The sequence below is a fragment of the Opisthocomus hoazin genome, chromosome 3 (genome assembly GCF_030867145.1).
Source record: "Opisthocomus hoazin isolate bOpiHoa1 chromosome 3, bOpiHoa1.hap1, whole genome shotgun sequence".
Classification (NCBI taxonomy): domain Eukaryota; kingdom Metazoa; phylum Chordata; class Aves; order Opisthocomiformes; family Opisthocomidae; genus Opisthocomus; species Opisthocomus hoazin.
In genome coordinates, this window is record NC_134416.1 from 21,851,249 (window position 1) to 22,139,606 (window position 288,358).

The 288,358-nt window shown below is 40.4% G+C and overlaps 2 protein-coding genes and 1 long non-coding RNA gene across 6 annotated transcripts; 2 read left to right on the top strand and 1 right to left on the bottom strand.

Annotated features, from left to right (window-relative positions):
* Nucleotides 1-20,040: 20,040 nt before the first annotated feature.
* On the bottom strand, nucleotides 20,041-48,516 carry LOC142360823 (uncharacterized). The gene is made up of 3 exons (XR_012763390.1): nucleotides 48,188-48,516; nucleotides 23,167-23,324; nucleotides 20,041-20,663 (listed from the first exon to the last, which is right to left on the bottom strand). It is a non-coding gene; the product is annotated as an uncharacterized LOC142360823 (long non-coding RNA).
* On the top strand, nucleotides 48,075-75,975 carry EIF3E (eukaryotic translation initiation factor 3 subunit E). Its single transcript, XM_075415681.1, has 13 exons — nucleotides 48,075-48,226; nucleotides 50,065-50,179; nucleotides 53,215-53,332; nucleotides 57,288-57,330; nucleotides 58,039-58,143; nucleotides 60,161-60,286; nucleotides 61,755-61,879; nucleotides 62,986-63,112; nucleotides 65,197-65,298; nucleotides 66,333-66,442; nucleotides 74,302-74,404; nucleotides 74,653-74,787; nucleotides 75,812-75,975. The coding sequence occupies exons 1-13, from the start codon at nucleotides 48,137-48,139 to the stop codon at nucleotides 75,848-75,850; spliced, it is 1,338 nt and encodes a 445-aa protein (XP_075271796.1). The 5' UTR covers nucleotides 48,075-48,136; the 3' UTR covers nucleotides 75,851-75,975.
* A 25,682-nt stretch (nucleotides 75,976-101,657) lies between these two features.
* On the top strand, nucleotides 101,658-221,001 carry RSPO2 (R-spondin 2). 4 transcript variants are annotated; one of them, XM_075415684.1, is made up of 5 exons: nucleotides 101,658-101,845; nucleotides 160,894-161,082; nucleotides 174,007-174,150; nucleotides 174,931-175,116; nucleotides 216,844-220,996. In XM_075415684.1, exons 1-5 carry the CDS (start codon nucleotides 101,752-101,754, stop codon nucleotides 216,951-216,953), a joined length of 723 nt encoding a protein of 240 aa, XP_075271799.1. In that variant the 5' UTR covers nucleotides 101,658-101,751; the 3' UTR covers nucleotides 216,954-220,996. The 4 variants fall into 4 exon arrangements, with proteins under 4 accessions (XP_075271799.1, XP_075271798.1, XP_075271800.1 ...); XM_075415683.1 differs by having other exon boundaries at nucleotides 174,928-175,116; nucleotides 216,844-220,992; XM_075415687.1 differs by lacking the exon at nucleotides 101,658-101,845 and adding an exon at nucleotides 160,023-160,083 and having other exon boundaries at nucleotides 174,928-175,116; nucleotides 216,844-220,993.
* The last annotated feature ends 67,357 nt before the right edge of the window (nucleotides 221,002-288,358 follow it).

The following is a 288,358-nucleotide window of genomic DNA, read 5'->3' on the forward strand; positions in this document are numbered from 1 at the left end:
CTGCCGTTTTGGCATGATATAGGCAATGTCCATGAGTCCCCTAACCGAACATTTAACTTATTTTTATTTAACTTATTTTATAGTATCACAAAATGTGCCATAGAGTCTTTGGCTTTGATTTTGCAATGGCATCTGCCTGAGTAGATCCTTATGGAGTCCCCTTCCTGAATGAGAGCTTAGATACTGTAAATCTATCCCAGTCATCCCTAAAGAGAAATTGGACTTTTCCACTGCCTGCACTCAAACCTCAGCACCTCCAGATGTAGCACGCATCGTAGCCTTCACTTCAAAACAGCTGTCAAGAATGCGTGCCAGACTTTCAGCTGTCATGCCATACAGACAGGATCCCACACGACATACAAATGGCAAAATAGAATTAAATAATGGTACATGATACTAGAAGAAAAATGCAATAGAGTTACAAAATGGTAGCAGTCATGCTCACTGACTTTACAAAATTCAAAATTTCTCTGCTGGAGTGAGTTTAATATCAGACAGTCTAAAAATCATGAGGTTAAGATGTAGCTGCATTTGTTGAGAGAAGAAGAGTAACTCTACCTGCCTAATGTATTTTAAGAAAGGTGTCCCAAAATTTATCTGGACTATTAACTTGTCTAAAATACCCGTTCCATTTAATTTAGCTGTTATTGACTGTGCATATAAAGCTCTTCTGTTCACGAGTGATGAGGCATAGCGTGTAACTTGCGGCCTTCATGTTGTGGTGTAAAAAACCCCTCTGAAACTGCCTTTATATAGAATTTGGAATGATTTCATCGATTACTAACACTCTTCCTAAATATAAGTAGAATTTTAGTTAGTAGTATATTTGACAAGGCAGATTAAGCTGACAACATTCATTAGTCAGACGTACAACCATTGTAAAAATCTTCCAAACCAAAAGGTTAGTCTTAAGAAACTAGACACTGATGTTGGCAGGTTCAGAGATATTTTTAGAACTTTATACAACAGTTCATCTGTGCCATTACAAATGACTCCGAAACTAATATACTGAAATATATACTGATGGCCTGACACTGAAAGAGGCCAAATAAGGAAAATTTAGATGGTCCTGATCAAGTGGCTTTATTTGTCAGATGCTGTGACAACAGAAGCAAACAACTTGAACTGAAACTCAGGTAAATACCAGGAATGACATTTTGCATTGGATTTTGAAATAAACGCCATCACACAAATGGATATTCAAGAAATATATTGTGAGAATTATTTCATTAAAGATCTATATGATAAAGTGTTTCATTTTGTGTAATAAATCTGCACGTTATTAGCTATACAGTATCAGATAAATTGAGGAAGAGCTCTCTCAGAGGACTCTCTCAACATTGCTTTTATACAAGATCAAGTCAGGCCAGATGATGTAATAGTCCCTTGTGACAATAACATTTACAAAGCTATGAAAAAGTTTTAATAAAATATAAGACCAAAGATGATCTTGTATTTCTAAGTCTTTTAAGCTTTAACATATCCTGTCCTCCTCTTGTGTTTATCTCAGAACAATTCAGCTTTTTATTTCAAAATTTCTTGTATATTTAAGCACACTGGTTCCACTGGTTGTCCACTTCCCTGTTGTTTTTCTTAAATTCAGTAACCTACCAGTCACAATTTCTACTATGGCGTATTTAAGCTTCTTATACACTATTTGCAACCTTAAACAGAACGTTTAAAACAAGTTATTGGATCACCAAAATCCATCGAAATTATATTTTGAATGAATACTGTATAGATTTTTCTCTACCTCCTCATTGTACAACTTGCATGTTATCTTAACAACTTGTCCCTTGTTCTTAAATAAGAATCCCGTTGACTCCTCATGGAGATAACACTCTGCCAGGTTATCTCTAAGTAATGAGATATTTTGATCAGTATAATATTTTAGGTATGTCCTGCTACCCAATAATTGTAAATTTAGACACCACCACTCATTATATCATTTGTTGCCTGTTAATGTAGCCCGTCCTTTTATTCCTGCCAAACGGGACTCACCTACTTGTTCAGAGTGAGAACTTTCCCTGTGTCAATTAACTACTATTTGGTGAGTGTTACTCAAGTAATATTTCAGTCTTTCAATATTTCAGTTTTTATTGAGTATCACTCATGTTGGTCTAGGAATTCTGAACAGGTTTTCCTAATACAACGGCAACTTTTTCATTATAGGCCATCTAAACCTAATAATGTAGTTGCAGGGTGGGTTTGCCTGTCTGGTTTTGAAAGATTGTAGCGACTATTTAAGGCTAATAGAAAGTTTGGGCATTTGCTTGGTTTTTTAAATTAACTCAGGGAATATTCCACCATAATAAGAAAATTTGTATGTTCGGATGCTACTAATGAATATCAGTTTAAGAATCTACATAAAGAGGTGGACTAAACTAGTTTTCTTTTACTTCGGATCCACTTACTCAAATAAAATTGGACTTACTTGACTTTTGTATACTGGTTTCACAGACCCAAAGAATTCAGATTAAGTGAGCTGCCAAACCTGGGTGTGGTGCCAGCCTGAGCACTCTCGGTTTATCACCAGCTGACCTGCAGCTGCAATTCTAATACTCGCTTTCTTGCTATACACTCACATTTCCATAAGAATAAGATTCCCCAGTCACTGCAGCATATCCACTTTTTCCAAGGTGTAAGCCTCAGTTAAAATAAGCCTGGAAAACACTGTAGCCTGCAAAGCACCTTAATATTCACTGGAGTTTCTACCTGTGCTTATAATCTTCAGGAGGTATTGGAATCACTAACTTTTTACGGGTATCTGTATCCAAACTGACAGCATCCACTGTAGCCTGACACTATCCCAATTCGTTTCCAGCAGAATTCATGCCAGTGGGCACAGTCTGGATCTGATTTAAAGGATGGCAATGGAAATACGGATTGTTAAAAACACCCCATTATCATGCGGTCTGGTAGTTGGCTACAGTGCTGTTCTACAAACATGATTTAGTACAGATGTTTCATTTAAACTCTAGGTTTATAAAGGTACACATTTTTTTGGTTTACTCTGATTATAACCACAGTCTACTCCTCCCCAGTAATCAACTGCTAGAATTTGTCAAATGTTGTCATTTAATATGTGGGTCACTTCCAGTGCCGTGTTTGTTGCATGGAATGCTCTACTTCCATAGAAACAGATGTTTTAACTTAACAGCAAAACAGAGCTAAACAAGTGCATGTGAAGGCGCAGCGCAAATAATGTGTTTCATTTCTGTTATTTATAGCTGTCCGCAGCTATCATAATTTTTTTATTTGAAAATTATTAAATCAATTACAAGAAGTTTATTTGCAGATACTGCCAAGAATGATGCATGCTAGGCAACTGCTTCTGGGGAAAAGTGTCATCTTCTGGGCCGTTACAGCAGTGTTTAACTGAAGTCAATGCATTTCTGGAAGACTGCAGTCTGACAGGGTGTATACACTGAGCCTCAGAGTATACACAGAAAAAAAAATGGCCCTTTTTAGATCTCCCAAGCCTGCTGGCAGATATGCCAGGTGGCAAGGGTGGTGGAACTAGTGCTTGATCCCTCAGCATATTTGGAAAGGGCAAGGCCAGCTGAGATAGTGGTTAGAAGGAAGACCCCAAGGAGGAGGCTCACGCTGGAAATAGGCTGGCCCGAGAGGATGGGTTTGCTCCTTCTTTCAGTTTGATTTGACTGAAATACATCGCACCTAAGCTGGGAGTTGTGGTTGTATGAAAAACTAGTAATGGTCTTATCTAGAACGCAAGGGGGAAATATTTTTTTTGAAACACAGAACTATTTACACACACCACAGTGAAGTAACAAATCAGCCACTTGTGAAATTCTTTGCTCATTTAAATCCTACCTGACTAGTTTCAGGTCACTGTAGCAGCTGCCGATTTTTATAACAAAAGTAATGTTTGAAAACGAGCCACGCTGCATACATTCCAAAGCACACAGACGGAATAATCCATAACAGTGCTGTAATATTCCACATCCAGGGGTGGATCACTTAAAGAGAGAGCTGCGTGCACCTAAGGTAAGGGCTGATAGCTGATGTTGCCTAACTTCATTTCCCAAACAAATCCCGTAAATTCTACACTTGAACTGTGGGCAAGGCTGAAAGTACAGCCCAGGTTATTCCAAAAGTTCACTGTGTTCCCCTTCATGGCCCACCCAAACACCCTGGACATGTACTCCACCCATGCATACTGGGGTTTCTGTGCAGAAGACAAAGCCAGGCCAGATGAGAGAAGTATCTACATTTGGAAAGCCTCTGAAAATGTGGGACACAAAAGCAGTAAACAAATCAAATAGGATGCCAGACCCAAATGTGTTCCACATTTGCAAAAATAACAAAGTTGAGTCAGGAAGAAAGGTTTATGCGTCTTCTCCTCATACAATCCTTCCCAAGGTACTTTCTTTCAATTCCCCCCCAAATTAAACCCAGCACAGACAGCAGCAACACTTGTGAGTATGCAGCATCGACCAAACACGCTGCAAAGCCGCTGACAGCTCCACGTGGCTGGGCACGAAACACAGCTCGAAGGGGCGAGCAGGTGTTCCCTTGCACCATCCTGCTCTGTGCCCGGGCACGTGTGGAGGGACGTGGACGTGCCACTCCACAGCACCGCTGGAAGCAAGCGCTTGTGCCGCATCGGCCACTTGTAGTAGACCAAAACTCAGGAGCCTGGCTGGTCACATCTTCCCACGAAACTCTCAAATCTCTGCCCCTGGCTATGAATGCCTGCGTGGGAACATCTCCAGATCGTTTCTCTAGTCGTGAGAAGGACCCAGGGAAGCCTGCCTCCACTCATGTCAGAGCGTCTGTTTGAGGAACTTGCAAAACCACGGGAGCCAGCGCACCTCTCCTAGACTGGTGACACAGCATCGGGTAGCTCCATGGTTTGGTGTCCAGTAGCTATACTACAACAGTAGAAAGCAAAATGCAACTGAAAGGCATACAGGCAGCATGAGACAGAACTGCCATTCAAGATCAAATTTACATTAAACGTTAAATGTAAAAAATATAAATTACTGAAAAGTTTGTTCAAAGTTTCTACTAATTCATTTTTCTATGCAAATTTTGACATGACAAAAAATCACTCAGGGCATTTCATTAAAGGTATGCTTTCATAGAATCGTAGAATCATTCTTAAGGTTGGAAAAGACCTCTAAGATCATCAAGTCCAACTGTCAACACAACCGCACCTGCTAAACCATGTCCCAAAGTGCCACCTCTGCATGTTTTTTGAACACCTCCAGGGATGGTGACTCCACCACCTCCCTGAGCATCCTGTTCCAATACCTGACCACTCTTTCAGTAACGAAATTTTTCCTAATATGCAATCTAAACCTCCCCTGACGCAACTTGAGGCCACTGCCTCTTGTCCTATCATCCTTTAACACATCCTTAAGGAGAGATGGGAATTTTTGAAAGTTGGGAAATCTGGAAAGCTTACAGCTCTTTTCACTGTATTTAAACTGAATATGATTGTCATCATGATTGTTTGGCAGCAGATCAATATGAAGATAGAACTTAATTGTCCACCTGAGTCAACTATCATTATTTTTACTCTTTGTTGGATAACTTAGCCTTTATAAAGTGGGCAGAAGGGCCTCATTAATTTACTGGGACTTTGATTCATACAGAAGGCTGATTTAAGAAAAAAGATATAATAAACGAGCGCTGGGTAAGCAGATTAAAGGAATATTAGGGCAAAACGCATTTTTCTTGCTTCCTTAACTAATAAAATGATTACTTTCCTATATATATGGTCTTCACGTTTAATAGATGATCTCTTCCTGAACAAATGAACCAAAAAAGCACACTGCAGTAAAACACAACTGATTTAGCAGACCTCAAAATCCAGATTTTTTTTTATGCATCGGATATGTACAGTTTTGCCTGTGCATTATAGTCACATATATCTTTCTACCCTTGATATGGTTATTTGCCATAGAATCAAAGACTGGAACAAAGATTTCAGGATCCAACTTTAAATATCAATGAGAAAAATGTCTTACTCTGCGATGTTAGGTGTGGCCTCTTCCTGCTTTTCTTTTTCTTACACCCATTTTCAGTTCACTACTTAACTAATCCTCAGGACAAACCTCAAAAGTAAGGAAAAAGTCATAACAGACTTACAGCTTGGTTTCTGTACCCGGCACCACAGCCACGTGTCTTCTACCAAGCGTTTCCACATTCATCAGCTCCTTTACTTGTTGCAGAAAGTAATGGAAGAAGGTATTCTCTTGCAGAAATATTGGCCTTTTCAAGGATTCGTGTGCTGAATATCCAGAGGTTCAAGGGAGCCTCCTGTCATGTCTGCCTTCTCCATGGGATCCCTTTCACTCCTCTGACATGCATGCCCATGCCTTCAAGGCAAAGGCTCACAAGCAGGTCTTTGCTCACTCCCCTTCTTGCTTTTTTAATACTTTTACCTAAATTTATATCCTTGTTCTCAATTCCGCAATTTTAATAATCCATGCATAGCAGGCTTCAGTATCTTCTTAATCTGAAAGACATCCAGACAAAAAGAGAGCTGCTATGAAAACATTTTCACAAGGCAAAACGATCCTGTGACAGTAACTTGGTAATAACCATTCACGTACAAAATTGAGTTTATCTATTGCCCCCGCTGTTTCCATTAAGTTATTTTCCATTTTGTTTCATTATTCTATATTTCATATACGTCTCTCATTTCAGCAAAACCCTCCTCCCCCTTTCAGTGTGTGCTTGCACACAGCACGCGGCTGAGGACACATGTCTCCTCCGGCGAGCATCGCACCCCACGTCCCTGGGAGGGGAAGCAGCCAGCTGTGCCTGGCAGATATCACCAGCAAGAAGCACCAGCGAAAACCTGACGGCCGCGGCCTTTGGCTCATGCAGCCCCCCGCAGCCCTGCTCCCAAGGCACGTCCTGGCGAGGACTGACAGGAGTGGTTAAAAGGAACACGCCCGTCACCAAGGCATGGATCGCTTTGATTTCCCCCATTACCACGTTTAACATGAATTCACTAATCACAGAATCACAGAATCGCAGAATGGTAGGGGTTGGAAGGGACCTCTGTGGGTCATGTAGTCCAACCCTCCCGCTGAAGCAGGGTCACCTGCAGTAGGCTGCACAGGACCTTGTCCAGGAGGGTCTTGAATATCTCCAGAGAAGGAGACTCCACAACCTCCCTGGGCAGCCTGTTCCAGGGCTCCGTCACCCTCAGAGGGAAGAAGTTCTTCCTCATGTTCAGATGGAACTTCCTATGCTTCAGTTTGTGCCCATTGCCCCTTGTCCTGTCGCTGGGCACTACTGAAAAGAGCTTGGCCCCATCCTCCTGACACCCACCCTTCAGATATTTGTAAGTATATATTAGGTCCCCTCGCAGCCTTCTCTTCTTCAGGTGAACAAGCCCAGCTCCCTCAGCCTCTCCTCGTAGGAGAGATGCTCCAGTCCCCTCACCATCCTTGTAGCCCTCTGCTGGACTCTCTCCAGTAGCTCCTCATCTTTCTTGAATTGGGGAGCCCAGAACTGGACACAGTACTGCAGATGAGGCCTCACTAGGGCAGTGTAGAGGGGAAGGAGAACCTCCCTCGACCTGCTGGCCGCACTCTTCTTGATGCACCCCAGGATCTCATTGGCTTTCTTGGCAGCCAGGGCACACTGCTGGCTCATGGTTAACCTGTTGTCCACCAGGACACTCAGGTCCCTCTCCGCAGAGCTGCTCTCCAGCAGGTCCACCCCAAGCCTGTGCTGATGCATGGGGTTTTTCCTCCCCAGGTGCAGGACCCTGCATTTGCCTTTGTTGAACCTCATCAGGTTCCTCTCTGCCCAACTTTCCAGCCTATCCAGGTCACGCTGAATGGCAGCACAGCCTTCCGGTGTGTCTACCACACCTCCCAGTTTGGTGTCATCAGCAAACTTGCTGAGGGGACATTCTAACTCTTCACCCAGGTCGTTGATGAGGAAGTTAAACAAGGCTGGGCCCAGTATTGACCCCTGAGGGACACCACTAGTTACCAGCCTCCAACTAGACTCAGCACCGCTGATGACAACCCTCTGAGTTCTGCCATTCAGCCAGTTCTCAATCCACCTCACCGACCACTCATCCAGCCCATACTTCCTGAGCTTCCCTAGGAGGATATTATGGGAGACTGTGTCGAAAGGCTTGCTGAAGTCTAGGTAGAAAAATTGCCAGATTCAAGACTCCAGGCACCTCTGTCATTCCCCTTGAACCCTCTTCACACACCCCAATCACATGTATCTCTTGAAAACACATAATTACTTTAAACAGGGCACTGCTGCAACCCATGGGTAGATATGTTTATATGCTATAAACGCCATTTTGTTAAAATCAATGGAAAACCTACAAAAAAGTGAAAAAAAAAAGCAGGACGAACAGTAAAGTCGAGTGAAGTCCTGGATGAAATGTCTTCAGAATCTGAGTTTTGTTGTCTCTGGGTGTTCTACCTTTCCCAGGTCAAGGCTCGGTGTTCTGGGTAAACGCATCCGTCCCAGGGCTGTGTGCTGAGCCCTGCCAGCCCGAGCACCCCAGCCCCCCAGAGTGATTTTCCTAAAACCCAAATCCTCGCTAAATCTGCAGGACTCTCAAATTTGGTTGTGCTGCACTTGCTTTGGAGGGAAGATGAAGCAGTTCCTTCACAACAAATAGAGATAAATTAACATTTTCTAAACTACCTAAAAAGACTGAGGAAAAAGGGATTTTTTTCAATCTCTATTTAGAATTTCAGAAATAAGCTTGTCTGTTAGAACCCAGACAGAGCTAAATGCTGTTTCATTGAAACTGGCATATCTGGGAAAAACTCGATTGGACAAAAAATCCACAAAACCAGTATTTCAAAATCAATTGCTTTCATGCTAGAAAGCTGTCATTTAGAGGGTATCAAGATCATATTTTGTGATGTTATATCCAGTATTTTATTTTATATTATTTTATTATGCCTTGCTAAAAGCCCATGTTACTTTACGTTTTCAGAATTCTTGACGATATCATCATTAAGCTTATGAGTAATTTTCACTGAAACGTCTTTTATTTCCTTCCTAAGCTAAAAGACCTTGTGCTTCAAAATGAAATGGCTGGACACATGGATATTGCATACGCATAATATACATGACCATTAATATATCTGAATACAGAAAAAGCAAAAATTATACAAAAATGAAAATTAATATAATGAAATGCAAAAATTATTTTAAAAATCTACATTAGATTTTACAATACCTTCAATATGCTTTTCTTCAAAATAAAATTTAAAGGAAATATTTCAATATAAACCAAAGCAACATTTTCATAAAAACTATTTCACGAAAAATATCTACTCACTTCTGCAAGGAGTAATCAGAAAATAATCTTAACTATTAATTCCAGAATTAGGAGATACAAGAGATACTTCTCTTTTATTATTTATCTGGAAACATTAATTCCTGTAAATTGATGTTATTCACTTTTACTTCCTATAAAATTGTATAAAATGATAAAACATATGAAAATAAAAAATATTATAAGATAAGACTGGGGGAAATATCTCAACTCAATCCAACTTCTTTCCTAAACTTTACCATCTGGAATTTCTGGGGTTTGTGAGGGATACAGAAGCATGGATAATTTATATTATATTTCTTCTGGGAAACTCCTTCTACCTGTTTGGTGTACAATGACCAAAACTCCACTGACATATCAAAATGCTGGTTTCCACTGCTGGAAAATCAAAGCTCTAACTTTCATTTTCAGGATCTTTGGTTTCCACCCCACTGAGGAACCGAGACCTCAACGCCAGTCAGTCATCTCCCTCTCTCATTTTACAGAGGTGCAATGAAACATTGATTTCTTTATGCATTTTAGTTTGGGATCCTAGCGTTTGGGTTCTAATCTGATCTTTGTTTTCATTTCCATGGCTGCAGAGGAACATTTTCTCCTTTTAAAGGAGTGGACTAAATGCTTCTCTCCCCTATTTTTTGATCTGGCCACTTGGATTACATCTGTAATCTTTTAATCTCCCACACAGTCTTCCCAGCACAGCACGTCCCAGGAGACGGCGTGTTCTCCTGACTGGATGACACAGCTGCAGCCCACAAAGCACTTCAACATTCTTTCAAGCAAAAGCCACCTTGTGAGACACGAGCAGCGGTAGGTACGACTTTCTCTGGAGTTATAACGTGGGTAATATTTGAAATGACATTCAGAGCTCCGTTTCACAGGCTGCTCGCAGAGTTACGGCGAGCACACGCTTCATGCAGGCTCTGCTCAAGGTTTCCCACCCGAAGTGCCTTAAGCCCTGTTATCTATGCGAGAGGCATCGCAGCGGTTCCCCACTGACAAGAACCACGGCCCAGCTGCTGGTGGTGTTCCCCGTACATGTTGTCTCCTCTATGCTAAGTCCGTCCCAGTCACATCCTTCCTGGGATGGTGACAAAAGGGCTGAGCTGCCCGGCAGCAGCAGGAATTGGCTGGGCCGTGGCCAGTCACACAGCGCAAAAACCAAGCAAAAAGCAAAACCCTTCTCGCACCCGGAGTTAAAATGGGAACAGAGCTATGCCCAGGAATGCCAGCATTTTCCCACCCTGTTTTATCTCCAGCGTGCTCACATTAATGAGCTTCTGTTTCCTATTTGAAATCAGTTCCCTGAGCACACAGGGTCTGCTCCTATGTGCTCTGTGTTCCCTCCCTGAGGAAAAATATATCTGTAGCAGAAGCTTCCATATTCTCTGAGCCTCCTTTTCAGCTGCTGTCTGTGGTCACCAACATTGCCTAGCAAACAGGCTCCTTGTGAGGAAAAGTATGTTCATCTCCTGTTTCACGACTCCAGGTATCCTCTGGAATTAAATAACAAAAACAATTAAACTGAAAACATGATAGTACTGAATTTTGCAGACTCTGTATTCTAGTTGTCCATTCATACTACGATTCAATTTTAATTAAAATCCTTCAAAGTTTTCAGAAAATTTTTTGCCTTGGGAAAATACTTAGCAATAGTACTAATTTCAAACAAATTTCCTGAAATGTCTTACATTTCAAATCCAAAAGAATAATTTCAATGAAGATAAGTCGTTTACTGTTTTAGGAACAGATCACCTCATGTTGATGAACAAAGGATTCAATAAAAATGAATGAAAACTGATAAGATATGAAGTGCTCATGGATGCAACATAACTTCACTTTCCAAACCATCGTCCTGAAGTAAAGCCAAAAGGAACCCAGTAGGATTCTCCTCGACTCAATAAGCTTTAGATTAGATCAAATTAGGTATGAGTCAGAAGTTCTTCATGCTCACTGCAGAGCTGTTTTCCACTCTCCATTTTCCCAGGATAAAAAAAATAAAAAATTGGTTTATCTTTGAAGGCTCACAGGACATCTCCTGGAATGGAGCCTTCGGAGGGTGAGGAGGCAGCAGGTCTGCAGGACAGCAGCATCCCAGTGCACCCGTCAACAGTACGGGGGAACGGGAGAGCCAGGAAAACTGCTCCTGCTGTGAACACAAACACTACAGTCTCGCTTCTCTCCCTATGGAAACATGGCCACCATCTTGCCTGTATTTGAAAAATAAAAAGATGAATCAAAAATGTTATTATTTGTTCTGACAGCTATAATGATCTTTAAACCTGAAATCTGGGCTACTAAGCCATTCTGGCTTCATAATTTTTGTTAATTTCTACGCAAAAATGAGTTACACGCATGCGCTTGGAGTAACTGGAATTATTCCACCGTGCGGCTGCAGGCAAAGGCAATTTCCAGCAAGTTGGTTCCAACGCCTGACTCTTATTTTTATCTGGTTTGGCGGAGCTGTCCCATCAGCTGGTCGTCCCCACGCAGATCTGTGGGTTTTCCTTGCTTTGGTAGTTCATGGCATGCAGAACCCAGTGAAATTCCCTGGCAGGTTCACAGCTCCTTCGGAGGAGTCAGCTGGGCAAAACCATCTTTCCTGCCAGCCGGGCACTGCCAGCTCTGCACCGAGCTTAATGGCCTTTATAAGATTCAGTAGCTGTCTCCAGAGCTCAGAAGAGAAACACGAGGCTTTCGTTTAACAAAGTCATTTGGTTACTTAGAAATCAATCCCTTGCTAGGATTTGATAACTGCAACAAAATTTCCTGACAAATTTGCCAGAGCTTCTACTTAAATCTGTCTGTAAGCTTGTGCTTAAGCACTTTGTTAACTGCAGACTGAAGCAGAGGAAGACAGCGTCTGTCTGCTCTTCTTCAGGATAATAATCTGAAACGCTTCAGACTGGGTTTGCAGCCCCTTGCATACTTTACCCCGTTCCCTAAATCAGAACTATCCTCTGCAGAAAAAGAGAAACTATGGAAATTTCTCATGCTGGAAACTGTTTCCAAGCCGTATTTTTCTTGAACAAGATTCTAAAGTTGTATATCACCACTAAAGTAAAGTTTAAATGTTTTAGGCTGTAAGGAGTGTAAATGTTGCCAGTGTGCTTAGCACACTACTCCTGGAATGTTGTAGTCTCCAGTTTGTTTACTGCAAGTGTGTTTCATGAAGATTTTGCTTTTGCTTCTTACATATTGGAATCCACGGATTTTCTTTTTTTCTTTTTCTTTTTCTTTTATTTTTTTTTCCCCTTTTGTATTATTAACCATATCTATGTGGGAAAAACTCTTGTATGTTTATAAGCTCTATCTCTTCTTTAAAGTGTCATCATTCTGGTGGGAAAGATGGCTATTTTAAGAATGGGAGATAATATAAAAGCAAAATTTTCTTTCATCAGACTTGTCTCTCTCCCTCAGCCTTCTGGTCCTAGCGCTGCATCTAAATCATCGCTTTCCTCCACATCTTGGAATAACCATGTACAAGACACAACACCTGGATTTTCCTCATGGGCATGCAGAGTTAGCCCAAGACCTGGGATTTAATGATGCACATAGATTTTATGCAGAGGTGGATAAATTTCACCAGAAATAACAGGCAAGAGCAAACCTGGTTATCTGTGCATTCCTCTGTACACCCTTGACTTGCCTCAGTTCAGTAGCTGGAAACACACATGCTTAGATTAACATCTGCCATTCAGTGGTGGGTAAAAACTGTGTAAAATGTGCTAACGGTGTAACAATTTGTTCATTTCCTCATTCAAGCTAAAAAACGCCCGTTCTTTAACGCACTGCTGATGGAAAGGCTGTGTTCCCAGCGAGACATCATATTCCTCAGCCAGCCGTCCTATTCCAACAGCACTGTTTTAGTAGTTTAAGCACAAAACATCAACTTCCTTGGAGAGTCAAAGGTTATCACGGTTGGGCCCTGCCTTCCGAGGAGCAGTTCACCGGTGCTCCCCTCAGCCTCGCCACGAAGAACGAGCTTTGCCTGCAGAGACCAGGACGCCACGAGACGCTAAACCAGCGCCAGCTTGCCCTCAGCGGACAGCAGCTTGATGTGGTGCTGCTGCTGGAGGGCTGGTCACACCTCCTTGAAAGCATGGTGCATAATAACGTTGTTTTTTCTGAAATTATGAACTATTAAACCTGCGTGACATATAGATGAGAGAAGCAGTGTTCACAGGCCCACTGTAATTTATGAACATGTGGTGCACAGATGTTCCATGTGATTTTTCTTCTCCTTACTTTTGAAAATTTGGATTACATTTTCTCTCCTTCTCTCTCGTGTTCAAACTCTGTACTTGATGCTTTATTAGATGTCTCAGCAGGGTAAATGGATGATTAATAATTGTCGATGACAGAAATTTGGTTTCCATAAGCTGTGGAGTGAAAGATAAATACGATGGGAATGGTCCTACCTATGTATGTGTGCTTATGACAACTAAGCCTCTCTAAGACTGTCTGTATTAGAGTCATGATTTATGGGGATGTCACTACTGTCCCTAGATATGAAAAACCTCTTGCAATTTCTCTTATTGTAATCATCACTTTTTCTTCAGATGGGGGGGACAGGGAGGGGATGAAAACACCCCAAAAAAAAGAAAAGAGAAAGAAGGAAAGAAAGAAAAAGTTCACTTTTTCGGGGTCAGGAAATCATCTGTAAAACCCCCTATTCCTGATAGCAGGACCGTTAGATCTTTCTTCAGAGTAAGACACACTCTGTGCTGCCATCTCTCAACTAACCCATGAGAACAAACCATCAAAACGAGACCATGCCGTGGGTGTGCTAGGGCTGAACTACCCGGTCACTCCATTACCCACTTCACTGTTGTGTCGCAAGGAAAATAAAAAAGACGATTCTGAATCCCTCATGAGCAGAGATGAACCATGCAGTCCTGATCTGAAGAGCTATATTACCAAGGTAAGGTTGTGCTTTGTAATAAGAAGCGGCTTGCCACAGCTGGTTAAATGCGATTTCCAGTCCTTTAAATTCAAGGAAGACGTTTTAATGCATTAGGTAGGTCAATTGACAGGAATAACTCATAGCAGTTGGCAAGCTAAAAGCCCTCCCTCATTTTGAAGTCTATCATATTCCAAAATACAAAACCCTCATTTGCAGAAATACATCAGTCCTGTTTCTTCAGGTCATATCTGTTGGATAAACAACAAAAAGCCCTAAATATTTTCTGAGTAGTTCTTGTTAATTTCTTTAGGTCTTCTAAAAAATTACGTAAGTGTTGCCATTGTGATATCAGTTTGATACAAATTTCAATACTGATAACTGCAGAACCCCAAACAGAACTGGAAATCCTATAAGCAAAAGAGTATACCAGACAGGAACAGAGATGAAGGAGAAGAATAGTTGAAACATAACCAAGGTGAGTCAGCTATAACTGTTCAAAAAAGGAAATTTGTCTTACAAATATGTAACAACTTATTTCATAACTATAGTAGTACTACATGTGCTAAACAAATTACAGTCTCTTACTCATTATTCTATAATAAAGGTCCCTTCTGATACGTAAGCAACTACTGATAGTACTCTTTTCACTCAAAACTTTTGTTCTGCAACAAAATATTCTGGAAACTTTCATTTCTCCTGAAGTTAAATAGTTTAAAAACTACTACAAATTTCTCAGACCCTTACTGTTACAGTGTCATCCCCCTTTGGGTCTGTAGGAGGACAGAAGCTCTCTGTTTTTTTGCATCTTTTTTCTCATCTCCATGAAATTTCCATGAATTAAATTTGCATGTAGAAGGAAAACAACTCCTTCACACATCTGGTAATTAGTCTGGGAAATGTATTGATGCAAGAAACGATCTGCTTAACAACTGCAGTTGAACTATATTGCTATAAATTATTCTTCCTAATTAGTAATTATGCCTATGGATAGAAAGCTCATCTGATTTTTGTTTCAAAAGAGTACGCAGCCTGATGATGGGTTTTTAAAAAAGGACAGAAGATCCACTTTCTGTTTGCGAAGGAAATGTCTATCATGTTAAGGTTTGGCCCCTCCACTTTGCTCAAGCCCGCATACACCTGAAAACCTAAAGCGCAACTGACTGAGAGTGCGGTCAGTTCGAAGAGACAGGAGGGGATGGCACGCTGTGAGAGGCTCAGGCACTATGCACCCACGCACTGGCCTCCTCCTTCTCCGAGACTTCAGAAAAAATAGCAAGTTTATATTCTCCTGTCTGCCACTTTGATCTGAGCCGATGGCAAAGCGTTCCTCCACAACAATATGAATTACCAAAATCAATAGAAAATTCCCTTTAATTTTAATAGGGTTTAGGACAACTTATTTTAAACGTTACTAAACTAGCTTTGATTCCGATTGCAGTTTAACTGTGGACAGAAGGGGTGGAAAACTTAAAAATAGGGAACCTGTGCCAAATGTTCCTATGAACCATCAGAACTGGTTTTGTTATGAAAGCCCACTCCACCGTGCCGAAGCGAAACAACAGCTCTTAATTGTCTGAGCAGACAGAGGAGCATGAGGTGCAGCTCCACTCACACGGCAGTTCCGTGCCTGGCAGGAGGCATTTCAGGGACCCTCAGAACTGCTGCTGCCTGGTAGAAACTCTGAGGAAAACCAGCAGGAAAATCTTCTAGGCTAAAAACACAATACAAAGCTCTTTCAACCCGGTCGGACTCGCTGCTGAGGGCTCGGAGAAGCGCCGGTGCCCGGGCAGTGTGTTGCCCTGGTGCTGCTCGGGCGGCAGGGAGGCTCCGGGCTCTGTCTGCCGGCCATGGCAGCTCCTCGCAGCCTCTCCCGATGATGGTGAACTCCTCCTCACGTGAGGATATGTGATCGTCACTGTCGCGATAGCAGTTTTGAACCAGGGTCTCCAACCAGCGGTAGTTTCAGCTATGCAGGCGATTTTCTTCAGCTCTGCCTACAGCAGACCGTCCTTCATCTCTGCCCTCTCCTCGGCACAAAGAGGCACTGACTGAGGATTACACAGGGCATTACAACAAGCTCTATCAGGAAAAAAAGATTCTTTTTTCCTCAATAAGCAGCTTAATAATAAATACTAATTAATAAGCAGTGATCCATAAAGAGAGCAATGAATTAATCCAAATATTTCTCATCATCTCACAGCTCCCACCAATAATATAAAAGAAACAAAAAATAGATACAATTAGAAGCAAAGATGTAAGGGAAGAGTAGTTAGCAATATTGGGGTTGCTCGTCTTCCTTTCGGAGCCTGGCGTGCAGCGCTGGCTGCAGAGAGAAGGCCTTTCTAGCTGGAGCGCTCGCAGTGACGCAGAATAACTTGTGTCCTTACAGTCAGCATCGTGAACTGAGACGTGCAGAAGGATCTGAAGCAGTGTCACATTCAGGTACAAATTTCAGTCACAGCTTCTGTTTTGGGTCACCTCCAGAATTCTCAGGTTAGTAGCAAACCATGAGGCGTGAAAGAAAGGAGAGCATGCATTTTGTAACGGCTACGAAGAAACTGAGCGCTTACTCCCTTACATTGAAGGATTTATGCATAAATTTCAAATATTCTTGCTTTGTCTGTTAAATTTCAAATATGCTGCCCTGTGCTCATGAGAGGGAAAAAGGGGACAAGCTTTCTCCTTCCCCCTGTTGATCTGAGCTGGGCGCAAAAATGAGGCTCTAAAAGGACTAACTGCTTCCAGCTGGATCCTACAGAGCCTACGAAGGACTAGTTCCTCTTAGGCAGACGAGAGGAATGTAAAATCTTATGTCATGACAGTGACAAGCACTCAAAGCCCCTACCGCTGGGAAAAGTTGTGGAGGGCAATACAAGAGCATGTAACAGAGAACAGAGGAATTCTCTTACGGGGAAAAAAATAATCCACATGAGAGATTGTAATAACTAGATGTACAGAGGAGTGGACTTCATCAGCAAGGCATAGAGAATCGTGTCCCATGAGTTATTAAAAAGTGGACTGGACAAAGTAATGCAAAATACGCTGTATTGAACAATCTTTCATTAGGAGCAGGAAGGACACAGTGAACTATCAAGTCATTTTTCTTATTATGGATGTCTTTTATTGCTTTTGAAAATAACCTGGCTTGCCAGACAGACCCTGCTGCGGGACAGAAGAGCCTCACATTTATAACAATAGTCCACAAAGAATGAGTCAATGGGGAACCCTTCCTAAAATGCATCTCTGACAACACTTTGCAGGTTGAAACGTGTTGCTTTTTATTTTATCTTTCATAAGCAAGTACAAATCCAAATTGTAACTTTTAATGGCAGGCACATTGGGCATAACTGAAACGGTTTCTTGTAAGTATGTGAACGTACTGAAACAAATGATCTAAGGCAGACTCACCAAGTGAACAACAAAAATGAAAATCAGTATAATCCTGAGTTAAACTGGTGTGTGCTCTTGCAATATACACCTACCGGGACTTAGTTTAAAAGTGTTTTAAAATATTTCTTTCTCTAATATTTATTTAAATGGAGACTTTCCCAGCTGTTGATGGCAGATATCATATGCTTGTTGTAATAACAACAATGGCAAATTTTCTGTTCCTGTGGAATGTCTCCTTTTAGCTGTTTGCAAAGAAACACCATATTGTAAAGCTGAACTGGAAGCCTGTCAGTGACATGAAAATATGGAAGAAATTTAATTGTTTCCATAATTCCTTATTTGAGTTAAATAAATCTAGTCTAAGCTGCAGCTGTTTTAAAGTTAAACAGTTTGTGGTTCTCTTGATAGTAAATCTTATTAAATGTGAACTGATAGGGTTTGTGCAAACATACAAGATACAAAATAGTAGGATCTTTTAATTTAACTATGATAACAGCTTCCAAATATCATCTGTAAATATTTAAGCAGGGACAAAAGGTACTGTCTTTTAGAGATCTAGATACAGCATTTCATTAAAAACAAAACCAATAACCTAGTACATTGAATTATAATATAATGCTGGCAATGACTGCTACTCCATCCAATATTTTCTTGCAATATCTGTTACTCTCTCCCTGTGATTGCCCTGAATTTCTCCTCCTATTTTATCAAAACCAGGCCTGAATCAGTTTGGTTTATTTCTTTCTTCAGACCACGGAAGAAAAGGTAGTATAATTCCCACTAAATCTTGGAGTACATTTTCTTTTGTACTAGCAAGTATTTTCTTTTTCTAAAAATACAACACTTACCCATCATTAAAGCTTGTTGTAAAATAGAAACCGAACTGGCAAGGCTGAGTAAAACCACACACCCAAACCAATTCCTTTACATCTGCTTTTATTTCTTGGACTTCTTCAGCCTTGCTCAGATTTCGGCTCCCTGTACCAAGTAAGTAAGAACTTTGCAAGGGATAAAACCATCAACCTGCAGGAACAGGCAGAGCTGATCGGGAAGGCTCCGAAGGTGCTGTCTGAGAGGTCAACACGGACATGATGAGTGAGCGGTCACGCACGGCATCCTAGCACAACGCGTACATGGAGCCACCATGCAAAGACAGCTACAGTGTACTAATTACAGATAGCTTCCTTTCCCAGTTGCTATTTGACTAGTATTGCTAACTCATAGCTAGTCCATTACTAAGAGGGTCACAGTATCACAGTGAGATGAAGCGTGTTACAGACAACATTTTGACGAAATTTTCTGATACGCCCAAGGAAAGAGGTGCCTTTAGAGAGGAGGTAAAACGGAACAAAAGTATGACCCAATAGCCTGAACCCATCAGAAGGAGGTGTACCCACTTCAGAGCAGACTGTGGCTGGCCTTTGTACGTATGGCTGGCTGGAGAAAGGCAGCTGCACGATAGCTCCGAGTTTGTCAGAAGCACAGCAGTCCCATGACACCGGACACGAGAAGAGGGGTGACCATGCCTGGCACACGGCGCAGTTTAGCCCACGAAGCAGTGGGAAGATTTAGACCCGAGACAGAATTCCTGCTTAAACCAGTAATGCAGGTATCATCACACTCGCCATATCTGGACATAAAACCATTATCCGTCTCACAAAAAAACAGAAAATGATTTTTCAGAGCAACTGCATTTCAGATATTGACTTTAGAGTCTCACTTTTCTGCTTTCTTCTCCTCTAGTCAATTAAACAAAGAGATCTAGAAGAACCAAGGAGAGAAATATGAGCAGTTAAAAGAGAAAAGTGCTGTCATGATTGTACAGTAGGTTGATGGCATTTACAAAATTCCATGTATTCAGACTCAATATTTTCCATATGAAGACCATCACTTAATATTAATGCTGAAGCCGTATGGAGGATAGGGCCCCTCTTCCAAGAAATAATTTGCAGATATAAGGACAAGTACAATCCCTGCCCTGAGGAGCTTGGAAATAATATCCTGCTGGTATAAGCTGAAATAGAAAGGTGTTTATTTTTACTACAATAAGTGCTTAACAAGCAATAACTAAACCAAAACTATTATTTCAAAAGGATTTACAATAATATTATAATTATCTCGATGTTTATGGAATTGAAAAGGCAGGAACTTTTAGCTACTAATAACAACAGCCTCAAATACTTTTATTTTTTCTTTGGAAAATCCAGAGACTGGTACAATGATCTGAACTTGTAAAAAAGAAAGCAGTTGGACAGATGAGCTTTTCCATTACAGGATTTGGCCTAGAGGAGTGTAAACAAACCAGCGCTCTCTTCAGGGCAATTTACACCTATCGGCCTCCAGAAATTTATATTGTTGAGGAACTTTGGGAGTTTTACTACGCCAGGCCAGAAAACATTGCAAGTCATTTACAAGACCAGCAAAGAAAGAGTAACCACACAAAGAGAGTATATAATGCTTTATTCAGGTTATGTAGGAATACAGAATATAAAAAGTCACAAGGAAAAAGGGTAAGACCCAGGAAATAAAAGTGTTGTGGCAACTCACATACTCTTTTCAGATAATTCTTATCAACGTGAATGCTAAGAAGCACCCATCCTTCGTTGTCAGTCAACTTAGGCTACTTCTGGCTCCCGAGAATGTTATCACATTGTCATCTCATTTGCAGAGTATCTGTGATATTCAGAGAATATTAGTGAATGAGGACCTGCGGGTTCCTTGTTGAGTTACTACCCCGTCTATAACACAGACCCCTATGAACAGAGCGCATCAGAGATTCAACACAAGTGTACATACGTGAAAAAAAAAAAAAAAATGCACGCCGTTTGGACAATGCTGCAATACAGGATAGCTAGTGTGGGACGAGTATGAAGCGGAGGCAGGACCGGCCCCACGCGTGCCGCACACCGAGCTGCTGGGCTCCCCAGACGCCATCCCCAGGCTCCATCTTCTCCTTGCTGCGCTCCTCTGCTGCCGCAAGCAGTGCCGGAGCCTCACGTGCACGGGATCGGCTTCACAGGATCACCCATCCCGCCAAGGAGCTCTGGCACGGACAGCACAGCAAAGCTAAAAGAAAAAGAGGAAAAGATCCAGAAGAGAAAGGAGTACAGAAAGGAGAGGAAATCATGGCTTTAATCTACACCACATGTACAACAAGGCTGAGCTACAGGCTCTAGGGAGTCATAACTCTGAATGTCCTGACTTTTGTGTGTTTAAAATCTCAACTGTAGCATTACAGCATGGGGGTTTATTTTTGCATTTAATTTAATATCTCTCTTTGGGGAAAAAGAAAGTATGCTCTACCATGCAGTCAAAGAGACCACATGACGGACAGTCAAATAAATATCATCCACACATTCATTTGCATGATTAAGCCATCAGACATGGAATGGAGTGCATTTATTTGAATAACCTCCAAGGTATTTTGGGGCACATAAATAAAACGGCGACAGCAAGCCATAGCCCTTAATTTTCTCACTGTTTAAAATAGTGCAATTCTAGAGTAACTCCTCTGAAACAAATGTAAAATCAATGTAAGAACAAATTGATACACATCTGAAAACCTCTCCGCTTTCCACATCCTCACCCTGCACAAAAAAGCCGCTGATCCTAATTCTTGGTGAAGGCAACACACATTACAAGTACGTGCCTAGACAAAGTTCAGTGCCTCAGTGGCTAACCAGGTATCTAAGACAAGATGGTATGGTGTCCACACACGCTTGCTCTGTAAGGAGATCAGGAAACTAAAACAATTTCCAAAGAGCTAAAGAAGAAATGTGAGCAAGTGAGTCTACTGTTCCCACAACTCCAAGATGTTCTCTTTTTGAAAAGCATATAATGTCTGCATTGTGTGCTGTAGCTTCTACATCTACAGGAGACCAAGAGGACAGAACTGGTAGAGCAGAACACACGATGTGGAAGACCTGACATCCACAGTACACACATTTTAAGTTTTTTTGGTTTTTTTTTTTTTTGCTTTTATCTTGATTTTTTTTTAGAGAATTCTGGACTAACTCTAGAGTGGTCTCATAGACTAAAAGCCCTATTGTGGCTGGAGTGCATTAGGTGTCCTCTGGGAGTCTATACTCCATTTTAGTTTCGTCCAAAGGAATCTAGCCTATATACTCCAAAACTACCCCACAACGAGAAGCAAAGCACAGTCAGTAGGGACAACTGGGAGTTTTGTTTCAAAAGTGCACTCCTAAGTTGCACTAAAATGTTAACATAGGCACACAGTGTGAAGGAGAGGAAAGATAACTTAAGATGATGAACTATGCCTTCTACATTTTTCTCAAAGTAAAAGAATAAATCTTAGAAAAAGCACCCAGTTCTCACTTCTCCCATGGTATGGACAGAATAATGCACCTGCAGCTGGGAAAGCTTCAAGACATAATGGTGGAAATGCTTCCAAGGAAGCACAGATGAATTTGGACATTACTTATAGTCCTTTATGACTCAGACCCTGGTGTGATGCTTAGTCATGAGTCCTGTGCTTAGGGAGTGATGACAGAAAACGTTTTAATATCCAGAAGCATTCAAATACCAAATGGATCTTATTTTTACCATCTGAAACAACAGTTTAATTCAACAATGGTGATAAAAATGAACTGGGTTTTGTTTTCAATCAATAGTAAAGGCAATTCAGTACAATACTACAAAAGTGGAAAAAGTGTGAAAATGACCCAAAGTGATGACTATAAGCAAAGAGATGTTATAAAATGGTTATATAAAGCTAAGGAAAATGTTCTTCAACTTTCCTGTGCTGCCTTAAGCCATGCATGGTTTTCCTTAAGGGTAGGCTCATGATCAAGACCATGAAAACAGCAAAGGTGGTAAGTTCCAGACCTGGTGAAATCTGGGGATTTATAGTGGAAGCACTAAGCACTCCAGAAAACTGCCCCAGGAGCTGGGTATTCTCCTTCATATCGTGCAATACCCCAGTATGACATCATCTCTTCCAGCAGATGAACTGCATCACCTGGGGACCTGAGCGGACATGTCTACACTGCGCTTAGCTCCTTGACAAGCTCCCAGGCAGCGTTGACCCAGCTGCCTTACTCTCCCGCTTTCCGCTGGAGAAGATCAGCTAGCTCCCTTCAAATCAAAACCCAACAGCAGCTCTGTGGATAGTTCACTAACAACTGCTCCCGAAAGACAGCACGGGCTAGCCTGCACTCTGTCTGGGTCCTGCTTAGCGCAGTCCTCCAACACGATTGCAAATAACCACACCTTCCTCCCTGTCATACCCCAGAGCCTGCAGCACATGCCTTAACATTCATATAATGAAATCACCGCTCTAGTAGACTGAAGTACAATCCACACATTAAACTTTGATTGGAAAAACACATAAAAAATAGCAACTTGTAGGGCCACCATGTGAGGCTTAGAAAAGTCAAATACTACGGGTGTGACCAGCCTGTCTCAGAGTACAGTAGTCCTGAAAAACATGGATGTGACCATCCTGCACCAGATGGTCTATGGGACAGGCGTCACGGTCTACAGCAGACACATTTAACAGCATCAGTGTACTAGCAGCACCTTAGTTTCTTTACAGGAAACTCCTGGGTACCTGAGAAGTTATCTGAGGAGACCTGGATGGATTAAGCCCCTTCTTGGATCTGTAATCTCGGTGGAGGAAAGTGAAAGGTATTTGATGGTTATGTCACCATGCGCAGCAGTGCGAAGGAGAGACAGCGGAGGCACTTCCAGAAAAGTTAGCACAGTTTCCTAGAGAAGCAATAGATGATTGACAATGGATCACTTTTGTAGCCCTTTGAACCTCAGCTACTACAGAGAGGAACTCCTATACAGAGGTCTCCTATGGAGAGGAACATCAGTCATACATGTGCCAAAGTCTAGCAAGCTAAGGTACACAGCAGGACAGTGATTCTGGTGCCAGGTAGCTATAAATTGTCATCTCTGGCACCAGGATACCAGCCTGGAAGCCTGTGAATAGAGGGTAAGGAATAGCGAGGGCACCAGCCTGGAGGTCTGTGAATACGGGGTGAGGAATACTGCTTTCCCATGACAGGTGGGAAGCGTGCACCCATCAGGATCACTGGCACCTTTTGGGTGACAATATGTTAGATGTTTCTACTCTGACAGAACAAATAGTTTAATAAATATATTTATTCAAATATTTATGTCTGCACTCCCACTGAGGACTAACTGAGATTAAGACCATTATCATTAACAATAAAAGTTTAATCCTGAAATGAGTGGGACTTTTGCCTCAGTAAGGATGGACTCCAAGCTACACTACCATGCACTTTCTCAGATAAAAACAGGAGCTGCTGTGAAAATAAGAGCATGCTTTGGCAAGAAATGAAATTAAGCCACATTAAAGGTCCCTTCCAACCCAAAGCATTCTATGATTCTAATAGGTATTACCATAATAACAAACCTTAAGAACTCTATCGCATTACCAGGATGGATTTCATTAACTCCCTCTGCAACAAATTGTATCAATCATCCAATAAAAGTTTTAATGATCAATCTAAAATGAAGGTGAACCAAGTAATAACTTCTCCAGATTCCTCATAACTACTCACAGAATATGATCGGCTAGTTACCCCTGAACTCTAAGCTTAACATATAGGTTGTTACTTTGAAAGCATCTGAAATTCAGTAGACATCTGTTCCAGTGCAGTTTTGAAAACCCCATTGCAACTACCCCCTGAAGAAGCAAAAATTCAGCTGCCGAGAAGAAAAGTCAACTGAGGGCCAAATGCAAAGAGAACAAGAAAAACCTTTTTTTGCAAACACTTTAAAAACCAACACTGTTGTTCACTAGAAAATTAAGGCTTTACCTAGCCAGTACTTACATTTGTTTCACTTCACGAGTGTGAACTTGCAATCAGTTCAGCAGATTCCCGGTGGCAAGCTGCGACTGAGCTTTTCTCAGCAGGGCACTCACTTGAGTCTCTCCCCTTTAGTATCAATTTTCATGACATGTGCAAGACCTTAATAGTTCTGAGACCTCTAATCCTCAGTCAAATTTGGTTGAAATTGGCTGCCAGGTTCAGAAATTACTAGAGGACTGTTAGACAAGCAGATAGATAGATGAAGGAACAGAAGAGCAGTATAATCAAGTAATTTGTCTTTCCTTATAAAAACAGTTTAAAAAAAAAGGGACTCATTGAAAGTAGGCCATGAATCAAGGAAAAAGTTCCTACTGATGTTCCTGTTTGATTATCAAGAGTCTTCCAAAGAAGGTGGTGGAAATGTCATCCCTTGAGAGCTTTCAAATGTCACTTCACAAAACATCTGTGTATATATGATAAAAAATTACCCTGTAGTCAAAGCATTTTTATAGTGAATAATTTAAGTATTTTCAATAGAATCGGTAGACTATATACAGAGATGGCTCCTTGTCCTATATCTCTTCATGTGAGCAAATATATATGCACACATATATAGAGAAGTTTGCATATATAGAGAAGTTTATAAAGGTATGAAACAGTTTCTAAATTAAAATCTTCAGTAAGTCTTTTTAAGATATGAAAAAAATGTCACTATATCATAACAGAAAGCCAGAAGGCTTAAAAAGGACACTATGGGTGTTAGACCAAAAATTTGTCCCTGTTAAGCTGTATCTTAAATGACCATTTCAAATAAGTGCAATGAAAATGATCAGTTTTACTTAACCTTCGTATCTGAATGACTCCTTCTCAAAGTCAACCTGAATCTCTGGTTATATGTCCTCTGTCATTAATCATTCCGAGGAAAAACAATCTTAACTATCTTCTCAAAGCACATATGGACAGCTTTATTGAAAAGAGTGCACCCTGGCAGTCAGTAAAAATCTCTTTACTTGTACAGCTATCTGCCAGCATTCACGGTGTGTACATTTAAGAAAAAGAATACCCTTTACTCAGTCTGTCAATGTAAAACAAACTAATTTCCTTATAAAGAACCCAGTTCAAATTAGTTTCTCCTCAGTGTCTTTATTGTTAAACATCATCCTTGCAAAAATTCCCCATCTAACATTTGGAGTTGTGTTCCATTTTATTGCACAGACCTAACTACCGCAGTCTTCAACTGCCCTGAGCTCCACAGCGTGCATGGACATATGGTAATGAGATTTGGTCATGTAAATGCAATGTTCATTATAGGGTCATTGGCTGGGAGGAGGTGTTAAGATTCTGGGAACACAAAAGCTAAAAGTATGATCATATGGCTTATTGCAAAAAGACTCAGAAACATTCACTGGTATGTATACCCACAAAGCCAAAATGCATACAGGTTATATTAAACAAATATTACCTGTCTTTTAAAAAAAAGGCAAAAAACTCAAATGCCATATTCATACATCAGTTCTGATTTTCATTAAGTTTTACTTCTATATTCAGCTTTTTATCAACAGCAAGTGCAAAGAGATAAAGCAGGGAATAATATGGCACACACAAAAGGAAATCCCAGCTGACGGCTCACTGGTAAGCAAGAGAGAACATTTGCACTTTTAGGAAATTGTCAGATGGCTATACAATGCTGTGGCGTTTCTATATGCCCATCTTAGTAGTAGCTACAGGTAGGAGAGGTACTGCTTTCCTTAAATTAATGGAGTAGCTGAAAGATCAAGTCTAAAAGTCTAAAATTGCTCTTGAATTCTTATGTAAGTTAGAAGATAAAAGGGTTCATCTTTTGAAATGTGAACATCCAGTCAAGGTCCTACAGAAGCCAATCAATGGGCACTGCATGTTTTCAGCATCTTTAAAAAGAATCGGCAACTTTTAATTATAAGCCAAGTATAGGCCCACAAGGCCAAAGTCTAATCCTGCTCAAGTCAATGGTAACCTCCTGCCTTCAAACCTTCCCATCGATTGCAGCATGGTCAAGATTTCACACGCAGATTTTAAAGAGGCTTCACAAGTTACTGGACGCATATCCTTCTCAGTTGAGCTAGCTCTTGACTCCTAAAGTTGGTTCGATTTCAAAGCCTGACAAACAGCTGCATGAAAACACAGAACTGTCACCGAGAAGAGGATGGAGGAGCTCTACCCGAGCAACTCCATCCCCCCGCACAAGCATACTTCTCCCATGGCTGCCAGCGTGGGCCAGGTGCCAGGGCCAACGTGCTTTTGTACAGACTACAAGCAATTTCCTTCTCTCCTGGCAGCACCTCGTAAGAGCTAGCAACTGATGAGTGGATGACAGAAGGAATCCTGCTTGTGAACCATGCCAGACTTCTGACAGCAGTGTTTAACTACCCACGTAGAGGAAAGTTTAGGGGATGCGGAGACTTAGTTGCAGCACATTGCAATGAATCTTCCCATCCATGTTGCCTACAGGACCATTAAAAAGAATTTATTTTCAGTGCAGCTGATGAAAATTCACCAGAGTTTCCAGTTTTGCTACGTACGTTTGGCAAACTGTTTTATGGGACTTGCAGCCTAAAACTCCAAAGAAATGCTTGGTTTTGCCAACTTCTCTCCTAGGGACAATTCACGGCATCATCACAGATTTTTCTCCTTCCGATCACAGTCCTGCACAGATGTACCAACACCAGGAACTTTCACAAGATTTAAGCTCTGCATCCCAAAGCCACAGGGGACACCGGGATGACAGCAGAATAACTGGAAAGATTAATGATGCCTCCTCAGAACAATACAATGTAAAATGAAATGTGGATTAAAAAAAGGGGGAAATGAGGTAATTTTACTTACAAAGTGAATTGAAAGCTGCCATTTCAGCTAGCTATCCTGTACGTTCACTTTGTCTTTAGTTACACAGTAATGGCTAAAACAGTTTTTACCTGCATTCTCTGCACATCAGTGAATTAAATTACTCAATGTACTATTTATTTACAGAAGTTTTACCATTCTGTGTCACAAATAATTCTAAATGTAATCTGCTAAGAACTAGTTCCTTCAGTTTAAAGGCCAAATTCTTATTGGTGTCCAGAAAGACATGAAGGACAATTGAATGGGGGCAGCTAATTAGTCATTTCACTTTTTGTCCTATGGAAACAATTACCAAAGCTACAGTGGAAGTTACTTTAACACAAATACGCCTGGAGCAAAATTTTTCTCCTCATGGCTCAGTGGTAACATCAGAAAAAGCATGTCTAAAAATCTCTCTTTTTTGAGAGAAGTTAGACTTAAGGTGTCAATATCAGGATGTTGTGGCACATTAAACTGGGTTTCAGAACTGGCCACTACTTCTCAAGTTCAGGTCACAAGGCCTTGCTGGAATTCAGTCATTCGGTGTTCTTTCACTGCTAAAAACCACCATGGTGCCAAAAACCTTGATAATGGCTCTTAGAGCACTTAGAAAGGATAGGCAAGATGAAACCTGATCCAGGACTGCTCTCCCGTGTTTCTGCACTTAAGTTGCATCTAAGTTCTACTTGAGGCACGTAAAAGCTATTTTGCAATTTGCCCAAAGTTCAAAATCACATTCCCACAATCACTCAGGAGACAGCAGGTATTAATGCTGCTTTGGAAATGTTAACCTATGCCAGGACATACACTGGCCTGAAAATAAGACTGATCTGAGGGACAGAACACCTCTCCCATGAGGACAGGGCGAGAGAGTTGGGGCTGTGCAGCCTGGAGAAGACAAGGCTCCAGGGTGACCTTAGAGCAGCCTGCCAATACCTGAAGGGGGCTTACAAGAAAGCTGTAAAGGGACTTTTACAAGGGCATGTAGGGACAGGACAAGGGGTAATGGCTTTAAACTGAAAGAGGGTAGATTTAGATTAGATATTAGGAAGAAATTCTTTACTCTGAGGGTGGTGAGGCACTGACACAGGTTGGTCCAGAGAAGCTGTGGCTGACCCCTCCCTGGAAGTGTTCAAGGCCAGGCTGGATGGGGCTTTCAGCAACCTGGTCTAGTGGAAGGTGTCCTTGACCATGGCAGGGGGGGATGGAACGAGATGATCTTTAAGGTCCCTTCCAACCCAAACCGTTCTATGATTCTATAAAAACATTTCCGCTTTTCTACACAGAACTGTGGATTTCTAAATCAACAGTTTGGATTGTTAAAATACATTTGCATTTGTCATACTGTGTTTCTATTTAATATTTTTGCTTTCAGTGGCAAAATCATATATAAGGAACATTAAAGCAAAAGGTGATCAATCAAATATTACATGAAAAATTCTTGCAAAAGTATGGTCATAAAATTATACTTCTGGCATGATCAGAGTTGCTTATGCATACATGCACTTGGCACAAAAATATAAAATGAGTAAAAATGTATTTCTTGTGTGAAATTTTTTTTTGTACTCTTCTTTCAACCTATGAGACAATTCTCTTTCTTACATGACACAAAATACATCAGGTTAATTAACATACCTTGAAGTTAGTTATTCGTCATTTGCAACACTGTTACAAAGATCTGCAGAAACAGAAGGACTTTCCTTGGTATAATTTTGTCAATGAAAACTATCACACTTCAGCTCATGGATGTAAGCGTGGATTAATCAGTCTTGTTCACACCTGTTCCATGAGAAGTTCCATTAAAATTAATGAACCAGCTAATGTTTCAGCAATATCTTGATTCAGAGCCTACAAATGTCTCTCTTTTAATCTCAGTATAACTAATGTAAATCGGAAAATATACGGTCCTATGAGCAGTGAAATCTGAAATATAAATACTTTGAATTGTATTCCAAGCTAATTTGAATCCTGTATGATTAAAATCTGGAAAAGTGTATTTTATTTTAGTGAACTGAGGTGGTATCTTGTTGTTTATAAGGCAGCATGTTGAATCATCCCTTACTTTCAAACCTTCAGTTTTAGGAGTTGCCCAAGCACTATTTAATTACAGTTCTGTTAGCAAACCTTAAAAGTATACTGAATTACGAAGGGACGAACAGCTACCAACGTGCACGCACATATGAAGACACCTTGTAAGACAGCCTATTGGTGTTTGCAAACTAAGCTGTATTGTAAACTCTGGAATTGTACTACCTGCAAAACGTTCTGCTTTGGGCTATTTCATACAAGCTTTTGTTAGCAAGACAGGCAGCCAGCCACCTTATTGGCTTTCCTATGAAATAGAAGGAATATCTGGTTTTATGTCAAAATTGTGTAAATCAGCTTGAACATTTTTATTAAGGGATATCCTTAAATTTTGTACCTACACACACAGTTGAATGTTTCAAAATCTACATCCTGTTATCCTAAGCCAGGGCAGAGCAACACACAGATGAAAAGAAATTGTAACTTCTACAACTGCAATAGCTAGAGCCAGTCAGTTTTATTTGCGCTCAGAGTATACAGCTATTGAAGACATTCTCAGTGTTTGTAGCAACAGCTGCGATTCCTACACGCATTTTGCCAATGGGAGGACAGGCATTTTCCTCTGAGTAACTAACCATGCCTCCAAGGGACTGCATTCGCAGCACACGTATCCTTTTAAGACAGTAGAGAACACCATCTTTGCTACAATCTTGACCTGAGCCTAAAAGAGCAACGCCCTTAGAGCCAGGATTTCAAGCAGCACCACCCACACCTTGCCCTTCAGTCATGTGTTAGATCTCTACTTCACTACTATGGGAAAAGTATGAACAAGTTCCTTTCTGCTTTTACATTTCTCATGATTTCAGCAATTCCTGAAGTCTGATATGCAGAAAGGTCGTGTTAGAGACTGATTATAGGCTGGTTGCCACATAGATCAAATAAGACGTTTTAAGCTTCATCAACCATATGGATGTGCCTTGTCTTTTTAGAGAATGTATTTTGTCCCTGAGGACTTCCAGCATTTTAAAGTTCTACTATATTAAGTAGAATTTATAATAATTTCGGATAAATTTAGGATGACTGTGAGACTCGGCATGGAAGTCCACAAAACTGACAGCAATTGTCCAAAAGTGCTAAGTTTTTTGATGTTAAATTCCTTTAACCTGTGTGATTATATTTTCAACTGTAGATACACTAGATAGCAATTATTAATAGAGTTTAAGGTTTGTTGCACACTTTATTAGCTGCAGTCAAGTATTTCTTGAAAAAGCTGGTTTTGTCTTTGTGTCTCATGGATGAACTGTAACACTGACAGCCCCCTCCCACCCCTCAACACACACACACTCCTGTTTTACAACCGTATCTTCAAGCTCTCCTTATCCACTCGCAATTGTTTTCTGTTGGACAACTGACATAACGCTTCACATCTTGAAGCTAGATACACACCTGACGGGCTAACTTGTATCTGTCGATCTACCTGGCTGCCAGAAGATCCAGCTGAAAATCAAGTCTCTCATCCTCTGGCAGATGAATAAATAGGTTCAGGGGCTGTCTTCAGTCCCTGGAACTACTGCAGAAGATTTTCCCTTCAGGGATCTCTACCCTACTTTTAAACTTGACTGAATTGGCCTGCAGATTAAACAACTGTTACAAAGGGACTACCAGAGGTACCCATGGCATAATTGCAGAAGCTTTACTTCCCCAGTTAACTGGGTTAAAAACTGACCCACATCTGATCTCAGAAATTACTACACGTTTAGTAATGGCTATTGAATGCAAGAATAACTAACTATTCTTCTGAGCAGTTAAACTCAGGTTTTACCAGATCACGCTCACAGGAGGCAAAAGGAGGTGGCTTTAAGCTTTAACAACCCACCTATCTCACTACCTCACAAATTCCACTATTGCCAATCCTCTAAAGCCAGCGAAGCCCACTACAAACGCCTCCATAGCAGGATGTCAGTTCAAAGTGCAGCAAGGAATAACCTTGCATGTTTGAAAATCCTCCTTTAAGTCCTCCCTATCCCTACCTGAAGGAAGAATGGGATGAGCAGAAGAAGATGTTTACGCCTTGTGCAGTGTTACTGCAATTTGTAAATTAGGAATTTCTCCTAAAATAGAAAATTGTCCTGAAAATGTTCTAAATTTTAAGTAGAAAAATTCAGAGTTAGAAAACCAGTAATGCATATCACTTAATTGTTCTTTGAGGAAGAACTTCTTCCCTCTGAGGGTGACGGAGCACTGGAACAGGCTGCCCAGGGAGGTTGTGGAGTCTCCTTCTCTGGAGATACTCAAGACCTGCCTGGACGCGGTCCTGTGCAGCCTGCTGTACATGAGCCTGCTTTGGCAGGGTAGTTGGACTAGATGACCCACAGAGATCCCTTCCAACCCCTACCATTCTGTGATTCTGTGTGATTCTGTGATAATGACAAGCAGCCCTTAAAACAAAGCCCCCAAAGCTTCTAGAGAAAAATATGTATTATAGTGCATGATGACATTCACGAAATTTAATTCTTCAAAACATGTGAGCTTAGGAATGTCAAAAATCTTCGCTGGATAAAGAACTGGCTGAATGGCCGAGCGTAGAGAGTGGTGGTGAATGCAGTTAGATGCAGCTGGCAGCCGGTCACAAGTGGATCTGGATGAGGGAATTGAGTGCTCCCTCAGAAATTTTGCAGATGACACCAAGTTGGGCAGGAGTGTTGATCTGTTTGAGGGTATGTAGGGTCTGCAGAGGGATCTGGACAGGCTGGATCAATGGGCCGAGGCCAACTGTATGAGGTTCAACAAGGCCAAATGCCGGGTCCTGCACTTGGGTCACAACCACCCCATGCAACGCTACAGGCTTGGGGAGGAGTGGCTGGAAAGCTGCCCAGAGGAAAAAAACCTAGCAGTGTTGGTCGACAGCCAGCTGAACACGAGCCAGCAGCGTGCCCAGGTGGCCAAGAAGGCCAATGGCATCATTGCTTGTATCAGGAATAGTGTGGCCAGCAGGAGTAGGGGGGTGATCGTGCCCCTGTACTCTGCACCAGTGAGGCTGCACCTGGAGTACTGTGTTCAGTTTTGGGCCCCTCACTGCAAGAAGGACATTGAGGTGCTGGAGCATGTCCAGAGAAGGGCAACAAAGCTGGTGAGGACTCTAGAGAACAAGTCTTATGAGGAGCGGTTGAGGGAACTGAGGCTGTTTAGTCTGGAGGAGGCTGAGGGGGGACCTTATTGCTCTGTACAGCTACCTGAAAGGAGGTTGTAGTGAGGCAGGTGTTGGTCTCTTCTCCCAAGTAACTAGCGATAGGATGAGAGGCAATGGCCTCAAGTTGCATCAGGGGAGGTTTAGATCGGATATTAGGGAAAATTTCTTTACTGAAAGAGTGGTCAGACATTGGAACAGGCTGTCCAGGGAAGTGGTTGAGTCACCATCCCTGAAGGTGTTCAAAAAACGTGTAGATATGGCACTTCAGGACATGGTTTAGTAGGCATGGTGGTGTTGGGGTGACAGTTGGACTTGATGATCTTCGAGGTCTTTTCCAACCTATGATTCTATGAAAAAGTGGGAGCGGAAGATACCAGTTCTACAGAATCTAGAATATTATCTCCCAATAATCTGCAATAGAAACAGCAGTTTCTTGTAAAACCAATGCTGTCCTCTTGCTTGTGTGGCACGTATGACATATGCACAGTAACCATGACTGCCACAAAAAAAGTGTTAGGAAAACGTGCACTTTCTATTCTTTCACAGCAACTTCAGAGCATGCAAACAGCACAGGAACACTCCCACTGTCTTCACATTCTTCAGCAGTGTCATCCTGAACAACACCTTCAAAGGAGATGCTGGCTTACGCAACTTCATTTCAGTCCCTGAAAAGTCTCCCTATGACTTCCAAGAGAGCTGGGCACAGTTTTACATGAATTGTATTTCCCTTGTAGACTGATTTGCATTTTACGCACAAGTTAAATAATACCAAAGCCCCTAAGAAACACAAACATTTCCTAGAACCTACATTTTGTCCTGCCTTTATTCCCCAAAAGCAATCCTTAGTAGAGGCATACAGATGTAATGGACTAGGTTTTGGCAAGTTTTCCCCATCAATTAAATGTTTGTTATCTATTTTTAAAGTAAAAGAAGTATGCTCAATGAAAACTGAAGTTTGGAAACATTGCTGGGAAGCTAGCTACTAAAAGGTCTACTACAGAAAAAACACCAAAAAACATGGAATTCGTGGACTATCAAGTGGGAGACAGCACGTCCCATTAATTTCCACAATATGGACAGGTCAAAACCAACACTGTAGCATGTAAGTAGTAACTGCTGATCTATCGCACATCGCAAGGTTTTCTTGAAGGAACACAGAGGACAAAATTCATAAGCCAGTTATATTTTTACTGAAGTATCAGCAAGACACAGGGGTAAAGCACTGGGGCCTCAGGAGTGTTGTGTCCCCCGATGAGCAACACGCAATGGAGCACATGCCCTTCAGGAATGGCTCTATGCGTGCGCAGCCACCTGCGCTCCACCTGCTGCTGCCTTTGGCATCAAGACAAAACAGAGGGTGGTGGCAGAGGTAGAAGAAGTTCAAGAGGACACCACAGCCTCTCTAAGAGCAGAGATAGCAGCCCTCAGAAACAAATGCATAGACACAGGCCACCCACAGCAGTAAATACATGGTAGAGAGCACACATGCATCCCGCAGATGCAAGCCTTCTCCCATGCACGAACATGAAAACCTTCCAAATCCTTCCCCAACTTGTTCCGTTTCGTTCAGGCAGCTCATCCTTCTCTTAGCAGACAAACCTTCAACCTAAAGCTCTACTTACATACGATCATAAAGAAGTTGACTTTTATGAGTAATACCTGAATGCATTAAAAAACCCTAGTTTAATTATAGGAGTAAAACTGTGAGCATCATTTGCGCTGTCATGTAACTGCACATGCGTAAAGTATCTTTAACCTACATGATGACAGCTATGACAACTACATTTTATTTAAAGCGTATGCCATTGCTTTTAGACTTGGATGTGCTCACAGTATTTGAAATGTAATGTAAATATATTACTGCTGTAGTCATGCTGTGCTTCCTCACCAAATTTCCTTAAAATGTGATGCATGCTCTGAGAAGACTTCCTCCACCACCGCCTCCAGGGATATATTAAATATCTTGGGAACACACTGCCCCAAGCAATGGTTCTTTTCAATATCCATAAATAAGAATATGTACCAGAGTTTTCACTATCCTCTGGATTTGTTCCCAGAATAATTTCAGGAAATTTCTAGGCCTTTCTACATCAGTAAGCTTTTCTAAAATAATCTTTGGGAACAGACTCTAGAAGTGGATGGATCACAAACACTGGAGCCCACAGGAAACAGATTATTAGCAAAGTCAGTATTTATACACTCATACGTCCTTAGGACTTTTCTTTTTGATAAGAAGTGATGAATTATTGGTGAAAAACTAACATCCATTTTGGTCTTCTAAACAGTCTCTTAGTTACAGCTGAAGCATCCAACTATGTTTGTCCAATATCCTTATCCTGCTTAGCTTCATAAAGTTTCCTGAATTTGTGCTAGTGATACAATGCCCTGCCTCATTTGATTAAATAAAGAATTAAATTTCACATCACTTTCCGGTCAATGTGAGAACACCAAAATGGTTCTTGAACAAAAACGTGTCTCTTGTCTTCTTCTGCAGAACAGCCCTTAGAGACACAGTGAGTGAGCTATTCCAGAAAATAACGTGGCAAAAGAGAGAGAAGTCCGTGATTAATCTCAAGGCCTATTAATTCCAGTTCCCTGGGGAACTGTATCTTTTTTCACTTGACATTACAAAAGATAGATAGGTGTGAATTATATTCTACTGAAGGTGAATATGGAAGCATATTAAAAAGCAGGACAATTTCAATTGTATTTCCCAGGTCCTGCCCTCTGAATCAAGTTTTCTTCTCTCTCACATATAATGTTTATCAAAACTTTTCAACACTGAAAAGGATGAAATACATTCACAGGAAAATAGACTGGCAAATATTAGGGGAATAGGTCTTTGATTCTTAAATATTTCTAAAAGGCTGTAACAAGGGATTTTTAGAAATATTTCATATTAACATAAAATACTGCTTTGGACTTCAACTTATTCTGTAACTACAGCAATTTCACATCTACATCTGACATAACTATGGATCAAAATTTAGATGGAAACATTTGCTTGAACAGAATTGCACTTGCAAGCATTCTCTCCCACTAATATTTAAACTTTTATCTCAAAGTATTCTGAGACAAAACATTGATGTGTAGTTAAATAACTTCGCAGGCAGGACAAGCAATATTTCAATAATTCTTCAACTTATTGTTGTTTCAGCACAAAAAAGCCTATACTCTATCAAAAACACTACATCTCTAGGGTGTATAAAACAAATTCCTTTTAACGCAGCAATTTTGGCTTCTATTAAAACTATGTTGAGATTAATTTCTCTCTTTTTGAAAGTAAAATGAGTTAACTCTGCCAACACTTAGAGGAAAAGTTCTAATCCTCTTAAGCACACCACAAGAACACCCAGACCCCAAAATTATCCTTTAGTGACAATGTAGATATCACGTGAAACACTACACACCTAATAACTAAAATTTATATAGTATTATTATTTTCTTGCAAGCTTTCAGGTATAAACAAGGAATTTAATTTCGAATTTCATTCTAAGTAAGTCTTTTTCGTAACCCAACATAATTTTCAGGATACAATCATCCAGTTTGATCTGATATTAGAAGCAAAGTGTCAATAAACACATGCATTTTTATACTATTTTGAAAATTAATATTGCATAGAATACTGCCACCTTTTGGTTATGATCTGGACTTAAAAATGAGACTTCTCTGTAAAACTTCTAAAAACACTTGATATCTAACGACTTTTCTAAAGAATTCAGTATGTCAACCGGCTACTGTTATACTTATCATTAAGATATTGTTGATGTAAGAATAAAAATTTTCATACCTAACTGCAAAGTATTATCCTATTATTTCTTAATAATGAGCAAGCACTTTCACGAGGGCTTTTGTCTTTAGCAGGAAAGATGCAGGCATAGCTTTGACATCAAGCTAATGGAATTACTACTTCATAATCATGGCAAGTCCCCTACTGCTTAGGGTAAAATAATACTACTTTTTTGTAACTCGTACACTCAACTTCATAAATATTGATTCCTAACTGATTCTCAGAAAATTCTTACTGGAGAATTGTTGAGCCTAATATTAACATATAAGTATTTTAAGACACAGGTGAAAGGCATGTAAGTCTCAGCAACCTCCAAAAGAAGGGCTCTAAAGTCTCTTACTATGAACAAACGATGCCACTAGAAATGGCAGTGCAGAAGAATACAGGGCCTGGGATTTGGGGTTAATCCCTAGCAAGTGTTCCAAGTCATTGCAGAGACATTCTCCCAACTGTGAGCTCATCAGGCTTCAATTTAATTCGTTTATGCTGAATAAATTAAAATAGAGGACTTGATCCATCTTTAGGGAAGAGTTTGCTGATTAAAAAGTTCAGGAAAACAAGCACTCCCTTTTTTGTTTCAGTATTTGTTTTATGAATTGGGGTGACTGGCTATCATGCTATGTGGAAGGACTATCACTTACCTCGGGGCTATTTTAAATCAGACCCTACAAGCCTACATCAAGTTTACTGTGAATTCCGCCATCTAAACTCTCTGGTTTTGCATCGCCAGAAAACAACTAGTAACTTGATGAAAAATACAAAGAAAACCCTACATTACTCTAATTTAGAAGAAGAAAGATTCTTACCCAACTCCCGGTGAAATTCAATAAGGAATATGATTTTAAGTTGTAAGCTTTTTGATACAAGCATGCTTTAAAGAACATGTTAAAAAGCAACAATCACAAATCACTTTGCTACTGTAAAGGCAGGGTTCTTGTATCAGCCTTTTTCCTAGTGCTGCAAATAGTCTCTATGGAAACTTTATTAAACAGTATCAGAGTTAAGTAGGGGGAACTGACTAGACTGGAAGCTTAATTTCCATCTACAAAGTAAAACCATTTGAAATGCGTACTGACAAGGACATTTTGGAATTGCAAGACACCATTTGCATGTAGAGAAGAACAAACAGCAAGATACACAATTCATACACTTTTAGCCACCAATACACTAGTTTCCCCTTTCAAACCAATCCTATTTTAAATCCTTGCATTTTTCTGAGTATTGGCTATCAGCACAGGGAGTTTTTAGACATAGACCATCCTCATTTTCTGACTAAAACTGTGCAGGCTAAGCTTCAAACTATTTATACAGAAAAGTAGTTCTTCATAATTAAGTAAGTGTATAAACAATTGCTCTTAAAACACTTTTTCCCCCATCAGTCCTATGCAGAACTATTTTACCAAAATAATCTGAAAAGGACAACTAGTAATATTTACAAAGTGCTTGTCTTTTGGAAACAAAATTTTAAGCAGCATTTAACTTTGACAAATAGCCTTCACTAACCTTTACAAATTTGCCTGTAGGGATAAAATGACAAATGACTCTCACAATGGGGCTTATTTGACTCCTAGAATATTGCTCTAACATGGCCCTTCAGGAAATACTATTTCAGATTACATCAGCACTTCCATTTTTCAGGGACTAATAACTCAGCTTGAAAAAAATAACCAACCAAAAAACAAAACAAACCGCCCCCACACACCCCTTCCCTGTGGGATGAAACTTAACACATAACATCATGAATGAAAGTTGCTTCGACAACTTAAAACATATCACAGTTTCATAACATTCCGTGCCTGTATGTAGCTCATGATGCCTGTATTTCTGAAATAACCATACTGTAAAAGATTAGCACATGCAACTGAAATGTTTTCAGTATTTTAGGAGGCACAATGAAAACTGGACGTCTTTAAATACCTTAAGGTGATTTACTACAGTGGGGAAAATGCTGCGCTGCTGCAGGCAGTAGTATTATCTGCTACGCTAATGCTTTGGTCCAAATCCTGTACCTGTTTCTGGCCCTCTAAAATCCACTGAAACTAACCGATTCTTCCCACTGCCTTCAAGAGCTTTGGAGAAAACTCCCCAAGACTATATCATGCCACAGTAGATTAGTGTACAAGGATATGATACCAGACATTCAGAAACACCAGTCTTGTTAGGCAAAGACGGAATAATTACTGAGATCTAAGACATCATACTGTTGTACGCATAATACAATATTGAGCTGCACAATTTGTATTAGTGTTTCAGTAAACAGAGTGAGAAAGGAAAGTCAGCTTTCTCTTCACCTTCCCAGCTGCGGCTGCATTTAGAATGGGGACTCTGAGCCAGTTCATACCGGGAGAAACAATCACAGCATCTTAGTCAGCAGCTAATGTCCCTTTATTGTCAAAGGAGAGAGAAACCCACGATAACAGAGTGAATATTGTAATTTGACAGGAGTGCCTATACCATTCCGCCTTCCACGCCTTGTTCCCAAAGCAGCCATGTTTACTATAGAATCTGCTAAAAGCCCTAAGTAGTGGACTCAATAAATGGATGTTAACAACAAGTTAATATCCTTGCTTCAGACATTCCTTCAGCAATAACAATTTCTCCTCACTGCAGGCTGTATCTTCCCTGTTTTTATCCACTGCTGTAACTTTCTTGCTATAAAATCTTTGAAAATGTTCTTAAAACTAAATTCATTGAGAGTTCAAGCTGTCCAGGCCACACAGTACAACTGACTGATAGCAAGCATAGAAGAGTTGGAAAATGTGAGAACACCCGGCTCTCAAAAACCTTAGCACAGAGCTGGTAAGAAATCGATAAAGGCTGTCTCAAGGAAAAAAAAAAAAAAAATCAAATCCAAAATAAACTTTGCCTGCTCACTGCTATCTATATCCCACACCCTTCAGGAGTGTAGGCGAGTACCTCCTACTTGTGCTCTGCTTCAAGTGCATTGGCTTCATCTCACATTTTGTAAGGCAGCAGTCCCTTTAATGTTGCATCTTCTGCCTCTCTGGATGTGTCCAGGCTGCTCTGCAAGCTCTGTGGTGTCTGTATCCCAGCCTGCTAAACATCCAGACCCTGCCTGGACACCTGGATTTCCTACCAAAGGAAAAAAGTGCACTTAGACCTCCTTCTCACACAGAAAAAAGATGACAGGGTGCACGCGGAGTACAGAGCTTTTCATGAGCATAGAGAAATTGTTTCCTTTTCTGCCCATGAGCTCCTTACTATATTTTTTCTGCCTTACCTATCCATAACACTTCAACTCATGTCCCATTATATGACTTGTCCTAGTGAATGTTTTAGTTGCTGTTTCTCTTACCCATTTTTATCCCTATTTGGATCTGCTGTACCATCTCCCACACGGTGCCCCACAAAAATTGTCCTAGGCTTATTTCTTTGAGCTGCCCTTGCATAATTTATTATCTCCAGATGATTTTCTCGTAATATTCTTACACAATTTTATCTCATGTATCAATCATCCATTCTACATTTTGTCCCACAATTGTCACAATGAATGTAGGCTACTGCAGCTGTGGAAGAACAATGCCTTCAAAGACAGCTCTCGAACAAAAGAATAGAAATGAACATCTTCACCACAACCCCCGCCCCCGTGAGAAATCCTGATTTCCACTGTCTTAAACTCATTACCGACTGGAGGCCCCTACAACAATTAAGTACTGCAAGAGACCAGACTGAGGTCAGATCTTTTCCTCTTTCCCTGGTCCTGCCACCAATCTATTGTGCTAGGTCTGAGCAAGTCTTTATCATCTCCCTGCTTCAATTTTCCTCCTCAACAAATGCGCCTAACATGTTATCCCTCCTGGAGAAGTTAATTTGAGATGAGTACAGGGAACACTGTAAGACTGGAATGTTTTTCTTGTAGTTAGCATGGTGACTCAGTCCACTTCCCATGGACAAAGCCTGAGAATAGTGATGGTTTCTTTTTAGATTTTCAGGCATCTTTGGTGCATTACTGTTGGGGGGGAGGTGGTGGGGTGGGGGGGGGAAGTTTAAACACTAGCAGGCAGGTGATAACTAGGTCTACACCTGTGTGAACGTCCAAAACTGAACTTCTGAACTCTCAGGAAGATCACTGCTTCCTACTGGCAACCAGTACGGTATGGCCATAAATTTTGAAGAGTGGTACATCCCAACTCCTCCAATTAACACAGAGACAGAACCCCCAGTTAGGAGGCTGATCATGCATTGTGTTTCTACACATAGACTACTTGAGAAAACGGGAGGCCAGGGGCCCCAAAGAAGGGTTCCCTGAAAAAAAGACATGGCTTTGGAGAGCAGAAAGGGGCCTGGAAAGAAGGCAGTGAAAATCGCAGGAGGAAAGATGCTGGAGATGGGGGGGGGGGGGGCGGAAAGGACTGCAGGGGGTGCTCAGGGACCTTGGTCGGTAACGCCCGAGGCCAGTAACTGTGAACAGCATGGTACACCACAATCCAACACGACTTCATCTGCAGTGACCTCCCTGCTGGGAAAGGAAGCCAAGCCCTCACTGAACATAATGCTGACAGAGAGCGAGTGCATGTGAGATGATCTAGTAGGGGAAAAGCTCTAATCTTGTTCATTCTTGAATAAACCCAAGTACCCAGATGCACTGGTTGTTGGTTACTCTGCCTTGCCCATGAACAGTACAAGCTAGTATCCTGCAGCCTGTAGCAGAGTCGCACCCTTTCCGAACAAACGCTGTCTGTCTGACACTGATGCACAAGGCCATGGATGCATTAGACTAATTTGAATATAGCTTTCTTGTAGGATTTGCCACGGTGACTGTGACTGTTATCACTGTCTCCTGAAGATAGGTACAATAAAGGCATCCAACGGTAAAATAACCTGCCTGCATTTATACAGCATGCTTATACAATGTCTCCAGATTGCCCTTAAATCCACGCTCTGTACCTCAGAGGGGTGCCACAGCAAAGGTACCTAGCACTACCTGCAAGTATTCACCACCACCTTTCCCAAGCTACTCACTTCTGTGTGCAGCTACTGCAAGCAGGCAGGACGAAGCTTGCCAGCCCCAGTCCTGTCCTGTAACAAGATGGGGCAGGCGAATGCGTACTGGGCTGTGATCTCTGACACCCCATCCTCCATGCTACTGGGGTCAGCCTAGACCCCAATTAACAGGGCAGGCTGACAGCAGAGTGATTAATGAACGATCCTGAGAAATGACAAATTATTTCTTCAGTAAATGCAGGTAAATACGCAGCTGCCAGGGAACCACCCATTTAAAGAGTGCTCCTGTTTTTAATTGTAAGCTCTTCCTAATATACCCTAAACCAATGTCCCATTTGCTCACAGCAACATTTATGGTTTGGATAGAGGAACATTCTCAACTTATTTGCCACACCTGCCTTGTCCACATGCCCAGACAACAACGCTAAGTCTCTCTTCTCTTTATATTTTGTCCTGCTGCAAGAGAAAAATACTCCATCTTTCTGGGAGGTTAAATGAGTTATTTGGCAACCCAGGCTGGTTTATGAAAAAAAACTGTAGGTGGGAAAATAATGAGAAGTGGAGGAGATACAGCTCTTTTCCGCTTGGCTCTGATTCTGAACTATTTTCTGATGTGTTTAAGTTCTTCACCAGGCCTACCAGCAGACTACAAAGCTATGGATTTTGAACCTAAAAAAGACGGAACATATGCCAAGCATTATACACCTCTCTTCCCCTGTTTTCCCCTTAAACTCTTGGGGCAGCTTACTTGAGCATTAATTTATTGTGGGATTGATCTATTTATTTGTGCTCCAGTTAGCAGGGCTTTTAAGAAGGTTATGCAGTGTTTACGTTAAGAGCTGTAGGCCTCTCTAGATTAGAGCTGACTGGTTCCTAATGAACCTAGAGAGCAAGCAGGGCATGCACAGTGCTTAAATTTGGGTACTACTTTTTCTCTGGTACTTTAAAATCCTGTATTTCTGAGCCAAATTCAGGGATGTGAATGTTACACCTTTGCAGCACTTCTTAGAGCAATATGGTATCCATAATGTGCCGTAATTACTAAAAGGAACATTACCAATTTCATCAAAGTTGGATTTAAATAATGCAGTAACTAAAGAAACTAATACAGTACTAAATAAAGCAGTAACAAAACATTCACAACACAATAAAAGAAGAAAACACAACAAAAAAAATTCATTGCAAGCTGGTAAACTTCTGCAGGCACTACCTAACACACATGAACATGACAAAAAATTATTTTACCCTCCCTTACTTGGAAAATGCTCAAAAAAATCTTCCATTTCAAGAAATGCACCCACTTGCTACATAATGCTTGCAGTTTGCAACCCTTACACTGAAGTCCTCATGAAACAAAAATCCTCTTCATTTTCTATGTATTAAAGAGATTTTAAAAACATTTTAAAACGCTAAAACTTTGAGGTAAACATCTTAAGCTAAAATAGTTTCAAGCCCCGTTTCCGGAACAACGAAGAGGGGAGCAAATTTTTAAGAGCCGCAGTCAGAAAATACATCCGCGACAAAAAAAAAGACCATATAACAGGAACACGAGGTCACAAAACTCATGGCTACAACTAGATTTATATAAAATTGAGATCGTTTTCAAATAATTGTTTCAAAAAGCCTGGTGATATAAATATCTGTATCACCGTCAACTCAGATTTTCATGTACAATCATTCCACAAATGTTTAGTTTTTCATAACTGAATCTAAACTGATTTAATGATCAAGGACAGAGAAAGAATATACAACAAGAGCTGCTTGCTGTTCAGCAGCACGTAGAATTCTTTCCATATGTAACCTTATAAAATAGTATTCATTGTAAGTTGTACAGTTATTGTACACTGCTTATACTGGAACTTTTTCATAATAACCTTTTATTTTTCCCCACCTACTTCCTGGGGATAGAACATTAAAAAATATTTCCCACTGCGAAAATTTCCTTTTTTTCCCCTCCCTTTTATTTCCCTTTTCTTTTTTTTTTTTTAATAAATCAACGGAGCAACAATTTCAAATTACTTAATGCATGATTCATTGTATCTCTTAATATACAATGCTATTTTAAAAAATAACTTTAAAATATGCTTATTTTGAAAGCCCTCATTTGTTTTTCTGATTTTCAGTTCAAGTGGAGTTGAACTCCAACAGTTTTTCTCCAAAACGCTCTCCTGTGAACAACCTGGGATTGGTTTCCTTCATGCTCATCCATCATCACCAATAATAATGATTTGAGATTAAATTATGCCCTTCCTCACTGGTTCCAGTACTCCAGGATAAAAAGCTTTACTTACAATTTCCTTTGCCTTCTTTTGTATATTTAAAGCACACTATGTCACAGAGGCAAATTCATTTATCCAGCAATCCAGCTAAGCTCACTGAAGTCTTCTGTAATTCCCAGATCTAGTTCTGCCTTCTAACAGGTCTTTCAAATCTCTCTTGAAAGCATAGAATTTGACAAGCTGGAAACACTGAAGATGCATTTGTTATTCTCAAATCAAATTATAATTTCTCCTACCTTTTCTTGTTACCTTGAAGAACAAAATCAAAATTGTACCACAGGGTGGAAAGAAAAAGACTATGTCTGTATAAAAACATTTCATTCCTTTGATATACTGTATTCTCTAACTAAAGCAAAGCAATAGACTAAGAACAGGCTCAAGGCCACAAGTCATAGTTTTCCTTGCAATTATAATTTCAACCCTATCATGTGCCAGTATGTTATGATACATGATGTCAGCAGAGATAGCTACATGTACAAGAGATTCAACTCTTAAGCCTTCTGACAGGTATCCTGTATTTGTAAGCTTTGAGAAAGGGAGTATTTTTCCCCACAAGTGGAACGCACACATAAAAACCCTTTCCTTACGAAGTAATTGTATCCTTGCTTCCTCTGTTCTTCATCATGTTTGTGGAGCAGGGAAGAAAAAAGTATTCTATTTACCTGTTCTACAAAACCCCAAATTTGGTTGAAACCTTGAGAGAGAGTGTATTAGAACTGACTGACTTCTGTTCAGATGTTCACTTGATTCAAATTACTGGTGAACCTTGCAACACAACAGAGTTCCATAAATTGTTTGGGGTTCCAAAAATACAGGAAGTGTCACACATGTTCCACTAGTATAAATGCAGAGTAACTCCGCTATTTTAATTATTATTCCATTAGACAAGGTCTTTACTAATATCCTTGCACCAGAAAAAGTGTATCAAATAATTATAAAATTTTAACATGTTACTTCCATTTTGGATTCTTCTGTTTCCTCATTTTTTTTTCCAAATACTTTAAATAGCACATCAACATAGTCATCTTGTATTTTACGATGATTCAGCTGAATTATGAGATACACTTTGTGTAAATTTGAATGCCATCCAGAAATAGTTGACAGCAGTGAATTCTTCCAGATGTCATATTCGTGATTTTACAAATATTTTTAACAAGTGTAAAAATATTTCTGGAACACAGGAATTTAAATCTTTTTTTCAGATTTAACAAAGCTTAAAGAAAAAAGACAGAAATACCATTTCTGAATAACAAATACCAAAATGAAAAAAATAAACACGTTACATAAGATTTTAATCTTATCTTCTGTGTCAAAGGACATGGAAGAAGTTAATACGTTCAATTTCCCTTTGATAATGTGAGACAGAAAAATATTTTACTATTATTTCCTCATGATTATTTAATTCTAACAATTCAAAGAATGCTGGATTCCACTGCTGTGTTAACAGTAAGATGAATGACAACCAATTATGTAAACAGAACCTTTCAAACAAAATTTCCTCACTATTTAACAACTATAAAATCAAAAGACCCAGCCAGAGCAAGATACAACGCTGTTTGTTTTCTTAAGATATTTTTCTAGATAATTCTAGCCAAACAGCTTTTATTTCATGAATAAAACTAGCAATCTTAAGTATACTAGTACTTAAGAATCTTAAGTACTGCAGACTGAATTTCCAGAAAGGAAGTGCTCCAACAAGTTAAAGCCCTTCAGCTTCATGTCTGGTCTATGTCAAAAACAAAATTTGGCCTAGAGGTTACTGTTCCTCGTACGATTCCTCAGTCAGGTGTTTGTGCAAGAGTTCAAAATAAACTCATATTTCCAGTTACCCAGTTAAGACTGGCTAAGACTGTTTTGCCATGAAAGTTTAAATGTATTCTAGAACAATTTTCACCAAGGGCTATAGCTATTTCACGAAACAATAAGGCTAAAGCAGTTAGACACGCTCGTCTTTTCTCAGAACAGTAGTCCCCAGCGCAGAGTGTATTCTACTTTGGAAACTTTGGGAATTTATGACAAACAGTTGTCCCAACAGTTCCCCTTAGCACAGCATTGTTGTAAGGGTCTTTCTGCTAAAAGGCTCTCACAGAATCACAGAATGGTAGGGGCTGGAAGGGACCTCTGTGGGTCACCTAGTCCAACCCCCCTGCCAAAGCAGTAGGGTCACCTACAGCAGGCTGCACAGGACCTTGTCCAGGCGGGTCTTGAATATCTCTAGAGAAGGAGACACCACAACCTCCCTGGGCAACCTGTTCCAGTGCTCTGTTACCCTCAAAGGGAAGAAATTCTTCCTCATATTCAGACGGAACTTCCTGTGCTTCAGTTTGCGCCCATTGCCCCTTGTCCTGTCGCTGGGCACCACTGAAAAGAGTCTGGCCCCATCCTCCTGACACTCACCCTTAAGATATTTATAAGCATCTATAAGGTCCCCTTGCAGCCTTCTCCAGGCTGAACAAGCCCAGCTCCCTCAGCCTCTCCTCGTAGGAGAGATGCTCCAGTCCCCTCATCATCCTCGTAGCCCTCCACTGGACTCTCTCCAGTAGCTCCTCATCTTTCTTGAACTGGAGAGCCCAGAACTGGACACAGTACTCCAGATGGGGCCTCACTAGGGCAGAGTAGAAGGGAAGGCGAACCTCCCTCGACCTGCTGGCCACACTCTTCTCTCCCCAGCTAGTTCTTTCCACCTTTTCACTCATTACTGTACTTGTTTCTCGCAGACAGTCACTCATCAAATAGAGCTGAGCGCTGCACATTGCCTTGGATGCTTTAGCCTTTTGTACAGCCAAGAGCCTTCCACTGGTAACTCCGCAGCCTGCTTTCCACTGGCAGCTCTGCAACCTAACTGCCATGAGGGGGAACAACCTATAGTGAGTTTGAACATGCCCTGGTGAAACCCACGTAATTGCTACAGGGAAAGTATTATAGGAGGATAGCTTACACCATTAGAGATGATGTATGCCATCAGCAATATGTAGGTATCATATAGGTACCATTTACAGCAAATGATATCTACAATTACTATGAAAAATATAAGATTGTCTGGCAGATATTCTCTTCCACAGTTGATGTTCTGAGAAGAGTGTTACTATAAACAAAACTACACACACCACAGGTTTATATAAAAGCATTAACAACTCAGGGTCACGTGAAGAACTGACTTCATTCATCCTGCATAAATACTTTTTTTTCCTGACAGGACACCTTCTACCACTGTAATCATTGAGCTGCTCTGAAGACTTACCTCTGAAAACCAGCCTGTTAAGGCAGGGAGAACATCACTAGCAGCCTGAAGAATGGCTTAGTAAATGTACTACCTCCTTATTTTCCATTTACATTCAAAACAATGCAAACAACTCTAGAAGTAGTCTGTACTGCATTAACTCACTATTCAGCATAAACAGCTACTGTAGCTGCCATAGACACAGTCTGTAGTTATATGATTCACTAAGCAAATGATTTATGCCTCTGCTCAGAGAAAGAAAAGTTTCCTTGTGACAAAGGCTCGAGTCATACTTTGTAAAGAGATGAGGCCTGACTCACTGGAATCAACTGTATGCCCTGAAAAAAGTCAGCAGAAAGCCTACAAACTATGAAAGCAGAAAGTGTCTTCTGCATCTTTCAGTGTTCTGGTGAGTTAACATCATGGTGAGCTTGCTATTCTCCTTACTCTGGCTACAAGAAATATGCAAGTTATCAACATTAGTGATTCCCCTGCTTCTGTTACTAAACTCAACAATACATACCCACACTTGCTTGGATTTCACCATGTAAGCCATTGTCTACCAGCTCCCTGGCCTCCTTATTTGCATCTCATCTGTCACACCCTCACCATCAAGAGCTCAGAACCATAGCCAACATGGACAAAGACTTTATAAATATTTCACTTAGTGCCAAAGACAGTTTCAGCCACCCTCCAGTCCCTCTTTATCAGTTTAAATCAAGTCAAGCTTGCACACTGAGCACAACGTGGTGGGGCGGGACTCACACCTCAAAGCTACTCTGCAATGCTTTTGGGAGAAACTCACTTCAGAAATCACAGAATCATAGACTGGTTTGAGTTGGAAGGGACCTTCAAGATCATCTGGTTCCAACCGCCCTGCCATGAGCAGGGACATCTTCCACTAGACGAGGTTGCCCAGAGCTCCATCCAACCTGGCCTTTAACACTGCCAGGGAGGAGGGAGCCACAACTTCTCACAAGACACAAACTCTCTCCGAGCACTTAGCAGTGCGGTACCCTAGCACCTTCACCCAGCCCGAGGCGCAGGCAGGGCCCTGCCTCATCCCCACAGGGCCCGGGCCGTGCCTAGGGCCGCCTCAGGCGACGGAGTGGAACCCAGCCCGGCCATGCCCTCCGCACCGAAGGGCTCAAGCTCCCTGCCGAAGCCTCTGCCCGGCGGTCCCTCTGCCAGGCCGCCAGGAGCAGCCCGCCTGCTCCCACCGCCGCCGACCCCCTCAGCGCGCAGGCGCACGCTGCCTCCCCCTTCCCCCCCTCCCGCGGCCGGGGCGGGCGGGGCCGCGCACGCGCCGGCACCGCGCAGGCGCACAGCCCACCAGAAGCCGCGGCCTGCCGCCACCTCCCCGCGCGCTGGCGGGCCCCGCCTCTCTCTTTTCCTTCCCGTCGCCAAGATGGCGGAGTACGACCTGACCACCAAGATCGCGCACTTCTTGGACCGGCACCTGGTCTTCCCGTTGCTGGAGTTCCTTTCCGTCAAGGAGGTGCGTGGCTGGCCCCGAGGGGGGAGAGCCGGCCCCGTGGCCGGGGAGGCGGAGGAGCGGCAGGCGGTGCCGCCAGCTGCCGGCGCTTCTGGCCGCGCCGCGGCCGTCGCCGTTTCCTCGCTCGGGCGCTGTGTGGCCTGGGCCCGACCCGCGAGGCGACCCGGCGCTCGCTTCCTGAGGGAGGAGCTCGGGGCTTCCGCGCCGCGGGGGGAGCGGGCGAGGCGTGAGGGCCCTCCGCAGGAGGGGGGAGGGAGGAAGGGCAGGGCCGCGGGCCGAGAGGAGGCCTGTGGCAGCCGCCCCCCCCCCCCCCCCCCAGCAGCGCGGCTCCCCGGGCTGCTCGCTAGCTAGGCGGAGGGGAGCGCCCCTTTCCCCTTCGTCGCGTCAGGCGTAGTTTCTTTCCCCTTATTCGGGGGAGGGAAAAGCAAAAGCTCTCCCTGCAGCGGCGGTCCGTGCTCTGCCCGCTGTCCCACAGCGTGAGGCAGCCCCCGGCAGCCTCGCGGCCGTCGACACTCGTGCTGCCCCTCAGCCGTGGGGCTGCATCCGCGTACACAGTGTTGCTAACCAGCCGTAACTGTAAACCGCTGTCATCGCGGTTTTGTGTTTAAACCAAGCGAAAGTGCCTTCTAGTGCTGTCTCTTGTTGGTCTTCCTATATACATTTTTGTTTATATTTCTACAAAGAATCCAGTAATGTTGGAGACACTTAAAACTGAAATCTCATCAGTCTTCAAACTATGCGAAGCACTCATCTGGACCGTTTTGAAATGGAAGCAAAACGTGTAAAATTACATAAGCTTTGAATTTAAAATAGATATTATTTTAGGCTTCAGAAATGAACCAATTAAGCATGCATACTTTGACACAACTTGACCTAACCAGTTTTCATGTCTAGCAAATGGACTTTGCTTCATGTATGTCATCTTGGGCTTATTTTTAGTGTTTTGGCATTTGTAAATCAGCTCAAGTTAATTAAACAGAGTTATTTTTGTAGTGTTAATCTGGAATAGCATGATGTTTAGAGCCAAACTGAACTTTTGCAGGTTCTGTATCTGAGACATCCATAAATGTGGTGTGATGAATTGTAATACAGCTTTCATGCAGATGTGTTTTTGATATATACTTTAGTTTAGGCCCCCACCCGCATCTCGGAGACCTAACAGCAGTTTCAATCCATGGCTAAATTATGGAGTAGGAACTTTTAAAAAACAATTTGACACGTTTAAAAGAATACCATCTGATTACACAAGCTAAACTAAATCTGGTCTTACGCTATAGGCTTAACAACATGCTTTAGATTAATCTATGCTACAATTACATGATAAGTTTCATTCTGAGTATCTCTTCTGAGATCCATTTTAAGTTGACTAATCTGCACTGTCCAGAATATAATTTTGTGGAGTGTATTCACTACTTTGAAAGAAAAATCTGACCAAGGTTTTATTGTTTTAACATATATATGTTTATATGTATATAAACATAATTTTCAGAGATTTTTCATGTTGGATTTTTTCCCTATGAATTATAATAGGAATTACTACTCCTATTAAAGGAATAGTAATCTAAAATGTTACTTGTCTTGTAACTAGTCTTGCAGTTCCTGCATTCGTAAGTGGCGAGAAGTTGCTGGTATCTTCCAAAGACCAGACATGTGGAAAGGCTGTATAGTAAGCACAGTAAATGACAGCTGTGAAATCTTGCAAAGCTGTGAGATTTGATGTTTAAAACGATTTAATTGGACAAAAATCCATAAACAAACTGTGCCATAAAGGGAACTACATAATATGAATTGGAAACTATTCAGTAGCATTCAAAGAAATCTGTTGTTAATTTCTTTTTCAGATATACAATGAAAAAGAGCTACTCCAAGGAAAACTGGATCTCCTTAGTGATACCAACATGGTGGATTTTGCTATGGATGTGTACAAAAATCTTTATTCCGATGAAATTCCACATGGTGAGCTGCTCATTTAGATGCAAAATTTGTTTTACGACCTTCCTATCTAAAATAATAAATAGCTAGTGGTAATTTGCTTGTTGCACTCAAAAGCTAGAACACTGCTTAATTTTGGCTGTAATGAAGGGATATGCAGGACTGAAAGAAATGGAATCCCCTAACCCTGGGAAGTTGGGTTTGCTGGCCTATCAGGATCTTAGTCTGTAAGTGATGTCTGAAGTATTTCAATGCTGATTTGGTTGTTTCAAGCACTTTAAAGGTATAGCCTAATTGCACTTATATTTCATCTGTCAGATTAAACACTATTGCATGACGATTTGAGGTCATTGAACTTTTTCTTTGAAGCATCCAATATATTAAGGATACATTTCCATTGTAATTAATGCCATTAATCCGTCTGTCCGTGGTTGATTTTCAGACTTTGGGGAGATACGTATGTTTTTGAAAATGCATCTTTTTCTCACTTCTGTCAACATATAAATTGCTGTTTCTTCAGAAGAAAATCAATGATAATTAATATCACAATTAATTGGAAATTTAGTCTCTTATTGTCTTCTCCATCATTTTGGAAACTTTTCTGTTTACTTCTTAAATTTCTGTCTTCCTCATGAGCATTTGGGAAGAAGATTAGAATATCTTGCTTTCTCTAGTTTCTATCCTTCGTGGATTTTTGGTTTTGAGTTGTTTTTTTTCCTGTTGTTTCTTTTTTGTGGGTTAGTTTTTTGTTTGTTGGTCTCTTTTTCCTTCCTGACCCTAGTCTCTGAATATACTCTTTCTTCCTATTTCTCCATCTTTTTTTCATTTTTTGGAATTCCTCACCTTTTTCTAAACTAGTGAGAATATAGTATGTCTTGCCTGCAGCTTAGGAGGAAGAGACTTGGGTGCCTTTACATAGTGAGGTAGAAGATCCAACTGTTGTTCTGCCTCTGGGTCTTGCGGTTTCGAGGCTCTGCAAAGGGTGGCGTAGGCAGCCTCTTTGGAAATACATGAAGAGAACTGGTAGACTTACGGACATTGGATTCAACATTTTGACCAAATCTTTGATATGCTAGCATTAGATGTTGTTGTTTATGGGTGCATATGCAATGATGCATGGTACTGATAATGAGAACCAGAGGTTTTAACTTTAACCTAAGAAACAGTTGTAATGATTGCTTCACCTTTAGGTTACTTACCAGCTCTACTGATTTAAAAAAAGTCAGACCACCTCAGGGCTGTAAAAGCCTCAAAGCTGAACAGGTTTTCCTCTTTCTTTCCTTGCTCCAGCCTTTCTAAACTGTTGAAGAATGTTGCTGTATTAGTAGTAAATAAGTAGTAAAATGCTAAATTAGGAAACAACACAAGAAATAGCAATCCTAGCATATTTTCACAAAGTAGCGAGTCTAACGTTTTTAATATTCTGATTACCGCCACTTATTTAAGCAGGTTGCTAAGTATATAATTTCATAAGGTCAGAGCTGCAAGTAAGTTGAATGAATTTGGTCACTGGGAAAGCTCTGCCTTCATATAGTCCAGCAATTTCCACACTTAAAATGTTTTTTCTTGCACTTTTTTCAAACATCTCTCTAAGATTTTGTCATCAGTTTGGCAGGATTTTTTAATGATGATGACTTACTGTTGTTCGGTCTGTGGCTTTTATTCAACAGTATAAAATTAACTTAAGCAGAGGTAATGCTTTCGCATGGAGTCAGTTGTTCACGGGGCTTGCTTGTGCAGTTTTCTATGAGAAGGTCTTAACGTTGAGATTTCTGATATGTCATCTTCATGCATCAACACTTATCAGAATGTATGCACAGACAGGCTATTTTTATCTGTCAAATCGCTGGTTTCATTAGAATTTTACACAGATTTTTTTTTTTAAGATCTCACTGTATTAAGTACTCAAAGCTAAGTTCACTTACACTATTAAATTGTGCTGAGACATTTCTAAGTATATAGTTGCTTTTGTCTTGTCTGCCATGAGATCAGCTTATAATTACACAGCCAGGAGATGTCACAGGAAAACATTTTTGTACTCTTAAGTCAAATAAATGTTTTGTCTTTCATCTGTTTCCCCTTCCTCTTTTATAATATCAAGACTCATCTGAAGTTGGAGATAAATTGTCCCTATTGGGACACTTCCTATCAGGCAAGTCATTTTTAGATTTTAGGCTGGGTCGTCATTGTGGTGTTATCCATTTTGGACCTCCTTTACCAATATATATGCGGTTAGATCATGAAAGAAACATCCGATAGATTCACTGTGGGATTGAGTGCCCTGGTGTGTGGCTCACTTTCATGGCTTCCTGCATATTGTTCTCCTGGGATTTGATCTTGGTTTCTCTGATCCCATGTGTTTCTGGCTCATATAGGCAGCCTCGGGCTGCTACTGTTTTTCTTTGGGGTTTTTTTTAAGCATATAGGCATTTCTGAATTTTATTTAAATGTTCAGTTTATTGCACTGATAGCACTTGGTGAGGGAGTTTGGGTCTGTGTAAAATAAGCACCCTAAAGCTGGTAGTTCTATTTCCTAACAATTTCTGATAAAAGGTTGAATGTTCTAATTAAACATGCGTAGTGTTTCAAATCATAATTTTGCATATTGAGCTGCTTTAAATTCTTCTTGTCAATTTTCAGTTAAGTATTCTAAAAATGTGTTTTCAGAACCTGGTCAGTTAGAGGAAAATTAGTCTTACTGATATCATAGCTCTGTTTGCTTTTTTCCAAGTTTATTTGGAATAAGTGAACTGACTTAAAAGGTTGTTGCTCCCTTAGTGGAAGCCTGAAGATGCCTTGTCTGACACAGACTGCTCCAGCTGTACCTGCTCTTTAGTGGCTTGATTAGAACTCCACACAGGAGGACGGGAACCAAATTTTAGAAGCTTTGTGTTAAGTTAGTTGTTAGATACATCTGGTTTTGTGACTTGACCGAGAGGACAAGCGAGGTAGGAACTGGGAAGACATGTTCAAATGTGCTGTCAGCACTGTGTAATTACAGGTTGGTTTCTGTAAAAACTTAAGGTATTACATTAAAATCTTTTTATTTGTGTGTTTAGCTTTGCGTGAGAAGAGAACAACTGTTGTTGCACAGCTGAAGCAGCTTCAAGCTGAAACTGAACCTATTGTCAAGATGTTCGAGGACCCAGAGACTACAAGGCAAATGCAGTCCACTAGGTAATTTCTGACATAATTTCTTAGGGTGGTTTGTTGGTGCCTCTTAGGTGGTGATGATAGGAATGCTGTCAGTGTAGCAGCTGCAAAGAAGGACATTTTTATTTCCAGCCAATATTTAAGTAGTGCTTGTGGTCAGGTAATTGAAATTGCTGGGCATAATTTACTCGTCGGTGCTTGTACCTGCTGTGCATAAGGCACCTCTGTTGTTGTTAATGTTCAAGGATTCAATTTGGGACAAGTGAGAGTCATCATTCAGTGCAGTCAAATCACAGGCGGGGTTGGGGTGTGTGTGGGGAGGGGGGGAAAGGGGGACTTTTTTGTTTGCTTTTTTGAGGGGGGTTGTTTGGGGAGATTTGAGGGGAAATGTAGGCTGAAACAATTCAGATCCTTTTTTATAGGAGACCATCTACCCTCTTTCCCTTTTCTACCTTCCACAGAGGATTATGGAGTGCTGTCTTTCTCATTCTGAGGGACTGGGTGGATAAGCATACTTGTAGCACATACTTCTTTCGGGAGTCCCGTCCTTCCCCCATTACCCTTCTCCACCCCCGGAACTGGCCAACTTGTTAGTGTAAGATGGTGCTCATATAAGCCTTTTAAGATGTATCAAACCTCTTCTCACTTTGCTTATGGGGGTAATTAAAGTAGAATTAATTTGTATACACACTGTATTGTATGTATCTAAGGACTATGAGAATTTTCCTGTGGTTAAGCCTGAATTGGGCCTTGTAGAAAAGGGCTCACCTGTAGTCACTGAGGAAGTAACTCTGCAACTTCAGAGGGGTGCGTAGGTATTCATTTAGTGTAAGTTACTGCTTGTTGTCTTTACATAGGAAGCATTGTTATTACTGTTGTAAATGTGTCTAACCAACTGTGGAAAATTAATTAAATCCCTTCTTCATCCTCACCTGCTGTAAGATTTCAGATAGAGCATACCACATCTGATAGAGCACCTATGGCTTGACTGGAATTTGAAGGTGAAGACTGTACTTGTATTTATTGTTGGCAAGCTTTATACATCTGCTGATATGGAAGACTGTAATATTGCTTCTGGAATTTTCTTAGAAAAACATTGAATGCAAAACCAGTTTTTCCTAGTTTGAAGAAATCTTCTTGATGATGTGTACCTTTGTTTGGGAGCAACCCCTCTGAAGAAAATGGGTCCCTGAAGGAGAAAGCTTAATTAGAATTTATTCATTGTTTCAAGTACAGAATGTTGTCCTTTCTTCCTTTCCCCTCCTCACCCAACTTGCTGAGAAGCCTAATCAACCCATTTGGCCTACACTTCCTTCACATTGTCTGCACATTGTTTTTGGAATTTGTTATAGTATAATTAGAACTTGATCAGTGCTGAAGTGGTGAGGTGCAATGCATTAGATCTTAATGTCCACATCAAACTAGATGTCAGTAGAAGTCATGAAATCTGTTAGCTTTCCAGCACTTCAGAAAAAAGGTTCTATTTTCTGTTCCAATATCACCAGAATGTACTTAACCTTCTGCTGTAAAAAGCATTGTCAGGATAAGCAAACCACCTTTATATCCGATTTCAGCAGGGATATTTGTGTCAGATAATGATATTAAGAAAAGGAGTCACATTTGCTTATGACTTGGGTGGTTATGGCAAAGCCAGGAACCACTAGATGGCTTTTGGAAGTATAGCTTTGAAAGTGAAAGGGCAGGTTGTTGTTAGTTAGCTGCATTGAAGTTATTAGCTGGGACTTCTTAACTTCGAAGAAAAGGCTTCCTGATATTGTCACAACTCTATTCAAATCCAGTTGAACTTCTGATCCATATATAGACATCTTGTTCAATCTTGCTGTAGCCAGCTTGTGTAATAGTATTTGGAGTAGAAAAAAAACTACCTTGTTGCAATTCCAAGTACTAGCATTTCTTGGGAAATGTGTTCTGTTACTTGAACTTTGACCCACAGAAGTTGGTCAGCAGTACTTATTCCAAATCAGAAATACGCTGTTTGGAAGCAAGAGATATGGTCAAAAAAACATATGGAATATAACTTGCTTCATGCTATAAAATATTAGCCCTACTACTCATATACAGCAAGTTTTATTTCAGAACTGGCACATTGTTTTGGATTTTAAAATGTCTGAAAACTTTGCAGTTCAGAAATACTGATGTTGGTTATTGACTTGGCAGAAGTTGTTGGGGTTATACAGTAAAGGGGAGAATCAGGCTGAAAGGTGCTAATCTGTCAAGACCTGAGCAATTAGACAGCAGAAAGCAACTTCTGATTCTTTGTCTTTTGTGAATCTCTGCTGGTGATATGAAATCTGTGTCAAATTTAGAAGTGTGTATTATCAGGGCTTTAGATCATGGCTTTTGATCCATGACAGTGCTGTTTGGAACATCAAAGTTTGCGAAATGGTAGAAGATGATGTGTCAAGGAGACTTTGCAAGTGGAAGTTCTTTCAAGAATAAACCAAAACATTTCACTTCCTTTTTTCTATGCAGCTGTTGGAGGACATTGATTTTAAAATTTTAAAGGAATAGTCAGTATTCCTCATCCTTCCGCTGGGAGAAACGCATGGGATTATTTCACTGCTTGCACTGGGGATTGTCATTCTTGGGTGCTTTGGCAATGTGCCATTTCCCTGTAGAAGTTCTAGTTGAAGAAGCTCACAGCTTTGCGGAGAGTTGATTTCAGAGTAAATGGGGTAATTTTCCGCTGCGTATACTTTTACTGTATCTTTGTCCCAAGAGCTTTGTTTATAGCTTGGTGCTTTCCTCTTCAGTTAAATCCTAGGTACATGTTCTATCAAACATGATAGTTCCATGAATTGTCCAAGTCAGTTTTACTACATGATTAAGTGTGAAAGCACAGAAGAGATGAAGTGGAGGGTAGTTACAGGTAGTGAAGCATACCCAGGGAGGTGGGGGGCTGGAGAATAGAAAAAAAAATAGCATTAATTCTTTCTGTGTTGTAGAAAAGCAGTTCATACAAACAAAGTGCCAAATTGAAAATACTTTATGTATATGAATTCAACTATGTGTATGAATTCAACTGTGGTTCTTGTTGGAAGATGATTGTAGTGGAGTTTGAAGGGAATACTTACTGCATTGAAAAGCTGGTGTGCTAAAATTTCACTAAGAGCTGATCAAGATCCATGGCAGATAGTGAATAATTTTTTATCCAGTAGGTTAACTATTGTTTAAGGATACCACAGGTATCTGAAGTCTTGTGGTCGTTAGTATGAGACTTACTGGTTGTAGGTAATTTCATGCTTACTTACTGGAGGCTTGAACTTCCCTTTGATCTAGATAATATTATTTGTCCTTTATTATCCATGTTGAATTTAAAAAAAGCCTCAGAAATGTGATCATGTGTGAATTGGATGTTTAAACCTTACTAAGTATGACTGTTGTTTATAGTTCTGCATTGCAGACATCTGCTGTGATAGAGGTTTTCTTGCTGAACACTGTGTCCCAGTGCTAACAGTGGGAGGTTTCCTTTCTAATTGTATTTTACTTCAGTCTTTGGCACTTTTTTGCAAATCTGCGCTTAAACTCAGACTACTTGGCTAGAGTAACTGCTGTAGAATTAGAACATGAAAGTGGGTGGAGCTCCAAGTCAAAATTTATTCATTCGTACTGAAAGCCATGGATGTCATCAAATTAAAAAAAAAAACAAAAAACAAAACAACAAAAAAAACCCCCACAAACCTCCCAGCCTTTCTTAACTCTACATATTATTGCACGTGCCATTCTTTACTTAAAATTATATTAATTTTAAGATTCTGAAACTTGTTCATGACACTTTTGGAATAGTTGGCTCACTATTTCTGCAGTTGCTTTTGCATGAATGAAGGAGTATCATTTCAAATTCATACTCTATTTGGGTGTTTTACTCTTAACAACTAGAAGTTGTGTTGTGTAGTGTGTTGCATAGTGACAATCAGTTTGTTTTGTAAAAATAACGGTTTTTATCTTTTTGTTATAGGGACGGTCGGATGCTGTTTGACTATTTAGCCGAGAAGCATGGTGTAAGTGTTCTTATATCTGTTGGAATTCAGTTCTAAATATCTCTATCCAACCTCCCCCACAGCCAACAGTTCTGAGCAATTATGGACTAGCATTTTGGCCTGTCTTATGTCAATATAGCTAATAGGCAGAATTCACAGTGCTACCATATTTTATTTGAATGCCTTTGAACTTTTAATTTTTATACAAACAAAAACAAAGCTGGAACTTAATGCTAGCTGCATTCTTGTAGCTGAGATGAGCTTTACTTTGCAATATAGAATTTCACCTTTTTTCCAGTATTGATATAATCTTTAAGTCAGTGATGTGGATGAAGAGTATCATAGAATCATAGAATGGTTTGGGTTGGAAGGAACCTTATAGATCATCTGGTTCCAACCGCCCTGCCATGGACCCGAACACCTTCCACTAGACCAGGTTGCTCAAAGCCCCATCCAACCTGGCCTTGAACACTTCCAGGGAGGGGAATCCACAGCTTCTCTGGGCAACCTGTGCCAGTGCCTCACCACCTTTGTAGTGGAGAATATAGTATTATAGTGTATGTATATAGTATGGTAGTATCGTATATAGTATAATAGTTTTCTGTTGTTTTTCCTGTGTTCATTGTCTTTCAAGGAACCTAAAGACTTCAGAGGTTACTTTACTGTTAAAATTGCCTTGTAACAGCATTTTTCCTAGTGAAGAAAAGCTTTTTTTTAATTCCTTTTCAGTTTAGGCAGGAGTACCTAGATACGCTCTACAGGTATGCAAAATTCCAGTATGAATGTGGTAATTACTCAGGAGCTGCAGAATACCTCTACTTCTTTAGGGTTCTGGTAAGTTTTGGGTGTTTGTTGGTTTTGGGGGTTTGTTTTGTGGTTTGTTTGGGTTTTTTTCAATGAAGTACTTAGGTCAGGAAGTTGTCTGTAGTAATTCTTAAAATATAATAACTCTTGAGCTTTTATGAGACAATTACTGTGCACCGAAGTAAAGTTGAAAATGATTGTTAATAATCATCACTGGCTACTGTCTTAGCAGTCTGTTATGTCATGCTGAATTCAGAACTGTCCTTCAAATTTGTAGGTCTTGTGGTAACATTTATTTGCAGAATACGTCTCCTTTCCTCACTGTAATGTATCCTGGAAAAATATTTAAAAAAAACCCAAACAACAGAACACAGCCAACAAAATGAATACTTGCTTTTGTGCACAGATATTGTCAACAGTAGTGAAAAGCTTGCAGGTGGATTTAACGGAGAACTGCCAGCTTTTTATCTGAACTCTCATCTGTTGTCTTCTGAATTTTGTGATGGATTTAAGAGTATAAGTCATCTACTTAGGAAATGTAAAGAACTTAAATGAGAATTGTGGAACCAGATCCATCATCTCTGAAGTAACTCTTTTCATGTTGTTGTAATTCATATCATTTGTTAATGGTGGGAGTGAATTTTGAGAATGAAGATTTAGTGTCTTGTAAGAACCTCAACACAGTAAATTTATTGTTGGTGGTCAGTGAATGTGCCACTTTACTAACAAATGGAAATTTAAGGTAACTGCTTGAAAATCCAGATACTGTAGCTAGAACAGCTGCAGTATCTGAAGGCAGTTATTGTGAATAGCTAACTGTAATTGGATGTTTTGGGACCAGCACAGTGCATGTGAGCCTCCTCAACTGAAAGTATCTGCTAAATCGGCACCTTGGTTGCCTGGAAGATGACGACTTCTAAACTGTGTATCTCTCACAGATACGTGGAGTAATTGCTGAAAACATGTTGTGTTTCATATGTTGAGGTTTGTTTCTTGCTGTCTGATTTCTATTCCTGACTAAAAAAAATCCCAAACTTTCTGAAGTACTGCTAGAGTAAATAACAATAATCCCTGTAATTGGCTATAATTAAAGAGGCAAAATTGGGAAATACATATTTCATCAGACTAGGGTTTAAAGTAGGAATGATGTGAATTTTTAGTCTAAATGTTGATGATAAAGCTGAGTTCTTCTGTATAACTTTCAGTGTTATAGGTCCATTCCACGTACTGAGCAGAGAAATAAGTTACATAGGTTTGTGAGCAGCTGTGCTCACATTCTGGGCTTAGCATTATGTTGTTATATGTCAAATAACTAATTTCAAACCGTTAAATACTGGTTTTGTGCTGGTAATAGCTTGGTATAAGACTTTTGTTACTAATTCTAGTGGGAGAAGGTTTGTTTAAAGTTCTGTGTGATGAAATACAACCTATGAAAGAACTATTGTAACTGATCTGAGAACAGAATTTGACACTGTGAATGACCTAATGTAATTCATTCCTACATAAAACTAACATAGCTTGACTTTAGGACTACCCTTCCAGGAAATAGATTCACTGCTGCAAAGTTGCAGTTTTACTGGATGTTTCTGTAAGAAGTGTGCTTTGGCACAGCATTAGCAGAACGAACTTTGAGTGCTAGCTTTTTTTTAAGCTGGTTACCTACTGTTATGAGTTCTTTAGGAACCTGCTTTGTAATAACCTTGTTGTAGTAGTTTATAAGCATTTTTATATAGTGTAAAAAAAGAAAAATGGGACCAGGGTGTCATCTGGTCCTTAGCCATGCTGCTTTGTTTTTTAACTTATGCAGAAGCAGCATGGAGCTTTGTCTTTGACAGTATTTTCTAGTTTCTGCTTCAGAAACCTTGCTGCTGTTTTTTCTTCTCTACCTAAATTGCTTTTTAAAAAAAAAGTACTTAGAAAGATAGGACCATGCAAATTTTATATCTTTTAAATTAAAAATACTACCAGAAAATATTTTTCTTACTTTTTAAAATAAATAATAATTAAAAAAATACTAAGAGTATGACTTTGCTGTTGTTGAAAATAGGTTCCAGCAACAGACAGAAATGCTTTGAGTTCTCTGTGGGGAAAACTGGCATCTGAAATTCTGATGCAGAATTGGGATGCAGCCATGGAAGATCTCACAAGACTGAAGGAAACAATAGATAATAATGTAAGTAAAATGTTGGTCATGTTAGTAAGGTGAGAGGTTAGAGGTGTTAGTATTCAAGTTTTATTATCAATCAATTGCAGTCTTGTTTGGAGTAGTATACCATCTTTTTACTAGATACTTTCTTAATTATAGTGGGAGAATCGAAGGGTGCATGTGAAGAAGTAATGAAGCTTAGTTTTTCAGATTACTTGCTACCCTCTTATCACATTTGGAAATGTAGTTGAGAACTTTCAAGGTATTTCCAATAAACAAAAAAACCAAACTAGTCTCAAGGATGAGTTTGAGGGCAAAGTATTGTTGTGTGAAATTGTTTTCTGCTTAAATTTCAGACCGTTTCACTACTCACTTTCTGTAAAGAATAAAATGTATGTAACTGAACTATACTCTTCTCACATGAAAACAACAGAAAATGCAAGGCAGCTTGGTCTTGGAAATAGTTTTCAGCTGATTCAGCTTCCTTACCAGTTTCCCAGTTCAGATGAGCACCAAGAACATGAAAAGAGAGAGTGGGGCTGCAGTACTGTTTCAGAGCAATTGAAGTGATTAAGGGCCTGTCCGTCGTCTTCTCTGCTCATGGGGCTTCGGTGGCCATGTCTGAAATGGGAGAGTTTTACTCTCCTGAACTAGAATCTTGAAAGAGTGTTTGGTGTTTTGGTACCGCCCCCTCCCCCCCAATTGTTCTTTATCTATGTGGCAGATAACTGAAGTTAAATTTTAATCTCTAATTTTCTTATATTTATAAACCTCTATGGTTATAGTAGACTATTAAATTTGACTTATACACTGGACTCCAAGATTTTTTTTAAGAACGGAATCATGGTAATTAGTTGTCATGCTCTTTGGAGTGATTTTACTTCCTATATCAGTTCATTCTCAATGTGTTGCTTTGCAGTCTTTTTGAAGTGCTGCTGAAATTTGGAGCCAACACAGATACTTAGAGCTGAATCCTTTGTGCATTATTGGCTGGTTTGAATGAAGATAGTTATGTTCTGATTTCTTGGCTGAAAGTCATTGTGGTGTTTCATCATTATCTGAGAGTGTACAGCAAAAGACCTCTTGTGAGGCTTGAGACGAAGAAAAACTGAAAAGCTAGACAAGGCAGGTAGTTCCTCAGATCACATTTGAAGAGGGAATACAAGAAACAAAATTCAGGATTAAAATGGAAAGGAATAACTTCTGTTAGTATAGTGGTCTTTGGAGAACTAAAATCTATGCTTTTGTCATAACAGAATACAAATTTTGTCAGATAATTTTGAATATAATACCGGAAAAATAATTTTGGTTATAACTTTCAGCAGATTGACAAGCTGAAAAGCTGGTGGTCACACTCAGCTTGAGAGTGATAACAGCTAAAAGGACCTAGTGAAAAATCACAAATTTTTGGACAATTACAGTTTTCCATGTATTAGTATTCAGGCAAAATTTCTGTGTTTCATTTGACTTAAACCAATGTTATGTTTTCTTCTAGTCTGTCAGCTCCCCACTGCAGTCTCTTCAGCAAAGAACATGGCTCATCCACTGGTCTTTGTTCGTGTTTTTTAATCATCCTAAGGGGAGAGACAATATTATTGACCTCTTTCTTTATCAACCACAGTAAGTTGTGTTATGTTGGGGTCCTTAAATCAAAATGAAGGCAGGTGATGAATAGACAAGCTTGTGGAACATTTTTCAACCCAGAACCTGAGGCTCTTTCAGAAGTTCTAATAATGTTAACACTTTGAATATTTTTTTTTTTCCCAAGCCTTCTTTGAATTTTTGTGTATAATCTGGTTTTCATCATAGTTATACTTTCCCTTCAAGAAGAAGGGGTGGTGGAGTAGGAAGAACTGGCTCTTTTTTCTGGTGCTTGGGAGGGACAGAATAACTGGTTTTCCTAGATTATCAACTCCTATCGCATCTTTTAGGGCTGGAGGGTATTGTTATTGTTCTATTTTGATTTTACAAAACTGGTTTAAGGAGGGTTCTTGAGGCAAATCTGAGAACAAAAATGAAAATCGAGACACTGTAGCCGTTTGAGAGGACTACCTATATGTAGATCTAGGACTCTAGAACAGCTTGACACTGAGATATTAGTTGTAAGTTTTGCTCTCCTTCTAGTACCTGGTTGGAGGTAATGTGTTAGAATAGGACAATAGTACTAAAGAAAACCAGTTGAATTTTTTGCATGATGATCCCAGTAGAATTGTAATATGTAGTGGGCTTTTCTTTCATCCTTTTTCTTTCATGGTGTATGTGTTGGTTTGTTTTTCAGTTTTAATTTGTACTTCTCACTTGTAAATATGGACTAACTTATTGGAGAGTTGAACAGGAAAGTTGCAGGCTTGGATTAAATAATGAAAGAGGACTTCTCATGGTTCTGTGTGCTCGTGCAAATGCCTCTTGTGAAATCAGCATAGCAAGCAGGCCAGTGTTGACCTCAACTTAGCATATGGACTGTTCTTTTGCAGTCCTAGCACCTTTTCTTCTCTCCCTAGAGCACTGCTGCCTTCTCTTCCCCTTATTTCCCTTCCTCCTCGTCCTGTCCAGAAAAACATGATCACAAAGTTAACAAAAATAAGTAATCCTCCTACATTTGAGTAAATAGTCAGTTGTAAGCCCTGGTATTGTATTGCATAAAAGGTGCATAAGCTGTTTATCATGAATACTGTTCTGATGCAAAATTGCATTATCTGAGCTTCAGCTGTATTCTTTCTTTCTAGGTATCTCAATGCAATTCAGACAATGTGCCCGCATATCCTCAGATACCTGACTACTGCAGTCATAACAAATAAGGATGTTCGAAAACGTAGACAAGTGCTAAAAGATTTAGTCAAGGTTATTCAGCAGGTAAGGACTGAAATATCTGATATTTTCTGTCCTTTTTTACTGACGCTTCGTAAGAACTTTCTTGTAATTATGTGCGTGGTTTAGGACTTCTACTTACGTATTTTGGTGCTCACTTTCTCTTGTTGAACTAATTTTTCACCGTACGGTAAAATGCATGTCAGTCAGTGGGAGGACAGAATAAATCTTTTCCTCCTTTCACATCAACAAGCAATGAGTAAAATGGAATATGCACTCAATTTTGCTTTTCTTTCTGTGTGATCAGATGCAGCAAATTCAACGAGATACGAGAGATGGCTTTGGATCCGATTCTTGTTTTTTCAGCCATCCCTACAAGAAATTGTTGTATGAATAAGGAGTCTTGTGGGCATATCAAAACCACTGCAGTGTGCATTGGTTTGTGTTCAAGTGCATTTTCAAGAAAATGCACGGGTTGTCACAGTTAGATGAGGATGTAGACCTGTGCAAGAGCAATAAAAGAATTGTGCTTGATAGTAATCACAGGGGTTATGGCAAAGATTTTTGTCTGAAATCAGCATGCAACTTGTATACAAGCCATCATGCTTCAAACACTTTTAATAATAATAACATCTTGTGAATAATGAACTATGATATATATGTGACAGTGCAGTTATTACAGGCTAGCAATCAATTGTATCCTTTTCAAGCAGTGATGTAACTACCTATGCAAAGCACAGTCAATGCAAAGAAAATTTTAAGCATGTCTTAATGTGTTTTTAAGCATTACTGTTCACAAAAGTAGCAGCATAGGAAGCTATCAACTAGTTGAAGTGTTAAGACTTGTCTTTTAAGTTAAAATCAGATTTTAGCGTTGGACTTCTAATGTAATGTGATCTTAGTATTAAAGTAACACTTTATGACTTTTTGCCTTCACTTTATCTTGTACAATTGGTATGAATAAAACCAGGATCACTAGGGTACTCCTTTTGAAAATAGCAACTCTGGCTTTGAGTTTGATATATCTGGCCAGAGCTTTATTTCTAAGTACTCTTCTGCTCTGTGTGGTTCATTATATTGAATCAAGAAGAGGTAGAAGTTTTATAGTTTTGAAAGTGGTTCAGGCAGGATAACTCATGACTTTTCTGCATGGGAAAAACAAAGCCCTGAAGGAAGTGATTTGTCAAATGGTATGTGATAGGCTGGTTGCTCTACTAGCAATTAGATATTGCTAATACCTGCAATACCTTTGCAAGTTTTGTTCTTACAGTTAAGCAGTTCGTTGTTCATCTCTATTAAATTTAAAAAGTGATTGATCCAAAACTGGTTTACGTAGTGGATGTTAATTACGTGGTTAACAAGTACAATTTTGATGTAAAAAAATCTTTATAAAACTGGATTTTGAACTTAAATAATGAGACTGTAAATACAATTCTTTGGGGAAGTAAAAATAACTTTGATCCAAAAAGCCCCCACTTTCTTAGTATTTCCCTTAACCGGCTGATCTTTTTGTATGCTAAAGCAGATATTGACAGGTACCTAGTTCATCTGTCTTAAAATGTGCATTAGAGGCATATCAGAGGATGTTTAATTAAGTCTTAAGTAATATACAGATGTATATAGATACAGTGTGGTTCCTGCCTTGTAGTTAAGAAATTCCTGTAATGCCAGAATAAATTCAAGCATTTTGTATATAGAAAGTAGCAAGCATTATCTGTTAGCTATGTTGTTAGTGTAAATTGATCAATCTGAAGTATGGAGGATTTGGTGTTGGACTTAGTCTTTGAAATCTGAATTTAGGAAGAATATCTGTTCTACCACATTTTAAGAAATTTGGAGGTTTGATGAAGAACCAGTTGTAGTCTCTGACCTTTGTCTAACCCAACGATTGCAGCACTAAATGCTGAAGGTGAAACTGCACTTGTGATTGTTTTTCCATACTATTGGGGGGGAAAAAGAGCGTATTTATTCAGCTTTTATCAGAGGAATTGGGAAGTTTAACTTAATGTTTTATTTAAGATGATGCATGGACTTGTTTCCAGTATTAAACTTTGTTTGAAGAATATAAGAAATACGCGAGTGATCTCATGGCATTGATTTCTAATACTGTTCCAAATTTTTTTTGGCAGGAGTCCTACACGTACAGGGACCCTATCACAGAGTTTGTGGAATGCTTGTATGTTAATTTTGATTTCGATGGTGCACAGAAGAAGCTGAGAGAGTGTGAAACAGTAAGGTTTACAGCATTTTTAAGACTTTTCTTTCTTCAAGTAAAAATCTCTAAAATTCACAGTGGCCAGCTAATTTGTTGGAAGTGATGTTTGATTCCATTGTCAGTGTTTGATGGCTTTAATTCATGGTTGTGTGGGCTTTTGTTGTGGCTGGTTTTTTTTGGGGTTGTTTTTTTGACAACTCATTTTGTAACACTTCAACAACACTTACAGGTAAGGATAAAGTTTTAAAATATTTAAGCAGTTCTAGAACAAGGAGTGAATAGGTAATGATGCATTTGGCTGAGCTTCAGCTTTTCCATTAGTGTTTGAGAAGTGCTCAAAGAAAAGCATGGGCTTGCCTTTTGTGGTGAAAGATACTGCATCCTGGAATTGTAATGGTGAAAAGTAATGTGAAATAATATTAGGATAGTTAAATACGTATTCTTGGAAAAATCTCAGTTAATCTACTGTGAACAGCTGAAGATACCAAACACTTGGGTTGACTAGTGTAAAAGTTAGTATTTCTAATAGATGAACATTAGTACCAGGTCTTACAGCCTCTGGTTTGGCTTTCCTTTCGTTAGCATTAGTCATCTAACTGGGTAAACCAGAAGGCTTATAATCATCTTCACTGCATAGGGCTGGTGATCCTGTAATCTGAACTTTATAGGTACAGGTGCACTACTAAGTAAGCTGGCTTGTGTGGTGAGGAGAATGCTGATCAAATTGCAGGGTGAAAGAAGAATCCTACAGTATGAGGGGGCAGTTAAATTTTATGTGTTGGAGGGATTTTTAGTGGAATTAGGACAGCGGTAGACCTTGTTCTGTGCTTGAGTCAGACCTCAGTGATAATGTTAGCGTGCAATTTTAATTTAGCAAGCTGCAGAACAGTGAAAATTTCAGCTAAATCTAGCTTTTTCTCCACATTTTGGAACACACCAAGAACTGTTTTAAGATGGACTGTTTGATGATCTTGCTCATTGACAGTGTCTACCAGTAAATTTCTACTTTCCTGTTTGTTCTCAGAGTTCTCTTCCTCCTTGCACTTGCAGGTGCTTGTGAATGATTTCTTCTTAGTGGCATGCCTTGAGGACTTCATTGAGAATGCCCGCCTCTTTATATTTGAGACTTTTTGTCGTATCCATCAATGTATCAGCATTGGGTAAGATAACTTCTTAGTAAGGCAGTTCAGAAGAGTCAGTCATGGATTACAGTTTGATGAACAGTGTAAACTTTAGTAGTAAAATGTTCATCCATCAGATAAAATGAAAACCATTAACTCAAATTTAATTGGATAATTGTCTTTAGTTTTATAGCTCTAATGTGATATACTTAAATTACAACAACCATATTTTAAAATTGAATTCTTGTAGTTAACTTTAAAACAACCCCTCTCTACCACCCCCAGCTCCCCAAATAATGCTTTCAAGCTAAAACTTTTTCGTAATGTCAAGTTGGTTCTGTACTGGATTTGATGGGAACTTTTATACCCAGTGTCATCCGAGTCCAGGTGTCTTCATTTGGAGCTCAATTCCACAGATACTGATATAGAGTGGTAATACTAAGTAAATATGAATTGCAAAAACAGCATTTGCTTAAATTTATTTAGATTTGGTTGATACAGATACCCAGGTCTGTCTTAAAGGTACATTCTTTTAAAATTTAGAACTGTCTTGCTTTTTTCGGTACTTAAATAGAAAACAATAGATCTTATTCCCTCAAGCACAAAGTGAGTGATCCAGCTGTAAGAAAATGATGTTCTTATTAATGTTTTTCATTTACTGAAATGTAATTTTGTAAAAGCACGCTTCAAACAGATCAGCTCCGATGCCTCTACTGTAGAAACTAAGCAGGAAGATGTTATGCATGCTTGAAATCCCTTTCCACTTGGCCTTTGCTCCCATTCCCAATATTCCCACATCCCTTAAATGAAAAAGGAAAAAAAGTGAAGGGAAAAACTCTGCTATAAAAATCTTGGTGATAGAGAACAGTGTGGAGATCCTTGAGATGGCAGAAGTCAAAGCTGTTAAACCAATCAAGTTCAATGGAGTCTTGTTACCAGGCTGCATCCAGAGCAAATGTGTCTGTCAGGTCCTCTGAGGAAGCAATTTAATGGTGTTTGATTTCAGTGAAGGACATGAGAACTGCCTTGGAGTTTTGCAAGTTTATTGAAAGAATTTCTTTTCTATGGATAGGTATAGTTAGAGAAAAGACAAAGATTCTTACTACTATTCATTGCTCTTCACTGTGTGACGCATTTGGAAAATGACTTTTTTGTCCTTTCTATAAGCTTAAAATAGTCAGTGAGTTCAGTGTAAAAGGCAGACAGTGAATGTGAGCATTTTAATCAGCAGTAGTGTATTGTGTTTTAAGCACAGTCATAATAATAAACTGAACTAGATGCTGCACATTTAGGGATAAAGGGGGTTTGAGTAAGTATTTGGAAGAAAAAATGTGAATGAAGTTCTCCTAGGGATGAGTTTCTGGGGAACATAAAACCCCATAGTGTCTTGCTGTTTCCTATAAATGATTTTTAGTATGTGAATATTGCACGTATTCAAGCACAAATTTTCAGTGAAACTAGAGGTTTAAGCTGTTTTAACTAGATGTCTTTAGAAGAAGTCTGTTTCTCTGATCTGGTTCCAATCAATGAGCAGAGAGACCAGAAGATGTATCTTAAGTATGCTTCAAGTCTCTCTGTCAAAAGATACTGATAAACAGTAGGCAACGTACCAGTGATTCATTACAGCAAAAATAGCAAGCTTTATTTACCAAAATAAAATTTATGGTAGGTGGTTGTCATTTATTTAGTGTTTATTACTTATTTTATAGTTCATACTCTTGTCATATGTGGTATTTCAGCTTCAAGTATGATAGGAAGTATTGTAGGTGGCTCTTTTTGTTATGTGTGAGTGGTTCATAAATATAGCAGCAGTGTCTTTATTTTATAAGCATTATGATGTGTTCTGAGGCAAGTGGTAAACTTTGAGTTGAGATGTATTTCAGATTGGCGCAGATATTCCTACGGTTTATCACTTCAGGTAGTTGCATGTGGAATTAATCGTCAGTAATGAGATTCTTTTCAGTAGGTCATTGTGTTTGAAATGATTTTAGGATTACAGAATGGTTTGGGTTGGAAGGGACCATACAGATCATCTCATTCCAACCCCTCTGACACAGGCAGGGATACCTTCCACTAGACCATGTTGCTCAAAGCCCCATCCAACCTGGCAACACTTAGAGAGGGGCATCCACAGCTGCTCTGGGCAACTTGTTCCAGTGCCTCACCACCCTCAGAGTGAAGAGTTCCTTTCTTACATCTAGTCTAAAGCTACCCTCTTTCAGTTTAAAGCCATTAACCCTTGTCTTGTCCCTACATGCCCTTGTGAAAAGTCCCTCTCCAGCTTTCTTGTAAGCCCCCTTCAGGTACTGGCAGGCTGCTCTAAGGTGTCCCTGCAGCCTTCTCTTCTCCAGGCTGAACAGCCCCAACTCTCATAGCCTTTCCTCACAGGAGAGGTGTTCCAGTCCTCTGATCATTTTTGTGACCCTGCTCTGGACCCGCTCCAACAGCTCCATGTCTTTCCTGTACTGAGGGCTCCAGAGCTGGACGAAGGAATCCAGGGGCGGTCTCAGCAGAGCGGAGTAGAGGTGCAGAATCACAGAATGGTAGGGGCTGGAAGGGATCTCTGTGGGTCATCTAGTCCAACCCCCCTGCCGAAGCAGGGTCACCTACAGCAGGCTGCAGAGGACCACGTCCAGGCGGGTCTTGAATATCTCCAGAGAAGGAGACTCCACAACCTCCCTGGGCAGCCTGTTCCAGTGCTCCATCACCCTCAGAGGGAAGAAGTTCTTCCTCATGTTCAGATGGAACTTCCTATGCTTCAGTTTGTGCCCACTGCCCCTTGTCCTGTCACTGGGCACTACTGAAAAAGTTTGGCCCCATCCTCCTGACACCCACCTTTAGAGATATTCATAAGCATTTATTAGGTCCCCTCGCAGCCTTCTCTTCTTCAGGCTGAACAAGCCCAGCTCCCTCAGCCTCTCTTCGTAGGAGAGATGCTCCAGTCCCCTCACCATCCTCGTAGCCCTCCGCTGGACCCTCTCCAGTAGCTCCTCATCTTTCTTGAAGTGGGGAGCCCAGAACTTGACAGAGTACTGCAGGTGAGGCCTCACTAGGGCAGTGTAGAGGGGAAGGAGAACCTCCCTCGACCTGCTGGCCACACTCCTCCTAATGCACCCCAGGATGCCATTGGCCTTCTTGGCAGCCAGGGCACACTGCTGGCTCATGGTCAACCTGTCGTCCACCAGGACACCCAGGTCCCTCTCCGCAGAGCTGCTCTCCAGCAGGTCCGCCCCAAGCCTGTACTGGTGCATGGGGTTGTTCCTCCCCAGGTGCAGGACCTTGCACTTGCCCTTGTTGAACCTCATCAGGTTCCTTTCTCCCTTCCCTCGACCTGCTGGCCATGCTGTTTGTGATTCAGCCTTTCTGCACAAGCTGTAATAATCATTAGATTTGGGCTTATTAAATGGGGTGTGTAAGTGTTAGTGTATTTCAGACTTTTTTTTTTGGTGAAATTAGCCAGTTGATATGCTTTTAATTAAATGTTTGACTGAGTTCCTGCATTTCTTTGTCCACAGGTGATTTCCACTGCTGTTTCTAGAGTGGAAAACCTGTTTGTTGTACCACAGTGCTTGATAAGTACTGTTTAACTATTCAGAACAAATTTGGAAACAATTAGTGGGAAATCTGCTGTTCCTTATGTTAAATGGAAAATAGATGGCTCACTTAATGTTTTTTTTAACTACTAACATCTGTTAGGCAGCTGACGTTTTTCCAGAGAACATCTTGCTTCATCAGTTGTGACTTAAAATTTACACATCTCAGATCATCCTGTAATTAGTTTAATGTTTGAAACATTATGTTTAATAAGGAGTAATAGGTGAAATTAATTCAGAATGTGTTTTGGTTAGTTTGATATGCCTGTATTTAATTGAAGAACAGAATATGCTTCATTCTTTTCTAGATTTTTTTTCTTCTGTGTGCAGTACAAGATAAGCTTGTTTATATATGAAGATGTGCGTAGTTTAGTAAACTTGCCTTTTAAGCAAAGGAAAACTTAAATAACACTTGGACTGGCATGACATAAGTGAATTTCTGTGAAACAGAGGGACAAATAATCTAAAGCACTGTTTTTGACACTGCCCTTTGAAATCACCTGCAACTTGAAATGGTAGACAGTATTCCTTAAATATTAATAAAATTATTTCATTAATTCACTACCTTTTATTGGATTGTAGTGGGGAACTTTGTAAAAATGGTAATCTAGAATACGACTTTTCTTGCTTCCATTCCTTGGTATTAATGGTGTTTAATATGTATTTGTCGATCTGAATGTGTCACTACTACTTTAACTGTTAAACATGTATGGGGGCTAAGCTGTAGTTTGCTTCTCTTGAGACTATTAGATACCTATTTTGACAATGCAATAGGAGAATAGTGTTATTTGGTACATAACTGTAGTCAGGATAGATCTAGAGTGCGTTTGCTCTGGAATGATGGGGAGTGCTTTTTCGGCTTTATGTTCCTTTACCAGGTGAGTACCTCCTCCACGTTATACATCCAGGCACTTTGGGTGGTGTTGGCTGTTTCAGTGTAGTCTGCAAGGAGACCCTAAAATGAAACCCAGTTGCCACATGTGCTGAAATAAGGTCATCTTTTGCATCAAAGTTTTAGTTTTTTTAATACAGATATCTTTATTTCACTATAAAATTGTTGTTACTTTATAACTGTGCTTATTTAATATTAAAATTTTAAATTCACATAAATCTCAAAACTAGAATTTTAGATTAAAAAAATGATTTTTATATCCCTTTTTAACCTGTCATTTTCATTCTGTGATTTCTGAGTTTTTCAAATGCATGTGCAGGAAAACATACCTGTATAGTGGTGTACTAATTTCTGTCATGTAGCTGTGTATATGGTATATGTTTTTTCATGTAACATGTTTGAATTTTAAAAAAGCCCACCTCTGAAGAAGCTGAGCTAGTAAAATTTATACATACTTGGAAAAAAAATAATTATCTGCTAGGTGGTATAACACACTTCATAATTTCTGACTTGGAATGACTCTCCAGAAGTCTGTGCCAGAAGTTAGTGGATTGAGAACTGGCTGAATGGCGGAACTCAGAGGGTTGTCATCAGCGGCGCTGAGGCTAGTTGGAGGCTGGTAACTAGTGGCATCCCTCAGGGGTCAGTACTGGGCCCAGCCTTGTTTAACTTCTTCATCAATGACCTGGATGAAGAGTTAGAGTGTACCCTCAGCAAGTTTGCTGACGACACCAAACTGGGAGGTGTGGTAGATACACCGGAAGGCTGTGCTGCCATTCAGCGTGACCTGGACAGGCTAGAAAGTTGGGCAGAGAGGAACCTGATGAGGTTCAACAAAGGCAAGTGCAGGGTCCTGCACCTGGGGAGGAACAACCCCATGCACCAGTACAGGCTTGGGGCAGACCTGCTGGAGAGCAGCTCTGCGGAGAGGGACCTGGGTGTCCTGGTGGACAACAGGTTGACCATGAGCCAGCAGTGTGCCCTGGCTGCCAAGAAGGCCAATGGCATCCTGGGGTGCATTAGGAGGAGTGTGGCCAGCAGGTCGAGGGATGTTCTCCTTCCCCTCTACACTGCCCTAGTGAGGCCTCATCTGGAGTACTCTGTCCAGTTCTGGGCTCCCCACTTCAAGAAAGATGAGGAGCTACTGAAGAGTGTCCAGCGGAGGGCTACGACGATGGTGAGGTCACTGGAGCATCTCTCCTACGAGGAGAGGTTGAGGGAGCTGGGCTTGTTCAGCCTGAAGAAGAGAAGGCTGTGAGGGGACCACAAGTATCTTCAGGGTGGGTGTCAGGAGGATGGAGCCAAGCTCTTTTCAGTAGTGCCCAGCGACAGGACAAGGGGCAGTGGGCACAAACTGAAGCACAGGAAGTTCCATCTGAACATGAGGAAGAATTTCTTCCCTCTGAGGGTGACGGAGCACTGGAACAGGCTGCCTAGGGAGGTTGTGGAGTCTCCTTCTCTGGAGATATTCAAGACCTGCCTGGACAAGGTCCTCTGCAGCCTGCTGTAGGTGACCCTGCTTCGGCGGGAGGGTTGGACTAGATGACCCACAGAGGTCCCTTCCAACCCCTACCATTCTGTGGTTCTGTGCCCTCTCCCCCTCCGAGTACATGGGGACTTTAGGTTGACCAAAAAGGTGCTGTTAGAAGGGACCTCTGGAAGTCATCTGGTTCAATCCTGTGTACCCGGTTAAAACTCTGAGCAGGACCCACTGTAGTGATTAATTACCCTACTCAAGGCCTTGTCTAGTTGAATCTTGACAGTCTCGTAGGGTAGAGGTTCCATGCTTTAATCCCAGAGGTGGGTTGCTTAATCCCCAGCATAGTGGCAGTAGATATTCTTGTGGTCATCTGGAGGAGGAGTTATTTTATCTGAATCCTGCTGATGCTTCTAAAAGAGAAATGTGAGAATTCCTCTAACGCACAGCTCACCCTGTGTTCTTTCAGTTTGACATTTTAATTTCAGGTCAGGTGTTTGACATAACTGATTCAAAGTTAGTAAAGAAATTTGTAGCTTCTTGCTATTGAGATACCTGTCTTATTTTGCCTAGATGACTGATAATTCCACAAAAATTTAGGTCCCTGATATTTTCTATCATCTTGTCTGCCGTAACTCTGAAATCGCTGATTCAACCACAGAGTAACAGTTGTAGTGGAACAGTAGCTACTGTGGCTGGAATTTACATCGCATTACTTTGCCAAACTCCACATACTTCGACTGTTGTGTCATTTCACTGAAGTGAGTTCAGTGTAAGTCTGGTATTTTAAGTTACTTTGTTGTCTTTTTTCTATTCACCTGTTCTTCTGTGACAAAAAATGGGAATTTACTTCTATAGTTAGTAGAAGCGTGAGAGATAAGAATGTACAGGAGAGAAGAGAGTGTAAGGAAGACTATTTGCCTAGCTAGGTAGATGAGGTAATAGTTGGTATATTATGAAGTATTTGCTTGACATTGGTAATAGTCAAGAGGGAAATCACTATTTCAGGGGGAGAAAAATATGTTTAAGCGAGATCCTGTGAAATGGTGGGAAATTGACCTCTTGTGCAACTGGCATAGCTAGATGGCTTTTTGGTCATGTCTGCAGCCCTTACGTCATGTTTGCTACCTTAGTCTGAAAGCTGATGGAAGAATGAGCGTTACAAATGTCCTCTATGAGCCAACTGCCAGCAGGAAGCTGAAGGAGTTGGCGGGAAAGCCATAGGAAATGCCATCAGAAGGAATTACTTCTGGACAAGAGTGTTCGTTTCATTAACAGTTTTCCCTTCTCTCTCCTCTCCCACCATCCCTCCTTGAAATTGCAAGAAGTTTGAGCATAGCATATCTGTCACATCTTCTGTACCAAACTCTGTCTCATGGCTCTTGTTCAGGTAACTTCAGGGTGAAGTTTATTGCTAAATGATCTACTGAGACACACTTTCCTGGACTAATTAGTCTAAACTTTGGTGACTGCTAGCCGGATTTAAAGAAGAATAAAAGCAATTCAGTTGTTCTCTGTATAATGGTGGTTGCTGTTTTATGTTGTGGTGAGATTACTTAATTGACAATTTTCCATAGAATGTTTGTGTAGGCAAGGTTTAATAGGAATATGTAAAAATTGTGCTGGTCAAGATTTAAGTGCAAGATGTAGTTCAGAACAACTAAACGTATACTTTCAGGGTGTGAATTCCTTATTCACAGTGTCCCAGTGTAAAGCAGTGGGGGTGGGAGATGTTCAGGAGTGCATGTATTTAAGTGTTAAAGTCATTTCAGTCAAATGAAAATATGCTTCCCAGGTATGTGGTATTTATTGTACACAAGTCTTGAGGTGTGCCAAGTTTTGTGTTGATTTAACTTATATTCCATAGTCCCTAGTCATGTTTACCAACATCAGAGGGATTCTGTTGCACCTTTTGATTAAGTCTGTTATCTTTTAGTATGTTGGCAGATAAACTAAATATGACTCCTGAAGAAGCAGAAAGATGGATTGTCAATCTCATCCGAAATGCACGATTAGATGCCAAATTGGATTCAAAGCTGGTAAGACCATATAGGTGTATCGAAGTGAATTTGGTGAATTTTTCATTAAATTTGTTTTACGTTATTCAGGAACAGCAAATTCTAATCTATTCCTGTTTTGTTTTTTTTTTTTCCAATAAAGGGTAGTGGACTTCATTTATTCCTTTTTGGCCCTGTGTGTAAGATTATTTGTGAAAGCATTGTGTTAATTTAAAGGCGTAGATGTTCTGAGTGATTGTTAAATTTGCTGTATCTTTCCTATGTTGTAGGGCCACGTAGTAATGGGCAACAATGCAGTCTCACCTTATCAACAAGTGATTGAAAAGACCAAAAGCCTGTCTTTTCGTAGTCAAATGTTGGCTATGAACATTGAGAAGAAATTGAATCAGAGTGGTAGATCTGAGGTTAGTATAAGTTATATTTTTCTGAATTCTTGCTATTTTATTTTGTGAGATGTATTTAAGTATAATTCTTAACCGGTTTCTTAATTCATCGGATGTGCCTACTTCTAGTTCTGGCACTAGGTGTTAAATTCAAAAGGTTTGTTTTCTTCTTGCCTCTGTTCTCATCGCTAGGTATTCCTCTTTTTTTGTTGCGTAACTAGGTGTGTTTCTATCATCCTTTGATTCTGTAATTCCTTTAAATGGTGTCCTTCAACACCTGAAAAGGGCTGGTTTTGAAGGATGACATTTGTAAAAGTAGTTGTATTACTTTTTTCAAGTGGGCTGTGCTTGAAAAAAACTTGTAGGTGTATCTATAGTATTGAGATAACAATTAATGATGCTTAAGACTGGAACATGAATGAGGAGTTGTGCAAAACCCCAACAATTAAACCCATTTCGTGAAATACTGGAGAATATAATTAGGTCAGCCAGAGGTTTAAGTAGAACAAGTGAAAATAGGAAGTTGCAAGATCATCTGGTTTTGCCTCTTGACCATGTTACAATATGGGAAGCTTTGTGAGGGAGAACAACAGTGTAAGGTGAATGACTTGGAGGTCCACTAAGCACCCAGCCATACATACTTCAAACAAAAAACCCCAAACACCACATTAAAAGAACTTACAAGATATTAAAAGTTTTACCAGGTTTCCTCAGGGCTTGGCTGAAATACTGGTGGAAGTTGGACAAGCAGTGGTGGATTACTAGAAGTCACATGAAACTTATGTGATACTGCTTTCTTTAAAAAATGTAGCTGCCAAATTATTTTTATATTTGTTTTGGACTCAGGCTGTACAACTTAAATACAGCATGCATTTCTGTATTGCTTTAAAGTTACAGGGTATCCTTCACTAATTAACAATATTCCCACCTCTTAGCCATATATCAGCATTTTTTGAAAACATTTCTCATCAATTTATGTAACCAACAGATAACATAGTAATTTCTTTTCTACTGATCCTTATTTATTTATTTGTTTCTTCTTTAGGCACCTAACTGGGCAACTCAAGACTCTGGCTTCTACTGAAATGCTTCTGCAGAGGGGGGAAAATCAGTTTTCATTTGACTAAAAAGCACATAAATATGTAACTTTTTTGAGAAAAGGTAATTGTGTGTTTCACCTATCATTTGAATAAAATTGGCTAATTTTAACAGTCTCTGCATCTCTATAACTCAGATACTTAATTATGCTCTTTTACATAATGGTGTGCTGGAGCATTTTGGATCACAGTTTCAAAAATTTAAAATGTCAGTTCTGTTAGATTTGTTTGTATCGAAGGATACTATTGCTCTCAGCGCGGTCCAAGTTTGGAAGCGGGGAATTACAGTTATTATCTATTGCTGTTGTCACACATAAAAACTAAAAGCGGATGTACAAACAAATGGTTCCCCACTGAACTTTTGGCCAAACCAAAATCTCTTTCTGTACTTCCATGTTTCTGTTTGTCACAGAAGAAGCTTGGTAGAGCGAAGGCATGTGTAGCCTATACCTTTTATGAAATCTCACAATCTATATGCGGAATAATTTGGGTAGACTTGTGTGTTCGTGCCTCAGAATATTTCCTCTTCTAAATCTCATTTCTAATCTTGCCCCATCTTAGAAACTTTCTGGAGTAGAGCTTTATTTCAGGGAGGGGAAAAGCCTTTCAAAAGGTCTGGCTAATGAGCTGGGTGTGGTTTAAAGCTTTTATTTTCAAGTCTGAAGTTCTTAAGATTCACGATGCGAACGTGAAACAACAAAACCCAGTAGTGTTCAACTGTTGTAATATGAAGGGGGTTTTTTATGTTTCTGGGGTGTTTTTTCAGTCAAGTGTTTCATACATACTGCGGAATGTATCACAGCACCTCTAAGCCAGAAAATCCAAGATCCTTTTTAGGGTTCTGTGAAGTACAGTGACTGATCAGTGAGGTGAATGTGAATATTGGAAAGCAAGAGACACTATCTCTACATGTAGTTTTGCATTTAAGGCTAAGGGGACAATTTAATGAGTCGCCTTCACCTTATTCCAACCGTGTACTTTCTTCCTCTCTTTGCTCCAGAAGTTCTGAAACTAACTCATCTACCTGTGGAAAGTTTTAACTTGCCAATCCTCCTGCTTACATCTGCAATTACATGTTGGCTGGGAAACAGTCACAGGAACCGACTGGTCCATGAAGGTGGCAGGTGTCCTGCTGTAGAAGTGATTTTCAAGGCAGGCTTTTATCTTTACTCTGCCATGTCTAATCCGGGACGATGTCCTGTACCAGACTAGAGGGGAGCAGTCCATGTGCTAGAGGGCAGGATTGCAATTCAGGGGAACTGCAGCAGGCCAGAGGAACTGGCTGATGGCTGCTTCTTGTTCAGCAAAGCCAAGTGTTGAGTGCTGCATGTGGGATGGGATGACCTCATGTAGCAGTGCAGGCAGGGGCTGTGGGCTAAATGGAAAGCACCTTTCCAGAAAAGGTCTTGTGGATATAGTGGACAGCAAGTTGAACGCAAGTCAGCAGGTGCCCTTGTGGAAAGAGACATGCCTGCAGCAGAACCATAGTGTCTGGTTCGGGCTTTATTAGCAAAGAGCGGAACCAGCAAGCTTGTGGAAATGGTTGTTCCCCTTGTGAGAACACTGCTAGAGTATTGTGACCAGCTTTGGGCTTCCTGATACAAGGCAAGTATGGTGCAAGTCCAGTGGAGGGATACCAAAGTGGTGAGGAGACAAGAGCATGGGACGTAGAAGCAGAAACTGAGAGAGCAGAGTAATGCTCAGCCTGAAGAAAAGAAGGTAAAGACCAGATTTCATTGCTGTCTTCAGTCCCTTCGGTGGGAGGATTCACAGCAAGACTGGCCTTGAAGCTTCATGGGGACAGGATGAGTGCCAATGAGTGCAAATTGGAACATGGGGAAATTCCTGTTAGATTTAAGGGGGTATAAAAAAGATTTTTTTTTTTTTTTTTTTTTAACATGAAGGTGATCAAGCACTGGAACCAGACACCCAGAAAGGTTATAGAATTTCCACCTTTGGAGATACTCAAGTTAATAAGTACCTGACCATCCTGATAGACCTGCTTTGAGCAGGGATTGTTGAACTCAACCTCCAGAGGTCCTTTCCAATCTATTTTATGATTTAGTGTGCTATTAGTATGGTTACTAATAAATATATTTTAAAACATACTTTAATACAGCAGAGTAGTGGAAGTGGTTTCCAGCAGATAATTTAATTTCTCGTTGTGCTACTGTCTAATCCTTTAATGCTCACAGTTGTAAAAACAGGGGAAAAAGGCGGGGGTGGGGAGTCATACCTTCATAACTTAGAAGGTAATAAGTGTACAGAGCATTTGCAAGAAGCGTTCTACCATTACATAAAGGCCTTAGAAGAACAGAATTAGAATTGGGGTGTGTGTGGAGTGGGGATGTAATTAATGATTGTTTCGTCAAACCTTTTTCTTATTCCTAGGAAGCTTTAGTTTTTAGTTACTAGCACTACTACTCAGCAGGCACTGCAATTCTGCAAGGAGCTGCTTTTACATTTTCTCCTTTGTATGCTCCTTGGCCAGTTGTACTTGCTGTCATGCAACACTCCTTTGGTCCAGACCCCTCGTGCTGTGCAGCTGTTTGTGCCTTCGAAGAACTGATCTAGCTATAATAAACATTGTTTATTGTGCTTAATTATGTCTTTTGTCTTATGACTCATGTCAAAATAGTTGTGCTGGCCTAACAGATGGCATTTAAGAAGTGGTGGAAGTAAGCAGTTAAATGTAGACTGTTGCTGGGACTGTATACACCAATGCAAAAAGCTGGTCTACAGTGCAAGAATTCACTGTATGTATAGGAGCTGTTCCTATGATGGGGATGAAGAGTATGAATTAGAGCTGAAGTTAGCAAGTTGCCTTTGGAGAGCAGAGTTACCCAAGGCTGAGCATGCTCTTTATGCCAGTTTCTTATTGTTCCTCAAGTTTTCTCTCAAGAGATTGACTAAATTACAAACTGTAGATTCATTCTAGATCATTACAGCCCCAAAACACTCTCTTTGGATTGCGTAATAGCCGTGTTCCCTGTTTGATAACACAATCACAAAAGTGCAATTGTGTAATTAAATAATTTTTAAATGAGATTGAATGTTTTTTGTAAACAGTAGGGAAATGGCCCACATGCAGCTTTTCTTTTGACAGGAAGAATTTACTTTAGTCATTTAAAATCCTGTCGTCTCAGGAGTGCAATATTGTGTTGCCGTAGCTTTCTGTTCTGTTTTTTCTGACCCTTCATCTGTCACGTGCACGCATAGAAAAGGTAGATGCAGATTGTAGCACTGCTTAAATTCGTAGTGTTTTCCCTCAGATGTTGAGTGAAACATCAGTTACAGGAACAGGCTTGAGGCTTGAGAATTTTTTATATGTGTAAACCTTAATGGAAGACGGAAGACTTCAGTGCAAAATGATTACAGTACCTTTTGTGCATCAAAATATTTTTTAGCATCCCTACACTTGAATTCCTGCACTAACAAGCTACTGAACATCTTAATGGGTTCAGTCCAGCTCCCCAAACCCAAACACTTCTACTACCTTCACATGCAGTAAATGATTGTGACTTTTTTTGGCCCTTTCCAGGAAGCTTAAAGTGTGAAGTTTATTCAACTTGCTGTAGATGTGAAACTAATGCTTTTTTGGGTGGATGTTCATTTTCTGGAGGGGGATGCTGTGTGAGGAGCAGCCTGGTTTTGCACTGACATTTAAATCTTCCTGCATTGATCACTGAAGCCACTGACTAAAGTGCACAGTCAGGTAGGTTTCATAACAGGAGTTCAAAATGAAAATTCATACCGCTTTCCAGAAGAGACACTTGCTAGTCAGTTCACTGACATAGAAATCATAAAAATGATGTAAATTCAGAGCAAATTATATTCGCTGGTGATAGGTACCTGCAAGTATGTTGTAAGTAATGTTTCCAATTTTCTGAAATTCAAATTTCTGATGAAAGCGCTTTTTTAAACAAATATTTTATTTGTATTGCTTCTGTCAGTCACCTGACGTTGTCTCTGCCTAGGAGAAGTTGTGAAAGAGCTCATGTCGCTCTTTTTAAAATAAAAACCAAAACATACAGGTTGGAGAGGAGTGCATGTGTTCTGAAATCCATCTGCTGTTACACAGTCCGGATAATGTTGCTAAAATCTTGAGTTGCATAGATCGTGCCTGGTTTTGGTGGGTGAAATGAGAATGTCTCATTTGAAATGTTGGTGTCCTGCAGGCGATGGAGGGCTTCTGTTCCACGTGACGCTTTGGTGATGTAGATCTGTGCTTGCAGGGGCCCAGTAAAAATTTAGTCCCCAAATCTTTTTTTCTCCACGTGCCAGCACTGCTGTTCAGAGAGCAAGGTCTTGTTGAAGCGAGATTTCAAAGTGTGAGCTCTCTCATGGGATGCACAGTGCTGTAACCACGCTCTGCCCTGCCGATTTGCTTGCCGAACGCCTGTTCCCTGTGGCTAAGTGAGAGCTCAGCAGACCTTGCTGCCATGGACATGGATAACACGCTGTCCTCCTCGCACGGTGAATCTGGGAGGCCTTCACAAAGTGGCTGAGTTGCGACTGAGTTACACAGAGAGGAGTCGGTGAAAGAGGGAAGGCAAACCATGTTCTCAGCCGAAGGATGAAGCTGGCCAGAGCACGCGCCTGCAGTAGGTTGGCAGTAGATGAAACTTACTTCAGGCATGGCAACTGCAGATTCTGTCATAACTTTCCATTGACTAAGCTTTAGAAATCTCATTAGTAGCAATATTTTATAAACATCCACAAATAGTCATTCTCCTCTTTAAATTACGTGAAGATAAGACCCACTTCATGCGTTTCTTCTTGGCTTTGCTTTTACAAAAATATTCGTAGTAACTGCTAAAAGAAGCTCTTGGAAAGGAGAGAAAGGAAGATTGTTTTAAGACTGCCTTCGCTTTCCTTTGTTTCTTTTTTTTTGCTTTGAAATGGAGGAAGGGAAGAGAGATGGAAGATGGAGAAATCTTGTGCTTCCCCTGCTGCAAGGACTCTTTTTTTTTTTAACAAAGTTGGTTTATTTTTTCAGTAAATTTGTTGAGCAGTTACGATGTTGTATTGCCAACTTTTCCTTCTTTTGTAGACAACAAATATTGTAGTTTTCAAACAAGTGTAATGTGTAAAGCTATGATTCTTTGGGGGTTAAAATGTTTGATTTCTAATCTCATTTAGAGAAGATGCATTGTCATGTAATTTTTTAAAATAAAATTTTTATTAGTTTCAGTAAATGTCTTCTCAATTCTTACTGCAGAAATGCCATCAGGAATTAAGCCTGCAGAAGCCATTCAAGGATTTCTAATGAAAAGAGGAGGGTAGTGGTAAGGGGAACAGTGCTGCCTCTGGTAATGGACTCCTTGTATAGCATGTACAAGGGCAAGAATGGCATGAGGAACTCCAAATCTTCCCTGCAATTAGCTGATAATTGTGTAACCTGTAATATCCAAGAGGAAAACAAAATCAGATGGCTGTAAGCTGTACATTAAAATAAATGTTTAAACAAAATCCCACCAGCAGGCGCATTTTTCTTTACTCCAAGTCATCGCTTGGTTTTATGGCCGAAGACTTCTGCTGTACCAGTGGAAAGCACTGACTGCTGGAGTTCTTTAAAGTCAGAACCAGGAGTAAGCGGGTGAAGGAGGTCAGCGGAAAATAAACAAGATGGCAACAAATGGATACGTACCTCCCTACAGAAAATTAATGCAGCAATGACCTCTGAGACCAGTGGGTACCAGCATTGCCAGGTGTTTAGCACTCAGAATAGGCTGCCAGTAAACAGTACTGGAGAGGCAGGGGAGCTCCTGGCAGGTGGACTCATGAATTTGGTATCCTTAGGAAGGATGTTCACTGGCAGCAGGAGCAGTCGTGAATCAAATTCATTTCCATGACTGAGCAGCAAGCTGACAGGCAGTAAAATAACTTTATTTACTTGTATAATGCAGTCCTGACTAAATAAACTATAATGTATATATATGAAAATGTAAAGCTGCAAGCCTCTTGATGAGTATTTTCATTTTGTAGAAGAATGTAAAGCATTGCTCAAAGCGCAAACCCATCATTGAATTACAGCTATCCATACATACTCACATTCAGTTGCTCAAGTAGTGGGTGGCCATGGTTGCTTAGCAGCCTGGGCTGGGGAGTAAGCTGCGCCTCAGCACCTTCCTTGACTGCACTCCACAGCCGTCTTTGCCAGTGCTGTGTTTGTTTCTAGCTCAGTGATGGGAGGGCCTTTCGAATTCAGGCTATGCACAATCCTTGCCTCCCCTGGTCACAGCGTGGGCTACACGGTAGCAGCCCAGACCCAGGCACAGCGCACCGCACCCACCCACGCTGTGCGTGTGGTATGGACTAAGCTGCTTCTTCCACCGTGTCCCAAAATATCATTTATGTGGGGGGTTGCCTTCTTACATGCATTATGCATCACTGAACAAGTTTGAACTTTCGTATTGGGTAAAGTCACAATGCACTATAAAGTGTGCCATAGCTGAGGAAGTTTGAAAATGCCTATGAATTAGACGATTGTGGTGTAGGAGCTTGTCTTCCTGGAGCTAACCAACCCTCAATACACTAAGTTGATTATGATGAGATCTTTTGAAAAGAACAAGGAATTTTTTGATTGTAATACAGGAAATTTGAGTTTTGGGCAGTATATAGAATAGAGAGCAACCTGTTTATTTCATTTCTACAGGTTTATTTTTGACCGAACTAGGGACTATTTCTTTAGTGCCAAATGCCTTTCTTACTGTGTGTGTAGGAAAAGACTTATTTCACCTTCTTTTCCTCTCAATGCCTCACTCCGTACTGCCTTATAAATCTTCCTGAAGCATCTGAACTCACTCGGGGCAGACAGGTTCCAAAGCTTTGAAAACATTTATTGGAAACTATTAGTACAAACAAGATAGTCCAATATGTGCATGATTTGAATATAAAGCAAGTGTTACCAAGAATGGGAAATGTCAGAGAATTTCTGTGGGGCTCCAGGAGGTTTAAATTAAATTAAAAGAAACAAGGACACTCATCTATTTTGGCTTTCAAAGTGGTTAGATATTAGTTTCTTGTACAAATTCAGTCAGTGTTTTCAAAGAATATACAGTTTCAGCTAAAATTACTTGCACAGCTGAAAGGTACTAATAATTTGCAGCACCCTGCCCTGCCAAGTAAACAGAATTTGTGAGAGGTCAAACACCTGTGATTATCGAGTTATGAGTGGTCTGTCCCACTATAGATTGAGGAACCTAATTTAGACAGCCACGTCGTTTCCAATCTTGGCTACGTTTTGTGAAGTGCTGTAGGAGCCTTTCGGCTCAAAGGTGCTGTATTTTATTAGCACAGTGAAGGAATACCCCTGATGTGAAAGGAGCTTTCCATTTTGACTTCGCTCAGTCCTCATCCCCCCCCCAAACTATCTGACTGCATCTTGTTATATATAATTTATCTGTCAATTCTGTCAAAAAGGAGAGCTTGGGTTACTTGGAGGGCCTTCGTGCCAATTCTGAAACGAAAATCAGTGCACACTGCCAGTACAGCAATTGCCTGCAGGCTTATGGAATTTCTTCCTTCACTCCTACTCACCACCAAAACCAGCTCAAAAAAAAATCCCCCAAAAGGCTTGTTAGAAGTCAGCAGAACTGAAAGCTGAGAAAATGCTAAAAGTTTTTCCTGGGGAAAAAAAAAGTTCAAAATTATATATTAAATGTTATTAATGGCCTATTTTTTATGAGCTTTACTCTTGTCTATAGGCAGACTCAGTGAGACTGCTGAACATCTACTCAGAGGGAGCCACAAAAAGGTATCCGTTGCGTAGTTTAAGCCCACAGATTCCAGTACCCCACCACGTTTTCTTTATCTTCACTTTATCTCCACAGGTTCAGAGTTGATCTGGTTGAGAAAGCCAACACAGCCCTCCTCTCTTTCACCCCCCCCCCCCATATGGTAATTCTACACTTGTGAGAAAAGTAGATAGGATATAAAAGGAGATCTATCAGCTGGCAGGCAGGCAGGATCCAGCTATTTAACTAATGGCACCCAGCGATTTGTGTAGGATGCATCAACTCAAGATCACGGGGTCCAAAGCAGGGGGGAATCCAAGATGCAGTATTTGCTCCCCGTGGGGTTTTCCAGCTGTATCATTCTCGAGCTGAGGAATTGTCACAGACTTGTATGAGGAGTAAAGATAAAGGATGTGAAGGGAAGGTTATGGGGAAAGCCTGCTCTCCCGAAGAGTGTTTGAAAGGGATGTCCAAAGAAACAGGATGTAGCAAGTGGAGGAGAAGCCTGGGAAAGTAGAAAGTGTGCAACAGCGTGAAGTATGCTATGGAAAAGAGAGAGAAAAGAAGCTGTGAGGTAAGAAGAATCAAAAAAAGTACTAGACAAAGTTAGGAGGACATTAGAGCAGAGATATGGACAAAATAAAAATTGTTGATAGCCATGAACATGGCGAAGAAGTGTTAAATTTGTGTCAGTGTACAGGGCTCATCAGCCAATGACATTGGTTGAAATGTAGTTTCTAAATATCTGTTGGCTTTAGTTAGTGGTAATAATGGGGATGTAAGAGCTGGACAAGGCATGATGGGAGAAGAAAGAGGGTGAAATAGGCTCTGGTGTTTGTCTCAGTTTTGTCTGTTTTCTGTATGTTGGCCCATTAGCAATCCCACCTGCCTGCCAAGAGCGAAACCATTTTGGGTTTGCATAGTTGCAGCCATATGGGGGAAAAGAGATACAGTGTCCTCCCTGAAAAATTGTGTTTTCTTTCTACTGTAAGATAAGATATTTTGGGCACACCATGCTGTTTGCATGGAAATATTACAGTTGAGGAGTTAAATGGCAGAGACAGAAATGGAATAACAAGCTTCAGGAAAGTAGTCTGGTTGGCAGCTTATTGGAGGTTTTGGTTAGTAGTTATAACAAACCAAAGGCTTCTAGTACCACAAACGTCTTTCTTTTCTTTTTGGTTTATTTGTGATGAGAGAAAAATGACAGAAAAGATCCAATGTTAAATTTCCAACATACTTCTATTTTTTTTCTCTTGTGTTTGGAAGTGTGATTTATTAAGTGACACCAAAGCAGGCTCGCCACTGGGGCAATGGCACACTGCAGCTCTCGCTATCCATCGGACAAAGGCTCCAAACTAGGATTTGCATAGGAGCTCTTCTACAACATGCCACAAATAAATAACACGATGTGAGGATGGCCAAGAGTAAGAAGTCACCGCGGTCCAAACCTCCCAGAGCTAGAGGAGAAGCCTGGCTGAATGATCCTTCCTTTAAAGAAGGGATAGAATACTTCTCATACTGGGGCAGCCTGCCAGGAACCATAAGAATCAATTTATTATTGCTAGATTGGTCTAAAATTAGGATAAAAACCTACAGAGCATAGTTGTTCCAGGCACTATAGTTGGCTTGTGTGTCTTGATGCTGTCAAATGGCTTAAAATATTGAACGAAGAATGTAGCTGTTGTGTTAGTCGAGAGCTTCCGACCCCAGACCTGCTTTCAGGATCCTTCCACAAGCCCCCTTCCAGATGCATCTGGCAAACTGGCAAACGGAGAAGGTGCAAAGTTCACTGAAAAATTAGGGGTTTAAACCTATTCTTTAGACCCACCTGATCTGCCTGTATAAGTTTTAGTAAATAGCTGTCTGTGAACAGGGCTTGGACAATCTGAAGCATTCATGGAGCTGAGGATGTATTCCACAAAACAGAGGTGTGACCGTCACATCAGAGGGTGTACCCATGCCAGCCTGGACTTACCTGATCTAGATACCAGCAGCAACGAGGGTGCTACCTTTCAGGACTCAGCACAGACTAAGAATCTCAGAAAGATGTCGGTGTCCTCGGCAGGTTTGCACAGCCTGCAGTGAAGCCCAAGCCACCAGCTCTTCTCTACTACCTGCCTGCTGGCTTACACCTGTGATTTCACGTGCAGTGCGGATTTAATCTGTGTGTTAAAGATCCCCCAACCTATAGCAATGTTAGGATGGCCCTGGAAATACCAGAAAGTAAGGACGTGCTGTGACTGCTACGGCAGTATTGTCCTGGCCACGTTGTACATTCCCAGAACTGTCCGGCTTTCAGGTGAACGGTGTAGCTAACTCCTACATCTGGGATCAAGTTTATGGGAGATTTCCTGCAACATTTACGCAGATCCTTTAAGGCTTAGAATATAGTATTTTCTTCACTTTTAGTTTTTGCTTTTGACCATAAATCTGTTGATAAAGAAAACAGAAGGAAGAAATTTGTTAGTTAACACACTAGGCTGTGGGTTTAACAGGCAGAAATGTGTAAGCAGAGCCAGTATTCACCCATCTTTCCCCAGCCAGGCAGTGGGATCACCGTAACGGGGGAATCTCTTGGATAACTATTACACCATTTGTCACCAGTAGTGTCCTTGTGTGACCCCACAGAATTAGTTTGTGGTAGAAAATCCTCCTTTCACTTTCAGGTGCCTATGTCCAAAATTTAATCCTGTGGTGCCTTCTGCAGCTGCAGTCTAACCCTTGAGACTTCTGAATTCCCCACGTGGCTCAATCCTGATCTCGTGCGTGCGGGCTGGGCTTTGCAAGAGCTGGCGGTGTTCCTTCCCCCGGAGTGCAGGCAGCATCCAGCCTGCATGGTGGGCACTCTCAGAGCATACCCGTGAGACCTGGCCTAGCAGGAAAGCAAACCAAAGAGACGAAGAGGGACATATCTGCTGTGCAGCCTGGGCACGTGCCCGAGACACTCAGCAGCAGGCTTATGTCCTGCTTTTTCCTGATTTAGAATAAGAATTTGAACTTCAATACATCACCTCTCAAGAAAGCACTGGGGTGGCTTTTACGCTTCCTAAATAATTTTTGGAGCAGGTCTGCCCCAGCAAGTTTGAGAATCATTCCCTTATAATCAATGTTTAAGTGCTTTATTCAAAGCAAAGCAGCTATTTTCTTAAAGAAACAAACTATAATGGAGAAGCCAGTAACCCGAACATAAATACTATCTATACCTTGTGTACAAAACTGTGCAGTTTATGTAAAGGTTTTGGTTTAACCAAAACGCCCCAGCAGTGTAAACAGAGCAACAAATTGGATTTGTTTTGACTGAGGTATCAGCTAGTGATACCTGAGACACAGGAGATACCTGCAGAGGGAATAATTCTTAGCATAGCTATGCTAATTGCTAACTTCAGGTGGATGGCTCGAAGGACAGTTGTCTTCTACTATTTGTTTGAACACTTTACACAGTATTGCAGGATTTTTCTTGTATGTCCACAGTCTCATGCTGGACATGTATGACATATACATACTTTATGTGTCTTAATGTATACAATTTCTTTTTAATGGAAAATACTACATGATCTTCATTAGCTACTCTGGCATGTTTTATCTGTTAAGGTACTACTTGCTTTTATGTAAAATCTCTGCTGCCAGAATATCTTGCTGGAAGATTGAAAAAGCAAATTATAAAAATGAATGAACTTCTTGGTCAATATTGTGTGTATTACAGTGTCAATTGCAAAAACAGTTGCAGAAAATTTGGGATTTAATTAAACAAGCTGCAGCTACCTGAGCCAAATTTGTGACCCAATACAAAAAGACCCTACCAGGTTAGATGCTGAAATAATACTTTTCATGTAGTTTTGATATGGCCTCTGTTCTGCTGGATCTGGGATTGTATGTTCATGACGATTTATCAGCCTGATTAGATCATCTACAACGAGGCCTAGATCTTTTTTCCTTGGGCTTCCTAGGAAGTCTCAGGCCTGACCCCACTTCGCTTGGCCTTTCTGTGCCAGCTCAGAAGAACCACCACTCATTTCCCCAGTTCAAGAGAGATATGGACTTACTGGAGTGAGTCCGACAAAGGGCCACAAAGATGATTCACGGACTGGAGCATCTCACATATGAGGTGAGGCTGAGAAATCTGGGCGGTTCAGCCCAGAGAAGAGAGAGCTCAGGGGGATCTTATCCATGGGTACAAATAAACACCTGACAGGAGGGAATGAAGAAGAGGGAGCTGGACTTCTCAGTGGTGCTCAATGACAGGGTGAGAGGCAATGGTCACAAGTTAAAAAACATTAAATTCAATCTAAACACAAAAAAACACTTTTATACTGTAAGAATGGTCAAACACAGGCACAGATTGCCCAGGGAGTGTGTGGAGTCTCCCTCCTTGGAGATATCCCAAAGCCATCTGGTCAGAGTCCTGGGCAACCAGCTCGAGGTGGCCCTGCTTGAGCAGGGGGGTAGGGACAGATGACCTCCAGAGGTCCCTGCCAGCCTCAGCCGTGCTGTGGTTCTGCCATGATCACCTTGGTACATGAGACAGCTCAATGGAAATGTGCCAGTACCAAACAGTGCAACTTGCCCATATTCAATGAAAAAGTATGACATGGCCATGCAGCTATGTCAGAGCTAAAGTCAGGCCCCAGAACTCACCGGGAGTGTTTTCTCCATGATTGGCATGGTATGCTCCCTCTTGCCTTGGACAGAGGTCCAAGAACTCCACCAGTACAAACCATCCGTACAAGCACAATAGTTGAGAATGTCCAAAATAAATTGGTCCCAGCAACTGCAGTATGCATGTGGCCAGGACCTGACACAAGGCTGGCCAAGGCTGAGTTCTGATGAAGGTCTGGAAGAAAGTTTACGGACACTGATGGGTCCTCTGGCGACAGAGGGATATCCTGCTCCTGCTCTGCACATCTGAGTCATACCCTGGGCACGAACATGAACGGGAGGGATTCTGGAGAAATCATCTTCATGAAAAGGTAGTTTGCATTTCTCAGGAGGGAAGTGTTAATGTAGGAATGACATATGAGTGAGTGAGTGAGTGAGTGAGCGAGCGAGCGAGCAAGCGAGTGAGTGAGAAAACCATTAGTGGTATGGAGTGGTGTGCTCTAAGTCTGGCCAGCAGAGTTTCGTGCTGCAACTCTATTGCTACTATTACCACTGCTAAGAAAGATGATTTGCTGGCTTCCCACCTTACAAGTCTAGGATTAGCTCTCCAGAAGTTTGTCCCTTGTTTTCATACTCCTCTTTAATAATGGCTGATTTTACAGCTGGGAGCTGCAGTGTTCCTTTATTTCGGCAGCTGCTGGGTGCACTGCAATAGCTCCTGCCCTGTGTGCCCTCCTCAGACAACGACGCTGGCCCTTCTCCAGGCTTCTTCCAAACAGGCAGTGGGCAGTCTGGGTAAAAAGTAGACTTTCTTGACAAAACTACATGTCGCTATCCTGTCAGCCCAGTCTTAGACCTCTTCTGTGCCCGCTGCTCTTTGCTCCAGGTAGAGCACATCCAGGTACAGGGTGGCAATCCTGAGAATTCACAGGCAGGCACAGACACAGTAAACATTTCTTATTACAAAAAGAAGAGCATGGACAAACTTATGTAGATACACTGGTTTTATGTGCTGTTCCCTGCCCTTCTTTTCTACCCCTTCCCTTCAGACAGTCATAATTTAAGCATCAAGCATCTGACAACACAACTGTAGTGATCAGTGTGAATTTTAAGCTGAGGCAGCAAAGCAATGTTCACCTAACATTTCACAGAACAGCAGCCTCCTTGGCTGACCCAGCAAGCAGTCACTTTGCTGTTTCGGTGTGTCAAATGATATTAGAGAAGCGGGTACCAATACAAAGTCTCTTGGTCTGGGCTTCCTTTAGTTTGGATGGCGAGGTGGTTTCCATGCTCTGGGGAGTTACACCGTGGTCTGAAGCTGCCTGAGATGCATCATCGTGGGTGAGTGACACTCAGCTAACACGGTTAGTGCTGATTCCGTTTCTGACCATTTTCTCATCCTTGGCTTGTGAAGGGCATTTTTTTAAAGTCATGAAATGGTAGGTAGCTGCAAGCCAGCAAACCGAAGACTTCTACTTCCCCCACAAATACCCAAAAGCCAACTCATGTTTGTTTGATGGAGCTGCTCAGGAAACTGCCGAAGGAGTCCTGGCACGGGTTACAGTTGCCTGTGAATGATGTCCTGATCAAAGGTACAGGGAGGCAGTGCAGTGTCCCTGCTGCTCTCCAAAGAGCCACCGTCAGAGAGGTACTGCTCCCATCAGCAAAGAGTTGTGAAAATATGGTCACCACGAGTCCTTACCTACAGCCCTTCTGTCAAAGAACAGATCGAAGTTCACTGTTTTCTTTTGAAGCAAGCCTGGAAGTTCACACATTTCTCAGGCCACTCAGCCAGGGAGCGAGCGACAGGTACCAAACTCATCCTTCTCCTCGGTGCTCACGTCCACATCTTGTGCTCCCAGGGTGCTGCTGGCCGGGTGTTTTCCAAACAGGAAACTAGCAAGAGATGCATCGTTTCCTTCACCCACAGCAACTTTATCCTTACTGATCGCAGACAGAGCGTGTCACGGGCTGATTGCTCCAAAGGAGACGTGTAGCTGTGGGCTCTCAGCCTCCCGTTCTAGAGATGGCTTTGTGGCTCGACACATGTAACATTTTACGCAATAGCTGATGAATGTATGTCTATATATTTTGGGGGGTAGAAACCAGAAACCCAGATGAGGCTTTTCCCTAGGCTGTGGGTTCCTTTCTCCTGCTTCTCTCTAGTCTGACAAATCCTGATTTCCTTTCTGCATAGGGGCCCAGCTGCCATAGGGGTGGTATAGATCACCTCCTCCCCACCCTACCTTCCCCTTCTGATACCCTGGGATACACTCAGAGGTGTAGGTTTTGGTGTCATCAGACAAACGAGGGAAAACAGTTGTTCTGTACTATGAGCGTACCAGCGCTGGCTGTGTATTTAACAGAGAGGTCATAGAATCATAGAAAGTTTTGGGTCGGAAGGGACCCCTAGAGGTCATCTAGTCCAACCACCCCACAGCGATCAGGGACACCACTAACTAGATCAGGTTGCTCAGAGCCCTGTCCAACCTGGTCTTGAATGTTTCCAGGGATGGGGCCTCCACTACCTCTCTGGGCAACCCGTTCCAGTGTTTCACCACCCTCATTGTAAAGAATTTCTTCCTTATATCTAGCCTAAACCTACCCTGTTTTAGTTTAAAACCATTACCCCTCGTCCTGTCACTGTTGTCTCTACTAAAAAGATTGTCCCCATCTTTCCTATAGGCTCCCTTTAAGTACTGAAAGGCTGCAATCAGGTCTCCCCGCAGCCTTCTCTTCTCCAGGCTGAACAAGCCCAGCTCTCTCAGCCTCTCCTCGTAGGAGAGGTGCTCCAGCCCTCGGATCATTTTTGTAGCCCTCCTTTGGACTCGCTCCAACAGTTCCATGTCCTTCTTGTGCTGAGGGCTCCAGAGCTGAATGCAGTACTCCAGGTGAGGTCTCACCAGAGCAGAGTAGAGGGGCAGAATCACCTCTCTTGACCTGCTGGCCATGCTTCTCGTGATGCAGCCCAGGACACGGTTGGCCCTCTGGGCTGCCAGCGCACATTGCCGGCTCATGTCCAGCCTTTCGTCTATCAGTACCCCCAAGTCCCTCTCAGCAGAGCTGCTCTCGATCCTTTCATCCCCCAGACTGTATTGATACCAGAGATTACCCCGACCCAGGTGTAGGACCTTGCACTTGGTCTTATTGAACCTCATGAGGTTCACACAGACCCACCTCTCCAGCTTGTCCAGGTCCTTCTGGATGGCATCCCGTCCTTCTGGTGTCTCAACCGTACCACTCAGCTTGGTGTCATCTGCAAACTTGCTGAGGGTACACTCGATGTCGCTGTCCATGTCATTGATAAATATATTGAACAGCACAGGTCCCATGTTTTGTGGGGGGATCATTCCCAGGGATTTTCTTAGAATGTGTCTGATAAATCACACTGGCAGGGCTACGGGGATAGACTGAAAATATTGATACACATTTCATGCTTGTTTTGCATTTAAGGTTGGAGAATGCTTCTGTCAGAGAGGCACTCGGCCTTCCACATTTGCTGGTTTGAGGTAGAAGCAAAGCTCTGTTCCTCCACGAGCTTAGAAACTGAGCTACATGGTGCCACTAACTTCAAAGACTCCAGGCGAGAAGCAAGCCAAGAGAGGGTTTTTGTTATTGTTATTTCTATTTTGGATTTACGTGCATCAATTCAGGTGAAATTTAGTTGCAGACATTCAAATATGTTCCACCTGATTGATCCTTAAAGTTCTTAAGGGATTTAGCCCCTAATTTCTATCCCATGTATGTATGGTATAAGGTATAAGGTATCTTATCTTTCCTAGTATTTAAAAAACATCTTAAGTTTTGAAGGCAACATTTTGCTAAGGGGACAGCATTCACTTTTAAAAATGCCATGCCTGAAATTGTCCCGGCCACATCCCTCTGCGCCTCTCATGCTGGGCAGATAAAATGTGGATTTTGATACCGCAACAATTGCTTACTGTGCAGGATGCCGTTCCCCCAGAAGTTCTAAACAGCAGGGAGTGGACCTGGGCCCAGTGTTATTATTAGTTGTATTTACCAAGCCAGCTATCAGTCAGAAAATATTCAGCTGCCAGCTGTGGGCCAAACCAGGACCGGGGTGAGGGAAGGTTTGGGAGTGTCATGAGGGCATTGCAGATGATCAGTAGCTGTTTTTAGACTGAGCCATGTGATTTGTAATATTCCCTTTGTTAACTGTCGTGCTGGCTAAAAACCCAAACCTTGTGTTTTCCCCAGAGAGAGGAGCTGACATTAAATAATGAAAATCATCACTGAGGTTCAAAAGGTCCAAAATTATCCACTAAAGTGATGATAAAAACTTCAGTGTTGAGTTCAGGGAAAGCAAAGTCAAATATCTGCATTTGGCATGGCCTCACTTATTCTCCTGCTTTAAAGCGCTCAGTGGAGAAAAAAAACAAGACAGTCTGAAGTAAAGTAGAAATTAAAGGCGGACAACGTCTTCAAGACTACCATATGTATTATTCTGCCAGTGCAGGACGGAGTGCTTTAGTACTTGTTTAAGCCTTTCAGTCCCTAAGGAGCATGATTTATGGGCTTTCTGCTGATCAACAGAAGATAGGCATGGTTAAAGTCTAGAGCTACTTACGTACTGTGGTTCATGCTTTTGGCTCCAGCAGTCCCCTTCTCAGCCCCCGGGATATTGTTGAAATGGCAGACATCACAGTTTCTCTGTTCTGTTTTCTAACTTCATTTTACTTTGAAGAATGATGACCTTAAATTTTCACGTTTTTTCCCTTATGGTTTAGCTCTATCATACTGTAAGGACAGAAATGAGTCAATTTTTTGTTCCAGTACCAGAAGAAAGGTGGAAATACCTTTCCAAAACTTGCGATGAAGCAAAAGCTGGCATTCGGCTCTGATCATGATCAGCAGGGCATAGAGCCCAAACAAAACAGGATTATAGTGTGGTTTATGCACTTTTGAAAATTAAAAGCTGTATTTTGCGGCTCTCAAGTTCTGAAAATATGTCCTCGGGTACATCTCTGACAAAACCGAATATAAGCTCTTGTTTTTGCCCTTTCACCGAAACCCTTCATTTCTGTACTTAGATATTTGTCACAACACCGTGTCAAGGGCTGGCATGCTGAGCGCAGTGAGATCACACAGCCGTCTCCTAGCGTAGATAGCATCACTATCTACTGCTCCTTTGGTGTAGGATTATCTACAGATCCAGGCTTTCTTCTGAGCTGGGCTAAAGGAGGTGGCAGTGTTTCAGAGAGAATGCTAATGAGTTCTCTTTTAATTTGTTTTCCTGATCTTTGTTTGTTAGATACGTAAGACAAGAGGTAATCAATGATGTGACAGTGGAGAAGTATAATATTCTGCAGATGATAAAAGTGTCTTGAACATATGCTTTTATATTCATGGAGGCAATTTTACTTCTGAAACTCACTGTAGATTAACTACAGAAATTCTTAGGATTTTAACTAGGGATTCTTTACTGTCCAAAATTCTTTATGAACTTCCTTCTTTATTATCATTTGGCAGACATACTTCCTGTATATTCCAACAAATATTGCAATTACTTTATTGCTAAATGGACATGCTGGAGAAAGCATGTGCTTAACATCACAACACTTAACACTTAGCCTTTATTAACATTAAGTAGTAAAGCTCTCTAAATTGTACTTGGAAGACATCTCCAAACCCAGTTACTAAATTAGAAGGTTATTCAGGCAAGACGTTGAGTATAAAAGGCATCTATGCTGAACAACACTTCTGTTTCAAGAAAGTAATCTGCACATTCTGACATTTCAATTAAAAAGTTTCATTCATATCACTTTCCTTTTATTAAGAGATCATTTTGAGAGCCACTTTTGATTGTTGGTGCTTGTGGTGGTTAACAGTTCTGTGTTTACAGATATCTAATCATATCGTAAAGATTTTCTCTATCTGATGTGCAGGTGATAAAGAAACAGAGGAAGTGCAAAGTAGAAGCAAAAACTAAACATATATTTAAAACAGAATACACCAGCAATATGTAAATATAGTGCAATATATAAATATATATGTTGAAAGAAACATATAAATATATATCTTCACGTATAAAAGAGAGCTCATAAGAAGACAGGGTGCACAGAGAAAAGCCAAGGGGCAACGGTTGCAGCTTGCAATGAGGAAAGTTCTCTCTGGATATATGGAAAATATTTTCACTGTGAGGGTGGACAAGCACTGGAAGAGGTCACCCAGAGAGGCTGAGGAATCTTCCACCTTGAACATTTTCAAAACTCAGCTGGACAAGGCCCTCAGCAACCTGACCTAACTCTGAAGCTAGCGTTGCCTTGAGCAAGAGGTTAGACAGATGATCTTCCAAGGTCCTTTCCAAACACAGTTACTCTATGATCTTGTGTGGGTGGGTTTGTACGTGTATGAGAGATAAAGCAGTCATTGCATAAAGCTTAGGGCAGAAGATGTAAAATCTGTGTAAAACTATGTATAAAACAGATCACATTTCATCTTTGTATTCCACAGGTCTTTGTGAAGTCATTTTTCTGAGGCCATATTAGAGCAAATATTAACTCATATATACATGTTGCAAATCTCTACTGTATAGTTAGAGCGCGATGAAAAGCATTGGAAAACAGAAAGCCCAAGCTGTCTTGGTATACATGAATTTTTTAGTAATGTTCTGATCTATATGCTGGCAAACTGAAATCACCATTCTTCAGAAGAAGTGGATTATCTGCAGCTGCCAAGCTGGAATTTGAACTCTCACCTTCCGAATGCGATATCCACACATCAGCACACTGGCTCTTGCACACTCCAAGAGAAATATGGTGTCCACAGCTGGCAGGCAGGAATTGGTTGTCTTGTGCCAGTCCAAATTGAGAGAGGAGGATACACATCATTTAGAGCATATTTTTCTTATTACTTTCTCTGTGTCTTTTTTTTTTTTACAGAAAGAACTGGAAATTAAACTCAAGAGAGCTACAAAAATTATTTTAGAGATGTTACCCCTTATTTCCATTTGCTTCTCTGAGCCCTTACTGAAAACATCCAGCTGTAATGGATTTGTTCTTCTCCAGGCAAAACGCTCGTGGGTACTGCTGGAAGTGTTGCAGGAGCAAAGCCTGCACAAGCAGGTCAAAACCTGAGAGTTTGATCAAGTTTCAGAGAGGAAGAAGAGTCAGAAGGAAGACCGTCTTTTGTCCCCTACTCAATATGTAAGAGAATTTAGTTGGATTTTCTTCTAATCACAGTCTCTTAATATCTACAGTCTTCCTCCATAAGGCATCAGGTATTTTTACTGAGATGAGACTTTTTTTTAAATTGCCTAGTTCGAAATCTCTATAGCCCAACAGAATTCAGATAATTTTACTTCACTGACTTTACACAGATAATAATTTTTAAAGAACATTGTAATTAAAATTAAAAATGGAATGATTGCTTCAATCATGTTATTGCTTCAAACCAGAGACAACTTTATAAGAGTTTCTTTCTTCTGTGCACTGAGGATGTTGCAGAGGTAGCAGGTGGCCGAGTGGGGTTTGAAGAGAAGACACATGTGTGTCTAAAAGGTGCATGGGGCAGTCTTCTCACCTTGTTTCGGAAGCTCATGGTTTTTATTCAATTGCCAAATCATTCAGGTTGTCCGGGACCTTGGGAGGTCCCTAGTGCAACCTCTTGGTAAAAGCAGGATCAGCAGAGTCCAGACCAGGTTCCTCAAGGCCTTGCCCAAGGAAGGCGAGTCCACAGCATCTCTGGGCAAACCTCTTCCAGTGCTTGTTCATCCTCAAGGGAAAGTTATTTTCTTTTACACCGAGCACGAATGTCTACTTTTTCAGTACATGACCACTGTCTCTCATTGTTCGGCCCAGCATCGCCACAAGGATCCTGGCTCCACCTGCTCACTAACCTCCTCGGAGGTATGGGAAGGAGCTGTTAGTTCTCACCAAAATCACCTCTGCTTCAGGGTGAACAAACCCAGCTCCCTCAGCCTTCCCTCACAGGGCTAGTGCTCCAGCCCCCAAACATGGTGGCTCTCCAGTGGTCTTGCTCTGGTGCTGGGAGATCCAAAACTAGGCACAGTATTCCATTATTGTTATTTATTATTTTAGATCACATTTTGAAGAATTAATGAATTAAGTGTACTTTAAGGAATTAAAGGAGGTAAAGATTGACTTGGAAATAAAGTGTTGGAAGCTGGGTTGTATACAAATTTACTTTTTGAAGTTTAGATATAAAGCTTGTCAGGATCACTCATTTCTTTCACTGAAAATAAAGATACATCTCTTCTACTGCAGTGTACAGCTACGAAGACTTACATATTATTGCTGAGGCACTGGTCTTAGGAAAGACCATGACTTCAGCGTAGAGGAGATGAGTTGCCCAGCTATAGGAATATGGAGAAATTTCTTTTAAAAGTAACTTTGATACTGTTCATTTTAAGATCTCTCTCTGCTGTGTGATAAAGTTAGGATACTTACAGATCACATCCTATGGAGCCCAATAAAGAATGGAAACGTTTGATTACTTCATACTGCAAAAGCAGCAGCGCTTTGGCTTTAATACAGCCAAAGTGTAGAAGGTAAGATCTTTCACAGTCAGTGAAACCTCTGTGGAGCACAACACGTAAAACTGAATTTTCAATGAACAGAACTCTAGTCCTACAAAATAATGTGATTTCTGAACAGTGTGTAATGAATCATCTCAGCACTATTCAAGTGCATTAATTTGGCTGCTGAGACTTGTGAATAGCAGATGTAAAATATACCTCTTCCCAGCTATCCCCACAGCTAAAGCTGTCGTCCAGACTCTCATCGTCTGGCATTTCAGTCATTGCCACATCATCTCCTTGGGCCTTGACTAATGCATTCTTTCTATGACCATGTTCATCGAACACAGTATTGCTCAGATAATTTTCCTCACTTTGACAAAGTCCCCCCTAGAACACATGCAATGTTCATTAGTACCCCAGTACTGCATGATGGTGCACACAGAGTGCCATGCCTATAGTGGGTTCTTCTCTGTTGGTCTTAGTGGGACTACAGACACAAACGTCTACCACTTCCTGCAGAACCCATCCCAGTACTTTTCATCCTCTGCTCTGTAACCTCTCAAGCCCCCTGACTCTTTTCCCTCTGACTATAAACAAGTTCTGGGCTTTGCAGACTCTGATTCGGCTTGTGGGCCACCATTCTTCCTAAAATCTCTAATGACTTTTTCTTAATCGTATCTCAAGATCAGCTTCATTCTTTTTGATATATCGACCATCATAAACAGCTAGCCATGTGCTTGAATTCTTGTTCTCCAACAGCTCCGTGGTTCTTCTTGTTCTCCTCAGACTTTGTTTCCTGTTCTCATTCCTTCAGAAGCTCACACAAAGGGGCTGCTCTGTGGCGATCCTCATCCACCTTCCAGCTGCCTGACAGGGGCTGACTAGTCTCTTCAATGTATTTCTTCTTTCCTCCTTCTACCCTCTATCTCTGGGTAGTCTTCTCTGAAAACACAAATTCAGATATTTTTTCTGTAATGGCGACTAGTCATCATCTGATACTCACCTGCAGATTTGACAACCAAACTATATCTAGTCTGCATCTAGAAAGAATATTCTTTCCATGCATGCTATTTTAAAATATGAATTTTCCATCCATCATAGTGTCAAAACTATGATCCAGATTCTTATTGCCAAATATCTTGCTTTTTGCAACATTGTATTCTGTGAATTTAAATCCAGTTTAGCTGGCTGTTTATCTAGCATTGTGTTCTTGGCCATTGACTGTGATTGTAATGCTCTTTTTCTTGCATAATTCCACTGATTATTCCTCGTAATAGGAAGCATAAGGTGCTTGACTTCTCTTTGAAAGCACTTCTTGACTGTCATACCTCATTGCTGTGGTTTAATCTGGCAGCTGGCACTAAGCACTAGACAGCCGCTCACTCACTCCTCCCCTTCTTCCCCCAGTGGGATGTGGAGGAGAAATGGACAAAAGTTAAAACTCGTGGGTTGAGGTAAAGACAATTTAAGAAGACAACAAAGGAAATACTACTACTGCCACTACTACTACTATTAATGAATATGAGAACCAAACTATATGCAGTACAATTTTCTTACCACCTGATGACCGATTCGCAGTCAGTCCTTGAGCAGTGATCATGGAACCCGCGGGTTTCACAAAGCTCACGAATTATGCAGATTTCCCTAAGCTCGTGAATTTTGCATAACTCACCAAACTCATGGAAAAAGACCAAACTCCCAGAGAATTTCAAACAAGGACAAGAGAGGATTCAAACTCAAGGAAAAGCAAAAGAGATTCCTACCCCCCACCCCTCCGGCGAACCCCCATTCATAAAATGGGCATGACATCTATGCTGTGGAATATCTCCATTGGTCAGCTTGAACTAGCTGGCTGGCTACTCTCCCTCCCAGCTCCTGCACACCTGCTCGTTAGCCGAACACGGAACTAGAGAAAGTCCTTGATTTCTTAGTAAGGACTGAAAACATCGGTGTAATAAACATTCTTCTCCTACTAAATCCAAAACACAGCAGCTACTTGGAAAAAAATTAACTCTATCACAGCCAAAACCAGGACACTTGTGCAATACGGAGAGTTTACCTCCAATCACCATATGATCCAGGATGCAGGTTTACATCACTCAAAGTCTGGGTCATACAAGTGCTTTCATACTGTTTCCTTAACAGCTCATCATGCTTAGAAAGAGCTGTTGATAAAGACTTTAAAAAAAATAATTAATTATATTCATTTAAAGTTGTTATAGCTGTGTTTCCTACCAAAGTCTTGAAAATGCCACTCGTAGTCAGCTGCCTGCCTGTTACAGACCAACAGTGTCCCACGGTCTGCAGACGTTCCCTGTTGGTTGTCTCTTGATGTAAATCACATCAAGCAGTCCTGAGGGAGTAGCTATGTTCTGTACGTACGTGGCATGATAGGATGCTCACCCAGGGCTAGTGCTGCCAAGTATTAGGTGGGCTGCCTGTGCGTGGCCTAGCCTGCCTGGCTCAAATTGGATGTTGAAATCCCAGCCAGCTCCTCAACCATCGACTGCAGGCTTCCTCCGCAGAGCTGGCTCCCACCTGGGCTACTGCCTCCCACATCTCACATCAACTAGTATAGTACTGCTATAGTATGGTAGGTAAATGTAAAGAAGGGCAGCCCAGGGGTTGCAGCACTGTCCAAGAACTTGGAAAACTCAGGACCAAGTTTAGACAGTTGCATACGTCCCGTTTGATTTCAGGCTCTTTCTGATTTCAGCCTCCTTGTAACTCAGTCTTCTGTCTGCAGGCTGAGGATGCTGGTGCTTCTCTGCTTCAGAAGAACATTACATGGATAAAGACAGTCAAAAGTTCTGAGGTTTCGAGGTCGCATGGTAAACACCATACAGTCAGACTTCATTTGTCTGTAGTCAGATTGTCTGGGCCAGGGATGAAACACCAGCGCGGGGCTAATGCAATTTATGAGCTCAGGCAGAGCGCCACGTGAATGCAGTTGCACTCGTTTCTAGGACCGGCTCTGGAAAGAGTACATCTGCTTTTGTGAGAGCCTGGCTGGCTCCATCCCCAGGCAGCTCAGGTATTTCAGCACCGCATTCCCACAATCAGAAGCTTTGGGAGGGTGGAAAGGAGCAGGAACACCCAGCCTGGGTCCAGCTGGGTTTGTGAGCCCGGGCTTTGGGCCAGCTATGCCAGACCCTCGCTGCCCACCCGGCTTTTGCACCTGCTCCGCAGAGGCCCAGGTCCTGTGGGGCTCGTTAGGTCGGGCACAGCAGGTCCAGCAGCGCGAGTGAGGAGCCGCAGCCTGCCGATACCCGCAGTGCTGGGCGACGGGCCGTGAGTGGGGAGCGGAGAAGTCAAACGGCCCTGCGGGGTCAGCGGAGTTGATGCTATGAGGGTTTAACAGACCCTCCTGCATCAGAGCTAAAGTCACCTGGGATCTCTTGGGTGCTCCCTTGTTTCATAGAATCATAGAATCACAGAATGGTTTGGGTTGGAAAGGACCGTAAAGATCATCTGGTTCCAACCCCCTGCCATGGGCAGGGACATCTTCCACTAGACCAGGTTGCTCAGAGCTCCATCCAACCTGGCCTTGAACACTGCCAGGGAGGGGGCAGCCACAGCCTCTCTGAGCAACCTGTCCAGTGTTTCATCATCCTCATGGTGAAGAATTTCTTCCTAAAATCTAATCTAAATCTGCCCTCTTTTAGTTTAGAGCCACTCCCCCTTGTCCTATCACTACACACCCTTGTGAAAAGTCCCTCTCCATCCTTGTTGTAGGCCCGTTCAGGTACTGGCAGGCTGCTCTAAGGTCTCCCTGGAGCCTTCTCTTCTCCAGGCTGCACAGCCCCAAATCCCTCAGCCTGTCCTCGTAGGAGAGGTACCCCAGCCCTGTGACCATCTTTGTGGCCTCCTCTGGGAGGTTTCATCCTCTCTTGTCTGTGCTGTCGGGGTTCCTGCTTTGCCAGATCCTCAACACCTGTGCCAAGCCTAGATGTGGCTAGGAACAGCTAAAAATCACTTGCTGAGGTTACTTTTTAGGAGTTGAAGAGCCATCTCCCCCGGACAATGGAAGTGGTGCTTCAGAGAAGAGGCTTTGGAACGTGTGGGGTCAGATTTTAGGAAGCCGGAAGTAGGGGAAAATTAGTGGTCTTAAAAACAAGGGTGAAAGAAAAAGAAATAGAGTTAATTATCAAACACCGCGGGGAAAAAGGAGAGAAAATGAAAAAGACGAGGGAAAAAGAGGGAGAGAAGTGAGGAGGACGGAGTTTCCCCAGGCTGTGAGCAGCGCAGGGGAACGCGGGGAGGGGTGGCGCGGGGCGGGCGGGCGCTAGGGCCCGGCGGGGCCGTGAGGCGCGTGGGTGGCTTGGCCCGCGGCACCACCCACGCACCGCGGCCCCGCGCACCCCGCGCGGCCCCGCCGCCCCGGCTGAGGGCCCCCTCCCCCCCCCCCCCCCCCCGCCTCACGAAAGGAGCGGGCCGAGGCGGGCGGCCGGGCGCCGAGCACCGCCCGCATGAGGCCGGCAGCCCCCGCCGCCCGCCCCGCCGAGCCCCCGCCCGCGGCGCGGGGCCGCTCTCTGGACCGGGCGGCGGGGCGGGATGGCCGCGGAAGGTGTGTGGGGGGGGGGGGGGGGTGGGTGTGTGGCGGGGCGGCTTCGCCCCGCCGTGCCGGCGACCTGAGCGGCGGTGGGCGGGGAGCGCCCCTGCGCCGGGATAAATAGCGCTTTGCCTCGCCTGACAGCCCGTCCCCGGGGCGCCGAGCCTCCCCGCACCGCCCCGCACCGCCCGCCGCTTGCGGGGAAAAGTTGGGGCCGCGCTCCTGGCCCGACCCGGGAGGGGTTTTCGATTTTCCCCTTCTTGTTTCTGGGGGAGAGCCGGGAGTTCCCCCCGCTCTCTCCGCAGCGCCCGGGAGATGCTGGAAGCGGCTGCGAGTTGGCGGCGCCCGCGGCGGGGAGCGAGCGGCGTGTGAGCTCCGGCCGGTCCCCGCGGCAGCCGCTGCCCCGCCGGCCCCCTCCTCGCCCGCGGCCGCCCGCAGCCCCGCACCCCGCTGCCACCCGCCGGAGCCGGAGCCGGCTGCCCACCCCCGCCGCCCAGGATGCGGTTTCGCCTCTTCTCCTTTGCCCTGATCGTCCTCAACTGCATGGATTACGGCCACTGCCAAGCCGGCCGCTGGAGACGCGGCAAGAGAGGTGGGTAGCGCCCGCCGCCTCGCCCGGGACCCCGCGGAGCGCTTGCGGGGAGGGATGGGGGCTGCCGGGGGGGCTGCGTGCCCGTCCCCTCCCCGCCGGACAAGGGGAGCCCCCCGGCAGGTGAGCGCGCCCCGGCTTCCCCTACTCGTGGGCTCCGCGGGGCTGCCGGGGGCGGCGGGGCCGGGGGTCACGGCCAGCAGTGGGACCCGCGGACCCCGTCCTTGTGCTCGTCGCACGGCTCGGAGCGGCCGGAGGTCCGCTGCTGGCCCGCGCTGCTCAACTCGCGTGTCCGTGGGGCGGGCTTCGGGGCTGTCCCCCCACCTCCCCGTGGACCCCCGGGCGCCGGGCAGCCCCGGCCCCGCCGCACCGCGAACCGCGGGAGAACCGCGCCCCCCCCCCCCCCCCTCCCCAGCCACAGCGCCGGGGGAACTGCTGTGCCGCCAGCCTCTGCCCAGAGCCTGCGGACCCCTTTGCGGCAAACGGAGAGACGCGGGAGGAGAGGAGCGGTGCGTTAGTCCGTCGGGTTTGTTCGCCCCCCTGAGATGCTGGTGCCGCGTTCGGGAGCCGGAGCGGTGACACGTACCAGTACAGCACCCATGTGGACGAAAGGGCTATTGCAGCTCCCCGCAGCTGGCAGGGCTGGCCGGCCGGCCGGCTCTGGGGCTTTCTTTTGTCTTCTTTTTGTTTCTCTTTTTTTTAATTTTTTTTTTTTTTTTTTTTTGAGGGGGCACACCTTCAATGTAAAATGTTTTTATTCTCCACGTATTCTGAATTATTTTGCTATCCCTTTTTCTGTTATTTTTCTCGGCCATGTCTCCCCTCCCCATTTCTAAAGTTAGCTGAAAATCAGGTGGCTCAGCCGCTGAGAAATTAGTGTTTCTGAGAGAATTGCACTTTTAGCACAAGTATTTGGAAGAGGAGGGAGCTAACATGTCCACTGTTAAGCCGGTACATGCATCAATAAAACTGTGAAGGGAAAATAGTTTGCAGTTTCATGCATATGTGACCTCCAGAGCAGGTACAAATAAAGTTGTAAAGCAATTTAGTTTCGGTGGTTTTTCAACAGATGGTTTCCAGAATTAAATTTTTGTGTGTGTGGCTAAAACGATAGCAGTTCTTTAAAGTGACCGGACTATCTGTGCTAACAAAGGGTATACTGTGTCTTTAATTAAATGTGGAACTACTTAGAGTGCTGGCTAGACAGCGGAGGGTGATAGTGGTATTTCTGCTTTACAACAGAGCTTAAGGATTGCATTGTGGGAGTACTGAAATGAATAGACATCCCAGTTGTGTGAACTGTCCTCCTACAAAAACTTAAGCTGGTTTTAATTGATCTCATGTTCGCTGATTGATCTCAGACCAATTGTTGTGCTTGTTGAACAGTTGGCTTTTCCAAAGGAGATTGATTTAAATTAGTTTTAGTTATTGGATAAATACCCTCAGTATTGACAGTTGACTTACTGGCACTGTTATGTGCTATCACCTAAGGGTTTTGGTTTGCGCTTTGAAGAATGCAGTCTTTTTCAGTTAACAAGTCTAAAGAAGTAGGCATAGCCAGTTCTAAGCATTGAAAGCAAAATCTAAGAAAGTATTCAAATTATAATAGACATTTGCCATGACACATGCAGTCTGAAGTAATGCTTTCGTACAGGACTCAAAATTCCAATAATTTCACAATTTTTCCATATGCCATCTGCAAATAATCAGGCATTCACTGTGGGGTACTGGCAGTTAAAATTTCTCTGGCATTCTGTTTTGTCTGTTACATGATCTCAGATGCTCCATAATATCATTTTCTTAATGACATAAAATTTTTGGCATCGATTAAGTCTCCTGTGTGGTAGAAAGCAATTGCATTTAGTCTGGAATTAGGGGCAAGTATCATGGGTAGATGATTTTTTTTTTTTAGAGCAGCTAAATGTACAGTAAACTTTAAGTATATATGCCTGTATTGGAGTTTGCATGGATTTTTAGCTGATGTAGAATACTCTAGTAAACAAGAATTTAGTAAATTTGGGGAGATGTTCCCAGATTTGCTCACTCCCCTTCCACTTTCAATCTTTTCCCAAACCTAGATGTGCAACACTGCAGTAGAAATGGTATGAAAAATTGAGGTTTAGAATGCAGTTCCTACTTGACATTGATTTCTGTTTCGAAAGTCAGTGTCACTTCATTAAAAGTTATTCAGTCAATGCATTATAATCAACAGGTGCTGCTAACTCCACTGCTGCTTCGTTACTTTTGCAGCTTATTGGAATATTGCTTTGCCTAGTTGGCTCAGAGCAGAACCTTCCTTCCCTTGAAACATCCCAGCAAATTGTCCCTCTGGAAGTCTCTGTCCTGAACAGGTAATTACGATTATAGAATTATAGAATCATAGAAAGTTTTGGGTTGGAAGGGACCCCTAGAGGTCATCTAGTCCAACCCCCCTGCAGCGAGCAGGGACACCACTAACTAGATCAGGTTGCTCAGAGCCCTGTCCAACCTGGTCTTGAATGTTTCCAGGGATGGGGCCTCCACTACCTCTCTGGGCAACCTGTTCCAGTGTTTCACCACCCTCATTGTAAAGAATTTCTTCCTTATATCTAGCCTAAACCTACCCTGTTTTAGTTTAAAACCATTACCCCTCGTCCTGTCACTGTTGTCTCTACTAAAAAGGTTGTCCCCATCTTTCCTATAGGCTCCCTTTAAGTACTGAAAGGCTGCAATCAGGTCTCCCCTCAGCCTTCTCTTCTCCAGGCTGAACAAGCCCAACTCTCTCAGCCTCTCCTCGTAGGAGAGGTGCTCCAGCCCTCGGATCATTTTTGTAGCCCTCCTTTGGACCCGCTCCAACAGTTCCATGTCCTTCTTGTGCTGAGGGCTCCAGAGCTGAACGCAGTACTGCAGGTGAGGTCTCACCAGAGCAGAGTAGAGGGGCAGAATCACCTCTCTCGACCTGCTGGCCACGCTTCTCGTGATGCAGCCCAGGACACGGTTGGCCCTCTGGGCTGCCAGCGCACATTGCCGGCTCATGTCCAGCCTTTCGTCTATCAGTACCCCCAAGTCCCTCTCAGCAGAGCTACTCTCGATCCTTTCATCCCCCAGCCTGTATTGACAGCGGGGATTACCCCGACCCAGGTGTAGGACCTTGCACTTGGCCTTGTTGAACCTCATGAGGTTCACACAGGCCCACCTCTCCAGCTTGTCCAGGTACCTCTGGATGGCATCCCGTCCTTCTGGTGTCTTGACTGTACCACTCAGCTTGGTGTCATCTGCAAACTTGCTGAGGGTACACTCGATGTCGCTGTCCATGTCATTGATAAATATATTGAACAGCACCGGTCCCAGTACGGACCCCTGAGGGACTCCACTCGACACTGGTCTCCATCTGGACATTGAGCCGTTGACCACCACCCTTTGGCTGCGACCATGCAACCAATTCCTTATCCACTGAACAGTCCACCCATCAAATCCATGGCTCTCCAATTTAGAGAGAAGGATGTTGTGGGGGACCGTGTCAAAGGCTTTACAAAAATCCAGATAGATGACATCCATTGGTTTTCCCTTGTCCACCCTTGTTATTACACCATCATAGAAAGCCACTAGGTTGGTGAGGCAGGACTTGCCCTTGGTGAAGCCATTCTGGCTGTCTCGAATCACCTCCCTGGCCTCCATGTGCCTTAGCATATCTTCTAGGAGGATCTGTTCCATGATCTTCCCAGGCACAGAGGTGAGGCTGACAGGTCTGTAGTTCCCAGGGTCTTCCTTTCTACCCTTTTTGAAAAGGGGCTCAATGTTTCCCTTTTTCCAGTCACTGGGAACTTCCCCTGACTGCCATGACTTCTCAAATATCATGGAGAGTGGCTTGGCAACTACGTCAGCCAGTTCCCTCAGGACTCTGGGATGCATCTCATCAGGTCCCATGGACTTCTGTACATTCAGGTTCTGCAGGAGGTCCCGAACCTGGTCTTCACTTACAGCTGGAGGGATTTTACCCTCCTGGTCTCCTTCATGCCATTCATCAACTCGGGAGGGGTGAGGAGAGAGGCTGCCAGTGAAGACTGAGGCAAAAAAGTTGTTGAGTACCTCAGCTTTCTCCTCATCTGCTGTTGCCAGTTCGCCGGTCTCGCTCATGAGCGGGGGTACTCTTTCTTTGACCATCTTTTTCCGGCTGACATACCTGTAGAAGCCCTTCTTGTTATTTTTCACATCCCTTGCCAAGTTCAGCTCCAGCTGTGCCTTGGCCTTCCTGACCCCATCCCTACACAACCGGGCAGCTTCCCTATACTCTTCCCAGGAAGCCAGTCCCTGCTTCCACTGCCTGTGCAGTTCCCTCTTCTTCCTTAGTCTGACCAGCATCTCTTGCCTCAGCCATGCCGGTCTCTTCCCTTCTCTGCCTGACTTCTTACACTTGGGGATCGAGAGCTCTTGCACTCTGTGGAATACATCCTTAAAGACCTGCCAGCTCTGTTCTGTTCTCCTGTCCCTGAGGACCGTTTCCCAGGGAGTCCTTCTGACTATCTCCTTGAAGAGCTGGAATTTTGCCCTCCTAAAATTTAGGGTCCTGGCTATGCTCTTCGTTATTCCTATTTCCCTCCGTAGCGTTAGTTCCACCAGCGCGTGGTCACTGCAGCCCAGGCTACCCCCGATCTTGACATCTCCAACGAGCTCACTCGCATTGGTGACTACCAGGTCTAGTATCGCATCCCTTCGGGTAGGGGTGCTTATTACCTGGCTTAAGAAGTTGTCTTCAATGCATTCTAGGAACCTGCTGGATTGCCTACAGCTTGCCGTGTTGCTTTTCCAGCAGATGTCGGGGTGGTTGAAGTCCCCCAGTAGGACGAGAGCCTGCGAGCGCGAGGCCTCCTGGAGTTGGAGGAAGAACGCTTTGTCTATCAGCTCCTCTTGATCTGGCGGCCTGTAGTAGACACCAACCACTAGGTTCCCTTTGTTGCCTCTCTCTCCGATTCTTACCCATAAGCTTTCAACCTGCTCGTGGCTATTCTTCCGGGACAGCTCTTCACTCTGTAGTGTTTTCTTGATGTAAAGGGCAACACCTCCGCCCCTCCTTCCTCGCCTGTCCCTTCTGAACAGCCTGTAGCCATCAAGAGCCACATTCCAGTCGTGGGATTCATCCCACCAAGTTTCCGTGATGGCAATCAGGTCGTAGCTTTCCAGCAGCACGACTGCTTCCAACTCCTCCTGTTTGTTTCCCATGCTGCGTGCGTTTGTATAGAGGCATTTCATCTGAGCTGTCGGCCTTGTTACCTTCATAGCAGAGCACTCCTTTTTTTCCCTTGAGGTGCTTCATGGGTATTTTCTTGTTGGCACCTGATACCTCAGGCGCCTCCAGCTCCCCTCGGCAAGACTTCCACATTGCTGCAGTGTCCCTCACTTGCTGCTGGGCAACGGGTTGAGGGCTCCTACTAGCCCCCCATCCCTCTAACCATTGTGTATCCTCCCCTAGCCTGTCGCTGGCAAGCCTGATAGGTTCCCCTTCCCCCTTCACCTCTAGTTTAAAGCCCTGTCAATGAGCCCCGCAAGATTTTGGGCAAAGATCCTCTTCCCCCTTTGAGAAAGCTGGTCCCCATTTGATGCCAGCAAGCTTGGTGCTGTGTATTACTTGCCTTTCCTGCAGGAGCTATTCTGAAACCTATTCGAGGGTTACATAGCTTAAAGGTCAGTGGTGTAATCTCGCAGCTGGCTTAGCCTGATAGCAAAGCACCTCCATTCCCTGTCTTATTTAATTGCATAACTTAATTTTTCATTTCTCTTGGATACCTACTTGCTTGTTCATTTCAATGAAAATTTTTGTCTTTTCTTCGGATTTCTCTTTAGCAGTTAGTATAAGATGAGCAGCTTCGTGTCTTAGCATTCACCGAATATCGCAGGGCGCATGAAGACCAGTGGTTTTTCCTTTGTCTTTGAGATGTGATAAAACCAACTTTCCCAAAGAGTACCACAAATCCATATGGGAGTGTACAGAAATGAAGGCGGTCAGGATGGCTTACCGGGGTCAATGATGGTATTCTGCAAAAACATGGACAGAAAACAATATAGCATTCGTTGTAAACAGCGATCAAAATTAGATGCTAACAAAATTCCCTGAGGAAAAAGAAGACAATGCGACAGCAGTACCTGCATTGATAGGAAGACTCCGCTGTAGCACAAAGAAGCTCTCTGGAGTTGGTGAGACCGATATTGGAATAGTGAGAAGTGTGCATGGGATTCATTCACACTGGGAGACTATATCCAACAACTCAAAGAAAAACTGGATGTTGAGTACTTGTCTTTCTATTTAGTTCATATTTAAGGAGTGTGATAAGGGCTAAGGTGTGTACTCATCTGCTGGCTGCTCATGTTCTGTTTGTATTAGATGCATAAAAAGAAAGGGGCAATATCTGTGTCAATGAGTGAATAGTAAGCAACAGTGGTGATGGCAAAGTATCTACAGGTAGAAATAGGAGGAGCGCCTGGAAAGGAAATTTCCCCAAGTGTTTCTGAGAGCTCACTACAGCTCTGTGTAGGTGTTTACAGGAGTGTTTGCATATATGGAGGAACATAGTAGCTGGAAACAAAATGATTTCAGTTAAATCTGTGTCATAATGTAAGATGGGAATCTTGACCACAAACCAGTTATTAATATAGGAAGCTGTTACAAGGATTTTCAACTAGAAGAAAAAACTGTTCAGATATTAGAGATTGTGATTTGGCTTTCCTTACTAGATACTTAACTGAGATGGCGGATAATTTTGGAACTTGTCTCAGTTGGATTGTGTGGAAAGACTGATGATTTGATCATTAGGGAAAAGGAACCTGTGTTGGAAATCATTGAATGAAGTAAATACCGTATCTACTTTTATAAGGAATGTACTGACTCCGAGAAAGCAATTTACTATCTCTCTCAAAAAAAAGGGTCATACTGCAAAGAATATCCCTCAGATGTCCAACAGTATCCAAATGTTTCACCTATTCTATCCTCCTCTCTTTGGACTTGAAAGATGTTTTACATTTGGAGGAGAGTTAATTTTTGCGTTTGGGTTAAGGCTTAAAATCTTATGAGGACGCTGTAGTTTGAAATACTTCTTTTCCTCAGGTGCTACATTAAATGCTTGTAACAGAATTTGTATAAGAATGAAGACATATTAATACTTCCTGGAGTAATTTCCCAGGTACTCGTGATCAATGGTAAGGCTTTGGATGGTAGCTTCTGTTCCTTAGCCCCTTACTACTTAGGATAGTTAGTTCTCAAGCTTTCCTTATATACACGTCACTACTACAGCAGTAAGAATATCCTGAACACTGGAACCATTGAAAAGTCAAAACTTTTAGACTTTAGGCTACTTATGCTCTGTTATCTGGTAAGTCTGAGGAAGTTTCTTAAACTGAAATGTCAGCAGAAGTCAGAACTTCTGTGTGAACGAGTGAATACCGAACTAACTAATGATGCAATGTCACTGAGGCTAATCAGTGCTGAAGTGGATTGTGAAGATTTGCAGAAGAGATGCTCAAAATGCCAAGAGCTGGATTCAGCATGAAAATGGACATCTAACTTTAGGTGCTTGATTCAGTTGCCTGAAGTAGGTTTCTAGTGCTGTTTGCGATATTTAAAGAATATCCTTTTGGGCATGGCACGTACATGACCTCCTTGAGCAACCAGAGGCCGGGCAGGATACGCTGCAGGAAGCCATGTCAGATGGCTTAGGTGTCTCAAGGCCCCTTATGGGGGAAAATGAAAATGAGGAGCAAGCGCTGGCACAGCATTGCTATATATATGCTTTTCCTTCACTGTAGCCATCCACTAGCTTCCATTACAGATCTCTTGGGGTTAGGATACTGGGCTAGATGGGTGTGTCTGGTCAGACCTTGAAGACTACACTTAGGTGCTTTTGTATTAAAAACTGCAAGAAGATTTACACTGTGATGAAGAACTTATATTTGTCTGCTTGATAAACTTGGCTTAGTTTTATGTTTTCCCTTTTTTGGGGGAAGGGGGTGTGTGTGTGTATGTTTTCCAGAGCTTGGCTGAAATCTCTTACTACAGCAGTTTGAAATGCGTGACAAATACCAAAAGTGAGGTTGTGTACTAATATAGGGAAGCTATGATGATAACAACAAGAATGCAGTTTTTCGCTTCAGTGTACCATTTACGCTATACAGGCCAGCATAATTACTATGAAGGAGTGTGTTAACATGGTGTTGTTTACGCAAGCTGCTTTTAATGAAAAATATGACATTATTTAAAAGCTAGAAAATGGAAGAGTTGTTCATTATCGAATTTCAAGGCATAAAAAAATAAACAATGACCTGTCTGTAAGCTGGTTTTTTTGTTTTCTTTTTTTCTTTCTCTTGCTACTTCTGCCAAGAGTCTGACTATCCCATGGAGGTCTGCATTTCACTTCTGATCATCTAGCTAGTTTTTAACACCAAAAAACCTTAGTGAACCATAGATCAGAGGGGATTGCCTAGTCAAACCTGCAGATCATCACAGGTTGCAAACTTTTCCCAGTGCACTGTACGTCAAACTCAGAAGCTTATAGATGATCATAGCATCATTGTCCAAAAACGCATCCTTGCTTCTGAACTCCAGGGGTGGGATTCACGTGACTGCATGTGATTATCTGCAACGTGAATGTCTACATTTTATTTTATAATTGATATAGTGCTAGTTGGTACAGTCTGTGGAGCTGTTGGTACAATTAACTCAATCCTACAGTAGATGCCTGCCTTTGGTCAGATAAAGCGTACCCCAAACTCAATAAATATTAAGATGACTTGATTGCCTCTATCTATAATTGAAGTGTAGTTCAGATGTACACATCTTCATTGTTAGTCCCCGAAGTAAGCTGAAATCAACCCCAAATGAGAAGGTATCCACCACGTCCAATCTTCTGACCTTTTATTAAAATTATGAGTTGGTGCAGCTCTGTTAACTTTAATCGATACAGTCCCTGAAATCTATACTTTCTCTTGTATTAGAGATTTATTTAGCTTCACGTATTTTTTAATACTAAATTAACTTCCTCAGGCATCCCCTCTCTTCACCTCTAAGTTTTGTTCAGGCACAGTTGGAGAACCTTTTGTATTTGTCTAGGCTCCAAGTATTTGCTAATCCTTTTCTTAGTAAAAAGTATGACTTCATACATGCTGGCTGTTGATAATGCACAGACGTAACAGCTTGATCCTTTCATCATGGGCTGCTTTAGACACCTAAATTAGGTGCTGCCATGGTTTGTATACTCATTGTCTTTGTAATATGTGTTTAGAAGATGCAATGCTTTGGAAAACATCAGTCAGGTGCTGCAAAGTCACTTTATACATGCAGAGTAAATCTACCAATTTTGGGGGCAATGGTGCTGGGTTTAAAGCCTGTTAAATCTCTTACCAAGTAGTTTTTGGTGTAGAGTGTGGGATAGGCTTGTGGTATGACTTTTTGATACTTGAATTCTGACTAATATATCTTAGGAAGAGAAGTGTTAAGTGGATCTTGCTTCTGAGCACTATCAGGCAGATGCAGAGTTTGGCTCATACAGCAGTTTCTTCTATCTACACAATGGCTTTGTCCAGCCAGTTCCATACATAAAGGCCACTTATTGACCAGGGCTTACTGGCATACGTGTTGAAGCTCATATATCTGTGGGCAGTAAGATAACTTGTGAGCCTGACTTGAAACCTAGCTGCATCACTTTATTCTCTCTATATCTGGCTGTTCCAGGTCTCACAGGTTTACCATGAGGTGAACCGTCCTGCCCATTTTCACTAATAGTTTTTCAAAACTCTACGGAGAAATGAAGTCGAAAGTGATCAGGGTGGTGGTCTCTCCAGTGTACACCCCAAAAAGGCAGGTGATGGTGCAACACAGTGCCAAACACAGGAAAAGCAAGAGTGAAAGAACGAGTCTGACAGCCACTTGAATTAATGTCACCTTTCCAGTACAGTTTCTGTAGTGGAGATGGAGGCCGGGAAGGAGGAACTACAAGAAATTTGTGTTGTACATAATCCTATTTTAAAATACTTAATTGATGTGAAAATGAATGTTCTGAGAGTAGAATGGAGATGATGACTGAAACACATCTAAAACAATGGAGTATCACAATACTTTCCTGTGTAGTTCTTCCTCAGGACTACAAGGGTTGGAGACTTTAATTGTGTGTTTTTGCTTCCTTAGGACCTCGATTTCGAAGCTGTGCACATCTCTGACCCTTATCTGTCAAACTGTGGTCCATGGAGCAGGTGCTAGCATTTTCTGGACGTGTACAGGTCACACTGCCTTGTCCTTGTGTTTGTACTTAAATACTGCTGAATGCAACACTGCAATGAATACATGTTCTATGCTTTCACCTTAGTCTATTTTGATGCAATTACTTGTTTCTTAAAATTGAAGTTGTCTCTTCAAATTTCATTTTAGGTGGTAGCATGTGAAAGATTGGTGATTAAATTTCCTGGCCTTGTTGTCTTGTTTATGGACTTGAATGCAATTAACAAGGCCAAGTGCCGGGTCCTGCACTTGGGTCACAGCCACCCCATGCAACATTACAGGCTTGGGGAGGAGTGGCTGGAAAGCTGCCCAGCGGAAAAGGTGTTCGGGTGTTGGTCAACAGCCGGCTGAACATGAGCCAGCAGTGTGCCCAGGTGGCCAAGAAGGCCAACAGCATCCTGGCTTGTATCAGGAATGGTGTGGCCAGCAGGAGTAGGGAGGTGATCATGCCCCTGTACTCGGCACTGGTGAAGCTGCACCTGGAGTACTGTGTTCAGTTTTGGGCCCCTCACTACAAGAAGGACATTAAGGTGCTGGGAGCGTGTCCAAAGAAGGGCAAGGAGGCTGGTGAGGACTCTAGAAAACAAGTCTTATAAGGAGCAGCTGAGGGAGCTGGGGCTGTTTAGTCTGGAGAAGAGGAGGCTGAGGGGGGACCTTATTGCTCTCTACAACTACCTGAAAGGAGGTTGTATTGGTGTCTTCTCCTGAGCAACAAGGGACAGGATGACAAAACGGCCTCAAGTTGCGTCAGGGGAGGTTTAGAATGGATATTAAGAAAAATTACTTCACCAAAAGGATTGTGAAGCGTTGGCACAGGCTGCCCAGAGAAGTGGTTGAGTCACAATCCCTGGAGGTATTTATGAGACGTGTAGATATGGTGCTTAGGGACATGGTTTAGTGGTGGACTTGTCAGTGTAAGGTTTGCGGTTGGACTTGATGCTCTTAAAGGTCTTTTCTAACCTAAATGATTCTGTGATTCTGTGTACAAACTGCAAAGAGTGAAAGAACATAAATAAATGAATAAAACTGGGGCAGAAAGAGATTTTTTTTGTTTTAAGGGAAAGCAGAGAAGCAACTGGTATTCTAGGTACCTTGATTATGTGATTGTAAAGCAAGGGGAGGTTTTTAAGATCCCATCTGCCAAGATGTGGTGATCAGTGAAAAAAATGTTCGTGCTGTCTGTTTCACTGTAATAGGAGAAACATCTTTTGGTAGCAGGCAGTTTGCAAATTTTGGCATCCAGTAAATAATCAGTTATGTATTTCTTTTTGAAATACCAGTTTCAGTAGATCCAAATACTTGATGTATCTGTAAGACTTTCTCCTTTTATAAGGGAATGGAATTTATGCTATCCAGTCTCATTCCTTTTTTTGTTGTTTTTATGGGACATTTGTATGACTGTAACAAGGAAAGTGTAAGTAATTACAAGTTATATTTTTAGAAAAGACACGTGGTTCTGTAATTAAGTTTCAAAATATACACTTCTAATTGAATTATGAATGTTATTTGAAGAGGGTAGGAGCAAATCGCACATGTATGGTTGCCATAGATGCAAAATACAATGAAAATCCTTCTAGTATGATTTTCTGGTTTTTAGAAATAATTTTTAGTCTCTAGGATTTTAAAAAAGTAAATCTAAAAATATTCCAGAGTGTATGGTTTAGGGATTAAGAGTCTTAAATTTACCTTGCAGAAACTTCTGTCTATTTTTTTGGAAAATTGTCAAGATTTTCTTGATCTTGATGAAAAACAGACCCAAACATAGATGTAGTGAGGCGGAGGAAGGGACCTAAAAGATAGTGTTTGTGATGTTGGCTTTTAGGTACTGCCTAAATTGGTGCTTTTTAAAATCAGTAGTCTGTAGTATGAACATGAAGTCCTAAGTAGACCACGTGCAGCAATGAAGACAATGTCTGTGCTTTTTTATATACTGTGAGAAACTCCTACTGCTTTTCATTGAAAAGGGACAACAGTATTTGTGCTAGAGAATTGCAGTGATGCGACAAAATATAAACTTCCTGATCCAGACACATTATTTTCTTTTTTGAGTTGAAATGCTGGCTGAAATATGTTACACACAAATACATGCTCTGCACTAATGCATGGTCTTTTCAGCCGTATGGTTGCCACCTTTGAAACACCAGAAAAACCCCAAACTAGCCACATCAGACAAATGGCTGTTGTGCATGCACAGATTAATCTGCACATGTATAGCAGCGCTGACAACACCCAGCGCGCCCATACTAAACCTTGCTGGGCAAATTGGAAACCACTGAAACAGCAACTATGCTTAGCAAAGATAGGTGTGAGTTGCTCTTGCTTCTTTCTTGAATTACTACAAACATTTTGGTAGATATTATATTGTTTCCATTGTAAACCTGCCAACTTACCTAGTGATTTCACGGGAAAGTGTGTAGCTACGATTCTTTTGAATGAGGATTGAAGTCTCATCCTCTTCTGCTTTACCTATATTGATATGGTACTTAAGGATCCCAGCTGAGGTGAGGCCCTGTAGTGCTGGCCCTGCTTAGGCAATAACCTCTGAATTAAGGTCGCCAGAGCAGAATCTCTCCTGAATTTCCCTCCACTAACAGAAATATTATTTGGCCTTTCATTACAGCTACTTCAGGTCTGGTTTAGGTCTTGTTTTACACAGTGCATGATAACTATGTGATGGACATTGATTCAGTTTTGACTCAGCAAGAGTAACTGTAACTCAGCAGGGTCACTACAGTGTATCCAAAGTGTGTTAGGTTGTGTTCACAGCACAACAACACAGCAGCTAATTGGTTTTAGTTTGTTTAAAGCTATTGCCAATTTTTGCAAAATACTTACAAATGGCCTCTGATCTGAGATGCTTGACTCTTGCAAGGGACCTAAAGCCAAAGAACATTTTATAGAGCCTTTGCTTGTTTATCTGTCCTCATGGAATGACCTGTTTTAATACTTTCATCAGGAGCATTCTCAGGAGGTGGTTTTACCGCTAAACTTGGTCTCCTGTCCTCTCCAAAATGGTCAGTCTTCTATCCCCTACTTTGTTGAATGGTCACTTATGAGGAAAGTTGATTTTGAGGGACATCCGAGGGACAGCACCTTTTGGAGCAGGCTAGTTGTGTGCCTTTGCTGTTGTGATCTACTTCTGTGGCAACAGCTGATGACAGGGCAGTTCTTCAATTTAGGCTTCTTGCCTGGGCCATCAAAAATATACCTGGCCTGCATGTGTCTGTCCTGGTGTTTTTTAAAATGTTCAGCAAATATTGATTGCACATGGGCAGATCACCTGTTCTGTGTCTGTGTTGTCTGCCTGATATGGTTCGGAGCTGAAAAATCTGCCTTGCTGGTAAGGGGGTACCTTCAGGAACTCAGAGGGATTGCGTTCATTGATCATCTTTCCTCATGTAAAACTTTTGATTAATACATGTATGTATCAATGGCCATGGTAATTAATAGAAAATAAAACCCTGTTTTATATAAATGCTAAGCAGCATTCCAATGTGAAATGTTAATATTATGGCAGGATGGGAGCAAATAATGGAAGCATCTGATTGAAATGGTGCTTCTTGACAGGTACTGTGGCTTCCAGCTGCATTTCTCACAGCACTACTGCGGTATGCTGGAGGGCAGCAACCTTGCCCATGCTGAGATAATAGTGGGTCATGGTTTCTGTTCTTAGCTAATGAAACTGCAGAATTACAAGTGCTTTTCGTAACTCTTTTATTCAGTTGCAGATTTTGCTGGACTTCACCTATTTCCCTTGGCCTTCAAAGTGTTTTTCTGGGAAATGAGTTTTAGGAAACATATGTAGCTGTAGCTGGGAAGTAAAATGAGAAAAATCTACAACATTTTTGTAGTGTTTAAAGTAAATATTTTTTTTTCTATAAAGCTTACTTTGATTCAAGTTTACTGAGGTTTGTTTGTGGGGTTTTTTTATATAGATTGTTGTAGAAATGGAAAACTATGAACTGCTTCAATGCAATGTGTGCTGTGAAATTGAGAAGCAAATCTTCTGCAAAATCTTATATTTAGGTGAACAGAGCCTCTAGGCCAAATAGTGCTACACAGTGTGTATCTATTGCTCTACAGATGTGTAGTAGTAAAAATACCTACTTATTTTGAAGGGTATTGCCTGTTCTTCTGCTAAAAATGCCTTGTTAGTTGCATCTCGTACCAGCAGTATTCTGGAAATTACCCCCCCCCCCCCCCCCCCCATCCAGGGGGACCTCAACAGACTGGAGAAATCAAAAGGAACCTCATGAAGTTCAACAAGAAGTGCAAAGTCCTGCACCTGTGAATGAACAACCCCATGCATCAGTACATGCTGGAGGCCACTCAGCTGGTAAGCAGCTTGGCAGAAAAGGCCCTGGGGGTCATGGTGGATGCTATGATGTGCATGAGCCAGCAATGTGCACTTGCAAGGAAGTTCTGGGCTGCCTTAGGAGGAGTGCTTCCAGCATCTCATCCTTCCCTTCTAGTCAGCACTGGTGAGGCCACACCTGGAGTACTGTGTGCATCTCTGGGCTCCTCAGTACAAGAGAGACATGAGCATACTGGAGAGAGCTCAGTGAAGGGCCACAAAGATGATTAAAGGGACTGGAGCATCTCTCTCATGAGGAAAGGCTGAGAGAACTGGGACTGGTCAGCCAGTCACAGAGGTTCCTTCTGAACATCACGAAACACTTTTTTACAGTCACTTTTTGACTGAGCACTGGCACAGGTTGCCTGGGGAGGTTGTGGAGTCTCCATCCTTGGAGACCAAAAGCTGTCTGGACATGGTCCTGGACAACTGCATCTAGGTTGCTCTCCTTGAACAGAGTGCTTGGACCAGATGACCTCCACAGGTCCCTTCCAACCTCAGCCATTCTGTGGAAGGTGGTTTGGAAATATATCAGCTTGGTTTTTAGTAATAGTCAGCTGTGGAGAAGAAATGTAGAGAGTCCATTCCCTTTAGGAATCCTTGGGTTACATGACTGAATGATGTGCAGTTGCAATCACCTTAACTTTGCTGGAAAACTGAGATCAACCCAGAGGAGCTTCCTGGTGTTTAGCAGTGACACAGGACTTTCCAGCTCTGTCGCTTCCCCTCAATGAGACTCCCAGTCTAGCAGAAGTCTTGAAAGAGAACCTGCTCCACCTCTTACTCCTCTTCTCCCTTCTATTCACTCTTCCATGCAATAAAAGCTGATGGTGCGCAGTGGAAAGAAAGGTAAGAGGCAAAATCAGAGGGAAGATGGAAAAACTAAGTTCATCTGGGTAATCTGAGCCATTTAAAGTTATAACAAAAGTAAGGTTCTAAGTCATGCTAATTTTGCACCCTTGCTCCCCCTTTTTTTTTCTTTCTGATTATTTACAAATACCAAATACCGAAGGTGCATTACGAATGTAATGATTAAGATACCAGATCTAACTCTGATCTCACTTATGTTGTTGTAAATCTAGCGGTAATGTCAATCTGTCTCAGGTATAGTGTATATTTCTGAAGTGTTGCTTGCTCTGGTATATTGTTGTCTCATGCAATATTACTGTCAGATGCTACAGAAAGCCTGAAAGTCAGGCAATTCTCTGTTTTAAGAGCTGTAGTTCACTTTGCTAATGCTATATTTGAGAACTCTTCTTCATTACTTTTAGTTCTTTCCATCAGACTCCTGGAAAAAGTCTTGCTGCTTCCAACTTTTATTTCAGTTATTGTAACATTAGCAATGGCATCGATATGTAGGTTTTTTTCAGGGTTTGGAAAAGGGTTGAAATGTGACTCTATTAAACCTGAATCTGAAGACAGACTTGGTTTCATATTGTTTTCTCTTAACAGCTTTCCAAGCAGCCACTAAGTGAAACTACTGCATATTGAGCCTGGTGTAATATGAGGCTCATTGGGTAAAATAACATTAGTCTGTGCTACTTAAACATGCCCTGGAAGGCTTAAGGAGGGGAGGAAGGAAAATATTTGAAGAGATCAACTGGATGTGGTCGAATACAAGTAATGTCACCTGAGAAGGATTAGAATTTGCCAAAGCTTGACCTGAACGAAGACCTCCATTTAGTGCTTGTGTTTCTACCAGATCAGCTGCGGTAGTTTTTCCATGCACAGTTTTCTACCAGCATTTATGTAGTGAAAGAGTCCAGTGATTTACTTGGCTTCTGTGTCTCAGCTGCAGTGAAGTTAAAAAAAATTAAAAAATAAAATAAAATCCCAATTTAACATTCCTTCTCCTTATTAGCTGCAGCTGGCTTTTTCTAATTACTAAAGTCTTAACATTTTTCATTTAAGTTCTGTGGCTTTTATCCTCACTGGGAGCTCAGTGTGCGCACTCTAGCCAATAAACAGCTACACGTGTAGTTCATATCCGTAGATTTGAACAGCTTCAAAAAAATACATGCACTGACACTTCAAAATCCAGAAGACCCAGTAGAGTGGTAATAGCAATGGTACTTCACCCACCATGGTCTTTGTTTTCTGGTTATGTGGGGTTAGTGAACCCAGTGGCCCCATATTCTTAATTAGATGCCTACTGTGATGGTGTCTTTGAAAATAACTTATTCTTCTGTTTTGTGGTTATGTTTTAGAGTGCTCAGGACACTTTCCTGTGCAGATCTCTGAAGTGAGGGACATCTCTTATAGGTGTAGAAATTGAGTTCTGGCTGTATAAAGGTCTGAGTTCCTCCATAAAGTAAAAGAGAATAAGGACTGGGGATGATTAGCACCTCTGGAAAAAAAAGTCAGAAGTGATTTTTTTTTCACTCAACCCTGCTTTGAATTGGGATGGGAATAGAATAAAACAAAATGATTGATTGTGCCCACATCATGTGACTAGGTGGATGTTCTCCACAGCAGGCCACTAGCACCATTCCCGTTAAATCAGAGATTTGACCATTGCAGGGTAAAGTAGAAAATACTTTTAGGTGGAAATAAAAAAAAAAAAGTTACGCTTGTTAAGATCAGCGTTTTTCAGAGGAACTACTTCATCTCATCCTTCTAGGTTTATACTTGAGTGGCACAGGCTTGGATTACTTTTAGTGTGGAGGTGAATTTGCCTTTACCAACAAGAGATTTCTTATACCTTTCTCTAAAGCATTATGGACTGCTGCTGGAGTGAGCAGTGCTTTTGCTCAGTATATCGAGTTCTATGTAAAATTTTCATTACAAAGTTTCTGTTTCTACAGAAATGGAAATCGATTGTAGTTTTTTGTGAGGTTCAGCGTAGCATGTGCCTTTCTGGGCCTGATCTGTCTTCTAAAAAATACCTCGAGTCGCACTTAAGCCTGGCAGATATGTAGTGAGAAAAAGCACACAACAAAATGCAGTGCAGTGGTGGAACAGCATGTGTCTCGAGACTTGTGTTGAAATGATTTAGTGTCAGAACTATTTAGCGTTATCCCTCTTTTGCACTTACATCTCACACTGCTAACACACGAAATTGTGACTAAACATTAACGCTTTTGTTCAGCCACAAACATAGTTGACTTGTTTTTCATCACTGCTTGTTACCGTGTTAATTTGTTTCTTGATTTTTGTCATTTGTGCTTTGTTTGTAACAGGAACACTATCTCCTCTCTCCTTGTAGTCACCATGTAGAGATCCCCATGATATTCTTCTGTATGGAATAATTTCTCTTTTGTTTACGTATGTTTAGCCAAGGAGAAATCTGATTAGCTGAATGCTCTTGACAGTATTCAAGTACATCCTAGAGCTTTGCATTTGCTATTTGATGTTCCATTTTACAGCTGTACTTAAATGCTCTGCAGGGATTGTGGTTTAGTGGTGACAGCATGAAATTTGAATCCAAGGTGCCTGGTTCTCTTACCAACAGAGCTGGTCAGTATGTTTAAAACCAGATTCTTCTACCTCACCACCCCCATAATGGACTTTTGCATATGTGTCTGCCAAGAAGCTCTTTTCCTCTCACTTTTTTACTTCAATAAGTCTTGATCATTCACAGCTTAAGCAGGCACTGCAAGTCGTTCTTTCACTCTGTGCCTCAGTTCCTCTGGTGCAGAGGGTAGTGTTTTATTGCAGTGCAGTTCAAATTAGATCGGTGATTTACATGGCTAAGAGGTCCTAGAGTGTTAATCTCTAGGCATGTTTATGGTTATTATGAAGCATAATTAGCACATAAATGAGTTTCCTGCCTCCAAGTTTATTGACTGATCAAACACATTCGTGTAGAACATTGGATCCATGACAAGAGGTTTAGAAAGTGTTGGCTCTATCTGTTGTGAAGTCTTCTGCACTCTCATGTTTGTCAGAGATGAGACAGCAAAACCTGTGTGACTCTGCATCGCTGCTCTGTAGTGTGTAGACATTATTGCTGCTTTTTTCATGACAAGATATGTGTTTGAAAAAGTATTTAGATGGGGTTTTATCCTTATGTATTTTATTAACTTTCAGACACTAAGGATGGAACTCTTCATATGCAAGTAGGTATTTTCAGTAGGCTGACTTAATTGCTGTAAGAACAATTTATATCTTCATAAAAAACAAATTGTGTTTTATTTAATACCAAAATAAGACAATTATCAGATTTTGAAAATGACAAGAGGCTTGAGGCACCTCAGACTTCGGCTGTGAAATTAAGATGTTTCAAAGATGTTTGCATTTAGAAATACTTAGCTGAACATCTTACTGACTTTAACTTATTGAAAATGGAAGCATAGCTTTAAAAATTTAGGGCATTCTCAAAGTTAAGAAATGTATCTTTCTTACATTAAGAGTATTAGCCATGTATATATCATACTTGTTTCTACCAGCTCAGAACTGCCAGTGCCTTTCCTTTAGCTCTAGAGACCCTTATTATTTGTGTTACAAACCTTACCTGTGTAATGTGAATAAAGTGGCTTTTAGTTTTTTATAAACAAATGACTTATCTGTTTTTAAGACTGTATTTACATTGCCAGAGAACAACCAAAGAAATTCAGTAGTCCCTTGCCAAATACTGATTTTAATTTCTCCTTGAAATGTGCTGAATACTAAGCACCTAGAGCTCACAGGTAAATGTAATACTTTTTTATTTTTTATCATCTCCTTTATGAGGGAATGCTGATTTGGATTAAAAAAAGCCCTGTAGCCATTAAGAGTCATTCTTTCTAGATGAGACCCAGCCTGCTGTGATTTAAGTGGGTCTGAAGTACAGAAGCTACTTCATTTAATTTCATTTTTTAATGGTATTCCTGAAAGATGAGGAGATAAAGCTATACATATCTGAAAAGCAAATAAGCTCCATCTGTTCTAGTTCAAGATTTCTAAGTCTTGTCCATCATCATTGTCTGATGTCTCAAACTCTGATGCCTTGGGCTGACAACAGGGAGGATGACCCAAGATTTGGTGGGTGTTTTGAATGTGCTAGGTACATGCAGGATGTAAAGCACAGTGCTGTTGGATTGAATTAAAGTGACGTCCTGCAGCTAAGTGTAGATTTGTGTAGTGTGGAAACAGTAAGAGTTTGAATTGTCTTTTCCATGCATCTTTCTGCAACTCAGAGACATACGTATGTGGTAATATATGTGTATTTCAAGAGTTATAATTTTCCAGTCTGATATTTCTCCACTGTGTTTAAAGACACCTATTCTGTTCTTCTACCTTCCCCATTTCTAATTAAATGGCTTTGCTGCTCCTCCTCCTCTCAGTTATGTACAGCTTTAGCATAATTTTTAGCATTTATTCTTCCTTCATGTTTTTTCCAAGTTCCTATAAGCTCTTTCGTCTTGCCTGCAAATCCCTCATTTTCTTTCTGATCTTCTTGCTGAAACTTCCATGTTTATTGGAAGTATCACCTTCTTCATGTCCCCCAACCTCCCAAACCCCCTGTCTTTACTGAAAATAGTTTTATGGGTTAATTTTTATTTTGCAAGAAAACTTTGTAGGAAGTTTTGATGTCTTTTAAAATTTTGCTATTTTAATTTTTTAAGAGCTCTATGAATTATGGTTTTGCGCTGATTGTGTTCAGTTTTACTAAAGATTTAGAACAGCAGGACTGCAATGATAAGGAGCTGTCTCAGGATGCAGAATAACTGTTTTTGCTTCCTGACTCTCAGCCTGTGTGACCTTGGTGAATTGTTCAGTCCACCTCCTGTCTCCATCTTCATCTGGAAAATGGGACTACACATAAGCTCCTGGCCTACACCTGTAACAATGCTATAATGATGAAGAATCTGCACATCTCGTAGAAGAAATAATTTCTGCTGTCTAGTACTCTCTTTATAATTACATTCTGCTACATGCATTTTTTTGCTCTGATGTTTTTAACTTGGAAGACCTGTTCCTTAACATTCATTGTTTTCTGCTTTTAGTACCTTTATCCAACATGTTCTTTGCAAATTTTCTCCATAAACAGCAACATGATGGTCAAAACCTCATGCCTGGACTTTGAAGCAGTGTACTGTTGTTGGTGTAAACAGCTCTGTAAGTTCTTTAAGACAAAGATATAGGGAGATTTCTGGCCCTATGAAATGAATGGCACATCTTGTGTTGACTGGAGTGAAATGAGACTATCACCACTGGTTCACAAGTTCCAGGTGAAATGCTGTGACAGTTGGATACATCTGTGAACAAACTTTGCTTGTGCAGGGATTTTCATGGGGTCTAATAGGACTGTGTTTCTTTGCTTGTTTGCCCTGTACTTTCCATATATTATGTAAAAGAGAATGGGACCTTGGGTACCTTAAGTAGCTGGGGTGAGCTGGAAAACAGGCTGTTTCCCATACAGAGCCAAGCTTGTTACTAATGCTCAATATAAAAACAAGAATAGGAATTCCTTTAGGTTTCTGAATTTTATTTAGTCAGCATAGTCTTAGCATGTGAAATCTTATGGGTATGAATGAGATTTAGTAACATATGCTCTTGTTAGCATTGTTTCAGACTTGGCAATAAACAAACTGTGCCCTTTCCAGCCTTTCAGGAGATAAATGCTTCATACTTTATTAGAACAATTTGGCTCCTGATGTGAACTGTAGGCCCATTAATCCTGTAATATAGCGAATAAGATCGGAAAAATACAGGATGTAAATATGTTCTTCATTATGCACTTTAATACCAACCAGATATATTGTGTGCATTCTAGAACATGGTAGTCAGAATATACTAAGCAACTAGCAAATTGTTGGCAAGGCTCATCTGCTGTTGGTTTATGATGGGATTAAGAGCAAAAAGCCTTAAGAAATTTCAAGTGTTTGACATTATATGTTGATGCCTATCACATCTTGCTGGACACAGCTTAAATAGATAGGGCCAGTGGCTTTGTTACCTTCAGCTCAGTATTCTTCATTGAATCCAGAAAAAAGACAACTTAAAGAATATATGAAGAGTTCTTCAGTAAGTCTTACAGAAGGAAAAGACTCCGCAATTAGGACAATGGTTACATTTTTTACATTGGGGATAATAATAATAAAAATAATTCTAGTACATGAAGAAGTAAATCCAAGCTCTTCTCTTTTACCGTGATCCTTTAACTTGGGACTGGTTTTCCTTCACAAGTTTAATCTGAGGGTTAGTCAGATCTCTTAAGAAGTAGGAAAGAATACATTCCTGTTGATACCATAGCATGTGCTACAAGAATCTTAGAAGTGATTCTCATAATGATCGCAGTGGCCATATGTTCAGTAAATTAGTTGGTGGTACTCAGTGGGGAAACTGGGCTCCAAACTGGAAAGTATACTCTAGTGAACAGCCTGTGTATCTTATCTGCAGCTCATCTGTGGGGAGCATGCATGTGGAAAGGAAGTTTGAAGGTCTTTGAATACAGTTTTAATTTTCCCATGCAGTATCTTCCTCTTGGATTGTCAAGCGAGATAGACTGCAGCTTGAAATTCATGAAGGGCAGAATATTGATGAAAGGCCTTCTTTACATGTGACGTTTCAAAAGATTTTGAAGTCTGTAATTCCAGAAATGGACCCACTGTATGCTGCAGAGTTTCGTGTTGTTTATATTGAAATCCATAGTGGTTTTTTACAAAGTTTCCCTTTCCTCCTTATGGAGTCTGTGCTGAAGATATTTCAGTGCATTGACTTCCGAGTTCGACAGACTTTCAATACATTCGCGTAAGTGAAATGACAGTCCCTTTATAAAAGAAGGGGAGACATTCTTTTGAGACCACCTAATTAATGCTTAATTAATTACTTATTTAATAATGTTGCAAAATTCTGATATTGCATGAGTGTTCTGCCGTGTTACTTCCTTCCCTTTCTTACAAGATAGCATAGCAGAAATTTCACATGTTCAATAGTGGCATTTCTAAGAACAAGTCAAGTTCCAGGGCACAGGCAACTGATCAGTAAAAGATGCAATAAAAGAGAACTTCTAGCCTTACTCTGTCGCCTTCTTAAGCCTCAAACCTTTCCTTTAGGACCGAGATCACTACGCTTCCACAGCACAGAGATGCTAATGTGGAAAAAAAGAGCAAACAAACCAGTGTATTTGGTGGAGCAAAACAAAGAAGTGTTTTCTATTGGTGGAAGAGGTTAGGCAGAGAAATAGGAAAAAAACCCCCCTTTTTCATGAAAAGCAGACAACTTCATAGAAAGCATAATTTAGTAAAAAGAAAAGTAACTGCCAAACAAGACATTGGTGTAGAAGCTTAGAAGCAGCCATAGAAAACAGTACTGATTTCATTGGTATGGGATTTCGGGGTGCAGTTTTTATTGGGTCTGACAAGGTGCGTTGTGATCTCTTTGGAAGGAAACTTCATGGAAATATACCAACAGCCTGAGCACAGATTCAGAAAACATTCCTGTATTTGAAGTGGTTTAGCAAAATTCATTTATCCATTAAACCAAGAATTGTGTTTAGGCTGCAGGACCTGATGGCCCACATAATGTTCACCGGGCTCCTAGCAGTCCTATGTAAACTGTCTAATCACTCTCAGCTGTGTTAGAACAAATAATTGGAAACCTAATATCTACCAGCAGTGGTACCTGTGTCTGTAACAGTGGTAGACGTTCCTCTTTCAGTTCCTTAAAAAAAAAAGATGAGATCCCTCAGAAAAATTTGTTTAGATTTCTTTAAATTATCTTTTACTGCTACTTTCAAAAACAGCTGTTACAGCTTGGCTGCCTGTTGTCCATGTTGCATTGTTTTCTTTGAACAAAAGCCAGTCCTCTTTTGGCAAGTACTTTGCCATTTGAACAACCGTCAGTAGGGAGAGATACATTTCTGTGTTGATACGATGATGATTTTAACAGGTCGCTAAAACATTGGAGGACACTCCAGAAACATTCCTGGATACAGAGGTCCTTGCTATGGACCATGCACTGTGAACCCCAAGATGTTGTATAGTGGGCAACTGTGTCTTGTCCACTGTGTTGGCTTTCACATAGGTTTAAAGACCCGTAAACTCTTTTGCAGGAGCTTTTGATATTACTTCTTGCTCACTTTGTGTGCATGGGATGCAAAAGCAATGAAAAAAGTTGCACCCTGTGTTCTGTAGAAAGATTGTTTCTGGTTTTATGATGTTGCCCTATCTATTGAAGTTTTCCAGATATTGAATTGAGGAACGCAAACCTGCTCAAATGTATTACAAGACCTCAGAGAGTAGCCTGAAGGTAGGGTTGTGGTGAGTAGATAATATAGCTGTGCAGCCCTCTTAAAAACATAAAGGACACATTTATGTGAAAAATTGTGAGTAGCTGAAGGAAAGTAGTAATGAGATCTCTTGAAAACTATCATTAAGTACACTTTCATTTTAACTCAAATACGAAATGGGAAATCTTTTTTTCCCTCAATGGCCGTGTCTGAGCAGATGTAACAATTTCAGTGTTCTATAGTTAGCCCAGTAATTAGCTGATGATTGCTCGGCAAAGAAGCCGAGAAATCAAGAATATGAAGTGTACAGTGACTCATCTCAGAACATTTGCTGTGTGTTATATTTGATTGTTAATTCTTGGTTATATGATTGCTGTATGAAGTATTCAAAGTTTTGTAACTAAAGAAAGGAGATAAAGTCGAAGAGCTGATTTTCAAAGGAGAGTCTTTTCTTGGGTTCACGTGGAGATTATCTTTCTCTTTCCCATTTAGAAAAAAACCAACGAGGCCAAAATAGGAAGGAAAAAGCTTGCAGTAGTGTCGCTGTAAAGTTGCAAGTGACGGTATCTGCTTGCCTAAACATTTATCTGGGAACTGTACATTCACCTGTTTGTCTTCAGCTTTGTTTGTAATATGTAACAGGTGCTGAGAAGTATTAACTGCCAACATCTTCCAGGGTATGATCACCTCCTCTTGGTCTCCTCCTGAGCTGAACCAAGCCAGTGATGGGCTCAGCGAGACACAGGTCTGCTCAGCAAAGAGCCTAGCACGCTCTTATCTTCATGGCCTTGTAGCACTTCACCGGCTGAAGGCTGGTATGTGAGGAGAACAGTCTTAAACAGACTGGCCTTTCTTCCCTCCCGTTTTCTTCAATGTGACTGCTTCTAGTGGCCAGCATATGAGTGAGATACTGTATTTGTGGACTGTCAGATTCCCTTAGATCTCATGGCAAAAGCTTACACTTTTCAGTACTAGGTATGTTAAATTGATTGTGGTGGTCACATGGACTTGAAAATTTCAAGTTTTCAGTTAAGGGAGTTAGTTCCTTTACTCTTATTTGTGTCTTTGAAAATCTTTCTTCTTAACTACTTGAGAAGTTTACTAAACCTGGTGTTTGTAGCATTTTAACTGCGTTTCCCAGTGATTGAATGCTCAGTAAAGACAAACGAGCTTTGCTGTGTTGCTTTTTTTTTAGTCTCTGCTGTGACGTTTTTCACTGAAAATCCATACATGCATAAGTACATGTGCCAATGCAATGCAGTTATGTTTTTCTAAATATTTCTCAAGCTTTACTTCCTTGCTGTTCATTATTTGGGGAGTATGCTTTGCAAGAAGCTGGTCACTTGAACCTTGAGTCTGTGGCCTGGTCACTGCCTCTTGGGATCTTTTATCATAGCCCTGATCTTGAACTAAGGTATATGCGAGGGATTTTGTAGGTTCGTGATGAACTCCACTAAATTCAGGAATCACATGTAACACTGAGGCCTAACTGCTTTGATCAGGAAGTCCAAAAGAGCATAAATAAAGAAAGCAAGGTGAGAAAAGATGAAGCTGGTGGAAGAGGGCAGAATGTGGCACAAAGGAGAACAAACAGTGAAGAAGGTAGTTTTTATTACAGAGGGGAGATCAGCTGAGTTGATTAGTTTCAGGTGTGGGATTCTTTTGTAAAATGTTTGTTTATAGAATTAAATCTAGATTCCTTACTTGGCAAGATTGTGGTTGAGTATGGTTATGCACATGTGACAGAGGATAACAATGTATATATTTAAAAAAAACCAACAAACTATTCAAAATATCAGGAGATCTACAGGAGAAGCACCTCGTCATTGCCATTAACAGCAGCTAATTTGTGTGTCCCTGACTTAATTAGTGTCAAAGTTACTTGGTTCTTGTCATATTAATCTTCTATCTGTTACAGTTAGCTGAAATACAATTCTTGACATTGTTTCAGTTTTAGGTGCTGATGACAATGTTTGTGAATCTTAGAAATTGCATGCAATGTGTAGAACTCTTATTAATTGGTGGTGGAAGTTATAATCCATATTTTAAATAAGTAGCATAATACAGCCATTCAGAATTACACCACAAAAAAGAGAGGGATTTAATGGACTCCATATGTCTGCTTTTAGAACTGGTTCAGTAAAACCTTGCTGTACCACATAATGGTAAACCATCAGTGCTATAATGTCTTTGGGGTCTTTTAAGAGCTTTCTTTATAGACAGTCTTCTGACAAAGATTAATTCATTAATGGGTTCAAGCCAACGGTGTTATGGTTTATATTGTTACAATAAGCAGGCATCAGTGTTAGTTGTATTGTCCCTTTAAATTCCTGAAAACTGAAATGCAATATCCCTGCTCTTGAGGAAACACTAATTTTGAACAACAAGCAGCTTTTGAAGTACAGCACTTGCATTTTAAAACCATTGTTTCAATGCATACCTTAGTTTATGCTCTTTCAAAATAAAGACTGAAAAAGTAGATGTACATAGGAAAACATGGATATAAGATACAGTCTTCCTGCATCAGTGACAATTTTATCCAGAAATAATAACTAGCTCTTAAAAGTTGTTTCATGACTAAACATTTAAATAAGCAGGTCTATTTATAATTTTTAAGAAATTCGTGCTTAGCTGCTAATAGTTAGCTAGGCTAGGGTCACATTATGTAAGTGGTCTGATTGCCTGCTCCTCCTTCCCCCCTCTGCCCAAAAACAGCACTTACGCTTGGGAGTAGGTCCTAACCCACTGACCCTACCTGTGTGCTGCCAGGCCTATCCACTCCTTTCATAGTGAAAATCAGATCCCTGGATTCTGTGTTAACATTCCTGTGGGAGGAACATGTTAAAAAATCTGTGGCGATCCCTCCTTCACTTCACCCCTTAGGCACAGGCTGGTGAGGAATGTGCATACCCACACCATGTCAGAGGATGCACTGCTGCTTCCCCATTCAGACCCAGCTGGGTCTGCTGCTGCGTGGGTCAAAACCACAGAGCAGCACTGAGATGTCTGCAAGAGCGGGGACAGAAACTAGTGATGGACTCTGAGACAGGAGTTCTGTATATTTGCATAAGTGTACCCCAATGAGGCAAGCATGTTTTGGTAGAAAGCAAAGGCCATGGATCTATTAAAGGGCATAGGCAGGAACCAAATCTTCTAGGTTTCCATTACATGTCTTAAAATTACTTGTGTGGTTTGGATGAGTGTGTGCAAATGAGTGTGTTTAAGTGTGTGAGAGCATATAAGGGCATTAACCCATACTGTTGAAGTTCTTACTAAGTCCTGTCTAGGTGTCACAAATCAAAATTTTACAAAAAAGCGTATAAAAATGGTCTGTTCCGAGACTTTGTTTTTAAAAAAACTAATAAATATCAACCTTTCTATTACTTTCTTTTGATTTTTTTCATGTTGAATTATGAGTTCCTTGAACTGTTTAGATTTGCTCAAAAAGGTAGACTGGCTTTGAAAGGAGCTGTTTTTACCACCGCCTTTGAGGTGACCCCCTCAAAGGGATATTCATAGCAGTTAGTTCTTCTGTTCAAAGGGACAGGCCCACATTCAGGTGCATCTCCCACTTCCGTAGCCCACATGGATATTCACACTTCGTCTCTGATATTTCTATAAAGCAAAAAATTAAAAGTTCTCTGTGGTCTGTAAAGTAGTTCATACATTTCAGGCCTGTCGTACAGACGGACTGCAAACTTAGACAGGCACCGCTTCTTCTATTTTTTCCTTTTCAGATTTTTTTTTTTCCCTTAAGCATAAAAGAAAGAAATCCCATATTTTGCTTTTTTACTTGTCACAGGGATCCAGGACCTGGGTATTTGGGATCGCATTCTCCCACGTCTTCAGTGTTGTCATTACCACCTTTTGGGGCTCTGCTGTTTGGCATCAACCCTTTTTTAAATAGCCGCTGAGACTAATTAACCTACCAGGACTTGTTCACTCATGCATTTCACCAGAAAACCAGATTGCTGCTGGAAGGAAGGGAATGATACAGCTGTCAGAGAAGGAAAGGACAGTTCTCATCTCATGGCATTTGATTTTTAAGTCCTTATTTCTGCTTTCTTAAAAGGCTGATAAGTAATTAATTTAGTGGCTCGTCAGCCCACATTTGATAAAGAGGTAGTTGCTGTAGAAACAAACATCCGTTCGTTATTTCAGATGTTGGGATTTAATACATGCTCGCAGTTACCTTCTGCACATGTGTAATACATTGTAGCTTTTTATAAGGCTGTTGGTTACAAATAACTTTGAAATAACTACCATGCCTTCCAGCTATAAAATCCCATAATAATTATTCATTATATCACCATCATTTTTATTACGCTAAAAGAGATTCTTCCACACCCCCTCCCACAGCAGAATAATATTGTAGAAGCAATTTCGTTTGCCCACATTAACTCAGGATTGTTCAACACCGCAATATAGTTATATCATCTTTGTTCTAGGGGAAACAGAATGGAGTGAGACAGCCACTCCATGAAACTTCAGTAATTGGATTCATGTTTAAAGAACGTGTGGGCAAAAAACCCCTTCAGCTTCCTAGCTTAATTCTTTTTATTATCTGCATGTAATCTGAGTAGGTTCTAACTAGTAGTTCTGTAAGAATTAGGCTAGCTGGCTTTATAGCTATAATTTGGGCTTAGTTATACCTACCTCTGACAATTCCCACTTCCTGTTACATATTCAGAACATAAAAGACAAGGTTGTTGAGCTGGTAGTGTGTTTTTGAACATGAATTCTTTTAAACCCCTTCCCCCAAATTTTAAAAATATTTCTGGAGCTTAGGACCATTTATTTGTGTGTGTAGTGGGTTTTTTGTTTTGGGATTTTTTTTTTCTTTTTTTACATTTAAAACTGCCACAATAAAGTCTGATTTTAACTTAATTTCAATGTGTCGTATGCTGTTATAGCATCCAACTGCTTAAACATATTTTAGGCTTTAAAATGCACTCATTTAAACAGCTTTGGTTCCAGAGCATCTGATTTAGATACTTCTGCATTCAATTCTTAAATAAAGTGAAAGCATATTGTGTCATACAAGATTTTTTTTTTCTTCATTATCTGATCCTTACGCATTTGAACTTGGGCTTCTGTGACAAAGACACAGTTGTTTGTCTGCTGATTGAATTTAACAAGAAGCTGGTGTTCTCCAAGTATGAGTGCCTCATTTCCTAGATCATAACAGTACAGTAATGCTAAATGCACATATGTACAAAAAAAGCATTAAACCCCAGAAAATCCCCTTAAATCTCAATGCTGGAAATTCAGCCACTGAAAGGTAATTATACTGAAATTTAAGCCAAAAGTACTTTTCTTATGTGGTTAAGGAGTTTTAAATGTAATAAATAAACTGTGATAAAAGGGATCTTTAGAGGCAACCTCAAGGAGATGGTATGAAGTCATGTGCACTGGGGGATCATTTCCAACCAAATGTACAGCAAAAAGATATTTTCAACTCTCTTGTGAAAGAATAGGCAAAATAACCCTCATTTTACTGCAGCTTCTCAGTTCTTTCTGTTAGATATTTATGTAACGGATATATTCTTGGAGCTGCTGCTTAACAAACAGATACTACTGGCAAACATCTGTCCTCCTACACCAGAAGTGTAGCACCCTTGCATTACAGAGGTTGTTACAGCAAACAGAGTGCAAGAATGTCATAAATTCAAGTTTAGAGAGGGACCGATTTTGCTTAGTTTTAGCCATCTAACAGTTACATTCAGTCTGACCTAGCCATTAGTCAGTGAAATGAAATTGGCATCTCAGCAGGAATGTTCAGCCCACTTAGCTTTCAGGTTTTTCTGTAGTCAGTGGAAGAAGGTGAGCTTCTCCAGAGGGCAATTTATCCTATCCCAAGAGGCTGACCTAAGAGCGAATCCCTAAGATTTTCATTGGTGAAATTAGGTGAGGTGAATTCCATCCTTAGCTTGCTGAATATTGTAGCTTGTGTCATGCTTTAATCCCAGCCAGCAGCTAAACCCCACACAGCCACTCGCTCACTCTCCCACCATTGGGATGGGGGAGAGAATTGGAAGAGTAAAAATAAGATAAGTCTTGGGTTGAGACAAAGACAGTTGAATTGGTAAAGCAAAAGCCACGCGCACAAGCAAAGCAAAACAAGGCATTCATTCACCGCTTCCCATTGGCAGGCAGATGTTCAGCCATCTCCAGGAAAGCAGGTCTTCCTCACATGTAACAGTTAGTTGGGAAGACAAACGGCATCACTCCAAATGTCTCCCTCTTCCTTCTTCTTCCCCCAACTTTATAAGCTGAACATGACATCATATAGTGTGGAATATCCCTTCAGTCAGCTGTCTCAGCTGTGTCCCCTCCAAGCTTCTTCTGCACCCCCCCCCAGCCTACTTGCTGTCGGGGTGGTGTGAGAAGCAGAAAAGGCCTTGACTCTGTGTGAGCACTGCTCAGCATTAACAAAAACATCCTTGTATTATCAACAATGTTTGCAGCATAAATCCAAAACATAGCCCTCTACGAGCTACTATGAAGAAAATTAACTCTATCCCAGCCAAAATCAGCAGAGCTTGTTACTAGGGCATACTTGCTTATGACTTGAGAATGATCTAGTTTCATCACATTTGTTATGAACTTTACTAAAGCAGAGCATTTATTTTAACATACTTGAGCAAACCAACATTTTGATTTGTGAATTTCTGAAAACAAATACCTTTATCGAGACTCAAAATCCCCCCAGGTGGGCTCCAGTCTGGGAACTTCTGGTAAAGTCTGAAGATCGAAATTTCAGTGACTTTTTTTGAAACATGATTCCATTATGGAATGACAGTAGAAGGTAATACGGTAGAAAAATGCTTTTTAGATGGAAAAATATAGGTTTATGACAAGTATTTTACATTGTACAACCTGCACAGGTCCTCTCCCGTTCTTTATTCCTGTATTTCAAAACCTTGACTTCACAAAAGTAGGTTGGAGTCAATATATCCTGCAAATCTTTGTGTGCTCAAAGCTAACGCAGTTTCTATGGATGACACCCCTACTGTCACAATTGTCAATGAGTTGATGGAAATACTTACCAAATAAAGAAATCTGCTCGTCTCCAATTCTGTTAAAGCAGCTTAAAAGTTGAAACTTTTTCAGCGGTGGTGTTCGTGGAGAGGCTTGTCATGGTAGGTTGAATTTCAGGATTGCCTAGAAAGCACATTAGGATGTTCAGCCAAGCTCCTAATCTTGGTATGTTCACTTGCACGACAATATTAACCTCTTCATAGTATTCTGTATATGTAAATAGGTTATTGTTTTCCTCTGATTTCTGTCTGGCTTTGCCTACTTACCATCGTGAGCTATTTTTTGGTGGAGGTGGGGGTGGAGTGTTGGTTTGGCTCTCAGAATGTTTTGCTTTTTGGCACTGGTGCTTGACGGGCTTTTGCCTTCTGTTTAATTCCTAAATACTTTTTTTCTTCGCATTGTAGATACTGATCTTTATGTCTAATACTTATATTTGTGGTCATATGTTTGTTTTAGAGTTTCCACATTGTGCTATAATTTCCTTTTTGTATTGTCACATATGTTCACTTACTGACTTGGAGATCAAAGAGGAAAAAGAAAAAAAAAAAGGGAAAAGTAGATGTATTTTTTTCCAAGATCTGTAGTCAACACAAAATACACTGTGGAAAACACAGTTATTTCAACAGACTCTTAAAGCTGAGACCTGGGTAAAGTTTATAGTTTCAATGGGACTCAAGGGAACATGCATTTTCTGCCAACTCTAAAAGGACTTGAAAATGTGTTGAAATCTTATATGTATTATGTTTGTTTTGTCTGTGTAGGCAAGCGCTTCTGTGTGGCCCCTGTTTTTCTTGATATTCTCTACAGCTGACCTTGTAGGTGGGTTTTATGCCTCCGGTGTTGATCGAAGGGAGTTTGTAAAGGGCTTTTTAAAGGAGCTTTAAGAGTTGAGCTGACTCACATTTCATGTGTTCGAAGGATTTGTTGAAAATATGTTCAGTAAATGAATTTTTTTTTCTATGAGAAATTTGAATTCAGTTTCTTGGGTATTTAGGTTTATTTTTTTTCCCTCCCTACTACAAAAGATAGGGTTTTCCTAAGGTATTTATGTCTTATTTAAATAGAAAACAGAGAATAACCATTTTATTCTTTGATTCCTTATAACTGAGTGTGTAATTTTTCTCATGGTAAAGTTACTGGCCATGTGCAGGTGAAAATATTTGACTTGTATGCACCTGTACATTAAGGCAGGATTTTTACTGTGGTATGTACAGTCTTACAACTTCTAGCATCTCATTAGATTCCTTATTTTGTTTGTGCTTTTCCTTTCTTATTGCTGTAAGTCTTTTTATTCCAGTTCCACAAGCACCTATTGCTGTTACACCAGACTCAGTGTGGCTAGGAAAGGGTTACTGTATTCTGCTGTGCCGCTTCAGCTGGCAAGGAGAGAACAGGTACTCTATGATGTCAAGTGAAAGAATAATACTTGATCTCTGGGACACGGCTTGATTGATTGCTTGATTTATTGTCCCAAGTGTGCTTGCTGGGTACCATATATTGTCTAGACTCCCCTATCATTTCACTTTGAAAGTTACTTTCCATATTCAACGTTTCCAAACAAATTCAAATTTGTACAGATGCTACTATTATTAAATATCTAGTCAAATAAGGCTGGTTTCAAGACTGTTGAAAGTAAGGAGTACCAATATACTTTCCATTGATGACTATGGCGCAACTGTTATTATAGAATTGCTTAGTGAAGTGGATTAAGCTAGTAATGGAGTCGTGTCACTACAAGTGGAGCTAAGCAGAGTTGAGCCTATCTCCATGACAGTGTCTTCTTCGGAGAGGTTCTGTTCTAGTCTGTGAAAATGCTGTGCACAGTAAATAAGTAAAGATGGGAGATCTCACAAGAATGTACTTGAATCTGCACCACATTTGTAAGCAGATGTTTTTTTGTGGTTTATAAAGATCAACTTTATTTTCTTCCCCAGCTGTATGCCAGAGTCTCACATTTGTGCACTTTCTGGCTATGGACAGAAGTTGATGTATTGGTTTAGCAAAAACTGGTCTGTTCTCTCATATACTAGTGCCTAGCATTGCCAAAGACACATAGATACATTTGGATGAGCTTTTTCACTTTTGGATGCATTTTTATTTGTTTGTTTTGACACATGATATTTTGAGATTGCATGTTTCTGCAAGAACAGCAGTCAGAAGGAGATGTAACTAATGCTTAGTGTGGACAGATCAAGGACTAAACTGTTACAGTATTGTTTTTAGAATCTCCAAACTGTTTTACTATAATCATGTATTTAACTGCCTTCCTATTTTAATAAATACATTTTTGTTTAATAATCATCTTTATTTCAGAGAGGGGAAATTCGAGAAAGAAGTGATTTGGGGGATTATGGTAGGAGTTGATGTCTGTCTGGGCTGATCGCTGCCTTTTATTTTCCTTTAGTCTTACTGGGTCATGGTCTCTTCTTTTTCTGATAGCAAATGATGGAGCTGTTCAGCTACAGAGATCAAGTGTGTGTGTGTGTGTGTATGCAACGTTATTTGAAACTCTGCTTCCACTGTAAAAGAAGCTTAGGACCCTAAGAATAAGAGTAAAAGAGCCACCCCATCCCAGCAGTGTTGGATAGCTTTCCTTTCTTGGCATTGTTTTCTGAAATTTATATTAATTCCTGTTGCTGAGGACAGGTACTTTTCCTCAGACTCTCTTGTACTGCAGTGTCGAAATGTTCCTACCAGCAGGTGGAGAATGATTAAAAAAGGAAAACTGACTGCTTTTCAGAATATCTAACTTTATTTTTCCTGTTGTAAATCCCACTTCAGCATATGCAGTTAAATTCTGTTGGCTGAACAGTGTATGCAGAAAAGGACATTTGGAGGGCAATTTCCTGAGCCACAGGAACCTTTGAGGAAAAGCTAGAAGAGCCCTGTGATCCCCTGCTTTTCCAGCTGAGTGCCACCACGGGAATCTTCTCCGCAGGGATGAAAAACCTCCGAGACTTCTCCAAGCCCTGCTAAGCATTATCCATCCCTTCATGTACCTCAAACTGACAATTCCTACTGCTAAGCGAGAGGAAAGGTTTGGGATGAGCATGTTCGCAGTTAATAGTTTCAGCCTTTGTGGTCTTTTTTTGGTCTTCTATTTTGAGGACTTTACAGGTAGCACACCACAGGGGATCTAATGGTTAGGTTTTTATTTAGCCTGAGTTGGTCTGGTTTTAACTACTGGGCATGTGAACTAAATATTAGTTCTGGGTTTCTCTGTGGAGAGACAGCAGCAGTAGAAGCTCAGGACAACTTTGAGCTGTGCTGGAGGCCGACCTCTTCTGCTCCTGACTCCTTCCCTGCTCTGATAAGCAGCAGCTTGCAGTTCTGCAAGACTCTTCTTTCTCCCAGACTGGAAGAAAACCGCAGCACTGGGGTTTCTGCGAGACCGCGGCGTCGCGGGGTGACAGACGCTCCCAGCCCAGCTGTGTGAGAGCAGCTGGCTGGGCCGTGCTGCTGGCTTTGCGTCCTCCGGGAAAAAGGTGCTGGGCCAGACTCAGCTTGTTGGCTTCCAGCTGGATCTGACTGGCTAGTCTGTGCCGGCAGCATGCAGAACTGGCAGCTGATGTCTAGGAGGTAAGCATGGAACTGCAAGCTGTTAGAGAACAGAAGAAATCTGAAGCATTTCTTAAAGTATTGACTGGACTTTTATAGCATGCAGACTTCAACCAACAATCAGTTGTCAATTCAAACCAAGATAGCTAGGACTTGAAATCAGCTAGCACTGTGAAACAGACTATTAACAAACTCCTTTGCTGGCTTTACCTTGGTGTTTATTTTCCCCTCCCTTTCCCACAAGAGCTTTGTTCTATATCCACTCCTCTGCACACCACCTTCTCCAAGGACCTTTCCTTGAAGCCTGAGGAAGTGGTTTAACATTGGATACAGACGCACGCACACAGGCACACACAAGCGTAACATCCCATCGTCAGAAATGGAGTGTGACTTCCTGTACACAGCAGGATCGGTGGGGGTGGGAATGGCACAGTTGCCAAAATGCAAGCAGCAGAAAGGCAATCCCCAAAGTGTATAAAATTCCTGTAGTTTAAATGACTAAATCAGATGAAAGCTGGTAAGTGTTCCACTGGTTCAGTACAGACTCTAAATGCATAACCTGCAGCCTTGCTGACAGCCAAACTCGGACTGTGGAGGCAAGCAAGCAGAGCGGGAGGGTGGGCAGTGAAAGAAGACAGTAGGAATGGTTTTAAGCATCTTATTCCTCAAAACTAATTGCCATTTTACTGTCAACTAGAAATAAAGATGAGGAAGCTAGACGCAGCATAAAGAATTTCTTTGCTGAGATGTAACCTAGGCTTCCTTGTTACTGTGTCTCTGCTTCTTGTGCTTAATATACATCTCTAGGGTAAAGAACTGAAGTAAAGAGCTCAAGTCAAATGCATCCTGGCCTGGAGTAAGGTTGCTTGCAATAATTTTTCCTCTGATAAAAGCAGTGAAATATCGTGAAAATGGTGCAAATGTGATGAACTCATTTTCCTTTCTGAACCTTTTCTTGTCTATAGTTCCCCCGTATGTGTTCTCCCCCTGTAAAATCGTGTTGCTTGCTATTCTCCTTGCAAACTTGATTGGAATTCCTTCTGTATGCCCTGAGTGTTCCTCCATGCCCTCAGACCAGCCTAGCTTGTGGTCCTCTGATGTAAAAGGTTGAAATGATCTGCTTCTGTGCTGCAGAACACATTTAGTTAGATGCTTGGACATGTAAATACTTGAACATCTCAGTTCCTAACTGAGGTGTTCCTAATCCTTTCTGAACCGAATTACAGAATGTAGACCTTTCCATAGGGTTCCATGCCATGCTAGGTGGTTGTACAGAACCTCCAGGAGGACCCAGTAAGACTGCTTTTGGCTGGAACTCTCCTTTATGAGGAAAGAAAAAGGATAAGCTGATGGTGGTACAACAAAGACTTTTCTGATGGACCAGTTTAAGGCCTTAGAGGTCTTTGTCCCTGCAGCAAACTCTAGTGCTACCTGTGCCATCAGTAAGAGCAAATCTATGAGAAAGACCACATTCATGTTTCAATAGAGAAGGAGAGGCAGATACGAGCTTGATCACAATCAGCTGGATGAGCCCAGAAACACACAGCATGCTCATTACGAACCAAGGCACTTCTTGCTTCTCCACCAGCTATTTACGGGGAAGAAACCCATTCTTGAAAAGAAGTTGCGTCAAAACAGCCATCTCTGTATCTGAGACCCTTTCCAAGCCTTGTGGTGGTGCAGACGTCTAAGAGCACAACTTGGGCTGAAAGAGTTATGACAAGCCTTTCTTTCTCTCCTAATCACCACATTCTCCAAAAAGACTACCCCGGTAAACATGTATTGTTCTATATTCCTTTTCTCCTGTATTTTAAACTGTTTTACCCTTAGATAACCTTGTGTACCTACAAGATTTTATTTAATGTCCACGTTCCTAAAAATAGTACATGAATTAAGTGTTCCAAGCAGCAAACCGCAGCTTCCTGAGGTAGCAGTGGCTGTAGTGCAGTTTCTAGTTCAAAGATTTTGTTTTATAAGTGATATAACATTGCAGAGTCTACGTCCAGTTTTATGACATTGCTGTGCCGTGCGCTGTTTGTACGTGTTCCTTTAATGATACTTGGAGGCAAAGCATGTGTCATTAGTTGGCTAATATAATAGCAGACCGCTAAGGCATATGTTTTGTGGTATGTGTGCCCACTCTGCTGCTTAACAAGGCTGTTTAACCTATATGTTGTTTCTAGCCTGCAATGATCAAAATACTGCTAACACGTTTTAGTCATATAATTTATCACATATATACTGAAAGTGCACTTACTTTCTCAGAGTACATTTAAGATTGAAAGTTTGGGTTTAGTACTCTGACTCTTGGTACAAATTGTTTTCCTGGTGTCTAAAGCACTGCTTGCTCAAATAAACTCTATGGTGAAAAGGGATCTGCTGGGATTCAGTTGCCAAATGTGTTTAGAATATGCATCGTAAATGATAAATAATGACTTCAAGTTCATTTGACTGGGACGAATCCAAGCATGATATGTGTTATGTTCCAAAATTAATTCAACAAAAAGGGTGGGGGGAAGCAGAGGGGGTAGAGTGAAATGGTCATTTAGCAATACTAAAGTACATCATTTTCTTGACAACATTCTTAATATTTTAAAACATTTCCATCTTTTAGACAGAAACCATACACTCTCTAATTACTGGCAATAAAACTAAGTAAAGGATTTAAGACCTATGAATTTTACAGTCGGAGGAAACTATAATTATGGCTGGCAAGACTCTGTTTCCTTAAGGAAACAGAGAGTTCAGACAGCTTTTAAAGGGAGATGGTAATTATTTTTCCCACTGAACTTCTATAGTTTGATAAATGCATGTTCTCCAGTCTTCAACCAGTAAGTTAAGCAGTAAAGTATATCCTAAGTCACTTCTTAATTTGTGTTTCCCAATGTGCTGGTTTAGCTCTAAGATGATTTATCTAGTAATGGTTATTGTTGCTTGTGATTGTAAATCAGGATTCTTCTGTTGTATGTCTGACATTGTCTGCTGAGAAAAAAAGAAGGGCGTAGAACAAAGTAAAATTTAATGGATATGACTAAGGTGTAAGCTGGTTCTAAAATGCTGCACTCCGTATGTGTTTGCATGCACTCTCTCATAGCCTGTCTGCTTCCAGGGAGCCAGGGAGACTCTGTTACTACTGAATACAATACCAGGAAGATTGTTAGTCATAAATGAAATGTGGGTGCATAGAAGTATCAGCAGGTCATTACGTGCAACCATGTCCAGACTATCATGGAATCACTGCAGAAACCACTGGCATATAAGTCCCCCTTAGTCTAGTGGGCTTCCCTGGTACAGTATTTCATATCCAGGGAAGATGCTGTGGAGGATGAACTTGGGGGTGCTGTTTACTGCAGCTCCTGAGCTCTGGGGCTCCCGCTTTGTCATGATATTCCAGCACTGTCAGGAGTTCGGCTGCCCCATTAGCTTCCCAGGCATTGTGGGAAGAGCAGACTGGTGTGCTTGGTGCTCATCAGTGGGGGCTTCGCTTTAGCCCACTAAATACTATGAAAGGGCAGGAGTAGCTGGGAAGCCCTGGGGATGCCAGTTCCCAAGTGCCTGTGTTCCTGCTTCCGGAACAGTGAAATACTCATGACATTCTGGGGTTGGGCAACACCAGAACTTGGCTTATCTCTGAACTATTTGTTCCTACTTTTTTCAGCACAGAAATGAAGACTGATTTTTGAAACAGCAAGGTCTTCTGTGAAGTGGGATTTTATTTTCTGTACATCCATGCAAATAAGAACGACCTTTTGTACCAGGGGATTTTGAATTATTAGATTCAGATGAAGAGCTATATGGTTAGGGAACAGAATACTTAACTTGTATGTGGAAAGTCATCATAAAACTAGTGCTGTGGAAGTATAGCAAGACATACAAAATTCTCTTCTACTTATTACCATTCTGCTAATCAACTCCCCCTTTTCACATTTGTTATTGGATTGGCAGATTAGTTGTTGTTTGAAGGGTCAAGCATTTGTGGTGATTTTATTTGATTTTTGATAAGGCAGAGTTCATGGCTCTGGCATATAACCAGTTCATTTTTTAAGTGAGTTTGTGTAACCAGATCGTTTTGCATGTTAGTCAGTTTGTCTTTGAGTCAACTTCATCAGAAACTGGTTGTCTGCTGTTAGAACTGTTTCCAGGTAGATTTGTTGCTGCAGAGCTGCGAAGAGGGCGTGTAATGAGTTCATGCATCCTTCTGTCTGCTTCTCCAGATACAAATTAAGTCATTTTTAGAAATGAAATTGAAATGGATGTGTTTCACAGGGCTTGCAACAAAGCAGAGCTAAGCATTGCACAATGTTTTTGAACAGGTGTATGGCACAGTTTTGTTTTCCTCTCCAGTTTTGGAGATGGAGGAGATAGATGTTCAACAAGGACCATAGTGGAGAATGTGGGAAATCTGTGCATTTTTTTGGCACCTAGGATTATTTTCCAGCTTCTAATTTTCACATGTAACCAACCCTAAAAACACACATAAACTGTTGAAACACCAAGTGTTAAAAATTACTTTCTGGGTTACAGATTACATTTTCAACGAGACTCATGTTGTTATGGTTCCTGCTAATATTTCTGGAGTTAGAAACCTGTCAGCGTTTCCATGTGGAGAGAGGGAACTATAGCTGTCTACAAAAATATGTTCCCAGCCAAAACATGTCACCACGTGAGGTCGTTGCTGAAAAGCAATTAAAGTCTGGCAGCTTTGAAATTAGAGGAACATCAACGAGACTGGGATATCTGCTGCTTTCTGACTGTGCTGCTCTCCTAGAAGTCAGGAAATGTATGACAATAGGTGTGTGGTGGCTGTTTGGGGCCTGCTTTTACGGGTCACTTGGCACAGAATCAGGTCTGGATGGGTGATTTTGGTTTGTGTAGATGTCTTCAGTGTTAGGTTTTGTTGTGCTCTGGATATCATTTCACAAATTATGCTCTCGATGGATATTTTACCACCTTCTACCAATTTCCTAAATCTTTTGTGCAATTGGTCCTTTTCCTCTGGTTCACCACAGCTTTAAGTAGCTCCAGCACACTCTTCCAATTTACGACGTCTCCCTGACTCGCCAGCTGGACTCCACACATAGCCTTGGTGCTCCAGGAAGGAAGACTTGGCATCAAGTGAGTCTGGGGTTAATGAAAGCCTGGAGTGGGAGGTTATAAAAATCAGATGGTTATAGTAATTGTAAGGGGCTATACACTGAGTTTAATAGCTCCATGGGGAATGGTGATATATGAGGAGTGTAGGAGGAGAGAATGGGCATAAGAAGGTGCCATTATGTATATCCCTCTTCCCCCTCCTCTTTCATTCCCTCTTTGCAGGATATTTTCTATCTTTTTGCCAGAATCCTGGTCTGACCCGACTGCACTGCATCATCAAACAATCCCTACAGAAAGCTTGCAGAGAGGGGAAACTGTTTCCAAGATCCAGTCTTCTCCTCTGGCTGCAATGAAATATGTAAGTCTGATAATCACATGTGATTATCTCTCCTGAATTTTCCATGGTGATTCTAAATCATCTACTTTATCTTTTGTCTTGATCAGATACTTATTTTTTTTATTTTATGTTCAGGCAGATGCAAGAGAAGTTTTTTTTTTTAAAGGAAAATAGCCACAAATTTAACATCACCTTGTATTTTCGTGTGCTCCGAGTTCATAATCAGAGTTACATGGGCCTGCTCAGGTGGAAAGAGTGAGGGCCTGGAGGCAGGTCTGCTGTAAAGCGTTGCCTGTAGTCACAAACTTACCACCACTGAACGCCTGTGATGACCATCATGGAGGCAGTCATGGTAAGCCAAGGATTTAGAGCTCCAAGTGGAGGCACTGGCAGTCACTGTTTGTACAGAGCTTGGTGCTCCTATCCCTCTCCCTGCATGGAGGTGATGCCGGGTCCTTGATCTTAGTGAGTTGGACCATCATGTCTTGTCCTATGAACCTGACTGTAAGGAGATCCTGATGGTACTGAGCATAAGAGTACACTAATATTAGGAGTTTCCTCATGTTTAGGATCATGCTGTATCTGGATAATTGTAATATTGGTTGCTAAAAATGAGTGTTTGGACAACAGTTAATAGTACTGCACTGAGATGTCACGATTATATTCTCAGCACAAGAAGGACATGGACCTATTGGAGGAGGTCCAGAGGAGGGCTGCAAAAATTATTAGAGGGCTGGAGCACCTCACCTACAAGGACAGGCTGAGAGAGCTGGGATTGTTCAGCCTGGAGAAGAGAAGGCTGCAGGGAGACCTTATGACAGCCTTGCAGCACTTGAAGGGGGCTTATAAGAAAGATGGGGACAGTTTTTTTACCAATGCCTGTTGTGACAGGAAAAGTAGTAATGATTTTAAACTAAGGGAGGGCAGATTTAGACTGCATATAAGGAAGAAATTTTTTACATTGAGGGTGGTGAAACACTGGCACAGGTTGCCCAGGGAGGTGATAGATGCCCCATCCCTGGAAACATTCAAGGCCAGGTTGGACGGGGCTCTGAGCACCTGGTCTAGTTGAACATGTCCCTGCTCACTGCAGGGGGGTTGGACCTAGATGATCTTTAAAGGTCCCATTCAGCCCAAAGCATTCTATAATTCTAAGATTCTATATTTTGAATTAAAAAATAAAATAATATCTTTTAAAAAATCTATTGTAAGATAAAGTCTTCTCTCTAGGACTGTCTTGCATGCATTCTCTATAACTTTTGCTTGATAGAGTTAAAAGGTGCTTGCCTTTCTTGTTGGCTTTGTAAAGCCAGGATTGTGACAAAAAATGCTTTGGATTCCAGCTTGTATACTTAAAGAATAATGAAATAAAATCACAGTGGCGACCTAAATTCTGCCTTTATTTAAATCTCCTTTTAATTATGAAGGCCATGTTTTTTAAGTGGTTTGGTAGAAAGCATAGTGAGTACAAAATCTTTGAGGGAGATACATGCACCTTCCATGTCATGATTTAATTAGTTGTTTTGTAGGGCTGGTTTTGGCAGGGAATATATATGCATGTGTGTATGTGTGTATGTGCACATTTACATGTATGCAGCTCATAACTTGAGCAAACTTTGTTCTGGATGTCCTTGAGGCACAAGCGTGGAACGCTGCAATGTTGGTTCTGCAGTCGTGTTTTGGAGAGGAGCTGTACTTTGAAGAATATTCTAAATGCATCACAATCCATTTTTTAAAAACATACTTCAGGTGAGGACAGCCTGTTTTCTGTATGCTTCACAATGTCAGAAAATAATAAAAACAAATAAACAAACAAGAACACTATAGAGATTATGTAAGTAACTTGATGTTTCAGTTTTAGTAGTTAAGTGTTAAAATATAAATTTAAATATCAATGTGTTTACTGATGTTTTTTTCAGAGGCAAAAGTAAGTGTCATTAACTTCCTAAAAATTTGCCTCTGGTGGTAGAGATGCTAATGATTTTCAGCTGCAGCTTTATGTGTCAAAAATACCTCCTAAAACTCTCAAGGAATTACAAACTCAAGTAAATCTGAGATACAAAGTGAGAGATGCATTTAAATATTTTGCTTTCTTCCTGGAAATAACTATGTGAAGAAAACTGGTATATTAGGAGATCATTTGAGTGTGCTCCCCTTCTCAGTGCATGTGTTTGCATTCATATGTGCAACGAAATAAGTTTGTTCTCAGTCATTTTCACTTCTCGTTTTACAGCCCAGACCTGTCCACACCAAGGCTTCTTTTTACAGATAGTGAATGAAGATTTACTTTTTTTTTTTTTTGAGGTCCTATTGTGTGACTTCAGACAAATCTATATAAGAGCATGTTTAGTACTGCTAATTTTTAGACTGTTCTTGTTAAATGACAGTATGACTAGGATTTTCTTTACTCAGATGATGCTTTTTGGGCTCTCTGTGGGCTTTCCTAGTAGTCAAATTCTTAAAGAGCTTTTGCCTACCTTTACAGAAATCTCTTATCACCTGTTTCCAGCGAGAAGAATGTTTTCTTTCTTCCAGTTGATTAAGTCAAAAATCTAGTAATGGGAGTTGTAATCATGATATGAATTAGCAGGCTGAATTAAAGACTATAGTTACTCCAAGTCTGTCCTAACACAGTCCTTCCTCTCTGGAAATCTATCAACAAATATTTATCCTTCATAAAACTGTACCACAAGACTCATAACTGGAGTGGTCCTGGCTCCTACTGACTTATTTGGAATGATTGGAGTGTGTTAATGTACAGCAATGTCAGAAGTAAAAACCTGCTTGAATATCAAAGTATCTATTTAGCTGCCAGTTTTCAGGCACCTCATTTGAAAATACCGGTCTGCATTTTTCAGAGGCTGTTTTTTTCAGTGCCTTACGCAGTGTTTACCTCTGGTGGTCGCTAGGGTGAAGTGTTCTGAGAGCTGAGGGAAGAATTTTGGAGAAATTATTTCTCTTCTATGAAATACTCTGGGTTTGAAGTTTTTCCACTTTTTAATGGAATTGATCTCTCCCCCTCCGCCCTAGGTGTGTCTTATCCCAAGACGAAGGCTCCCCTGAGTAGTTCATTCCACCCTTCAGAGGTACAGCCTTTATAATAAAAGGGAATAAAAAATAAGTTGATTTATTTAGCATACCCTCATCTGTTTTTTAAGACCAGGAAGGACTGTTACTGTCATATTACCCAGATGTATGTAGTCTGAAGACTTGAACTAAAACAATGCACTTCAGTTCACAGGGGACTAAACTATGTGTTGCAGACCACAGCAGTGGCCAAGCAGCCACAAAGCATTTAAGGTCCTTGGAAAGGCGAGACATTAACTAAATGAAAATTGCCCAGACAGTCCCAGCAGGTAAACTGTGCCACATGCTGCAAGTCTATGCTGATTCGATGGAAGAAAATTCCTTTCTGAATGTAATCTGATAACTAGCTTGGTTCTGAGTATATGGGGGACATACAAAAATGAGACATGAGTTTTGATCTAGCATGTTACTCGCCCCTAGTTATGCCCAGTCTCTGATCATTCAGAGAAAAAAAAATAATTTTCCCTTGTTCCTGGGAAACTACATCTGCCAGTTGCATATTACAGTCAGTTACTGGCTGGGCCCTGAAGTATAAGGCTATATGTGAATTATAACTAATGTCTTAACAGGCATGAGACTACTGAGGGCCATCTGGGCATTTGTGTCCTACTTGGGATCAGGAGGACTGAGGACACTGGCCGTGTCAACGATAGCAAGAAATGAGGTCCAGTGGGATGCATTTGTAGGACTGAACAGTGAGTTCTAGGGACCTGGTGCCCATGCTTTACACATTTCAGAGTTTTACTTTGGGCTAGCTCTAATGTGACCTGGATACGTACTATTTGTTGAAAAATGTTAGGTGTACACTTGGAGCATATTTTCCAATTCAGGTTAATTTGAAGGAAATGCAGCTCCAGGACTGCTCTGTTATGTAAAGCAAAGCTCCATCTATAGGGGATAATTTGGATTCCTGATACGAAAGCACGCTGATGATCCAAACTGTGATGGACACTCACAATTCATGTATTCTGAAGTACTTGCATGATATCTCCAGGGGCAAGAAACAAATACTTCATCCCAGAAGTGCCATGAAAGCGTGTAAGTTCTGAAGAGGGAGGTAGTGTTCCTAACAAGGGCTTTAAGTTGGTCCAAACCTCTTCCTGTTCCCTTCTCCCTCTGGCTCCATCTTACAGGTAGCATGTTCCAGTGTTTAATTACATGGTGGACACAACCTGATTTAGTTCAAGCCTAACTCCAGCTTCCAGTCATCATTAGCAAAATGGACTCTTGCCCTCCCTTCCCCTAGATAGTTGGTATTTACCTTTGTTCAGCTGCATTTTTGGGGTTGTATGTAGACAAGACTTGAGATGACACTGTATGGTATGTACCTGATGACTGTTCACTTGTCACTGGTGAATGCTTGCCTTCTGATTGAACTTTGTTACGTAAACTTTGTTTCTTCTGAACTGTGCCAGCGAAACATTTTGTACATTAGTTTGTGAGCTTCTTTTAGTAACTTGTCTTTCTTTCTTTCTTTCTTTCTTTCTTTCTTTCTTAGATTGTTGGTGAGCTTCTTTCTTTTTCTTTCTTTCTTTCTTTCTTTCTTTCTTTCTTTCTTTCTTTCTTTCTTTCTTTCTTTCTTTCTTTCTTTCTTTCTTTCTTTCTTTCTTTCTTTCTTTCTTTCTTTCTTTCTTTCTTTCTTTCTTTCTTTCTTTCTTTCTTTCTTTCTTTCTTTCTTTCTTTCTTTCTTTTCTTTCTTTTCTTTCTTTTTTCTCTCTTTCTCTCTCTCTCTCTTTCTCTCTTTCTCTCTTTCTCTCTCTCTCTCTTTCTCTCTTTCTCTCTTTCTCTCTTTCTCTCTTTCTTTCTCTCTCTCTCTTTCTTTCTCTTTCTCCCTCCCTCCCTCCCTCCCTTCCTCCCTCCCTCCCTCCCTTCCTTCCTTCCTTCCTTCCTTCCTTCCTTCCTTCCTTCCTTCCTTCCTTCCTTCCTTCCTTCCTTCCTTCCTTCCTTCCTTCCTTCCTTCCTTCCTTCCTTCCTTTCTTCCTTCCTTCCTTCCTTCCTTCCTTCCTTCCTTCCTTCCTTCCTTTTATCTGTCACGTATATGTGTGTGTAGTTTCTACATCTCAATGATGCAACACTTTCTTAAAGACTCCTTTTTTACCCCTGAAATTGATGTCAGGTGAATCAGTCTGTAGTCCTCTGCTTGATACATAGGGTGCCCTCTGAGCTGCTGGACTTTCCTCAGTCTTCAAACGTTTATTACAAAAAACCCTGAAGAAGACATTAATTCTAGAGGAAAACATTAGGTTTAGAAATTGACTGGCAGTGACAGTTGTTTAAATTTGTTTCTCTTTGGCAAATGGTCTTTCATAGCTTCCTTTTGTATGGATGGCAAACTTTTCATTACAGCTGTGTTATCACATTGGGTGGATACATCCTGCTTTATTCCAAACAAGAGATGTAACTGTTAGGCTCTTTTGCTTTCTCTGTTATTTCAAGTGTTAGAAATATGGTTTGTTATTCTGGTCTCTATTCACTATTGAATTTTGGCATTTGAGGGCTTGGAGGGTTGGGGTTGGTTTTTTTCTTTGGGTTTTTTTGACCCGTTTAGGTTATTTGTCAATTGTCTCAGTTTTTAAACTTACATTATTTGCTATTTATGTCTTGTTTTTCCATCCTTTTAAGCTGTGCTTTAATACCACTTCAGCACAATCTTTTTTTTTTTAGTCATAATGGTCTTTTCTGCCCTACAGATTTGGTGGGTTTTTTGTGTGTGTTTTTTTTTTTTGTCTTGGTATTTGTGGTAGTATGGCTTGTTATTCATCCAATAGAATATCATCAAGCAATTACCAATTTTAACTCTTCCTAATGTTTAATTTTTGTTTCCAGTCAATTATGCTGACAAGTAATTTAAGCTTGGCAAATTTGGCCCTTGCAAAGCTTTAAATAATCACGTTTCAGGCTTATGCTGTGTACTGCTTGTACAGTGAAAATGTAGCCAGTCCAAAACTCCCACGTAGTGTAGCCAACTGCTAGTTTTTGATCAGCATTTACCTGGTTTTGGTCTTGAAAGTTAACCTAATTTTGAATTGCCCCACAATAAGCACACTAAGGTAGTGCTCTTTGTAAATACAGAAAGACACCACCTTATTAAAAAAAACTGTAAAGTGCTTTAAATGCTCACATCAGACATGAGTTATATCAGATTGCTCCAATGCCCATGTTTCCTGGAATGCCACTTTTCTTTGCTCATAGCTGATGGCTGAGGAAGAATTTATCCTGGTGTCTTGGGAGCGCTGGAAGTCCACTAGTTCTAATGTTTCTGCCTTGTGAGTGAGCTTTATAGGCCATGGAGTTACTGTAATTCTGTGTGTGTGACAATGAAGAGTAATGGTTTGTCTGATGCAGAATATTTCCCCATTGCTGCTTATGAGAGTCTCACCTGGAACGACGGGGTGTAGGTGGGCTTTTCAGCATTTGAACATACAGCCCTTTCTCAAAGTGCATATCCATATCCAAATTCTTATTTTAGGAGTACAATAATGAAACCTCTGTTCTGGTGTCAGAGTAGGGCAGGGTGGCTTGTCCTTGTGGGGAGGTCCTCTGCTAGTAGGAGGCAGGAAGTTGCTACCTGTCTTTCTGGAACATTTCTGCTCTTTTCAAAAGAAGGATATCTCTAGGGGGAACTCTCAGGGCTTTTTGGCCAGTGGTGGATGTTGTCTTGTGCTTTCCCGAATTGCATCTGGTTTGAGCTGAGCTGAATTGCTACCTACAGGTCTTTTCCTCTGGTGAGCTTTTTTTTTCTTAAGATGGCTCACTTTCTGTGGGAGTGGATACTTGCAGCTAGGAAGATATCATTTAGGTTCCCGTATTTGCAATTACAGCACATTTCCAAAGTGCTATATTTCCATTGCATTCAGTGATACTTATTGCCTCCCTCCATGGGATCTCCTGTGAAATGGAATACATCTGGACATCCAGAACACCTTCCTTATTGCCGTGTGCTTTGTTAGCTGTTCCTCCTCCGTCGGAAGTGTACTGCACATCATGTAGCTCAAGCTGCCTCTTTCTTCAAGCAAGAAGTGAAATCTGATACTTCAGATGCAGGCCATAGCACCACAGGAGAAGTCAGTCTGGAAGAGACCTCCCAAGCAGGAGACTGGACCTCCTTTGCCAACCTTCTGCTCAAAACAGGGTGAGATGTGAGACCAGACAAGGTTAGCTGGGGCTTTATCCAGTTGGGGCATGAAATGACTGTGTCTTTACCTGTTCAGGACTGTTGTGACACTGCCTGGAGTCCTGGACTTACTGAAACTGGGAAGCTGTTGGAGTAACCAACTCCATCTAGTTTTGAATTTGCTTCCTGTGGAAAATTGACAAGGGAAGAGCAGTACCTCCTCTCTGCCTAGTTCTTCAATACAGAGTTGGAACGTGTTCAGCCTAAGCACACCACCTGGGAGCTTGTGAATGCTATTGGTTTTCTAGAACAAACATGACCATTGACTACTCTGTCAGCTGCTGTAGCTGAGGAAATGCAGTGCTGTGTCTACACAGCACCCAAATAAGTTTCTCTACAGGCTTGTCATATCTACCTGAAGGCTACCAGCCTAGTCCTCATGGGGGCCAAATTTACTTCTGTGTGGTCCAAGCTTCACTCTCAACTTAATGACTAACCTGACACTCGGGTTGCCTCCATCAGGCATGGACATCTGGCAAATCTGCTTGTACAGACCCCCACTGAAGCTTTGCTCAGAACTGCCTTTTGCTTAATGTTAGGACCTGTGCAACAGTTCTTCTGCAAACCTTGTGATACTGTGAATATAGCCTTATATGCAATTTAAAGTTTCCTACGTCTTATGTCTGAGGCCATTAAATCTTCCAGACTATTCCCAACTATCTAAGCCTTACATTTCTTCATTCTTAGAGGGTACCACTTTCTGTACCTTTCGATTTATTTATTTATTTATTTATTTTTAAAGTGCAGAAACCTCCATTTACATGCTGTTCAACATTTCAGAACTTTCAGAACTTTGGTATTTATGAAACACTAGCTGGTGTGTCCGCTGCTATATAAACTAGAGATATAAGGCATGTTCTTCACTGTTACAGATTTACAGTCACAGTTAAATATTTATTTGTTTGGCATTTCCTTTACATGCTGGTTCCTTGTTGTACAATAAAAATGTGAGAGTAAACGATAGTTTAACATGTAGTCATTAGTTTAGTGGTGTCTGATATAGCAAGGAAAATAACTATATAATCTTTGCAGTTGTTTATGTTAATATTGCTGTATGGATCATCTAGCTTCAGAGTCTAGATTTGATATCTATCATTTGTAAAATAAGTTGACTTTGATCTTCACGAAGTGAAAAGAAAGGCTTGAGGTCCTTCTCTAACTGTATTTTTTTTCTGTTCCTCAATCTTTTCTACCTTTTTAGGAATTGTTCAGTAAAATACGAAATGGCAAAGTGAAATATCATGCATCATACATAAAATCTTCTTGTATGTCATTGTACTTTGTGTCTTGAGTGTTCTGGATCTTCACCTCTTTAGCTTTAGTGCTTCCAATAATGTTTTGTCTTCAGCGGTTTGGGTGGATCTGGATTTGGAACTGTGTTTTTGTTGGAACGTTTCTGTGTTGGATCCCTGCAGTTTTCAGTGCTTGGAAAAGTTATAACTTACAATAGAACACAAAGTAAACACGCCTTCAAAGGGGAAAAAATGAAACCTCTGTTTATTCACCTGCACGCTAGAGAAGAATCTTATACATGGCAGCTAGCTGAAATATTCTAGATATTAAAAGGCTTGGAAAGTAATGAATTTGTTTAAATGCGTGGGACGTTGTTCCAGTAGGATTTGTGTCCCAGATGTTGATTTGCAGCAGCAATATGTTGGATGAAGTTTGCTGTTGAATGTGCCATCAGATAGTGGCCCACAAAATACACATATGGGGAAAATGCATTCCTTGAATTTCTGTGCAATTTTGTAATTAAGAAATAGACTGTTATAGCCTGTGTATCTCTGTTTGACTGTAGCACAGGAGCCTGAAATGGAAAGGTCTGAGACCGGTGTCCAAGTGGCTTTTAAGCACACAAGAGGTGAAAATACACAGCTTTGTGGACTCTCACTGACCAGACCTCCCCACCAGCGTGATGTTATGAGGAAAGTAAAGGTGTATTTGTATTTTAGTTTGGTTTTGCTTCACAGCTTCCGCAGTAACTCTACTGTATTAGAAGTGGAACTACCAGCTTCTGTTTGAGGGTCTGCTCATGTTTCCGAATGTGATTTATTTTCAGTGAAAGGCAAATAAACTTCCCACGCTAAGTAAGCTGGGGAATGGGGGGATTGTCACGTACTGTCTCCCTTGCCTCCCTCTTCCTACATACAAGGCCTAGAAGGAGCTCGTGGGCCTTGTACGTAGGTGAAAGATAGGAGATATAAGTGAAAAGGACATAAAGCCTTAGCTGAGGAACGTGATTTTCAAAAGCCTGTTTGGGAGGAGACAGGAATTGGTTTTGAAAATTCCCGATTCCCACTGTAGATGGTTTAAGGCTGGCTCTGTGCAGGTGCACAGCTCCCAATGATGAGCTGCTAGGCTGCTCAGCACCCGCACCCTTTTCCACTTTTGCTGTCTGCGACTGGTGGGTGACAGAGCAGTGGTCTGGTGGAAAGGGGTCTGTAGACATCCCTTCGTTGAAACCAGCCCGCTGTGCTGCTAAGGCACGAGAGCCCCACCATTGCATGAAGGGCATGCCGGAGAGAGCCAGACAGTGGGGAAGGTCCTAGGGGCAGAGCAGACTGGGAATCTGGTCTCTATCCTGTCGAGTGGTGTCCCTCAGGGGTCAGTACTGGGCCCAGCCTTGTTTAACTTCTTCATTAACAACCTGGATGAAGAGTTAGAATGTACCCTCAGCACGTTTGCTGATGGCACCAAACTGGGAGGAGTGGTGGATACACCAGAAGGCTGTGCTGCCATTCAGCGTGACCTGGATAGGCTGGAAAGTTGGGCAGAGAGGAACCTGATGAAGTTCAACAAAGGCAAATGCAGGGTCCTGCACCATGCATCAGTACAGGCTTGGGGTGGACCTGCTGGAGAGCAGCTCTGCAGAGAGGGACCTGGGTGTCCTGGTGGATGACAGGTTGACCATGAGCCAGCAGTGTGCCCTGGCTGCCAAGAAGGCCAATGGTATCCTGGGGTACATTAGGAGGAGTGTGGCCAGCAGGTCGAGGGAGGTTCTCCTTCCCCTCTACACTGCCCTGGTGAGGCCTCATCTGGAGTACTGTGTCCAGTTCTGGGCTCCCCAATTCAAGAAAGATGAAGAGCTACTGGAGAGTGTCCAGCGGAGGGCTACAAGGATGGTGAGCGGACTGCAACATCTCTCCTACGAGGAGAGGCTGAGGGAGCTGGGCTTGTTCAGCCTGAAGAAGAGAAGGCTGAGAGGGGACCTAATATATACTTACAAATATCTGAAGGGTGAGTGTCAGGAGGATGGGGCCAAACTTCTTCAGTAGTGCCCAGCGACAGGACAAGGGGCAATGGGCACAAACTGAAGCACAGGAAGTTCCATCTGAACATGAGGAAGAATTTCTTCCCTCTGAGGGTGATGGAGCCCTGGAACAGGCTGCCCAGGGAGGTTGTGGAGTCTCCTTCTCTGGAGATATTCAAGACCCGCCTGGACAAGGTCCTGTGCAGCCTGCTGTAGGTGACCCTGCTTCGGCGGGAGGGTTGGACTAGATGACCCACAGAGGTCCCTTCCAACCCCTACTATTCTGTGATTCTGTGGTTCTGTGATTCTGTGAATGACTTATGCAGTTTTCATCAGATGTGATTTGTACTGTTGCCGAAGGTAATGACTTGTGATGCTTTGCCTACATGTCTGAATGCTAGAGTTTGGGGAACAACCCAGAATCTCAGATGTGATTATTTTCTTGTTTTAAAGTAGTGGCTTTGGGGAATTTCTACGTTTTACGCTATAGACCTGTAAAAAGCTGAAAGTGTAATTAATGTAATTTCTAAATAAGAGAAACTGGAAGACAAGTTACCCTTCAAAAGTACTCCATATTAAAAATCCTCTTGTGTTTTATGTTTGGAGTTTTTAGAGGTTACTATACATGAAGCTACTGGCATTTAATAAAATTATCTGGGGCTTAGAAAGTGTTGTGAATCATAAAACTACCTGATGGAAGTAGGTAGAAAAGAGCTGACAAATGAGAGTATTTTAAGCATAAAATTATGATATTGAAAATATAATTAAGAACTCCAAAAGAAATGAAGACATGGCTCCATGATAAGCAAAGGTGTTCATTTATGAGCAGAAATTTGAGGAGATTTATACCAAACTCATTGAAGTGAAATGCCACCCTACAGTTAGTCTATCTTAAGAGGAAGAGTGGGGAATGTGGGTTTTCTGAGTTGTCAACAACTTTTGAGAAAATGATCCTGAGTGGTTAAGGCCCAATGTCCTGAGAAAGACAAAACTGGGTGACCTCCTGCGTAACTCCAAAAAATGGCTACTTCCTACCCAGACCAGCATGGTACTTGGAAAACGGTGTCTTTGTGGTCAAAAAAACTTACATAACACATGAATGTTTCAGGAGAGTAATATCTAGGAAAAGTGGCTAAGTTATATCACTTCTGCATTCGGCACTGATACAATCACTTTTCCATTGTTGAACTCTTTTTTCGGTGTCCATAAGCCTGTTGATAAATTGTAAGGGATTGATCAAAGGACTGGATACTTTGCCTTGCGGTGAGACATTCTGGAATCTTGCTCTGTTTATCTTACCCATGAGGAGGCTAAGACTTGACCTGATCAGAGTGTCTGCATTGGGGAAAAAAACATTGAAAAACTGTTAGCAATCTGGCAGACAAAGATATAAAAAGGTCCAGTGGTTGCTATTTGAAGTTCAAAATTCCATTGCAGATTTTCAACAGTGAGAGTGATTAGGCCCTATGATATCTTAACAAAGGTTGTGGTGGTTTCCTTACCACTGACAATTTAAAAATCAAGATTGAATGGTTTCTTAAATGATATGTTCTAGTAAAGCACAAGTTCTGTGGCTTCTTTGTACAGAGGATTGGGCTAATTGTTCATAAAAATCCCCTTTGACCTTAAATCTCTTAATTCTTTTCAAGACAATGACTAGAGTCAATCTAGTCAATTTTTTTCCTTTTTTATAATCTTGTTGTTGAAGTTTTCTGTCCAAAATTCACTTTTGCTTTTACACAGCTTTAAGAAAAATAGATATTTTTCTTGGCCAGCTGCTGTTCATGGTCCAACAGATGGTTTTTAACTATAATGACCTTGCAGTCTTACAGTGTTAGTACATTGGTATACTATCTAACACTGACGTATCTGTAAGGCTGTATTCGTTGTTCCATTCTTTGGTACCCTGAAGATATATGTCAAGCATGAACGTATTTTAGCTGGTTTTGTTAAGGGTTTTATTCCATATGTATGGGATATCTTTATAGCATTAGTTGAATTCAGTATTATGAAATCTGCTCTGTGGTGGCTTGACCCTGACTGGATGCCAGGTGCCCACCAAAGCCACTCTATCACTCCCCCGCCTAAGCTGGGTAGGGGACAGAAAATATAATGAAAGGCTTTGTGGGATGAGATGCGGTCAGGGAGATCACTCAGCAATTACCGTCACAGGCAAAACAGACTCAACTTGGGGAACATTAATTTGTTACCAATCCAATCAGAGAAAGGTAATGAGAAATAAAACTGAATCTTAAAAACACCTTCCCCACTCCGCTACCTTTTTCCTGGGCTCAGCTTTACTCCCGATTTTCTCCACCTGGGGTTGTGGTCAGTCCATCACATGTTGTCTCTGTCCCTCCTTCCTCCTCAGAGGGAGGACTCCTCACATTCTGCCCCTGGTCCAGCATGGGCTCCCTCCCACAGAAGGCAGTCCTCCACAAACATCTCCAACATGGGTCCTTCCCTCAGGTTGCAGTTTGTCATGAACTGCTCCAGCGTGGGTCCTTTCCACAGTGTGCAGTCCTTCAGGAACAGACTGCTCCAGTGTGGGTCTCCCATGGGGTCACAAGTCCTGCCAGCAAACCTGCTCCAGTTTGGGCTCCTCTCTCCACTGGTCCACAGGTCCTGCCAGGAGCCTGCTCCAGTGTGGGCTTTCCACAGGGTCATAGCCTGTTTCAGGGCATCCATCTGCTCTGGTGTGGGGTCCTCCATGGGCTGCAGGTGGATATCTGCTCCACCATGGACCTCCATGGGCTGCGGGGAACAGCCTGCCTCACCATGGTCTTCACCACAGGCTGCAGAGAAACCTCTGCTCTGATGCCTGGAGCACCTCCTTCCTCTGCTTCTTTGCTGAGCTTAGTGTCTGCAGAGCTATTTCTCTCACATTGTCTAACTCCTCTCTCTGGCTGCCGTCATGCAGTTTCTTTTTTTGCCCCCTTCTTAAATATGGTATCCCAGAGGCATTGCCACCATCACTGATGGGCTCAGCCTTGACCAGCAGCGGGTCTGTCTTTGAGCCATCTGGCATTGGCTCCACTGGACATAGGGGAAGCGTCTAGCAACTTCTCACAGAAGCCACCCCTGTAGCCTTCCCCTGACACCAAAAACTTGCCATGCAAACCCAATACAACTCTTTCAGCAGTAAGTGCAGCTTGTAGTGGTCTTTTAGTTGTTTCCCTCTTCTGAGCCCTGTCTGCATACCTCATGTTTGCAGTGATAAGTATCTTTGAGACATTCCTGCTAGACCTGAACTAAAATCCAATGACCAGCATTTATGCGTTTGCAATCCCACTTAGGGCAAGAGTGCCGTTAAGCTGGCCACTGTACCAGTAAGCCCAGTTTCTGACTTCAGAGAGTTCGAAAAACAAAAGACTGACAAATAGTGACACAATGACAAGGCAGCGAGTGATATTAGGAACACAATGATAATCTTAGCCTGGCCCTCTAAAGAAATTATATTTAGGTAATGACTTTTTCTACTGCTTATTTTTCTTCCAGACCCTCCTCTTTCTCCCTTTGGTTTTCGATTGATTTGTCCAGTTCAGCCTGGATTTTACAGAAGTGTAAAAATACCAGGTTCTTGTGATGAGCTGAAGCACCATGTTCAAAAGAGGTTTGTGACACCTAACAAGTGGGTATACAAGAAAGACACAAATTAGTAGCAGTTGTTGTGGTATGGGCTGCAAGACAGTAAGATCATAGGAAATCAAATGCTCTTAGTTCTCTTGCTTGCAGAACAACTTGTATTCTTGTGGGGAACAGGCTAGACTAATTTTGTACTGTTGATTCTCTTGTGATTTCAAATAGTCATAACAATTCACTTAAAACCACTTCAGCAGTATGGCTTAAATATATTTGATCCAGACAAGAGTTAAAGTAATTAGCTGACATTTGATTTTACTTGATATGGATCCAAACCATGAAACTATGAGCACCCTTAGAGTTCAGAAGTGTTTCATTCAGTGTTTGGGTACTAGTCTGTGTGCTCAAGTAACTTTTTCAAACTTGGCAAATTTAATCCCAGATTTAAAACAAAAAAGCAACGTAGGGAATAAAGTCTGTAAATGCTTATTCTTTAAATATAGAGATGCTCCAAAGTATAGTTGTAGAAGCAACAAGCAGAAGGAATAGAAAGTGGGTTATCTGTGTAAAGGTGTGTGTTTGTATTTATGTGCGGTGTTCACACCCGCGTACCTACTTATGTGGCTGTACAAAACATTACTCCCGCTGCAAGGACCTTACAATCTGAACAGACAGCCAGGGCAATCATGCGCTTGGAGACCCAGAGGATGGTGCTAACTTAGAGCATGTGTGCATTTTCAGTTTTATGATGTGACGACAGCAGTGCTCTGACACTGGTTAACATCTGTGGGCCTTGTGGAAGGAGCGCATTTCCATGAGGGACTTGGCTGAAGGAAACCTGCTTGCCTGGCGCACAGAGCTGAGAAGGGTGTTCCCACCAGCGTTCAAAATAGAGATGAGTGGCGTGATGTTTTGCATTGCGTGTGGTGCAGCTGGTAACTAGGAATGTGATTGACGATGTTTTGTAAGCTTGTTATTTTTTCTTGCAGTCTAATACAGAAGGAAAAAGAAGAGGTTATGAAGAAATTCAAAAGGAAGTGTATAGATGTTTCTGCTGAATTCAGAGGCATTCACTTCCTCCTTCAAAGAACAATTAGATGAGAATTGTAAAAGCTTTATGTGATAAGAATACATTGCATTTGCTGTGTTAAGAAACTAATATGGAAAGGGAAGATTCTGGGGCAGGAGGGATTTTGTAGGATTTAATTATAGCCTGTGTCCGTAGGGGCAAAGAGAGAAAATTAGGTTGGTATCTTCAAGAGGGCATGCCTATGTGACACCCAAACCAGTTCTACAGTATTTGATTTGTTAAAGTGTACGTTCAGTGTCCAAGTAATTTAATAGTAGAGCATATAATGATTTTCCCTGCTTTGGGAGAAGTTGAACTGACAGAAAGGTCACAGAAGTCAGTATGCTTCCCATGAAGCTTGGAAAAGAGTATAAGCAACAACAAAACTGAAGAACACTGACTGTGATATACACTTCACAATAGCTTACTGTATGCAAAATACCTGAAATTATTCAGTTTGATGCTTACGCAGCACAATGGGAAGTTCTCAGATTCTTTCATAAAGTTTACTTGCTGTATTGCAGCATACAAATCATGTTATCTCCCCTTACCATTGTATAATTCTTCAGCAATTTTTTTTTTTTTTTGCCTAATGTGGTAAAGAAAGCAAAGAAAAATATCTGATGCATTTTTAGGTTTTTATTATAGCTTAGTAACTAGGAGAGCAAGAGGGGAAGTCATCACTATGTGACCATTGACTATGTGACCATCTTGAACTGTTATCCAAATTCAATATATGAGTCTAATAATCGTTAATTTAAGTAACAATACATGTGTCATATTTATAATACCTCACATCTGAGGATTTCGGAACAGTTTACAAGTTTTGACGAACTGAATCTCTTAGCATTTCTATAAGAGGGAAAAAATACAGCCGTAGATATTACAAATCATTATTTAATGTTCCTCAGGAGATAAAGAAGAAGGAGAGTCTAGATGTCGTGGTTTGGGGAACCTACACACAAGTTAAAATTTTGGGATAAATATATACAACTTACAAAATTACTATACTATTGAACTCTTTCATACATCTTGTGTTGTCCTTAAGCTATGAAAGATGTGCCGTCCATCTCCTAAACAAAGGATATCACAGAGTAATGGAAGATCAGTTTATGCTGTTAGCTCCTTTTCATGTGAGAGTATGTTAGGACAGAGGTATGGCTGAAGCCCAGAAAAGTCAGCATGATTTAATATGTCTGCAGAGCAAAGGGTTCAATAAAGACATCTTACCAGAAATAGAAAAAAGAGATACTTGAGGAGAGTAACATGTGGATTGTCACAGATAAAGGAAAGTTGGACAGTAGAGTCAAACTGAGACACATTTTTTAGCCAAGAAGTCTGAATTTTAATGGGGGTCAATGAGGGAAGGTGGACATGAGACCTATATGGACACTACAAATGTATCTGCTCCAGAGTGCAATCCCAGCTCCCCAAACCAGACTATTGAGAATAGTAACCTTTAGCTATACCCATGCTGTTCAGCAATTGGACTGGCAGTAAGTCATGATCATATATATCCTTTCTCTTCAAAGTTTCTGAAATAGTGCAAGAATTGTACAGCATGCTTGGATTGTGGTTTTTTATGACAACTGCTACATGTTGGGTGGTGTGAGTGTAAGGGATACCCCTAATGAAAGGGGTAGCCATGTGGAAGGGGTGAGTCCTGCTCTAGAGCACTAGAAAAGGGTACGAGGACTGTGTGGCAGAATGGTGCAGTCTTGCTCATGTTGCCTACCTGGAGGATTCCTTGGAGCAGACTCTCCACAGGGGCATATATGGGTTATGTGTTGGAAGGAGTTAGTTCACTCCAGAGGAGAGCATAGGGCTGGAGTGACAGCTACACAGGGTGGACAGTCAAGGATGAAGCCTGGAGTGAACTGGGTTGTTAGATCTCAGTATTGCGTAGCTGCTCAAGGGAGATATAGGGAAAAAGTAAATACTTGATCTGGGGAAGAAACAGCATGCTATATAAGAGATCTCGACTTCAGCTGTTTCAAACTCCAAAACCCTATTTGAGTGGTGAATAAATTCAGGCATCTTGCATCTTTACTTTCACTTTGTTCCTTTTAATTCTTTTGTTAAAGTATAGGCTTCTCTGAGGAATCTTGAAGAAGGTGGAGGTACAGATTTACTGAGAGTGAGATGCAAGGAGACTAAAAGGGGATTCAGAAGTCTACAGGATTGCCCACCATGTGTTAAGCAACAATTGCTTTGGAGTCCATGGTCACATATTATTTGATGTGGTTAGGGTGACAGGCAATCCCTGCCAACAGTGAGATGAGGGATGCATCCAGGCCTAGCTCATCATCTGTTTGTTTATCTTCTTGTATGTCTTTGAAGATGTGGATTGTGAATGAGAATAGTTGCAAGATGAACTGTAGGAACAGTTACATCTGAGGTCTTATGGGCAACAGGAGATGGGAACCGATTTAGGAGTATAAAGCTGTTTGTCTGGTAGGGTGTGTCATTACAAAGGGGTCAACAGAAAGCCAAAGAGTTGTACATATATCGTAGAGGCTAAGGATGCTATTCCCATCAAGAGCATCTTACCAGGTGAGCCTGGTGCCAGAGGACTCCAACAGTGCAAAAATGTCCCACTAACTGAGCTGTTTCATCAGATTGCTTGGCTTCTCATCCTGCCTGACACCCACTAAGATTATTTTGTACAAGATTGGAGTTGAATGCTGTTGTGCTGAACTTGGGTGAGGCATGTGTGGAAGACAGGAGCAGAGGGGGAGTGGGAATATGGTGTGCAGATGTGTGAAGGTGAGAGTAAATCTTATCAACTACTGGTTCCAGGGGGTGGTAGGCTTTTCCTTTTTTCTTTTCCCAGCTCTGCTGGTGTAGTCATCCATTGAACAACTTCAATTACCCATTCGTAGAATATATAAGTACCACAGTACCATGTTAGGGTGTGAATACTTTTAAATATTTAAAATTATAATGATTAAACATAGTCCTTGCCCTTTTGGCCAGTTGGCCTCAGTGGCCTCTATTAAAAAGCTCTTGAGACCCCAAAGACACTTTCCTTGTGTTGCATAATATTTTTCTTTTGTTTCCAGTAAACCAGCTTCGAACTGGCAAATTTCTGTGAAGTCCTGTAGCCAATTTAATATTTAAAACAGACCTCTTAAGTTACGCTGGTTTCAGGAACGTCTTGAGCCATCTTCCCTCTGCTAACCTGCTGTGCTGACTCAGCGCCTGAGAAGGAGTTGAAAGCCCATGGGGACAGGGGAGTGTTCTGCGACTGCAGAAAGGCAGCATCATAAAGCTCATAAGGGCAAAGAGTGCTGCAGCTAAGGTTTGTGTTGCAGTATCAGTCAAGTAATTTAAAAAAACAAAGAAAAAAGAAAGAAGAAAAAAGAAAATAGAAAATAGAATTGATTGAAGGCACAGCAGCTGGTGACCTAAAATGGTAATCTGCACTAAATGCCCTCCTTTGGTAAAGTCTGTGCATGTTGTTTTCAACCCATTTTAGGTAGAAACTTGTAGGAAAAGACCCTTAGAAGTTAAAACTGCTACTCTTTTTTGAAATAAATATCTTGACATTCACATTAGAAAGACCAAGAAGAAACTGCAAGATGGCTGTTCTAGTACCCGGAGAGCTACAGGGCAGCATGCTTTGCTAGTGCTGTACCTGCATCATTACTCTTAATATTGATCTCTTCACAAGCCTGAAGTGGCGCTGGTGTGGTTGCTGGGTTTCCATGGATATGTCATTCTGGTGCATATATCAGGGTGCTGATGTTCTTACAGTTTGCTGCTGTTGTGTGCTTATGTGCTCAGCTTCAAATAAGAATTCAGCCCCTGGGTTTTACTTATGTTATACTGGTGCACTTTGTATAGCTTGGTCTCTGCTTGCCTGGACCTTTATTTTAAATGTGTGCAAATTCATTAAATTGCCCTATATAGAATTAGAAATACAGAGATTGCTTTTCTTTTTATTCACTTGCCAGTGCAGATGTATGAGTGTGACTGCATTTTCAGAACCTTCCTTTCAAAACTACTTGTAATCATGCAGTAGATAAATAACACTTTAGAGGGAAGAGGACCTCCAGCCAAAATAATTTCCCAATTATCTTAAAGTGTAATTTATCTTCTTATTTTGCAGCTAGCTATGGACCAAATCCAATTTGCAAAGGCTGTTTATCTTGTTCAAAGGATAATGGGTGCATCAGATGCCAACACAAGTTATTCTTCTTCCTACGAAGAGAAGGGATGAGACAATATGGTGAATGCTTGCATTCCTGCCCATCGGGGTACTACGGGCTCCGAACGCCAGATATGAACAGATGTTCAAGTGAGTTTTTTTCAGCCCTTACATTCAGTTTTGCAGCAAGGCCATAATTCATGCTCAGTTTTTGAGATGATATGTTGTGGAACATGGTGATATTTTCACAGATGTCTCAAGATCATCTTAAAACTTCTTTGCTAAAGAACATCTGAGCTTATTCCAAGATAAGTAACATTCAGCAGATTGAATAGTCGATGTGTGAGCCTAGTTTTTACTCTTGTTGTTATTGTTATTGTTATTATTGCTTTAGTTAGAAGGGAAATTTAGGAAAGAATGATGATTTAAGCAGATGTTCTTGGTTTTAACAAACAAATTCCCACTATATGAAAATAAAAAGGATTAAGCATTAATTTAACAGTGCCTGATGTAGGTACTAGTCAGTATATGCACTGATATATGGGTGGCCTTCTTGTCGTGCTTTTTGTTCTCACACAAATTTCAGGTGACCAGACACCTCACACCAGACATGCTTTAATATGTAAGTGTTGCTTTTTTAATAAAACAGATGTACTATTAAAGACAAACAAACAACCTTTCACTTTTAGTACTGCATTTTATTTGGAAATTTACAACCTGCTAATGTGCAACAAGATTCCCTGTTTGCATGTTTGTGCCTAGAAGCACAACTGTTAAAGTCAATGAGTGCTCTGGTATCTCCACACATTATTCCACCGCTGTCTGGAAGTTGTGCCGATTTGTATCGATTTTTCCATATGCTCATATGTGGAGTATTACCCATATGGATTATTAATCATTACTATTACCTCTAATTTGTATTTATGGGGGGGTTTGTGTGTGTGTCATAGTCTAACCAGAATTAGGTCACCAAACCTAAGAACTAAGAAAGTGAGAAACAGCTTTTCTTGGCTTCCTGGAATAATCAAGTGTCTGTTAAATGCACGGTGCTCTCCCGCTCAGTACTGTGGCATATCACCGGGACATGCAGCGTTGTGAGAAAGCGGGTGCTGGCTTTCACATCACACATAATCTTGAGACCCACGTGAGGTCACTCACGGGCTGGTGAGGAGCACTCATGGCCGTGCTGGGACCTGTCCCAGCCGGTGTAGTGACGTCCCACCTCCTTCTCCCCATTCCCGGCACGAGCTCTGTGGATACAGTATTCTTCACGTTGTGTTCCCAACTGCTGTGTAATATTACTAAGTGCTGCCTAAGCTATACCAGGTGGCTAGATTTTGATGAAAAATTAAATTAGACCAGTATATGGTTTATGTATCCCTTCTGTAAAGTAATTTAGGGTCTTGGCCTGATTTTTCATAACATTTGTGAGTTCGGCAACTCGTTTACTTTAAACTTTTCAAAACTGGGCTGTAAAAACTTGCCTGTGTAAACATGTTTTTGAATAGTTACAGCTCCGGGAAACATATTAATTTTTCTAGATTAGCCTGTACTTTGCTTGTGAGATACAAAAAGGAGTCCACACTGACAATATTTCTTTACGTTCCTAAAAAGAAAAAAATCTTTATTTTCAGAAGGTGGATGATCAATTCAATACCTTTTTTGTTTCGTTTTTACTACTTACAGAAAGTGGTCTTTTCCCTGAATTACAGGACGGGTTTTGAAAAGCATAAAAGCAATTTGTGTCCAACCCATGTTGGCGTGTGTAGAGCGCTGGATATTTAACTCGCCCTCATGCCTCTGACAGACTCCCCCTGTTAGAATAATGATGCAGTTGCATTTACCAACCAGTCCTGGTTCCCCTCCAATGATTTCTGCATTGTATATTTTTACTTTAGTGTAACTGCCAAGTGGTGTATTTATAAATCACATCTTCACTTTTTTCTTGGTTTGGTAATCTTGAATGGCCCATAAGTTGCACTGTGGACAGACAGACATTTTGTGGGTTGAAGCTGAGTTAAAATAAACATTCCTATAAAATAGAAAGGGTTTTTTCCTAGTTGATGTTAGATACTTTTAGGTATGCTTGGTTACAGACAGCATCGGTCAGATAGTATTATCTCAACAAAAATAATAAAAATTCTGGCTGTGTTAAAATCCTGGGAGTTACAGGGCTTGAATTACATAAATTGAAATTGTTTCTGCCCTATTAATGTCCTTATAGGCACAAAAGCTGTTTAACATTTTATTACTGGAACACTCGCCCATTTCTGTTAAAGAAGCTATATTACATATTTTTATGGAAAATGTTGACATGATTTTAAAAGCCAAACATAGTTAGTGCCAAATGTAACACAATAAATACAACAGCCAAGTGCAGCAGCTCTAAAATGATGGAAATTTTGAATTTCAAGACAAATTGTTCTACATGTAAGCAGTATGTGTGTCTTGAACTTGCTAAGTGGTTCTAGACTGTTTTTCTGGTAACAATGAATCATGTAGTTTTGAGACTGCTTGTCTCTAGAAGTCGATGTAGTTTCCTGCTGGAGATGATTTTCACCTTGAACACTGCAGTGTGAGAATGCAGTATATTTGGAAACAAAATTAGAAAGTGTTGAGTCTTTTCTGTAGAAGAATGCCCAAGAGAAGACCTACACTTTGTTAATTTTCCAAGAAATTTTAATAATTAATGACTTTGAATCAAACTGCTCCAACAAGAAATAATGTCATGAGAAAAAAATAAAACTGAATTAAAGAGTAAAATGAAATCGGTCGCCAGGGTAGTTGGTTTAACATTGGTCTGGTTAACGGATCAAGCCTATCTTGAACCTTTCAACTTATTATGTGTCCATAGCAACTGCTACGATTTTAGGGGGAGGAAGCACTCAGAATTGAGAAATTACAACTCTCTTCAGTTTTGATTGGCTACTCCATTTGTCTAAGTTCACCTTCTTTCTCACTGGAGGGCCTGATATTGCTAAAATTGTGATTTCCCCTTCCGTGCACCTTCAGTAAAAACAAGATAAAGAGAAGCTTTTAAACATATTGAGCATTTATTAAACACCTGTAGTTAATTCACTGTATTAAGAAAGGTAAAGATTTTTTTTAACTTTGTTAAAAAATAGCAAGACATCATTAATATTTTATGGCTTCGACTATTTCTTATGTAGTATAGCAGAGCATATGACCTTCTGAGACTATTGTAGTCAGTGCAATTCTAACAGTCTGCCAGGGGATTCAATTACACAAGGGGCAGCGTTATTTGCTTTGAATAAAATAATTTTTCTGACTTTTTAGAAATACCTTTTCATTACTTTTGTGTTTGTTTCCTTCAAATATGGCTTTATCTTTTAAAAATAAACTTAATATAGCATTTGGGATTTTGAAAATGATGCTAGATGGCCAGAAACTGAGGTTTACCTATCATTATTTTACAGGTATTTATTTTTTTTCCTTACCTCTTCCACTCTCTTTTCCTTCCTCAAATGGATTTTTTTTTTTTAATTTTTTTTTATTTTTCGCGTTACTTTGCGTTTTGATGGAAGAATTTTGTTTCATCCATCTGGCAACAAAAATCATCATAGTGCTTTGAATTAAGATTTATTAAATCTGTAGTCAATTTAGATTTAACAAGGCAATTGTGTATTTGTAAATTACTAATTGAGAGCTATGTGGTTTGGCATTTATTTAAAAGATCTCAACTAATAATGAATCAAGATTAGAACATACTGGAAATGTATCGTTAAGTGTTTATTGCATAAATTTATTGAAAAAATATCCTCGCTATTGTATTTTATAATTAACATGTTGTATTCCAAGCATGGATCTCCATGAAATGGTAGACCTGTGGTAAACTTCGGGAACTGTTACGGTCAAGTGGCTGTGTGTATCATTCTCTAGCACTCACGTTCAGCCCCTGCTGAAGCTGTAGCTTAAAAATCTTTGTGTAATAACAACAATAATAATAATAATAACAATCAACAACAACAACCTGCAACTACCTATGTCACATCTGCTTAAGACGTTCAATAGTTAGCGATTCCCTTGTAAGCTAAAGCCCTTTTGCTTATGATTTTCCTTCTTTCCTTACTGTCTCCTCAAAGTCTTTCCTGAACATTTTGGTCTCTCTTTTCTTTCCATTGGTTGTCCAACTGATACTCCATCCCCTACAAGAACTGCTCACATGATAGCTGTCTTCAGCTCCTTGCCTCTGTCTCCTGCTCTTGTTAGCACTAACAGTCTTTGTCCCTCATGCACCCTTGTGCCCTCAAGGTGAGTTATGAAATGTGTAGTCTATCTCGGTTTTTGAAGTCTCTCCCAGCTCAGGGAATGCAGGAGAGGATTAGCACAGAAGGTGGTGTGGGTCAATGGCAGACTGGTGTGAAAGCAGACATGTCAGGATGGCTGTGTGAAGTTTAGTCTGTAGCACCAACGCTGTTTTACTGAACAGCAGAGGAATGGGAGCAGGAGCTGGAAGGAGTGAGTGATGGGTGTGAGGACAGTCTGGGGACAGGTGAAGTTAGGACGTTGTGGGTGCAAGAGGCAGAGAGATCTAAAGCAAGAAGAGTAGGGAGCTGTGAGTCAGAGCTCAATGTGAAAGAGCAAAGTAGGTGCTTTGGACCCAGCAACAGTTTGTGATACCACAGGATTACCAACCTCACAAGTTACGGGCCCAGAGGCTCCTCTGGAGTGATGCCTTAATGGAAAGACTGATTTTGACCTTTGAAAGGCAAATCCTGACTGTAGAGGATCTGTTTGTCTTCTTAAATACAAGAGGACACCTCAAGCAAGAACCCGATTTCAGTGCAAAGACTACCAAGCCCCTCAAATTAGGAATGCCACGTTTCCTTCCTCAGCTTCAGTCTGCAGTTTTTCTTTGCAAACTATAATCACTATCTCTCTGTCTTGAAGGTGTTCATTACAGTTAGTGTTCCTATGCTGCCGGTTGCTGATTTCCACTCATGCAGAGCTTCTCGTGTTCTCGCTTCCCTTTCCCGTAGTCAGCTGCTCTTCACTGGTGTCTGCGTTTCAAATGGAGCAAACTTGCTGTGAATCGTCATCATTGGTAACACTACTAAGAATTGACCAGCTGTCTTTTCTATTAGGTGTACTACAAAATGTCTTTGTTATGACGGGAGTCATGGATGAATATTCAATCTTATTGATCATATTTAGAAAGGAACAATGTGACAACAGAGAAACTACAGAATATGGATCCTTCATAAAGGCAAAATAAGTTTCATGTAAATTTTTAAAGATTATGCATATCAGTAAAAGTACTTTACAAACAAGTAATCACTTTCTACAGTTGAGATAGATAGGCACCTTTTGACCTTAAAATTCATTGTATTGCCCTTAGTCCGAGAAACTAATACAGTAAACCTTCTTCTTGTTAAGGTATGTTATAATATGAAGCACATGCATCTCACTATGGAACATTTTATGCTTTATTTTGAGCTTTGAATGAATTATATCTCCCTACAATTCAGCTTATTCTGCCTCACCTTGTAAGCTGGTGATAAGTTTTACGATGGGATGACAGTATTTGTTTTGGTAACGTTATGCTTTCTGCAATTATACTGCAGAATGAAGCTGTTAACAGGAGCACATACTCTTTTTTTACAATAACAAGCATACGTGTCTGTGTCTAAATTTAATTCAATGTCTGAACTGGTATTTTGATCTCCTGGGCTTTTGATTTCTTCTCTAAAATGTAAATCTGTCAACTCTTTAATGCTTATTTTAGAAGAAGAATGAGTAGGAGTGGCTTATCATGACTGCCAGGAAGCCAAAGCAGGTCAGGAAAATCTTTTGCTATCACTGTGGTTCATCTGCTTAAAATGTATCTCTAATTTGGGTATTATTTGTAATCCAGGCTTTTTCCTTCCAGAGTTATTTAATGGACCATTTATGTAGTTTTCTATAAATATAGTAAGTTTCATCTATGTCAATCAGGTTTGGTTTTTTATGCTATTTAAGTAAATGGTAGAGAAACATTTGGGTGGTATAAATAAGATTATAAAGCCTAAGTACAAATATTTTATTGCTGGCTAGCTAAATGCGCTTCTTACAGGCCAGACTGATTGCCCTAGCCTTGACTGGAAGATGGTTCATAGCTATTACTTTTTAAAAAAATATAGTGTATGTCCAAAAACACTTAAGAAGAAAACGATTTCTGAAGTGCCCTGGAGTGCTAGAGCTTACTGAAAATTAAGGAAAAGGGGACTTTGGCTCCTAAGTCCTTGCCATTCTGTTTCAGAAAGTAGTCAAAAATGTTTTAAATTTTTGTCTTTGGCTTCTTTTCTGACAATGGCCTTTTTGATGGAGATGTGTTATGATCTTTTTTTTCCTTTTCTTCTCTGCAGAACCAAAGAGTGTGGTCCTTCAGTTCTGTAGGTTTCCTGGCCATTGACTGAGGAGTGGCATAGTATTAGCTCATGGAGTTATGTGTCTTTCTTGAGCATATTCTGTAACTGGTCTCAAACATGGAGGCACTTTTATGTACTATGATCTACCCTTGTGCTGCACTGAAATGTCAGTCATTCAAGTTCTGACTCTCCTGTCAGCCTAAATTAAGAGACTGTACAGTATCAATAGACTTTCCATTGGAGAAGCTATATATTTTGTCCCATAAATCAACATTTCAGAGCTCTGTCGAAGGGATAAATCGTTGTTTTGCTTTGTTATGTGTAAACACTGGAGATACTTGAGCAGAGTGCTTCTGCCGAATTTCAGCCTAGCTTAGCTTCACCACACAAAGTAGTGACTTCTCTTCCACCCTCTCCCCTGAGAGGTGAAATCATGGAGCTGTGAATTTATAACCACTCCTGTGACAGCCTGAGATTGCAAATAGACTTCTAGAAAGTTAACTTTTCTAACTTTTGGACTACTGCTTTTCTTTAGTTCTCACTTTTCAATTTATAAATACATATTTATCATAAAAGATTACTTCTTTCTGGGATTTTAAATGTTAATTTTGCCCATTAAAGAAATTGCAATGGGCTCTGGTTTATCTGGTGAGACAAGAAATAGCCATTCCATGGGACCTTTGCCATGGATTTCAATGAAGTCAAAATGTTGTTCTTTTAGCATTTACATACACCTTTGTGGGAAGTATGATGTAACATTCAAAAAAATGTCATCTGTTTAGAATAGGCTGTGCTAATCAGACATACCAACAGATTTCTCTGGGCCTCCCTGAGTGCTTTTTGTAGTCACACAGAATGGTAGGGGTTGGAAGGCACCTCTGTGGGTCATCTAGTCCAACCCCCATGCCAAATCAGGGTCACCTACAGCAGGTTGCACAGGACCCTGTCCAGGCGGGTCTTGAATATCTCCAGAGAAGGAGACTCCACAACCTCCCTGGGCAGCCTGTTCCAGGGCTCCGTCACCCTCAGAGGGAGGAAGTTCTTCCCCATGTTCAGACGGAACTTCCTATGCTTCAGTTTGTGCCCATTGCCCCTTGTCCTGTCACTGGGCACCACTGAAAAGAGCTTGGCCCCATCCTCCTGACACCCACCCTTCAGATATTTATAGGCATTTATAAGGTCCCCTCTGAGCCTTCTCTTCTCCATGCTAAATACGCCCAGCTCCCTCAGCCTTTCCTCACAGGACAGATGTTCCAGTCCCCTCACCATCCTTGTAGCCCTCCGCTGGACTCTCTCCAGTAGCTCCTCATCTTTCTTGAACTGGGGAGCCCAGAACTGGACACAGTACTGCAGATGGGGCCTCTCTAGGGCAGTGCAGAGGGGAAGGAGAACCTCCCTCGACCTACTGGCCACACTCTTCTGAATGCACCCCAGGATACCACTGGCCTTCTTGGCAGCCAGGGCACACTGCTGGCTCATAGTTAAGCTGTTGTCCACCAGCACTCCCAGGTCCCTCTCCGCAGAGCTGCTCTCCAGCAGGTCCACCCCAAGCCTGTACTGGTGCATAGGGTTGTTCCTCCCCAGGTGCAGGACCCTGCACTTGCCCTTGTTGAACTTCATCAGGTTCCTCTGCACCTAAATTTCCAGCCTATCCAGGTCACGCTGAATGGCAGCACAGCCTTCTGGTGTATCCACCACTCCTCCCAGTTTGGTGTCATCAGCAATCTTGCTGAGGGTACACTCTAACTCTTCATCCAGGTCACTGATGGAGAAGTTGAACAAGACTGGGCCCAGTACTGACCTCTGAGGGACACCACTAGTTCCAGGGCTCCAACTAGACCTTTAGTCCAATGAAGCACCGTTTACTTCTTCACTCTCAGGTTCTGAAGATTAGGTTTCCAACCTTGTCATTGTTGCCCTGCAAGTACGGTGGGCATGCCAAAGGTATGTGATCGCTCTGTGCCGTTCTTCTGCACGACTGAATTTATCAACTCTGTCTCTCCTCAACACCAATCTTATCTTTCCCCATGCCTCCAAAGCTTCTACTTGTAGACTCCCTCTCCTTACTGCGTCTAAAATCTGCCAGGCAGTTACCCTTGTCTATCTGGAAACCTCTACTGGGCTCCATTTTCTGTTTATTTTAAGAGAAAACAAATTAAAGCATTTCTGAAGAATACCATGAGTTATGCAATATCTGTTTCTTTCCTCTAAAAATCTCCTTGGGTTCTCAAATCTTAGCTATGCTTGGATGTTTTGGTCTTGTTTCCTTTGGGGCTTTTTGGTGTTCTGAACTTCTAGGTAATCGTTTAAGTGGAATAAAATGAATACAGTAGCAGCATGGTTTAGCTACTGAGATTATACAGAAAGTGAAACCACTGAACTAGTGAGAAAAGCAATTGGATCTATAGCTAGCAAACTGAAGTAATAAAATTGCTTTTTACAAGAACCTTCTCCAGATTAAAAAAAAAATCTTGTTTTCCGGTTTATTATATCAGTAAGCTAACTAGCTAATTTAAAGGGAATCTAAAAGGATTTAGGAAGGGGTTTTGAAAAGCAGGAAAGATTTTTCATTCTTTCTCCAGAGTTTGGTGGCATAAGATGCTGAGATCAGAAATTTTGAAGTGTTGAAAACTGTGGCATTCAGAAGAAAGCAGTTCTGGTCATTAACTTTAAAAAAGATTTCCTTATGTTTTATAATATTATTTTGTGTAAAGGCTAAACCATTTTTTAAAAAATTCTGGTTTTCTTAATTATTGTTTATTATGTCACACAGCTCTTCTGTAGGTTTCATGCTAGATTATTCATTTATTATACAATTTATTATTTAATAATAGAATGCAAAAAATTTTCAAATTCTGCAATATATTTGCATTAAGACTTATATTTAACAAAGTAAACATAGTTAATGGTGTTGATTAACAATAAGAAATACACAACTTGAGACAGTTTTATTTAGTTCTGAATCAATGTACCTTAATATTAATCAAGTATCAACGTTCTGTAGGATTCCAACTAAAAAAGTGTACCCTTTCTTTCTCTGTGCATGTTGGTATATTAAGCTCTAAAAGCAACAGAATTTAAAGAATTCATTTGTTCTAAATTGCTAACCTCAGTCACAGGTAAAATAGTTTATTAATAGCACTTTTATTTGAAAAATAGAAAATTTGCCCCAGAAACATTTAAATAATATAATAAAATGAAGCTAGGCACCAAAAATAATAAATTCTTTAAAAATGTCTTTATTTTATAACCACACCTGTGACAGTTTGTAATTGGAAATAGACTTCTAGAAAGTTAGCTCTTCTAACTTTTGGAGTACTGCTCTTCTTTAGTTCTTTACTGAAATTTATGTAAATTATAAAAATATCCCTGCAAGACTTAGAGCTGCACCAACATCCTTCATGATTTGAAAGGGAGTGCATGGAGGATGTCAAGAGGGAGTAGATGTCAATCCCAGTTCAGCTACAGTGTAGTCTATTACTGACTTAAATTATCACAGAATCACAGAATCACAGAATCACAGAATAGTAGGGGTTGGAAGGGACCTCTGTGGGTCATCTAGTCCAACCCTCCTGCCGAAGCAGGGTCACCTACAGCAGGCTGCAGAGGACCACGTCCAGGCGGGTCTTGAATATCTCCAGAGAAGGAGACTCCACAACCTCCCTGGGCAGCCTGTTCCAGTGCTCCATCACCCTCAGAGGGAGGAAGTTCTTCCTCATGTCCAGACGGAACTTCCTATGCTTCAGTTTGTGCCCATTGCCCCTTGTCCTGTCACTGGGCACCACTGAAAAGAGCTTGGCCCCATCCTCCTGACACCCACCCTTCAGATATTTATAAGCATTTATAAGGTCCCCTCTCAGCCTTCTCTTCTTCAGGCTGAACAAGCCCAGCTCCCTCAGCCTCTCCTCGTAGGAGAGATGTTGCAGTCCCCTCACCATCCTCGTAGCCCTCCGCTGGACTCTCTCCAGTAGCTCCTCATCTTTCTTGAACTGGGGAGCCCAGAACTGGATGCAGTACTGCAGATGGGGCCTCACTAGGGCAGTGTAGAGGGGAAGGAGAACCTCCCTCGACCTGCTGGCCACACTCCTCCTAATGCACCCCAGGTACATTAATCATAATATCATTATGATTAGTACCCAGTAACCCCAAGGACTGTGCTGAGTATCACTCTTGTGAATTAATATTGTAATTTCAGAATTCTTAAAGTATTCCTCATGTTCTTTCAGTATTTTCCCCTAAATTGAATCTAATACAGATTAAGTAATAGACATTTCATATTTGGAGTAATATACCTTCATATGAAAAAAGTGAAAATAAACTGTCTTGGTGAAAATATCCACCCAACCTTAACCCAGGAGCCCCTGCTAAAGCTTCCAAAACATGATTACCATGACAAGGACTCTACTGTGATACAAAAGACAGTAGAAGGCAAAGCAAAACATATAAATAGGATGGGAATTTTGAAGTGTGATCAAGAAACTGAAAGATGATTGATTCATTCGTGTAATGTTTAAATATGGCGTATGCACATACGTACTGTTAAATAGTGATAATTTTATGGCTGGTATCCCCAGTGTCAGGCGAGGGAGGCTTTCACCTGCTAATTGTGTTTATACGATATCAAAAAGCAATTTGTACCAAAAGTCTGTCATTTAATCCCTCTTCCACCCAAAAAAGTTCAAATGGAGTAAACTTTAAACATGTTACTCCCCAATATGTTTTGAAAGCAATAGTTAAAACATTATTTCAAAAATACGCTTGCGTCACTTGGCTGTGAGGGAGGGTCGCATGATGTTGATTTTTCTTTTCATGTTCTGTTCTGCACGTCATCATTGGATTAAATGATTTGGAAAAACCTTGATGTCTTTTCGAACTGTCTTGTGTGGGTGGGCAAGAAGCAATGTTTTTTTCTGAATTTTTAAACACACTGGATGTTTGATTCAAGCATTGCAATTAATAAAATACTTGCAGCACATGATGAGTGTAACAAACCAGATTTGCAGCTAACTTTCGCAGCACATCTCCAGAGCAGCTCACCTTACCATTTTACCTTGCAGACGCATTAATCTGGGGAATTCATTTTGCAGGGTCATTGTATGGGCGTTGATCTCCTGTTCTTTGAAGATTGGTTCAACCCTCATGAAAAAGAAATTCTCATTCTTGGGAATTTCATATAAACTAAGCTGTGTATAAGAAGCCCAACTGGTCCTGCTTACATGAAGACAAGTTCTAAAAGCCCCTTTGAGAGGTGCTGGACACAGGAGTTGGTAGGACGTAGGTTATGTGTGACTGTCTAAACAGAGCATGCTGAGCTTCCCTTTGGCATTGCAAGACTTCAAACTGATGTTCTCATTCCTTCTAACTAAAGAAAGGTGTACCAGTATTTGAAACCTTGGTTTTTTTTCCTTTTCATGCAAGCTGCCTAATTTATTGTCTAGTGCCACAAGAAATCTGCTCTAAAAAGCCTCATATTTCCCTAATTGCTAGCAAGGAATGATTTACCACCACTCCCCAGTTTAAGTGTTAGGGTATGCCCTAATTTGGCCTGCTGAAGTTCACAAATAAATACTAAAATCTGTTTTATAAAGATTGGCTAAATTTGAAGTATTGATAGGGGGTATTTACCAATACCTATTTCAGAAGTCCTTAAGATTTATGTTTTTTTTTTTCTTTAGAACAGAATGAAGAATAAATGAATGACATAACTGACCAAAAAGATTAATATATTATTGCATGATGTGAATAGAAAATGCTTCCTGCTGTGACTTCAGATAGCTGAAGACAGGATACAGTTAACATAGTTCATATAAATTAAGCACGTTAGCTGAAGGATTAGATTTTTAAAAATTAATTTTAAAGTGTCCATTACAGTTCCAGATATAATGGCTTTTACTTTTTAATCTTTGACCATTTTTACCTGGCATTTTTTTGTAGATATGTATGACTGACTTTCATAAAGCTCTGTGTAAGTATTTCTGCTTTTCAGGTGGCATATCATTGTTGATATTTAGTTCATTTCCAAGTTGCCGTGTTTTAGTGTGGAATACGATGTTTCTGAACAGTCTGCTTCTGAGTCTGTAATCTGTTGCGGATGATATTTCTCTTAACTTTTCAGACAAATCCAATATTTCAAAAGGCAATAGTATTTTTTTTTTGCTATTTATTACAGCTTTATGTCTTTTAGTCATTTAATAATGTTTTGTTTTTTTTTTTTTTTTAACTGCTATAATAATAGAGAGGAGTTATATTCAAAAAAGTTGAGGCTTTTTGCACGGTAGCACATGCACACATGTAGATATGGACCTCAGATATAATATTTGAAAACATTCATTCAACTGTTTATAGGGTCAACTCACGGAAAAAAAAATGTATCCTACTTTCAATAACAAATAACAAACTGAATATAGTATTTGCATTAACATTTTTCCTCCAAAAAGATGTAATTAACTCAAATTTCACTTAACTAGATGTTTTATCTACAGTTGTGATTAAAAAATTAGGATTAAAAGGATGTAGGAAAAAAGTGTTGCAAATAATTGCAGTTAACTGTATTTCTCTTATAGAGCAGATAGATAGATTTCAGGATGACAGTATTCCTTGTTATAGGACTTCTGGTTTTGCTATTTTATTGCTTCATAAGTCCTTTCATTTTTACTCTTACCCTAACTTAGCTGTCTCGTTGTTCCTTGTGATCCTTTTGATTCAGGATGCAGAATAGAAAACTGCGACTCCTGCTTTAGCAGAGACTTTTGTACCAAATGCAAAACTGGCTTCTACTCGCACAGAGGCCGCTGCTTCCGAGGATGCCCCCCTGGATTTGCAGCCTTGGAAGAGCTTATGGAATGTGTGGGTGAGTCTTTTAGCACAAAAGTGCTGCTGAAACAGCTCTTTTGCCAGGTTTCAAATAAGGCATGATTTTTGAGCTGATTCTTAACATTTCCTATCGAGAAATATTTGGTAATGAATTGTGTCTGGATTTCTTTACCCATAGTGGTGATAATAATAATAACAACAACAACAACAACAGCAATCATAATAGTAGTTATAGTGGTTGTTGTTATTATTGTTATTATTATAATTATAGTTATTTATCCTAAACTAAATTTAGTTTATAATTCTGAGCCAACACTGGCAGTTCCCACAATATTTCTAGAGTCTCACAATTTGATGTTTTATCTTGAAGCCTGGGAATCATGTCAGAACAGTCTCTTTCTTTCAAGAGTATTCCTTGCATTTCATGATGGGTAGGACCTGGAAATGTGAACTCTTGAGCTTTGCAAATCCAGGTGGCAACCAGATAGGATTTATTTATTAAAGAGAGAAAAAATTAAATTGATCTCGTGATTTTAGGAGGGTTTTTGAATATTTGCAACTGACATTATTTCTACATACAGATTGATAGTCTGATGGTTTTATGCTCAGGTTGATGCTGGCTCAACTATTCTTTCAGATTCTGTAAAGAGATTTTAATTTTGTTTCTAAGTTTTTGCCTGTTAACAGTAAAACTTTCAAGTGGTGCTTTCTAATAGTGTATTCCAATTAAAAAAAATGAAAACAAAGAAAAAAAACCCGAAGGAAAACAAAACGCAGAACAATTGCTCACTCATGTTTTCTTTTGCTTTATCAGAAGGCTGTGAAGTGGGTCAGTGGAGTGAGTGGGGAACTTGCAGCAGAAATAACAAAACATGTGGATTTAAATGGGGCCTGGAAACGAGAACAAGACAAATTGTGAAGAAGCCAGCAAAAGACACGATACCGTGCCCAACCATTGCAGAATCCAGACGGTGTAAGATGGCCATGAGGCATTGTTCAGGAGGTAAGCGTAGTCCATGCCACAAAAATCTTTATGAGCTTTCCTTAACTGAAAACCTATTTCTAACTTTGCAAAGAGCTGTTTCATCCCAGCTGAAGGGGAAATCCTGTCTCTGCTCTGCCAGCCAAGGCTGAAAGGCAGCAGTACTGTGGTAGTCATAATTTGTGCAGCAAGACTCCCAGGAAAGGCTCAGCATGGGAGTGATCAGTCTCTCAGTAGGCTGTGAAACTGTTTTTTTCCTGGGGTGGTAATGGATCTTTTTTGAAGATGTGCCTCATGGAAAAACTGTAACACGTTGCAGTTTGACCTTCAGCATGAAAACAATAGTGATGGTGAAAGAACTAATTGCTCTGCACATGGCAGGAAAGATTATGATTCTAAACGTTCCTGCAGATGGCACACCCAGTGCTGGTGTGATGGGTATTCAAATCAAATGAAGCTACACGTGGCATTGTTAGCTGGAGTTATTAGCTAGAACGTGTTACTTGTTCTGAATATTGTAGATCAGGGCCAAGCTGATGTGATACATGTGATACAAACAGAACAGTGATAGACATCCAGTTTTTCAGCATGACACCAGCTCATGGCAATTACCACAACACAAAAGATAAAAGAAATAATCACATTTCTTTATCATGGTGTTCTAATACTTAGTAGCAATGCTGATTTGAGAAAGGAAATGAAATTTCGAATTTATGTCCCGTTTTGTAGACCCCAAAGTGAAGACACGTCACTGGTAGAAAGGAATTTTTGTTATCTTTTAAATTTAAATGATTACAGAATCACAGAATAGTAGGGGTTGGAAGGGACCACTGTGGGTCATCTAGTCCAACCCCCCTGCCGAAGCAGGGTCACCTACAGTAGGCTGCACAGGACCCTGTCCAGGCGAGTCTTGAATATCTCCAGAGAAGGAGACTCCACAACCTCCCTGGGCAGCCCGTTCCAGTGCTCCGTCACCCTCAGAGGGAAGAAGTTCTGCCTCATGTTCAGACGGAACTTCCTGTGCTTCAGTTTGTGCCCATTGCCCCTTGTCCTGTCACTGGGCACCACTGAAAAGAGCTTGGCCCCATCCTCCTGACACCCACCCTTAGGATATTTATAAGCATTTATTAGGTCCCCTCGCAGCCTTGTCTTCTTCAGGCTGAACAAGCCCAGCTCCCTCAGCCTCTCTTCGTAGGGGAGATGTTCCAGTCCCCTCATCATCCTTGTAGCCCTCCGCTGGACTCTCTCCAGTAGCTCCTCATCTTTCTTGAACTGGGGAGCCCAGAACTGGACACACTGATTGACCTTTCACTTGTGCTGACTGAACGTTTACAGAATTCTCAGAATTTTTAGAAAAGGTGGGTGATCAATAAGTGATAAAGGTGCCATTCCTTTTGGAATCAGAGGATTAAAGAAAGATTCAGGCTTGAAGGGAGTTCAAGAGTTTTCTAGTCCAACCTCCTGCTGCAACCTGGGTCAACCATGAGATCAGATGAATCAAAAGCAATAAAGTGTTGAAGAGTTCTGAGAAAAGCCATAACCTGATGAATAAGCTAAAAAATCTTAGAATAGGTACATAAATAAGTTTGCTTTGTGGGGATTGTTGAATATGTCTCTCTTGCCTTGAACATACTGCCCACCAGTGAAAAAAAATACATAAAGTTTCAGTGTACAGGTTAAATCTGTACAAGCTTGGTTTTTATTTCTAGGACCCTGACACAATCTGGAAGCGAATATAAAGCTGATTCTCTGTTATCCAGGTCAACGCAGTCTGTTATGCACTCTTCCTCCCAGTCCCACTCCTTATTCTCATACACACATGCATGCACACGTAATGCATAGTCATAGTGGTCTGGGGTGCGTTGTACAGTTAATCTGCAACATAAATAAACTTCTCCAAGCCATTGAAGATTGGAACCAACAAAATTAACATCTCTATAGGAAGGAAGAAGAAAAGGTAAAAATCAAAGCTGATGTGGGCTGCTACATTACGTGTCTCATGGTAATGAGTCAACTGCATTTATATCAAGGTAGCTACGCTTACTAGTGCTTGCAGCCTGCTGAGGTGGATAAGCTGTTCCAGTTTCTTCTAACAAACTCTGAAGCTCAAATGGGGTTAGTGATAAGATGAAATGTTTCACTGCTAAAATGGAAGGAAGAAAAAAGAGCCTGTGTGAAGTTCTTCAAAATCTCCAATCAATATTTTCTTTTTTTGCCATTCAGATGCATGAAGTTTAGCTTTTAGGGGAAAATATGAGAAAATTTCAAAATATTTTCAATTCAACTCCATGTGGTAGAGATTCAGTCATTTATGTAACCAGTGTGTAGAGAGGGAGGTATTTCATGGAAGCAGTATCCAGCTTCTATTTAAACTCCTGGCAAGCAGAAATTTACAGGTGTGAGTTTAGTCTTAATAACTTAGTTGGGATAAAAAATATTCAAATTGTTGTAAATAATTTGAGAAGTGTGCTTAAGTGGACCACAATAGTTATGAATGCTGTGGCAGGCTCATGTGACTGTGGTAATCTGGAGCTATTGAACATTCATGCCTTTTTTGTAGCAGATTCTCTTAAATTGCTTCTTGCCCAGCAATTCAGGTCACTGATTTAAAGGTTTACCTCTCAAATCTTATCTTTTCAAAGGCACAGTGGAAGGCTTTCCTAAGTGTTGGGGAATTTATTGCCTTGTCTATATCAAGATCTTTGCCCAGTTCTCTGCATTTTTTTCACTACAGATCAGGAAAGTAGTGGCACATGCAAATTCAGAGTGAAAGGCTTGTAGTACTTGTAGTTTTTGTAGTACCATGGGGTCCACTATATCCTAAAGATTACACTCCTCTCCTGTCCTGCCATGGTGTGGAATTCCCTGCCTGTATTTTCAGAGATAAATATCTACAAAACTGCACATTTGAACTCTCCACACTGAAGGCTGGTGCTTAATACTGCTTCTCTGCAATCATACAAAACACTGGCCAGAGTATAAACTCCTTTTTCTCTCCTAAGAAACTCCTGGGAGGGAGCGTGTTAATGGTGTTTTAAGTGCCTGGGGTAAGTCTTCACCTGGCCTGGCTATCTTTGCAGGTGAGGAAGCCATGGAGGTTGTCCTGTTCTAAACTCCTGCTGCATAGTATGTTTTAATTATGATTACATACATGACTGGTCTAAGATCCCATTCCTTTATCTTTATTTAATTTAGTTAGCAGGTTGCCCCATTAGACACTCAAAGTGTTTCTTTGCTTATTTACTCACTATGAAGTAGCAGGAGGCAGAGATGCTGGTTACAGGGAAGCTGAAATCAAGCAGATCCTGGTTGTTAAGGAGGAGGCTCTGTGTTTTTTAGAAATACAGTGTTTTCCTAATGTTAGAAATTTCATAACCGATCTGTTAAACAGAGGAAATAAGAGAAAAATGTAAGGTTAGCACTAGTGAGGGACTGAAGCACCATAATCCCTGTAAATGTCAGTTGAGAGACTGTTAATAGATCCTTTCTTCCTAATGTTCTCAGTACATAAACTCAAACAAATGTGTAGGATAAGTATTGGATTATACAGCTAACATGGTTGTGATTTGAGATGGATTAAATTGAGCACAGGAAGTAAGGATATTTTTGGTAGAACAGGGTCAAATAAAGTGGTTTTAACACATGCTTTTTACTTCTGTACATTTTGCAGTTACTATTTATGGTCCACATTACAGAAAAACTTCTGAAACAGATTTTTACACATTTGCAGAAGAAGTAGAGTTAAATTCAGTTTTGCTACTAAGGACATCACTTTCATATTTATCAAGGATTGAGATGTTACCCATCTGGCCATATGGCTGTGGTACAAAGCTAGCTGATGAAGAAGAACTCTTTAGCACTTCCCAGTATTTGCAGAGTTGTAGAAATACAAGCTGGAATGCAAGTGAAAGATGATTTCACTTCTTCCCTACTGAAGCCAAGCAACATAAGAGGATACTCTACTTGATTTCAAATATGTTACTCAGTGGTATTTTGTTATTGTCAGGACTAATTGATTTAACTGTTATTACCAGATGGGAAAGTCATGTTTGTGTATCTGTTCATGTTATGTATGTTACCCTGTGGCTTGGGTGTAACATGATTCATACTATGAGAGGTTAGACTCAGAAGAAGATTATTTGGATTGTTCAGGGTACCTCCTACCCATGCTAGTCTCCTCCTGATAATGAATTTTCTCCTCTTCCGCTCAAAGATAGAAACAAAGAATTTTTAAAAAAGAGTGATTGCGTTACAAGCATTTGGGAAATTAGCAGGCATAAATATTCTGTGGGCTGATACAGCTTGCTGTCTAGGAGTTTTCCCATATATTTATTATAAATAGTCTCTTTTTACTTCTTATTTTTACACGGTCCCCATGTTCACCTCAGTAAATCACTCCTCTTTTGTTTGTACCCTGGAGGTACTTGCAGAATGCTCTTATGTTTCTTGTTAAGTATTAGAAAGGCAAGCAAAGCAGCTCTCTACTTGGAGACTTATTTCCTCTGAGAGTGAATGTTTTAAAATTTCTGGCTTTAACTTGGCAACCTGCAGTATAAAGGGTCAAAAATGTTCTTGTGCGGTCCTCCCACTCCACCTGAAAGTTTGGTTTTCTTTTGAAACCTCACAGAGGAAATCAGGATTTCTCTCTTTTATAAGATTTATTTAGAAGAGGCTAACTGAATAATTTTTTAGTTATGCAGCCAACAAAGTCATACAATTATTGAATAATACAGGTTTGAAAGGACCCGAAGTGGTTACATAGTCTTACCTGCTGCTCGGGTTAGGATGAGGCAAGATGGTCCAGGGCCATGACTTTGCACTTGTTGAATTTCGTGAGGTTCCTTTCATCTACAATGAACCTCTTCTACATAAGTGAGAAGTAAATAAATTTTAAAAAGATCAAAATAAATGCAGCAACAGAACTCAGTGAGTAATTTCTGTCATCAGACAGATGATTATATTCTTTTGAGCTTTTTGACTACCTCTACACTGAAGTGCCCAATGTGGGTAAGTTTGTAAGCCAGGATGCTTTTGAGATGTTAATTTGTGCCTTGCACTTGTGGTCACAAGTAGGCACAATACCTACGAACACTGTCTGCCCCTTGAGTGTCAATGCTAGGGGTCTCTCTAGGTGGGTCTCAGTAAACATCACCATTACATTTTACATCTCCTGCTGGTATCATGTTGCCACAAGAAGAGATAGTCTAAGTGGAAAAAATTGGTCCAGGAGCAGCAAAAACTGTTGTCTCCTCCACGAGGAGTGTTGAGCACTGAGCTAGATTTGTCTGTAGACTGTGCAGTCACCATCCTTGGAAGTTTCCAAGGCCTGATTGGACAAAGCCCTGAACAATCTGATCTGAATGGTCTTGATGCTACTAAGAGCAGGGAGTCAGAATGGGGACCAACCTGGATGATCCTGCTGCTGTGAAAGGCAGAATGTTCTGTGGGTTTAGGCTGAAAGAACGCTCTTCTTCCTGTTCGGGCTTTGCAAAATTTCTGATATATTCTACTCCCAATTAGAAACTGTAATGACTGGTCGTAGGGAAAAGGAACATACAAGCCTTTGCCGTGTTTGTTGTAGTGCTGAGATCTCTTAACTTGTCCTGTTTTATTGATGTTGAAATAATGTCTATGTCTAATGTTTCAAATACAGTGCTAACTGTTGTTTCATGCATTTCTGAGTTTAGCTTTAATCAGTATGGAAGCTTAGTTAGGAGTGCTGATTTCTTAATTTACTTTATTATTGTTTGACCTATTCATTTAATTGTCTTTGAGTGCTGCACATTTGTAATTTCAAAAGCTGGCATAGAGTCTAAAAGATACATAGCACAATGTACCTTTATTTTAATTTAATGCACTATGGCAGTCTAAGAAAACATTGAAAGACTAGCAGAGGTACTGTAGAGATGCAGATATAGAACTGTATTTTAGCTTTACATCTGCTTTGACTTTTCAAATCTTAAATAAAATTCCAGTCTAATTTGTTGACATCTTTAGTAACGTGAGGATTTAATTCCATTGTTAGTTAAGTCAAGACATAAATGTGTGTGGCAAGTTATAGATAAAAGAAAGTGATGCTATTTAGAAAAGATTATCTTGTAAGCTGAGGCATGATCTGAAGAGGTATGGTAGCAAACAGAAAGCAGTGTGGTTCTGGGAAAGATGACAAGATTTACAAACAGTAAGATCTTACTGCTTTGGTTAGTATTGCATGAATCTTGAAGACATTGGAATATTATTTATCACTGTAATATAATAGCTAGTGTTTACAAGCCTTATCAGCATTTTAAACGAGACTGTATTACATAACATTTACAACACTATACTCTCATTGCCTGCTGCAGCTCTCCGTTAATTTTGCAGTAGCATTGGACCAAATCTGCCCCTTTTTTTCCCTCATCAAACAGGTAAAAACTGCATTAAGTGTAGCTCCACTGAGTACTGGCTCCGTTAGAATATTGATGTGACCAAGCAGGCTTGCCTCCTTGATGTATTTTCTGAGCACCAATTACACTCTGATCAAGAAGGCTTGGCCTTAGCTGGTCTGAAAATATAACCCGTAATTTTCAGTTACAAAGCATGACTCAAAGCTTCTGAAGCAAAAAGGAAGAAACATTTCAGCATCAGCAGAGAGCTTACAAGAAGCAATCTCCACCAAAGACACTCATTTGCCCAGTGCAGGTTGAGAAAGTGATAGTAATGAGCAAATATTTTTGTGTTTTAGTTGATGGCTATTCTGCACATTTTGTGAAGGAGCTAGCAAGTGGCAGTAAGAAGGGACAAGATGAATGCAGTTTGGAGACTTTCCAGAGAACAAGAACTTTTATAGTGTGGCTTAACCCTTGGAGCCTGGCATGCTTGTTATTAAGTTAGTTCAGGAAACAAGCTTTTGTCAGCTGCAGAATCTGCTCGTCTGGATTGTCAACATCTGCATTGTACAAAGAATGTTGTGCTGAGAGTATTAAAAGGTTTTTCTTTTCTACCCTTAGCTGATCATATTCAGAAGGGACTTCTGCAGGTGAAAAGTAATGGTAAAGAATATCCAAACCCGAAGGAAAATGAAACACGTAGTACTGCTTATTTCAGTGAGAGTGCCTGCAACTAGACTTTAAGTATTTTAAATTAAGGAACATAGGCAAGAGGTAAATTTGTGCCAGCTTCTAAAAAAGAGCACTAAGGTTGTCATTTCTATTTGGTAATAATAAAAAAATCAAAATTGAATTAGTAGTTCAGGTTGGAAAGGACCTCAGAAGGTCATCTACTCCAGCCTCCTGTTAAATCAGGTCAACTGTGAGAAAACCAGGATTAGCTATTAGTCTGACAGTCCTCAAAGATTAAATATTTTCCCTTTTTTGGTCATAGCTGTGTACCTTTTCATATATTTATTTGTGACATGCTATTTTATAAATTATAGTAAAAAAGGTGTTATTTTTATTTGTTTCTAAGTGAAAAATATAAAAACACACACCAAATTTGAAATTAAAATTTCATGAAGTTCGAATTCATTTACACTCAGATATGAAAACTTATATAATGCATGTATGTACCTGTATCGCAGCACTTCTGTACCTGATGCCTCTTATATTTGCAGATAAAAGATAGGCAGTGTAGCTCTCAGCTGATAAGATACTATAAAGTAACTGAAATACAGCAAGAAAATCTGATCTTGCTTTTCTGATTTAAAATGTAGTATTTTATATTATTTTTTCTTATAAACAGAAAACCTATACTGATACTTCTTGTGTGTTTGTCTGATTTTTCCATCCTGCAGCAGGGATAAGAAAATTAGGAATCTGTTGATAGAGGAGTCTTCTTCTCCATACTTTCATATCAAAGCAGTAAAGAAAATTAAGGTGTGTTAATAATGAAACATGAGCAGATTTGTTCTTGCCTTAAGGCTGATGAACAACAAATCTGTTAGATCCTGATAACCCAGGATGACATGTTGATGTTCACAGCTATAGGACAGAGATACATAAAGATTAATATACATATTATTTTTCAAACAGTTTAATTTGTGTTTTATTTGGTCATATGAATGAGGAAATATGTGATTGAATGAATCTATGAAATCCTGTTCTGAAACATCTCTTGTGCAAAAAATGTTTCATTTCTTCCTTATATCTAATCTAAACCTGCCCTCTTTCAGTTTAAGGCCATTACTCCTTGTCCTATCACTACGTGTCCTTGTAAGAAGTCCCTCTCCCGTTTGCTTGTATACCTCCTTTAAGTACTGAAAAGCCACAATAAGGTCTCCCCAGAGCCTTCTCTTTTCCAGGCTGAACAGCCCCAACTCTCTCAGCCTTTCCTCATAGGAGAAGTGTTCCAGCCCTTGGATCATTTCTGTGATCCTGCTCTGGACCCGCTCCAACAGGTCCATGTCTTTCCTGTGCTGAGGGCTATAGAGCTGGACACAGGACTCCTGGTGAAGTCTCAGCAGAGCGGAGTAGAGGGGCAGAATCACCTCCCTCAACCTGCTGACCACTCTTCATTCGATGCAGCCCAGGATATGGTTGGTACATTACTGGGTCATGCTGAGCTTCTTGTCAACCAGCACCCCCAAGTTCTTCTCCTCCGGGCTGCTCCTCAATTCCTTTGTCTCTCAGCCTATATTGATACCAGGGGTTGCCCCAATCAAGGTGCAGGACCTTGCACTTTGCCTTGTTGAACTTCATGAGGTTCTCATGGGCCCAGCTCTCAAGCCTGTCAAGGTCCCACTGGATGGCATCATGTCTTTCCAGCGTGTCAGCTGCACCACACAGCTTGGTGTCATTGGCAAACTTGCTGAGTATGCACTCAATCCCACTGTCCATGTCACCAACAAAGGTATTAAATAATGCCAGTCCCAATACTGACCCCTGAGGAATGCCACTCATCATTGGTCTCCACTTGGACAACTCTTTGAGTGCAACCATCCAGCAAATTCCTTATCCACTGAGTGGTCCATCCATCAGATACATGTCTCTCCAATTTAGAGACAAGGATGTTGTGCGGGACAGTGTCAAATGCTTTTCACAAGTCCAGGTAGATGACATCAGCTGTTCTTCCCTTATCCACCAATGCAGTAACCCATTGTTGGGTAGCAGTTATGTTTAATTCTAAAACCAAGTACTGTCTGGCGAGGATCAATAGCCAGGTTTCCTTTGCGGATTTTAGAGGAATGACTCCTTTTTGCTGTCACTAAATTACATCACAATGCTGACAGTGTAGATGGCTTTCAGAGCTCTGTGAACAAGATATGGCTGTTGAGTCGTTATCCTCCATTTTCTATGTGTTTGAAATTAGGTCAGTTAAATTAAGCAGCTAAGCAATTAAGTTCCCTGAAAAATATCAACACTTATTGAAAATAAGCCTTCCAAGATTTACATATTTAGTATGTTCTCTCTTTGCTTGTGCCCATTCAGTGTTCATCAAATTTCTCAAAGTTTGAGGTTTTTTTAAACTCCTCAGTATGTGAGTTGGCAATGTCCTTGAAACTGGTGTGATTCATCTTGCGTGGAAGTTGAGGCAGCTTGATATTAAGTCACAGTGCTCCTACAAACTTTTTTTGCTGTTTTAGTTCAAACAAATACTACAATGGGTTACAATTATAATTGTTAAAATGTGTAGGTTTGTGTGAATATGGTGAAATAATATATTGCTTATACTGAAACCTGTAACTTAGATATAAGTAGCCTAAATTTCCTTGGAGTGCTGTTGTAGTGAAGCATGGTTTTGGTTTGTTTGCTTATTTAACTGATAGATCAGGTTTTTAAAGGTTTTAAGAGGCTTCGTTCTCTTTGACTTAAGAATTTAAGAATTCATGGTTCTTGTTAAGACTAGAAATAAAATCTATTTAAAGTGACCTTTAGAGGGTACCTTTCAAGACACTAGCAAAATACTTTTGTGGAAAAGGATTGTTGTCATCTGATTTCTGTTTTAGTTTTCCTTCTTTAGTACCACTACCCAAAGCATATCTTGTAATGGACTATATATACCTGAGAGCAAAGTTTCAGTGCTGCGTACCTTATCAGGACAATTCAGCCTGTGGACTTTTATGTATTGTTTTACCATATTACTGCATGATACATTTTCAACTTATTTTCAAAGGATTATCAGGGAATTACTGGCAGTACAGAAGTGCAAACTCAAGCACATTTTCCCCTTCCTTCTGAGTATAAATTATCCTTCAATCCTTCTTTTTCATTAAAGTAATAGGAATTATTTTCTTGGGAAGATTTTCACATGGTTTTTCCAACCATTAAAAGGTTATATGCATAATTTATTTATTCCTATTATTATATCTAGAACCAGATAAGTACTTTCAACATGTGTGTTTCACTAAGTATACTGTGTTTCAGAAGTAGCATGTGCATCATGTGATGCAGTATCTCCTATGAGAATTACCTGTTTTTAATGAAGAACCGTGTAAGTACCAGAGTGTAAATCCTTGTAAATGACCAGAGTGTGAGTTAAAACTGTCCCATGGAAATTATACAGTTCAGGGTTGTTTAAAAATGCTGAAAGACAGCCAGCTGCTAATCCACATGGAAATACAAATGCTGAAAAGAGCTGTAGCTGATCCGAGTGCACAGATTGAATTTGTCCATAAAAGGTACCTGAGAATTTTACTGTGTATGCACTTACGAAGTAAATCCTGTTGGTTCTGTCCATTGCTCATTCTGAAACTATAATCCACCTGTAGGAGGAAAAGCCATATACTTTACCATTTCTGAGTCTCAGCCAGACAGCTTTTTTTTTATACATTATAGTGTTAGCTGTTTCAGTCACAGCAGAGAAACCAGCAATCACTCACCTAACTGAGATTATGTTTTCCTCCCTGAAGATCAATCAGTAAGGCACAGTTCTATGCGTGCCCTCTCCCAAACCACAGACCTGGGTATGGCAGGTCTGGACGACGATCTGCTTCAGGTGTGGCATTTCGGGAGAGTAGTCAGCTTCATTCATTTTTAAGGCTTTCCTTGCATAGAAGTCTCTTTTTAAGTAATAAATCTATTAAGCTATACAGATATTATTTGTTTTCACAGCAATGAGACAAGGGCCACATCCTGACATACTCCTGGCAGAATTTTCGCTTGGGTGTTTCTGATACTCTTCATCTTTTGCGCAGTTCATCTCTGCAGCAGAACATGTACTAACAATGGAATGCAACACCCTCTGACTTGCAGTAGGCTAGCAGTGTGCATGAAGCTAATTACATCAGCTTGGCTGTTAAGCTAGGAACTCGTTACATTGCTGTAACTTGATTGATTGTGATGGCCTGTCTGTACCCTTTATAATAGCTTTCTTCTTTTGGAGAATCATTCTGAATGCTCCATGGCCTGCTTGCTTGATAGCTAGTGGCAACCTAAGGTAGCTTAAGACAGGAGCCTCATGGATTCAGGCTGAATTCAGCAGAAATTGTTTGCTTCTCTCGCGCAACTGGACAGGGCAAATCTGGAGAGTAAAGAATCCAGTGAAGAGGAGGAGAGAGGAAAGAATCAGAGAAACAGACATTTATGGCTTCTTCCTCATTCTTTGGCTCTTTAGGCAGAAAAAAATCATGTTAGGGACATGAATGACTTTGTTAGCCAAGTGTAAAAGGTAAAGCTTATCCACATAAGCTCCTTCACTGACTGGTTTCCAATGCCTTTCAACATCTGACATGCAACGGGCACGTCTACAGTGACGCGTAGTTCAGAGGCTCCCAGGCTGGTGCTGCATAAGGTAACTCAGGAAATGGAAACAGTTAAAAAGTGCCAGCATAAAGCTGTGCAAGAGTTAATTACCCCTGCTGAGAGAAAGGATTTATTAGATCTGGCACAGTGGTGTGCAGATATAATGTTTCCAGACCATGAGGTACTAAGTTTGTGATAAAGATCTGTGTTTTGCTGTATGGATGCATAGCTGACGAGTGCTAACTTGGGGGACTCATTCTCTTCTGGGGTTTATTCCTGTCAAATCATTATCACAGAGGGGCTCACAGAAATTCTGGAAAGAGACACTGCTCAATTCATAAATGCAGCAGCTTCCAGTACTCTGCTGTAGGCCAGATTTAATTTAATTAACTTGCACCAGCTGGCTACAGGAGTCAAGGGGGAATGCCAACAGGGAATAGGTGGAGGAGCAATCTCCCCAGCTGCTTGCACTTGATCAAGTCACTGCCAGTGTTAGAACAAGGCCGAAGTCAACTGCACACAGTTTTAAGCATGAGCTGTGGAAATCCTTGGTATGTCAAGGCTTCTTGATCTGTTTTCATCTTTACCCATCATGAGCAGCACAGAAGGAAGGGAATAGAGGAAAAGATCTGCTGCTTTTTTTTTTTTTTATTATTGTTGCTTATATTTGCTTGTTTGGGTTTTTTTTAGAGATTTCTGAGATAATTTGAGATAATTTTACCTCACATTGGAAAGGTTGGACACCACAGATTCCCGTAAGAGTTTTTGCGTTGCACCTCAGAGGTGAATGAAAAGAACTTTCTCTTGAACAGTTTGAGTTCCAGGTTCATTCTGAAGAGCTACAAACATGACTGGAGATAATGTTTGGAGGAGTGGTAACATGAGCAGAGAAAAAGAGCTCTTGAAAGCAAGAACTGCTCATGATGGACAGGGCATCCCTACTCTGCGTTGACTTTACGTGGTGTTATAGCCTCACATTAAAAGTGGGTAGATTGAGTCTAGAATGCAGTCTTCAGAATGAATTAGCTTAAAATGACTAGTAACATGTAAAATAGCAATGCAATACCACAGAGGTAACTCAGTATAGTACCTGTGTCAGTATAAAATTCTGTACCAGATGATCAAGCAGAGAAGCAATATTAATTATGATGGGCACAATGCTGCACCAATATATTTGGTTCCCAAAGAGGCTCCTTTATGCAATAAGTCCTCTGTCTTAAACATATTTATTTTGTGTGCCGAAACAGGCACAGCTTAGATTCTGAAGGGGCCCCAAAAGTCTAATAGAAAATGTCCTCCACTGAATTAGAATCTTACATCTTCTTTGCCATTTAATATGAGAGTTTATCATTTTATGTTACTTTATTCGGCGTGAATCAGGAAGAAGGCTATTGGAGTTCAAATGAAGGCTGAGTTTATACAGCCTTACATGTCACCTCCAAGTTCTACATTTTAATCTTACGTGGTGCATGTCTATTTCCTGCATATAGATATTGCAGACATGGTAGCAAACAGTTGTTTCATCTTTTAAGAGTATTCCAGATCTTTATTCCTGTAGAGCCTGATTAGCTTGGCTGTTCATATATTTGTTCATTTTCAGCCTTTTTACTCAAATTATAATTAAATGGTTTCCTATGAGCTTTCCTTGGCATTCTCAGCGGCTCAGACACGAAAGTCTGATGACTTCTGAGAAGCTGGTACCAAGTCAGACTCTGCTGGACAGCAGAGAAGCATGCAGGTGTCTAGCTGCAAAGAACAGCAGCAGTAGGACACTGATAAGAGCAGGTGCTTTACAGCATGTCAGATTCATTAAGAACTTTCTTTAAGAAGTTCAAACAAGGGGCATGACTTTCAAGCACCTATGTTTGAGTTGCACTATCAAGTAGCATAAAGATTACCGGTATTCCCAATGACATTAATATCCCGTGATAACACCATGGCACACATTATAGTGAACTCCTGATGAAAATGACAGCCAGGTCTTAAATTATTCTGCTTCTCTGTCAGATACAAATGTGAACACCTTGAATGGGTTGCTGATTGTACTGATACAAAGAGTTCAGCACGGTAGAAAAAGTACTGTAAAAACTGTCAAACAGTTTTGCTTAATTCATTGCTTTTTAAGTTGCTCAGTGAAACCTTAGCTGTTGACTACATGCAAGTGCCCGGCACCTTTGATCAGATCTAGCATAACTCTCTTGAAGCTAGATTACATTTAGCTTTAATGCTGTAGTATCTTCAGTACTGACACAAGTGCTACATTTATCTGCTTCTTGAAATGACAAATGCCTAGAGTTTTTCTAAAACAAAGTTAGTTAAAAACTACCACAAAGATGGTTAAACTCCAGTGTCAAATTTTTGCTCTGAATTTATGGACTGGATTATTTTGCTGCCTCCTGGTTTGCCATCTGTTCCTTATAACATTTAACTAGAAGAAACAACTTTTGTGAGGCCGAGCAAAGAAAATCCACAATTTGGCCAAATACAGAGAATAAATTTGAAGCACTGCAAAAAATTGTTCAGGAGAGATGCTCTAAAAATCAGTTCAAAATCTGCCCTATAGCACTAGAAGTGATATATGAATAGGACTATTTCAGTGTATTTACAACAGAAGATAAAAGATAGTATTTGATAACTGATGGCTGAAGAAATTTCTGAGCCATAAAAGCTCCACAGATCAAAAATACCTACTGAGCGAGTCCAGTGTCAGGCTTCAAATTATTGCTCTGGTTAGACAGCTAGAACAGCTGGTGGAACGATTCTATCTACAAGGAAATACCATGGCAGAATACAGGGAGATAAGTCTTGAAGGAAAAAGAGGTTGGTTTCAAGATCGTTACAGACTGTATCAGTTTTATAATACAAAATACTGACATTCTGAGGTAATGGTCAGAATAATTTTTTCATAATCTTTGAATGTGATTAAATATATATTCTCTGCAGGACATGAGTAGATGGTATCAGCTGTAATGCGCAGCACTCAGTACACGATTACTCTGCCACCAAACTTTCCTAATCGGCTCTGCAATCCAATGCCAGCTTGAGCGCAGGCTGCAGTAATACCTCTTTTGAGAGCAGGGGAAGCCAGTGGATCATGAGTCCCAGACATATAAATGGAAAAATCCTGGGAGATAAGGTTCATTTGCTCTTGCAGCTGTGGCGAGTAGAAGGAGAAGAGGGATTTATCATTTCTGCAGAACTCAGTAAATAAAGATGGCCCAAAAATCAGCAAAGTGTTTCGTAAGAAGTTTTATAACATGCTGAAAACTTCTTTCAGCTGGAGTTTTTTATGAAATAAGTAATTGTCCTTAAAATTTGAACCTCTAAAACAGTTGATTCATACATCTTATCCAGAATAATGTTTTTTGGGTGGAGTACGTTGTGAAAGAGTAATATATTACTTTTGTCTTAGTTTTCTTCCAGCCATCTGAAGTATTTTTTCAGAGAGATAAAAGAAATTCAGTTTTTTTGGAGGGGAACACCCGCACCACCCCCCTCCCCTTTTATTACAGTGCCATAGTTTTAGAGTATCGTAAACTGTGACTCAAGCTTATAAAGCACTCACATCCTAGTTCTTTGGGTGAGATACCTGTCTGGAATAGGTTACTGTTGTTCTGTAGATGAATTCCTATCAATCTGTCATAGCACTGACGAACATAACCTTCTTGACGGTTATTGCCAAAAAAAAGTTCCAGCAAAGTTTCATTGCTTGATTGGTTTAAAGAAGAAGCAAATCTGGCTGTTTTGTAATAATTAATTGTTCCGCAAAGTAGTGGGATCTCAGAACTTAAAAGTCAACTTAAAATAGAAGCCAGAATATAACTACAGTCCTTCTCACTTCATTGAACAATTTTGGAACCTCTCTCTAATTCAGGGAAGGTTGTCCCAGAAGAAATGAATGTAAAAATGTAAAAAAAAAAGTTACAACCAGCTGAGCATAGAAGAAGAATTTAGATAGTATTGCTGGACTTGGAGTTATGACTGGCTGCATCAGTGTGAGCACTTCAAAGGTGGGAGCAATGTGTGGCAAAAAAAACACTTTTTTTTTTGATTTAGATACTTGTCCAAGTCATCATCTCAGTATCATCTTTCAGGGCTATTAAAACAGGGTGTGGATCTATTGATAGGGGTGTGTTTTATTTTTTTATATGAACAAAAATTTTATCTAATTATGCAATTAACTGTGTAAACTCTCTAGAACTGTTCAGTATGCAGTGAAGACATCATGTCAGCTCACTGGCAACTGAATTGATTTGTCTACATTTTATACCACTTATACTGTTTTTTCTGGTGGTTTTGTTTTAAGACAGTAATAAAAAAGAGAACAGGGGAAGGCCTTTTTACAGAGAGTAGTGTCATGAGGAAACTTTGGGCTTCTCCTCAACCAAAAATGAGTGATTTTGGAAAGATGCTTTTTTCAGAAAATGAAACTCTGGTACTGTCAACATTGCAATGCTTCAGCTGCCAAAGGAATGGTACAAATGCCCTGAAATCTGTAAGGATATTAATCCTCTGTGGACACTTGGAGAAAGCTCAGGTACTTCCTTCATCAGAACTCTGAACTGTGGAAGTTACCATGCATCACTTGCAGGAATTGTTATAAAAAGACTTTACCTTCGTACTTCCTAAGATGATTAAGTGAAGAGAATAAGGCAGTAATGAGGACATTAATGGGAGTTCCCTATATTTCTTTTTCATATGTTTTTTTGTCACAATTTTCCTGATTTCTTAAAGCTCAGCTGCTGGAACCCCCGCATAACAACTGTCTTCATGTTTTAGCTATTTTTTCCGTCTTTGTAGCTGCAGGTGAATGTCTGAAAACATGGACACACTGAATGTTTCAACGCCAGAAATTAAATAAAAAGCACTGGAAATTAGTTATTGCTTTAAAATCTAGTGGTTTAAAATTTTACATGTTGCTGGCTTGTGATTTTTGACTCAATGTGGTTGTCAAACTTCTACCTGACATTCAACCCCAAAAGGAACAAATTTAAAGAAGCTGGTTTAGAGTTTTCAATGTTTGCCAAAATACCATGTCTCATTTAGGTATTCGTATGAAAACTCTGATATTTACTTATGAAAACATTTGACATACAATTAATGAAGAAGAAAATATTGTCATGTAGGACTACAGATCTGGCATATTTCCAAAGAGCTTGCTTGCATGTTATTTATGTAAAACTTAGTCAGCAGCAAAAAATCAGGTGTTATTAGTGAAGGAACACTTCAATGCAATGATCTAGCATGCTAATTTGAGGAGATTAGAAATTCATTTTCTAGTTTAGGCTCTGAATGTGAGCTAATGCAATGCATTGTGGCCAAGCGAAACAATAGCTGATAATTTACTTCCTTGGTTCCTGTCAGCAGTTTGATTTCTGTTGAGTACCTATAATTGTGTGTCCTCAAAGAGATTGTGCTATGCCCCGTTGTGATATAGTCAGACTTCCCAAATCTGTTATTAAGCATAGCGATTTCCTGCTACAGATAAAAATACTTCAGTCTTGAGTTATATTTACATTCTGCTAGTAAAAAGTAGCTTTCTTTAAAAATGTGTTACTTGTAGTCTTCAAAATTGGTTTGATTTTGATTGTTATCCTATTACATTAGTGTTCATGTCAATATGGTGTTCGACTGAGCCAAATTTAAAATTAAAAAAGCACATTCTAAAAGGCAGTGGAGCAGTAATGATGCCACCATGCTACCAAACGTACGAGATTTTGAAAGCAAGCACTTTCTGCTTGTTTAAAAGTCCAGAGTAGTTGCAGGGGGAAAGTGTGGGAGGTTTCAAGCCCAAGCCATTTCACAGAAAATCAGTTACTGCCGTTAGCCATATGACTCAGTAGTATGTTGGAGAAAAACTGTTTACACTTGGCAGAAGTTAATACTAAGCATGCTCTATAATCTCATTTTTGCTAGCAAACATATTTTCTGCTAAAAAGGAGCTAAAATGTACTTACGGTGGTCTAACACTTCTGAAGATAAGTGCAAGAGATGCTTTGTCTAGTTTGGAAGTTTTGGAGTGTTGTTCTGCCAAATTAAAAAAAATAATGATAATCAGATCTGGATCCTCCTTGCCTGAAGCTTCATATAGTGTTTATTACAGTGTAGCTTTATTTTGAAGGAAAAAGAGCAGCAAATTGAGTATTTAATCATGTATATAATGTTAAAATTTAGAAACATTTTTGTCTGAGTTACTGTAGCTCAAGAGCCAACACATTATTCTGCTTTGATTATTACAACTCTCAACACATTTGGATATGGAAATTTAGATTTTGTGTGTGCTTAGATTTGACATCTCTCAGTTTTTTCTTTTGTACCTAAAACTTATCATGTTATCCCCAAAAGCTAATACTCCGCATTAGAGAGATTGGGACAGTAGTTGTTTCATTGTATGTAATACAAATATTAACGTGTGCATATATGCATAGAAATAAAAGTGTTTGTGTGCTTCCAAGCGTACCAGTATTTCCTAAATCCAGAAGAAACTTGCAGCCAGAATAATTTGAATCTTTAGCTATTGGTGCTTCTTTTAATACACAGCCACTGTTGTTCAGGCTTTCAAAAATTTGTTCAATAACAATTTAGTTATTAGCAGGCCCTACTGAGTGCTGAGCACTTTTGAACATTTACTACTGAAGAGTATCCTTGCAGAAGGAGGAGTGTGTTTTACAAGATTCTTTGGCTTTTTCAAAATGCCTTGCTGACATCTAGTTGGACTCACTGTTCTGAATCCCTCGAGATTTTTTGAAAAAGTTCATCTTAAAGTTAGTCTTTTTCTGTCCAAATTAATAGTACTGTAGAGTGTGCTGTAGGATTTTTGCATTCTTCTATTTCTCCATATTAAAATTCAGAACTGCAAACTGGTAGATTACAAACAGTCCCATAGAATCAAGTTCCTGCTGTAGGTGACCCTGCTTTGGCAGGGAGTTTGGACTAGATGACCCACAGAGGTCTCTTCCAACCCCTACCATTCTGTGATTCTGTGATTCTGTGATTCTGTGATTCTCTATTTTTTTTCAAGAGCAGTGATCTAATTTATGAAGTATTTCTGAGTGTGTTACAGTGACACTTATTAGCCCAAATGAGACAAAACAATCCGGTGGTTACATGTCCTGATCGCTCCTCAAGGAGCACTCCATGATTTGATTTAGAAATGGTGTTTGAAACTGTTTGGCAATAAAACTTTTTTTTTTTCACTATGCTATGAATTGCCCGGTATCAGTGAAAATCTACTCAATTTATTGTCAAGTATTTAAAAACTTACTTTCTAAAGAGCTAAATGAAGGGGTGGAATAATGAAAGGAAGAGCGGGGGGCAGATTTCTTTATTGTAGCTACCTGTGAATTACTTATTAGTTTGGAATAATGATAGCATAGTATGTCTTTAAATACAATCAGACATTAACTTACATCCCTAGAATCCTAACTTTGACCTCAAGAATATTGAGCTTGCTATATTACTGCAAAAATGCTTGAACATAATTTAATTTATCTTGTGCTTAAAAAGAAGCAGTAAGCATTTCCGTAGGAAGTAGAAACATGTAAAATGTCTCCTTGAAATCATGCCATAAGAACAATCTTTCTTCCAGTGTTCCGGAGCTTCCAGTACTGGCTAAGAGTAGGATCCGCAGAAGCATATGAAAATATTCAAATGATGTTTAATGGATTGTGTTTTGTATTGTACAATTATATTGTTATTATACTGCGTATAATTGTGTTACTTGATATACAGCTATTTTTCTAAATGTCAAGATGTGGCTAACAAATAACCTTAAAACTCCATTTCATGGTTACTACAGTAAATGAGTTTCAATGGAGTAATGCAGTCTGGAGAGGAGACATAGCTGTTGCGCACACTGCATTTTTGTTGGGACATTTTTACTTCTGGGTTTTGTTTTTTTTTTTTTCTTTTACTTAGCTCTCTAACATAGCCACAAAAAATTGATATGTTTTAAGTCAATTGAGGGAAAAAAACACCCTGAGAGTATTTCATAATGTTCCGTTAAATTCTTACAGATGATTTGTCAGTCCTATTTAGAGACAACATTTGATATTCTTGTTTGATGGAAAGACTTTTCACTCCAGACACTTGCACAAAACCAGATCCGCTCTTGTACAGGTGCTTGCATAGTGCATACTGCAGATCATAACTTCAGGTATACATTGAAGTGTAGTAGCTTTACCAAAACCTGAATTTTTGAACTTGCTGAGCTTAGCAGAAATGCATAACACTACCAATTTTCTGCCCTCCAATAAAATAATTGGAATACTTTCTTTTAAAAATAATATATTAAATAGGTAATTATTTCATTTTGGGGGTGATTAAAAAGGTATCACTTAACATATATTCACCCAGATATCTACATGTCATTCCCTCTGCCTTTGGTTATGCCTAATATAACCTTGGTGGTGATACCGTTTTGTATTTAATAGAGAATCTAAGTAAAGGGGATGTATTTGTACAGCCTTTAAATAAGAAACATCAGTATATTTATATATTTGAGCCAGCAATGTGCCATTACAGCAAAGAAGGCTGACGGTGCCCTGGGCTGCCTTAAGAGGAGTGTTGCCAGCCAGGTTGAGGGAGGTGATCCTTCCCCTCTACTCAGCACTTGTGAGGCCACACCTGGAGTACTGTGTCCATCTCTAGGCTCCCCAGTAAGAGAGAGACATGAACATACTGGAAAATGCCCAGTGAAGGGTCATGAAGATGATTAAGGGACTGGAGCATCTCTCCTAGGAGAAAGACAGAGCGAGCTGAGACTGTTGCTGGAGAAGAGAAGACTCAGGGGATCTTATTAATGTGTGTAAATACCTGAAGGGAGGGTGTAAAGAGGACAGAGCCAGGTTCTTTCCAGGGGTGCCCAGTGCCAGGACCAGAGGCAATGGGCACAAACTGAAACACGAGAGGTTCTTCTGAACTTCAGGAAACACTTTTTTATACTGTGAGGGTGACCAAGCACTGGCACAGGCTGCCCAGGGAGGCTGTGGAGTCTCCCACCTTGGAAATATCCAAAAGCCTTCTGGACATGATCCTGAGCAGCTGGCTCTAGGTGTCCCTGCTTGAGCAGGGGTGTTGGACAAGAAGCTTTCCAGAGGTCCCTTCCAACTTCAGCCATTTTCTGATGGCCATAGTTTGATTTCAAAATACAATTTGAATTGACGGTAAACTAACCATTAATCATTTTATTATCTACCTTTAAAAGCAAGAGTGTTGCCAGAAGTAGAAAGTTTGTGACTTTTTTATTAATTATATAGTTCCCCATTATAGAGTAAAACAAGTGACGCAATATGTGTCTTGGAGGTGTGTATTTTAGAGCACCTGATGTTTTAGTCCATGTGTAGAAATTGCTGTAGTGGAGAAGGGCAATTTGTATGACTAGATGGGTGATGAGAAGCTGTACACCTCACTGGAACATTGAGGGCAATTGTGGAGAAAAATTTTGAAAGCTGTAGAGCGCGGTGAGGAAAAAAAATAATGAGAGCTTACCTAAGATATAGTAATGCCAGCAAAATACCTGCAGCTTGTATTATATATGTGAAGGTAGAATATCATTCTTTGTCACACTGTGGATGCTCTTTCCTTACAGCTGAGACACTAGCACCATTTTTCTCTCTTTTTTACTATTCTAAAATACTTCCTCTATTTTACAGTCATGCTATCCATCTTTGTCTCTTTGCTACAATAGTTAATAGTAATCAATATAACAAGTGACTACAGAACCTAAAAAGATTTGTTCCTCTTTGAAATGTCAATATGAAGGCCTGAAATCCATTAGTCACTTGTACTTTGATTTCTGAGTCACCCTACTTCTTAATATTCTCAAAATAACATTTGTAACTGAAGGTTTGCAGTTTTGGTGGTTGAGACGGGGGGGGGGGGGGGGGCGGGCATTGACAGGAAGTCATTGTGCTTAAAATTCTCTTTTAAAATGCTTATTGCACCCACCATCATTTTCTGTGTGTAGTTTCTTACTACAAAAAGCCCAGATGATTTGGCTGCATTATATTCAGCTGCACATCTGCAACAAACTGCTATAATTTGCATTAGCACAATAGTTGACTGAATAAGCTTGCCTCAACACAGAATATTAACAGATGCCTTTCTCTTTGCTGACCCCATTTAAGCACAGAGAAAATAATTTTCTGTTTCCGAAAGATGACAGAGCTGTTAATTCAGAGTGTTGTCTGATGTAGTCAGCTTATAAGAGAGGGAATCTTAACTAGTCATTTTATCAGAAATTAGTGTCTCCACATGCTTTCATCTTTTGTAACTACCATTCTGCGTCAGTCTTTCAAAGCTGTGAGTAACTGGAAGCCATACGCAAAAATACGCAATCGCTTTCTATAGTAGTAAACCTGGGATGACTGAAATGCGGGCATTATATGCATGATTTGTAAGGCATTTAAATTAGAGATGGAGTGATGCACGCATTTTTGAATGATATACTATAGAGCTACAAGTTTTTCAAAGGCAGCCTCTGTATAACTACATTATGCTGTAGGCTGGCGTTGCACAAGAAGTAGATTTGTGTCCTGTCATGTCAGGAAAGGACCTGATGTGCAAGGCCGTAAGATAACAAATATCCTGATTTTAGCATGAAAGCGCTGTTATTATCAGCTGTAACTCCAGTCTTTCTTCCACTCTCTCTTAGTGTCATCTCATACAGCCGTTCAGATTTCCCTTTATTGTTTCTGCTCTCTTGTGTCTCAGGCTGTACATGTGACGCAGGATTAGTGCATGCCTCATGCTTTTCCCCTTGGCAAGCCTAGATTTCATGCATTTTCAGTGTCATGCAAAGTCTGCTGTCCATTCAGTGCAAAAGAAGTTTGGCCTGATCTATAATCAGCTGAAAAATTATGTGCTGGAAATGTCATAGTGTCATGGTCCTAACAAGCTCTGAAGGATTAGGATCGTGAAGTGGCAAAGAAGTTACTGAGTAGCAGAAGGGCAGACATTGGGGCTTTCACTTACGAGTGTACTACCAGAAAATGCATTCCACAGCAAAAACCTGTTTCCAAGTCATTCCACAGTAAGTGACTCCGTACGGCAATGTACATGCTAGGCCTCAAGCGTGGTAGTGAAGTTTCTTGTGAAAGGGAGAATGTACTTTTGTCCTACGCTTATACGGTTACCGACATGTTAGTTTGGGGCCACTGTTAAAAATAGTGGTTTCAGCGGATTCTTGGATGACCAAGAGCAGGCGCTTTAATGTTTTTGTGTTCTGATGCTACCAGCTGACTGTCCCAGCCCATAAAATTACGCACATAGGTTTTTAAGGGTTTGTGAAATTTGAGGATCAGCCCATTGTTTGAGACTTATGGCCAGCATGGAATGAACAAAATCCTGCTAGCGATAGTAACTTGTATCTGATCTGTTGTTTGAAAGCTCAGTTATGTTCCCAAACAATAATTCCTGCACGTAAGAAGAGAATAAATCAGTTCTTTAGTGATGACCATGTTTTCATTGCCAGATGAAATTTCAGAACAGAAGCACATATCAAAACAACGTTTTTGAGAAATGATGACATCAGGCTAGTTAAGTTCTTCATTATGTAAATTATGGATTGAAATCAATCCCATCCATTTTAATTTAGAAAAGAAAAAAATCTATCATCTTCCCACTTTGTAACATACTGCATTGTTCAGTGTTACTTTTAGCTTCTGTTCTTGGCCTATTCATGGATCTGCAGCCCATTACAGTGGCGCCTGTTAGAGCAAATACTGTGAAAGTTTTGCCAGTTTTTCTATGATAAACCGTGTTTTCCAGGAATTCATAAGGAATCATAAAAAATCCTTCGTAGTTGAGACTTGGCATGGAAAGTCTTGATTCACAAGGATTTCGCTTGTATATTTATCCAGATATTTGAAAATAAATCAGTCATCTAACTTATTAAGTCAGAGGTATTTCAAAATAATGTATTGTTTGAAGATCAGGGAATTGTATTTGTTGGAAACAAATAATATTACGGTCACTTAATCTAAACAGACACATTTCCTGACAATGAGTAATTGCTTTGTGGCTCTTACCTCACAAATCACTCTTAAATGTTCCTGTGTGTTTTTTCTATTGGGTAGATCCATGTAGAAACTAAGTAGTAGTTTAAAATAGCTGAGTTATTTTCAGAATTCTAGAAATATTCAAATGGCTAAGGTATTTTCCTTTGAGAAGCTAACTGTGTATCAATGAAAATTTAACTGTATAAATAGCTCTCTAACTTATGGTATGATGTTGATATTACAATCTAATGTGCATTTTAAAACTTATTTTTTATATATGGCATGCTTATTTTCTAGGTGGCAGGATTCTTCCATTTAGTTAATTACATGTAAATAACTATTAATGCACGTTGTGAATGTTCATCATGGAGTTTGGAGAGTCAATCTGCTTTGTGACTCTTACCTAGGGTGTTTCTACAGTTCTGATAGACACAACACTGGCAATTTGTAACTAGTGATCCATATAGATGTGCAGATTTTAGTTGTCTGCATAGACAGGCAAACCAGGGAGAAAAGCTTATTCTTTATTGCAAACACTTCTTTATGACTGCATCTTAGTACGTTATGTTTCCTGTTGAAATAAGGTCTAGGGGAAGAGCTATTATCTAAAGTTTATTTACACAGAAACTAACAACAACAGAAATCACATGTTTGAAGCCGTTATGGAAAGAAGCTGAAAGAAGAACAGCAGAGTAGCATTAGGCAGTAAGTAATTATTTGGTTACACAGAAGGAAACTGAAAGATGTTAAGCATAACTGGAAGGAGAATAAATGCAAACAGGATTTTGAAAGACATCTCCTGAAGTCAGCAAATGGCAAGAAGAAAACGTTACCTTCCAGTCAGAGTTAGAGAGAAGGATAGTGGCTATAATAGTGGATTAATTGTCTCAGCAGAGAAAATAAACAGTCGAGTGGATACTTGTAACTAATTTGACAAGTATGTCACATCCTGAATGATCCAGTTGTCACCCACTATTAATCTTACAGGACAGTTTAAATCAACACGTGGAAAGGATTGTGATGGAAGCACTGGCCAAAAAAATGAGTATTTTCAAACATGATGAAATAATTAGCATACAGTAGAGCTCAACTATACTTCAATGTGAGAAGCTGATAATCACTTAGCTGGGCTTGGTTCAAATAAACACTTCCTCCCAGCATTGAAAACACTGTCAGCCTAGCCTGAGTACATAGGCAATGTTACACCCTTGCATGTCTGGTTTTTAGAATCATAGAATAGTTTGGGTTGGAAGGAACCTTTAACGGTCATCTGCTCCAACCACCTTGCAATGAGCAGGGACATCTACCACTAGATCTGGTTGCTCAGAGCCCTGTCCAGCCTGACCTTGAATATTTCCAGGGAGGGGACATCTACCACCAATCTGGGCAACCTGTCCCAGTGTTTCACCACCCTCACTATAAAAAATATTTTCCTTATATCTAGTCTAAATCTACCCTCTTTTAGCTTAAAACCATTACCCTTTGTCCTACTGCAGCAGGCCCTGCTAAAATAACTGTCCTCATCTTTCTTGTATGCCTCCTTTAAGTACTGAAAGGTCACAATAAGGTGCCCCCAAGGCCTTCTCTTCTTGAGGCTGAACAACCCCAGCTCTCTCAGCCTTTCCTCGTAGGAGAGGTGTTCCATCCATCTGATCATTTTTGTGGCCCTCCTCTGGACCCGCTCCAACAGCTCCATGCCTTTCCTGTGCTGAGGGCTCCAGAGCTGGATGCAGGGCTCCAGGTGGGCTCTCACCAGAGCAGAGTAGAGGTGCAGAATCCCCTCCCTCAACCTGCTGGCCGTGCTGCTTTTGATGCAGCCCAAGATATGGTTGACCTTCTGGGCTGCGAGTGCACATTGTTGGCTCATGTCCATCTTTTCATCCACCAGTACCCCCAAGTCCTTATCCTCGGGACTGCTCCTCAATTGCTTCATCCCCCAGCCTGTATTGATAGTCAGGGTTGCCCCGACCAAGGTGCAAGACCCTGCACTTGGCCTTGTTGAACCTCATGAGGTTCACGCAGGCCCACTTCTCGAGCTTGTCCCAGTCCTTTTAGATGGTGTCCAGGTCCCTCTGGATGTCATCCCTTCCCTCAGGCATGTCAACCACACCACTCAGCTTGGTGTCATCTGCAGACTTGCTGAGGGTGCACTTGATCCCGTTATGTCATTGATGAAAATATTAAACAGCACCGGTCCCAGTATAGATCCCTGAGGGACACCACTTGTCACTGATCTCCATCTGGACAATGAGCCATTGACAAGCACCTTCTGGATGTGACCATCCAACCAATTCCTTATCCACCATATAGTCCACCCATCAAATCCGTATCTTTCCAATTTAGAGAGAAGGATATTGTGAGGGACCACGTCAAAAGCCTTGAAGAAGTCCAGATAGATGACAGCTGTAGCCCTTCCCTTGTCCACTGATGCAGTCACTCCCTCATAGAAGGCCACTAGTTTGGTCAGGCAGGAATTGCCCTTGGTGAAGCCATGCTGGCTCTCTCTCATCACCTTCCTATCCTCCATGTGCCCTAGCATAGCTTCCAGGAGGATCCGTTCCATGACATTCCCATGCACAGAGCTGAGGCTGACAGGTTGGTAGTTCCAAGGGTCCTCCTTTCTACCCTTTTTAAAAAATACACGCAATATTTCTCTTCTTCCAGTCACCAGGGACTTCACCTGACTGCCATGACCTTTTAAATACCATGGAGACTGGCTTGGCAACAACATCAGCCAATTCCCTGAGGACTTTGGAATGCATCTCATCAAGTCCCGTAGACTTATGTATGTTCAGTTTCCTCAGGTGGCCCCAAACCTGATCTTCTCTTACAGTGGGAGCCACTTTGGTGCCCTAGTCCCCAGGGTCTATGTATTCCAGTCCAGGGTCTTGTCACGTATGCATCTAAAATCAGAACTATAAAAATTATTCAGCTTCAAAAACAGCTGCTAATTTGAAATTAGTGAAGTCTAAAGGGTTCAGGTAAATGTTTCTCTCCTCATTTCTTTATTTTCTGCAAAGAATGTACAGACAGGAATGTACCATTCTTGGGAGAAGTTGTAGCTGGCACAAGCCAGAAATGTGCCAGGAAACCTGCTAGCGTTTCAGGACAACATTCAAACCTGTGCTCTGGCTCTTTTTATTTTATTCAGAAGATGTAGCCCTCTCAGCTAGCCACCAGTCTAGCAAGGATTGTGGTTTGTGCTTCTGTACCCAGTGTACTGTACTGCAGGATGGGCTCTCTATGACTGCCAGCCTTAATATATACTGGTGGAAATACCTCTGGCCCACAAAGAATTATTGTTATCATGCACTTCTAAGTAAAAAATAAATAGATCTTGAACAATTTCAGATATGCAATGTCTTGAAGCTAATACTGTCACAAAATAATGAAGCCGACATCTCATATCCATCAGAAGCCCACCCAAAGTAGCCATAAGAATGTGATGATGTGGAGCAGGAATAGCATTTACATTTATATTTTTCATATGGTTAATTAAACCCACAGAATCATTCTGTACGTACTAAGATTTTATTGGTATTAGAATAAAGAATTTCTTTTTTGAAAAAGAAAAAGCCTGATAATTACTTCTCTCTGTGCTTCTAATCAGCAGTCTTTGATGTACATCTGTTTTTCAAGTACATCTGTAACTTCCAGTCAGGAAAAGCCTTTTATGGCAAGTAGCCTTTAAGCTACATGCTGTGTTTATTTCATATATTCTTTTTCCGTTTCTTCTTAAGAAAGCACCCATGCATTTTTCTTTATCAGTCAATATATACTTTAAAACATTTTAGGCAGGAAAGACCTTTAGTTTTCAATTTAGCTTAGACTGGCTGTTAAAACTGATGGTGGAGTTATAGTTCTTGCTATCTTTCTTGCAGATGTATATCAGAATGAGAAAAGAACCTAATTTGTCCACCCCACATGTATTATTAGACACCACGTTGTACTGCTGCTTATATCATGTCATGCCAAGGCTGTGTCCAGCTGCTGTGGTCCCGAGGGGGGAAGACGGCCCCCCGTGGTGCTGAGAGCATCTGCAGCAACAGGCTGGCAGAACACAGATGCTGCAGACCTTTCTTTCCCCGAGCAAATCCATGTCTCTTACCTCTGGAAGGGGGAATAAGTATTTCTGTTGTTGTTTTTGTTCAGGACAGTGCCAAATAGAAGAAACACATGGTTTTAAATACAACGTGTTTAAACACTGATGGACTTAGAGGTGAAAGATGTACTTAGTATTCAGTCTTTTAAGCATGTAAAACAGCTCACGTGGATAAATTTATTGTCAAGGGCTTGCTTCAGTTTAGTAAAATAATTTTCAGATAAGCCTTTGTTCAGTTCTGCACAGCTGCTATACCCGCAGCCGGCGCTGCCCTGCCGGAGGTGCTCCTGGCTACCTCCTGGCCGTGACAGGGGACGGGACCCACGTGTGCTCCTTGTCCAGCCCTGTGCAGGGGCACCAAGGCAGACAGCCCCAGCCTTTCTGCAGCCACCATTTTGTGCTTTGGTGGAGGACCAGTTGTTAATACAGCCTCTTCTGCCTGCAAAGCTGTGGCTGGTGATCGCTGGATGGTGGGTACTGAGGAACAGCCAGGGCAAATAAGTCCTCGACTGCACCAACTGGATCCAGAAAAGGGACATTGCCCATAACCACAGTAATACTGGTTTCGTTCTGTAAGTACACTCTGTTCAGGCTTCTCACAGCTCTTCCTAGATTTAAGCTTTTACAATGAAGGTGAGTAACAAGTCTAGGCTCTATGGCACTGCCCTGATAAATCACAATTTGTTACTTGCTTGTTGCAGCTTTTGATGTGAAATTTGTTAGAAGCATACGATAAAGTCCAGCCCAGGCTGGGGTTTTTTTTTTGGTTTTGTTATACCATCAACAAATAAGTTTATCCAAACAGAATTCCTTTCAAAGTAAAATTTCTTTGTGTGAGGGCCAGGCCTGTACATTCATACATGGAAAGCCTCTGCAAAGTCAGTTGAGTTCCTTTTTGGATTAATATTTGCAGCTGTAGAAATGTAGCTAACAGAAGCATCACAGAAGTCGTGTGCAGGAATAACTACCATACCCAAATATGTTGAAACTTGGGACTTTTATAGAGCTATAAAGTTTTCTTATCTTTACCACGAAATAAAGCAAGTGCTGGCTGAATGTCCAGGAAAAAGTGATGATGGCCTTAATATGGTTCTGTAAGCATTGCTATTTGTTTCAGTCAAGTATATAAAAATTAAAAAAAATAAAATCTGAGAGTAACGGTAAGCCAACTTCTAGAGCGGACCTAAAGGAAAATCCAGGCTGCTTTGTGAAGTGGTCCCATTCAACCACAATTAATTTTCATTTAGTTAAATGGATGTTATGCTAGAGGATCAAAGAATTCTAGAACTAGGAATGCATACCTGCAGGATGAGGAATGATACCTAAAACCTGTGTTCCTGAGAAGAAATCTTAACATGAGTCCACTACAATGTTGAGACAAAAATTTCAAATGCGGTCCTTGACTGCATAACTTAATTTTATCCTACATATGAGCAGAAGTGTAACAACCAGTTGGAGACCCATATTTTATAGAAGATATTGGAAAAATGAACAAAGTGCAGATGAGAGTCACAGATTTTATTTGAGGGCTACAAAATATGCTTTAAAGAAAGGTGCACAAAGACTGCCATATGTTTAACTTCACAGAGAGATGATGAAGAGAGATTTATCTACAAAGCATAGAGAGAAAAGTCTGATTAAAGAGAGAAATGCATAATGAGAAATAATAGCTGGATATTAAAATTTAAGTTAGGAATTGGACAGATATTTCTGGTGGTGGAATGATTAACTGCTGGGACAATTACCAGAGAAAGTGATGGACTTTCCATGTCCTCTTATCTTCAGATCTAGACTGAATGCATTTGTCTGAGTTATTAGCTTCAACAGCATATGAGAACAATGTTCAATTTCTCATGTTTATGAAAGAGAACTCACTACGGGTTTTCTTGACCCCAACTTCTCACCTGCAATCAGTGCATCATCATAAGTTATAAGGAATAAAGCATGTTTTCAATTATATTAATATAAAGCATAAGCATTTTTAGAGAGACACGCATTATCTAATTTTCCTATCTAGGTATTTATTATTTACTCTACAGACTTTGAAAAGGTATGCAGGTTTGAGATAATCTTGATGCAGTGAACTACAGATAAGACCTGGTTCAGCAGACTTCAAGGCAAACAAGACACTTTAAGTAATAAAGTCTAATAATAAACTTTGAGAAATCACAGGTTGTAAGGTGTGTGGTTTGTCCTTACTATGCTCCCATGTGCATCTGCAGTAAAATTTAATATGGGACACATTATATCTAAGGCTGCTATTACATGCAGATTTGAATTTATTTGGAAAAGTTGTAGAGCGTAATTTAAAGACAGTACAGCATAAATGGTTTGTGTCTAAGTGAATTGCCATTGTAAATAACGAAAACTTTGAAACCACCTCATTTAGTTCCTTCAGATGTGACTCTCTCACTGTGAAAATCTCCAAGCATATCAGATTGAATTTTCTGCTTATGGCTGTTTTACATTCTATTCTGATTAACATTAAAAAAAGGAAAAAAATGCCTATCAATAAATCAATATCTTCAATACCCAAAAAAGATACTAAATATTGTAGAACCCATTCACTGAAACCCATTAACTATCACAATATTAAAGACTCATGATACCTCGAGCAAAATTTTTTTCCAGGGAACTAGAAATTTGTGAGCAGTATACACCAATTTAATGCCTTTCTGTGTGTGTGTGGAAGTTAGGTGGTCTCATGGTCTGTTTATGCATTACTTTGGAGAAAGACAAGAAGAAATACTTTCAAGCCAAATTCATCTTAGGTCCTTGATGATGATTTACTGATTTTTCCTCCTGTCCTCAGCCAGCTCATGTTCAAGCCTCAAGTGCCAGTTGGTTAAAAAATTTGGTTAACACTTCACAGCAATATGCGAACATTTAAAGAGCTGCTTCTGTGGGGTTTTTTGCAGGGATGGGGGTGCAAAGTTTTTCCTGCGGCAAGAATTCTGCAGACAGTTGAACCAAACATTGCTCAACTCAGGAAAAAGTCCAGGAGTTCGTTTGAAGAAAATTCATTCAGTAATTTTAAATTCATGATGGATGTTTTTACAGTTTCATGGTCCAGAGCTCAAGATGGCCTCCACAGACAGACACTGTCTGTCTGTAGAAACATGGCCAGGCTAGGAGCCAGGGGAAAAGCTCTAGGGGTGTGGTGCAAAATGGAAATAGGGTTAGTGGTACTTCTTCATGAAATAAAATAGAAGTAACACCAATACAACTTCTCTTTCTTTCCCGTTTCAGGCCAAGTCTATCAGGCAGCATGAAACAGTTGGTGTCTGATGTTTTAGTCTGAATAAGTCTCCTTTAAAACCAAAGAAGTTACACATGGTGTATGTGCTGATGAACGGACAGTAGTTGTGTAGCTGTTTCAATAGGAGTTCTGGGGTAGGGAGGGAACCATATTTTTCACGGGAGTGCTGAAATTCACCTTCTACCCCAGCTGTTCCTTTCCACAGCTCTCTCCATGGCGTGTTTGCAGTGGAAAAAAAATAGCATCAACATCCTGGGAGAGCTGAGCTGCCACTTCCCACGGAGGCAGTGGACGGGGCTCAGGCACAGCATGATCATGTCATGGAGGGACCGTCATCCTGATGCCTTTTTCCTTCCTCACAGAGCTCCTCATGCACTCCTTTTGCAAAGATAATAGCAGAGCTTTGAAAGCTGATCCAGATCATAGTTAACAGAACCCAACTGCGTGATTTTATGTCCCTAACGTCATTGTAGTGTAGACTACATATAAATAACAGACTTACAAAAACCTGCCATTGGCCATAAAGGTTTTTCTGAAGTTGTGATGGTAGTTTGATGATACCAGTACACAAACACAAGCTTTAGCAAGCCAAAGTGCCGTATTGGATACTCTATGTATCCATTTTTTTAATAAATGGCTATGCAGTACTATTTTTAATATCTATAAAAAACTGGTGTGTGACTATTGGGAAACAAATAAGATTTAGGTTGAAAAGTGTCCTTTCTCCACCTTCTGAGAGTGAATAAACCTCTGCAGCAATATGATGTGGAATTAGCTGGGTACAGCATAAATCAGCCTGGCACGCTTAGTGAGCTCCAGGTCCTTGTAGGCAGTCTTGGGAAAGCGCCTCTGTGTAAGCCCGCGAGAAAGCTGCTGTAATACATTGAGGGTTAAAGCCATGTAACTCAGGGTATCCTTTAAATCCCGACTGGCGACAGCTCAAAGATAGAGACTGTTTCTGTAGGAGTTAATTAAAGGTGCTGGGGTGTTGTCTGGCACTGCATGGAGCGGCACATGTCTGTCCACGTCCGTACTGCTCTGCCGAGGGCTCCCAAGCCAGGGACATGCCGGCAGGAGCAGCCCTGGCCTGTGCCATCTGCCTGGGAAGGCCAGGAGCGAGTGCTGGCTGCCCTGGGTCGAAACATGGCAGACAACTGAGGTACAGCATTTGGGGATATTCTCTAACACTAACACAAATTTAGGTGGGCAGTATGAATATCTTCTGTTTCAGCACCTTCTTGAGTATAAACCAAATGAATATTTGGTTGGGGTTGGACTAGATGACCTTTAAAGGTCTCTTCCAACCCAAGCTATTCTATGATTCTGTGAATATCAGCAGTCAGTGCAGGTGCAGAGGTTAATCTGGTACATCACTCCTGATGAGCAGACCGAGGTAATAATTTTACATCATATTATTACAAATGATACATTAATCTTCACTGATAGGTCTTCAGTTGTTATTCAGTAAGATTCTTCCTGCTGGATAGTACTTTACTCCATCGCCACGTGTTCGATTTAGCCTCTTTTCTTACTGAACTTCAACAGGATTACCTGTGCATGACAGGAGAGGCAGAAGTGATAATTAAAACTATTTTTTGAGCTCTTTCAGTTTAAAAAAAAGAAAAAAGAAAAAAGCCTGGGAACAAAATTGTTCTGCAGTTCTTGACCAGAATCCCTGAAGGAAATTAAAAAAGACAAACCCTTCACAACTGAATAGTATTTCACAGAAGAAAAAAATCTCTAAAAAAATATTAACTTTCCAGTATTATCTCTCACTCTGTAAGAAACCTGTAATTGAACAAAACACAATTTATAGTATGAAATTAAACCTTGCAGGTGCCACAAGTTAATGTTGTCTCAATAGAATTTTTTTCTATTCCCTATATGATAAGATAAATATAAAATTAATTAAATTGGCTAGAAAAAGGGGAAATGGAAGAAAAATAAAGAATCTGTTTTGAAATACTGGACAGAGGGATTTTGAAGTCAGATCCAATCAAACCTAGAGAATTTAAAAAATCAGTTGGTTCTTAGCTATAATTGTTGCCTATTGAGTTAAAGTATATTTACATGTGTATGCATACTCTTGACTGTGTATAAATATATTCTTGTTATTTTGAAATTTACTTTGTATCACACTGTGAAAGGAAGGAAAACAAACAAAGCCAAACCTTTCACTGGAAACATTTTGCTTGCATCTGCTTTCAAAGCATCAGATCTGATGTGGTGTTGACTAAGATAAGAATACCGACTACCCTGCATGCAGCTGATGTTCCTACCACGAGCTAAATCTACGTTAGATAAACATGTTGGCTGCATTGGAGATCCACTTGTTTTCACATAACTGTGCTGAATGGAAGATGGGACTCAACATTTAAAGAGTTTTACCATTCAGTTAAACATAAGTCTTCTATCAGAGTGTTCTAAGGGTTTTCATACCGCCTTGAGTTTGCTAGTTTTCCTCTTTCCTCAGTGTACTTTCTTTTACATTCTTCTTTGAGTCGGTATGTGTGAAGCCCTAACTGTGATTTTTATATTATTTAATAAATAGAATCAGTTGGCTTATGTTCTAGGCAGAGTAAATGGGTCTTTCTCCAAAGAAAAATTAATATTCTTTGAAACGATGGAAGTGGAAGCGTGTTTTCAGTTAATGTCTCACTGCCATCTACTGTACACTTGGAAAACTGCACCGTGGGAAATGCATAGCGTTTCAGCGATGCAAGCTGACTCTTTTCCCAGTGAATTTGCCCTAAAGTCGAGGAAAAAATCCACTAACTCTCAACAGACTGTGACAAGTAAATTCCATTCTTTGTGGAGGAATCGGTATTTCTTAAGCAAATGACAATATCTGATGATACTCAATATTGTCCAGAAAGAAAGAACATCAGATTTTAGTTTTACTTAGTTTTTCTTCAGGATGGATGAAAAGTAGAATTGTACTTTAGGAGGTAAAAGAGTATTTCACGTTTCTTATTCTTGCCCTAAATAATAAGAACTTTCATTTCTTAGTGAGAGTGTCAAAAGAAAAAAGCTAGTGGGATTGAGATACAGAAATTTGGGATAATTTGCTATCACTTTTGGTTGAGGAGTTACTCTTTAATTCTTTTAAATTAGCTTCCATCTCAGTAGCATATTCAGTAATTGTTCAAAGGTCTGATTTCCTCAACACTATTCAACTCTTGCAAATGAAGAAAGAAGGATGAAATAATTCATAATATTTCTGTGATGCCCATTGTTGCTATATTTCAGTGCTTTGCAAATTTTAATTAATCCACCTTTAGAAATTCTGGTATTTTAGGATTCAAAATGGTGATGTGGGCAGCTGATGTACTCTGTGTGATTGTACCATCCTTTCTGTTGTTTTCAGAGGCAAATGTGTATTCACAGACTTCTTCAAATGACATTAGAAATTGACCAAGGAAAATGAGGAACTGGTTTCTGACACTTGACCCTTGCTGTTGCATCTCCTCAACCGTCTTCTTTTCCAGTGTCACCATCCAATTCCCAATGTCTTTCGCAGCCTGTCCGAAAAGCCTGTTTTACTGTGGCTGATTTCCTCCAAGTCATGTTCCTCCTCTAGCATCCACTGAGCATAGCCAATTTCAGCCTAAACTTCATGCTGTTAAAAAAACACCCGCAAACTACCTTAGGAGAGCTGTCATGAATTCTGTAGTAGGTGACATTGATAGAGATGCTCGTGGCATGCAGTTTGATATGTTAGCAAAGCTCTTAGCATACTCTTCCTGTGGGCCACTTGTCAGCACTGATTTGTAAATCATGCTTTAGAAAGAGGTTGACATTGTAGCAGCGGGGAATTTTTTCCTTCCTTGACTGTGTGTTTATAAGATTTTTTAACACATTGTGCATTTATCTGGCAGTTTCAGAATCCAAAATTTTTAACTTGCCCGAAAGTCCTAGGAAATAAATCACCTCTGGAGCATAATTTCTGGACTGAATCCTTTGCTTGGTTGTTGGATTTTTGCCGTCACTGTTTCTGTGTAGTTTGATGTGTGGTGCAAATGAGGAGTAAATGATGAGGCATCTGTGGGTCTGTGCAGCAGGACAGAAGTTGTCCTGCCAGAAAGGGCTCCTCCAGAAGCTCACATCTGCCGTCTTTCTTGTGAGTTGATCTGACCATCGAGTATCTCTATCATCTTTCTACTGCTGTCATTAGTTCCCTGGTGTCTGCCATCCTTTGGTGATATGACTTGAGTGTAATTACTTTTCGAGCTTACCATGTGGATGAGATGCTGCCACACACGGGGTCTATGATAGAACTGCAGCCAGATGAGAATGATGTACAAGTGTGCAACATTCAGCTCCTAAAATGACAAATGAAAGGGAAGAAAATGTTAAAAGGTGTATTTAGTAAGGTCTGCTGTTATATCTCAGGACACCACTGTGCCTTTGCCACTAGCAGTGAAAGTTCTGCATAGGAAAATCCAGGAAAGAGAAGCAGGCAAACACTTCTAAGTCCTATTATTCAGTAATCATCAATAGAAGAGAAAAATATTTTAAAGAAAGAAAGAAGTATTAAACATTCTGATATCTCTGAAGTAATTTGTATGTGACAATGCCAAAAATTTGTGAAGGAATTACGCTATGGAATAAAGCTGCAGTTAGCAGTTGCTTTTTTTTTATTAAATATTTTAAATTTAAATCCTTGCTGCCCTCATGTGGCTGTTTTCTCTGTGTTTTCTCCGTCTGCTGAAACTAGCAATGGGTGAGTTTTGTTAGAAGAGCAGTACATACAGCAGTATTTATACAGCAGATGAAGGACAATTCGGATACTGAATTGATGCTGTCTCAGCCAAGGGTCTTGAGCAACACGGCTGGGAGTCCCTGTGAATACATCTGCTACATTTTAGTTCTGGAGAATCAGGAGAGCCCTGAGTGTTAGGAATCTGCCGTCCAAACTCTGGAGAAAGCTGCCTTTGCAGATCACAGAAGGTAATGAAAGCTCCTTCTGAACCAGGTAATATGTAGCTCGAATTGACCATGAGAGTCCATCCAGAAGGAGCATACAGTATTTCCAAACACCTTTCAGCTGAGGCTAGGAGACAAACCAGGGGACTGAGCACAAGTCTCTAATACAGCAGCATGCAGCAGCTGTAGGAGCAGCACTGATACAATGGTACAAACACAACAGAAAAGGAAGAAAAATAAGTCAGGAAGAGCCAAGTTAAATAATTATTTTTGTAGCTGTTACTCTCTGGTATATGGACAACTGCTGTGTTTATTAGCATAAATAATATTTTTTCAAGAATTCGTATTGGAATTTTATTACCTATATGTTACTGTACCTTATATTTTATCATACTATCAGAAGCTGTGGTACATTGTTAGCTAACAATAATATTTCATTGCACAGCATATTAGCTACCCATCTGCCTACCACAAGCAAGTGGTCCAAACAAAAGTTCAGTGAAAAACACTGTAAAGATACCAGCCATTGGGATAAATTACTTAGTAGGAAATGAGGAGTTACTCATTGGTAATTTATAAAGCAAACAGTGAAACAGAATTTTACAACAATGCTGTAAAAGGTTTGAATGAATGACTATGCCAGTAAAATAACCTGTGCAGAAATATGACATACAGAATGATAAATAAGCTTTTAAGTGTTTTATTGGCTAAATAATTGAACAGTAAATCCAGCTAAGTTTCAGATATTTCCTAGGCCCTATAAATTTCAGTCTATGCACACAAGTCTATGGAGTATTAATAAATCTCTATAAATTATGTTCAGACCTGTCTGATGATAAGAAGCCAGTACCCCTTTCTTGACAGTCAGAAAGTAAAAAATGCTTTTGAAGGAAAAGTTCGTTAACTTGTTAGTATGCACGGGAAAAGGCAATCAAAATGAAAATACGAATGCAGTAACCTGAACAGCCCACATTCAGATATCCTGCTCTTTGAACTATTCGTATTTTCTCCGATTGCTGTTAACACCAACGGCTTTCAGAGATGGATTGTCTGCAGTCGTAAAATAAAGATTGAAGATGAGACCTGGTGTGGAGGCCTGCAGCTGGGAAAGGAGAAGCAAGGTGCATGGCTCTGTCAGATGACAAGCAGATGCCTTATCACTAGGAAGGATGCAATGTCGCTTAAAAAGTGGCGCTGGCTGCGGATCCCAGGCGGCTGCACTGGAGGAGTTGCTCTCTTGGGTGCTCTTTCTGGTCAGGAGGGATTTATAGGCTAGGTGGATCAGGCTTAATGTCTCAGATATTGTCACTTTCTGTCTTGTGCAGTAATATTATAACCTGTTACTAGTAATGCTGTAACCTTATACTGGACATTTGGAGCCAGAAGGGGAGGAAACACCATGGCTGTGGTGGAGCCTGGTGTGAGACCCCAGTGCCTCCTGGGACACGTAGGAGCTGCTCCCTTTCTAACAAAAAGCCCTGTTTTCACACAGCAGTTTTCAGCAGTTTTTACAAATAACTTTGTTGTTCTCAGCAGAAGGGTGGCTTGCTCTCCTAGCCTGTGTGGCCCATGCTGAAAGCTTTTTGCTGAGCAAGGATGTCCATGGCTTTTTTGTCCATCCTGCTCCCTCTAAGGGCTGGGAATCTGCACAGTGGAGTGTAAAACCCCTCTAGAGAGGCAGAGTCCTTTGGGTCTCCCTCCTTGTTTGCCTCAGCCGGGAATTGCCTTCTGCATGCAACAGCAAGTTTTGCACTATAACCCACCACTGCCAAAATCCACGAACTTCAACTGCCCCAGCAAAGCCAAGTGCAGCAGAGCCCAGCTGCTTCCTATGGAGAGAGGGGCTTGTGTTCAGGGCTTGTGTTCAGGGCTCGCATTCAGGGCGCTTGCTCTCAGGAGCAGGGAGCAAGGCAAAGTGTCGGGGAGGCCACACAAGGCTCCCTGCGGATGAGGTTCTCCACATCCGACCCAGGGCACAGAGTGGAGGGACCTGCTCCCATCCCGGCCCTGGGGGAGTGCCTCCTCCATCAGCTGTCCTCATCCCACTACCTTCCAGCTGGGGAGCTGGGAGAGTTCTGCTCCTGGATCCTCTTTGAATATCGACTTTCTGTGTCATAAACATCATGTTCTTCAAAAGACATCTGTAGCAAGATATTCAGAAGTTACTTCTCTTCACTGTGCTTCTGAATTTAATAATCTGAATTTAATAAAAGTTCTCACGCATGGGGACTTCAGCAGCATGCTTTGTTTGAACTCTCTAGTCTTTATAGTCACTTTTTTCTTGCTAATCTCTAATCTCTGTTGCATTCTATTAGCAATATGGGAATCGATGGTTAGCCAAGAAATACCTTTTATATTCATTTTTCTGGTGAAAACAACAGTTGGAATTTGGGAATGTGTTAGCCTCACCAGCCTTCTCGGCAATTTCTCTGTGCGGTTTAATATGGTCCTGAAAATAATGAAACTTATTCTGTACAACAGAGTGCTTGGAAATACAGTGAGCAGCCAAAGAGCTCACTAACAGAAGAACAAGTTATCAGGTACTAATGGCTCCGTGGCATTGCCTGGGCATGGGTTGTTACTCCATGGCGCACATAAAAGAAGGTAGTTTGCGTTCGGTGTGCCGTGGGACAAAAGCAGGTTTGGGAAGATTGCTGCAGAGCAGCAGAAACATGGTAAGAGTGTTTGTTGCACAATGACATGCCAAATCACTGAAATCTAGTCCAGTTTATTTCTATTTTAAGGTTGTCATATGGGGAGCGTGCTGGCAATTTGATTTGGTGCATGTGTTGCAACCTTATTTTGTGAGGCTTAGACAAATAGATACCAAGTGGATTACGTGACATTTTATCTGTGCTTTTCAGATAAAAAAAGAATAGAATCTTCCTTAAACTTACAGTAAACATTTACTCTAGTTGTCTGGAGGAGATCAGAGAGAAGACTAGATGTGTCACTGACTGGAGTTTATATTTCTTTTGCTAATAGGTCTGTACAGTGAAAAACCTGAGAAAGTAGGATCACAGAGCAAACAGGATAGCAAAATTCCACTAAAGCTCTAATTGATTCTGCTGGTCTTCTGACGAGCAGTGTTGTCACTCATTTCATAGAAACATAGAATCACAGAATCATCACATTGGAAAAGACCACTAAGATCATCACGTCCAACTGTCAACCCAACAACACCATGCCTACTAAACCTTGTCCTGAAATGCCATATCTAAACATTTTTTTAACATCTCCAGGGATGGGGACTCCACCACTTCCCTGGGCAGCCTGTTCCAATGCCTGACCACTCTTTTAGTAAAGAAATTTTTCCTAATATCCAGTCGAAACCTCCCTTGATGCAGCTTGAGGTCATTGACTCTCATCCTATCACTAGTTACTTGGGAGAAGCGACCAACACCTGCCTCACTATAACCACCTTTGAAGTCACTGTAGAGAGACATAAGGTCTCGCCTCAGCCTCCTCTTCTCCACACTAAACAACCCTAGTTTCCTCAGCCGCTTCTCATAAGACTTGTTCTCTAGAGCCCTCACCAGCCTCGTTGCCCTTCTCTGGACATGCTCCAACACCTCAATGTCCTTCTTGTAGTGAGGGGCCCAAAACTGAACACAGTACTCGAGGTAAGGCCTCACCAGTACTGAGTACAGCGGCACGATCCCTTCCCCAGTCCTGCTGGCCACTCTATTCCTCCATACAAGCCAGGATGCCACTGGCCTTCTTGGCCACCTGGGCACACTGCTGGCTCATGTTCAGCCGACTGTCGACCAACACCCCAAGGTCCTTTTCCTCTGGGCAGATTTCCAGCCACTCCTCCCCAAGCCTGTAGCGTTGCATGGGGTTGTTGTGACCCAAGTGCAGGACCCAGCACTTGGCCTTGTTGAACCTCATACAATTGACCTCAGCCCATCAATCCAGCCTATTCGGATCCCTCTGCAGAGCCTTCCTACCCTCAAGGTACCCTCGCCCTCAAAAGTGGGAAGGTACGAGGTTTCAAATTGTTTCCCTCCATCTACTTCTTCCTTAACAAATACTTCAAACGTTTGGGTTAAGAAAATCAGAATATTTAAAGTGCAAGATAGAATACAGTGTTCAACTATACATTCAACCCAGTACTGTTACCTTACAATATACCAACTAGTAGAATCAGATAATAAAATTCTGATACGGAAATTTCTGTGATTGAAACCATCTTGTTGTAATGCCACTTTTTGTTGAGTATTCCTTCCCTCTGACCTCATTACATGTGCCTAGTCATTAGATACAGTGTTACTAAAGAGTTTTAACTTACAAGATGCTTTGATTAATGATTGGTTGGCCTGAGGTTTTACTGTGTAGGATTAACTAGATTTAAAAATGGCAAAATGCCATAGTAGCATTAAACCCAGAATTTAATGAGAAGCAGAAGTAAACTCCAAGGACCCTGATGATTTTAATATGGACTAAACTCATGTGCTCATTACCTTAATGTGCTGTGCTATGTTATATAAAAGTCTTCCAATAATTCCTAGAGCATAGTAGCCTAGACAGCATATTACAAATATGTAATCTCAAGTATATAATCCCCTACTTTTATGAATCATAAATTTTGAGAAGTTTAGGTTCAGCTTTATTCAGTGTTATTATCAGACAGAGAAAAATGCTTCATGCTGATTTGGACCTTTTTAATTAAGAAACAATATGGAAATTAGACAAAGCCAGACTGGCAAACATTTCTCTCAATTTATAATGTACTGACATTGTAGATGAAAAATGCATTTTCACATTTTTGTGTTATCTGCTACTTGAATTTCCTTTTATTGTCTTTATAAGTTCATTTAGTTCTCCTGAAAGTTTACAAAGTTGGCACCTCTAGAGATTAGTAACCTTATTTTTTTACCATTGATCACATATTTCAGTGTATGATACTGCCAAGAAAACGCAGACTATTCTCACTCCAGACAGCATTCACTCATCTCCTGAAATCCTGCTAGACTTGATAGGATTTAAGCATATACTTAAAAGGTAACACATTGGTGAGTGAGGGCCTTTATATCTAGCGTTCTTTCAGTCCATGGTACCTTTGCTGAGATAATTAAAGGGCACTGATTTATTAGTAGAGCTGAACAGGAAAAAACTTTCCCACCCCAGGAGTCTGACAATTTTTTTTCCTGCATTGATCCAGATTTCCTGATTTTGGTTATTTTTTAGTGATCTTCCAATAATAAAAGTTGTGTAATGAATTTTTTGTTTCTGCACAGTAATGGGCTGTGAGAATTAGGCACAGTGTACTAATAAGCAATAATAGCAGTTCTTCACAGAAGCGACACGGTTTCTGCCAAAGCATGTAGGATGACATCCAACCAAATACTTGGGCTGTAATGCCTAATTTCTCATTGAAATCACTGATATACTGGAGTTAACTTAAACAGGATTACTCATTCAAGCAAATTTACGCAAGGGTCTAAGGCTGTATCCAGCTTTCAGTGAGTTAGGAGCCTATGTACTTGTTTGACCTGGAGCCCCAGGCATTTGCGTAACATTGCTTGCATGAGTTATCCTGCTGAAAGTGAGACCTACATCGACACGGGTGCTCATACCAGCAGAATTGTTCCTGTGGACAAATGATGACAGTCAAGGATCCTGCTTCCTCTCGCACCACATGGAAAACTTCTGTTTTCACTGATGATTGAAGCTCATTAGCCAGCATTGCCTTTGCAGTTCCTGTCAATAATTTCTGTGCCACTGGGTTTTTCGACCGCAGTCTAGTATCACTTCTGTATTCTTTACTTAATGGACTCACTGGTACCATTTTTCCTTTTTTAGGAAGAAGGCCAACAAAAACAAAGGACAAGAAAAAGAAGAAAAAGAATTTGATGGAAAGGGCTCAGAAGCAGCACATCATCTTTCTAGCTACAGATAAAACAAGCCAGTAAAGACTTGATTTTCTTTAATATATTTTTTTTTTTGCGGAGTGCACAAAAGCTGCTATATGCTCCTGCCTATGGATGCACTACGATTCAGCTGCTTTGACAGTATTGGTGGTAAAGAAGTTGTGAAATAAAAGCCCACAAGCTTGTTTGTTTTATTTATATATTTTTATTTTATATTTTTCCTCTCATTTTTGACCTGAAGACTTCAAGGTCAGGAGCACACTGAGTTGAATCAGTGGAAGTAGTGCTGAAGTTCATCGAAGATTTCGTCCGGAGTGCCTGGTTAATGTGTTGACACGGAATGAAAGCAGGAAAGAAACTTTTGTATCACCATTAGGCGGACTTGTGCATATTTAAATTAAAAAAAAAGAAGTCTTGGAGTTGTAGGTACTGTTGCATTTATGGTCTTTGTTTCCTGTATTTGTACATTTCAAGAGTAAATGGATATGACTTACCTACTTAGTGTTAATGTACGTTGTTCTGAGCATCTGCTACATTGAAACATTGTGTAATAAAACTGCTTGAAGACAATATACCACAGGAATTACTGCTTAGAGTTCCAGAAGCACATCAGACCCTACGTGTACATACTACTCTGTCTACATATAAATGAACATATATACTGTACATCTACGCATTTTTATGTATAATTCATTATACAGTTTAAAGTTATGTCCTGTTGGTTCTCGTAATATACATTAAAATAACCCAGTAAATGTTTACTTTTTATTAACTTTTAAGTACCTTCTCATATTTCTCAATAGTTACAAACTGGATTTTTTTTCTTATTGGTAAAGCACATTCAGATGGCTAAACTACCTAGTACTGACCCTCAAAACAGAGTGTCAGCTCTGAAGTGTACTTGCCAGACTGGTAAACTGCAAGTCTTTTCTGCTATTCTGTACTCCTGTCTCAGCCCTGGTGTATTTTGTCTCAGAAAAAGAAGTGTAATTTTTTTTTAAGATGAGGCACAATGATGGGAGATGTTTGGAGTGTCAGGAGAGAAATTATATGGAAAGTTCTTGGTATCTAAGACTGTATGTGTAGTTTTTTTCAAATGTAATGCACAATGTTTTATTTCTGTTTGCCCTGATGCAGTCATATACAACAAACAAATACCTGAAAAGGGGAGAAATGAAAGAAAAAGCTATGTAAGTTCAGTCATTCAAAAGTGTAGCAAACCCTGCATTGCCAGTTATTTGTAGAAGTTTAGCAGACTTGATCTGCAGCTGATGTTTGTTTTGAGGGGTTGTTTTTGAGACATGAAGAGAATTTTCTGTGTAGGAAGTTAAAACTGCTCAGGATGTGTAATTTGGTAGTCTTGCATTACTGGGCTTGAATTCAAGGAGGTTTTTTAATATCTGCTGGAAAAAGACCACATTAAAATGACTGCCATTTATGCTGTCACTTAGAGAAGTTACTCCAGTTCTAGGACTAAAACATGCATATGACATACACAAAGCAACGCAAAGGTAAAGCAGACCCCAGACTCCTACAAAACTCTTTTTGACATATACTTTAGGAAAATCCCACAAATCTCCATTTTAGTTTTATGGGTTATACGCTGTTTGAATAAACTAGGGAAATAAAGCATCTATAAGCACAAATACACCCATATTTAGCTTGGACAAGTGTTGCTATATAAATGTGCTGTAGTTAAGCATATATGAATATTCCATGAAACCGCTTGTGGACTTCCACTTAACCATGAGCTTTTCACCATCTTTCATTTAGAATATGTTCATATTTGCCTAGAACATAACAATGTTAAGGACAGTAAGATTGTTCCGATCCTGAGCTGCTATTTTGGACATTAAATGCTCACTTCAAAAAAACCCAACAGAACAATAAGAGCTATAGCTGCCTGTTTGCTTACTGGTTATCAAATATGGCTGTAAGCGCAGTGAATGCCCTCATACAAACGTTTTAGTAGTGGTTACAAATATTGTATTAGGCATGACATGGAAAGAATGCTACAAAATACAATAAAATGATGTCACAAGCATCTGAGTAAAATATTTTTGGTCCTTTTTAATTCAAAGAACGTATTAATTTGCAATAGTGTACGTTTAGAATAATTGGAGAAAGTGTGCATGCAGATTTTCTCCCACTGGAGTGGAAAATTTGAGGGTTTTTCAAACAGCTATTTTTTTGATACTTACAATGTGTTTGAAAAGGCGCTGTACATAAGATATACACAGATTTCTCTTGTCCCAGTCACCTTCATATTCAGAGTTGCCTGGAGAGTGTAGACACAAGAAACTCCTACCTAAGTAGCAAGTGCCCTCGTGTGTAGTTTCTTCTTTGTCTTAGACACCTGTTTTTATCCTGCCTTTGCATGGTAGATCTTATCAATGTATTAATAACACTGGGGTTTTTGTAGGATCATACTTCTCCTGGGCCTAGAAAGAACCATTTTTCTCAGACATTTGGAAAAGGTTCTTCACTGAGAGAGTGGTTGTTCACTGGAACAGGTTCCCCAGGGAAGTGGTCATGGCACAAAATCTGTCAGAGTTCAAGGAGCGTCTGGATGATGCCCTTAGTCATATAGTTTAATTTTAGGTAGTCCTGAGGAATAAGGAGTTGGACTCAATGATTCTTATGGCCCCCTTCCAACTTGAGATGTTCTATGATTCTGTGACCTTGACAGTTCACCTAGTCCTAATCTCTGCTTGAAACAGGGCTAACCTCAAAGTTGTGTCAGATTTGCCTGAAGCAGAGGATTTCACAACCTCTCAAGTCTGTGTTGCCGTGTTTGACCACCTTCACAGGGATTTTTTGTTGTTGCAATTTGTGTACATTACCTCTTGTCATGTTGCTGTGTACTTCTGAGAAGAGTTGAGCTCAGTCTTCTCTATAAGCCCTGGTCAGGTAGCTGAAGACGGCTGCTAGATTTCCCTTTAGCCTCCTTTTCTCCAGGTGAAACAGCCACAGTGTCTTTGGCCTCTCGTTGAATGTTCTGTGCTCCAGCTCCCTAACTCTTTTACTGACCCTCCAATGGACTTAGTCCCTTCCTCTGTCATACTGAATACACCAAGCCAGGCATAGTACCCCAGTGGTGTCCTCCTGAGTGCTGAGCAGAGGAGGTCCAAACACTCCCAGACTACTCCATTTTGGGATTCCAGAGATGACCTTCACAGTGGTGGTTTTCATACTTCTGCTGGGATGCTGGAGAACTGGGGACAGCTCTCAGAGAGGACTGGTTTCAGGATCTTCAAACAGATACTGTTTCTTGGTAAAGTGAAGAAGATCAGATTTTCAAAGCTGGATATCATGACAACATCCTGTTCCCACTCTGCCTATTATTTCCTTTAAATTTGATCAGAAGAAAGCTTCTAAAGGTCTTACTTCTTTTCTGGTAAGCAGCTGATCAGGTACAAATGTCACCTTTTTCCACTTTCAGAGCTGGCACCTCTTTTTGAATCTAACTGTTGCTGCCATACAGTGGAAAGATTCAGGGCAGTGGAGCTTCTGTGTTCACAGGGGTTTTATTCCCTTAGTTTAATTATTAGCTACTGGAAATTCATTTAAAACTAGGAGAGATTCAAGTTAGTAGGATAAAGAACTTTCTATGCTGTAATCATCAGTTTAAAAAAGTGTTACATCGCGATGATGAGCAAAAAGGTATTTTTTGAAAGTGTGAATTCTTTTGTATCTTATTCACCTGTCCCAGAATACACAACTGCATAGCCCTGCTCTGCATTCAGGATCTCTCTATCCTCAGTATGCCTTACCTTATTCTGACCTCCTAGCATCTGTCTCTTTAAATTGAAAAAATCCAATCCCCCCAAAAAAGCAAGTGAAATTTTAAAACTATTGTATTGTGGATGACTGGTCGTTAATACATCTCAGCTGTTCTTGCTAGTGAGAATTTATTGTTACGTGTCTTCTTTTTATTCTGTGGGGAGGAAGGGGAAAGTTGTGTTCCACATTATGGCAACTCAAACCTTCCATATTAAGTATATCAATATTAGGAAATTATTCTCCTCTTACACCTGTATGCTTAACATAAAGATGTCTATGAAACAAAATTGAATACTTGTAGAACTTATATGATGTGTCTTCCTTTATCAGTATGAGTTTATAGCACAGAAAACTGCAGAGCAGAAAAAGAAATGAAGTAGATTTTCATTTGAGTTAGCTAAAAATAAAACAAAAATCAGTGAAATGCCATGTTAATTTTATTATTTATTTATTAGAATAAAAATTATTGATAAAATCTTGATTGAAATCCTCTAAATTGAGGAGACTTTTCCATACAGATAAAGATCAAAGTTAGTGCTTCAACTTTGTTATGCTGATGAAATAGAATATAGAACAAAATTAACTGGATACTACCAGTGCTAGTACATGCTTTTTCAACTGGGTGATGCTACTGATGACTGATGCTGCCACTTACCAGGGGGTATGAGAGATTTAAACTGCGCATCTCTTTCCCTTCACCAACAAAGTGTACTTGTCTCTTGACACTGGTTCACTTTCACTTCCGATGGTGTGAGCCAGCGTAAATTCCAGTAAACTTTAGACTGATGCTATTTTGGACCGAGACCAACAAGAACAAAATGTACCCTTCTGAAAGTGTAACCCAGAAGCCACGGTCAGCTTTTTGTTTAGTTCTTTAATGAAATCTCTGTGCTGAACCTGGCATCATTTCTTTAATGAGAAGACTCTGTCCAGGAGAGAGGAAAGGACATTAGCTTTAGGAAGTATTAGAACAGCCTGACCTACAGAACTTCTGAGGGAAGGCGGGCCAGTGTATAAAGTGCAGTTCCTCTCAGGAGTGAAAAATGCTATAAGGAAAGTAGGACTAGAAAGGGCATCCTAAGTGAGCCCAGCCTTCAGCCCATTGTCTAGCTCTTCTAGACTTCGACTGATATTTTTTTAATCCAAACTGGCTGTGTTTAAGTCTAATGATCATATGTCCTCAACCCCAGTGAAGATGGAACCTTTCTTAAACTGTCTGGTAGTGTATCTGTGGTCTTAGTGCTGTGAAAGAGCTGCCTAGCCTCCTTGTTTTCAAGTTGTGCCTTCGGTCACACTCATGTAATCTTGTTGATTTTAATTGGGCAATAGCAATGAAACTAACTAATGGTTCACAGACCACAAACACACAAACACTGAAAGTGAGGCTGATCTGTTTTTCCCCAGTCACTTCTCAGAATAGAAATTCAGCTCAAGAGACCAAAGAGTGTCAAAGGGTATGTCATATCTTGGCTTGCAACTATGTTTTAGCTTCCCTGTCAGATATTATGGGCTTTATGGGAAAGATAAGAACTATCTTTTCCTTCCTCTGAAGACCGCATTTTATCAGAAACTATGGTGAGAGGTTATGTTTTGTTTCTCTTTCTTAGTGGGCTTGGAGGTATTAGTTGCCATGTAAAGAAATTAAGGCCCTCAGCTGCAGGAGTGCTCCTCATTTTTGCTCCATAATTGTTTCAGTCTAGTTGCTGTCTAGTGATATGGACACAAAAAATCTAAGGGATATGGAGTGCAGCCACTGGATTTCTCTGTCACAGTTTGGCACTCTCCTTTTGGCCTCAAGCTCCTTGTTACCCTGTGGCCCGGCTTCGGCAGCAGCAGAGAACAGCCCTTCTACCTTAAATGTCTTGTAGTCTGCTTTTTCTCTTGTCTAGGACATGTGGATTCAAACTCTAAGGCTGATCCTAGTAATTTTGTGATCAGATATTTTCTCCAGACAGAGTTAAAGAGAAATTAGTGGATGAAAGGTCTATAAACAGATGATGAGAGAATAGGCAAGAATTTACCCTCTCACAGCCATAATCTAAACCAGGAATAGGTAAGTGTATAGGCAAGTATAATAACCATCCCTGATTCGGTGATTGCAGATGCTGAGGGAGTACAAGATGAATGGACTGCAGACAAAGGCTCATGTGCTCACCTTACACTGGATTGCCCATTGCCACTATTGGAGGCAGAGTATTGAACTATTGGTTTGACCAATTAGACCCTTTTTTTTAGGCTTTTATATGTAAGCATATAGTGTTTGTTGGTCTACTAAGACAGTTTAGATAACAACTTTTCTGCCCTTTTTTTTTTTTTGCTTCATCAGGCATTCTTCATGAATTTGTAAATTCAAATCCATTCAATCCCAGTTCAATAAGAACGTTCAAAATCAAAGTCTCTGATCAGTTCTGTTGGGGCAGTTGATAAAGACAGTTGGTGTCCTTGGCAGGAAAGGTGCAAGGTTCTTACAATCTAAAGGTATATTTGACTTTGAACTAAAACCGTGTAGAATTTTCCAGCTTATGACAAGTTGTTAGTTCATAGAAATTGACAACAGTAAGAATGAAGTGGAAGAAATACTTTGAGTCTGAATTTTGTATACAGTTATGATAAGGGTGCATGAAGGCTGAATGAAAGCATTTTAAAAATCTGTACTGAGATGACCAGAATTGTATTTTTTCTGATTATTAGTGAGTTGCAGCTTTGCAATGCAGATTATCTGAATGAGGCAGTCATTCTTCATTCTTATTCTCATTTTCTTATTATTTTTCCTTCATGCAAACAGTGCAGCACAAGGATTTGGGATTTTTGCCCACTCTTCTTTCCCCTTCCCTCCTGCTCTGCGGTGCTCCCTATTCCATAATTCAAGGAATTCCCACAAGCTCTAAGCTGCAGATGCTTTGCAATGTGTAGCTGACTTACAGATGTTTTGGCATGGATTTCCAAGTTACACAGCCAGCCAGCCTGAAGAAAATCCAGATGTTATTCAGAGCGAGAAAATAGGTAGCACATGCATTCTGGAGATATATATTAATACTTGTGATTTCTCTGGTCAGCTACTTTTTTTGAGGTGTAATATAAAAAAAAAAAGGCAGATATATTATGTGGGAAGCCTCCAAATCTACTTCTTAGAAAAGTGAGGTCTTTGGCTGTACTGGCACTGAAGATTACTGGTGTGTTTTTAACCAGAAAGCTACCGTTACTGTGCTGAATGCACAGAGTAGATGGAGAATTCGGCTGTACAACAGATCTTCCTGCCACAAACAACCTTATAAACCCAAGTTACCTTTCCCCTATTAAAATTTCTAGTTAACAGATGTAACTATAGATGAAGTCTTCTTGAGCAAATACAGGTCATTTAAGGCTGATGGACCCTTTGCTAACAATGAAGATGTGGTGTGGACTATTGTATCACCAAGGCTGTGCTCAAGACCAGTCTTCAAACCCAGTGTATACGTCTAAAGATCTGGAGTAGGACTTGAAGCCTGGAAGAGGACAATTTTGATTCCTAAGCAGAATTTCTTCTGTGGGATATAGCAGGTTATAAAACATAATTCCTAAAATATGTGTTTTCCTCCATCTGAGTTGGTCTTAAAAAGAGCAAGCCATTCATTCTCTCCACATCAATCTTCTGGTGGGAGCACCTTCCTTCAGCCTGCTTTCACCTGCTTAATTATTCCAGCAGCAAAATTGTTCACTGACTGTAGCCCATTTTCAGTGCTGCATTTGCCAAGTAGAAATTACTTTCCTTTCCTGTAGAAAATTTTATGCCACCCCTGTCCTCTATAAATAATTTGAACATTTTGAGAATAGATCATGATCCAGAGTGCAGCAGTCCTGAGGTTGATCGACAGCAATGGGATCTTTTGTGTAAACAATACTGTGTATACTTTCTGCCTTCCTGGGAACTAGGAAAGGATGGGTTGATCAGGCAGATGATTGAAATGTCTGGAGAAACCTGGAGGGAGAGATATTCTAACTTCTACTGTGGTGGTGTTAATTTTAATGAATTTCTTTCTCACTTAGAAGCTATATTCAACACCAACCACACGTACACTCTGTGATCTGTTGGTTATGTGCTATTCCAGTTCTCTCACACTAATATGAAAGTATCATTATGCTAAATTTTGCTATCTGTCTTTTGTCAAAACACTTTCACAGAGCATTCAGTGAAGAGTTGCATTGAAAGTTTTGTTGACAAAAGATCTCACACAGGACCAAACTGTTTTAAACATGGCACCCACACAATTTCCACATGACATCTGCTATGCAAAGTGCACCTGATCAGTGAATCACTGCTTGAAAACTCTCAAAATCATACAGTTGCTTCTGTATGAACTGAAGAATATGTGCCCAAGTGAGACTTAATAGCAAATCCACCTGGGTGTTTATAAAATCCTGACTTATTAGAGCTTTGCTTATCCTAGTCTAGTCTATTAACAACAGTTTTGCCATCCGTTGGATGTAGAAACCCAACTACATGTGAGTGAAGCCGCTTGCAAGGGAAATTGGTTACCTGAAAGGAATACGTGGTAGCTTTGCATGCATTTATTGTTCTGAAGCACTACGTGTGCATATGGCCAGAAAGAAGGGCAGTGCACAGCCAGTAACTAATTTTTAATTCCTGCGTAAATGTGTCTGCATGGTTGAGATGGTACTGCTGAGGACTGACTCACAAGCCTGCTTTAACTTGACTGTGGCAGCCAGACACTTTGGAGTCCTCAGCTGTCTTCTCCACAGACAGCCAGAGATCTTCATCATGAGCCTTTCTGCTCAGCTATACTTGCTGAGAGGCGTGCATATTCATGTAAATTGAAATAGAGGGAAATGTTATCTGTGTTTAGGAGGCTAAAAAATGCAGCAGCCCAGAAACAAGCATTCTAACATGTAACATGCTGCTACGTCACATTAATCTTCAGAGTGGAACCAAGACAGATATCTAGGTGCAGGAGCTTTGTTAGATATTGCAGCTGAAACTGTAGATCTTTCTGACATGAAGCTATCAGATACCACTGTGTTCATCTTGTTTGTGAGCTCCCAGATGGCCCATAGAGACTTCAGTGAATCACCATGATTTTGAGGAGGCACAAATCTGTAAAAACAGAGTATTAGCTGATGTCTAAAATGTCATCCCATTTTTTTTTGAGAATTCGTACTGGTATTAGGTCAGATACAGATAAAGACAAAACCAAACATATTCTAAAAATTTTCTGCCCAAGCTGAAGAACAGTATAATCTTAAACTGGCAAGTATCCTACCCTTAAATTTTTTGGAAGTTAACATCATATGTAACCAGGAGCACAGGCCCACAAATGTTATTTGCCATTGAAGTCTCTCCATGGCTAGATACTATTCAGCTTCAGACCTTCAAAGCAAAGTACGTCTAAAATGTATGTTGTACTTACATCTTTAATACCTGTACAATAGTAACACTAATAAAGACAGATATGATACTGTGAACTGAAAAATGCCACTTGCACAGGACACTGAGATCTTAAGAGGAAAGGAGGCCATCTAGTATCTCACATGTTAAGACCAGCTGTATCTGTAGAGTTGTTCAAAACTATAAGCATTTTCTTTGTAAATGAGAACACAGAAAACAATTTAATTTTTAAAGGCTAGCCTTGTAGATGAGATCTTCCTTACGTCTTCCCATTCAGTGTGTGTAGGTAAACCTATTGCCTTCTAGGGGAATAAATACTTTTTCTGACCTTCGTGAAAAAGAATAATTGCAAAGGCAGTTTTTCATCAGTGGGGGACAGCAACAATTGAAAAACTATTATAAGTATAAAAGGCCCTCAAAATTCTGAAAATGACCTCATTTCTTCCAAGAATATTACTTTAACCAGTCCTGGTATCTCTGGATCATGGGAGAGATTGAAAGCATGTGTGCAAACATGAACATCTCAACAGCATGAGAAGCCATTGGCTTGGATCCAATGTCTTGCATAGTCAATGCCAGTTCAATGCCAGTTATACAAAATGCTGTTTAGAAGACTGTGAGCTTAGCTTTTTAGAAGAAATGCCAGGCTTTTAATTTTTGCTTTTTTTTGAACAAAAAAGAAGAGAATATTATTTCTTCCACAAATTGTTTATTTCAGTAAATGATTCTAAGGGAGATGATTGCAAGTTGCTAACCAGAATTGGGTATTATTTGTATCTGCCAATGGGCAAAACTACTTTTAAAATTAAAAAACCAAACTTAAATGTCTACTTTATATAAAAATTACAAGTTCAAAAGATTCTTTAGATGAGAAATATTTGGTAGTGTGAAGCATAAGAGTATGACATAAATATCTGAGGTATTAGAAATTCAGTGCTATTTTCACAATACGTCATCACATATGTCCATTTTATTTTTTGAGCACAGTTTAGTTTTTTCCAAACTTATATTTGGCATACAGGCATAAGTGTGCATAAGCTACAGGTTTTAAGTTGCAGAGGGAGGCAGAGGTGACCAGTGTGGTGAGGCCAGGAACTACTGTGCCATGGTCACAGCTGGTTCCAGCTGGCTCTGAAACGAGTGTTGTCAACAGTGGCAAAACCCATCCCTGATCAAAACTTTAGCCAAACACAGAAGACCCCAGTGCTACTACTCAGAAATATTTCAGAAGCACAATGGCAACTACTGGGTCTGGAGATTCACTCTTGGAGCAGGAGATGTTCCATGTTGAAGGGGGTATGGACACCCTGATGGGCCTGTGAGTGACCCATGCTAATGCAGGTACACCTCCAAGGGACTGCAGCCATGGGTGACCAGTGCCAGGGCAGGGACCCTTGAGAGACTGTGACTCACCAGCTCACTGGACGGGTTTTGATGGATTTAGTGTAATCCATGACAAAAAGAAGGAAAATCGAGACTGAGGATGGAGGATAGGGCTTTATGTAAATGTATGGGGTTTTTTTGCATGTGTTCTTTTTCTCAATAGAAAACTTGATAAGCAGAGGTTTGTGATGGCACTCCAGCAAAATTCCCCAAATCTAGACTGCTTTGCCGACAACGATGCAGCTTGAAGTAGACGGGTAGAGCTGATAGTGCTGAGGCCCCAATTTCATATGCAAAATTCTTCTTTATGTATTTGTTTTGCAATATTCCAGAAAAATAGTTGTCAAATTTATAGAATCATAGAATCATAGAATCATAGCTTGGAAAAGACCTCTAAGATCATCAAGTCCAACTGTCAACCCAACAACACCATGCCTGATAAACCATATCCTGAAGTGCCATATCTACATGTTTTTTAAACACCTCCAGGGAAGGTGACTCCACCACCTCCCTGGGCAGCCTGTTCCAATGTCTGACCACTCTTTCAGTAAAGAAATTTTTCCTCATACCCAGTTGAAACCTCCCCTGACACAACTTGAGGCCATTGTCTCTCGTCCTATCGCTAGTTACCTGGGAGAAGAGACCAACACCTGCCTCACTACAACCTCCTCTCACTTAGTTGTAGAGAGCAAGACATAAGGTCTCCCCTCAGCCTCCTCTTATCCACACTAAACAACTCCACTTCCCTCAGCCGCTCCTCATCAGATTTTTTTTCTAGGCCCTTCACCAGCTTTGTTGCCCTTCTCTGGACACTCTACAGCACCTCGATGTCCTTCTTGTAGTGAGGGGCCCAAAACTGAGCACACTACTTGAGGTGCGGCCTCACCAGTGCTGAGTAAAGCAGCACGATCCCTTCCCCAGTCCTGCTGGCCACACTATTCCTCCATACAAGCCAGGATGCTGTTGGCTTTCTTGGCCACCTGGGCACACTGCTGGCTCGTGTTCAGCCGACTGTCGACCAACACCCCAAGGTCCTTTTCCTCTGGGCAGATTTCCAGCCACTCCTCCCCAAGCCTGTAGTGTTGCATGGGGTTATTTGTTGAGATCTTGGTGGGAAATGCTGAAGGCAGTCTATTTAGAAAAATTAGTGCCCATCAGATGAAAAGGGATTCATAAACCTCTGGCTTGTTGTGTTGTGCCAGCCTGGGAGCCTTTCAATATTGGTCCTGTGGTGCCTGGTCTCTCTTAGGATGAAAGAAACAGAAATATATATGGAAAAGGCTGTAGCAGGAGAAAAAGGCAGGCTGAGCCAACACTCCGACGCTATAGAGAGAATCATAGCAGAGTGTTTTAGTCAGACATATTTCAAATTAACTGAGCACAAGTGCAGTCTTAATTTAAAAAGTGTCCATACTCTGTGATGTTTGGCATGAGAAATAGTGCCAAGATGAGGGAACAATTAACAATATTCAGGTTAGAGAAGTAATAAAAAGTTCCTGCAGGTTACAGAAGTAATAAAAACGTCCTGAACAGATTAGAACATCAGACAAGACAAGAACCTTTTTTCAGTCTGAAAAAGAACATCAAGCTACCTTTATAAGGAGGCAGTAAAGGAAATGAACTATATTGGGTTTTTTGTCAGCTTAACATTTACTTTGGTTCTTTGCTTCCTTGAAATTGTATCAGAGGTTGTGTGCAAATATTTCCAGGTAATTTGCTGTCTAAAATAATGCATTTGGTGAGAGTGCTGCAGAACCAAATGTTTTAGTCTCTGATTGAAAATGTAACAGCAGTACTTAGAAAAAATAAAGAATTAAAATTCTTCTAATAAGGAACTAATTTAGTAGTCCTATTTCATTGTCTCATATTTCATGTCAGGTGGTAGCTACTAATATTTTTTGTAGACAATAGTGGAGACCTAGAATAGAAACAGAAGCTTCACTTCACAAAAATTGGTGTTCTCAAATGCACCTGCATTACAGGATCTCCGATCTTACCATTCTGTCTCTTAGGTAAGAGTCAATTCAAATCCATTTAACCTATAAGCCTGGGTTTTTAAGAGGGCCTTGGCCGAACACCCTGTACTTGAGGCATACACAACAGCAGAGCCAGTCTAAATCAGTGCTTCCGCAGTCAGTGAGCAGTCACTTGAACAGACGAGCTGATGCTGCAGGCTTTGCTGGCTCAACAAGTAAGAATTACCATAACGTGTCGCAGCTGTGGGGTATTACAGTGTTAATCCTTGAGAATAAGTCACTCGGGTGTGCACAGAGGCCACAGTGTTTTGCAAGGAAACCCGTTTGCACAAAGCTGGCATTTTATTTGACAGTCTATGTTAGAAAGCAGTTGGAGAGGTGTGTTTTTAGAGGGAAACATATGAGGGAATGTGGTTTCCCCATCAAGAAGATTTTAATGGTTGGCTTTCTTCCTCAGCTCTGTGAGTGAGATTTTGCTAAAAAATGGGCCCTGAAGATTCATGTGGCTGCATCCCAAGCATTGTTCTCTAGCACTCTTCCACTTGCTCACTTGACCTCTGTGTGTGGATCACTGACTAGATGTCATAATTCCAATTAAAAACTAGTGAAAAGACAGAATTTTCTCTTCTTGATGTTAAGAAAGAATAACACCACACAACTAGTATTTCAGCCATTTTCTTGTCTTCTGCCTCTTCTTCTGGGAACCCTTCAGAGATTCTGAGCCTAGTGTCTTTGAGGGAGAGACACACATTCAACTCTAGTTGGAAAACCATCAGAGAAAGCCCATACCTACATGACCCTTTCTTGTCAAGCGCTTGCAAAGAGAAAGGGCAGAGACAAAACTGTCCACAATCCTAAAACAAATGAAAGGATCACTGGCAGAGGTACCTTCAGGAGGAAAAGCCAAAGAAAGACCTTTTGTCATGCCACTGTCTGCCCACACAACAATAAACTGGAGTGCATCCTTGCATGTCTGTGAAGTGCAAGTGAACGGTCATCAGAATGTCCCAGACAGTACTTTTCATAACTGAATTTCCACCTCTGTCCTCTACGCTGGAGATCTGGACAGGATGAGACTTACCAAAGCAACCAGGTACATTTGAGCAGACTCTCACTCGGGCACCACCACTGGACACACTGTAAAGGAGGAGTTCAGACACTCTGGAAGTGCTGCGGAGGGAATCCTCTGCTCTGTTCACTTTTGCACAGAAGACACCAGAATTATCCTGTTCTGGATATCAGTTGCCTGCTGCATCACTTAAGTAAAGCTGGGATCCTTCCTTAATAAGTGCCAAATACTCAAGCAGCTGCCAAGTCTGAGGAATTCAAAATTTTCAATACCTTCATTTTCTGAATGAAATCCTCAATCACAGCTCATGTTTGTTGCCTTCATAGATATTCCCCGACTTGCTGTCTGCTCATAAAATCCTCCTACCCCATGCTGTCCTTTAATTCAAGCTCTCTGCACAAAACAAGTGGAAATATTCAGACACTGCACAACAAAAATATTTAGAATAGTGGAAGATACCAAGAGAGTAACTAAAACAATGGGAAAGATGTATTAGCTAAAAGATGCATGAATAAATTTAATGTTAAATAAAGCTGAATCTTCGAGAGGTAAATATTTAAATCAAGCCACAGACATGACTCACATTGTATAAAGCTTTGAGGAAATATGGAGTGTTTTGTTGAACAGAATTCTGCAATGCGAATCCTAAAATTTGCATTAAACTTTACGCAGATTTCTGTGTATCATAAAACTGAATAGAAGCCAAAGAGGATGTTTTGCTTTGTTGTGTAAACTGGAAGTCAAAGCAGCACTCAGAGGGCTCAACTGACTGTTGTTTGCCCTCGATGCCTATAATAAATGTTGCCAAGTGAATAGCAGCACTTAATTTCTTTCTAGTTTGTCCAGACCTTGCTGGACAAGACCCTTGAAAGGAGAGTCATCCCAGAGGAGAAGGAAGGCAACAGCATTCCAAAGCTCTGAGCAGAAACATTTTCATACTTGTTAATATGAAAACTAAGAGCAGCCCAGCACATTCTTGGGCTTTTCATCATCTCCCTTAGCAACAGCAGAACTACAGCCCCTATGAAGAAGGGAACTGTCACCCAGAGAGAGGCTGACCAGTCTCCAAAGACAGCTGAAATGGGAACAGAGGCTTCAGATCCATCCCCACAGAAGGCCACAGACTGTCTAGGGACTTCAGTGGGGCATGTGACTACTGGAAAGGGGCATGATGCAGATAGTGCAGCAGAGAAGAGCTGTGCTGGAGCCCCTTCTGTTACAAATATCATGTATTACCTTCAAGAAATGTGGAAAACAATTCTTTTTTAATAAAGGTTCTTGCCACAAGGTTCTCCTCCGTTGCCTTCAGAGAGATGGAGAAAGGGGCTGCTTTGAGCACGTCACCTGCTAGGCTTTTCTGAACACCCCTTCCTCTGACTGTGCCTCAGTTCCTCTGATCTTAATTTTTACTGTAACTTTGTTTAATTATCACTCTTTTGTTTCAAGAGGAATATGTTGTCGGCTGGTTTTGTATTAATGCAAGAATATTCCATTGCTGAAAGAGTCAATTGAAAATTTTAATATTTTATTATTATTACCCAGTCTGAGCAAGGAAATTTCCACATAGTGTGTTCCTTACACATAGCCAACTCTGCTTAGGTTGGAATAAGAACCTCATTTTTTTTGATTGCCTGGGATTTCTTCTTCATTAGTCTCAAGCCTTATGAAAAATACTTCTACATCTATCGGTCATACAAGGCTCTTGGAAACATATTACCTTTTAATAAGATATTATCATCTACCCGTTAATAGCTCCATTCTTTTTCTGGCCATCTCACAAAAAACCAAAGTGTTCCACGGCCTCGCCTAAATTTCCAGTGGAAAGCTTCATAAACTGGGTATTACAGAGCAGGAACTGTGCTGTGCTAATATTTGTGGTCATCATAACAGTAAACTTAGGTTTCGTCAACTTTATACATTCGATAAGGGGGCAAAATAATGCCAGGCAATTTTCTGGCCAACACCTACCTGTGAACATTATCAGATCTAGGACACTATGTATGTTAGCACATATGACTAGTCAGCTTAGTTGCTGTTACATCCTAGTGAGAGACCTCTTGGACAGGACCCCTCCTCTTATCTACCTGCCACAGGATTTTATTTAATCACAAATGGAAGCTATAGTGATATAGAATCACAGAATCATGAAATGCTTTGGATTGGAAGGGACCTTTAGAGGTCACCTAGCCCAACCTCCCAGCAATGAGCAGGGACATCTTCAACTAGATCAGGTTGCTCAGAGCCCCGTCCAACCTGGCCTTGAATGTTTCCAGAGATGAGGCCTCCACTACCTCCCTGGGCAACACATTCCAGTGTTTCACCTCCCTCACTGTAAAAAATTTCTTTATTATTTCCAGTCTAAATCTACCCTCCCTTAGTTTAAAACCATTACTCCTTGTCCTATCACAACAGACCTTGCTAAAAACATTTTCCCCATCTTTCCTATAGGCTCCCTTCTGGTACTGAAAAGCTGCTATAAGGTCTCCCAGAAGCCTTCTATTCTCCAGGCTGAACAACCCCAACTCTCTCAGCCTTTCCTCCTAGGAGAGCTGTTCCAGCTCTCTGATCACTTTTGTTGCCTCCTCTGGACCCAGTCCAACAGGTTCATGTCCTTCTTGTGCTGGGGGGTCCAGAGCTGGACACAGGACTCCAGGTGAGGCCTCAGCAGAGCGAAGTAAAGGAGCAGAATCACCTCCCCCACCCTGCTGGCCACGCTTCTCGTGACGAAGCCCCAGGATACAGTTGGCCTTCTGGGCTGCAAGTGCACACTGGTGGCTCATGTCAAGCTTTTCATCCACCAATACCCCCAAGTCCTTCTCAACAGGGCGGCTCTCAAGCCCTTAATCCCCCAGCCTGTATTGATAGTGGGGGTTGCCCTGACCCGGGTGCAGGACCTTGCACTTGGCCTTGTTGAACCTCATGAAGTTCACAAAGGCCCACTTCTCGAGCTTGTCCAGGTCCCTCTGGATGGCATCCCATCCTTCTGGTGTGTCAGCTGCCACCACTCAGCTTGGTGTCATCTGTAAACTTGCTGAGGGTGCACTCGATCTCGCTGTTTAAAGTCTTTTATGAAATTGTTAAACAGCTCTGGTCGCAGTATGGACACCCGAGGGACACCATTTGTCACCAGCATCCATGTGGACATCGAGCTGTTGACCCCTACCCTCTGGCTGTGACCTTCCATCCAATTTCTTATCCACTGAACAGTCCACCCATCAAATCCATATCTCTCCAATTTAGAGAGAAGGATGTTGTGAGGGACTATGTTGCAGGCTTCACAGAAGTCCAGATAGATGACCTCTGTTGCTTTTCCCTTGTCCACCGATGCAGTCACTCCATCACAGAAGGCCAATAGATTGGTCAGGCAGGACTTGCCCTTGGTGAAGCCATGCTGGCTGCACACTGTGATTCATGCACTTGTGGGTGTTTGCTGAGGGACAAAGTTTACCAACCTTTCTTTTCCTGGAATATTGTCAAGATTGCCTAAAGATTCTGTTCTGTGGCTTGTGTCCATGCCATGTAGACTTTGGGCTTCAATTCTGCTCTGAGTTGCTCTTGAAAAACTGTTATTAGATATAGTCCTGTCTTGTTAATTTCCACCTAACTGCCCTGCTTTTTTAAATACCCTTTCATGATACAATTTTGTGGATCAACTGCCCTCCAGACCCCCTGCACTTCTTTGTTGTTATCTTCCACAGGAATAAATCAGGACTATCAGCACTGTGGAGAAAGACTGCTACAAGTCTTTCAGGCTTAGTCAAGAGAAGTCAATTACTTTATCGTCTTCGTCCCATCTGCAATCTCTAAACAGTCTGTCACTGTATAGCAGACTATAATAGAACATTATTATCTAACAACTATTATGTTCATGTACGACTTCTTGCTAACAGCTTAACAGTTTTGCATCAGAAGAAGATTAACTGATTAGATTTCACAAAGAACCCAACATCACACAAATCTTCAAACGATCTTCTCAAAGGAACAAGAACCAAAACAAACACTTTTTAAAAATAAGGCAGTTGATCAAAATTGACCACTGCTTCCTTTGAAAGTAATCAAATGAAGATTTGTGGGTAAAAGGCATCCTCTGGAGGCACTGAGATTGTTTGATATTCTTCATGAAAATCTATCTATTAATAAGGAATTTAAAGTACTTCATTCTGCCTAAATTCAGGTCAGAAAAAACCTTCATATGCAACTAATAATGAGTACAGAACACTTTTTTCCTTGTTCTTCACATTATAAAAGATGTTGTAAAGAAAGAAGATACATATGCCATAGGTGGTTTAGACTTCAGATTTTTTTTGCTAATTCAGATTCAGTTTATGCACAAAATAAAGGACAGTTTCTACTTCTGTTCTATTAAAGGACAGTTTCTACTTCCGACCATTCAGGTACTATTTGATTGAAGAAAACTAGTGTGCAACTTGAATAGAGATGAGATTTTGCTGTCATAGCTTTTAGTAACAAAACAATGTCTCGTTTCCAAAATGATGCAGAACTATGAAGAAGAAGTCAGATCAACAAAACCTAGAAAAGTTCTCAAAGAAATCTTAATAGATTTTGGTTTATTGCCTAACTAGCATTTTTATTAAAAAAAAATGACCAAAAAATCCAAGAAACATTATCTAATGAACTTTATCCAAGAAACTGTCCAAGAAACAAAAAAGCATATTCATGTGCTACACTTTTTTTTACTGTGGATTAGAGTAAGAGTGCTTTTAATCGAAAGAAGCCTGACTCTTCAGGTTTGTCTCCTAATAAAATCAGAACAATAATGTGTGTGTGTGTGTGTGTGTGTGTGTGTATGTGTGTGTTTATCTTAATATTCTCATGCAAAATTAGAAATGTTGAGTTACTATGGAAAGCTGTTCTCTTGGCACTTCTAGCTTGGTCAGGGTCAAAGTCAAGCATGAGAGTTATTAGAATCATAGAATCACTTAGGTTGGAAAAGATTTTTAATATCATCAAGTCCAGCCATTAACCTAGCACTGCCAAGTCCACCACTAAACCATGCCCCTAAGCACCATATGTACATGTCTTCAATACCTCCAGAGTTGATGACTCAACCACTTCCCTGGGCAGCCTGTAGCAATGATTGGAAATTCCTTCAGTGAAGAAATTTTTCCTAATATCCAATCTAAACCTCCACTGTCACAACTTGATGTTGTTTCCTCTCGTCCTACCATGTGTTACTTGGGAGAAGAGACCGATGCCCACCTTGCTACACCCTCCTTTCAGGAGCGATAAGGTCCCCCCTCAGCCGCTTTTTCTTTAGGCTAAATCCCAGTTCCCTCAGCCGCTCCACATAAGACTTGTTCTCTAGAGCCCTCACCAGCCTCGTTGCCCTTCTCTGGACATGCTCCAGCACCTCAATGTCCTTCTTGTAGTGAGGGGCCCAAAACTGAACACACTACTCGAGGTGCGGCCTCACCAGTGCCGAGTACAGGGGCACAATCACCTCCTTACTCCTGCTGGCCACACTATTCCTGATACAAGCCAGGATGCCGTTGGCCTTCTTGGCCACCTGGGCACACTGCTGGCTCATGTTCAGCCAACTGTCGACCAACACCCCAAGGTCCTTTTCCTCTGGGCAGCTTTCCAGCCAGTCCTCCTGAAGCCTGTAGCGTTGCATGGGGTTATTGTGACCGAAGTGCAGCACCCAGCACTTAGTGTTGTTAAATCTCATATAGTTGGCCTCGGCTTATCAATCCAGCCTGTCCAGATCCCTCTGCAGAGCCTTCCTACCCTCTAGCAGATTGACACTCCCACCCAACTTGGTGTCATCTGCAAACTTCCTGAGGGAGCACTCAGTCCCCTCATCCAGATCATTGATAAAGATGTTAAGCAAGACTGGCCCCAATACTAAGCCCTGGGGGAACACCACTTGCAACCAGCTGCCAACTGGATTTAACTCCATTCACCACAACTCTTTGGGCCTAGCCATCCAGCCAGTTGGTTAAAATAGCCAGGACTGCTGATAAATGATTGGAAGTGGCTTGTTGAGCACTTCCACCACCTCCCTCAGTATGCTTGGGTAGATCCCATCCAGCCCCACAGAAGTGTGCGTGTCTCGGTGGTGTAGCAGGTCACTAGCCATTTCCTCTTGGATTAAGGTGGCTTCATTCCGTTCCCCATCCCTGTCTTCCAGCTCAGGGGGCTGGGTACCCCGAGAACAACTGGTCTTACTATTAAAGACTGAAACAAAGAACGCCGTAAGTATTATTAAGCTCTAGACATGCAAAACATTCCCTCAGATACAGAGCTACCCCACTGCCTCTCCTTCCTTGCCTATCCCTTCCGAAGCATTTGTAGCCGTCCACTGCAACACTCCAGTTGTGCGAGTCATCCCACCACGTTTCTGTGATGGAAACTATATCATAGTTTTCCTGCTGCATGATGGCTTCCAGCTTCTCCTGTTCGTTGCCCTTGCTGTGTGCACTGGTGTAGCTGCACTTCAGTTAGGCTGTTGATTCTGCCACCTTTTTTGGGGGACAAACCCCAATTCCTACGTAACCGTTCTCAGGCGCTTCTGTGGGTTCTCACACATCAATAACCCTTACATCTTTGCTACTGCATGGAGCTCCATCCCTTACCTCCACTGAGACGGCAGACCAAAGGACCTCACTAGCACACTGTCTCTCAAACATGGGTGACTTATCTCTAGCAGGCCTGGTTTTATCCCTTTCTGCCTTCAGAACTAGTTTAAAGCTCTTTCAACGAGCCCTGTAAACTCTTGCATGAAGATTCTTCTCTCCCTTTGAGGCAGGTGCAACCCATCTGTTGCCAGCAGGCCTGCTGTTGTGTAAACGGACATATGGTCAAAAAACCCAAAATTCTGCTGGTGACACCAGGCTTAGAGCCAGGTATTGATCTGCCAGCTCTTCCTATTCCTTCCCTCATCATTCCCTGCAGCTGGAAGGATAGAGGAGAACACTACTTGTGCTCCCAATCCTTTAACCAGTCAGCCCAAGGCCCTGAAGTCTCTTTTCATTGCCCTTGGACTACTTGCCTGCTACCTGAAAAATCAATAACAGATAATAATCCAAGGGCTGTACCAGGGCAGGTAGTTGTCTCTTCATGTCTTTAACCCAGGTCCCAGGGAGGTAGCAGACTTCCCTAAGAAGTAGCACACTTCCCTAAGAAGGCCCTGCCTGCATATTGGGCCTTCTGTTCCCTTGTTGCTATGACAATGACTTTTTTCTTTGTGGAAGCAGTTTTGACACAGAAGGGAAGCCAGCTGAACCTCGGTGACAACTCCAAACTAGATGAATCATTGTCCTACCTGTTGCACAGATACAGCTCTGTTGTTTTCGATGGAATATTTCTAAGAAGCACCTAGATTTGTAAACGGGGTTTAGTGTCTGGTGAGAAATAGCCCTGCAGAGTAGGAATAAACGAGCTGCAAACCTCGGGAGCGCTCTCCCTCCCCGCGGCCCGCCCGGCGGCGGAGCGCGAGTGCCGTCCCGAGGCCACGCAGGAGAGCTACTGCCGCTGCCGCCGCTGCCGCCGCTGCCGCTGGTGCGGCTGCCGCTGCTGCCGCTGGTGTCGCTGCTGATGCCGCTGCTGCTGCCGCCGCTGTCGCCGCCGCTGCTGCCGCTGCCGCCGCTGCCGCCGCCGCTGCTGCCGCTGGTGTCGCTGCCGCTGTCGCTGCTGCCGCTGCCGCCGCGGGAGTCTCTCCGCGGTACGCCGGGCTGCACGGCTGACCGCGGCTCCCGAGGGTATCCCAGGTTGATAAAGGCCTTTGCATCCCTTCCGATGCCGGTGTTTGCTTTATATGGATGATGCGAAAAGGTCGTGGTTCTTAAACTTTTCGCGTGTCTCCATCTTATCAGGCGATGGCTGAAAACAGTGTTGCCGCTCATACAGCACCTTTTCTGCAGGGTGCAGAGAAAGAGCCTTCACAGCAACTTAAGACAAGATGTGAATCCACATCATTCTTTACGAAATGTGAAATATTTCACATCAGATGAAAAAAAAATCTTTCATAGACAGTCGCCTCCTGGTTTCTGAACTGTTTATTCCCAAACTTCGCAGCACAGTGGAAACACCAAATTAAGAAACAAAACCTCCACTGCAGGTTCGTTAGAATCCACATCTGTGGGTGTACCTCTGCACTTCACCTAAACTAATCAACACAGTACACTAGCTCTTGAGCCCTGTTTCTCAATGATATTTCCTTTCTTATCTGAACAATGTGAAAATGTGTATGCAAATACTTCTACAAAGCAGTGACGCTAAATAGCTGACAATAAACAGCTATAAGAAAACATAGAGAAAGTAATCCTGAAAAGAGGCAATATCTCACGTGAAGACGTTTTTCAAGAGTCTGTGTGATGTTTTTCTTTAGAGCCCTGCAGAAAGCACTAGGGAGTTTTCATTGGGCAATATTGCACAGCTGAGATATTTTTTTTTGTTTCTGCCTCTGCATTGAGGCATATACCCTCCTCTGCATGGGAGCTGTTTTTGTCCTATATATCCTACACTGATTGTAGGATACACGCTCACTATTTCATTGAGAGTGTGACATTTTTCGCTGGTGTGTATTCTTTCCGTTGAAAAAAATTATTAGAACAGACCAGATTTTATTAGGTTTCAAAAAAGGAAAAGGAAACATGTCTGAAAGGCTTATCTGAGTTAAATGTTGTTTGGAAGGTTAACTATTTTACTGATAAGAAAATACAAGATTTAATACGATTTTTTAAAATCTCTGTTCAGATTAGATTCAAAGAGGTGATCCATTCTCAGTTCTAACTTTGACTTTTCTTCCACTTGATATTATAGCCAAATAAGAGCTGACATTATAAGATTCATCTTGTGTATTATACTCACATCTTCTCTGGATGTATGGATACAGCTTTGTCCTATACACGCAAAGCTTAAAAAAACTGTGATTCTTTTCTGTCCTGATGATGTTGCCTGTGGTCTTTCTATGCACAAATATTGTGGTGCAATAGTTAAAAGAAATGAGACTATCAAGACTGGGAACAGCAGATAATTTTTTTGTGGACCAACAGTCAAATAAAAATACAAACCTTCTCTCCACAGCTTGCCCATTGTTTAATCCACAATTTCATGTAAGCCATAATAAGACATTTCATTATCAAAAGGTAAAGGGAGTGGTTTTGTCATACCTCATAGTACTACTGTTAATTTTTTTCCTGCTCTACATTGTGGGGAAAAAAACCTTACAGCTTAAACCAGTATGCCTGCAAAAATCAAATATAAATGAAGTATAACATAGCTTCCTTTCTTTAACTGCTTTAAGCTCAGCTAAGTGGCTTTAACACAAGTTACCTTCGTATGTACCTGAAGAAATATTGCTTACACTGTTTCCAAAGTATTCAGGACTTGGCATTTGCAGGATGTGTATGCTTTATTTAAAAAAGAGAATAATAAGATCCCAGTTAAAAGTGCTAGCGAGAGTGTTTACTTTGTAGTTGTAACTTGTTTCTCACTTGTTACTTTCAGCTGGCCATGCATTTTCGGCATTAGGTGAGTATTAGAAATCTTGTCAACTTTCAGTGATTCCCAAGATGAAAATGGACTGAAAGATTTAAGCTTTTGATTCGCAAAACATGGGAGTTAGATTTGGAAACAGAATCGCTGAACTACAAAACAATTGAAGCTGGAAGGCATTTCTGGAAATCCTCTTGTAAAACCACCCGCTCAAAGCAGGGTCAGCAAGCGCAGAGTGCTCAAGGCTGTACCTAGCCAGGTTTTGAATATCTCCAAGGATCAGGAATCCACAACCCCTCACAGTTGGAATAGGCTGTTCAAAGTATTCAACCACCTTTAGAATAAAAAGCCTTTTTCTTAAGTTTAAATGGAATTTCCTTTATATCCGTTTGTTCCCATTGCTTCTTGCCTTTTCACTGCACACCACGCAAGAGTCTGTCTCTGTCATCTTGATATCCTCTCACCAGCTATATATTTATATTTAATTTAATTTAATTTAATTTAATTTAATTTATACTTATACTTATACTTATACTTATACTTATACTTATACTTATATTTATATTTGCAAGATCCTCCTGAGTCTGCTCTTCTCCAGGCTAAATAGCTCAAGCTCTTTCAGCCTCTCCTTGTACAACAGATGCTCCAGTCCCTTAGTCATATTTATGGCCTTTTGCTGGGCTTTCACCAGTATGTTCATTTGTTCTTTTGCTGGGGAGACCAGTGCTCTGGATATGTCTCACAAGGGCTGGGTGGAGGCACAGGATCACCTCCCTCAACCTGCTGTTAATACATTTCCTGAGGTAGGTCAGGATGCTCTTGGCCGCCTTTGCTGCAAGGGCACATTACTGGCTCACGTTCAGCAAGTTGGCCACCCTTACTAAAGTCAAAATAAACAACATCCACTGTTCTCCCCTCATACAGAGAACCACTCATTTTAAAACTCTGTCAGGTTGGTCAAGCATGATTTCCACTTCTTAAATCCATGTTGAGTTCTCCCCATTACCTTTATATCTTCAATATGCTTGGCAACAGTTTTTGCAATTATTTGCTCCATCTTCTTCCCAGTAATTGAGATGACGCTGACTAGCCTGTAATTCTGAAGTTATTATTTTCTGCTGTTTTTAAAGATAAGAGTGATATTTACTTTCTTCCAGGAGTGACACGTACCTTCTTCTGGTCCTCAGGAACCTCCCCTGATTTCATTCATTGGTGCGTTCCATCACATCCCATGGACTTGCGCATGCTCCATTTGTTTAAATGTTGCCTAACCTTATCCTCTGCCATGGGTATGTCTTCCTTCCTCCAGACTTTCCCATAGGCCTCAGAGGCCTGGGATTCCTGAAGGACAGACTAAGGACAGTTAAGACCAAGTCAAAGGCGGCTTTGAGCACTTTGAACTTTTCCATGTTCTTTGTCACCAGGACCCCTATCCCATTCAGAAGTGTGCCCACGTTTCTCCTAGTCATATCTTTGTTTTGCTGCTTATAGATTTGTAGAAATCTTTCTTGTTTCTGTTTACATACCTCACCAGATTTAACTAAGATGGATTTGCCTTTCCCATTCCTGAATGCTCAGGCTGTTTTTATACTCCTCCTGTTACACTCCTTACCTGTTCTTCCTTCGACCTCCTGTACGATTTCCTTTTCTGTTGCAGTTTTGTCAGGATCTTCTCATTCATCCATGCAGGACTCCTCCACACTGCTTTTGCTTGAGTTCGGGCACATGAAGATGATCCATTCTTGAGCTTAGAAGAGACAATCCTTGAAAATCAGCCAGGTCTCCTGGACTGCTCTTCAGGACAGTATCACATGAGATTTCTCCAAGCAGATCCCTGAAGAGGCCAAAGTCTGCTCTGCTGAAGTCCAGAGCTGTGATCCTACTAAGATTACATTGTGTGATCCTGCTTTGTACCGCGATCTCTCCTCTATAGAAACAAAATAAACTTGGAATAGAGGGTAGATGGATCTCATGCTGGTGACTGGATAAGTATATGATACCAAACTAATAATATTTCCTTTTTTTTGGTTGGATCTGTCCATCTTAAGGTCTTTGATTCACCTACGGTCCAGATACCTTAATACTAGCTGAGACTACTATATGTTTTTTTTTTAATTAAAATAAAAAAAAAAAAACCTCTGTGGTAAATCATGGATGAAGGAAACACCTCTTATATAATTTTACATCCTTATTTTCTTAAATCTCAATTCTATTTCAAAAGTCAAAACACCAAAACAGAGATAAGAGAAAAAATATTGCCTTTCTTTAAAGTTCTGAGTTATTCTTGGCAGCCTGACACTGAGATCTGTGTACAGAAAGCTGAATTGATGCTTTTTCCTCAGTTTCTGCCCTCTTGATGTTTGCCAAAACCTGCTGTGTTGTTTTTACTAGTAACCAAGGGTGAGTCCGTGGGGGTCACATATTATATGAACTAGGTAAACTTGTCCTCTTAACTTAGGCCAGAGCAGGAGAATTTGGCTGCCCTAAGCTAATGCCCTGGCAATAACTATGATATGCAATGATGCACCAGTAGATAACAGGAAAGGTGAAGTTTTCTTTTACACTGATCAGGTTTGTTTTCCTTTTGCTTGAACAGACATGTATAGATGTACTTAGTGACACAGAAAAGAGCCAGAGAGAAGTTAAAAAATCCCTCTCTTTCCTCTTTTTCAATGTCAAAGATGCAAGAAAGTTAACAAGGAAAAAAGAAGTCTGGCTTCAGACACTGAAAAAACTTTGGTGAAGTATGTGTCTTTCATATTTTCCCTTTACAAATCTTATATAAAGCTGGGAAGAGAGAATGTCTTTCCTCCTATCTGATGCCAGAGACAGAAATAATCAAAAGCCAGAACCCTGGGAGATCAGGAGTCTCAGAGCAGCTGGCCAAGGGCATTGTTAACAAACTCATAGCAAAATAAGAGGTTTTCCAGAGCTATGGAAATTTGCTTGGAGTGGAAAAGCCAAAGACATGGGGAGCAGGAGGCCAATAACTATAAGAGAAGAGCCAGACAACCTGGTTCTAAGCAAGACGCCCTGTCAGCCTCCAGGAGACTGAAGGCACATTTAAATATCAAGATTCAGGATCAAAATCAGGATTTTTTTAGAGATCAAGATAATAAAGGTGCTCCAAATACACTGTCTACTTCAGAGACAAGATCAGATATGACCTGGGTGAGAGAATATTGATCAAATTTGGAAATTCTTACAGCCATACAGTTCACAGGATGTGAAGTTTGCAGAGAGAAACAATTGGCTAGTGAATAGGACCGAGGTGTAAAATCAAAGAATCATAGAATCGTTAAAGTTGGAAAAGACCTCTAAGATCATCAAGTCCAACCGTCCACCCAACACCACCATGCCTGTTAAACCAACGTGTAGATGTGGCACTTCAGGATATGGTATAGTAGGTATGGTGGTGTTGGGTGGACGGGTGGACTTGATGATCTTAGAGGTCTTTTGAACCCATGATTCTATGATTCTATGATCATATCCTGAAGTGCCATGTCTACACGGTTTTTGAACACCTTCAGGGATAGTGACTCCACCACTTCCCTAGGCAACCTGTTCCAATACCTGAACACTCTTTCAGTAAAGAAATGATTCCTAATATCCAATCTAAACCTTCCCTGATGCAACTTGAGGCCATAAAGGACATAATTGTTAACTCCTCTTTTCAACATCGGGGGAAATATTATGAAAGCTAGAAGTTGTAGATCCTTCACATTTTGGTCCATGTCTCACGACAAACAGACATCAGTAGATATACTGGCTAGCTTCGTCTTCTCAAGGAACTGGACTAAGTCACAACAGAGCCCTTAACCCATTTTCCCATTAGAAAGTACAGCCATAACTGTTCCTTCCTCTTTTTTATTGTTATTATACAATGACAAGGGAAATGCTGCCTAGACAAAGGAGAGACAGTTCAGACTCTGAATTCATTGCTTTCCATTAGGTACTGACAGGTGAGTCTCAGAGCACTGAACCTGCAGGAAGACATGCATTAGAAGAGTCAGACAGACTCTTTGTCCCCATGACGCTGTCGGGAATACAGGGGACAAATTTTGTAGGATAGCAATGGGAAACACAACCTGACTCTGTAACTGGTGAAGATGGAGTAAGGGAGCAGGCAGGTGTCCTGCAGACTCTTCATACTAAAGTTTAAAAGCCCGTCCTGGGTCATCGGAGGAAGGAAACAAAGATCCCCATGCTCCTCCAATTTGGGAAGTGAGCTGACTCTCTCTTGCAAACTGACCATAAAATCATTGAGGGGTTTGTAGACTATTGGGTGCTGTGCTTGTTTCATCTCTCTTGCACAGACAGTTCTTCAGAATATCCCAGAAACCCTGGAGACACCTCCTCCAGTGAGCACTGCAGATGCATGAAAACTCTTGAGCTTAGCTGGCCAGAGAGCCTTTACGAAGCCAAGTAAACCAACACTGCTGCAGGCATGGCCTCGCTGACAGCCTGAAGAGAAGTGTTTTGAAAAGATTACATCATTGCTAGCATACAGCTAGTAGTGGTGTGTACTCTGCTACTATTAGCAGATTTTACTTGCAAATATTTTCTGGGTGATGTTGCTACTTGCAGATGGGGCAGCATCCTAGCCAAAGGCAACTGAAATAAACTGCATTTTTTTTGTTTAATTTTGTTTTCATTGACTTCAACGAGCTTTTCATTCTACAGTGTTTTCACTTGAAAAGTGCATCTATTGTCACAAAATATTACTAAGCCAGGCTTTTCTGAGGGAAAAAGTAAGACAAGGAAGAAAATCTCAGAATAATTAGTACGAATAGTAGAATTATGTTTAAAATGCAAGGTGAAGAAAAATGTACAATTCTCAACAATAATGAAGTATATTTGAATTAGATTGTGTTATACTACTGGCATTTATATCAGCTTTAGAGACAAAGTGCTAATTAAATACATATGCTGGTTTGTGGTGGGATAATTAGTATCTTCCAGAATTAGCTGTATGTAAAATAAAACAATGTATACTTCATCTTCGCTGTGGTTGCATTAAATTATTTTAGTTTGTGCGTTTTCAATAAATCTTCTGAAAACTCTTCAAGGCATAATTTGCTGCTTCTTTCTTTCTTGAAAAAATAATCTGGATTCAATTGTAGCATTAAAGTGATGTTCGTCCTTTAATTTCAACTAAACTGACAGCTCACTCAAATTTTTGTGTTTATAGGAGTAAATGAAAAGAACACAAAACGTGCTCTTCAATGGTCTTTAGCGGTATAAAGTGCTACTCTACTTGCACCAGAACATTTCTTATGAAAATTAATTCTTACACAAAGTAATATTGTACATATGATATAATTGGGGGATCAACGATGTTCGAGTGGAGATCAAGTGAACAAAGGAATAAAGCAACATTGTTAATGTTCCAGCCCCAGTGCAAAAACCATTGATTCAATATGGCTCCCACACAAGTGATGCAAGACCTGTTTCCAATGGTGAGCTCTGACTGCTCTGCGTGAGGGTTTTTGTGAGTTCTTATTGACGTGTCGACTTGCAGAGCTCAAATCTCTTGCTGGTCTGCTGCGGTCTGGCTTTTCTGGTTGGGGTTGTGTTCGGCTCTAGTAATTTGCTTACTCTTTTTTCTTTCTTTTTTTGCTCGTTTATGAAAGTCAGCAGAACTTCTCAACTCTTAGGAAATCTTTTTTTCTTAGGTAATATTTTTAACAGTGGAAAAATCTGGAAATGTCACACGCTAAATGAAAAACATTTGACATTTTTGCACAGTGGTTAAAGGAACAGTTACACAATTTTTCCTCCTATTTCTTCTTGTTACATTTAGGAGAAAATATAGAAATATGCAATTATTTAGCTACAAGGGATTTCTTTCCAGAGTTCTGTGAATGACTTCATAACCAAATGAGTAAAATCACATTTTTCAGACTGTTTTTTCAGACCCTGCAAATGTTGGCAGGTATATCATTAGAAACACCAATCTGATGTAAAACATGCGATGATCTTTCCCATTACATGGGTAAAAAATTATTTTTTTGTTAAAGCAAACCCATTGTTATTTTGGAGCATACCATGGAACACTGGAAAAAAGTATATTGTTCCAGAACTTTTTTATCCTACAATTCAAATTCATTGTAAGAAATTCAAATTAGACAGCAGAGTAAGTTAAATCAAGCTGCTATTACTTGTCATCTTGCTTTACAATGGAGTTAGACGTTAGATAGCTTTGTGATATTTCTATTATAGATTTCTGTTAAAATATCCATCCATCCATCCATCCATCCATCCATCCATCCATCCATCCATCCATCCACCCACGCACCCACCCATCCCAGAATGCAGTCTAGCAGTTTGGAGGAGGAAGCCTGCTGATGAAGGCTGGCTGAAATTTCTGTTCTTTCACTTTTGTCCTGAAGCTGATATTGTGAGAAAAAAATACCCTAGTCTCTGTTATGCCCTGGTCTCTCCTTCACATGTAGGTCCCTCTGTCTTTCCTTTTCCTGTTGGGTCTCTCAAAATAGACTGGTAGCATATGATGCTGATGTTCAGAGGTAGGAAATAGTAAAAATTCTTCCAGACCATATTTTGAAGCAGCAGTGGTTTGAGAGTTGTTTGGGCAGTTTCCTTGCTCCCTATGCACCAGCTAATACTCGGACGAACTATTCCTAGCTCAGATTTACTATTAAAGTAAATGGAAGTCTTTAACGAGGAGATGAAACTCTCTCTTCTTTTCTTAGATTAGAATTTTAAAGTCTGTGGGGAAAATATGAAGACAAATTGTTACACAAATGAAGAATTAAAGGGATTAGAATATCCAGCACATTTTAAAACTGCTGTAATTGTAGATTGTTGATTACCAGCTGCATGTCTTACATAATTCTTTGAGCAGTATTTATCTTACAAAAAGTACAGAGTTAGGAGACAACAGGGAATATAACACTTACATGCGACAGCCATGAATAGCAAGAATGGTTAAACCTCAAGTAACCAGCCCATGCAGTTCACTCCAACATCCCTAGATTCTTCTTACTCCCTTCACGAAGCAAACCTATACATACTTTTTAATGCAAAGTTGTATGAACAAGACTATAATTTCTCCACAGGGTCTAATAAGAAAATGACCAACTAAAGAGATCCCAGATGTACAGATCAAACTGGAATATACAAATGTAGTTGACTCATTTAAAACATGTACAGAATTACTAGAGAAGTGCATTTTAGAGGGTAGCTAGCCCCCAAAAGTGAAAGAATATGATTTAGAAAACATTTTAGATTGACATTGGGGAAGATCTCTATTAGTGGTGCTTTCCATTCATGTGTCTTCTTTATATAGCTGTAAAAAAAGTAGAATTAAAGAAATAAAAGTCAACAATGGTTTTATGATGACTCATAAAATCATCAAAAGCATTTCATCATTTCAGTTTCCAGGGTTAAGGCTTTCAGCAATTGGCTTGGGATCCCGCAGTGTACAGTTTAGTCCATCGCACTTGGTAGGTCTTGCAAAAGTTAAGACAACACTTTTTAAGCTTGTATTGGTGAACTCTTAAAACTTACACTAGATGCTGAACAATATAGCATCTTAGCACATTCTGGTCTTCTACTCCTCCAGAATGTCAATGAACTTTGACAGAGAGACAGACACACATGAACATAGCCAGCCGTTCAGGTTTCTAGACGTTTTTTTCAGACTAGTGTATTCTGAATATCGAACGGTGCATGAGCATGAAATACACTTAGAGACTTTTTCCCTCTCACAAATTCCCAGCTTTTAAATAATTAACTGTTTTTGTAGGTGCCTGCCTAGATAAGATCAGGTTTGTACAGCTATATGAACTTTTCTGCAAATACAGATCTTCAGCTTTTCTGTATTCTTATTAATTTAATTACCTACTGACAGGTATTAATACAGTAGCCTCAACAGACTTACCAGTTAGTCATAAAATGTTTTGTGCGCTTCTTGGGTTTGCAGAACAACAGACTAATGTTTTGAATTATCATCACTTTTCAGGCCCCAGGACTTCAGCTTGACAAAAAGAATGCACATGCAAAATACTCTGGTAAATTGGCAGTGCAAATTACTGCTCCACGCTTCCAGGAGAAATACAGGGACCTGTTCAGTATAAGAAACAATACAAACTTCAGACAATTTAGGAAAAATACTGTAAAGAGTGCCCACAAAAAGGTTAAGAAAATACTCGAGAAATTCTGTAAAGATATGGTTAAGTTGTTTTATGTTACTGACAAAAAAATTTTTGCTCAGTCATTTGTATTTTGCTCTTTTACAAATCAAGGGAACTGCGGATGCAAAAGTTGTTAGATTTACCACAGATTTTACTGATTTTGGTAAATGGTGCATTTATTACATTATTCATTGCATCAGTCCACTTCAGACCTTGTTAACTAGAGTGCTGTGAATAAATATCTTATTTGGGGACCAAACATGGCAATTTTGAGAAACAATAAGCCCAACCCTAAGCTGACACAGAAATTTAATTCTAAGAACTGGTCAGCAATTTGGAAAAAAAACCCCATGGGGATTTTCAACAGTTAAAGCCATTTTGAATTGAAAAAAATAAATTGAAGCATTTATTACAAAAATTAAGAATAGATGACCTTTTTGAACAACTTTTCCTTTATATCCTGTATGAGACACATGATTTTTCTTGTTGGTGTCAGGAACTCTACGCTGCTAAAAACTCGTCTAGTTCTAGTGCTAACTACTATTGCGTAAAAGGGCTCACCAACAGGGGAAATGATCAAGAAGAATGCATTTGTTTCAGGAGTGATGACCATGTCCAGAGTGGACAGTGCAGCATGTTAACAGGGATACCTGTGTTCATTTCAGAAAACTTCTCCTACTGCTTCTGGACTCAGAGGTGTTAGGGTACTGGCTCCCTACACTTACTAAAACCACTGAAAGTTTCAGCTAATTGTCCAGGAAATACCCCTGGCTAATGCAGGATCAGCTGATGATTTCTAGGACAATGCTTTGTGTAATGTAGATGTATGATATTCAGTTAGAGATATATAGAGTAATCACATTGCGTTGTTTAATATAAGTTTAGTGCAAACTAGGTGTAAGATCCTTGCTTCCAATGAAGTAAGAAAATTCCCATCTCTAGGCTTTGTAACAGAAAGCAAATGTGAAATTGCCTACAGTTTTCTTTTTTCTTTGTGAATTTACTTTGTGAATTACAAGTCCTAAGAGAGTTTTCTTTGTTTAAGGATTTTTTTTCAGTTTGTTCTGACACAAGAGGAGCCAAGATGTCACATTACAGGAGTAGAAAAAACTCCTACATGATTTACAAGCAAATCCAAATAAAGCGTATGCCTATAAATCATAGCTCTTCGAAAATGTTATTCTGTACTTCAAAGACTGTTGAAACACCAAAGGAACTTTGGTTATTATTAAAAAATAATTTAAGTTTTTGTTTTCTGACAAATTGTTGAGGGACATCTGTTGTAACATCCTCTAATAGTAATACTTTACATTTCTACAGTAGTTTCTCCAGAGATTTAAACATGGTTTGCAAATAACTGGAGTTAATCCAGTGAGTGATCAGTGTATATTGCTGATGTTTCTATCACAACATCAAACTTATTTATTCATATTATTTTACTATCTAGACACAATATTTTTAAAAGTGAGGTACGTATGGCTCCAGAATAGGGATATAAGTAAGAATTCACTTAAAGAAGCGTAAAGTATTGAAAAAATCTGAGACATAATACTTTACTATAACAGTGACTGTTACTGTAATATCTGAGGATTATCTTGTGAATAAGTTAATCATTAACTTTCTTTCATTTTTTGACAGTTTGGCACTGTAGCTTTTTTCTTCTTTTTTTTTTTTTTTTTTATCACTGATATAGAAGTATGGAAGAGGTGGTGAGTTATTCCATGATAATTGGTAAGTTCAAATGAAAAAATGTGCAGTGAATTTAGCAGAAGTCCTGGAAGCAGTTTGCTTATCAGTTTCATGTTTTTCTCTGGGTGAAATTTTCATAATTTTACTTGATTCTTCAAAAGATTCATTGTCCTGCTATTATAGATTTCTGCTTTCCGTTGCTCCAAGGAATATGGGCATAAAGCAGTCTGAGAACAGATGGTCCATCCAATACCTAGCACAAACTTCAAACACTAGGTGTTTGCTCTTGTAAACAAAAACATTAATATTGTATTTTGTTGGTTTATTCCTGAATAAGCATAAATAATGCATGACTGAGTCTCTTATGATTTCATGAAATGCCTAGATATTCTTTCTCTCCCTGTAATTTTTCAAAAATTCCATGATTTGTACAAAATATTCAGCTTCCCTTTGCTCTGCATGGGAGGTTTTAAGAGCCCCAGGTTTAATCTGTAAAAAAAAAGAGAAGATCAGGGTTTTTTTTCATTTTTAAAGAAGTAGAGCACATGAGATTTAGGGCTACAATTTTTGGTAACACTCATTATTTTTTGTGTCTCAATAATCATGCACTTACAGAATACTTTTGAGCTGGCATTTTTCTAGGTAAATTTAATGTGTGTTTTCCTCTCATAAAGTGAATGTTTCTGGTGCTTGTTTTCCATGTACTTTTTATTACACTAGTCTAAAATTCCAGAACAACTTTACTGTCACTCAACACAACAAAACGGGCAACTCTATTCAACTAACAGCAATGATAGAGGAAAAAAAATCAGACTATGAATGAGATACTTCAGTCTATCTCAGTAGGACTCTCTCTCCCATCTGAGGATTTCGTCCGTATACCTTCTCAGTTGATTCCCATCACCTGAACCTCTTTATCTTGCAAATTGCCCTAAAGTATCACATTTGTCTGCTATTAATTATAGGAGTACAATTCCATTAAATGGGTTGCTAATACAGCTCTTTCAGCTAAATGGGCTCTTTCAGCTAAATGGGCTTACTTTTCTTATTAAAGGGAGAAAAATTGTTCTAAACTTAGAATTGGATTTACTTCTTGTCTACAAAATGCCCTTAATGTGTATGCTTCTATGCATAATATTCTTTTGCCCTGCTGAGTTTGTGACTCTTCCTCCCTAGGGTTCAATTTAGTGGTTAGAAATGTTATCTAGACAAGTTCCCAGATGGTCCATAATATAGGTAGACAGACCTACTTCATTGACACAGCTGGCTGTGCAGTACTGTCTTTTTTTTTTCTTTGTGTATATATGTAAGACCTTTTTTATATTCCTCCATAGTATGTGAATGAGATGAAAAACACGAAATAAAAAGTAGCGTTACAAATCTGGCATGATAAAAGATTTCATAGACTTGGTGAGCACAATATTGCACGTCTTTCATCCTTGATCCATACTTAGTCTAATTAGTGAAGAACTAGAATACTCTTCAAGCTGATAAGATTTTTTTTTTTTTTGTAGCCCAGAATTCAAATGTGTCGAAAGAAAGGTATCTGTTCAACATCTCTGCTTGTGGTCAGATTGCCTTTTTAACCTGGATGTCTGTAAACATAATAGTAGAAGTTTTAATACAAAAATCCTTACGGAATGTCTGTAAATGGATATCACTGGGAGACAGAGTTGAGCAGAAATGGTAGAAGAAGTCATGCTCTGTGGAAGTTCTGCACAAAAACAAAATTATAACAAACTGGAAGATGTTTTTTTCTGGTTTTTTTGGGGGTAACTTTGGAAATTTCTTAGGAGTGTGTAGAACTAAAGCCTGCCTCCGTGAGAAATCAGTTTAATTTAGGGTTAAGAGTGACATGAACCTAAAGCAAAAGAAACCATGTTTAAATCAAAATTGATAGTACTAAAGTTACCTCTTAAGATCCCGTTTCATTAAACTGGTGTAACTTGTAAGAAGTAAATCTTCATTAAGCCAGTTTACTCCTTTGCATTTTTTGGTTTACAGAGTTCTATAATAATTATAATTTCTTATAGCTACTTAAGTATGTTTAAATCTTAAGAAAATTTCCACATATAGCTATTTTTTTATCTGCAGAATGAAAACCAAAGCTCTTGTTGACGAGTAGAACTCTTTCCTACTCCCTTCATAACAACTTTTCGTGTCTCTGTGTCCAAATGTCCCAAAGCAGACTCTGGTTTGGAGGGCCAGATGGAATGCTGAGGTCATCTAGCAGTTTATAAACAGACATTTAGTGCATAATAGTGCTTACTTTTATCTTAAATTTGTGGAATTTCCTAAGCTTCCAAGTCGAAATGCTTCAGTCCACTAGTGAAATTAACTAATATAGTTTGTTAATGCAGAAAAATAATCACCATCTATACACAGTGAAGCAGATGTTGCTGAGTGTTAAGTCATGTTGAAAATACCCCTTGTACAAGGGGAACTTCTTATACCTGTCTGTAACATTCCCCTCTTCCACAGTGAAGGAACTCATAAAATCCATTACAGTACTGTGCTTGGAGAGTCTCAACTATTTCTCAGTATGGACAATTTCATTATCAGCTTTGAAACAGAAAAAGCCTGTAAGTATCCCCTGAAAGAAAGAACTTTTCTGTGCCTCTGACCTGTTGTATGTCATTTCATTACAGCAGTCATTGTTCTGTCTGTAATAACTTCATCCTCTGAATGATTCTATCCTCCTGTAAGAACAATATCTGCACTCCTCGAATGAAGTGCATAGCCTGTGTCAGTTCATCTTTCAACACTCATTTTTGTGTAGATGCCTTGAACTTGTCATCTTTAGTGAAATAAATCCATGTTCTTTGGCTCTCAACTGAAGTTTTCTTGAGGAATTTTTACTCCTGCGCCTCTGACAATCTTCCTAGCTATCTGCAAGCTGCTATTATTATCATTGTTTTCTTAATTTCTGAATTATATTTATTGACTTCCAGGTATATATTTAATTAGTTTTTGTCTTCTCTCACTTTTTTTGACTTTAATCCAATGTCTAGCAATGTAGGTAGAAGTCCTTCTGTTGTCTGTAGTGGGCATTGCACTGGGACCTTTCTGAAGTTTGTACGGTAACTAGCCTGCCATGGCATTTTGTGTTAGTATAGTATTCTCAAAGAGTTTGACCAGTTTCTTCTAAGTCCTGCTCTCCAGATTAAAGGAAAGGGATGGATAATCCCATAGGTAGAGTTCAAAAGGTATTCAATCATGTTTTACTTCTGTTTGTATGGGTGACTACAAGCCATATCCAGGAAAGGAGCTAAGAACTTAAGGGTTAGAAACCTTGTTTGCGTCTGTGCATGTAATTAAAATGGGTGATGTCCCTGATGTGGCACAGCACAATTTATGTCCATATAGCTAAATGTTGTTTCTTCTATCCCCTAGGTTGTCCCCAAACTGTTATCAGATGTTTTCTGAGAGAGTGCTCTTTGGCATGAAAAAGAAGCATGCCAGGAGGTGTCCTGGTAATTATGCAGTATGAACAGTTGCATGTTCTGTCCATAATACCAGCTCTTAGACAAAGAAGGTAAATTGTGGTAAGTGAAATCCAGAACCAACATGCCTCCTCATACAAGGCACTGGAGAGTTTAGAGCTTCTAAAGGATGGTCAAGAAATCTTGAGTTTTGAGGAACCATTGACTTGTGCAACTTGCATAGACTTTTCTAAGGGCTATGGAAAGGCATTTTTGTCCATTTAGGAGCCAGAATCTGGAGGTCTCTACTGAGATATATATCTGTTCTTTGACAGAACCAAGTAGCGCTTCATTTATTGTAGAATAGTAGAGGTTGTGTTTCCTAACTTCTATGTAGTACCAAAGCAGTTAGAGCTCTTGCCAGAAAGTGGGAGTCTTACTATCAGTACACTTTTCTAGCCTGTTAGGATTCAAATCCACAAGAATATGTCCAGGTTCTCAGACAATGACAACGTGAGTGGGTGAACAACATCAGCCATTGAATCACAGAATCATACAACAGTTTATGTCAGGAGGGACCTCCGGAGGTCATCCAGTCTGACCACCTGCTCAACATATGTCTACTTCGACAAGGTTGCTCAGGGTTGTATCTGGAACATCTTCAAGGATGGAGACCCTACAATGTCTCTAGACAACATGTTCCAACATTTAATGGAAAAGCAGGTTTTCTAGTATCTAATCAGAATTTTCTATGTTCCTAACTTGCATCTCTTGTCTCTCCTCCTATGACTGTGCATTTGCATGAGTCTGGCTCTGTCTTCATTGTGTCTATCCTCTAATCAGGTAGCTGTAGACAGCAGTAAGGTCTTTCCCTTAATCTTGTCTTATTAAGGCCCAGTTTTCCCAGCCTTTCCTCACACACCATGTTCTCTAGCCTGTTGGCTGTCTTAGTGGCCCTCACTGGACCAGTCCCAATGTCAGTATCCTTCTTGTACTGAGGAACCTCAAATCAGATGCAGGACTCTAGATGTGGTCTCACAGCTGTTAGACAAATAATAAGGAAATGCACTTTAGCCCGTATTTCAGTAGTCCCAATATTTAGAAACTTCAGAAGTCAGTGGGATTTGCTGTCCTATGAAGACTGAATTTCCACAAACTTAGCTCTCAGTTTTGCCATTGCCATGATGTCTGTTTTATTTCCTGTTTATTAATATCAATAAATAAACAAGGCAAGTCCTGCCTCACCAACCTAGTGGCTTTCTATGATGGTGTAACAACAAGGGTGGACAAGGGAAAACCAATGGATGTCATCTATCTGGATTTTTGTAAAGCCTTTGACACGGTCCTCCACAACATCCTTCTCTCCAAATTGGAGAGCCATGGATTTGATGGGTGGACCGTTCAGTGGATAAGAAATTGGTTGGATGGTCGCAGCCAAAGGGTAGTGGTCAACGGCTCAATGTCTGGATGGAGACCAGTGACGAGTGGAGACCCTCAGGGGTCCGTACTGGGACCGATGCTGTTCAATATATTTATCAATGACATGGACAGTGACATCGAGTGTACCCTCAGCAAGTTTGCAGATGACACCAAGCTGAGTGGTATGGTTGAGACACCAGAAGGACGGGATGCCATCCAGAGGTACCTGGACAAGCTGGAGAGGTGGGTCTGTGTGAACCTCATGAGGTTCAACAAGGCCAAGTGCAAGGTCCTACACCTGGGTCGGGGTAATCCCCGCTATCAATACAGGCTGGGGGATGAAAGGGTCGAGAGCAGCTCTGCTGAGAGGGACTTGGGGGTACTGATAGACGAAAGGCTGGACATGAGCCGGCAATGTGCGCTGGCAGCCCAGAAGGCCAACCGTGTCCTGGGCTGCATCAAGAGAAACATGGCCAGCAGGTCAAGAGAGGTGATTCTGCCCCTCCACTCTGCTCTGGTGAGACCTCACCTGGAGTACTGCATTCAGCTCTGGAGCCCTCAGCACAAGAAGGATATGGAACTGTTGGAGAGGGTCCAAAGGAGGGCTACAAAAATGATCCGAGGGCTGGAGCACCTCTCCTACGAGGAGAGGCTGAGAGAGCTGGGCTTGTTCAGCCTGGAGAAGAGAAGGCTGCGGGGAGACCTGATTGCAGCCTTTCAGTACTTAAAGAGAGCCTATAGGAAAGATGGGGACAATCTTTTTAGTAGAGACAACAGTGACAGGATGAGGGGTAATGGTTTTAAACTAAAACAGGGTAGGTTTAGGCTAGATATAAGGAAGAAATTCTTTACAATGAGGGTGGTGAAACACTGGAACGGGTTGCCCAGAGAGGTAGTAGAGGCCCCATCCCTGGAAACATTCAAGACCAGGTTAGATGGGGCTCTGAGCAACCTGATCTAGTTAGTGGTGTCCCTGCTCTCTGTGGGGTGGTTGGACTAGATGAGCTCTAGGGGTCCCTTCCAACCCAAAACTTTCTGTGATTCTATGATTCTCTGATTGATCTCTGGGGCACATTTAGAAGCTGATTTTCTCTGTCCGTATCTTGGAAGACAGAGAAGTACCTGTCTTCTTCTTTCTAAAAAGATTTAAAATATAGAACGTCAGTTGGAATAATGACTCTAGGACTCTTTCAAGGATTCTGGTGTGGCAGAAATAGATACACTTTGAAGTATTCATGAAATAGTCTTTGTACTGCCTTACACCATAAAAAAAATATTACCACATCCACTTTGAACTGTTATAAAGAAGTATATACAGTTGTTGTGAAGGGTCAGACCTGGCATCATACTTTAGTGTTGCTACTGGTGTCTAGTCTGTCAGTTTTTGGGAAATTGTCTAAAGTAATTGTTTTCTTATCTACTTGATACACTTAAAGAATATTTATGGTATTGTTTGAGAGCCCTGAATCAGCCAGTCTATAAATAATATTAAAGAAGCCACTTATTTACACCTTTTCTTTTAGGTTTTCCAATAGTCTGACTAAAAATCGGAGACACTGCTACTTCCAATGAACAAGAACTTCTCTGTATTCCAAGATCTCTTTGTATTTCATCTTTTTGACAGGGAAACTTTGGGCAGGATTTAACCATATTGGAATTTTATTGTGTTAGACTAGTGTATAAATGGAAAAACCATTCACTTTTGCACTGTGACTTACTTAAATAATCATTATATACATTTGTAGCTATTTACGCTCAGAGTTTGCCATGATTCAGAACCAAGCTGTGTGTTGAGGAGTCCTGGATCACAGTCACATATGTCAGACCTTTTACATTGGCTTTTTAAATAAATCAAACAATAAAGTAAAAGAGCTTCCATGTGCCCTTCCTGTTGAGCCTGATAGCAAACAAGGGTGGGTGAACTTCTCTTTTCAGAAAGGCAGCCCTTTGAAGATGTTTAGAAAAGAAATGGGGAGGCTAAGATCAAAGGACCCCAGAACCTGTTCTGTGTAGTCAGTCAGTATTGTTCTTGCACATCTGGGTCAGTTCAGACTGTTTTTTTAGAGGCGAAAAATCTTCTCCCTAAAGGCAATGAGAGGTCTCTAAACACTACATTCTCTTGAATTTATTACGTTAATTCAATGTTATATTGAAGTTAATGGGTACTGACCCTAAATATACACAGTCCTAGACAAAAACTACGCTAAGCTCAAGTTAAGGTCACAAAACGTGGCTGTAATTTGGAGTAATAAAGATATCCAAAGGTCAAACAGAACAAACACAAGAAACATAGAGCTGTGTAAGAAACCTAAATGAGACTGATGGAGAAAATGCACAAAAGACATCCAAGCCTCCTCCCGCCCCCCCCATCATACTCCATAGTGATGTCATGTGGCAATAATTTGTTTTTTTCATAACAGCCTAAATATGATCACAGTATTTCAAAGAAACCTGTTTCCCTTAGTGATTCCACCCAGCAGAGCTGAATCACCCAAAATCTAGCCTTCCATTGCCAGTGAACACTAGACCCTCTCTTGTTACTTTCTTTCTAAAAAAAAAACTTAGACAGTTTTATATTTCCGTGAAGGAAAGAAATGAAGAATTATTTGGGTAGCACAGCCCCTGGATTTTTAAAATTGATATATATGATACCAAATAATTGTACATCTATAAAGTAGATGTAAAAGAAGAGAAGTCAATGTTTCTTGCCACATTTCCAGGTCAAAATCTCCAAGCCAGGAATTTCAGCTGAGTGTTCCAACTTCTAAGAATCAAATTTGTGGCACTGACTTGAATGGGAATTTATATTACAACACAAGATTTGTTCCTATAGCTGTGGCTCTCCAGGAAAAGTAAGAGTTTTACAGTCTCTTAGAAATAAAGTTGCATTTCTAAACTTTCTATATTTGCTCCATCAATTGCTCAACTCGTCTTCAGAGAGTTTCTACTTCTCTGATGTTAACTTTTAAAATGGTTTTTTTGCAGAGATGCAAATCCTCTGTGCGAGCCTTTATTTTGCTATTTTAGTCCCAGAATTGCCTCCTTGCCCAAACTCTTGCTTTTTACAGCCATGTAAAAAGGTGCCTTGTCTTTCTAACCTTAAACAGTAGAGGGCAACCTGAGAATGACTATCCTAACTGTTCCTACGGCCTGAGACGCTGTAAATCTGGTGGTTTACAAGTTATTACCAGTTACAGGTAAGTTAAAAGCACGTTAAACGATTACAGTGTTCAATACTGATGATGGATGTGCTATGCTTGTCATATTTCTCAGTGCAAACTGAACTTTTCATTCTAGGTCAACTTACTATGAAACCTCAGTAAAAAAGTCACACTGTACTCAGCATTCCCATATTCACCATAGTCTGTCATTTTCAAAATAAATTTTGCAAATAGTTGAAAGAAATGTGTAAATATGGAAGGGGAAATGACACCATGGAAAGAATAAAATTGTATGGAAAGATTTAATAAGGATAAAAAAAGGAATTAAACAAGGATAAAACTGGTACAATTTAGAAAACTGTTATGGATTTTTATATAGATTTCTTGACCATGGCTTATAATTCTCTGTTTATCTCTACAGGCACGAGTACAAACTCTCTATTATTTTGTACTGTACAGTTCTTGAAACAATATACTCAATTTAAGGGAGTTATACAGTCTTTGTCTAAACTTAGCTGGAAGTGTTACTATGGTATATTAAATTTAGTGGAAGAAGTAAGAATATACTTAAGAGACAATGAGATACCAGCAGACATGAAATCAGAGCCTGAGAGAAAAGAACCTGTATAATATTAAATATCAATATTTAAATTGATATTTATTAATCTATCACTGATTAAATATCAATGTTCTTGGCAACAGCGACTGCCTCATTGCTCATAGCTTGATCCAAACACTGCAGCAAATTTAGTTTCTAAAGAGCTATCCTTTAGATCTTGGAAATCATCTTGCCATCACCAAATAATAGAGCTTATTTATGTTCAGCTGTGTCTCAGTGCATCTCTTTAAACAAAAGTTTGAGTTTTCAAACACAAGTTGCAACAATATGTGCAAGGAACATTTGCTGCTGCTCTTTCCCTGGGGAGCCTGCGTGCTTTCCTCCCAAGTTTCTCTGCGGTTTCATGGGACTCATCCCTTAAACCTGCCTCTGCTTTCCCCTACTGTTGATCTTTACAAACACTACTTCCAAGTTAAATTCAAATTCTTTTCCAGTCTTCTCAGTGCTACTTAATACCAGGGCAAGCTCAGAATGCCCAAAACACAATTCTTAATCACCCCACTTCGGTTTTCTTTGTTACTATTGCATGATATCACTGCTGTCCTTCCCGGGCCTGATGCCTGTAAGATAGGGATTGTGCTAACCTCAACTTTCTTTCCAGAGCTTCAGGCCCTATCTCTGGGAAGAATCTTTCCTTTTCTTCTACGTGGAAACAAATCTTAAGTTTAACTATCACAGCTTTGAAACATTCAATTTACATCCATTTAGGACAGTGCTGTTATGCAGAACTTGGTCCCTAATACATTTTGCACCTTTATAATTGCATAGCTTCCTCTTCTCCTGGTAACAAAACACAAACTGCTTGTCTTCTATTGCAGGATACTTTCTCGCAGTCCTGTCTATCTCTTCTGTGACTCTGAGCTTCTAAACTCATGTCTTTTCTGCCAGTGTCTCTCTTCATCAATCCATTGTTACATTTTTTCAACCAAATATTTTTATGCCATTTGCTATAAGTACTAGTAGCAATCTACTTATTTAGAACATTTTGTTGCAGTTAATGTTAATGAAAACTTGGAAGTATTAAGCCTTAAGCTTCACAGTTTTATCCTGTCTTTTCCCATTTTTTTCTGAAGCATGAACAATATGACAAAATTAATTTTGATCAGAATTGACTTATTCATAAAAATCGAGGCAGTCTGTTCTGAATGAGGTGTTGTTAGAACATGGGCCAGAGCTGGATGAAGCCCTTGCATTCCTCTGCGTTGTTTCAGAGGCTGAGCCTTCACGATTTCAAGGGATCCATATCTCTCAAGCATTGCCATTCAGCCTGGCTTACAGCCCAAGGCCCATTTTTTTCATGGAGAAACTAAAATTCTGGGATTTGCTCAATGTCAGAATTACACCACATTTTGGTTCTTTGATGACTTTCATTGTCTCTCTCTGCATATTTCTGAGAACATCATAATAGTTTATGTGTAACTGTCTCTGTTTCTTTGGAAAAGCAGTTAAGAACATACTAACTTACATTAAGTTTTAAATTAGTACACAGTTGTAGAGCCTACAAGACTGTAAAGGGAAGGAAAAAAAGCAATGAACTCACTAGATAGGATTACTGACCCGGCTAGTCTCATGACTTCAGTATCATCACTCATTTTTTTTCTTCCTTTACTTCTCCTTTTCTGTATGTTCATATATCTTTATTGTTGTCTTGTAGACTGTTAGGGCTTCATGATAAGAACAGTGTGAGATTAAGTGAGCATATTTGGGTAACAGAAAGCAAATAATGGTAATATATATTCATTATTTCACAGGACAAAGAGTGAATCTTTGTCATGTGAAATATGGATATATTCCAGAGGTCTAGTTCTCAGTTTGTTTTCTTTTTTATCCAGTGGTATGAGATACTGGACAGACATCACTTTTCATAAAAGTCTATTAAAAGTTTGCATTTCCTAGATGTCCTTCTTAATATAATATTGGCAAAACCTATCAACATTCTGTGAAAATATTGGCAAGGCTTCCATTGGCACAAGTGTTAAAACAATATTACTTAGACACAAAGCAAAACCGAGTGAAGGATTAACATGAGAGATTAAAATAACTTTTTACTTTCGTTTGTTGAAGGTACAATCATTACAACCACCAAGAATTTTTCCACCCACTTTAAATTGTGTTAACAATGAGCTATTCCAGGGCTTTTTGGCATAAATCTACAAAACATAATGGGTTTTGAGTTGTTGTAAACCAGAAAAGATGGTCTGGCCAAAGCTAATCTGTTGTTGTGCCACTGTGTTTATTCTAGCTGAGGTTCTGACACTCTTGTCTATATGGTGCATTACTGTCACCAAACAATTTTCTGATTGGAAACTGCTAGCTGATTCATCCAATTGGCTTCGGAACAATTTATCTAACTTCAGTCTGCCTTACCTGTTGTCAGCGGCAGATACAAGACTCACTTTTACACATATAAACCTTTTTGTTCTCTGTTTCTGAGCTGTATCTCTTGGTGGTGACTGCCTTGAACTGCCTTCCACTGCGGTGGGAAGAAACACCATGCTACATAATAACAGTTTGCAAGATCAGTTTCTGCTCCTTACCACTAACCCAAAAAACAGTGTCAGCAGGGCTCTGAGAGGCTGCCCCTTTCCCCAGGAAACACAGTTGTGTGTCTGTCTTGCCATGAATATCCAGGGGGCTACACTAGCTGTAGTCCTGGGAACCATTACTGGTGGCAGCAGTGCCTAGCCAGTCTGTGATCCAACCTGGAGCCTAGGGCTGCTCAAACCGCACAGTTCGGCTCACACTGAAGTTATGCCCTTGCCTTCTAAAACTCCTGTCTTCAGGATTAATACGTGTAACCCCGTGGTTATTAAACAATTATTTTGAAATTAAGTCTCATTATTCTTTAAAATGTGTTTTTGAAGAAGCAGCCAAAGGATTTTCAGTACATATTTTTAATTTTACAGGCATTTAAGAGTGGAAGTTTTCAAAAAGCAATGATTGTAGCCTTATGTCAGAGAGACAAAAGGTATTGTTAAAGAGCGACTTGGATGGATGATGAGTTGTACTCTTATTCAGAATGACCATATTTTGGCCAGTTGAAGAAAAGGCTATTTATTTTTATAGGACAGGAAAAACACAAAGATTTTTAATGAAATTCTGTGTGGAGTCTTAATTCACTAGCACCTTCTTATAAATATTTAGTTTTGTAAGAATATTACTATATAAAAATTTAATAAAATACAATAATAGAAACAGACTAATGCCAAAACTGAGGTTGAATAATTTCTTTCTGGAATTCTAGTAGTTTAGAATATATTAAAGATATGGTTTCCTTCTATATTTATACTTTTGTGTAGTAAAATGCTCAAATTATTTTTTCTTAATATATAAAATGGTCAGAGCCCAGGTACAGTGTGGGTGGGCATAAAGTGATCACTGACTTGTTGCTTGCTACTTGCAAATGTACCTTGCTCTCAGCTTGGGAGGCTAGACACCTATGGGCTCAAAGGACAATGCAGTTTTTATGCTTATTTAGTCCTATGGCTTTTATTAGCTACAACTGTTTATCACAGTGTATTTTGCATCCATTGGTTCAGATCTGACCGCAGAGCGAGGGGTGAGTGGTCAGCACAGAGCAATCAATACCAACCAGCCAGCTGAACAAAAGTCAAGAAGTGTGGAAGTGAACTGTAAAGTAACCCCTCGTACCATCAGTTTACAATGTCAGAAAAGAAGTTGGCGTGTTGTAGCACAGATTTGTGGTGATCAAAAGAAAGAGTGTAAATGTATTTTTTTGTGCTTACTATGTCTTCTGTTCTGTAGCTTTTCTGGAATTAAAGATTATTGTTTGTCTATAGGCTGTGGAGTATGGGTTGTTAAAATGCTACAGGTACATTAGTTTTATTTTGAGTGATGTTTCGCAAAACTTTATTGTACAGTTAGCAAGTGAAGAGCCCTTGCAGGTGGGAGAGACAGTCACACATCACTAGACCTAAGCCTCACGGTCTTGGAGCTCTTCCACACACCACACTCTCGCTGGAGTCAGATGCATGCTGTACACCTTGTCTGCCCTGTACATCCTTATTTCCACTGCAGGGAGCTCAGGTTGCTCATTGGAAAGAAGAAGCAATTTGCTTTAACCAAACCCTTCTTACAGATGTTTAAGGGTCCACGACCCACGAGTGCCTGTCACCTAGTCTAATCAAATCTATTATAACGTTAACTGGTCACAGTCCACATGTAGGTAACAGCCGAACTACCTACTGGAGGATCAGTGGTGAGGTGGGCCAGGGTATTCACAAAAAATATCAGACAGTCCTTCACCAAGAACTCATGTTCATGGCATAGCAGGACTTCAACAGAAAATAGACCAGTGTGGCTTATCTATCCTGCATGCATGAATGACCATGATATCCACTATCCACTCCTGGGATCTTTGGTTATATTTCACGGGATATGTTTGGAGCTGAAAAATTTATTGGATCAGTGCATTGCTTAACCTTTCTTTTTTCAGGTCCTTGGGGTTCTACAGGCTTCATTACTTCTGAGAGGTTTGTTGTAAGCGACTAGGAGTAACTAGTCTATTGTCAGTAGGGTGGTTCTCTAGTTAAGTGTACAATGGTCTATGGAAAATTTTTCACATGGTGTCCCAAATGAAATGAAAAAAAAAAAGTTTAAAATTCATTGGACTAGATAGAAGTGTATGCTCTACACTCTTCCCTTACTGCCACATAGCAGAGTGGCATCAACACTTTGCTGTTTATTGTCAAAATCCTGTACAAAGTTGGGCAAGTGCCCCATATGTCCATGTGCATCATCTGCTTCTGTGTATACTACAACCATTCCTCCAACTTAAGAAACCAGCTGTCAAAATCATCTCTTCTCTGTCTTATCACTGAAGAATAACTATTGCAGATCTACACTCGCCTGCCTTGGTGGCACTAGTGAAGTCTTCACATTGATAGGTGTCAATGTACCCACCTGCAAGAAAATGCCAGTGTTGAACAAGAGCTAACCATAGCCACATTGACAGAACCATCTTCTGGTTCCCCAGTTGCCTGAAGCAGCAGGTGGCCTTGCTGATGATTTCAAAGGGTATGGAAACAGAACTGCAGTGGCTTATAATCTTCAGTTTAGTGACTGGTTTAACTAGAGGGCAGGTCTGAATTATTTATATGTGAAACACAATAAAACCCGTAAGACGCTTAAGTTAGTGAGACAGTCAACAATTTCTATTAGAAAAAAAATCTTATTGGTTTCATTGTCTGTGGATAAGATCCTTCTACTCAATCATTTTCATAGTCTGCTTAACATGAAATCTTGGCAAAGGAGAAAAAATTATTTCAATTAGCAGTGTTCTTACTGATCAAGTCCAAGTGATGGCGATGATGATGATTTTACTATTATTATTATCATTATAATTTACATTGATTTTATATTTTTAGCTCACTGAATTACCTGCATTGCATTTTGAGATAAAAGCTGTAAACTTCCCACTGTACATAATAAAGACTTAATTTCAGGTCGAAGTGGCACTGTGGGCTTCTGAGTTGGTCTTTGATGTCTGGAGAGTTGAACTCACATTGTGACTTTGATCTCAAGTGAAAGTAAGTTTGGTGGGTCTTGTTTTAGCCTCTGTTCTCCACAGTACAAGTGCTCCCACAGTTCAGTACAATTGGCATTCTCTGTGTCAGAGAGGCCCTAGGCATGGGCTGTTGTGGGGTCAGTGCTGACATTTGCTGGCAAAGCTGAATGGGGGACTTACACAACAGCTTGTGTGATTCCTGGTTTATATTTAGTGCTGCAGTACACAATACGCTTACATTGTTGATATAAAAGAATACAGTTCTAAAGTACCTGACAGATAGACTTGTCTTGGTTCATCCATATAAAATATGTCATTGTATTATCTAATTTTAAAGACTGCTTTCTTTTCGCTTGACATACAGGTTTTTAAACACACATTTGAAATATCTCCATCATATGCTCCATCTGACAGTAACCCTCTTGGTAAATCCATCAAAGCCTGCCAAGACCACACACACTGTATAGTTCTACCTAAAGACAAATGCAATGAATCATGATCTATTCTAAATGCTCAGTCATTTTTAAGTGTTGCGTTTACCTCATTTTTTTTAAATTAATTTTTGACAAGTCTTGCTTTGTCCTGTTCCATTCTCTGAAACTAGTTATTCTACAGCTGATCACTGAAGATGTAGTACATGGTCAGGCATCAACTCTCCAGGTTTAGGAATGGAGAATCTTGTTTTATGGTGCATCTGTATAACAGCACCTAGTATAATTTGACCCTCTTGTAAGGTGCTATTGCAGTACAGAATATAACAAAAATATTGACAAATATTAACTGCATCTCTTCCAACTTACTGCAGAGATTCCTCTGATGCCATTTCCTTCTTTTTTAAACTAAGTAGATAAAACTGAGGAACTTCCAGAATAAGTCTAAAGTGCATCTTTCGCAATTTCCTATTTTTAACAGCTTCCTGGTAGTGGATGCTTACACAGGATAACAAATAGAGGGTAAGGTGTAGCGTGAATCTATTCAGGCAATCAGCAGCTGGAGACTTCTTGAGCTAGAAGTTGCATGGAAATAGTCATGTTAATGGCTACTGAAAGACTTATCTTGAGTTCTGCTTGAACTCATGTCCCACAGCATCATGCTGTTGACTGGACCACTTTGGAGGAGAAAACACTGAGGGGTTTTTTTGTAATTTTCATGACATCATTTCCATTATGGATGCAGGAGAATTCCAAGAACAGGGAGTAGGTGTTTTTCTAACCTCACAAGGTCAGGAAGCAGCTCCCAGCTAGCTTTTCTCAGCACCATGATCACAGAATCACAGAATCACAGAATCACAGAATGGTAGGGGTTGGAAGGGACCTCTGTGGGTCATCTAGTCCAACGCCCCTGCCGAAGCAGGGTCACCTACAGCAGGCTGCACAGGACCTTGTCCAGGTGGGTCTTGAATATCTCTAGAGAAGGAGACTCCACAGCCTCTCTGGGCAGCCTGTCCCAGGGCTCCGTCATCCTCAGAGGGAAGAAGTTCTTCCTCATGTTCAGACGGAACTTCCTATGTTTCAGTTTGTGCCCATTGCCCCTTGTGCTGTCGCTGGGCACTACTGAAAAGAGTTTGGCCCCATCCTCCTGACACCCACCCTTCAGATATTTGTAAGTATATATTAGGTCCCCTCTCAGCCTTCTCTTCTTCAGGCTGAACAAGCCCAGCTCCCTCAGCCTCTTCTCGTGGGAGAGATGTTCCAGTCCCCTCACCATCCTCATAGCCTTCTGCTGGACTCTCTCCAGTACCTTGGTGTCTGATACCTTTTTCTCCTACCCTCACTGGTGACTTCTTGTCTTCCTTTTGTAGACACATAAATCTTCACAGAAGACCATCCAATGACATTTCCAAACTCACCCATCCCACATATGACTTGTGCTTCGTGCCATGAACTTTTCTTTTGATGCTTTGTAATCTATATTTTTCAGCTTTCTACTTCCAGGTGGCACCACAGCTACCTCTCCCATGGATGGAAGAAATACGAATGAAAATCAGTGGTTTTATTCATAGTATTCAATTAGCAGTTAATTATATAAAACTGTGTGCTTTTATAATGTCATTATAACTAATTTCAAAGAGTTACTATAGAATAGGGAAGGCATCCACCCAGATTTAAAGGATAATAAGCTGTTTGGCATATTTGGTGACAGAATGGATAACCCTTTTAGAAAACCAGGAAGAGTCTTTCTCTGAATATCTGGGATCAGGAAATGTATCAACAAATAGTCATTAAACCAACACTTGGACTCCAAACAACTGCTGAGGCTTCAAAATGCTTTCAGTTCAAACGTTTCTGGCCTTTGCTGTGTAGACATGTCTGAAGTCTCTGTACACATCATTGTTTACACAGAGTCCCTACATGTTGGTGTGTATTTCTTTCTGAGCGCCTAAATCTCCACTTGGTCACATAGAGGAGTGAGGGACAGTTTGATAGATTCTTTGTCCCTTGCACAGGCTAGTGGCTTCATGAATCCCCTTGTGATCAGCAGGAAGCATGTCTGAGCGTTGTCTTCCCCTCAGTTTTTGGGAAGTGCAACAGGTCTGTTGGACATGAACCCTCGCATCCCTGCAGTTCTGCAGGGCACCAGCCACCTGGAATGGCACAAAGGAGTGACTAGCCCATGGAAAGGTGTTTGCTGGTGGGTTCAGGTAAATGCAGGAAAATTTTAACCATGTCAAATCAGAAACGAGATAACAAGTTCCACTCAGAACAAGGACATGCTTGTTTTTTTGAAATCACATCTGTTCATATTCTAAACCAGAGCTGTCTCATCTGATGGACCATTTATATCAGTCTTGGAACAGGGAGATAGCTGAGGGCTACGGTATGAGTTAGTCCTCAATTCCCTACTCTTTCCTCAGAGCAGATAACAGGCTGATAACAGGAGATGAGTGTGAGGTTTGGGTATGGTCATTTCATTTATCAGTTGCATCTTTTTTCGAACTGAACCAGCTATTTCTTTTTTTTTTAAATTTGTGAGTTTGTCCTGCTTTGAAATTTACACAAATGGCTCCTGTCTCAGGGTTTTTAGCTGCTGAGTTGACATGCCATCTTGTTGATGAGTGTTGATACTTCTAGAGGGTCTGAATTCAGCAAGGAGAACTATGGTGCCAGGGAAGAAAAGACTACGAAACAAAGGAGAACTTGTCAGCCTACTGCAAGGAGGCTGTGCTAATCCTCTTCGGGGATATCTGTATTGATTTTCAAATAACTTGCTTGCAGTAGGAGTGATTTTGTTAAGGATAATATTTAAGGAAATTTCTCAAAAGCAGTGAGTCCAGTGAGACATGGAGACATGGAACTTGCCAAATAAATATTAAGGAAGGAGCACCAGCAGGACAAATCTGAGAGATAATGTAGAAGACGGGTGACCTGGTAGCTTCAGTGCTGTATTAAACTCATCTAAGTCACATCACTTCTGTGCTCTGCCAATATTTCCTGTGTGACCACATGCAAACTGCCAAGGCCAGGTATTACAAGGTGATTATGATTTACAGCTTAACCTTAGGCAAACACAATGTGTCTATGCATTTTGGAAATTAGGTACCTAATTAGAAGCAGTTGTATAAATAGCTTTGTGAACATTGCCTCCAGCATCTTTGTGCCCTACTGCTGAATGCACTTCCATACCTCTCAGAGGTATTGTAGAAATGAAGACCTTAAACTGTAGGCTGAAGGGGAAACGTGTTTTGGACACACCTATCTCAAGAGGAAATGATATGCTAGAAGTGCTTATTTTTCTCCTTGGACTATAATGGGACAATGTAGATGTCACATTTCAATGTCTACAACACGCATGCCAAAGTTCTTTTATGTGGTTAAATAATTCCTAGGGGTTAGTATGAAGTCTCCATGATATCCTTGTCAGAAAATGAGTAGTGAATAAATCTTAGTATATACCCACTGAAATGATCTCTATGGAGTTCACGGACATAACTTACAGAAGTCACACAGAACCCTGTAGGACATCCATATTTTACCCTTTTTTGTTGCTTGAGCATTAAACCTGAGCAAATGCAATTGTGTGAGCTGAATCCTACCTGTCCTTTTCTGTCATCATATGTTGGATTCTTTTTATTGCCTGTCCTTGCAAGTAGTGAGTGGGGAAATGTGTGGGCTGAAGTCTCAATCCAAGTGATATGACTGAGCTGTTGATTTACCCCATTCTTTTGCTAGCTTCTCACGTGGAATTTTTCTTGTTTTCTATATGTGATACACTAAATTAAAATAAAATGCACACAGTTCACTTCATGATGGGCCTGACAAGATGAAATAAGATGGGAGTGTGTGGCTGTGCCAAGATGGTTATTAGAACATTTACAATACTATGTTGCCAGAGTATAAGCTTGTTCAAATTTAATACCCTGCAGATATATGCCTGAAAGACCAAATTCTACTAGTGTTTTAGGTTGGTTTGTACAGTTGTCCTCATCATCAGGCCTGGTCATAGTTCCTTAAGACAAATGTACACAAAGTTTTTTGGAAAAAATTGCTATTTATCTATGAAGAGGATGTGAAGAGCCAGAACAATGGAAGAAACATTAATTAATATACAACAATATTTCAAAATCTTTTTCACAGGTCTACAAGTTTTTAAGTTACCTAGTGGACATACACTTATCCGTTAGTTATGGGTAGTTACAACCTGACAGACACATGTATGTTGTGTGTATGTGTCTGTATGAAAAACGGTACTTTAAAATTGCCTGCTTACTGTTTCCCACTTTGATGGCCACTCATCACTTTCTTAGGAGAACAGTGAACTCCTAGTTATCTGACTGCCAGGCTTGTAAATTCAGCCCAGACTTTGGTAACACAAGTGAGCTCTCCCTAGCCCACATTAACGGGTTCTACATTTCAGATTGCCAGTACTTCCTTGGAGATGCATCAGATACAGAAGATCTGCTAATGGCTCTGGCACTGTAATTACCCACAACTCCAGGGCTTACAGACTCTTGTCTGTCAAAAATAAGCACATGGAAAGGCCTAATTCTGAAGGTGAAAAGATTTGATAAACAATTAGATGCTGTTTTACCTTTAAGTCCAAACCACAATTGCACTTCTAAATGAGCAGTTTCTTCTGAAATTAGGACCAAAAATCCTAGAGCCTTAAGGTGTTTTGACTATCTCAAGAATAGTTTATCTTTCTATATTCTGTTCTGAGCATTACAGTATAATAAATATTTAGATATGGATACCAAAGCCATTGCTAAAGTATGTTCGTGGTAATTGTTGAAGGATATCAGATGTGTCTCCTTCAAATAATTAAAAAAGTAATTTGGGACTGACATTTGACCATCCTCTGCTTGTTGTAAGCATTGAGCAGCTATTGTAACACCTTGAGTTTTTTGCATTCTGAAGTGTAAAACTAAACATAGAGTCAGTCACCTGTTAAAAGGTTTTAGAAACTGAGAAAACTGAAGAAGAAAAAGTATAGAAAGGCAAGGAAAAAGAGTAAACTTGCTTAAGTAGATGGTACAAAGAAATTTGCATTAGGAAAGTGCTCTAAAATCTCTACCCCAAAATAAGTAAAAAACAAAGTTATTATCCAGTGTTTCAACTGTTTGATAACCACAGAGCAGCATAAATTTCAGATACACAGAGTAACATTCAGATACTCTACAAATAGACACTGCATATGGGGCAAAAGTAGAAAATCTGAGTCCTAGCTATTTCTACTTATTTTTAGCCAAATTAGTTTTTCACTTTTTAAGAAGTAAGTCCTTCTGCTGTTAGAAAAAAAAAGAAAAGAATTGTACCCTATGCTAAGAATCAGGACATATTTACAAAAAATTCAGGTCCATGAGGCATGAAAGAATTTGTTATACTTCTTTTTCCTTTGTAAACCTTTGTGGTCAGAGAAGATCTCTGTAGAAACCAGAGGAATTTTACAAATAACAGCTTTCCCTGATGTCCCACTCTTCATCATGCCAAGAGGCTTTAAAAATCCGTCTATACTCTTTGCTTAAAATAACAGTCTGTTTATTTCATCCTGACAAAAATGTGCCAACAGTTTTCCCCTCTAAAAAGATCAGTGAAATCTGTAAGGTGGAATCAGTGGAGAGATCTGTAGCAATTTGCTTAGATGAAATACTGTGCAGTTTTCTTTTTACTTTCTTCTCTCTCTCCTCCCCAGCCCCCCCCCCCCCCCCCCCCCCCCCCCCCCGCTTTCAGAAAGCTAGTCCTGCACATATGCTTTACTGAGAAGCATCTATATATCAGCAGAGGTAAGAGGCAGTTACTCTAAAGTGTATTTTTACCCATTTTGCTATTGATATATATGCTATTAGTGTATTTTGGCTAATGATCTAAACCGTACCAGCTGGAAACCTTCAGATCCTGCACAGTTGCCACATTGTAGTATCATATGCACGTGTACAAAATACATGTACACACACATGCACATGCATGCATATATCCTCACATATATGCACACTGAAATGAGGGCCAGGGCTTATACGTTCTATAAAGTCTTTTTACAGATCATAAATCAATTTATTATGAGCCTTTCTGCTTCAATATTTTGAAATTGAGCCAAAAATTTTTCAATATAATATGATGTGACTTAAGCCAAACTTGAAAAAGCATAAAAAGAATGTTCAGCTGGGGGAGAATTCATGAGGACCAAACAAGAAGAGCTTTCACAAATTTACTTGCATGTGTTAGGAGGAAGGCAACAAATTAAAGGTCCGTTCATGCGTAACAAGGCAATATTTTGCACATGTAAACATGGCATAGCTTTGTTGTTAAATGGGGATATTAAGGGGAAGAAGTAAACAGTACCAAACCCAAACATATTCCAGTGATCATGAATGTAACCACAGTGAGCTAGAAAGAATCATGGGATAATGCTTGTGTGCTGGCCTCTGTCATGAAATGTACAGCACTTGCTTCAGTCTAATGAAGGAAGCTGGAAAGGGAAGAGTTAGTGAAGGCTCTGCAATAAGCAGAGAGAGATGAAGAGCAGTAGCAGTGAGGTGTCAAGTGTGAGCATAACAAGCCACCCTTTCCTGTAGTACCAAAACCATTTGTCTCAAAACAGGGACACTGTTAGATAAGCACTTTAAACATTCAATGAAAAAAAATTAAGTTTAAAGAGCTGAAGTGATTTCCTCAAGTCTGCCAGTAAATCAGGTGGCAGAATCTGGAGCTCCTTACCACTAGATTTGCATCTAAAATCCTCAAAAACAATATAGAAAATAAGCAGAAATGTTGAACTTATGCTCAAAGTGACTCAAAACTCAGGTTATTCAATGTCAAATCCAAAAGGCTGGATTTTTCAGATGAGCTGATCACTGCTCTTTTTACTTACATAACATATCTGAATCTGGACATGCAAAAAATCAGCAAATGCTCACAAAACTATTGATTCTTCTCTCTTTGCATTCACTCAGCTTTCAATAGAGATAATATTGATCAACTTTCTGACAAAAGTTTATAAAATGTGGAAATCAGATTAAAGTACTTTTTCAGTGAGGGTGGTACATATAGAATGGAAAATACTGGGTGAGTCCTTGAAATATTCTTGAGGAACAATCTGAAAAAAGCAAGGGCAAATAGTTGCAGAAAGTTTCCCAGAGATTCTTTCTCATGGTGTGAAATGCAAAAAGTTGCTGAAATCTGTTTATTAATCTATTTATTCTACTGACAGTTTGTGACTGATGAAATTGTTAAGAGTGATAAAAAATAGTACTTTTATTCAGAGACAAGAGTGAGTGGAAGATCGTGATGCTTGAAGAGGAATGACTGAGTTTAGATCAGTGCCTTCTCTTGCCTTTTGAATATCGACATCCACTCTGTAACTCTCAGTGAGACACGGAAAGATTGTTCTGCATCTTATTTACCTCTTGCACAAAGTGCAACCTGCTCATGTGCCTGCTGTCACAGTGCAGAGGGACAAGGAAAGTAGCTGGAATGGGGAGTATAGTTCTGTGCTGAAATACGGTAGAGTCACCATTACCTTAGGCCATCCTAGCTACAACCTGCTGTTTCAAGATATAATGGAGAATTTAGGAAAATCTCGTAGCGGAAGACATCTTACTGAAAAAGTAGCGATAACGGAGAAAAGGAGCAGCAACTCACGTGAAAGCTTTTAAAAGTACATTGAAAGGTTAGGTCCAGAAAATATGTTACTATAGCAACTGGAAGTTTGAGAATGTTTGACTTGGATTGCACAGATTATATGTTGCCTATATGACTTTTAATGTTTACTTTAAGTTAAAAAAAGAGTTAAATAAAATGCCATTGTTTAGTTATTGGGAGTCTACTGATTGCAATAAATTAAAAACACTGGTTTTAGGATAAACACATATAGCGTACCTTATATGTGTGCAGAAGACTAAGACCCAACATTTCTAAATGGCTTAACTCACACCTAAAGAGTAGTTGCAGAATTATTTCTAAGCAACACTTTGAGATTTAGAAGGTAGATAGTATCTTTTTATATGTGTGTTTATGTCAAACTCCTCTTAGCTTACTTCCTCAAGTCTCTGGCTGCAGACAAAATGAAAGCATAGTTCTGTAAAAAGGCAGAAAAGCATTCACGAACTTTTGTGTTTCAAACTAATAGCTTTAATGGATATTGACAGCTTTTTTGTGGTCGTGTGCAATAGGAACACGATTCATTTACCAAATAAGAAGGCCTTGTGATGAATGCTGGTAGCATTTCTTCAAGTCATAGCTTTGCAGTGTTTTAGGTTTAGTTTTGGATCCATAGATTTTTCAAAAGTCATATTTACCACTGCAAACTGGAGGAGAGTATGAATAAGCTGCACTTTGTCCCTCCTGGCTCTAGAAAAGAAGTTTTAGAAATGAATAAAAATACACTCCCTGTCTCCTCTGCTTCCGTGTTCAAGACTCCTATCTACATTCTCACACATGTTATCAATCACTCCACATCCATCTTAATAGAGTCAAACTTCACTCTCTTGCCTTTCAGCACCATGCATACTCTACATATTCCTGTAGGTCATCAACTTTCCTAACTATCTAGGAGCTTAAAACCTTCAGCTGAAATGCACTTAATCAAACAATGGCCGTAACAACCAAAGTCAGGCACAATCTCTTCACGTATTTCTCTTTTTATTAGAAAACAACAAATGGTATCATATGGTGCACATAACTTTTGAAACAGTCATTAGAGATGATACCCTTCTAGGTCCAGCGGAGCTTTCTAACAGCAGTTTTCTTGCCCCCTTCTTCAATATGTCTGAACTGATTTAAATATAGCATCATACCTGAAACATTTCAGAAACCCAAGGCCCCTTGTGTAAACTGGTATTCTTTTCATTGCACTGTTCACATCAGGCCATTACAAGCAACAGTGACTGATGCCACACTTAAAAGGCAAAACTTTTTAAAAAGAGATTTGAGAAAGGCTGAATGTCTGAAAATGTAATTTTTAATAAATTGTGAAGTGCCATCAGAATATCCCCTTGATCTTGCAAATGTTCCACTGTTTAGACTACAAGAGGAGGTGTACCTTCTAGTGCATCCTTTTTGGTATTCCTTGGATGAACTAGTCCCAGGCAGACTTGGTTTTGGATGGGTGAATTCCCCTTTAAACAAATAATATCAGATCTGCAGGCACCAGCCTGATCCCAAGGTTTTATATGCTGTAATCTCAATATTCTACTTGTCTCAAAAATAAAACCCAAGATTCAGAACAAACTCTTCATTTTATAGAAGCAACAGCTGTCTGTTTGTTCACACTTTCCATGGATTGTTTGGGCCACCCAGATGAAAGAGTCACAAATCAAAATGGAACTCCCATTATGCTGTTAAACTCTCCCCAAAGATAAGAGCAACAGGCCTGTAACATCGATTATCTCACCAGTAAGAGACAACAATGGAGTTTCACAGTATCTTGTTCTTCTGACAGTTTGTGTTAAAATAAAACAGGTTACAGGACAAAAAAAAAATCAATTGCTGAAAAATAGTCAGATCTGTGTGGCTGTTGTGCATAAAAACAGTGTAGATGTGACTGTAGCAAACTCAGACTGAACTGACTCTAGGACTGGTTAAAGACATGGCAGATGCATTTAGCTTTGGTGATGGGCTTCTGCTTCAATAGTAGGGAAAATGAATTATTTTTGGGGTGATTTAGGCTACACATGATTTTTTTTCTGTGTTCCCAGGGCTTTTTTTGGAAAAAGGAAAATGCCCCATCTTTTTCCTCATGTATCAGAAATACCTCCCCCCAGTCCTTTTGTTTGGAATGTTGCAAGTTAGGTCCATCAGTTTAATTTACTTGAGAGCCAAGCAGGAATGCCAAGAAAGAAGCTTAAATGGTTGTGCTAATTAGCACAACTTGCTCATTATTTCATTAGGCCAAAGGTGCTATAAGCAAGTCTCTAATTCACCAGGAAAATCCTTCCTGCATCACCTCCAAAAAAGGATCCGTTTTAGCCCTTAGACCTGCCATCTATCTGCTGCTTCTTCTGCCATGCATCATGACCAATATTCCAGCTCTCAGTATGAGTCTCAGCAGGGAGTCTGTATTGCAGTCATGTTAACTTGTGTTTCTTGGATCAATGGGCTGGATATTGGCAAAGGTTTCGTAAGACTGCTGTGAACATCATAGACAATAATTCTGATTTATTTAAAAGCATTTAGAAAGTATACGAAAGTGAGGGAATACTCTATGGGTCTGCCTTTTCTTATTTTTTTCCATCATATATACTGTATGCACTGTCTTCTGTGCTGAGAACTGACATAATCACTGTGTTGGTAGGAATAGTCCACATTAAAGTTGTAGGACACGATGAGAAAATTTCAGATTATTTGGGCAGTAATATACCTAAACTCATTGATTTGTGTATGCATTTATACATACAGTGGTGCTTATGGTAATTCATAATTCCTGTGAAATCAGCCAAGAAAATAGTCGGTATTGCTACTTTTTTACTATGTTTTATAGTCTTTCTTTCAGTAGCAACATTGCTATCCAGTGGTATTAGAAGTATCCAACAGTATCCCACAATGTACAGCAGGAGTAGCAATAGATAATACTGAGTACACAAAAGGTAATAAATTCACTGATCTTGCAAGTAAAAGAGTTAAGAGACTAATCTTTCCATCTCTCCTTTTTCCAGATGAGCATATACTCATGATAAAGAGGCAAAAGTCATTTCTAGCTTTTCTCATCATGTGGAAAAGCTAGAAAATAGTATTTCTGATGTGCCTAAGGTTCAGAAAACAGAAAGCAAATAAAAACAAACCAAACATTTTCGTTAGAGGAGGGATTCCTCACTTGGAATTTTTTGAATTCTCAGCATTGCTAGTGATGTTCCAAAATAGTAACTGACAGCAAAACACTCCTTTTAACTGCACTTTGAATAATTTATTGTACCTAACCCAATGCCTAAAATGCAAGGTTCTGTCATACCTGGAATAGTTTGCTTCTATTTGTCTTCAGTTTCGCAGGGTAAAAAGTTCTTTATGTGATAATGAGTTAACTTAATCTATTAATAAGAGAATAATGATACCGAATGGAATGTGACGTTTCTTAGAAACGCTATTCATTCTTCATGTTTTCTTCTCTAACATCTTTACGAGTTTCATCTAAAAAAATTACTTGTTGCCATTTGTGACTATGGCTGTAAGTGACAACTTTGGTTGGTCTCTGGCTTCATTCACAGTCTGCTGGCTGGTATGCTTTCCCTTTACACTCTTGTGCAGCACTAACATTTCTTTTGAAAGAAGGCAACTTGACACTGCAGATCTGGCTGCGGGCCTGCTGCACAGATTTTCTACGCATTTGTTCTCACTTGTCAGTGATTCTTGCCATCCTTGTTCAAATTCTCCACAATCTACATGGCCTGCTATGTCACAGGGTGCTGTTCCCAGGCATGGTCATAAGAATCATACGTAAAGAGCAACCTTCCATGATTTTCCATAATTTTTATTAAATAATACGATAGCAGAACATTTATTTTTTTTTCCCTTTGGGGAGGCTTTCATAAACTTCCTATCAGTGTTTCTAAGTCTGCATAACACTAGACAGCCGTGTGGCTCTCCACTTTCAATGTGATTTTGAAGGCAGACTCTGGAAAGTTGATAACATATTTCACGACCTTTGTGTCTGGAAGCAGTTTCCCCTGATTGAAGTCATATAAGTTCAGCTAAGTTGGAGTGTGTTGTAAATATTTATCTGGAAGTCTGACATATAAAGTTGTTCTGAAATTACAAAGTACATTCCTGTCTTTCATGTATTATTACCACTTTTTTCAATACACTTGTGAGTGATATTATTTAGAGAACCTTCTATAAGTGACTTATCATTGCTTGTTAAAGTTCTCACACTTTGTTGTACGGTCACTTTTTTAGGATGGTAGCTCTTGAGTTGTATCACTTCCCTATCTGCTAAAACATAAATGTGAGATTATTTCAGAAGTGCAACAAGAATTTATGCAATGAGGTAAGCATGGTTGGCACATTTCATTTTAAAATCTGGTTTTGTGGCACTCACTTCTTTCAGGGCTCCAGACGTTTTCCATTGTTGGCAAATCTATGCTGCTGACAAATTCTCTAATCATTAGGGCATTTGTCATTACCTATCAAATAATTATATATAAAGTAATGCTTCTGGGTAGAAATACTTTCCCAGAGACAATATTAATTCAACTTCAACTTCTCCGGTATTTCCTTGGTTTTTTCACTTATATACCAAAACTAATTTTGTGCTATACAAGGTGCTGCATCTGACGTACTTTTTGTTCTTTACAGAGGTATAAGACAGATTCAATAAAATCAGTGTTAGGATGAATTGTGGATTGCTGCTGAGCTCTCGGTTGGAGTCCTTTCAAGTCCAAACAGCTTTGTTTCTAAGTGTATTTTGCAAGGCTTCTTAGTGTGCTTAAATATGAACTGTTTCTCTGAGTTTGTGAATAGCTTTCATGGGAAAAGGGAGGAAGGGAACTGAGGTGACAAATCAGTTAATTTCAGCAAACAGTTCTAATGTGTACCTGTTTCAATTAAAACAACCCTGACACCTGGTTTTCCAAGGCCAGAAGCATTTAGAGTTCCTCAGACTCCACGTTATGAAAGCCTTGTTGCTTAGAGCTGTTAGGATGCAGTTACTGAAAGTGATGTGCAGTTCCTCTGAATGTTGTAACTGGGGATAGTTTGCCCTTGTAATAATTAATGCCAGAAGCAAACCTTGGCTTACATATATATGAAAAATGTTGACTCATAATAATGGGTTAAGGTTTTGTTCTAGTTTTGGTGTCATTTTTTATTTATTGTTGCTTTTTAAAAGAATTATTTGAATGACATAAAAGCCAGTAATTATTCTTAGAAGCCTACCCCAGGCTGAAGCAAAATCAATTCCTTCAAAGCTGACTGGCAGCAAAATATAAACTACTCTGGAAACATTAGGAGAGAGTACTAACATGTAAAATACCCGTCGCTTACTTCAAAGCATTACATTTAGTCATTAATGCAGATGCGCACTAAAGAAACATGATACACAAGTAAAAATTTCATGACTAATTTGCAAAAAACCTAATCAAAAAATAATTCTATTTAAGTAGAGTATAAACTCTCACTTTACGAGTTAAAAACTAATTAAAATGTAGATGAACAGCTCTAAAATAATTTAAGGCTTATATTCTGGAGAAAACAAACCAATTGATTGTTTTATGGAACCCTGTTTGCAGAAAAACCAGGACTTTCCTTTGGTCCTTTACCAAACAGAACATTGCTTTTTGCAGCTTATGACAGTTGGGCAGACCCGTGACAGATCCCAAAACCTACAGACACTATGAAAACAATAGCCTGGGGGGGGGGATTAAATTCTTTCACTGTTCCATTTAATAGCAGCATAATAGGCACTTCTGAGACAGTATCATGATATTCAGTATTCTAGATGTATAGTAGTGTCATTTGATGTTTTACTCTCTATATGGCAGCGCTTTGTTATTCTGGGTTCTTAGGCATGCAAAAAAACCCTTAAGAAAACTACCTGCTGATACATATGTAAAGAGAGGATTTTTGACCTTTTAAGAGAGATTGACTTTGAGAGGATGCAAGGTTCAATAAAGAATCTGGCAGTCTACCAAGTTGATGGCAGTCTTTTGGGAAACTTACAAGAAAATCATGTTTTGATTAAAGAAATATATTCTTCTAACTCCTTATGCATTTAATTTCTAAAACTTAAATGAAAATTGCTGCTTTTCCAACATTGGTACATTATATTTTTTTGTGTGTTTTGAATCCAAGTTCAGTAAAGCACTGGATTCTTTACAGAAACATGTCTTCAGGAATATCACTGCTTACAAACTTATAAACAGAAAACAGTATGTGTAATGATCAGTTGCTATTACTTTATAAAAAATTGTTCATTATTGGGGTGGTAATTCACTCATGTCTGATTCTGCAAAGGCAATCCCAGTAGTGACATGGTTCTTCATTAAAGTTTTTTGTGCTTCTGCAGGGTAAAGCATACTTATAAATTTATTTGCATTTGAAGAAACTCTGTGTGTGCACGCGCATAACAGACTGCCATTTGATCCAGCCAAGGACAAGCCACCAGTACGACTCAGCTAAACATGTGGTCTCATATGACTAAAAGTTAAAAATTTACCCTCTGACATAGATCTTACAGGAATTCAACGTGATATTCATTCAGTATGTTGTGGTAATTTCACTTTTCATTAAGTTATCATTCAATGACATGAATATAATCACATTAGCAAGACCACAAAGTGCTTAAATCAGATTTGTATTGACTTTGTATGCAACAGAGATGTGATGTAATACAAGGTATGTGTAAGGAAGACTTCTCAGAAAGTAGTTAAATGTTAAAACTGAAGATTTAAAACTAGGAGCTTGGTGTTCTGTTCTTGGTACTGTCACAGTGTTGATATGGGATGTTTGGCCAGTCACTAAAGCTCCCAAAGCCTTTCCTGCTCCTTTTGTTACCAAGTTACACTGAGGTTTTATTTTCTCTCTCCTAGGGTTTATAAAGTGTTTTGCAACTTTCAAGAGGCAAAACAAACAAGTGTAAAGTTGTAGAGTTATTAATGTATTAATGTAGTTCTACCCATATACCACCACTACAGTATTAACAGTATTTCAATTTAAACACTTTGTAGAAGTGTAACACAGAAGGTACATCTCATAAACAAACACTTTGTCTGCATTGCGGTGTATTGGCTCTACTACGAAATTATTTTTTAATTTCAAGTAGTCACTGAAGTACAGATATTTTTCCTAGGAACAGTCAGATTTGTGTGTGATTCATTACAGGAAGAGTGTTTAACAGTAAAACACCTTCGTTTCCGTTACTTAGGTCTCTGCACTTTCTCTGGTGCTAAGATTTCAAGCCTTTGGGATCCTATTTGGTGTAAGTGTAGTCCTCTCTGGACCAGTCTCCTTTAAAATTAGGTAGTTCACTGGTCTATACAGGTAATCTACTGTTTTAAGGAAAAATTTATGATTTTTACTTCTACTAGTCTTTTAGTTAAAGAATTATACCCTTAAAGCTGAGGTTAAAGACAACACTTAAACAAAGGTATCAGGTTGAGTGTTTAAGAAAGAAGTCAAGATAATGTTTTATCTACATTTAAAATGTGATAAATACTTGAATATCAATCTCTCTATTACAAGAGAGTTTGAGTTCTTGTAATATTACAGACATACAGAAATACGTCTTTACTTACTGTGTGCTTCTCCTATAATACCGTTTGCTGTGCCTGCTTTTGCTCTTTAGAAAGTCCTAGTTAAATGCTCATCAGTGATGGCCATGTACTCTATTCTTGTTGCATGCAGCACAAAATTAACTTATTCTTAAAGGGGAAAAGAACAGAAACAAACAAACAAAAGAAACAGACTCAATCACTTATTCAACTCAAATGTTGTAACATCTTTATATTAGCAACAGAAGGGGGCAAAACTTACCTCAGAGATTAGGCTGCTGTTTCTGAATGTGTGATCTAGCGGTTCCTTATGCCAGTAGCACTCCTGTAAACCACACGCTCCAATCACCCTGAGTAAACTTCTTTCACCTTTCATAGCAAATGCAGCCAGCACTAAACACAGCAATATGTTTGCATTACTCCGTTGGGAGGAGACTGTTCTTATCACTTTATTTCTGTTGATATTCTAAGCTACCTGTTGCTTCTCTTCCGATAAACACCTCCTGATATAAAATGTTCTGCACAGAGGTTTAGTAAAACTAAATAATACTTTCAAGGTTTAGTGTAAATTCATTAATATTTTATTCATGTCTCTGGTCCTCAACACTCGACAAAAAGGTGAGAAAAGGGACTGCATTGTGCTGTTCAGTTCTTTTAACCCTTTCAAAACATATTCCACCTTAAAATCTGCAGTCATGTTACATTTGGATATGTCAGAGATCAGAGGTTTGTAGCAATGTAGGTGTGGACTCTATTTCAGTAGAAGAAAACATAATCTATCTTCTTTCTGTACTTTCTGAGAACCTGTCTCAGATGGATCTTGGCAGCATTAAAGATATCCATCACTACTAACTATGCTTGTCTTGAAACAACACACTGATCTGGCTATTCTAGAAGCCTTGATTTAAACATTTCCACTTCATCACCCTACACGAGTCTCCATACATGGAGTCACATAGGTACTATGAGAGATGCACTTTGTAATCTGATTAGTGCTTCAAGCTGACAGAGGTGGACATGGCTGTGTGTCTCTCCGCAAGCATCTTGGAAAGAATGGCCAGAGCAGGTTTCGCCAGATACAAGGAATGTTGCTGTGAACTTCACAATTATTACTCAAAAAAATTACAGACTCTGTCTGTCATCCAAAATACAGCAATTTACTTCTGATGACTGATGTTCTGGTAGCAAACTGTGCATACTTGATTTTGATTTACTGCGATTATGGTATGTCCCCTCCAATGGCCTTTTCCTCTTTTTCAAGGAGCTTACAGGTATGCTTCTCCCTAGAGCCCAGAGGTGCAGCTGTGAACTGGAGAGACATATGCATGTGATTAATCAGTGGATGATGAGAAATCAGTGCCCTACTTCCATTATTTTAAGGTGTTTAAAATTTCCTGCATATTCATGCAAAGAATGGCTTTGATGTGTGTAGAAAATCCAACATCTGGATAGCAATGGGGATAGCTGAGTAGGTAGGAGATTTTTTTAGGGGATTTTTTTTTAAATCTTCTTTTTGCAGAAAATGAAAACTGGGGCTATCTGTTACCATAACAGAGGGCTGAGGGATCAGCCTTTGCCACAATGGCTGGTTCTATCAGTTCCCTCAAAAATAACTTTGAGGGCTAAAAGAAGTAAAATGTTAACTTACCCAGAGAAAGAAAAATAATCTGCTATTTCTACAAACAGGCTTTCACTGTCTCTCTGCAGCTGCTTCAGCAATACTCAGTAGGATAAGAGATAGATTTTAGTTGCTATTAAAGTCGATATGGAAATACATGGGGGAGTCTCCTCTCAAATAGGAGGCTGTTTCATTTTATTTTGTTTTAAAAACAGAGATGAATTATGCATTACTGCATAGCTTCTGAAGGATTTAATGGTACTCCTTACAGATATTTAGAATTATCTGACAAATATATGAGACACATAAAGAATTTTTTTTCTTTTGAAACCTTTAAAGCTAGGGAGGAAGATTTAAGTGCTGAATTCAGTGGTGCTTCTTATCTGTTAGAATTTAATGATCTATGTATGTTAGTGCTACTGTGTTAGTGATATTTGAACAACAATAAAAATATGGGTTTATTCTTTGTGTGAGATGCATATTATTTTTCTTCAGATGATGTTTGTACATATACTTTTAGAGGTAAGAATGAAAGGGACTTAGCCTGGCATGAAGTGAGGAAGATATATAGCACAAGCTAAACGTGCAATTAGCAGTGTTTATTGTTTCTGTCTACTGCTTCTCTCCTATAATAGAGATGGGTAGTGGTTGGGTGAAATGCATGGACATGATTAACCTGTTTTCAGATAGAGAGCAATGAGATCTCTGGAATTTAGTAAATGTTACTTCAAATGGTTGTTGTGTTTTATTTCTTCAAGTTTAACTGTCTTACTGAAATAAATATATGATACACTGTGACACTCCATCTGTGAATCTGTCTGTGTCTAGAGTCTTTCCCAGGACCTCCTTGAAAGAAGATTTTTTTATGTCAAGCAATTCTTTCTCATTGCATAGCTCTAAATACTGGAAATATATTCACCAAATGGCTCTATGTCATGATGTCCCATCGTTACTATCTAACAGATGGTTTAGTGGAGATCTGGCTCATTGCTTTCCACCAAATCAAGTTGTAAGCAACAGCTAATGAAAATTATGTCTTGAGAGGTCTCAGGAGTGTATGCTTTTCTAATAAAGTTGGTATTTAGACAAATTTAATACTGAGGTAGCCAAGCATTTTGACGGGGGACCTACACAACTGCTGCACTGAAGTTAGGAGCTTGCTTCTCTCACTCTCTGACTGGAGCAGTGGAACCTTTTTAACCCGCAGTGGAGACAGAGAGATTTGTATGACCATATTTTTGTGGTTTGTAAAGTATGGCAGACTAAAAACCTCCCAAGAATGCTGTAGTATAGAAAGTGTTGAACCCTGCTACTGGAGAGAAACTGAAAGGAATGAGTAAGACCTGTGGGGCAGTAAGTCCAGGAGGAAAAAGGGGACCACTGATAACAGTGGTCAACAAGAAGTGATGCTTTTTGCCTAGTACTGAGTAGAAGAATAATAAGGTGTTGCCGTAGAAGGTGACATAGTACAAGATGACATCTCCACAAGGTTTATTCCTGTCACAGCGGTGGAGTCTCTGTGTTGCTGTAAGTAGTAACCTAGATCTGGTATTAAAAGCTTCTAAAAACATACTAAAAGAAGCAACAGGGATATTTTCATAATTCTACATTCCCAGATTTGTGAGAAGGTCTGCGCTGATCTTTCTCCCTGTGGGTCAGGATTTGCTGCAGTCCAATAGCTATACTTTTACTGGCTTGTTAAAACTATTCCACAATCTGTATTTTCTTCCCACGAAGATCGGTTGTAACATCTATTCAATTGTTGCATGCACACAAATCACCAGTGTCTGGTATCTATATAGGCAGCTCCTATCCCGTGGTGAATCTGGAGATTAAGGAGGCACAGGAACATCTCTCCACTGCTGTTAAGCACTATTTTTAGCTACCTCTGGTGTTTTAAACTCTACTTTTGGACCCACATCATTCTTGAGCTGTTGCTGCTCCTTAGAAAGTCCTGCAGAAGGGACAATCTTTAAAAGTTTTAACCTGTTGGATGTGGCTGGAGTCCAGGAATTTTTGGCAAGGGATACTTTAAAGCATGAAAAATGTCTTCTGGGGTGGAAATAAGTACTCCAGGGGAAAAAAAGAGTCATTACCCTGTAAAGGAGTCATCACTCTTTCCCGGACTTTCTAAGGGACTCTGGAAAGCAGGATATTGTTTCTAGGCTGCTGCGCTCAGAATCGGCACAATTTGCAGCAGGGTTTATGGCACCAGAGAGGCAGAAGTGGCATGGAAGTCTTCATTAAAAGCGTAGCTCAGGACACCAGCATTTAACTGATTCTTCTCAGGACTGTGACTGGGTAAATAAATTATAAATGTGCATCTTTATGAGTACAGGAAAGAAAAGATGAACTTACAGGACTCCAACTTTATTGTCAGAAAGGGAAAAAAAGTGTTAGCAGGTGGTGCAGCTCACAAGCCTTACCTTTAAAGCCATCATCCTCACCACAGTGGCCGTAATCTTAGAACAAGCAGAGTTCGATGTTTCTGCTGCAGCTAAGCACGCAGTTTTCTTATATGGGGGTCTGAAAATATGTTTCCCAAAAAATTCTCACACCATGGAGCAAGTTATGCATCATAGCATTTCAGTTATAGTTAAAAAACAAAAAGAACAGAGCAGATTACTTTAAGCCAAAATTATTTTTCAACTGCAACACCTGTACTGTATTATAACTTTAGCTCATGAGTTCTGAAAGTGGACATTAGATACACTATTTTCCCAAATATGTGTGGAAAATAAAACCTAGTAAACTGTTTAAAATGAGAGATTATTTTAATTAAAAAATAAGTCACTTTCATGCTTGTTTCCATTTAAGTTTTTGCAATGTTATTACATTTTTTGTTAAAATATTGGAACAATTCTATATATGTCACCAAATCTCAAATTTTAATAAAATCAGTTTCTCAGTAACAGAGGGATATGCTTTTAAACATGTACAGTTTAAAATGAAACATATATATATATTTTATACTTAAAATAAAAGCAACACTAATCTGATTTTTTTCCCCATTTAATTTCCATTTTTTAACAAGCAAGTTCAGTAATCCAAGATATCAGTCAAATCATAAAGCTGCTGGATTAAAATACCCATTATGCACTTCAAACCCATAATTGCATCTCCAGCTATCTAAATTTTAAAGAAACAAAATTAAATTTCCACTTCTGCTGGAGAATGGGACTTGTATTTTTGTAATCTGGCTGGGAAACATTCCTGAGGACAGGTGGGATGTCAGGCTTTGGCAGTTTGCACTTTCTGGGTACAGCTGCACCTGTACAGCTGTACATAAATTTCATGACAGATGCTTAATGTTCATACAGGAAAAAAACCTGCACAATTAACTACATGAGAAATTTCCAAAAGACTTAATTAACATGCAAAGGCCTTTAGTTTGTAAGACATGCTAGTGTTTTATAGTTAGTTTTTTATGTTGTAGTGAATATACCCTGTTTTCCAGAGTTGGTTTAGTTCACTCTCGTTCAGTCTGCTTCACGTGCTTCTTTGAAAGGTACGTTGCATGAAACAGTAACAAATCCCAAAATAATATATATTGAACTGGCAGCTCTGTAGCAGACATATGTTTGAAATATACTGTAGATTGAAATAGTAGGCATCTAAACTGATATCTACAAAGACAATATCTCCTTGGTTATGGCTCACAGACTGCCAAAGAAAATACTGCATTTTCACAGTGCAGTCTAAAAAATCTCTTGGTGCTTGCAAACAAAATTGAACAAAGACAGGAAAATCCATTGCTAGAGGGTCTGACATTTGCTTCTATTTGAATTTTAAATGAAAACTTCGAATTACAAAGGTCTCCATGGAAAAAAGAATCCATTATAAATTCAGTTTCAAACTGACTACAATATTTAGTTAAAAAGAAATAAATTAAATTTGGAATCACTGTAAGAATGCAAATTTTTTGTAATTTGGAAACATTTTTCATACGTTAAAATTATTTTATCCAGATTTTTATTATTATTAGTATTATGCATGCACATTTTGATTTTGTACTAGTTTTTATTTTAAATTTATTTATTTATTTATTTACATTAGTTTTTTTAAACGTTTTTTAATCTTTTTGTAAAGAACAACTGCTGCTGACAGAGCTTTTTTATTTTTCTCTTCAGAGTGCATTTTGTCTAGAGTTTTCATAGAGGAGTCTGAAACTTTGAACTAGAAAATAAGATCAACCTTCAGCGCAGTTTAGATAGACATCTGTTTTTAGTATCTGAATGGTAGTTTGCCTGCATTTTGCTGCAGTAATAAAACAGCTGCTACTCTAACTTGTATGGAGCAAGGCACCTTACTTCCTTGTTCCAAGTATTTCTTCCCTTATTTGATGTTATTTACACACTTATTCAAGGTGTCAAATTGCTTTATTACAACAAAGGAGGTACTTTGAAGAAGAAATTAAACTGAAGCACTTAAATTGTTCTATTTAGAAAGTTTAAGATACATCTAAAAATGTAAAAACCAAAATATGTGGGAGCTATGATTTAGAAACTGCTGAGACCCAGAGGAACTCATTCCCGGAGCAGTGTGAAGCGTACCAAGGGCTATGAACTGTGAAGGCCCTGCTGTGTTGGGGAGCTGGGATGTCTGTGGCACCCGGTTTCCCAAGGAGGCAGCTCACGATTCCTGCAAGTCAGGCAGGCCAGCTGGTTCAGGAGCTGGGGCAATTGCAGAGAAGGCCTACAAACTGTCAGAAAACAGGGTTTCTCTCAGTTCCAATGGGAAGATATTGAAATAGGTGCATTCCTACGGTACCTGTCATTCTTCTAATGATTCAGTGTTTTTTCATGGGAAAACATTGCATTCCCAAACCAGCTCTCCTAGGGAGGTAGCTGACTAATCTCCCTGTAATGCACAACAAACTCATTTCTCCACTCACTTCAGCGTAAGGATCACTCATAACTTCTGTATGCTCATGTTAGGATTTAATGTGCTTCTCTGTTTACAGCTCGTTACTGTGGACCATCGCTAAGGCTGAAGCCAACACCATTGGCTAGCCCACATCACAGTAAGATTGATTTAAAACAACAGCATTCCTGTTTAAACCTGGTTTCCAATTTACTTGCAACAGAGTGAAGCTGTATTGTCAGTCCTTTGTAAAAAAATTAGAATATCCTCTGTGAGGCTTAGTCTAAATTTTTAGCTTGCACAAACCATAATAGCTCCATGGTGCTCTCTGAACACAGGCTTCCGATATGCGATGTAAAATATCTACTTTTCAATTGAAATATAATGACAAGCTTCGATATATTGCTCTCAAGCTGCAGCGAGTTCAAGGGAATTTTGCTGTACTGTTTCCTTTCAGATGTAGATCAGTTACAGCTCTGACTTTTGGAGTTCAGCTCTTTAGGTCAGCAGTACACTATTATAAATCTGGAGACCACTTTGGGTTCTTGGTGTCAACTGGTATTGCAAATATCACATAAATATTACCAAAAACTTCAGTTTCAGTTCACTTGCTCTTAGGACTTTGCATTAAGCATGCCTAAATATAACTGTTGTGATTTCCAGCTCTTGGAAAACTTGGTGTTTTAATAAAGACTGTATTAATACATCGCCAAAAGATTAGTCAGTGTAGGTAAAACACACTACTGGATTTCTCCCTATATTAGCAAATAACAGACTACCAATGTGGCAACAAAAATCATAAAAAAGGTGACTAAAAGCCTCATATTCATAATTTCTCTGTGCACCAATTCTTCAAAGCAAGATAGTTCGCTCAGATGTGACTCGGATGATAGTCTCCCTAAACAAAACATTTTAAGGAGAAAATAAACGTTGGCCTCTAAAAATTTGGAGGAGGGGGATAGAGTAACTTAATGGAAGAGAATGATTGCATACAAAAAGAAGTTTTACTCCTAAATTACTTTTAATGAGAGGTTGAGAGAGCAATGCAATCACAAAAGAATATCTGCATTAAAACCTGAAGTGTTGTGACACTTCAGGGAAACGCATATCATACTTTCTTCCCAACAGTTAGCCAATTCTCCAGGCAGCCATACATAACACAACAGAACTCAGCTGTGACAAGAGGAAAGTAATACGATTTCATTAAAAATTAGTGAATGAGACAGGTTAGGTCCCTACAAATAAAGATGCTCTTTAAAATGTCATATATATAGGAGTAGAAAAAACACTACATATTATTTATAATGTGTTATACTAGTACTGTGAAGATGACCTCAACTAGGCTGCAGACTCCGTTGTACTGGACACTGGACCAACATATTGAGACATCTTGTGAGCTACCTAAACTGCCAAGTTTCAGCATCCATGCAGGGACAGGAATGACTCTCACACATTGACAAAATACACAGTCGATTCCCCTTTATTGGTCTGCTTGCGAGGTTGTATACATTTTTCATATCTGCACAAGTGATCACGCTTATTCGGATAGGCTACAGACATAAATCATGCGCTGTTCACGCACCCCATATTCCCTTATGATTGGTAACTATGCACTAACGCCAATAGCAACAGACTGCCTCCATGTCCTTGAACATATCTTGTTTTTGCTAACCCACATCATGTTTATTCTTAGCTGTCCTTTCCATGGGCCTGTCCAGCTATGCTAACTGTTTTACTTAAATGGCCTAGTCGTGCTAATTCTCAAGCTACATCGACCCCAACACTAAGCAATGTTTTTAACTTTCCAGGATTGAAAATCTGCCTCTTTTCAGCTGGAGAAGGCAAGAAGACACAGTTTGTTTACTTCTGATGCAAATCGTACAGCTAGCATCCACACCTTTTCATGCCTATGTTGAACTACTACCCTATCCTCTACCTCTGTTTATTACTCAATAATCTTCTAAACAAAGGATCATGTCCAAATGGCTTTTGGATATCTCCAAGGTGGGAGACTCCACAAGTTCCCTGGGCAACCTGTGTTAGTGCTCATTCACCCTCATAGTGAAAAAAAGTGTTTCCTGATGTTCAGAGGGAATCTCCTGTGTTTCAGTTTGTGCCCATTGCCTCTGGTCCTTTCACTGGACACCATTGAGAAGAACCTAGCTCCACCCTCTTTACACTGTCCCTTCAGATACCTTGATGAGATACCCCTTGAGTGTTCTCCAGGCTGAATAGTCCCAGCTCTCTCAGCCTTTCTTCACAGGAGAGATACTCCAGTCCCTTAACCAT

Coding starts and splice junctions, on each gene's coding strand:
- RSPO2 (XM_075415683.1), top strand. CDS start 101,752: ATGCGGTTTCGCCTCTTCTCCTTTGCCCTGATCGTCCTCAACTGCATG. Junction 101,846..160,893: donor CTGGAGACGCGGCAAGAGAG/GTGGGTAGCGCC, acceptor CTTATTTTGCAG/CTAGCTATGGACCAAATCCA. Junction 174,151..174,927: donor AGAGCTTATGGAATGTGTGG/GTGAGTCTTTTA, acceptor TTGCTTTATCAG/AAGGCTGTGAAGTGGGTCAG.
- EIF3E (XM_075415681.1), top strand. CDS start 48,137: ATGGCGGAGTACGACCTGACCACCAAGATCGCGCACTTCTTGGACCGG. Junction 58,144..60,160: donor TCTACTTCTTTAGGGTTCTG/GTAAGTTTTGGG, acceptor TGTTGAAAATAG/GTTCCAGCAACAGACAGAAA. Junction 60,287..61,754: donor AGGAAACAATAGATAATAAT/GTAAGTAAAATG, acceptor GTTTTCTTCTAG/TCTGTCAGCTCCCCACTGCA.